General features: G+C 37.7%; 3 protein-coding genes and 1 long non-coding RNA gene across 17 annotated transcripts; 3 read left to right on the top strand and 1 right to left on the bottom strand.

Moving 5' to 3' along the window:
- Positions 1–26,670: 26,670 nt before the first annotated feature.
- On the top strand, positions 26,671–40,654 carry LOC110960910 (eukaryotic translation initiation factor 3 subunit E-B). The gene is made up of 13 exons (XM_051955521.1): positions 26,671–26,812; positions 27,326–27,443; positions 28,556–28,673; positions 28,820–28,862; positions 29,538–29,642; positions 29,724–29,849; positions 30,943–31,067; positions 31,335–31,461; positions 31,551–31,652; positions 35,397–35,506; positions 35,799–35,901; positions 38,028–38,162; positions 40,351–40,654. Exons 1-13 carry the CDS (start codon positions 26,723–26,725, stop codon positions 40,387–40,389), a joined length of 1,341 nt encoding a protein of 446 aa, XP_051811481.1. The 5' UTR covers positions 26,671–26,722; the 3' UTR covers positions 40,390–40,654.
- Positions 40,655–60,880: 20,226 nt separating this feature from the next.
- pleca (plectin a) lies at positions 60,881–253,536 on the top strand. Of its 14 annotated transcripts, none has more exons than XM_051955501.1 (36): positions 60,881–61,004; positions 65,931–66,138; positions 184,262–184,323; positions 191,521–191,610; positions 193,142–193,177; positions 197,490–197,567; positions 200,054–200,146; positions 206,587–206,753; positions 212,940–213,055; positions 214,559–214,665; positions 216,077–216,196; positions 216,277–216,372; positions 217,244–217,371; positions 218,894–218,987; positions 220,711–220,865; positions 222,574–222,955; positions 223,294–223,371; positions 225,148–225,309; positions 225,392–225,496; positions 225,579–225,674; positions 225,962–226,087; positions 226,302–226,454; positions 226,538–226,692; positions 226,775–226,901; positions 228,752–228,935; positions 229,076–229,096; positions 229,611–229,768; positions 231,619–231,797; positions 232,995–233,133; positions 233,215–233,571; positions 233,727–233,810; positions 233,901–234,005; positions 237,465–237,563; positions 240,557–243,904; positions 245,542–252,566; positions 252,664–253,536. In XM_051955501.1, the coding sequence occupies exons 2-35, from the start codon at positions 65,934–65,936 to the stop codon at positions 251,740–251,742; spliced, it is 13,806 nt and encodes a 4,601-aa protein (XP_051811461.1). In that variant the 5' UTR covers positions 60,881–61,004; positions 65,931–65,933; the 3' UTR covers positions 251,743–252,566; positions 252,664–253,536. The 14 variants fall into 14 exon arrangements, with proteins under 14 accessions (XP_051811461.1, XP_051811457.1, XP_051811458.1 ...); XM_051955497.1 differs by having other exon boundaries at positions 193,142–193,237; XM_051955498.1 differs by having other exon boundaries at positions 193,142–193,237; positions 245,542–252,570.
- A 1,769-nt stretch (positions 253,537–255,305) lies between these two features.
- LOC127536077 (uncharacterized) lies at positions 255,306–256,000 on the top strand. Its single transcript, XR_007945083.1, has 2 exons — positions 255,306–255,411; positions 255,918–256,000. It is a non-coding gene; the product is annotated as an uncharacterized LOC127536077 (long non-coding RNA).
- A 7,167-nt stretch (positions 256,001–263,167) lies between these two features.
- LOC127536079 (CD209 antigen-like protein E) lies at positions 263,168–270,068 on the bottom strand. The gene is made up of 7 exons (XM_051955529.1): positions 270,008–270,068; positions 269,830–269,895; positions 269,032–269,190; positions 267,457–267,525; positions 263,794–263,945; positions 263,569–263,693; positions 263,168–263,486 (listed from the first exon to the last, which is right to left on the bottom strand). Exons 2-7 carry the CDS (start codon positions 269,855–269,857, stop codon positions 263,291–263,293), a joined length of 729 nt encoding a protein of 242 aa, XP_051811489.1. The 5' UTR covers positions 269,858–269,895; positions 270,008–270,068; the 3' UTR covers positions 263,168–263,290.
- Between the last annotated feature and the right edge of the window lie 18,290 nt (positions 270,069–288,358).

Below are 288,358 nucleotides of genomic sequence, written 5' to 3'. Positions count from 1 at the left end.
AACTGTGACTAATCTTCCCGGCGGTGGCTTGTTCTCATGTTAAACTTGCATGTATTAGCTGAAGTTCTGTTTTAGGGGAGAGTCATTAAAAAGCTCAGTAGCATAAAATGTTCATAGATCCTTCGAGGTGCCGCTGATATAGACGAACTGTTCGCGAATGTGGGAAAATGTGCAGTAAAATGTATAAATGTTTAACCGCGGCACTAAAATGCGGTTGAAAATAACTGATTAAGCCATGAATAAAAAGACAGACCGAGTCAGATGTTAATGTCTGAACCATTAGCCCTGCAGATACAGTTATTCTGGACTGTTGGGCCTCAGGAAAACACTGATCCATCAAACGCAGATGCGTCAAAACGGGAAATGTGAGCATTTACAAGCGTCTCCGAGTGAATAAAACGACGTGCCTTCTGTCTGTAACTCTACTGAACAGATATTTCAGCGCTTCGGGGGGCTGAAGTGAAGGGAGGAAGACAGCTTTGCTTACCTTAAGTCTGATTTATGCCCTAATTTATCCCGCATTGCCAGGTTTTCCCATCTGAACAGACAGGCGGCTGAGCATAAAAGGTTTCTGCGGAATATTAATTCCACTTTTAAGTTGTTCTTTAAGACTCGATGTAATCTTCAGCTGCCGCCCCTTTGACTGACTCAGCGGAGGATTTCTCAGACAAAAGCCTTGGACTGCTTTATTTGGAGCCAATCAATTGAGTGTAATCTTTAACTATCAAAGAGGGCTTTTTGTGGTATTGATTATGTCTATTCTTTTTGTGCTGCTCTATCAGAATCAATAGGGTTTTTTTATTTCTGACTGCTACAGTGTTTGAGCTTTTCTTGTCAACTCCTGCAGCCAAGTTAGAATTACCTGGAAGTCTAAAAAACGCTCTTTCACTAGAGTTTTGGTATTTGCCACTAAGAGTTCTGGTCTGTAGGCAACTTTTAAACACTGACAGGTCTTTGTTATCGCTGACTTCATGGCTTAGTTCCACCTAGTTCTTAGCTGTTTAGCTTAGCATAGCAATGAGACTGGAAAAAAATGGAAACAGCTAGCCTAGCCCTGATCAAAGGTAACAAAATGTGTTTAGTAGTTGTTTTAATGCTCAATAAATAACATTTTATACTTTTTATTTAAATTTGTTTAGAAAATCAATAAAATTACATGTAAAATAATCATATTGTGGTTTTTACATTGGTTAAAGTGCACAAATATTTCCTAATTGGGAGCGAAGGCTGTAAAATTATGAGTTGCTTCTGTTGTTAGAGACTATTGTTGTGGCGGTTGAGCTAGCTTAGCTTAGCATAAAGACTGGAAACCGACGGAAACAGCAGCCGAGCCCTGATCAAAGGTAACAAAATGTGATTGGTAGTGCTTTTAATGCTAAACAATGAGCATCTTGCACTTTATTTGTTTAAATTTGTTAGAAAAAGCAATAAAGTCACATGTAAATAAACATATTTTGTTTTTACGGGGTTTAAAAAGCGCATTATTTCCTAGTTAGGAGCCAAGACTGTAAAATTATGAGTTGCTTCTGTTTTTAGAGACTATACTATAATAACTAACATTTCAGACTTTAGTGGTTTAAATTTGTTTTAAAAATGATGTACTATATGAATGTATTGTTTTTTACAGAGGTAATGCAGTTTTATTTTGTTGCTGAGAGCCAAAAATGGTTCTGTTTTTAGAGGACTATTCTTGTAGCGGTCAAGCTAGCAACCTGACCGTAAAGTCTGAGAAAAAAAAGGGACTTCTAACTTCATTTATTAGCTGAACATTTTCCTGTTGAATTTATGATCTCAATCATTAGTGTAAAGCCTTTTTGAATACAAAATTATGCTATTTCATGAATTAATAGTCTCTCCAAGAGGAAATATTATTTCACACATAATTGTTTGTTAGGAAATGAAAATAATTACTAAGTACAGATAATGACTAGTAACATTTTTTTAAACAAATAATAACTTCTTGTCATTCCTCTGCTTTTTTAAAATATATTTTGTCCCATCTATCTCCACTGCTGCTGTTATTAATAAGCTAAATGCCAAAAAAAAATCAGATTTTCCTCCTTTGAGTTGCTTCCTTCCTGTAATTCCTTTGAGATCTGCCGGTCTCGGTGTGAACACTTTCCACTGGCGCTCGTTTCATCGTCGGGACACTCATCCCTGAAGGAGGTGTTGCGGTTGACTTTTAGAAATGTGATTTTTCAGGGTGATTAATGCAAATTAAATTCATCTTTTCCCTCATTTGCAGGAGTTTGAAGATATATATCTGTGAGAAGTAAAACCCAAACTATCTGTAATTGCAGGGGTAAGACAGAAAATATTCTCTCTTTTTTTTTTGGAAGCTGACCTGTCGCCTAACAAGCAGGACTGAAAATACTACAGGATATTTTTCTGGCAGATGTTTGCTGAACAGTGCAGCTCTGCGCAGTTCTGACTCACAAACCTGTCAGTGACAACAATCCATCAGTGTGCTGCAGCCAGAATACAGAAACCTGCCACAAGAAACACTCTGGTTATCCTCGAGGTGCTGGGTTTAACCTGCAGCTGATGCTCAGTTTTACAGTATTTCTAATGTGTGGTTGCATGCAGGGAGCCTCCTTTTAATGACTGCACTGTAAAGAAAATGCAGTTGCCAAAGTGTTACCGTAAAATTACCTTTTCTCACATTTTCTTCACTTATTGTACAGAAATATATTCATACTGTTAATTTTACAGTTAAATTTACTTCATTCCATATTTTCCTGTAAAAAGGGTTTAAATGTTAGAACAAAAGGTTGTTTAACTTGAAAATCTACATGAAAATACCTAAAGTATGTGTGACCTATTATAAATATTACAGCACTTTTACATTATCAGCACAAATATTAAAGCATGCGTCTGTTATTAACGTGAAAGTACATCAACTTGTGTGGTACAAAGTGGAATTTTTGCATGACATAAATGCAAAAATGTTACTTCTAAATATTACAACATTTTTCCATTATCAGCCCAACAGTTAGTGTGTTTAACATTTAATATGTGTATTTTGACATAGATATTAAAGCATATGTCTATTATTAACACAAAAGTACGTCTGTACGTCTACATCAACTTGTGTGGTACAAAGTGTAATTTTTACATGAAATAAATGCAAAAATCGCAGCGTTGCTTAAATATTACGGCATGTGTCTGTTATCAGTATGTATATTTTGGGAAAGCTGTTTGAGAAATTAATACAAAAATTACAGTTTCGAATGCATTTTCCATTAATAACTGTGTAAGTGTCGAGAAATATATTTTTTCCAAGAGAAAAAATGTAAAAAATACAGTTTTCTCCTGATTAACTTACCAATTCAGTGTTACATAAGCTGCATCAAACTGTTTTACAGATTTTTACGTTCATGGTTTGACAGTTTTTCACCATAAATTTTACACATTTTTGAACAGTGTGCTTTGGAAAAATAGACCTGATGAAACTTTTCAGGTTGCAGAAGAACCAAGATTTCTCTGTCTGTCCTCCAGGGTGAATTACTTCTCCCATCATTCAGAGCAGATCAAACTGATTTACATCCACATCGCCAACAAACACGGAGAGTGATGCAAAACACACGAGTTTTAACAAATGCTCGGCTCCGTCTGTCGCCTGGAAAATAACGAGCCAGGAAGACTTCACAGAGCTCCTCCAGTCAGTTCCTGCCTTTAAATCTCCTGTAAAACAGAAAACAATGATGTTTATCCAGCAGCAGCAGCAAAATACACAAAACTGTACAAATGTTTAGGTGTGCTGTTGATTTTTATCAGTTTATTACACTTTGCGTCCAATAATTGGGAAATCTTTAAGTCTTACTTTATACCTGTCGAACCTCGGATCCAGGAGGAGCAGTGCAGATTCTGTCCTGGTTGTGGAACAGCGGATCAGCGCTTTACTCGTGTGGAGCTGCTGAGGGGGTCATAGGGGTTGGACCACATGTGTTTTGTGGATCTGGAGAGGGCCTATGACTGTCTGACTCCTCTGAGGGCTCTGTGGGGTACTTCAATTCAGTTCAATTTTATTTATATAGCGCCAAATACAGGTCAGATTGTCTCAGGCGCTTTACAGATCCCATATGCCTGAACCCCCAGAGCAGCCCTAAGGCGACAGTGGCAAGAAAACACCCTTTAAACAGGGAAGAAACCTTCAGCAGAACCCAGCTCTTTATGTGGGGGAACCATCAGCTGCTGGCCAGGCGGGTTCAGAGGGACAGAAGAGATAGAGAGGTAGAAAGGTAGAAAGGTAAAGAGGTAGAAAGGTACAGAGGTAGAAGTAGAGAGGTAGAAGTAGAAAGGTAGAGACGTAGAAAGGTAGAGGAATAGAGGTAGAAGTAGAAAGGTAGAGGTAGAAAGGTAGAAAGGTAGAAAGGTAGAGGTAGAGAGGTAGAAAGAAAGGTAAAGAGGTAAAAGGTACAGAGGTAGAGGTAGAGAGGTAGAAGTAGAAAGGTAGAGAGGTATAAGGTAGAGGAATAGTGGTAGAAGTAGAAAGGTGGAGACGTAGAAAGGTAGAAAGGTAGAGGTAGAGAGGTAGAAAGGTAGAGACGGAGAAAGGTAGAAAGGTAGAAAGGTAGAGACGTAGAAAGGTAGAGGTAGAGACGTAGAAAGGTAAAGAGGTAGAAAGGTACAGAGGTAGAGGTAGAGAGGTTGAAGTAGAAAGGTAGAGATGTAGAAAGGTAGAAAGGTAGAGGTAGAGAGGTAGAAAGGTAGAGGTAGAGAGGTAGAAAGGTAGAGGTAGAGAGGTAGAAAGGTAGAGACGGAGAAAGGTAGAAAGGTAGAAAGGTAGAGACGTAGAAAGGTAGAGGTAGAGACGTAGAAAGGTAAAGAGGTAGAAAGGTACAGAGGTAGAGGTAGAGAGGTTGAAGTAGAAAGGTAGAGATGTAGAAAGGTAGAAAGGTAGAGGTAGAGAGGTAGAAAGGTAGAGGTAGAGAGGTAGAAAGGTAGAGGAATAGAGGTAGGAGTAGAAAGGTAGAAATGTAGAGGTAGAGACGTAGAAAGGTAGAAAGGTAGAGGTAGAGACGTAGAAAGGTAGAAAGGTAGACGAATAGAGGTAGAAGTAGAAAGGTAGAGACATAGAAGGTACAGAGGTAGAGAGGTAGAAGTAGAAAGGTAGAGAGGTAGAAAGGTAAAGAGGTAGAGGAATAGAGATAGAAGTAAAGAGATAAAGAGGTAGAGGTAGAGAGGTAGTTTCAACTTGGTTGTTGTTTTTTGTTGTCATTCCATAAATGTTTGAGTTCATAAGGTTAATTAAAACTAGTATAAATAGGATGCTAATAATGGTAACTGATGTTTGGCTTGAAATTGAACACTGTTTTACAACATTGATTTGGTGTAATAAGAGACGGGTCACATGACCATAGTTTAGTTCGGGCTGTGAATTGTGGGTCAGATGGAGGCTACAGAGGAAAAATGCCATCATTGTTACAGAAAGAAAGACATGACCTGAAAAATCTAACTATTCTGCACGGTGATGTGACTTTTAAGTTTTGTTTGTTTCATTTTGTTTGTTTGTTTGTTGCCATTATTACAGTGTTCATGCAAGCTAGCATATGGGACACGTCTAGCAACAGAAAGCTAGTTTGAAAGACTTTTGGAATCTGTCTAATTAGAGACGCGTTTGCTAAACTTTGTGTATATTTGACATGTCTGTATGTTTTTATTTTCAGAGTTTTCCCGGTGTCGGCTGACTGCAGAGAAAATAAACATTAAAAGACATCTGTGATGCGTGGCCTTTGTGACAACCCTCCACTTCGACACCAGATGTGTTTGATCAGGAGCCGAGGGTCGTCACCTGACTGAGCCACGCCTGCAATCAGCTCCTCAGCTGCATTTAATTGCTCTTCTTTCCAGCTGAGACGGGTTCGCTGACAGGAGCGGTGTGCCTTTGGAGCTCCAGCCCCACGTTTTGGTTTTTGGTGTGGAATTATTTGTCTTGGCAATAAAGCTTTGTTTTGCTCACCGTACAGTGGTTGTCTCCGCATTTTTATATATTTAGACTCTTTAGCTGCTCGTCTGCTGTAGATTTTGATCACTTTACATCCAGTTAATTGATAAAGTTTTCATGGCTTCACCTCTCTTTACCTTCAGTTCCTGTGACTTTTTTGCACTGTGTTGAATATTTTATTCCAGATGAGTTTCTGCTCTGCATTAATTAAAGTCTCTCTGTGATGGTTTCTTTCAAGTTTATGTGGATAATTAGTTATCAGCTCATTAGATTTTATTTCTGAGCTGTCAGGCTGTATTCTAAGTTCCTTCCAGTTCTGCTCAGATGGAGAAATAAAAACTCTCACTGAAGGATTGATTTTGTCCTCATCACTGATTTCTTTTTGTTTTTTTTGTTGTCACTCTGCCTGGCCAAAGGTGTGAAGAAAAACATCCTAATTTTGTGAAAAAGAAACAGAGAGCTTGTTGTTTGCATGCAGGTTGTTCATTTCTGAGGGAAACGGCGTCACACTGAGAGACCAGAGGGTTCAAACCTGACTGAAGAAACTAAAGACTCCTACCAGTAACAGCAGCATCCAAACCTCCATTAGGTTAGAGATGTCTGGAAACACACAGAACTAGAGGACTTTATGTTCCTGCAGAAATCAATATTTTAGATTAGAAATGCATTAAAGGAATTCTGCAGTTTCCTTCATGTCTATAGAGTATTTCACTGCGTTTTCTTGTTGTGGTTTCAAGGCTATTCATTTTAAATATAAAAATAAGAATAAAAAAAACAACTTCAAAACATTAACTCTATGTTAAGATGCAGGTATGTTGTGTAGGAATTCTTGGAGACCGCACTTGTTATATAAAAATTTACTCTCCATACAGTTGTCATAAATGAGGTAAATTATGTATAGAGACCAAAAATGTGCTGTACCAGCCTTTAAACTTGTTTATTTCAGCTGTAAGTTGGACATTTTAACATAGAGATCAATGATTCAGTTTGAAATCAGCCTCTAGTGGTCACTTGAGGAACTGTGTTAGCTTTACTTTTGTTTTAGCTGTTAAAAAGTTAGGTTAAAATACGAATTTTTTTGCGACACAGTTGAAGCAAATTTTTTGGGTTACCATGGTGATAAGTCCCATCTAATGTCTGGAGAGGAACAACAGTAAAGCAATTAAATAATCTGGAAATATACTTGTGATACATTACAAACAATCCTCAAAACATATTTTAGAAAGCAGTTACGTTATATATGAAAGTTATTTTTGGAGACTGCATTAATTATGTTAAAAATTTATTCTCTACACAGTTGCCATAAATGAAGTAATTATCTATAGAGACCTAAAACGTTTTGGTAACAGGCTTTAAACTTGTTTATTTCTGCTGTAAAGTTCAAACATTTAAACATGGAGGTCAATGAGAATTGACTCAGTTTGAAATCAGCCTCTAGTGACCAGTTAAGGAACTGCAGTTTGTTGCGCTGCTGTATTAGCTTTACATTTCATCTGCTGAACTTATGTTTTAGATTAAAATAGGACTTTTTCACCACACGTTAAAAGCTACTTTTCTGGGTAACCATGGTGATTCGTCACTTCCACCTAATATCTGATCGGTTGTCTACATAGGAAGAACAGCAAAGTAATAAAATAAATGGCAAAGATATGTTAATTGGAAACATATTTGTGGTAAACAAGCAAACCTTAACTGAGGATGCAGGTTAGTTGTGTAACAATTTTTGGAGACTGAATTTCTTGCATAAAAATGTACTCTCTACACAGTTCTCATGAATGAGGAAAATTATTTTTAGAGACCAAAAACATCTTGGTAGAGGAGTGTAAACACAATTGTTTTTGCTGTAAAGTTGGACATTTAAACATGGAGATCTATGAGGATTAACTCATTTAGAAATCAGCTTCTAGTGGCCAGCTGAGGAACTGCAGTTTGTTGCTCTCCTGTGTTAGCTTTCCTTTTCAGCTGTTGAAGAAGTTACGGTTTAGGTTAAAATACGACTTTTTCACCACATGTTTGAAGCTAATTTTCTGGGTTACTTTGGACATGAGTCCCTTCCAATCTAATATATAATTGGTTGGCTACAAAGGAACAACAGTAAAGCAATAATATAAATAGTAAATAGATGTTATTTAGAAACATATTTGCAGTATGTAACAAACTGTAATTGAAGATGCAGGTTAGTTGTGTAAGAATTTTTGGAGACTAAATTTGTTATATAGAAACTTACTCTCCATACAGTTGTCATGAATGAGATAAATTATCTTTACAGACCAAAAACATTTTGGTACCAGATTGTAAAGATGGATATTTTTGCTGTAAAGTTGGACGTTTTAACATGGAGGTCTATGAGAATTAACTCACTTTGAAATCAGCCTCTGATGGTCAGTTAAGGAACTGCAGTTTGTTGCTCTCCTGCGTTAATTTCTTTTCACTGCTCTGTCTGTTTACGGCTTTAAAGCACAGATTTACTGAACATAAACCATCCGTCAGCATTAAATAGACAAATTTAGCAGCTAGCTGTTGATCATAGCGTAGCATTTAGCATCTTAAGAGGCAGCTATTTGTGTCAGGGTTCGGTTTAGACGAATCCAGAGCATAAAGAGATTTATAATCATTGAGTGGCAACAAACCCAACTCCCAATGAATGCTAATGCAGCTGTGAGCCTCCTGAATGTGTGTGTTTTCATGACTTTAAAAAAATTGATCATTGCTGCTTTAAAGTCATTAAAGCTTCAGTAATCTTAACATGAAGCTGTTTCTTTTTCAATATAACGTAAAGCTCTGATTACTGTGCCTGCTGAGCCGAGTTTTCTGATTACCCGAGACCTGAAGTAGAAACAATTTCCATCGTCGTACAAAAAGCTGCGGCCCTCAGGCTAGAACAACACATCCACCACTTTCACATCCAGCAGAAAATTGTTCTGGGAGTGACAGTGGAGTGATGAATAAAAAGGCCTGTTTTTGTCCTCATCTGTATTTGTTAGTGTGTAATTACGACCCAGGAAATCACTTTCATAGATTGATGTTGTAGTCACGTACATGAGGCTGCTGCAGTTCATTCAGACATTTTTTCTCCCTCAGGTTTTCACTGAATTACCTTTTTTTTTTCCCCCTTACAGTTTCACCATCAGAGATTCAGTTTGTGAACAGACGGCTCACATATTCCATGGATCAAAACGGTGTTTTCCCACCGCAGAAACCTTCAAAATTACAGGTAGATGACGAAGAAAATGACAAGAAGTCTCCCAGTGCAGAGTTCAGACATCTGCAGCTCATTATTCAGCTTAGAACATGAGAACGTTAGAACATGAGAACATGAGAACATGTGAATATTAGAACGTGTGAATATTACAACATGAGAATATTGGAACATGAGAATATTAGAACATGAGAATATTAAAACATGAGAATATTAGAACATGAGAATATTAAAACGTGATTATTAGAACATGAGAATATTAGAACATGAGAATATTAAAACGTGATTATTAGAACATGAGAATATTGGAACATGAGAATATTAGAACATGAGAATATTGGAACATGAGAATATTAGAACATGAGAATATTGGAACATGAGAATATTAGAACATGAGAATATTAGAACATGAGAATATTAAAAATGTGAATGTTAGAACATGAGAATATTAGAACATGATAATACTAGAACATGAGAAAACTAGAACATGAGAATATTAAAACATGAGAATATTTGAACATGTGAATATTAGAACATGAGAATATTAGAACATGTCCAGATCCACGAGTCTTTATCCTCCAATCACTGAGACTCGTTCACTGATGATCTCCATTTCACTTTTAGCACCAATTAGTAATAAAAAGAGAAAACATCCAAATATAGGCTCTGAGTTTCCCTCTGAAATGCAGTCAAGTGGAAATACGAAGTCACACAAAATGGAGACACTCAAGTGAAGAACCTCAAGATTGCACTTAGTTACTTCCCCCTGCTGAACACCAGCCTTCAGGTTCATAAGTGCAGCCGTACAGAGCTGCTATCATCACATAATTAAAGGCCATTTCTGTAATTGCTGCCTATTTTTGTCTACGAGCTTGAAGATTTCATTTTGCTGTTCACCACATCCACACAGAGTTTTAGATTTTAGTTGTGTTCTTTGTCTTTTCACTCCCTCTCACACATTTTTTCCTGCCTTTCACACCCTGTCCTTGTTGTTCTGTCTTCAGAGCTCTGCTGGTGATAACTGAGTGCAGCTCATGTCATAAACATACAATATTCATGCCCACCCATGACAGAATTCCTCCAGGAGTCGTACAGTAAATGTCCTCATCCAGTGCATTAGCATTAGCTCATTGACTTCACATATCAGTGTGATTAATGAAGAGCCCCTAATGCTGCTGCATGTGGGTCACACAGGAAACCTCCAGGATTGAAATTTCAGAAATAAAGCTTTCAGAGGTTGTTTTTTTTTTTTCTTTCTCAGAGTTAGATTCACATGTTTTTTCTTCTTCTCTGGTGAAGAACTAAAGAAAACGGGGGAAACAGCAGCTCTTTGTTGGAGATGACAGGTAGCAACAACAGCTAGCATCTCAGTGACAGGAGAGAGGAGCCTCAGGGGAAAATAGGTTTGATTTTGTGCTGCTGCCTTCCAGCTGCAGTACGTTTAACTTTATTATACAGACTTGTACGTGTGTGTCCTATAGAATACATATCCACAAAGAACCACAATGACTTTAAACAAGAAAATGATTCTAATTCTTATGAACTTCACTGAAAATAAATGCTTAAAACGTTACAAGCAACACAAGAAGAAAAAAATAATTTTAAAACACCTTTTAAGCTCTAATTTCTTGAACAGGTTTAGTTAAGTTACAGATAATAACTATATATATTTTGAAGAATCCATGAACAAAACTGAAAGTCTGGCAGTAAAAAAAACTGAAAAAAATGACACCAAATTGTCATAAAAATGACAGTTAATAACTGTATCAACAAGGGATTTTTTTTTCTCTTTCTGTGTTTTTACTAGCGATTATCTAATATTATTTAAACTTGTAAAATGACATCAAATTCATTTAAAATTACAGTTAAAAAATGGAACCAACCAACCATGATTTGAGTCTCATGATGAGTTAAATGCAGCTTTTCTTGGACTGAATATGTAGCATCTTTTTGAGCTTTTGTTTCTAAATATGTTTTTATAGGTAATTCTGACTTTAATATTCTTCCCAAACCTCTCAATATTTTTTATAGTCTGCAGCAAATCAGCTGAATAGATGATAAATTTCAGATTCTGAAACAAATATTATTATTGTTATTATTATTATTACTACTACTACCACTAATAATAATAATAATAATAATAATAATAATAATAAGGAAATTTTATTGTGAAAATCCCAGTTAAAAAGCAGAAAAATGTTTATTTCAAGAGAACTCTGAAAAAAAAAACAGTTTCAAAAACTATTAATTAGACAGTAGGGTTATGTACCACTAAGTAAATGCACAGTGATTATAGAAGAGGCTATATCTGTGACGGTGCAAAGGATCCTGGGATAAATATTGTATAAGTGAGAATTAACTCTGCATGCAGTGGTTGTTTTATGTTCATCTATTAATGGAGTTCTATATGTACAGCATCGCTTCTGCTTTGACTCACATTGTAGTACACAACAGTAGTGAGTACACGCTTGTGAAAAACCACGTAAATAATTCAAAGCAGTAATTACTGATAGGTTGAAAAGAACACTGTAAAAAAATCCATTAAAAAGAGTGAAAATCCGTCAGCAAGGATGGGTAGAAAAGATGGGTAGAGCACTGTAACTCTCCAAAATGGTGGAAATAGCAGCAAATATCTGTAAAATAATGATATTTTTAGGTGATTTAAAAGTAAAAATGAATGTAATTTTATGGCCACGTGTTTTTGATGTGCACGTGTGGACATTATGCGCAGTTATAGCCTTTTTTTATTTACAGTTAACATGCAAATTTATAGTTTTTTTTCTGTCATTCACTATTTATTATCTTTAATAAAACAGGGGAAATCTGTAAATTAACTGTTGAAAAACGATTTTTAATCTTTAAAATACATGTTTTTGTTTCAAAGGCAATGGCAGATATGTGTGAAGTAGTTTTTGCTTATTTGAATAAAGTAAAAATAGTGCAATTTATTGTAAGGTATCGTAAAAGATTGAATTACTATTAATAAACACACATTTTTTTAAAAAAAGCAACAACATTATTTAACATGTTTTTAACTGTAAATTTCAAAGAAGTTAATGTTACTTTACCAGTTTGTCTTTTTTTCACAAAATGCTGAAAAATACTATTTCAAAATATTGTTAGATGAAGTCCTACTTGTTAAATAAACAACCAACCAACCATCCATCATCATCCATCATCCATCCATCCATCCATCCAACCAACCATCCATCCATCTATCCATCCAACCAACCATCCATCCATCCATCCATCAATCCATCCATCATCCATCGTCCATCCATCCATCTATCCAACCAACCATCCATCCATCCATCCATCAATGCATCCATCATCCATTCATCCATCCATCCATCATCATCCATCATCCATCCATCCATCCATCCATCCAACCAACCATCCATCCATCCATCAATCCATCCATCATCCATCATCCATCATCCATCATCCATCATCCATCATCCATCCATCCATCTATCCAATCAACCATCCATCCATCCATCCATCCATCCATCCAACCAACCAGGATATCAGTGCTCTGTGAAATAATAATTATTTAATGCCAATATTAATCACTTGAGGCATTTTTGCACAAAACATGCACAACATATTGTGTAACCACAATTTTGGCAATAAATTATATATGCACATGAAACAGTGCATTAGTGTTGAATTGATGACTCAAGTATTATGTTAAGTGTTAAGTATATTAATAAATTAATACTAGAACAGAAAAATACTGTACAGTAATTTATGATAAAGCTTAATGTTACTAACTGATCAGAACTGCAACAACTAAGGGATTTTTCAATTAGCAGACAAAGAAAATTACAATCTGCAACAATTTTGATGATTTCAACATTTCAGTGAACAAGCCAGAAAATGATGAGCAGATTACGTAAGCAAACACTATTTAGACAAAATATCCAAAAATTACTAAGTGCAATACATTGCTGGATGATGGACTAAAGAAAAATCTGGTCAAGGGAATAAATGTGTGTGTATACAGACAGACAGTACTCTTCTGTTGAAGATTACTTTGCATGAATATGAAACAGGCCTGGACAAAAATGATGGTACCCTTAACTTCATATTTTGTTGCACAACCTTTTAAACCAGTCACTGCAGTCTGGTGATTTCTGTAACTCTCAGTGAAACTTCTGCACGTGTGGACTCCTGGTGAGCAAACTGCTCCAGCTGTCTCAGGTGTGAAGGCTGTCCTTCTCCAGACTGCATGTTTCAGCTGCTTCCACAGATGTTCAGTAGAATTCAGATCAGGGCTCATTGGAGGCCACTTCAGAACAGTTCAGTGTGTAACTGTGTGTTACACTTCATCTAGCTGCGTCGCGATGTTAGCCTTGCCTAGCATCATTAGCGTAATGGTGTTCTCCATATGTGCCCTCCTACTCTCGAGTTTCTTCATTTTCTCGGATAAATGTTTCTCTTACTCCTGAAACAGTCCATGCCGTGTCTGTCCCAGCCGTTTTATAGAGCAAAAAGGGAAGCAATATAAAGCATTTGCATGACTAGATCCAGCTAGCCAAGCCTTCCTCTTGTACCAATTACGAGAGAAGCCTCTTGTATAAAATTTACCTTTCTCGCTGGTTTGCTGACTTATTTTGATATTAGGTTGATCTGGGCCTCGCTGTTTTATTTTGAGTTTTCCACCAATGTTCTCTTTTCAAATGGATTTAGGAGAAGAGATCGTACATTTTCACCGTCCGTGTCGCCCATCATTAGCTGGGTTTCCATTACAGTTTTTCGCAAAATAAAACCGATATTTCTAAAATTTCGACAAAGTATATTTGTGCTTTGAACGTGTTTCCATTGAAGGTTGTTCTGGGCAGAAGCATCGTAACTCTTGTAAAATATCATCCCACGAGATTTCGATGTTGAACCCTTTCTCCCTCATTTCCGCTTCTATCTCCTTATAACACTCTGCATTCCTCTGCTGTTTGCTGTCCAGTATGGCAGTGATGTTTTTCTCAAGAATAATGACAAGAAAAGTCTCGGTCTCCTCTTCTGTCCACACATACCGCGCCATGTTTACTCCAAGAGAACTGGAAATGTGACCAGGTACGTCACGTCTGATGACGTATAATTGCGGAAAAAGTGTTACCATTGCGCTTTTGCGATATTTTTCAATATCGAAACGTCTGAAAAGCCACCTCATGAGAGCGTAAAAACTTTTTAGCGATATTTTAGCCTTTTTTCGACATTCAGGAGTTTCCATTACCAGTTTTTTATTGCGCTATTTACATTTTGCGCATATCTAAGTGTAATGGAAACGCAGCTAATGTCACTGTCACAGTTATCCACCGCACTCACGCATGCTCACTTGGCTTGGGGCGAAATCGATTTTGCCCCTCTGGGCATCAGATTTGACGATGCTGATTGGATAAATTTCTGTTGCTATGTCGAATCTCTTGTTGGTAATTGGCTGCTCTGCCACACTAGAGGGGCAATTTCTCCAGCGCCCCAGCAGCTCAGCAGAGATGAGCAGCAAACTATTTTCCCCGAAAATTCTAAGTAATATTTTGTACACGACATATAATTGTGAATTTAAACATCCATGGTGCTAAAAAATAACTGATTATTATTTTTAAAAATATTTATTTTAAAAATGAAAAATGAAAAACACCGGGGGGGGGGGGGGGGGGGGGCGGCGCCCGAGCGCCCTCTATTGGCCAGCCGCCACTGATTGTCATATGTTTAATATGATTTGAGGCTCATGAGATAATCAGATTAAACGTAGCTTCTCTTGGACTGAATATGCATCATCTTCATTGACGTTTTGCTGTTTCTAAATGTGTTTCATAAGTACTTCTGACTTTGATATTCTTCCAAACCCTGAATATTTTTAAAGTCTGCAGCAAATCAGCTCTTAATTGTCTGACAACAGATGTTGTATTTCAGATTCTGTCGTGTGAGCTGAAGGAAGCTTTGTGTTTTTAGAGCAGAGCAGCAAACAACAGATGAAAGCACAAACGATCACATCAGGATGGAAGACTGTGAGCAACAAACTGAAACTACAGACACCTGATTGTTTTACATGTTTATTGCTTTTTAAAAGACTGGAATTTCACATCTTCAGGTGCTAGCATTTTTCTCTATAACTCGAAAAAACAATTAGACCAGAATACAGGGAATGGATGAAGTTAAGTCATAATTTTATGTTTTAGAGAAAAAGATGAAACATACGTAGGAGTTAAAGATTAGAATTCAGGAGCACGTTTAATGAGATGCTGTATGGACGAATCATGAATATTTCCTCCTTGGTGAATTAAGATACCAACCATCCAAACAACCAACCAACCAACCAACCAACCAACCAACCAACCATACATCCAAACACCCAACCAACCAACCAACCAACCAACCATCCAAACAACCAACCAACCAACCATCCAAACACCCAACCAACCAACCAACCAACCAACCATCCAAACACCCAACCAACCAACCAGTCAACTGATCGACCAACCAATCAACCAACCCACCTAATATCCAACCAAGCAACCAGCCAACCAACAAACACAATCATCCAACCAGTCAGTCAACCATCCAACTGACCAACCGACCAACCAACCAACCAACCAACCAACCAACCAACCGACCAACCAACATGTTTACTGCTTTTTAAATATCGTAATTTTACATTTTCATCTGCTGGTGTTTTTCTCTAAAACTAGAAAAAGAAGTCAAGGAGTTAAAGACTATAAATCAGGATGATGTTTAATGAGAGTCTGTATGCTCACATCATGAATATTAACATACACATGAAAGGCATTTCTTTTATCTCTGACTGAGCCATAGGGACGCTTCTTAGTTTCCACGTCTGAGCTGTGAAATGGGTCATTTAATGATTCTTAAAGAACTGGTGCTTATCATTGATCATCTGAATACTGCAGAGGTTTACTTTCGTCTGTTTTGGTTATTTTATGTGTGATTTTTATAATACAGACAGACTCCTTATTTTGTAATGCCCATTTTATGTATATAGCAACTAATACAAAGAATGTAATAAACAAATAAGATTGAACTTTAGTGACATTACACAGAGTAGAATACTAAGGCACTGAAATACAATGTTACATCTAAAATGAAACACCTATTCAGAATAAGTTTAAAAATCAGATGAGCAAAATAAGACAATTATTCTTAAAAAGTGACGTGATAAAAAGCAGATAAAAAAGATCATGATGGATAAATAAATGGACAAATAATTACCTAAAATTAATTAATAAATGAAAAAAAACATTATTATTATTGTTATTATTATTATTATTATTATTATTATTATTAATAATAATAATAAATTAGCATACTTACATTGACTCACATAATTTAAAATGTGTGTAAGAGTAACACTAAAATATTGTCATTAATTAATTATTATTGTGTTATTATTATTATTATTAACACAAATATATTAATAACAACAATATATTAATTATTTGTTGTTGCTTCTATTATTATTATTATTGTTATTATTACAATATTAATATTCATTATTAATTTTACTTGTAAAAATAGCACTAAATTATTAGTTTAATTAGTTTGATTATTAGTATTTATTATCATTAATATAATTAATAGTCTTATTTTAGAATTTTATTATTCTATTAATACCACTACTACTGATGATGATGATTATACTTCATTTATTTTATTTTATTTTAAAACTCAATAAATAACTTTATGTGAGTGGAACACCAAATACAAACAGAGGGATTCTTGGAGGCTTGTTGGCTTCTCCTGTGCAGGTATTATTACAGTATTATTTACCAGGGATCAGTTTAAATCCTCTCTTGGCTGCATTAAATATTGGATGCTGTATGGAAAAAGAGACATTTTGGCTCAGCGCTGTGCAGCTGCTACCAGAGGGAGGGGGGGGGGGGGGGGGGGACATAATAAATGAGATCCAGAGTGTTAGAAGTCTGCAGTGATTCCTTCTGCTGCTCCTGGTTGGTATTCGGTGTCCAATCACTGATGAATTCCTGCTTCTCCTGTCCTCAGCAGCATTCATTCTTCTGTCTCAGTAATCAATACAACCAGGAAGTACATTTATTTTGTCATCTTAATCCTGCAGCAGATAAAAACTCTGCAGGGTTCAAAGCTTAATGCACCTTAATGATTAGACAGAGTCTTATGGAGAAGATGAGTTAATTAGATCAAATTTTATTGTCAGTGAGTAACAAGAAAACAAAATGCAGTTTAGATTCTGGCCAGAAGTGCAAAAGCAGCAACAAAGTGTTTTATTTACAGTGTAGTATGTCAATAAATACAGCTATTCACTTTACTGGGTGGTGAGGAGACACTGCCCTAAACACTACATGTAATGAGGAAATACCAGATTTAAAAAAAATAAAATTGCATTACCTAATGGATGTTAGTGTCTTTGTGGTTATTTTGTGTCTGTTTGTGGTTGTTTTGTGTCTTTGTGGTTATTTTGTGTCTCTTTGTGGTTGTTTTGTGTTTATTTGTGATTGTTTTGTGTCTTTGGGGTTGTTTTTCAGCTTTTTGTGGTTGTATTGTTGCTGTTTGTTCTTGTTTTCAATCGTTTTGTTGTTGTCTTGCATTACTTTGTGGTTTTAAGGTATCACGTTGTTATTGTTTTATTGCTGTTTGTGGTTATTTTGTGTCTCTTTGCGGTTGTTTTGTGTCTTTGTGGTTATTTTGTGTCTCTTTGCGATTGTTTTGTGTCTTTGTGGTTATTTTGTGTCTCTTTGTGGTTGTTTTGTGTCTTTGTGGTAATTTTGTATCTCTTTGTGGTTGTTTTGTGTCTTTGTAGTTATTTTGTGTCTCTTTGTGGTTGTTCCACAGCTTTTTGTGGTTGTATTGTTGGTGTTTGTTGTTGTTTTAAACCGTTCTGTTGTTGTTTTGCATTACTTTGTGGTTTTATTGTATCTCTTTGTTATTGTTTTATTGCTGTTTGTGGTTGTTTTGTGTCTCTTTGTAGTTGTTTTGTGTTTTTTTTGTGGTTGTTTTGCATCATTTTGTTGTTATTTTGTTGCTCTTTATCATTGTTTTGTGTCTCTGTGATTGTTCTGTTGCTGTTTTTCTGTTTGCTGTATTTTGATGCTCTTTGTGGTTGTTTTGTTTCTCTGTGATTGTTTATTGTCTCTTTGTGGTTGTTTTGTTGCTGTTTGTGATTGTTCGGTGTCTCTAGGGTTGCTTTGTTTCTCTGTGATTGTATTGTGTCTCATTGTGTTTGTTTTATGTCTCTTTGCGGTTGTTTATTGTCTCTTTGCTTTTGTTCTGTTGCTGTTTTTGATTGTTTGGTGTCTTTCTAGGGTTGCTTTGTCTCTTTGTGGTTGTTTTGACATTTGTTTTGATTGTTTTGCATCTCTTTGTGTTTGTTATCTCTCTTTGTGTTTTTTGTGACTGTGGTTGTTTTGCATCACTTTGTGGTGGTTTTGTAGCTGTTTGTTGTGGTTTTGTAGCTGTTTGTGGTGGTTTTGTAGCTGTTTGTTCTGGTTTTGTAGCTGTTTGTTGTGGTTTTGTAGCTGTTTGTTCTGGTTTTGTAGCAGTTTGTTCTGGTTATGTAGCTGTTTGTTGTGGTTTTGTAGCTGTTTGTGGTGGTTTTGTAGCTGTTTGTGGTGGTTTTGTAGCTGTTTGTTCTGGTTTTGTAGCTGTTTGTTCTGGTTTTGTAGCTGTTTGTGGTTGTTTTGTTGCTGTTTGTGGTTTTTTGTTGCTGTTTGTGGTTGTTTTGTTGATGTTTGTGGTTGTTTTGTTGCTGTTTGTGGTTGTTTCGTGTCTCTCTTGTTGTTTTGTTGCTGTTTGTTCTTGTTTAGTGTCTTTTTGTGGTCGTTTTGTGTCTCTTTGTCTTTGTTTTGTTGCTCATTGTGGTTTTGCATCGCTTTGTGTTTAATTTGTGCGTTTTTGTTTTTGTCTTGTTGCTCTATGTAGTTGTTTGGCCTCGCTTAATGGTTGTTTTGTCTGCATTTGTGGCTGTTTGGTTGTTGTTTGTTGTTGTGTTGCGTCACTTTGTGGTTATTTTGTACGTCTTTGTGGTTGTCTTGCTTTACTTTGTGGCTGCTTTGCATCGTGTTGTGGTTGTTTTGTTGATAAATTCCACAGAATAAGAAAAACGGAATGAGAAAGGAATAATTGATGTATGTTCCAGTATAAACACAACAGACAGTCTGAACACATGAACATATGAAAGTATAGATGTGGCCTCAGTATAAAACAGGTAATAAATCTACTGGGATATGAGAGTGATATGAGAATATGAACAGAATAAATAGTCTGAACAGTATAAACAGGATTAATGCTGTGAGATATATGCAGTTTAGATATAAATGAATGTCTGTATTTATGTCCGGATTTGTTGGAGTTTTCTGTTTCTGATGAACTGATCGTCTCTCAGGTCAGTTTTCAGATGTAACTGCTCATTTTATTTACCCAACATGCTATTACCAGTTTGTAAAATTGCCTTACATTAGGGAGTCGCTCTGTTTTCAGTGACGGTCTGTGTTTTATCTTTAGAGTCACTCAGTGAGAGGATGGAGAGTCTGTTGCCTGGTGACTGAAGCCTCGGCTTGTTTTCCTCCGATGCGCAGGTGAACTTCTCCCAGCCTGCAAGCTGCACAGCGAGGGTCTGGAGTCCCCAGGACACGCTGTTTTATTTCCACCGCTGCACCGTCACGGCCTGGAAATTCATTCGCTCTGACACTTGTGATCCTCGGCGGCTCCGGAGAGCAGCAGCATCACAGAAAGGGCACCGAATTTCAAACACCAACCGAGAGAGGATGTGGTTTTATAACAGAACGTTACTCTTTCTGTCTCATTTATCAGCTTAGTTTGGGCGTCTTTTTATGTGTTCATTAAATCTTAACGCCCAGCCGCTTCTGGTTCTCATCAAGCAGACAGGAAGGAAGCTTTATGGTTGTTTTGTCTGCATTAGTTGTTATTTTGTTGCTCTTTGTCATTATTTTTCACTGCTTTTTTTAAAAAATTTGTGTGTCTTTGTGGTTGTTTTGTTGCTCTTTGTCATTGTTTTTCATCGCTTTATGGTTGTTTTGTCTGCATTTGTTGTTGTTCTGCTCTTTAGGTTGCTTTGTTGCTGTTTATTTTGGTTTTGCATCATTTTATGGCTATTGTGTTGCTTTCTGTTGTTGTTTTGCATCGCTTTGTGTAGCTGCTTTGCCTTGCTTTACTGTTGCTTTGTCTGCATTTGTTGTTGTTTTGTTGCTGTTTCTGGTTCTTTTGCATCAGTGTATGCTTGATTTGTGTGTCTTTGGGGTTGTTTTGTCTGGATTTGTCATTGTTCTGCTTCTGTTTGTTGTTGTTTTACACCACTTTGTGTATAATTTGTGTGCATTTGTGGTTGTTTTGTTGCTCTATGTAATTGTTTCTCATCACTTTATGGTTGCTTTGTCTGGATTTATCGTTGTTTTGTCTGCATTGGTTGTTGTTTTGTTGTACTTTAGACTGTTTTGTTGCTGTTTGTTGTTTTACATTTTTCATTTTTTTGTGATTCTTTTGCATCGCTTTGTGTTTAATTTGTGTGTCTTTGGGGTTGTTTTGTCTGCATTTGTGATTGTTTTGTTGCTGTTTATTGGTGTTTTGCATCACTTCCTGTTTAATTTATGTGTCTTTGGGTTGCTTTGTTTGCATTTGCGATGGTTTTGTTGGTATTTGTTGTTGTTTTTGCATCGCTTTGTGTTTAATTTGCGTGCCTTTGTGGTTGTTTTGTTGCTCTGTGTAATTGCTTTGCCTTGCTTTATGGTTGTTTTTCTGCATTTGTGGTTCTGAAGAGCAGCATCGTCACAGAAAGGACACCGAATTTCAAACACTAACCAAGAGAGGATGTGGTTTTATAACAGAACGTTACTCTTTCTTTCTCATTTATCAGCTTAATTTGTGTCCAGTTTTATGTCTTCATTAAATCTTTGGCTTCTTCCTGCACAGCTCTTAACACCCAGCTGGCTCTGGTTCTCATCAAGCAGACGTGGAAAGAAGCCAGGCGCTGAGATTGAATCCAGGATGGTGTCCTGCAGCCTGGAGGGCGAACGGAGAGAGGGAACGCGCCAGCAAGAACCGAGTCAGGTCGAGTTAAGTCAAGTCCTCTTTCATTGTCATCTCAGAGAGCGGTGGGAGCTTCAGGACAATGGTGCGACACGCAAACAGACAGGAAGCAGCACATGCAGCGCGAACAGACCGAGCAGTAATTGGACGGATCAATTAAACAGCAGGACGAGGGGATGTTTCTGTTGAAGCACTGAAGTGGGATTTTTAAAGCTTTTTCCAGGAGATTTCAGGAGGGAATTCCTTCAAAAAATGATGAAAGTATCTGTACTGAGCTGCAGCCTTTTGGGAAAAGCTGCAGAGTGATAAGAGAGCAGGTTGTGGAACTTATACTATATCAGCTTTTTATGTGTTTCTACTTCTATTTAACCCTTTACTGTATCTGCATAGAAGGAACGTTGGCTGCTTCTGATGTGAGGAGGTAAAGGAGTTCCAGTAAAACAAAGCTGACCTTCATTTGGTTCTTGAAAGAACTCCAACTCCACACTGAGAATGCAGAAAGAGAAGATTTTAATGAAGAATAAAGTGTCATGCATGCTAAAGTTGCAGGAAAAAAATATGTTAATGGACAGTAGAGTACTGTAATGTTAAAAAGCTGTTACAATTATGAAAATTACAGCAAATATCTGTAAAACAATGATGTTTTTGGTGGATTTAATAGTAGTCATAATTTAACAGTCACATGTTGAGAAAGTACAAATTACTTTTTGTCATACAGGCTTTAAGGTGGGATGTTTTGGGCTTTTCTATGTAGTAAACATGTTAATTAGTTATTTTTCTTTCATTGATTTAACTACTTCTCATCTGTAAATTTAGAAAAAGGAGGGAAAATGTAAAATAAGCTGTAAAACAAGCTGATTTGTCATTTTCTTCTATCCCTAATATACCCCTTAAAAAATAATGACAAATTTTGGCAAAATAATGACATTTTTGATGATCTAAATGTCAGTAAAGATAATAAAAATAACTCCGTTTAGACAAGATGTTGTTGGAAGAACCTTATAATGTTCCTTCAGGCTCCTGTGTTTCTTAGAGTGTATTGTGTATTTTTATATGCTGGAGGAAGCATCATGAACAAACACAAACAAACTGTCGATAGTAAACATGTAAATTAATCATTTTTTTCTGTGATTTTACTAGTCTGGAATTTTACAAAAAGGAGGAAATAATGTGAAATAACAGTTAAATAACAAATACATTTAGCATTTTATTCTATCCCTAATATACTTTTTGCAAATAGTGACAGATATTTGTAAAATTATGTTTGTTTATTTAAATGTAAGTAGAAGAAACAGTAAATTATTTTAAAAATGTACAATTAAAAACTGCTAAATCTTTTCTTTTTTTCAACCAACCAACAAATCATCCATCATCCATCCATCCATCCATCATCCATCCATCATCCATCATCCATCTATTCATCCATCTATCCATCCATCCATTATCCAACCATCCATCCAACCAACCATCCATCCATCCATTATCCATCCATCCAACCATCTATCCATCCATTCATCCATCCAAACAACCATCCATCCATCTATCCATCCATCCATCCATCATCCATCATCCATCATCCATCTATCATCCATCCAACCAACCATCCATCATCCATCCATCCATCATCCATCCATCATCCATCCATCCATCTATTCATCCATCTATCCATCCATCCATTATCCAACCATCCATCCATCCATTATCCATCCATCCAACCATCTATCCATCCATTCATCCATCCAAACAACCATCCATCCATCTATCCATCCATCATCCATCCATCCATCCAACCAACCATCCATCATCCATCCATCCATCATCCATCCATCATCCATCCATCCATCTATTCATCCATCTATCCATCCATCCATTATCCAACCATCCATCCAACCAACCATCCATCCATCCATTATCCATCCATCCAACCATCTATCCATCCATTCATTCATCCAAACAACCATCCATCCATCTATCCATCCATCCATCCATCATCCATCATCCATCTATCATCCATCCATCATCCATCCATCATCCATCCATCATCCATCCATCCATCCATCCATCCATCCCACCATCATCCATCCATCCATCCATCCATCCATCATCCATCCATCCATCCATCCAACCAACCAACCATCCATCCATCATCCATCCATCCATCCATCATCCATCCATCATCCATCCATCATCCATCCATCCATCCATTCTCCATACACCGCTTTAACATGTAAACTAATTATTTTTCTTTCATCGATTTAAGTACTTCTCGTCCATCTATCATCCATCTATCATCCATCCATCCATCCATCCATCCATCCATCTATCATCCATCCATCCATCCATCTATCATCCATCCATCCGTCTATCATCCATCCACCCATCCATCCATCCATCCATCTATCATCCATCCATCCATCCATCCATCATCCATCCATCCATCCATCTATCATCCATCTATCCATCATCCTTCCATCCATCCATCCAACCAACCATCCATCCATCCATCTATCATCCATCTATCCATCATCCTTCCATCCATCCATCCAACCAACCATCCATCCATCCATCCGTCCATCCAACCAATCATCCATCCATCCATCCAACATGAGTAACATGTCTAGACTCTCTAATCCAAAAAATCCTATCCTATCCTTAAAAACAACTGCTTTATCATTTTTTTCTGTCCCTAACATACCTTAAAAAACAAAACAAGACAAATATTTGTAAAATACTATTATTTTGTACACACAAAGCAAACAAACAATAGATTATTTAAATAATTTACAATTGAAAACTGCTATTTTTTTACAGAGAGGTAAAATGTCTAACTTTTTTTCTAAATAATGACAAATATTTGTAGAATAATGCCGTTTTTGTTCATCTAAATGTAATGTAACCTCCTAAACTCCTTCTGCTTTTAGAAATCGCAGGTGTTATATCCTGCTAAAGGTTTGGAGCAAAACATACTGATTCCTTTATGAATCTTTTTTTTCTTCTTCTTTTGATCAAAAGATTTTTGAAGATTTGATCCAATCTGATACAAACATCAGATCAGGTTATTTCTGAACAGCTGGACCTTTATATTTGTCCTGCCGCTGTCAGCGTGTTCAGGACTGCAGACCGAATATAGAAATGTGTTGCTTCTTTGTGTTTTATTTTATTGCATAGTGTTGCATAATTGGATGGAAATTAGCATGATGCTAAATCTGGTGCAGCTATCTTTTTAATGTAACTGCACGCTGTCCTTTTTCAAATAAACTTGAAAGAAAGAAATTGAGTCTTTTGAGGAGTCATTGGGACTCAGTATGTTTCCTTTCTGTTGCATTTTTATGTCTTCAAAGCTTTTGCAGTGAAACAATGACTAAATAAACCTAATCTGACCGCAGACTGAACCTTTTTTTTCCTGCTATCGACTTCCTGGCAGCTGCAGAAGCTCAGAGTCGTGTGATCAAACCTCCTCAGCTCCATCTGTACCTTAGATTCGGGAAACCAGCAGCTCTGCCTCCCTGAACAGAATGGATCTATCGACCAGTTGGATCTGTAACAACGTGGCCGGCAGGCTGAGGAAGCGTTTTCCTGCTCATTAACAGATGAACTCAGTGTCCCACATCTCTGTTCCTGCTGTGGAAGCAGCTGCTACCTGTCTGACATCAGGAGCTTTAATACTTGTTCCGGTTGGTCAAACGTCCACAGGGCACAGAGAACCCAGGGTCCATATGTTTAACCAGGAATCTTTGGCTTTGTAACATGCTACTGCCCGCTAATTTTCTGATCTCTTGGATGTTGAATGACTTTCTAACAACATGAGATATGTTTTGCTTCCTGGTGTGTTTCTACTTGTTTGCATGTTACCTCTCTTTTTTTGCATGTCTTTTATCAACTTCCTCCTGGCAGCTGCAGAGGAAAACCCTCTGATTCTGTGACATTATGACAGCTTCAAGGTTTGTTCTCTGATCTAAACAAAACAACAGCAACAAAGTGATGCAACACAAGAATGAAGAGCGACAAAACAACCACAAAGAGCAATGAAACAACAGAGAAATGAAAAGCAACTGCACTGATGCAAAACGATCGCAAAGTGATGGAAAACAAGAACAGAAACAGCAAAGAGCAACAGAGAGCAACAAAACAACAACACTGATGCAAAACAAAAACAAAGCAATGCAAAACAACCACAAAATGATGCAAGACAACTACAAAATGATGCAAAAAACAACAAAGTGATGCAAAAAACAAAGTGATGGAAAAACAACCACAAAGTGATGTAAAACTACAACAAAATGATGCAAAGCTACCACAAAATGATGCAAAAAAACCCCAAAGTGATGCAAAACAAAAACAAAGAGCGACAAAACAACCACAAAGCAATTTCATTCAGGTTTTGCATATATAACAAAACTTTCATTTAATATTTTGAAGCCAAAAAATACACATTCTCTCATGTAAAAGTGAGACGAGAACATTTGCCATAAACATTTGAATTATGGAAAACTACTGTATTTTAATGAGATCTTCATTTTCTGTTATTTCACTGCACTTTTTGCTGCCTTTATGTTACAGTTTTCTCAGTTTTTATGATGTAAGTTTTGATTGAGGCAAAGATTTGGGTAACGTTTAGGATACATAGTAGTTATGATTAAGGTTACAGTAGTTCTTGACAAAATGAAAGTAAATCAATGCAATGTCTGTCTATCTAATCAGAATTTGAGGAGGAATGATTGAACATAACTGACAGCACATCACTTCCCATTAGACTACTCAGATACGTGGAAGAATCTGAGATGTCAAATCTGGAAACCATTTTCTCATGCCAATCACCTTCAGGGGATTTTATGGATATAGCACATTTAAATTTAGAAAACAGAATAAACAAATAATATGTATTAATAAATATGCAGACAATAAAAGACAACAAAAAATTTCAAACCCATTTTTATAGTGAAAGGTTTAGTGTAGCATAATTTACCGTTTAATAACTTGTTGGGATTTTTTTTTTTACATCAGATTGTGTCTACAGAATGTGACTTCAGTTTTTAGTATTAGATAAATAAATAGCTACATAAATATATAATTATCTGTATGAAATAAATAAATATGGCTGTGAAATAAATCATGGAACAAATGCAGCATTGGGAAATTAAAATTAACTGAAATAATTCAAATTATCTTTTGGAAATTACTTATTGAAAGTATTAATTAGTAGTTCATATAGTATTAATAGTATTAATATAGTATAGTATTAATTCGGTTCATAGGGATATTTATATGTTTACGTATTTATCTTTGCATGGTATTTAGTGTTAACAACTACTAACAAAATTAAGTAACATGAAATAAATCTTTGAGTTATTGAAAAAGGTTTAAAATGCATATATAATTTATTTATTGAAATAAATTTTACAAAAAAAGAATTTCACGAATGTGAAAAGCTGTGGGGGGAAATGACGTAATGCCGTTACCAGATTGCGCCTCCCAATGACGTATACGTCATTGGCGCCTCCTCTACTGTGTATCAATAAAGTTTCAGTTTGAAGCCAGCCAAGATGGCGGAGTACGATCTCACCACCAAAATAGCACATTTTTTGGACCGGCATTTGGTTTTTCCTTTGTTGGAGTTCCTGTCCGTGAAAGAGGTAAATTTGTTTTTGCGTCGCATAGCATCGAAATATGCTCTAGCTGTTTATTAGCCGTTTTTTTTTTTTTTTTACCGTCCACACGTGGTAGTGTGCCCCGACGCTTCCCAGCAGGCTAACCGGCTAGCAGTCACGTTAGTAGCCCGTAAACTAGCAGCTGATGCTAGCTAGTAATTCACTACCTACGTGTTTATTTTATATATATTTTTATATAACTGGGGAGTTGCTGTAACGTCAATTGTAGTAACAGTGAATGAATCATGTATACGTGTGTAGTTTTAAGGATTAGCTAACTAACGTGTTGTCAGCGCCACCGAGCGTGTTAGCATGTAGTTTAGCAGCTGTAGCCACCGCGCAGGATTAACAGCAGCAGATACAACTTCCTGATGTGACGAGCAGCATTATTTATCTATTGCACTGCTCTCAACGTTACTCAGTAGTTTATGTGCAGTTATTTGACCATTTTAAAGTCAAGGATAACTAATGACATATATGCTGTGTGTGGTGTCGCAGATCTACAATGAGAAGGAACTCCTCCAGGGGAAGCTGGACCTCCTCAGCGACACAAACATGGTGGATTTCGCCATGGATGTGTACAAAAACCTGTACCCGGACAAGGAAATTCCACACTGTAAGAACACCCACATTTATCAGCTTATTCTGATAAATTAAATGCAGCTGTATCACACAAGCATTTAGTTTTGTGCTTAAACTTCTTTTTAAAAAAGTGAAAACGTTTGTTTTTATATTACACAGCATGGATATTTTACAAGAACAGACCGGCTATAGCAACATCTTTTCAACTTTTGTGTAGTCTGTCTCTCACTTTGGTAGTAACTGTACATTTATCAGTTTCAGACAATGTCATGCTTAGAAAATCAGGATTTTAGGTGTAACTGCTGGTTAACATGTAGCTCTAATGAGCTATGTCTCAGTAACTATTTCTTGCTTGTTCTGTCGTCTGACAACAGGAACAAAAAAGAAACTAGAACATTTGGGGAACTTGACCTTTAATAAATGATAGTATATATGAGTTTATGTGAAGTGACTGTGCTGAATAGCTCCTGCATTTTCTGTTTTGTTTGTGTGTTGTTTGTGTGCTGCTGTGGTCCATCATCAAAACTCCATGCAGTTTACAAACCATCTTTTTATTCTATGATTATTTGAAGTGCTATCATTCTTTTGAAGCCTTGAATATCTGGAAACTTTTGCACTAAACCATCGGACTCTGCTGCCACCACCGTTTTTGGAACTGTGAAGCTATCAAATGTCTGGAGCTTAAAAAACAAAAACTGTTAGAAATATTATTTTCAGTGTCAACGTTAGTGCAGGTGTAGAGTGTGTAGAAGCTCCTTATTTTAATTATAATTATTCATTGGGTGCTTTAACCAGTTTTGTAACTTGTGTTGTAAGTGGAAGCAGATTTCAATCATATATTAGGTCACATCAAGGAAGGCAAAGAGGAAAAATAATCAACCTTCTGTCATGTCGCTTCACTTCCTGTGATTTTCAAACAATAGCCAACCACTGTAATAGTTTAGATCAAGGAGATCACATAACATCATCTGAAAAGTACTTGATTGCTTTACAAAAAAACATCTGAGAGACGTCTGTGAGAAAATATTTTATGTATACTTTGCTGTCAGCTGCTGTTACTTCAGAGTAAATATCAAAGTGCTGGTGTTACCGGCTTACTGAACTTGAGCTTTAGCCTGTTTAATAAGAACTAATGTTCTGCTGCAGCCTTGAGGGAGAAGAGAAGTACCGTTGTGGCCCAACTGAAGCAGCTCCAGTCAGAGACGGAGCCGATTGTCAAGATGTTTGAAGACCCAGAAACCACTCGGCAGATGCAATCCACGAGGTCAGACAAGCTTGTGAAAGACTGGCCTCCCTTTCAGATGCATTTGTCATTCTTTTCTGTCCTTCTGGTGCTTATGAAACTATTTCTGTGGACTATAAAAGAATCATGTGGCTGCTTGACATGTATTGATCTTTCCTTTTTCTCAGGGATGGGAGGATGCTCTTCGACTATCTGTCAGAAAAACACAACGTAAGTTTTTAAATATTAGTGCTGTATGTCTCTTATTATGTGAAAGATCTTTGAATTTTTAGCTCAAAGTGTGTCATGCTTTTGTTTCCATAACAACCAGCTGCCACAGTGAGCCAGCAGGACTGGTATCCAAATCCTGTGAATCTTAAAACATCCAAAAACACCCACCGATGTGCTCATTACTCGACAATCGGAGAAACTGCTCGTAACTTTTTGGTTGATGTTTACTTCGTTTTACGTCGTGCAGCTAACACACAGTTAAATTACGCTTCTTCTTATCACTGATTAGTCTGTATAAAACAACATTGTCCACATTATGTGTCAACAGAAGGGACTCGTTAGCTTTGTTTTGTCTAAAAGATGCTGGCTCATTCTCAATCAGTCTCATGGCTCGCAGCCTCTCCCAATTAGCTTTCTTTGTGAAGAGAAAAAAAGCAAAAGCACTGGCAGTTTGAAAAACACAGAATTACTGTGAGTGTGTTTCAGGGCTGTAGACTTTAAATAACATTTCATTATAACCTTAATAATTTTCCTTTTAATGATGTCCTTTTTTACCAGTTAAATCGGAGACATTAATGGAAAACCTCTCAGGGGAAGTCAAACATTGTAACATTTTGATGTAGAACCTTTTTCAGTGTGGTTTAAGTACAGATGATCTGTGTTTTTACTCTGTAGTTTCGTCAAGAATACCTGGACACTCTGTACAGGTACGCCAAGTTCCAGTATGAGTGCGGTAACTACTCCGGTGCTGCAGAGTACCTCTACTTCTTCCGTGTGTTGGTAAGTAACCATACATTTATACGTAACCAGTGAAAGATCTGTTTTGATTGTGACGCATTGAGATTGTTGCCGTCCTCTCAGGTTCCTTCAACAGACAGAAATGCTTTGAGCTCTCTGTGGGGAAAACTGGCTTCTGAGATCCTGATGCAGAACTGGGAAGCAGCCATGGAGGATCTGACCCGTCTGAGGGAGACCATCGACAACAACGTAAGAAAACAAACCTGCTAAGTCTTCGTTTAATCCTCTACATACTAAACCCCAGGTCACTAACTGGACTTTATCCTATATGGTCCTATAACCAATAAATTATTAGGGGAGTTTAAATTTTGACGGGGCGCTGTTATTTTAACCGGTGCAGGTTTTCTAGTGTTTGCGGCGTTTATCAGATCACTATGAGGACAGTTTACCAGTCAGACTTTCTTTGTGCGAGTCGACAAAAACTAAACCTTCAGTCAGAGTTAACGGGTATGAAGCTGGTTTTCTACTCTCTTTGTTAAATCAGACTTTCTGCTTCAAACTCGTCACACAAACAGAAGACTTTAACGAACATTTGACTCGTTTTCTGCACAAAATGAACCAATCGCTAACAGGTTGTTTTAGTGGAGAACAATGAAGGATATAAACACATATGATGATAAAAAGCTGCTACTGAAAATGACATAAGACAGGAAAGCTGGTAGAAAACTGTTGAGTGTGTGTTAATGTATTTATTTTACAGATCAATGCCGCTGATTACTGATAACAGACAGCTGCACAATAAAACTATCAGACTTCATTTATTCAAACATGACATTGTGTTAAAGTGCATGTAGGTCTGACACTGACTCATAATGAAGGAAATCACTTTAATTTGAACCAAATCAAAGTAAAAAGTCACCGATTGAATATTCTCTGCGATCAATACTAATAAACTGATCAGTTTTCTTATTTGTGTTCTATCAGCTGTAGTTTAAACAGACCAAACATGAAAACAGATTTATGGGATTTCTGCATCATCAGTTAAATACATGCAGGGTTACCATGGCTTCAGTTTTAGTAGAATACTCCTGTACTATACTATATATGTACAAAACGCTTGTACTGTACTATTCATGTACACACACCACAGATGTCTGCCCGTGTTCCACCAGGGCGATTATTTCTGTTACACAGCGGCTCACTTCCTCTTTTGATGCTCTTAACACGCATGCCAAGCCTGGAATCTGATTAATCGTTAGAATACTCGATTACTAAAATAATGGATAGCTGCGGCCCTCGTCCTTCCTGTGTGTTCTACGTTCCGTGTCCTCTCTCCTTCCAGTCGGTGAGCTCTCCTCTCCAGTCGCTCCAGCAGAGGACCTGGCTCATCCACTGGTCCCTCTTTGTGTTTTTTAACCATCCCAAAGGCCGGGACAACATCATCGAGCTCTTCCTCTACCAGCCTCAGTGAGTTGCCCTCATCTCTGCGACACAATACAATACAAAGAACGTCTTACTGTCATTCAGAGGCTGTATTGAATTCTTTCTTGGCTGAATGACACAACTCATTTCTTTTCACGTTTTCATCCATTGAACCTTCCATTGAAAGTCCTCCGTAGCTGGAAGGCCGCCTCGTTCTTGTACTATTCTCTTCCCCTGAATGTCTTATTCAGTGTGTTGTACATCTTGGAATGAAAGCACGGATGATACCCAGTTTTCATTTGTGTTTTTCAGGTACCTGAATGCCATCCAGACAATGTGCCCACACATCCTGCGATACCTTACAACCGCAGTCATCACCAATAAAGACGTACGGAAGCGTCGGCAAGTGCTCAAGGACTTGGTGAAAGTCATTCAACAGGTACGACCAAAAGAAAACAAGTTAATAGGCTTTTTTTTAATCTAATGTGCCTCGATCATGAATCACAGCTTCTTCTTTTGGTCTCGCAGGAGTCGTACACTTACAAGGACCCCATCACGGAGTTTGTCGAGTGTCTCTACGTCAACTTTGACTTCGACAGCGCCCAGAAGAAGCTGAGGGAGTGCGAGTCGGTAAGGAAGTTTTCGTCTGCTTGTCACGGCGCCACAGGCCTAAATCGCCCCCATAGAAGTGAGCCGTCTCCTGGGACTGACTGCTAATGCGGAGCGCCCCTTCCGCCGTGGCTCTCTGATCTGCTGAGTCCCAGGCATTTAACTTTGCAGCCATTCAGCCACCAGCAAATCCATGTCTGCCCTGATTTGCCGGCTCTTGCTTTTATTCAGTTTGATTTTCAAAGCGGAACAGCTGTCAGATTTGGGACTCGGTCGGCTCCTCTTCAGAAACCCTCCAGTTCGGTTTTGCAGTCGTGCTCTGGGACCACTTTGCGCGCTCTCCAAGCACTCTCATCAATTGGCTTTTAACCCCTCTTGTATAAATTATGCAGCGCCTGCAAAGTCCTCAACTGCGCTGTCAGATACGGAGTGTGAGCACGATGACGGACGAGTGAAGAAAGTTCATTAAGTCGGTCTGTTGTCTCGGATCCTGCAGGGTTTTATCGCTCAGGGGCCTTTAAAGTTACTTGTTTCTTCAAAATTGTCCTCCAGAGACCCACAACATGTCTTAATTACTGCATGGACATCATCGCACAGAGGGTTTGTTTTGTTGTTTGTGGTTTGTTTTCGAGTAAAAGTCGTGAGTTTCGAACTTTTTGTGCCTTGATTGGCAGTTTCAGCCTTTTGTGGTGCAGAATCAGACAACTTTGATTATAACGTTAACTTAAGACCAAAACAGGGACAAATTCCAGGTGTTGGACCTCAGAGGAAGTGGAACAATGGAGGTTTGGTATGTTTGCCTGTAGGAGCAATTTTACACTGTTGATGACGACTTTAAACTGAATTACATTTTTGTTTTTTGATGGTAATTTTACTAGTTTGGACCCTACTAACATTTCTGTATCACTTTACACACAACACAAGTCTGCTTCAAGTTTTGTAAAGTGATTCACAGAAGACTTCATCCACATTTCAGCTCCATTATTGGCCCAAAAACATCACAACAAAGACAAAAAAGTCACTAATTCTCTTTCTCACTCACTGTGGGCTACAATTTTGCATCTCTAACAAACTAAAATGGCCATAAAAATAAACTTTAATTGAGATGAAAACAGTTTGAGACCAATCATAATTTGGATTTTGACCTGCAGGATCCATGTGAGCGTTTTTAAGGAGGTTTAGGACTTTTCAGCTTTTCTATTTCCTCTGTGGTGCAGAATCAGAGAGTTTTAACTAAAATGTTAACTTAAACGGTGACAAATTCCAGTTCTTTGACCTCGTAGGGACTAGAAGATTTGTTATGTTAGCCCATACAATAAATTTAACATCCAAAGAGCAGCTCAAGAAGGCCAAAAAATGGCGCTTATTCCTTTTTGAGTTCAACCAATCAGCATTTGTCTTCTCCTAGTTTACCATGTGGTATTTATTTAGCCCCACACAGTATTTTTTCTTACCTACACCTTTCTGAAACAGCCCTGTAAACTGTTCCACAGGGGCGACTTGTGGTTTGGAGCATCCTAACATAACAACCATGCTCCTTAAATATAAAACTATTTTGCATTTGGCTTATCTTTATCATAGAATCTGAAAGAGCTGGACATTTTGCTTGAGCGTTAAGTGTTTTTACCGCAGCAAATCGGTCAATAAGTGGATTTTTTACACAACAGAAGCTGCCTGTGACATAATGACAGAACATTTACCTTCTGAATCCCACTCACTGATGTTTATTCTCCTTTGTGGAGCTTTGAGGCGACTCAAACGTCTCTTTTCATGCTATGGGTGGATCAGCCAGCAGTGGAAAGTTCTGGTAGAACAGTGAAGTAAAACAACCAGACCACAGCAAACAGCAGCCTGCACTGCATGCGTGGTTGTCGTGTGCTGCTGTTATGTAGTCAGATGTATGTTCAGTAAAACATGGCGGCTATGGATGGAAATTCTAACCATCTCTTTTCTTTACATAGATTTTGAAGAGAATACTTTGTTTGCTGGAAAATGTGGCTCATATTTGGAGCAGTGATGTCTGATTCCAGGAACATTTGGTCTGTTTGTGATGTGTCAGCCTCATACAGAACTCTGTTTTACTTTTCCTCCTCAGTTTAACTTTGTAAGCGCTGATTTTCATATAAATGTACTTATTTTTTTTAAGTTGTATACAATTTTGAACATCTAACAACAACAGACACATCATTGTTTGTAGTTTTTTGTACTTTATTAGAGTTTATCTGCATAGAAAAAGCCAGCAGGATTTTCATTTATCATGCAAAAATATGATGTAAACTACTGTTAGCTAACTGCATTTACGAGAATATATGCCTCATATTTGGAAGAATACAGTAATTCTAGGAACATTTAGTCCTGATTTTTTTTGTCTTTTTCATAACATGATGGCTTGTGAATAATCCTTGTGTATAACCATAATGCAGAACTCTATTTTTTTTACATAATTTTCATCTTTCCTCTTAAGCTTAACTTTGTAAATACAGATTTTCATCTAAATATACATTTTTATGAATTTTATTTTGGACATCTAAATGCAACAGAAACGTCATTATTTGTAGTTTTTTTTGTGCTTTATTAGTTTATTTGCATAGAAAAGCTAACATGCTTTTTGTTTGAAGCGTTTGTGTGCAAAAATATGATGTTAAACTACTTTTAACTCGTGTATTTTAATCGTGATTAGTCCTGATTTTTGCGTCTTTTTGATATATAATGGCTGATGAATAATCATGCATGTACAGCCCAAATACTTCACTCTATTTCTGGATAATTTACCGTCTTTCCTCTCAGTTTAACATCATTGTAATCATAGAACTTCATATAAATATACATTTATGAAGTTTTATTTAATTTTGGATATCTGACTGTAACAGAACTGACCCTTGTTTGTAGTTTTTATCTGTGAAAAAAAAACACATATTTCTTTAAATTTGTATCATTTATAGTACAAAAATATGATCTTGAGCTGCTTTTAACTCACTCATTTTAAGAGCAATTAGTCCTGATTTTCTTTTCTTTTCTGTATATGATGGCTCCTGGGTAATCTGTATGCATAATCCTAACACAGAACTCCATTTTTAGATCATTTTTCATCTTTCCTCTCAGTTTAACATCATTGTAAACATTGAACTTCAGATAAATATACATTTTTCTGAAGTTGTATGCAATTTCCAACCTCTAACTATAACAGAAACCTCCATGTTTATAGTTTTTTTTATACTTTATTAAAGTTCACCTGCATAGAAAAGGTGATATAGTTCTTTAATTTTATGTATAAATAATTTTTCATGCAAAAATATAAACTACTTTTAACTGTTTATTACTGGAAGTTTGCCTCATATTTGCTATCATATCACTGCTAATTCTAGGAACATTTTGTCTATATGTGATGTATAGCCCTAATACAGAACTCTGTTTTTACATAATTTACTCTCTTTTCTCTTAGTTTAACATCATTGTGACCACCGATTTTCATATAAATCTACATTTTATGAAGTTATGAGCAACTCTAACTGTAACAGAAATGCCCTTGTTTGTAGTTTTGGTACTTTATTAGAGTTCATCTGCATAGAAAAACACATTTCTCATGCAAAAACGTGCTAAATTGCTGTGAACTCACTGTTTACTGGAAGCATGCCTCATATTTGGAAGAGAGAAAACATGTTGCTCATTTTAAGAACGTTTAGTGCTGATTCTTCTCGTCTTTTCTGAATATGCTGCTTCTGAGTGATCTTTACTTATTGTAAAATGTGTTTTTTTTGTCTTCAGGTACTTGTGAATGACTTCTTTTTAGTCGCTTGTCTCGAGGACTTCATTGAAAACGCTCGTCTCTTCATCTTCGAGACCTTTTGTCGGATCCATCAGTGCATCAGCATCAGGTACGTCGTCTTTGAAGCGGATAAAAAACACCGAGCAGTGTCTTTGTTTTTACAATTTCAGCTGCTTTTAGAACAAATCAAAGCTGTTTTTGACTTCTGAACCCGGTTGAATCGTACTCTGAGGCTCTTTTACTGCAGAGCTCGCGTGTTTTAGATGTTCCTCGTGTCCCAGTTTTTTGAAGAATATTCACCGATGTGTAAAAAAAGCGAACTTTGAAGTGTTCGGATTCCCCCTGAAGGATGTTTACTTGACCAAAATGCCCCCTGCTACTGCCTCGCTCTCTCCACGCAGCATGCTGGCAGACAAGCTCAACATGACTCCCGAGGAGGCGGAGAGGTGGATCGTCAACCTCATCCGTAACGCCAGACTCGACGCCAAGATCGACTCCAAGCTGGTGAGTTTCAGCCGTGATCCACACTCAGCCTGTTTGGTAAACGCTAATTTGAGCAGGAACACAGCGGAGGTCAGTGAATTTATTAACTGAAAATAGAACAGAGGACCTGTCAGGATTGAACAGAATCCACTAGTTTGGACGCTGCTAACATTTCTTTATCACTTTAAACTCAAAACAAGTCTGCTTCAAGTCTTGGGAAATGATTTACAGAAGATTTTATCCACATTTCAGCTCCAGTGTCGTCCCAAAAGCATCATATCAAAGACAAAAAGTTGCCATAAGATGTTAAATCTTTTTCTTATTTACTTTGTGCTACAATTTCACATTTATGGAAGACTGAAATGTCAATAAAAATAAACTTCACCTGCATTGACAACAGTTTATTGAGACCAATCAATAATTTGAGGTTTGACTGAACATTAACAGGAGCTGAAGTTGTCAACAACTATGTCCTCTGAATTCATTAGATAACTGCAGCTCCATCCTTTCTGTTTCCACTGTGGGGCAGAATCAGACAGCTTTGATTATAACGATAACTGAAGTGCACCAAAACGGTGACAGATTCCAGTTCTTTGACCTCGTAAGAAATGGAACAATGGAGGTTTGTTAGGTTTGTCTGTATGAGGAATTATACACTGTTTATGGCGGCATTAAAGAAGAAACCGCTGCCTGATGAGGACATAAAGAGGGCAGAAAAGTGATGCTAGCTCTCCATTTTTGAGTTGAACTAATCAGATTTTTCTTTTCTCAGTTTGACCATCCAGTCCCACACTGGGGCTGGCCCAAATCGTGGTTTCTGGCCTCCGAATATTCGGGGTCTATTAAAGACAAGTCACAAGGGGAGCTTGTGACCCGTATTTTCGGATCCGTTCGTTTGGTCTCCCGGGTCCAAATTTTGCCAAATTCCCAAACAGTGGCGAACATTTGGATACCAAAATCAATATCCGGATACCGCCGTAGTGAACGAATATTCAGATATTCGGGATATTCGGGTCCAGCCCTATCCCACACAGCAGTTTTTTGTTTTTTCTTTACTCCTGACGAACATTTTTTTTTAAGTTCTTATATGACACAAGCCTGCGTAGAGTTGTGTTTAGTGATTTACAGAAGACTTTATCTGTGTTTCTGCTCCAATATCGGCCCACAAACATCACAAAAAGTGATTGCTAAAATTCGTTAAATGTATTTCTTATTCACTTTGTGCTACTATCTGCATTTCAATCGAACTGAAATGTCAGTAAAAATAAACTTTAACTGTGCTGACCAACCCAGAATTTGGGTTTTGACAAAATACTAACAGGAGCTGAAGTTTAGTTTGTTGCTTCCAGTTATTTCAGACTGTTTCCTCTGAATTTATTAAATACCTGCAGGATCCATGTGAGCGTCTTTAAGGAGGTTTAGAACTTTTTCGGCCTTTGTGGTGCAGAATCAGACAGATTTCATGCTAATGTTAACTTAGTGCACCAAAACGGTGACAGATTCCAGTTGTGTGACCTCGTAGAAAGTGAACAGTGGAGGTTTGTTATGTTTGCCTGCAGGAAGAGTTTTAAGCTGTTGATGACGACATTTAACCCAATTTGATTTTTGATGCTAATTTGACTATTTTAGACCTCACTAATGTTTCTGTGTTACTTTAAACAAATCTGCTTCAAGTTTTGGAAATGACTTTTCCAACATTTCAGCTCCAATACCAACCCAAAAACATCACTTTAAAGAGTAAAAAGCTGCTAAAAGTCACTAAATCTCTTTCTGATTTACTTTGTGCTACAAATTCACATCTTTATCAAAATGAAACAACCATAAAATAAACTTTACCTGCATTAAAAACAGTTCATTGAGACCAACCAGTAATTAGATTTTAACAAAACATTAACAGGAGCTGAAGTTTAGTTTGTTGCCTCTGAATTCATTAAATAACTGCAGAATCCATGTGAGCGTCTCCAAACTGGTGAGTTTCAACGTGAGCTGAGCCTTTTTTTATTTTTTTTATTTTAAAAAGCTCTGACTGCTAATTTGAGCAGGAACAGGTCAGTGACTGTATTAGCAGGAAGCATCACAGAGGACCTGTCTGGATCAAACAGGCGGTGCAGGGAAACGTTTTAATTGTGTGACTTTGTTTTTTCCAGGGTCACGTCGTGATGGGAAACAACGCCGTGTCGCCGTACCAGCAGGTGATCGAGAAAACCAAGAGCCTGTCGTTCCGCAGCCAGATGCTGGCGATGAACATTGAGAAGAGGGTCGCCCATAGCAACAGGAACGAGGTAAACAGAGGGCTGAACTTTGTAGAGGAAGGTTAACGGTTCACCTTTTTAGTCTGTTTGTTATTCAGGGACAAATACATTAATGCAAGACTTCTGTCTCTTGTTTTATGGGTTTCTTTTTGGTTGTTCGGCTAAAAACTGTCACTACTGGTCACCATAGTGACGGTTAGTCCAGCTGTGACATTTTTCTCTCATCATTTTATGCAGAATAGAACTAAATGGTAAATGTCCTCAGTAATATTAATAAAGTTTATCTTGTCTTAAAGGCTGCAGCTGTGCTCATAAGTTTGCATACCCTGGCAGAATATGTGGAATATTGTTCTTTTTTTTTTAAGAAAATACATTAGATCGTGGAAGATTTTTCTTTGATTGAGGGTTAAAGTTGTTTATTGTCACACAGTTGTATTCGCTCTGATCATTCATATATTCATTAAAGAATGTTACGTATTTTTAGCCTAGCCGCGCTAGACAACCCACGGCAATGAATTTAATTCTCTGCCAGGGTGGGTCTAGTTACCCTCCATAAGGCTCAAGGCTGGATTCTCCTAAAACTGGCCGGACCAATCAGCATGAAGTGTAGAGTCAGAAGGCGGGCGTAACGAAGTGACGACAGAGGCGTGACGATTCTGACAGAAACAACCGGCGCACAATAAACAGTTATCTTTGGACTCGGCTTTGGCCACAGCCCTTAAAGATTTGAAGCTAAAATTCAACTTGAAAGATAAACAAAGGACGGCACTGAAGTGTTTCATTGAGAAGAAAGACGTATTTGGACTTATGCCGACGGGATATGGCAAATCCTTAATATACCAGTTGGCTCCGCTGGTTGGGAAGCTAACGGGACTTAGCCACAATCCTCTAGGAACTACGTCAGCCTATTCGTTGCGTTGATTGGTTGTATACCTACCCAATTGCTGCAGAGGGATTTGATAGACAACCTTTTAGCCCGCCTCCCTCCCTGTCGAGCTTCCCTAGACCCTTGTGCCTTCAGAACATGGGTGTAGCGCGGCTAGGCTAACGTATTTTACTAATTCTGCCAGAACTGATGAGCACAGCTGTTCATGTTGATGCAGTGTTGGGTAGCCAAACGATACCAACATGTACCGGCTATAGACGCTTTGTTAGCTAGCTTTGGGCTGCGCACCGTTTTTGAAAAGTCTCATCATGATGAAATGTTTAATTTCTAGTGACATTGCTAAATATTGATCACTTTTAATGACTTATTTTATTGAAGACCAGCAGAAAAACCTCAAACTGCCTTGCTTTGAATTTACCATTCAAAAGGACAACTTCCAACAGCTGTTCTTAGGTATTTAAGGCTAAGCAGACCAGTCCTCCATCTTAATAAAAGAGCCAAAACTGTCAGTTCAAGACGTAAAAGCTGCATGTGTTGACCCAGTGGTCAGATCTTATGGAAGAAAAACTTGGTGACTTTTCCCTGAAATCTGGTTTGAAAACTGTTTTGACACGACGCCACCTTCAGCAGTGACAAAGCAGAGCATTTTTAAGGTCGTACCACCAGCGTTCTTTGGTCCATGTAAAATGACTCCATAGATTTTTATTCAAGGATTCTTGAAGTGTTGAGTCTCACCTTTTATAAAGTCTCTGGCCTCTCGTCTGTCTGTCTCTGTCCTTGTGAGACGAGTTTAAAAGGCTAAAGTGGTTAAATTCAAAGCAAGCTACATAAAACCGAACCTTTTTTCTTCTGTTTTTTGTTGGAAGAATCTTCAAAAACGGTCAGTTCTTGATATTGGTTCAAATTAAACATTTTGCTGTGATAAATGTTTACGTTTGCAGTTACAGACCATCGACATATGTGCAGGAAAAACCAACATTTTGGATCATTTCTTATCTTTCACCTAAATTTAGTGTATTTATGGCCACAATTTTCTTCTCCATTTACATTTTTATTTAGTTTTATGCATTTTTTGGAGCCCTACCCAGAACAGAATCATCTTGTTTGGAGTTTTTTGTGCTTAATGAGTTTATTTGCACACAAAGACTAATATGATTTTAATCATTTAAAAAGCAAAAAATGTGAAATTGAGCGTTCATAATTTTATCAGAGCCTGTTTTTTTTTCTGAGAGCAGCTGGCAGATGTTTTCAGTTTGAGGATTTCTAATTTGGAACAAATCGCTTCAGTATTTTTTTTTCTCTTTGCTGTTGTTTTCTTTTTATTTATCTCAGACTCCAAACTGGGCTGCTCAGGACTCTGGCTTCTACTGACGGGATGCAGACGACTCCTGGGATATTATTTAGGCTTTTTACTGCATTTATGGATTCATCAATTTATCCCACATCATCATAAACTCCTAGTTTTAAAATAAACGCCATCTGAGAGCTGCAGCAGCGCTCGACGAAACAACTCGAGGAATCACTGACGACATCGTAAGCTGTTAAAAACTGATCCTTAGATTTTTAACTTATTTATCCAGGCTTACTGATGCAAGCTGTCATTACTTTACATTAAATGTTTGTTGCACACTCTAAAGAGGTTTGTTTGTTCTTCTTGTGGCCACTAGATGGCAGAGTTGGTTCATTTTTGTTTCCTGCATGTTGGAAGTGAGAAATGAATGAAACTGAAAAAAACATTTTGAAGTTGGATTTTTCTGCAACCAGACAAGAAGGTTCTGTTAATAAAAAAGAAAACATCTGTCGTGGAGATGCCGCACCGTTCAGAAGTCTGGGGCCATTTAGGAATGTCTCTAACTGATAATCAGCAACTTTCACTCATTTAGAGCAACTTTATCTAATGTACAGCAACTTTAATTCACTTTAGAGCAACTTTAATATAGAGCAACTTTAATAACAACTTTAACTCATTTAGAGCAACTTTAACTCATTTAGAGCAAATTTAATAACAGCAACTTTAACTCATTTAGAACAACTTTTTGTAATCTAGAGCAACTTTAATTCACTTTTGAGTGACTAACTAATATAGAGCAACTTTAATTCACTTAGAGCAACTTCAATACAGAGCAACTTTCACACATTTAGAGCAACTTCATTATAGAGCAACTTTAATTCACTTTTGAGCAACTGTAACTAACATGGAGCAATTTTAATGTAGAACAACTTGAACTCGTTTTTGAGATACTTTAAATAATATGGAGCAACTTTAACTAATTCAGAGCAATTTTAAGTCGTTTCTGAGCAACTTTAATTCATATTTGAGCAACTTCAGCTAATATGGAGCAACTTTAACCTAGACCAACTTTAATGAGAACAACTTCATCTCATTTAGAGCAACTTTAATGAAGAGCAACTTTAATAACATCAGCTTTAACATATTTAAAGCAACTTTAACTAATTCTTGAGCAACTTTAATTGTTGAGCAACTTCAGATAATATAGAGCAACTTTATCTAAAGTAGAGCAACTTTAACTCGTTTTTGAGCAACTTTAACCTAGACCAACTTTAATGAATCCAGAACAACTAAACCCCGTTTAGAGGAACTTGCGTGTATATTTGGACTCAGGATTATTCTCATCACACCTCCTGCGTTTGTTTGTTTGTTTGTTGTAATCCCGTCAGGTGGAGATGTTAGTTTTTGCTCCTGTGAGTTAATGTTTCACCACACCTGGATTCTAAAGACTTAATGCCTGTTTAGCACCGAGCAGATCCTCTGTAATGTTTGCTGAGTGTGAATGTGTGCTCCAGGGAACCGGCTGGGTGAATAGTTTTTTGCGGCATTTTAATCTGCGACGTGAATGTGTAGCCGGGTGTTTTCTAAAATGGATTTCAAGAGAATGACAGCCTTGTCATTGCACAAGTCGGCGCTGGCAGGTGTCCAGGTCGTCGAGGGGAAACTGCCCCAGGTGCATTTCTGAGTCTCTGCCGTCACTTCGTCCGTACGAGGATTCCTCCTGATGTTCCTCCTGGGAGTGGCTGACGGTTGAGCTCGCCGCTGTAACTCGTAGCCACTCCTCTGAAATGTTTCCCTAAAGCACACACTGGCTTTTCCAGGACCCAGTAAAACACAACAGACACAGCAGAAAAGCACAAACACACCGAGAGCTGACGTGGGCCGAGCTCCGTCTGGAACAGCTGGTATCCATCTGTGGTTGCTCTGGCTGCTTCTTCTCCTTCCTGCTGCTGTAGGCGCTGTGGCTGCCCTGAGAGGACCACACCGGCCCGCTGCAGCCCCATTCATGAGCCGGAGTCGCACCGAGGACGACGGCTCAGCTCGGCATGGACATCCTGACGGCCTGGGCGGCCACCAACCCCGCCGTGGCCCGGCTCCTCTGGGTTCTGGCCCTGGTTCTGGCCACCTTCCTGGTGTGGCTCTTCTTCTTCTGCTGCTACAGCTGGAACCAGAGCTCCTCGCCCTCCCTGGAGAGATACCTGGCAGGTAGGTGTCACCCATCAGCCTCCCCTCCATCCTCACGATGCTGCTTAGTTTTACCTTCAGCTCAACTCAGGCTCGCTTTTACTGAACACTCAGTGGAAATGCTGTTTTTTCCCCTCCTCCTCCAGAGTCTGGTAAATTGTCGGTGTTTCCTTTCCAAAAGTGGAGCATTTTCCAGAAACTGCCAGCTCCTGTTGGCTTGGGCTGCATTTTGCGGTCGGAGCTGCTCTGATTGCTGCTTAAATGTGCTGTTGGCCATGTGAGGGAGGACACAATGAGGCCTTCATACTCTCAAGTACAATAAAACTTATTTATTTTGAGGAGATTTCTGGGAGACTGCAGACAGGCTGTTCCATCAGAGCTGAGCACATGAAGCAGTTTCAGATCATAGATCTGACCTGATGGACACATCAAATAACACATAAAATGTTTGACTGCAGGAACAAACCCTGAGCCATGTGGTCATATCTCTTGTTAATTGAACCTCGTTGCCCTCCTTTGATCTTCCTGTGCAGGTCTCCCGAGGTGTGCTAGTCTGTGGTCTACTTAAATGCACCATTCAGTACCTAATCTAGCAGTTATTTAAGCTGAACCGGACCAGTTCTCCATCTTAATGTTTGAGCCAAAACTGTAAATTCAAGACATAAAACTGCATGTATTAACTAAGTGTTGGTGATTGCTTATTTGACAGTATTTTTCACTTTAAATTTAAACATAGATGGTAATAAAAAATGTGTCTAAAAGTCTAACTATATAGGCTAATATAGTTATTGATGATTTCACAACATTTTTATGTCAAAAAAATTTAGAATGTAAATATCAATCAATGATAATAAAGACAGCCGACTATGTTAAACTAATAACATTATGCTGCATTAGCTTACTGTAGAGTTGGTTTGCTAGATAGCTTGAATTCATAGCTAGTACTGACTAAGCATTCCTGGTGATTGATGATTTGACAATATATATTTATGTCAGAAAATGTAGAATGTAGATCAGTAATATAAATAAATGATAAAAAAACATAGCTGATGTTTATTAAACTGCATTATTGTACGGTAGCGTTACCTAGCTAGCTTGAATTCATAGCTAGTACTGACTAAGCATCCCTGGTAATTGATGATTTGATAATATTTTTATGTCAGAAAATGTAGACTGTAGATCAATGATATAAATAAATGATAAAAAAAACATAGCTGACTATGTTAAACTGCATTATCTTATGGTAACGTTACCTAGCTAGCTTGAATTTATAGCTAGTACAGGCTAAGCATCCCTGGTGATTGATGATTTGACAATGTTTTTATGTCACAAAATAAATGTAAATCAATAATATCAGTCAATGATAATAAATATAGCTGACTTCTAATAACTTTATGCTGCATTAGCTTACTGTAGCATTCCCTAGCTAGCTTAAATTCATAGCTAGTACCGGCTAAGCATCCCTGGTGATTGATGATTTGATCATATTTTTATGTCAGAAAATGTAGAATGTAAATCAACATTATCAGTCAATGCTAATAACATTCATCTAAGCTAGCTCTGACTTTAAGTGAATAGTAACGTTATGCTGCACTAGCTTACAGACTCACTAGCTAGTGATTAGTGATATATTTTTTGTCAGCAATGTGGATTTTATTGATAATAAAATTTGTGTAAACTTTGTGCTAAGCTCATAATATTATGCTATAGTCGCTTGCTGTAACACTAGCTAGCAAACTTGAATTCCAATCAAATCTGATTTAAAAACTGCTTTAAAAATGTGTTGACTTTGCCCTAAAACACAGTTTAAAAAGTGTTTTTGCACCTACATGGACACAATTACACAACAACACAGCAGTTACACAGCAGATCACTTTCTTAAGGTCACACCACCAGCTTTTTTTGGGCGATGTGAAATTCTCCCACAGATTATTATTCAAGGATTCTTTAAGTGGTGAGTCTCACATTTTTAAAAAAGTCTCTGGCTTTGGCCTCTTGTCATGTCTGTCAGTGGTTGCCCTTGTGAGATGAGTTTGAAAGGCTAAAGTTACAAAAAAAACCTTTTTTCTCCTGAACTTTACTGAACAAATCCTCCAGAATAGTCAGTTATTGATACTGAGTGAAGTTAAACATTTTACTGTGATAAATGTTCCTGCCTTATGATTATGTTTACAGTTAGACATAAATATGATGCTCTGAAGTACAATAAAACATTTATTTTTAGGAGATGTCTGTGGGGCCTCAGACATGCTGTTCCATCAGAGCTGAGCACGTTAATGTTTCAGACTGTCTGCTTAATGATACGTCATAAATCTGACCTGATGCGATGTCTTTGGTTAACGAGTAGAGTCACTGAAACCTGCATGTCGCTGCAAGCGTCTGGAGGAAACTTGCGGTCGCTTCAGCTTTAAAAACTTTTAAAAAAATGCCTTTATTCATTCTGTGTTGCTTCACTGAATCACTGCTCGTTACAGTTATTCTACTGGTGCACATTTTTCTCCACATTCTGCCCGTTTAAAGTGTGTTTTCTCCTCACAGTGATGGCCAAAGACTCCAAATCCAAAGCTCCAACTCAGGTGAGAAAATGTCCCAGGAGTCTTTCTTCAAACACTCTCTGATTTTCACATCTTGTGCTTCTTCTGTCGGCTTGCCTTGCCCGTTTCAGACTTCAGAGGGCCTCATTGGCTTGTGCTATCATGCAGAGAACTTTCTGAACACATTCATGCAGCAGGTTGGACAAGTTTATTGATGCACAAGTGAATAATTTCCTCAGTTTTACTGCAAATAAATGCAAAATAATCACAATTATAGATGGAGGGGAGCTTTCGTTTCAATATTTTGTACACTTCCAACAAGTAAAAGCAGGATCATTTTGCTTTTATAAGCGTATATTATGGATATTATGAGCTCATACAACCATTACATCTGCTGTAGAAAGCTAAATCCATTATATTTTGAACTGGTGTCTGGATTTTGTCATTTCTTTACATACATGAAGATATTTCCAACATGAATTCATGGAGAAAAACCTCAAATTACTGCCTAAATATTCACCACAATGCACAAAATGAATAATCTGATGCTCAAAAACCGCCGTCTGCCATGAAAAATGCACCGTAATGCCCAGAGAATATGGAAAATGTCTGGAAAAAGTGAAGCCTCAACACCTCACTGCTTCAGCTTTAGTGCTTTATGTTGTTTATCCAAGTCATAAACCTGCTGTAAGAGTTTATTTTTGGTCGTAGTAAAGACGCTGTGACAATATTTGATTTGACCAACTAAACCTAAAGACAACAGCAGCTCCTTTAGCTTTTAAAGCTGTGTTGATAATAGATTAATGTAACACCAGTGGATTTGAGTCAGATTGGTCTTCGGAAATGCTGATTTGTTCAGTTTTCAGCAGCCTGATTCACTGACTATGAAGAAGGCTGTATGATAAAGGTTTAACGCTTGAAAATTAAGACACTGTTATTTACTATTATACAGCACGTTTAAAACAACAGACACTGAGACAAGGTGCTGTAAAACAGAAAAACAAGTTGTGTTAAATGTTTGTTTTACCCTACAGTATACATTACTATTTGAATTTGCCTAATTAACTGAAATATTAAGGCTCAGGACCCTACAATTTTATGTAAATGTTAGTTTGCCTGACTAACTTAAGAGTCATTCCAGAATTTCATGACATTTGGGCTTCAAAATTCTTGAAAGGTTGACCTCTTTTACAATTTTCTACTACATATTCATCAATAATAGGTCATAAACTATCAAAGGCTTGATTAGCTCAGCTTACACATCAATGGAACCATTTTTATTCCATGTTTTATTTGTTGTTTGCTAACCCTACTCTCATCACAGTAGTAGGGTTGCTAATCCATGCTAATGTTAGCTTTTTCTCAGCAGTAGAAGCTAGATATTTAGCTAGCTGTTACTGCTGACCAAGAGGACAAACTGACTGATGGAAAAAAGTAAAACAATGAGTCTGATCCTGATGATATGAGGTAGAGTGAGACATTCAATGAAGGCTGACAATGTGATGAAAATATGAAAAATATGTAGGAGAGAGGACACAGCTTTGCTCTACACATTCTTTTGGAAAACTGTTCAATGATGTTAATTCCAGCATTTCATGTCATTCACTGTTTTCTTCTTGTACCAGCTAAAAAGGTTAGGGTGCAAGAAAAAAATTGTATTTTATGGAGAACCTATTTTAAATAATATTTTCAAACATTTGTCTCCTAGTTTTTTTTTTGTTTTTTTTTAAGATTTGTTCTCAGGACAAGAACATTTACACAACAACTGCACCTATTTTATAAATGCTTTATTTGAGATGTGATGTCCTCCAGTTCTGGAATGACAGTTGTGTTAAATGTTTGGATTTCACCCCACAATGTAAATTACTATTCAAATTTGTGTAGTTAATTTAAATTTTCTGCTCAAGACCTGACAAGTATATCTAAATACAACTTTACTAAAATGTACAGGTTAAGACTCCATAATATTAGTTAGAATCGAAGTGTTCCTTTAACACTGCATGGAGCTACAGGGTCTGTACAAACAGATTTTGTCATTCAAACCCCATAAATTACACTTTTATATACATATATAAACCAGTTGTTAGCCAGTCTGCCTTTGCCAGCAGCTCTGAGAGGCTGTTTGCTAAATTTTATAACTTTATTTAAAATGTTGGATTTACTGTGGAGAGTACAGCTGAGGTTGAGGGGATTTGGTGGTAGAATGAAGAGTTCTGAGCAGTACAAATTCTGACCTGATGGTGGTGCTAGATGAACGTAAGGAAAAGGGTTCGGGTTATCACACTTCATCCTGAGACCAATGTGAGTTTTTAACACCGATTTCTGAATAATCAGTCCAGCAGTGTTGAGTTGTTTCACTGAAAACTAGAACCAAAGTCTGTTCATGTCACACAACTAACAGTAAGAGCTGTCAGAGAACCACACTGTGGCCACTGGAATCACATCCAGGAACTAGCTGGCCTTTTTCTGGCAGAACTTCTGTGCAGAACCGTTTCTTTTTGGTTGTTGTTTGTCTGCTACTGCAGCCAAATAAAACCAAGTAGTTCTGACCTGCTACGCTAAGTTCTAGTGGTGAATATTGCTCAGAAAAATACTACAGAACATGAGAATGAATGCAAGATTTAATAAGTCCAAAACATTCCTGAAAATGTAAATAAATGTGCTAAAATGAGACGAGCAAAGAAAGGTTTAAGTAATGCTGGTACTGATAATTAAGGAATGCATTCAACATTTTAATTAATGTGAAATACTGAACTATAAAACACAAAAGAACTCAAATATTCCTCATGATTTAAACAGATTTTGTAGCAACACACAGATTAAAAAGACACTTGAAACATGCTCCTGTTTTTTAATGATAAAATGTGTGTTATTTAGCTTTAGTTTGATGCATTTTGTTGAACCTCCTGCACAGACTCCCAGTGATTGCAGAAACAACATGTACTTTAAAGAATTCTGGCATCAAACTGATAAACAAAGTTAGACTGAGCCAGAAGCTGCAGCCAAAACAAAGAAACTGAAGTCTGGATGGTCACAGTGTGATGCCTCCACGAGATCCAGAGCAGAACGAGGACATCTTAGACATGAAAACCTAATGTTCTTATGTAGTTTAAACTGAAATTATCTCATGAACTTTACCAACAGTTAAAACTTTTACACATTCTATCCAACTGAGGGTCACATAAAAAGCTTTTTACACTCTTCTTTGTGGCAGTTTAGCTTTTCTAAGCTAATATTTAAGAGTAAGTGACCAAAAAAACGGCTCTTTAGCCTGCAGGGATTTGCTCACTCACTGCTCAAAACCACAAATATGACCACCATGGTGGCGTTGGAGGAACAGTTAGTGACTCGACAAGCTTCCAGGATTCATCCTCTGGGAATCATGACAGTTTGTACCCAATTTTGAGTCACTCCACCCGATAACTGTGAGCCGTTTCAGTCTGGATCAAAGCTGCTGGTCGTCTAAGAGCTTTGCTGCTGCTGTGGCTTCAGTCGTTTAGGAACTTTCCAGCTTGTGCGGTGATTCAACCTGTCCTGTTTGTGCTAAAGTTAACACAAGGGGAAGTGGCGTGTTCACTGTTTCCAGCATGAGCAACAGGGTTTTCTTTAAATAAATACAGGAAGAACTGGAGTTTAGTGAAGCAGAGGACCAAGTAGATCAGTCTCAATCCAAGATTTAGTCATTTTCAAATGTTGCTTTTAGTGAGTTGAACTGTGAACTGCAGAAAATGTGCAGCATCTATTAGAATATCTTAGATTCAGCTCCATTGTACAATAAAATGTCATTTAGCATCCGATTAGAAGTACAACAGCAGCAGTAAAAAGCTTTATTTACAGTATGTTCCAGTGTAAACAGAATGCTATGAACACACTAACATCTAAATACAGGAAAAAGTATCTGCCCCCCCTGAAAGAAATATTGTGCTTTTGCATGCAATTGTTTCAGATCATCAAACACATTTTCATGTAAGACGAACATAGTCCAAGAAAACACAAAATGCATTTTTTCAATCATGATTTATTAAAGATTTATTGACAACCTCTATAACCCCTGTGGAAAAGTAATTGCCCCCCTGAACCCAGTAAGTGGTTGGGCCATCTTTGGCAGCAACATGAATGTTTGTGATAACTTATTGAAGGATAAATACTATCCAACCCACCTTTGTGTAGAAAATAATTGCCCCCTGAGCTTCCAAATGACCAAATTCCTTCATCAGTTGGGTTTCATCTCACCGTCCACTCACATATGATTACTGCCAGGCTAGTGGAACCTAAACATCCCTAAGTAGAACCTGTCTGGCATTGAAAAGTCACTGAAGGGCCTCAAAAAGAAGCACCATGTTCTAAAGAGATTCAGCACACCCACTGATGTTTACCAGTCTGGAGGGTTCCGAAGTTAAGGTTCTGGGACTCCAGAGAACCACCGTGAGACACATTATCCACAAACAGAGAAACATGGAACAGTGGTGAGCCTTCACAAGTTACCGACATTTCTCCTAAAGAACCCAGAAGAGCATCTAAAGATCTGCAGCCCTCACTGGCCTCACTTAAGGTCTACAGGATTCCACTACTTTAACCACAGCTTTAACTAATATAGAGCAACTTTAACTCATTTTGAAGCAACTTTAATATAGAGCAACTTTAACTCATTTTGAAGCAACTTTAACTAATCTAGAGCAACTTTAACTCATTTTGAAGCAACTTTAACTAATGTGAAGTAACTTTAAATCATTTAGAGCAACTTTAATTCATTTATACGCTACCATTAAAAAATTTAGTGTCACTTAGAAATGTCCTCATTTTTTGAAAGAAAATCATTTTTTTCCAATGAAGATAACATTAAATGAATGATAAATCCAGTGTAGACATTGTTAATGTGGTAAATGACTATTCTATCTGTAAACGGCTGATTTTTAATGAATATCTCCATAGGGGTACAGAGGAACATTTCCTGTGTTCTAATGCTACATTGTGTTAGCTGATGGTGTTGAAAGGCTCATTGATGATTAGAAAACCCTTGTGCAGTTATGTTAGCACATGAATAAAAGTGTGAGTTTTCATGGAGAACATAAAGTTGTCTGGATGACCCCAAACCTTTGAACAGTAGTGTACGTGCAGTAAATGTCCAGCATATTATAGATTGTGTAGGATGCTGTATTTAGCTCATTACATGCAGCCTCCCTGCATAGATTTTCTGTTTACATCACATGATCCATGTCGTGTAACGTAACTCTGAACAGCTGCAGTGTCTCTATGAAGTGTGCTGAGGTGTCCTCATGCCGTCCTGAGTTGTGCGACTGCTGGCCTCCCTCTCTGTGTTCTGGCAGCGTCTTTGTGAGTGTTGTTGTCCAGCGGAGCAGCACTGAGCTTCCATTGTGTCCGATAAGTTGGAGAGACTCTCAGAAACATCTCCATGAGTGAAGCTCTTTGTCTGAGCGGCTCCGACTGGCCGGCGAAGGTCCGTTCTCCTCCTGCAGCAGCGAGTGGACGGACAAAGAGACATGTGAGGTCTCTGAGCAGAGCTGATCAGGCTGTGAGGGTCCGTTAGCGATAATCAAGTGTTGTAAATCTACTTTACTACTGAGGACACTACATGTGAAGCCTGTAATTAGACCTTTTTAAAAGGTTGGGCAAGACAGTGGTGAGGTGTGCTGTAGGTGTGACAGAGGAGTTCAAGGTGGAGGTGGGAATACATCAGGGATCAGCTCTGAGCCCCTTCTTGTTTGCTATGGTGATGGACAGGATGACAGACGAGGTTTGACAGGAGTCTCCATGGACTATGATGTTTGCAGATGACATTGTGATCTGTAGTGAGAGCAGGGAACAGGTGGAGGAGAAGCTAGAGGTGTGGAGGTTTGCCCTGGAAAGGAGAGGAATGAAGGTTAACCGCAGCAAGACGGAGTATCTGTGTGTGAATGAGAGGGACCCAAGTGGAAGAGTGAGGTTACAGGGAGAAGAGATCAAGAAGGTGGAGGATTTTAAGTACTTAGGGTCAACAGTCCAGAGCAATGGAGAGTGTGGGAAAGAGGTGAAGAAGCGTGTACAGGCAGGCTGGAACGGCTGGAGAAAAGTGTCAGGTGTGATGTGTGATAGAAGAGTTTCAGCTAAAATGAAAGGAAAGGTTTACAAAACTGTGGTGAGACCAGCCATGTTGTTTGGTCTGGAGACAGTGTCCCTGAGGAAAAGACAGGAGGCAGAGCTGGAGGTAGCAGAACTGAAGATGCTGAGGTTCTGTCTGGGAGTGACCAGGATGGATAGGATCAGGAATGAGTACATCAGAGGGACAGCACATGTTAGAGGCTTTGGAGATAAAGTCAGAGAGGCCAGACTGAGATGGTTCAGACATGTCCAGAGGAGAGAGAGTGAATATATTGGTAGAAGGATGCTGAGTTTCCCACTGCCAGGCAGGAGGCCTAGAGGAAGACCAAAGAGGAGGTTTATGGATGTGGTTAAAGAGGACATGAAGGTAGTTGGTGTGAGAGAAGAGGATGCAGCAGACAGGGTTAGATGGAGGCAATTGATTCGCTGTGGCGACCCCTGAAGGGAAAAGCCGAAAGGAAAAGAAGAAGAAGAGGGCAGGTGTGTCAGGGATCAGACTAGGTTTAAGGTAATGAATGCAGCAAATCCCAAAAAAACCCAAGAAAACTCCCAATAAAATGCTAAACTGTAATATCCCAGCAGCTGGAGTCTCAAAAAAAATACTGTAAAATAATAAAAAATAAACATCTCTTCAAAATACACACATTCCTCCTAATTAGTTATTGTCCAAAACAGATTTTTAACGCTTAATGAAGGATATTGGCTTTGAAAAAAATCAGTAAAATTCCCTGTAATGTCCTAAAACATTAGATATGTATATTCAGACACTGTAGATTTAATCAATAATGTATATAACATTAAATACTGTATTTTGACTGTAATGACTATAAACATCAAACACTAATCTTTTTTGTGGAAATGCCTAATTTTTCAAAACAAAATAATTTTTTGTCTCACTTTATATGAGTTCATGTGTATTTTATTTTATTTTGGGGATATTTTTAGTGTTACATGAAGAATATTTACATGTATATAAATAATTAAATTGAGTTGCATATAATGTATGAAAAATGCATACATAAAATGATCATTCAGAGATGTATAAATTATTTAAAAATATATATATATTTTAAAGATGACAAATATTTTAAGATAAGTACTCTGATAAAAACATTCATTTTTAAAAAAATGTAATTTTAAATTTTTTCATATAACAAGCAAATTTATGTAAAATTAAAGAATTAATGTTTTTTCTGTGTACTGTCAGTAATTGTATCTATTTTTAGAAATATATTTACAGTATTAAACCTGAATTTAATAGTTCAATCTATGAAATAAAGAGAAATATTTGTGAAATGACGATAACTTTGTGAATTCATTTTAAAAGCTTTTTCATGTAAAAAGGAAAAAATATTTTTTAAAAATGTAATTTCTCTGATTATTTTATATTACAGGTTTTTAAAGATATTTTACCTTAGATATCTATTAAATAAAAGAATAAAGGGGAAATATTTGTGAAATTATGATGAATTTGTGAGTGTGTTTTAACAGTCTTTTGTTTTAAAAAAAGAGGGAAAGTTTCATTAAAAAATTAATTTTTTTGGTTATTTTACATTACAATTTTTAAAATATTATTTTACATTAGATATCAACTAAAAATAAAGAATAAAACTGAAATATTTAAGAAATGATAGTGAATTTATTAATATTTTAAGTTTTTTGTTTTTTAAAAAAAAGAGGACATTTCTGTAAAAAACTGGAATTTTAAGAGTATCGAATATTTTAAGATTCATTAAATGAAAGAATAAAAGGGAAATAATTGTGGAAAAAGTAAAAAGAAATTTGAGTAAATGGAATTTTAAGGTTATTCAAAATTACAGGTTTCTAGAATTATTTTACATTCGACGTACATTTACAGTTTTGTGAATTTCAAAAAATACCGAAAGAATCTACAGAACTAGAGGGAAAAATCTGATAAATTTCCATATTCTGATGTTCCTCTGTTCAATAGCAGCCAGTGAGACGTCGTCCATGAGGTTCCAGCCGAGCCGCTTCACGTTTCTATTGTCTGCCCAGAATGTGAATGATTTCATTCTGTCTGCATGCGATTTTCAAAAAGTGAATGAAAGAGAGTCTTGTTTTGTTTTGGACAATGAAAACGCCGCTGTACGTTCTGTCATATTTAATTCATGAACGTGTACAATCGGGTCTTTCAAAATATCGCATGTTTCAGAAATGTTTCTTCCTCTGAGACAAGAAACAGATGAAGACTGTGCAGAATTAGACCTCTAAATATTGTAAAAGTACGTTTGTAGGTGGATTTTGGATGAATTATTATCATTTTATGGTTTTATTCCACTTCAGCAGGAAAAAGAACATCTGTTAACTCTAAAACTATGAGAATTAGTTTAATTTTGGAAATAAAAGCAGATTCTGATGGTGAAAGTTGTGTTTCAGTGGCTGTTTATTTAGTGGCAGAACTGTGAAGTCCGTGTCATAGAAATGAAATGCAGCTGCTTGAGTTAAATCAGCTGAATAATAATGTGAAATAACTAAACTGAACGTTTGATTTCAGAGGAAGAAAAAGCCCAAAGAGAAGGCGGTGGTTTGCGTCCAGCCGGAGGAGGTTTCACTGAAGGAGCCTCTGGTTGGATCGGAGCCTCCAGGTCCGGCGGTGAGGAAGAGGAAGAGACGACCTCTGAAAGCCGCCACGGAAACTGTGACTCAGAAGGTAAAGAACCAAAGGACTCGTTTCCTGCCGTTTCAGAAGCACTTTCTCCACTTTGTTGGGTTCATGAAGCCAGTTTAGGAGCTTTAAAATGAGTGAAATTTAATAAAAATCTACAGTAAAATCCTCTGTTGTCACTGTTGATCTAATCTGCTGCTTTTTAGTGTTAATTAATGCAGAATTTTGCATTAAAATGAGTTGAATTTGAGCTCTAATTTGGCTGTTTGAACCTAAAATGAGCCGTGTTGTGTTACACTTATGTTACCTCACAGAGATGTATTTTCATAGAATATACAGTTAAAGCTAGAGTAAGCAGGTTTTTGTTTGTGCTGCTGGTAGAAAAAATACCACACAGAACTTTTTTACCACATTCAACTGTAGTGCTTTGAGAGGAAGCTGGTCTTCTGTTCCTCCCCTTGACTCATTTTTTTAGGCTTTACAAAAATCACCTCATGGACCGCTGAATAAAATGATTTCCATCTAAGGGGTCTTTAAAGTCTGGTCTTTTCTCTCACTTTTAAACTGCTTCTATTTTCTGTTTATCAGCCAGTTTCCCACCTTTCCTTTTCCTGCTGGTGTGCTTCTGAAATACTGTACATGTTTTTGTTTGTTTTGTCTTATTTATTTATATGTTTTTAAAATATTTACTATTAAATCAGAGAGCTTTTAATTTACAGGCCAAAACCGTAAATAACATCCACATCAAATATCAGAATTTTTTTATAAATTTGGTCATTTGCAGCCCTTGACCAGAACATTTTGTTTCTTTTCACTCTATTTAAATCTGCAAAAATAAAAAAAACTGAAAAAAAAGAAAAGTAAAAAAGAGACAAGTATATAAAAGCAGTGGAATGCAGTCATGGTGTAACAATTACTAAATAATTAGTAAAAAAAAATTACAAAAAGTGAATGTAATATTTTTTGTGGATTTAGGTACAGTAGAATATTTTTCTGTGACATTACTGGATATAATCTGTAATTTAACAAAACAGGGATCATCTGTAAATTGATAAAGAAATTAATAATTAAAATTTTACATTACAATCAATTTTTTTTTAGAAATTTTCATTTATTATTTTAGGCTATTTGACTGTAAGAAAATGCATTATATTTTATTGTATTTAAATCAATGAAAAAGATCATTTTTCATAGATATTTGGCATTATTTACAAACAAAACAAAATGAAGTAAAAACAGTGTTATTAAAAATCTGTATTTTCTATAAGTTACATTTTCTGTCAGTGTGTGACTAAAATCACATAGTTTTACAGTAATGAAATCCACAAATATGCATTATTTTTAGAGATATTTGCTGTTATTTGAAAGAAAAGTATGTATATTAATGACTGAAAATGTGCAAATAATTTTCAACTAAATCATATCTAGTAAATTCACTAAAAAACAGGACATGATTATTTATATTTTCAATGCTAGAAAAACAAAAAATTCCCAAACTGTAAATGTCTATTAAAAATATCTGCAAAAATGTATTTTTTTCTGTATTAAAATAATTTTAAAAATCTTTATTTCACTGATATTTGGTGCTATTTTCTCCGTTTTACTTTTGTTTGTTTTGTTTTTGCACGTTACAGTTTCCCACCATTTTAAATATTTTTTTCCCCTCGTATCCTTGCTACTAGATTGTCTTTTTCTTTTTTGGATTTTTTAAAATTTTTTTCTATTTATTTCCACTTTCCACTCATGGTTTTCCTCAGTAATTACACCCGGACGTGGACCGTCCTTCGCTCAGAGCTCCGCTGGCTCTCGGCTCTGTGAAGCACTCGGCTGACCAGATTAAATCTTCAGCACAATGGGCACAAAGCTGGCACAGAATCCACATTCAGGACTAATGACACGCATCCACTGTGAATACAAGAGTGGGCTCTGTGCAGGATCGAACCGACACCTCACCCCCACCCCGGCCCGATTCATTCCACTACTGGGAGACTAATCATGTAGTAGAGGGCAGCTCAAACAGGCCGTCCATCATTCACAGTGTTGTTGTGATTACATAACGGCTCAGCATGGCATTTTTTAATTTGACTCGAAGCAAGTTGGCCTCATTTGGAGCGAACCTGAGAAACATTACGGAGAATAAACGGAGCAAAAGGAGGCTAAATGGAACAGATTTACAGATGAAAAGCTCTTCATTTGCATTGTAATGAGTACAAAGTGCAGGCAGAGGTCAGCTGGCGGAAACAGAAGATGAAGTCGTCAACAGAAGTTTACAACCATTTGTGAAGAACATGTCTATCATTGAGTTTTCACTTATATCACTCTGAATTTTCTCAAATGGAATCATTGAAACAATCATGCATTTTGGTTATTTCATAGATTTTTTTAAAGGTCATCTGGAAATATGGGTCAAAAATAAACATACAGAAACTTTAATCATCAATTTGGTGATATAGAAAGTTGTGTTAATCAAATTTATTTAGTTTCACAATCTTTTAAGTTCTTGTGAGTGACTGCGATTGACTACAGCTGCTAACTCCTCTGAGCCAGTTTAAATAGAACCATTAGATCCACTCATTAGATTCAAACATGACAGTGGGAAAGTCTGAGGAGCTCAACAAAGATTTGAAAAATTAAATCCTCAACTTGAAAAACTCGGTAAGTCACTTGGAGCCATTTCAAAGCAGCTTCAGATCCAGATTCATGACTTTGTCAGAATATAGTTCATGGTCCAGTTGTGTTTCTGCCTCCATCAGGAAGAAAACTCAAACTATCACCTATGGCTGAGAGGCGATTGGTCAGGATGGTCAAGAGTCAACCAAGAATCATCAGAAAGCAGGTCTGAATGAATGAGAAGCTGCTGGAACACAGCTGTCAGTGTCCACAGGGTTTCACATCAACATGAGCTGAGAGGATCCGTTAAGAAAGAAGTTCTTCCTCTGGAAGCAGAACCTTCAAGCTCCACTCAAGTCTGCTGATGATCACATGGACAAAGAAAAGACCTTCTGGAGGAAAGTTCTGAGGTCAGATGGAACAAAAACTGAGCAGAAATATGTCTAGAGGGCAGGAGATGAGGCCTTTAACCCTAAGAACACCAAATCTACCATCAAGCATGGTGGTGGCAGTATCATGCTCTGGGGCTTTGTAGAAGTGCTTCTGGACTGGCTTCAGACTGTATGTTGGACTGGTTTTGGACTTTCTTGGGACTGGTTTATGTTTGGTTTCAGTCTTGGTTCTCCTGGTTTTGGATGTGATTTAAAGTTGCTTTAGGATTTATTTTACTCTGGATCTGGTCCTGGATGAGGACTGGTTTCAGACTGTGTTGGACCTTTATAGGACTTGTTTAGATTGGGTTTTGGTTTCGATATTGTACTGGTTATTGACTTTCTTAGGACTAGTTTCTAAAACTGGTTTCAGTGCTGGTTTACAACTGGTTTCAGACTGTATTCTGACTTATTCTGAAAATTTTTGGACTGGTTTAGGTTTGATTTTGGTCCTTGTTTTAGACCGATTTTGGACTGTCTTGGGCGGGTCTTTCTTTTAACCCCAAGAACACCAAACCTACCGTCAAGCATGGTGGTGTCAGTATCATGCTCTGTGGTATTGGAGCTTCACACAAAGTAAATGGAATACTGAAGGAGGATGATCACCTCCACATTCTTCAGGAAAACTTAAAACCATCAGCAGAAGGTTGATCTTGGACAAAGTTTGATGTTTCAACAAGACAATGAACCCAAACACACATCAGACGTGGTAAAGAAATGGTTCCATCAGGTTAGAATGAAGGTTCTAGACTGGTCTCCACAAAGTCCTGACTTTGATGAAAGAATCAAAATGCAGGAATATTTTTTGTGACAAAGATTTGTGTGTTTCAAAGATTACATCATGGAAAATTAAGGTTTCTGGGAGTCAACTAAAGACTGTCATAATATCCATGGTCTTTACAAGCAGATGTAAACTTTTGTTCACCTGTATGTTTGATCGTTCCTGTAGTTACAAAGGTTTTATTTTCAGGAACTTTTTTTTTTTTTTTTTTAAATTTTAGTCCTATATAGTTTTACCTTCTAAAAGACTTCTACCACTTTTCATGGCCTGTTTTGTTGGATTGAGTCTTCTGGTGTCATGGAGACGGTTTAGTTGTTGAACTGTTGAAGGTCTTTGTCAGATGCCAGCTGGAAAACTACTCTTTGTTGTTTTCTCCATTTAACCACAAAAAAACCCTTTAAAATCAGATATAGTATTTAAAACGGCACAATATATCATTTCTACCTCTGCGTAATAGTCACATCGCATCAACTTGTTTTGCACAAAGGTCTCGGATAAACTGAGTTTTTAAGAAGATTTATTTCAAAGTCACAGTTTGTTGACATGCAGCTTCACATGTGTGAAACGAAATCAGTGTGTAGAAATATTTGGCTGCAGAAACGATGATGTTGAGCAGAAACAGGTGCTGTGTTGTCTCTCACTCGCTGCCAACTCAACCAATTTGTTTGGCCGTTTAAATCAGCAGCACAAAGCTCTGCATGACAAGTGCTAAGCCACATCTGAATGTGATCCAGAGCCTTTTTCAGATGCCTTTACCAGAGTTACGCCATATAAATAAGGTTCCAAACAGGTTGTTTTCAGCTTCAACACAGATACACTCCCCTATAAAATCACCCAAATCATCGTAGAATATTAAATTCATTCCAAAAAGCGAGGTATTTGCAATATGTATGTCAGAAAAAGATACTGCAGTGTCAGTTATTCCAATATCCTGCAGAACTACTTTATTGCTCATGATAGAATTGAATTCAACAGCAGTTTTGTGCAGAGAACTCTGTGGTGTTAAAATGTCTGATCCTTTTTCTTGTTAGCATGTTATCGCTGCAGATCGTCTGTTTCCTGGCGGTGGATAGATGCTGAGCTCAGCAGAGGAATGTCTTCTCTTTCAGCAGCATCATAAAGGTGTAAAGTTCAGGGAAAGATGGAATTACAGAATATACTGTAAAAATGTAACTACATTTTTATGAGTTGTCATGACGCCGTAATGTTGAACTGCATCTGCTTAATATTGTGTTATTTAAAACTCAAAGTTACTGTTTGTTTAATTTTCAAGATCTAAGTATTGTGTGAAATGTAAAATTAAAAGAACATTATGTTGTGAAATAAAATCATTTCTTAACTGCTACTGCAAGAATAAAAACCTACCTAATATCAGGAAATTATGGAATGCATTTTTATGCATTTGGGGATCATTTGTACACCCCATATCACACCCTAACCATCTCCTGTGTTACTTTAACATGGTGAAATAGCAAGAAAAAAATGTAAGAAGTGTAAAAGTGACATGTGAAATGTGACAGAAGTGGCATTCTCTATGTACATAATTCCACAATATCATGTTGACAAAATAGAAACATGAAAATAAAAATCTGTGCAACACTTAGAAATTTACCTTTAAATAACATAGAAACACTAATTAGAATAAAGAGTATTTATGAGTAGTTTAAAGTAGCTCTGATTGTTGTGGTAAAACTAATACTGTTGTTGGTTCAACAAAATTTCATCAGAAGTTGTTATTGTTGATCCCAGATATATATTTTTTTATAGTGTAGCTTCTTTATATTTGAGTTAGAAGAACTTCATTTTTTCTGAATAATCAACTTTATTCGTTCATAATTCAACCAACTCAGTAGAGTTTGTTGGTTGAACATAATTTTATTCATAATTGTCTAAACTCAACTTTTTTGTTATTGTTGATCCCATATATATATATATATATATATATATATATATATATATATTATAGTGTTACTTTATATAGAGTTAGAACACCTTAATTTTTTGTGAATAATCGACTTAATTCATTCATAATTTAGCCAGTATACTCAGTATAGTTTGTTGGTTAAACATAATTTTATTCATAGTTCTCTAAACTCAGATTTTTGTTGCTGTTGCTCCTAAATATATTTTTTATAGTGTAGGTTCTTTATGTTTGAGTTAGAAGAACTTCATTTTTTATGAGTAATCACCTTAATTCATTCAGAATTCAACTGATTCAGTATAGCTTGTTGGTTGAACATCATTTTATTAGAAATTGTCTAAACTCAAAATGATTCATGTAAACTTTTTTGTTATTGTTGACCCAGATGTATTTTTATAATGTAACTTCTTTATATAGTTAGAATAACTCAATAATCAACTTAATTTATCCATAATATATTCATAGTTGTCTAAACTCAAAACGATTAATGTAAACTTTTTGTTATTGTTGATCGCAGATATATTTTTTATAGTGTAACTTATATATATTTGAATTAGAAGAACTTCGTTGTTTATGAATAAACACCTTAATTTATCCATAATTCAACCAGCTCAATACAGTTTGTTGGTTGAACATAATTTTATTGGTAGTTGTCTAAACTCAACTTTTTTTGTTGCTGTTGATCCCAGATATATTTTTTATAGTATAACTTCTTTGTATTTGTTAGAGGAACTTCATTTTTTATGAATCATCAGCTTAATTTATCCTTAATTGAACCAGCTCAATACAGTTTGTTGGTTGAACATAATTTTATTGGTAGTTGTCTAAACTCAACTTTTTTGTTGCTGTTGATCCCAGATATATTTTTTATAGTATAACTTCTTTGTATTTGTTAGAGGAACTTCATTTTTTATGAATCATCAGCTTAATTTATCCTTAATTGAACCAGCTCAATGCAGTTTGTTGGTTGAACATAATTTTATTCGTAGTTTTCTAAACTCAAAGTGATTAATGTAAACTTTTTTGTTATTGTTGATCCCAGACATATATTTTTTATAGTGTAGCTTCTTTATATTTAGTATGGTCTGACAGATGTGTCCTCCAGCTGCTCAGATTCTGTCCTGTAGTTAGTTTCGTGGTTCTGTCTGAGTGTGAACGAACCGAAATCAACCGTCTGAGGGAGGATCTGGAGGAGACACATCCTCCGGTCAGCCTCGCCGACTCACTCTGCTCTCTGCTCTCCGGTGCCGGTCCCGGTCGGAGCCTCCGGTGCTGCTGCTCCAGTAACGGAGGGACATGCGGGCTGCCTGTTCCTGCTCTCGGCCCGGTTCGGTCCAGGTCTGAGCGGCTCCGCATCACGCAGGACGCAGGCGCGACTCCCGCTGCGGAGGAGGAGGATGGTGGGTCTGTGAGTTCGGTTTACCGGGACGGATCCGCTGACGGTACCGCTGCACGACGGAGTGTTTACCGGGGACCGGAGTAGCAGCAGCAGCCCTGGATATTTTTAGCGTGAGTAACCGGGAACACGGAGGCCGGTTCGGGTTTTGCCGCAGCGCTGTTCGTCACATGATTTACTGCAAAACATGAGAAATAAGTCTGGAGGATGTTTGGCGTCCTGACGCTCTCCCTGCAGGTGCATCCTCATCCTCATCTTCTTCCTCATCATCATCAGCTTCCTCATCATCTTCCTCAGCTCTCACTGCAGATCAGCTCAGGTGTGGCTGCAGAGAAGCTGCAGCTGTTTTAGGATCAAGTTTATTCTGAGAAGCTTCAGATGTGACAGCTGAAGATCAACAGATCCAGTCCTGATGAGGTCCATCACTGAGGACAGACTGGTTTAGACTGATTTATACTGGTTTAGACTGATTTATACGGTTTCAGACTAGAATGATTCAGAGTGATTTAGACTGATTTAAACTGTTTCAGACTGGTTTAGACTGATTTATACTGGTTTAGACTGATTTAAACTGTTTCAGACTGGTTTAGACTGATTCAGACTGATTTACACTGGTTAAGACAAAAGAAAACTGATTTATAATGTTTCAGACTGATTTAGAATGATTTAGGCTGATTTTAGGCTAATCCAGACTGGCCCAGACTGATTTTGACTGATTCTGATTGATCTTAGACTTATTTTAGTGTAATTCAGACTCATTCAGACTGAATTAGACTAAACTTATACTGAATTTAAACGGATCCATCTAATTTTTTTAGTCTGATTCAGACTGATTTTAGACTGATTTTTGACTGCTTCACAGTGATGTTGACAGACTCAGACTGATTAAAAATGTTTTTAGACTAATCCAGGCTCAGTCCCGGTCCATTCATACCCCCCTAGCTCTAGACTAATCCAGGCTCAGTCCCGGTCCATTCATACCCCCCTAGCTCCTGGTCCTGAAGGCTCCAGGATCAGCTCCATGAGGCTCCTCAGGGTTGCCTGGTAACGGCGGGTCCCTCTGATGCTTTCATGGTGTTGGATGGAGTCCAGAGCAGGAGCAGGTCCACTGTGAATAGTAATAGAATGAGGAGAGCAGGAAGGCAGTAAAGATGATTCTTCTGTCCTCTAAGTGGCTCAAACCGCTGACAGATCCTCTGCAGTGCACCACTAATTCATCCAGACTCTCAGATATGAGGACGTTTGATGCAAAGGATTCTGCAGGTTTCAGAGCAGATCTGAGGTCTCTCTCTCTTTTCTGCCTGTCTGCTTTCTATTTTAGAAGCTATGAATTTTTAACATGACTCCCTGCAACCTTTTAGAACAGCAGCGCCTGCGTTTTCCCTCCAGTATTTAGACAGTACCGGTTATTGTATCTGCAGGTCGGGGTTTAGACTGTGGCCACGTTTCCATTCAGATCAGTCAGTGAGCTGCTGCTTTACACCGAGATATGAGGGAATGAGCTCAACCTAAAGTGTTTGAACTCCAGTTTTAGTGAAAAGCAGCTTAAAAAGTAATAATGTGTCACTGGAGACACAAATCGGTTTAAAATGTGCCAGAAAAACAATCTGTGAGTGAAGGAGGATCCAGCTCATGTTGGAATTACTGTGGGAAAATCTTTGTTGGACATTAAAAAGCAAATCTGGGTAAGTGGTATAAGTAGTTATCGCTAAGTGAAGTCAGTTTCATATAAAGTGCATTTTTCTGTAGTTTACTAATAGTACTATAATGTTCAGACCAGTCAGTGATCAACAGAGCAGCTGGTTAAACTGGGAATAAAACAAGAGTCTAAATTATTTTTTTTTTTTTTACATGGCAAATCATTATTGTACAAAAAATCTGTAAAAATCGGAAAGATACAATGGAAAATGTAAACAACAACACTGTTAAAACAGTAAATAATAATAATAATAAAATAGAATTAAATCCAATAAATAAGTTAAAGTTTTTATTTTATTTTTATTTTTTATTTTACTGTTGAAACAGTAAAAAAAATAAAAGTACAAATGACCTTTTATTATAAAAATAAAGAAACGCATTTTATAAATTATTTATCTAATTTATTTATTTATTTTTGTTAGTTTTTAGTTCTGGCCTGTTTTTATGGTTTATTTTTTTTGCTTTATTTTGTTCTGTTTATGTGTTTTTGATTGTTCTTTTACTGTCATTGTAAAAGTTTGTTTTATTTTTGAAATTTTTTTACTCTTGAAACATTAAAAAAACAACCTACAAATGAGCATTTATTAAAAGTACAGAAATACATTTATTTATTTATATTAGTTGTAATTAATTTAGGCCTTTTTGTTGTTTTTATTTTGTTCTGTTTTATCTTTTGGTTCTTCTTTCATTATGAAAGTTTTTAAATTTTATTTATTTTTTTAAGCTTTTGTTAATATTATATATAAAATTAGTTATCTTTAATTCAACAAAATTTAAAATCTGTAAAATAACAGTGAATTGTTTTAAATAGCTACAATAAACATTCTATGTAGTAATAAAATATAGTTTATATTTTATATAATATTGATATGATAGTATTGCAGTTTGAAAAAGGCAGAAAACCCATAATCAACATTAATTCAAAACATCGCTGCACCTTAACGACATCAAATGTACAATAAAAAATAAGCGTTTTTAACTTTTCTGAACTCCTTGAACAATTTACTGTTATTTTGTGTGAAATTACAGAAAAAAAGGTTGATTTTGACCAAGTCTAATGACAGTTATGATTTACATTTCAGTTTTAGCAAATATGTAAGTTGGAATAATTGGAACTTCAAAATGAATCAACTGTTCATTTGAGAGGAAAAAGGCGGTTTAAGTAGATCTGACTTTTACCAATGACACCATCATTACCTCCTGATTTAACCTGGATAAACTTAAATCAGTTACATGGTTGGTGCTACAGTTCAGTTTTCAGCATCCTTTAATTCAGTTTTATAAACCTGACACCAATCAGTAAACGTGTTTTGGATTAATAATGTTTCATTGTCTAATGAATGAATAAATAAGCGACTGTATTGCAGCTCTGCAGTTACTAAAACAACAAAGGGTACCAGAAATAGAATCCAGCTGAATCCTAACCTGAGTCTGAACTGAGGATGCTGCTGATGCCGTCGACCAATCAGAGGCTGCGGCTCCGGGCAGCATCCCGTCCTCTGAAGCTGTGACTCAGCAGAAATCAAACCGTTAGCGACGTTAGCATCACCTGCATGACCAGCCTGAGCTGCAGACGGAGCGCTTGTCCTCTACGCTGCTCTTCAGGTCTAAATATAGAAGCTCCAAAATAGGACTGGGTCAGAATTCAGTCCATTTTTACACTGAATCAGGTGGTTTAGATGTTTTTAATTTCCATTTTTTCACATAAGACATGTTGAGATGGCCTGAGTGGATGCATTTTTAATCTTCTGTGAATTCAGTTGTATTAATTACATAATAATTATTGTTTTAGCCATGCTTAAGCTCAGTTTAAAGCTCAGTTTATTGTTTTTAGTTATTTTTAACGAGAACATCTACAGGAAAGTGAAGCCAGTTTAATAAAAATACATTTTTATTGCAGTTTGTGTAAACATTAAATGCTGTAATGTCAGAAACAGCCAGTAATCAACTGAGCAGATAATCAAACGATGACTGAAACAAGCCGAATTTCTTTTTTTGTTATGTCTATCTATTGTTTCCAAACAATGTTTCCAATGTGTACTATTTCTACTCTTTCTGAATGTGTTTGGGCTGTGAACAAAACTTTATTTTGGACTTTTGGAAACACTGATCGACATTTCTCATAATTTTATGACATTTTATAGACCAAACAACTAATTAATAAATTGAAAAACTACCTACAGTTCAATTGATTGGAGTAATAAACATCATTTGCACTTTATTTTATCAGTACAATTATGAAAAAAGTCCAAAATGGAACCCTTATGTTAACCTAAACAGCAAATCTTGCATTCAAACAAATTATAGCTGAATATTTTGGATTGTGAATATTTTTTAGTGCAACTGCAACATTTCTTTCAACACTTTGTGACATTTTATTCATCAAATAACTAATTAATACATGGGAAAAATTCTGCAGAGTATTTAAATGTAAAAAATAAACATAAGTTGCAGCTTATTTCATTGTAAAATCATGAAAAAAGTCAAAAATGGAAACTTAATGTAGACCTAAACTCAAATATATTCATAAATAACAAAGAAAAACAGAAAATTCTTCATCAAAATTTTGGGATTGTGAACAACTTTTAGAGAATCCTCAGCATTATTTTGTCATTTGTTGACATTTTACAGACAAAAAAACTAAATAGTAAGTAAAATTTCGACAGAGTAAATAAATGTTAAAAAATAACCATCATTTGCAGTTTATTTCATCTGTGAAATGGTCAAAAATGTCCAAAATGGAACCATTATGACAACTTCAACCCCAAAATATTCAGAAAGGACAAAGAAAATCAGCACATTTTGCATTAAAACTAATTATAGTTGGATAATTTTGGGTTGTGAACAACTTTTAGTGCACCCTCAACATTTTTTTCAACATTTTCTGACATTTTATAGACCAAACAACTAATTAATAAAAGAGAAAAAAAATCTAGAGTCATTAAATATAAAAAATAATCATAAATTGCAGCTTATTTCATCTGTAAAATGACCAAAAAAATAAAAAATGGAACCTTAAGTTGACCTAAACTCCAAAATATTCACAAACGACAAAGAAAAACAAGCAAAAATAATGCATTAAAACTAATTATAGTTGAATATTTTGGGGTTGGGGACAAGTTTTAGTGTGTCAACATTTTTTTCTCCATTTTTTTGACATTTTATTGACCAAACAGCTAATCGAATAGTCAAGAAATCAATCCTTAGTTGGAGTTGAATGTGCAACTAATATTTGGTGACGCCATCGCTCAGAAAGCAGCGCTGAACAGATGACAGAAATGATGTAGATTCTGTCTGTTGTTCTTGATTTGAGAGTGTGCTGTCGTCTTCTGTCCGTGCAGACGATGGAGGAGGTGAAGCCCAAGCGGAGGCCTCTGGTCCGGGCGGCGTCGGAGGAGAGCTCCAGTGATCTGAGCTCGGTCAGCTGCTCGCCGTCGATCGGAGACACGCTGCCCTGGAACCTGCCCAAACACCACCGCATCAAACGCTCCAAGTCGGCCTCCGGAGACGTTCTGGACCCCGCGGAGAGAGCCGTGATCCGGATCGCAGGTACGAAGCTCACCTGGAAGCTGGAAGAGTGTTTTCCTGTGTTTGTGCTGAATGTTTGCATCTTTTCCAAACAACTGGTTATCTCCCTGTGTGGAGGAAATAACGGTGTGGATCTGTGGCCTTTTCTGCAGCTGCTTCACTGCACTGAGCTGCTGCATAGGAACAGATTATTTTATACATAAATATATAGTTTTGATATCCAGAGATGAGGAACTTGAAGGTTATTTTTTCAGAATAAGGATAGAAATGTGTGAAATAACACGTAAAAAGCTTACATTGCGTCGTGGTGATGGCAGAATTTATGTATTTTTGTCATTAAAAGCAGCCCTAACTTGCTGTTTTTGTTTGTCATAGTGACATGTAGAAAGTTGTTGGGGAGAAAAAAGCTGCAGGAAATGTGGAGATGGCAGGTTTATAGTCTTCATTTGTCCAATGAGTTTTTTGTCACAGTAACTGAGTGGAGACCAGAGGCTTCTCCGTGCATCCACTGATACGTGTGTTTCTGGAACATTACTCTTTTGTGGCATCTACCAGTAGTCCTAATATGAGGCTTAGGCACATTGAAGTATTAAAAAAGCAGAAACTCTACGGTGAAGACACCCAGCTTTGTCCTGGGAAGTCACATTGATCCAGTATAGTTGGTCAGGAGGATGTAGAAGAACCGTCATATTTCACTCTGGTGCAACATCAACGCATTAAAACCTATGTGTTATAAATATTTTGTACTTTAAGAAGACTCTGAACAATAATCTTTAATTTCTTCTCCGTCTAGAAAAATCTCTGCACTCTCAGTATTTTCCCACAGATAGAATAATTCTGTGCAATATTGTTAATTTCCGCATTATTATAAGTAATATCACAAATGATAATGAAATATTTCACCTAAAAATTATGTTAAAGGTGTAATATTTCATTTTCATTTGGCATTTGACAACATTTGCAATATTTCATTTTAATTTTCATGTCATTATTTAATTTTAGCATTTCATTTTAATTTTCATGTCATTATTTAATTTTAGCATTTCATTTCATTATTTCATTATCATGTGTGATATCACCTATTAAGTCAGTATTTAGTATATAGTTTTCTTATTTTAATTTAGTATTCTGTTGTATTTATATCTTATTGTTTATCTACTTTTAGCTACTGCATTTCTTATGTCATTTAGTTTATTCTGAGCAATATCTGGCACAAGAATTTCCTTGGGGGTTAATTCAGTCTTATCTTATCTTGTCTCATATCATATCTGATGAGATCTCATCTTATCGTATCTCATCATATTTCAGCTTATTGTATCTCATCGTATCTCATCATATTTCATCTTATCGTATCATATCATCGTATTTCAGCGTATCTTATCTTCGTATCTTAGCATGTTTTATTGTTTTGTCGTATCTCAACTTATCATATCTCATTGCATCTTATTTATCTTATCTTATTGTATCTTATCTCGTTGTACCTCATCTTATCTCAACTTATCGTATCTCATTATCGCATCTTATCGCAGCTCAACTTATTGTATCTCATCTTATCTCATGTTATCATATGTTATTGTATCTCAATTTATCGTATCTCATCTCATCTTATCTCATGTTATTGTATGCTATTGTATCTCAGTTTATCGTATCTCATCTCATCTTGTTGTATCTTATCATCTAATCTTATATCTCATCAAAACTCATCTTATGGTATCTCAATGTATCTCATCTCACCTTATTGGATCTCATCTTATTGCATCTCATTGTATCTCATCTTATCACAGCTCAACTTATCGTACCTCATCATATCTTATTGTACCTTATTTATCTTATCATAGCTCATATTTTTTTATCTCATTGTGTCTTATTTACCTTATTTTATGGTATCTGATCTTATTTTATTGTATCTATTCTTATCATATCTTATCGTGTCTCATCGTATCTTTTCTCATTATACCTTATTGTACCTTATCTCATCTTATCTTATCATAGCTCATATTTTTTTATCTCATCGTGTCTTCTTTACCTTATCTTATGGTATCTGATCTTATTTTATTGTATCTATTCTTATCGTATCTTATATCTCATCATTTCTCTTCTCATCATATCTCAACTTATCGTATCTCATATCACATATTTTATTTTATTGTATCTCATCTTATTGCATCTTATTTATCTTACCTTATCGTATCTCATCGTATCTTATTTATCTCATCATACCTTGCTGTATGTTATTGTATCTTATCTCATCATATCTTAAAGTATTACACATTATATTCACAATTTTGTACATACAAGTGAAAACTTGGCACATGACGTTTTATTTATGATGGTTTAACAAGATAAATGTCTTCATTGGCTGTTCCAGTTTGCATACAGACTTCAGATCCCCTATTTACCAGTTAGAGAGGTTCATTGTGTGATATCAGAGACGTCTTGTTCCAATGATTCACGTCTCCTGGTGGGTTTAGAGCTGCCTGCAGAGTCTCTTTATCCACCAGAGATCTCCTCCAGATTCCTTTGTTACAGTCCGTTAGAGCATCAGCTGCCTCAGCATTTCCTCCGGTCTCTTCGGACCACCAGCATCGTCCTCCCTCCTCCTGGTATCGATCAGTGGGGTGGGGTGCTGCAGTGTGACTGGGCGTTATTGTCTCTGCACACAGAAACAGTAACATCATCACCATAAAATACATCCAAACACTCCTGCAGAGCTGATTAAAGAGCCGCAGCTTAGTCACGATCCGGCTGATTTATACCTGATAAAGTAATCCAGGATGTGATGAACTGTGTGAGATGAAGGCGTCTGTGTCGGTGTTGTTGGATCGCTGCCATAACGCATTCATCCTGAGACATGTTCAAGGCCGAAGCCACGACTTTATCTCCCTGCAAATGGAGGCATTTGTTATGGAGCTGCAGACGGTCTGTCGCTCAGTAAGAAGCTGCGTGAGGAGTTTGTGTCGCTTTCTGACATGCGAGTTTATCGATCAGATAACTGCAGCTGCTGACAGTTGATCTGATTACAGGAGGACAGAGTGAAAGTGATGAAACAACATAAATACAGAGCTGGAGGAGATAAACCTTTGAAGAATTATAGCAAGAAGAGACAAAATTATGATGGTTGCATGACTCATAACAGCCAGTAGATATCTGTAATAATAATAATAGTGCTAATAATAATAATAATAACAATACTACTACTACTACTAATAATAATAATAATAGATGGCTGTAATATCAGTTCTTTGCTGCACATAATGTCCAGAATGCACCAAATACCAAACACGATTCCTCAAAAATTATAAAGCTGATTAATCCCTGTTTTTTATAGCCTAGCTGCACTAGACAACCCACGGCAACGAATTTAATTCTCTGCTAGGGTGGGTCTAGTTACCCTCGGTAAGCCTCGAGGTTGGATGCTCCTAAAACTGGCCGGACCAATCACCATGAAGTGTAGAGTCAGAAGGCGGGCATAACTTAGTGACGACAGAGGCGCGACGATTCTGACAGAAACAACCAGAAACAACTAGCCTAGCCGCGCTAGACAACCCACGGCAACGAATTTAATTCTCTGCCAGGGTCGACAACAAAAACGACAACAGTAGTTGAGCTCCATTAGCACCGACTCTGAATAATCTTTCTGTTAACATGTCTGTAATATACTTGAGCTTCACCCATTGACTGTATAAATAAGGCTTCATCGAACTATCGCATCCTCTGATTTCCGGCGCTCTAGGAACTACGTCAGCCTATTCATTGTGCTGATTGGTTGTATACCTACCCAATTGCTGCAGAGTGATTTGAAAGACAACCTTTTAGCCCGCCTCCCTCCCTGTTGAGAGTTCCTAGACCCTTGCGTCTTCAGACGTGGGTCTAGCGTGGCTAGGTTTTTGCTAGTTTTTGCTAGTTTTTATGCATCGTCAATACAATATTTGACACTTTATGATGCATTTTTCACTTTTTTAATCATACTATATTTTATACTTTATTGTGCATTTCGTACTTCAGTATATCTTTATTATTTATTTGTATTTGTGGTGGTATCATGGTACTATTTCTGCTTGATACAGGAGCAACAGAGTTTCACTTTTGGGATCAATGAAGTATTTCTCTTCTCTTCTCTTTTATGCTATTTTATTCTATTCTATTCTATTTGCAATTAAGATGAAAACATAGCTTGCTTGTCAGGTATTCAGTGAATCCTTGGATTTTTTGAGTTTTCATGCATTTCTTTCTGTAGTCACAACTTTAATTCAAAATTCTTATCATTATATTTAGGGTAAAGTAATGTTTTATGTAGTTTTTGTAGGATTAAATGCCTTAATATATAAACTACTCAAATAAACTCACTTTAAAAATAACACTTTAGAGTCCTAACCCCAACAGCTTAGTTTGGTTAATTCATTATGCAAAACTTAAAAAGAAAAATCAACTTGTCTTGACTAATGTAAATAGTTATAGTTGTTGTTTAGAGCTGAAAATGCATCAAATAATGAAATAGTTGAAGAAAAGTAATTAATTTGCAATCATTTTAATAAATTCTCAACTTTTGAAATATAAAATAAATCAGTTTTCTCTGATAAGAGACGAGAAAACTGACATTTTTTAGCTTTAGGTTGTCAAAAAGGAAGATATACGAGAGTGTCGGCTTGAATTGTGGATTTTTTTTCATCTTTATTTACGTATTTCTGTCTTTTTTAAACTGCTTTTTACACACGTGGACAAAATTGTTGGTACCCCTCAGTTAAAGAAGGAAAAACCCACAATTCTCACTGAAATCACTTGAAACTCACAAAAGTAACAATAAATAAAGATTTATTGAAAATTGAATAATCAAAAACAGCCATTACTTTTGAATTGTTGATTAACATAATTATTTAAAAAAACAAACTAATGAAATAGGCCTGGACAAAAATGATGGTACCCATAACTTAATATTTTGTTGCACAACCTTTTGAGGCAATCACTGCAATTAAACGATTTCTGTATTTGTCAATGAGCGTTCTGCAGCTGTCAACAGGTATTTTGGCCCACTCCTCATGAGCAAACAGCTCCAGTTGTCTCAGGTTTGATGGGTGTCTTCTCCAAATGGCATGTTTCAGCTCCTTCCACATATGTTCAATGGGATTCAGATCTGGGCTCATAGAAGGCCACTTTAGAATAGTCCAACGCTTTTCTCTCAGCCATTCTTGGGTGTTTTTGGCTGTGTGTTTTGGATCGTTGTCCTGTTGGAAGACCCATGACCTGCGACTGAGACCAAGCTTTCTGACACTAGGCAGCACATTTCTCTCCAGAATGCCTTGATAGTCTTCAGATTTCATCGTACCTTGCACACTTTCAAGACACCCTGTGCCAGATGCAGCAAAGCAGCCCCAAAACATTACTGAGCCTCCTCCATGTTTCACCGTAGGGACAGTGTTCTTTTCTTCGTATGCTTGGTTTTTGAGTCTATGAACATAGAGTTGATGTGCCTTACCAAAAAGCTCCAGTTTGGTCTCATCTGTCCAAAGGACATTCTCCCAGAAGCTTTGTGGCTTGTCAACATGCATTTTTGCAAATTCCAGTCTGGCTTTTTTATGAGTTTTTTTCAGCAGTGGTGTCCTCCTTGGTCGTCTCCCATGAAGTCCACTTTGGCTCAAACAACGACGAATGGTGCGATCTGACACTGATGTACCTTGGCCTTGGAGTTCACCTTTAATTTCTTTGGAGGTTGCTCTGGGCTCTTTGGATACAATTCCAACGATCCGTCTCTTCAATTTGTCATCAATTTTCCTCTTGCGGCCACATCCAGGGAGGTTGGCTACTGTCCCGTGGGTCTTGAACTTCTGAATAATATGAGCCACTGTTGTCACAGGAACGTCAAGCTGTTTAGAGATGGTCTTATAGCCTTTACCTTTAAGATGTTTGTCTATCATTTTTTTTCGGATGTCCTGGGACAATTCTCTCCTTCGCTTTCTGTTGTCCATGTTCAGTGTGGTACACACCTTTTCACCAAACAGCAGGGTGACTACTTGTCTCCCTTTAAATAGGCAGACTGACTGATTATGAGTTTGGAAACACCTGTGATGTCAATTAAATGACACACCTGAGTTAATCATGTCACTCTGGTCAAATAGTTTTCAATCTTTTATAGAGGTACCATCATTTTTGTCCAGGCCTGTTTCATTAGTTTGTTTTTTTAAATAATTATGTTAATCAACAATTCAAAAGTAATGGCTGTTTTTGATTATTTAATTTTCAATAAATTTTTATTTATTGTTACTTTTGTGAGTTTCAAGTGATTTCAGTGAGAATTGTGGGTTTTTCCTTCTTTAACTGAGGGGTACCAACAATTTTGTCCACGTGTGTAGGTGCAGGTGTGAGAACAAAGCAGTGTTTCCAGTGAATATAAAAAAAATCTGATTTTGGTTATTCTGACAGATATTCTGGCTGTAATTTGTGTCACAACTTTAGCAGGAACAGTCATTTTTGCATTTCATTTCCACTGAAGACCATCTGGAGGCTGTGATTTGTAGTTTCACAGTGTTTTTATAATGATATCTGGTGACACATTTTATCTTTATGTCAAATATCCACAGTTCCTCTGATGTCACACTTGTCCATGTTGTAATTTTGGTATGATTTTCATTCATTTTTCAGCGCTATCGGGCCTCCACCTGCTGTTTATGTTCTGATATCAGACTGATGCTGATGAAGCAGAGCAGGATGTTCGTGTATTATTCCTGCTGGTCACTAGAGGACAGTATCTAAAGATGAAATGCAGCAGATTCCTCTTCACCGAACCTTCCAGCTCTGTGTTTTCATTCACAAACCTTCATTTTCTTTCTTTGTATTCAGTCACGTACAGAATTAGATGTTTTATTCAGAGTAACATTTAGAGCTGAGTGTCTGAAAGAGGCAACAGAAAAAAGAAAAACGGAAAACATTTTTTTTAATGGGGCAGGGGCCAAGCATATGGAGTCACAGGAGTGCCACATCAAAATATAAATAAATAAATGTGGAAATATAAAGAGAAATAAATAAATAAATAAATGAAAAGGAAAATTTCGTGTTTGCTTTTACTTTTTGTTTTTTCCTTTTATTTCTTTATTTATTTATTTCTCTTTATATTTCCACATTTATTTATTTCTTTATTTCTCTTTATATTTCCACATTTATTTATTTATTTATTTATTTCTCTTTATATTTCCACATTTATTTATTTATTTATTTCTCTTTATATTTCCACATTTATTTATTTATTTATTTATTTCTCTTTATATTTCCACATGTATTTATTTATTTATTTATTTTTTTGATGTGGCACTCCTGTGACTCCATACAAGCAAGGTTCTAATATCACTTTTTACCAATTAAATTAATTCTGAACGTGGAAAGTAGTGCATCGCTTTATCTAATGTGGCTTATGAACTCGGTCAATAGATTTATAAAATAATTCAGAGTGAAGTAGATTTTTCTCTAATGAAGTGCTGAATTTTTGGTTTTGCTGCTTTGCTGCTGCTTCATGTGTGTTTTCTTTCTAACTTAGATGTTTTCTACATGAAATGCTGATTTCTTTATTCCAGTACATTGTTCTTGGGCTGTTTGTTATTGCACTGTACCTGCTCTGTCAGTTTTCTCTGATTTCTGATTTTAGCTTATTAAATGTGAATGTTTTCAGGTTTCTGTCCTCCTCTATGAGAGCAAAATAAATATCCTAAGCTGATTTTTTTTTTCAGTTTTCACCATTTTCTGACATTTTATAGAACAAATAGCTATTCACAAATAATCCACAGAATAATCTAGTGAAAATATTCATCATTTGCAGCCAATTTTGTTTATAAAATGTCAAAAAGTATATATTTTTAAAATGCCAAAGATAGCGCTTTTAAGTTGACCAAAACCCAAAGATACTACAAAAAAAATTAAGACAACAGGTGAACAAGAACATTAGTTATACTTAAAAACTCAAACCTTTGGCTTTGAAAAACACTGATTGACCTTTTTCACCTCTTTCATAGATTTTCAGACCAAAGTGCTAAATGAATAATGGGGAAAATAATCCATAGATCAGATGATAATCTGTAGATTATCAAAATAATCAATAGCTGCAGCAAAGTTTGTCTAAAAAATGCCAGAAAATGATGAAAAATGCCTGAGAAGGTGCTGTTCCATTGACCAAAACCCAAGTATATTCATGAAGAACTAAGAAAATTGGCAAATAAGAGCATTAATTATTCTTAAAACCTCAAATCTTTGTTTTTGGGATGCATCAATCACCATTTTTCACCATTTCCTGACATTTTGTAGGCCAAACAACCAATTGAGTAATGGGGAAAATAATCTACAGATGAACTGAAAATAAAAAATAATCATCATTTGCAGCAAATTGTGTCTAAAAAGTGTAAGAAAATATTGAAAAATGCCCAAGATAGTGTCTTTATATTGACCAAAACCCAAATATAGTATAAAGGATAAAGAGAAATGGCAAATAAGAGCATTAATTATATTTAAAAACTCAAATGTTTGGTTTTGGGATACATTAAGCAACATTTGTTTACCATTTTCTGACCAAATTACCAACTGATTAATTGAGAAAATATTAGGTAGATTAATTGACGGTGGAAATACTCACTAGGTGAAGCTCGAGCAGACGCTAACTAGGCTAAAAAATACCGTTCTATGGGCTGTGACTGCAGTATTTGTATCTGTGGAACACTTGATTGCAAAACTCACCACATTTCAGCCTCTAATTAACATTCAGGTCTCCAACTTTTAAACAACTAACCAGACAACAACCACAAATCAGAGACAACAGGAGGAACAGGGAATGAACAGTAAAGAGGAGGTTGTGTCCCTCCTCAGATGTAGTTTTATTTCAGCAGAGGACATAAATTAGTGGAGAACAGAGGCTTTAATCTGATGTGTGGGCCGGCCGGTTGGCAGCGCAGCCCGAAACTGAAGCCAAGACCAGACAAAAGTGAAAATGTTGCTCTGAGAGACACCATCCGGCTGGCAGCGACAGGAAAACACTGGATGTTTTCTGTTTTTATGCCCTCAAAGTTACTCAGAGGCACAAATCACAGATCTGACCCATAAACTACCAGGATAAAAGAGCCGTAAGGTTCTGTTTGGTTGGAAGAACTGAAAGATTCTGGTTTGATTTTATCTTGAGGCGAAGCTGTGATTGACGTGTGAGCTGTACTTTCCAGAGACCACTTGTCAAACTGTCTTTGCTGCACACTCAGTGTTTTCCTGATTTTTCTGTAGCTGCAGTTTGATTTTCTGTCTTTTTCAGCGTTTATCTCTGCCAGTAACTCCAATAATCACCAGTTGCAGCGTATTTTGTCAATAAAATGTCAGAAAATAATGAAGACATTGAAAACCCAAAGATATTTATCAAGAAATAAGAAAAACATGTATAATTTTCCCTCTAAAATGACTCAAATCTTTGCATTTGGGTTTTGGGGAACAGTGATCGACATTTTCCACCATTTTCTGACATTTTATCGACCAAATAAGCAATGGAGTAATGAGGGAAATAATCTTCAGATTAATTGATAATGAAAATAGCCAACAGTCACAGCAGCCAATTTTGTTTATAAAACGTCAAGACGGTGCTACATTTACATTGACTAAAACCATGCGTTCGTGTAGCTGCAGTTTGATTTTCTGTCTTTTTAAATGTTTATCGCTAACAATTCAACACTTTGAAGGTCTCTAGAGTCAGTTTTCACCCTTTTTTTTGACATTTTATGCACCAATCAGCCAGTGACGTAATGGGGAAAATAATCTACAGATTAATTATTAATGAAAAATAATCATCAGCTGCAGCTAATTTGGTCTGTAAAATGTCAGAAAATAATGAAAAGTGCCCAAGACGGCGCCTTACATCGAGCAAAACTACTGACAGTGTTTACCTTGATTTCTCTGTAGCTGCAGTTTGATTTTCTGTCATTTTCACCATTTTTCTCTGGCAATAACTTCGCTAGCTGTTAGCTGCTGGCCGTTAGCCGCTAACTGTTAGCGTAGCATTAGCTGCTGTGACAGAAGCTAACTTCCTGGTTTGTGCTAGCTGTTAGCCGCTGGCCGTTAGCCGCTGGCCGTTAGCCGCTAACTGTTAGCGTAGCATTAGCTGCTGTGACAGACGCTAACTTCCTGGTTTGTGTTACTCGTTCAGTTTTTGTTGCTTGAGAGAGATGACAGAGAGAGGAGGCTGCATCAGAGCTGAAGTAGAGCATTTATCTTATCAGTAATCTGTCCATAAAAATACCAATAATCGAAAAAACAACAAAAAATCAGCCAAGATAATCGGTCTATCCCTCGTCAGAATGATGCTTGTGTAATCTGACTGCTGTTTATCTGCAAGTCTGATCAAATGCAGCTGCTCTTCTGTTGATTTGTTAGTTTAAAATGCTGCTGTAACTCACTACAGTTAATCTCAACACCATCAGAATATTCCTGTAACTCACTTTCAGGTCGTGACTCTTCGATGGGAGTCTGAGTCAGAGTGTTGAAATATTCCTCACATTCCTCGTGTGAAGGATTTATTTATTCAGAGAAATTTTGCAAGTTGCGGTTTCCTGCTGATGAAACTCTCTGAGTTCTGCTGAAAGCTGAATAAACACAAACTCCCTGCAGCTGCATGAGAAAGTGATAAGAGCCACACGTGTGCTGCAGGATTTCTGTCAGAGTGAGGAACGTTTCTGTCCAAACGTTGGTTCTGTAAAAGGTGGTGATGAATGAACGGATTACAGCAGAAATCTGAAGCTTTATTCCAGCTGTGGAGCTCATACAGATGCACACAAACACATTTTATAGATAATAAATGCAGCCCGATGTATTAATGTTTGCTTAAATTAATGATGTGTGACCACTTAAGAACTGGCGGCTATTAATGACCGACTATTAAATCAAGCACCACCTGTTTTGGTAATTCATTAGTTGGTTTCAGTGATTTTTAGAGTAAAATATGGTCAGAAATGTCTAATTCCAGCTTCTAAAATGTGAATATTTTTTGGTTTCTTTCCTCCTCAGTGATTCTAAAGTGAATATCTGTGGGATTCTGAACAAAATAAGATGTCATAACGTTTTCAAAATGGACATTTTTCACTATTTTCAGACATTTTATAGATGAAAGAACTAATCAATTAATGGGAAAAATAATTCACAGATTATTTGTTAATGGAAATAATCATCAAAGGCAGCTAATTTCATCTATAAAATGTGGGAAAATAATGAAAAATGCCAACAAAAAGTGTTGATAAGTTGACTAAAACTTGTGTGTATTCATAAAGAACTAAGAAAAACAGAAAATTACTGTCAAAAACGGATTAACGGATTAATTGATGAGGAAAATTATCATCATCTGCAGCTAATTTCATTCATAAAATGTCAGAAAGTAATGAAAAATGGCCAGAATGATGATTAGTTTTCAACCATTAAAATAATCACCAACTATTTTCATAATCAATTAAAATAGTGCTTGCTTCAGCAATTTTTTGAGGAAAAAAAAGGTCAGATTCTCTAGATCCACCTTAATGTGAATATTTTCTGGTTTGTTTCATCCAGTCTGGCATTAAGCTTAAAATCTGTGGGACTGTGGACAAAATAAGACATTTAAAGATGTTATTGAGGACTTTTGGAAACACTGATGAATATTTTTTTTTACCATTATAGGACATTTTACAGACCAAAATACTAATCAAACAGGAAAAGCACTCAGAGAGAGCAGTTCTCCGGCAAGGCTGTTCATTCGCTCATATGGCATTCTCAGAAATGCAGCATATTCTTATTAGTTACTGATGATCAGAAATCCCAGCACCATAGAATGTGGACATTTAATACAGATGTACCCACAAACAAAGTGACCTTATGCTGAGCACAGGTGTGTGTGCGTGATGTACGGATACCGGATCACGTGACCTAAATATGTAGCAGGCGGCAGGAATAGATGGGACTCAGAAACACCCCCACAATTTAATCAGTTGTTCCTTGTATGATTTCCAATGGATAAGTCCTGATAAGTCCTCAGTGGTGGATTTGTAGTAGAATCACAATCATGTGATCATCAGCAGGCAGCTGACGTAGTGTTCACTGGTTGTCATGGTTACAGTGACACCGTCCTGCTGTCTGGCAATGAAACAGAAATCCTTAGCAAATCTGTGGATCCAGACTATAAGCTGTATCACTGATAAAATCTAATCATTTGGTCCTTGTGTCATTTCTGAGCTTCCCTGAAAATTTCATCCAAATCCGTTGGTCTGTTTTTGAGTAATGTTTCACACACACAGACAGACAGACAGACCGATCGTCACATAACTCCTCCACGTTCCTTGGTGGAGTAAAAAACTGGCATATTATGGTAATAAAAAAGGCATGTTAAGCTTTGAAAAGGGTTAGTTTGTATATTACAAGACGTGTTTTGTTGGAAAACAATATGTTCTGTGAAAAAAAGCACCTTTTGGACACTACATTAAGAAATGACATCTTGTTTTAGAGTTACTGTTGATAACTTCACTGCAGAAATCAGCTCTGGAAGCTTTCCTCGTGGACGTGCTGTTTCTCAGAATGAAACATTTCCTCCGACTGTTTCCACAGAAAAGTCCTCAGAGTTTCTTCCAAGTTTCCTCGTAGGAAGCGTCGCCTCAGTTGTTCTTGGCTTCTCTGCCTCTCTATTGTCGCTGGTGGATGTGTGGGAGTCTGATTTAAATCTAACATCAGACTTTAGTGTTCGCTGAGGTTTTGTTCCAGTTTGGATCTCCAGAGCCAAAGAGACGGACTCCTGCTGACGCTGGAACTCATCTGTAGTCTGTGGATCACTGAGACATGAACGGAAATGTTCAGTTTCACCCAGACAGCGTTTCCTCTCTGCTCACTAACTGTAGGAAGATGTTTCACTGTGCTGAATGTGTCTTTCTGTGTTCACTGTTTCTGAGCTGTGATGTATTTATTTTATTGATCCAGTATTGATTGATTTTCCTCTTAGTCTCTGTAGAAACAGCCTGCAGTTCAGCCTGGAAACTTTTCTATTTTTGGTGATATTGTAGGTAAAACACAGAATAAATGGATTAAATGGGACCATTTTTTGGGCTTAGCTTTGGCTAATGTTCCTGATAGAACTGGATGTCACACATGATTAGTTCAAGGACCGTCAGAAAATTAAAAATCTGACCATTTTCACTGTTTTTGCAAGTTGCTGCTCTGATAAATTGTGTAACTTTGGCATTTTTTTAAAATAACATGCCTTCTTTTAACAAAAAGTAAAGATAAACTTAATTGATTGCTCAACTGAGAAATTTACAAATTCACTTAAGATACCATTTTTTAACATCACGTCTATTTTAACTATAAAATGCCTTTTTTAAACTATACCACGTCTATTGTAACAATAAAATGCCTTTTTTCCATGTAACATATATATTTTTTAACACAACATACTTTTGTAAACATAAAATGCCCTTTTTTTAACATTACGTGCATTTTTTTGCAAAACATGCCTGTTTTAAAATGCAAAATGACTTTATTTTAACTTAACATACCCTTTTTGAACACCATAACACACATTTTTAACATAAAATGCCTCCCTTTTTTAACATGAAACACCTTTATTAAACATACCATATTTTGTAAACATAACAATTTTTTTTAAAAAAAGCAGTGTGTAGTTTCCGAACTAGCATGTTTTTTAACCATAGCATACATTCTTTTAAAACAACATGCATTTTTCTTTACAAAACATTTCTTCTTTTAACAAAACATAGCCTTTTTAAAACATAAAATATCTGTTTTTTTTAAACATTAGATGCCCCGTTTAAAAAAAAAAAACAACTAAAGAACTAATATACCTTTTTCAAAACATAACATACGGTACCTTTTTGACATAATTTTTTTTACAGAATCTGTTTTAACATAGCATACTTGTGTTAACATAAAGTGCCCTTTTTTTAAACATACCTTGTTTGTATCTTAGTTTTATTTTTTCTTATGATCATGTTTTTACTCTTCTGTACAGCACTTTGGTTAACTCCTGTCTGAAAGTGCTGTATGAATAAATTAGATTTTTTTTAACATAAAAACCCTGTTTTTTTAAACACCAGATTACAGTTAACTTTTAAACGCAACATGATTTTTTCTTTGCATAGACATACATAAAATGCCTTTTAAAAGTGCTTTCAGGTTTTGGGGTTCAAACTTAAAGACTTTGGAGTTCTTAATCTTGTGTCAGACATGAATGACACTATTTAGTTTATTTATTTATTTGTGATGCACCGTGCAGATAAACATTAATCTGACAGGAGAACAGATGCATTGCAGTAGATTTAGCTACTGGCTGACTTTTAAGTGCAGTTCTGTGGGCAGGTTTGCACAATAATAAATGTAAAATGCGACTATAAATGTGAGAAAAGTGAGCTTTACTTTGCTTTGTTCTTGTTTTAAACTCTGATTTGTCTTCTGCAGTGAAGAGGTGCGGCTCTCTGGCTTTCAGTCTGAACTCTGCCGTCATGTAGTTCAGGGAATATGACGTGACTTAGAGGGGAGCCGTTCTGGGAGGCTTTCTTTCTTTAAAGCTGTGAATCGTAGAGAATCCGCTCGGCCCGGTTTGTGCTGCAGCAGGAACTCAGATAACCCCACAGCTCCAGCGTTTGTTGCTTCATGCGTGCTTGTGGACGGTGCGTTCGGGTGCAGCTGGTGTCTACGTCTGCGGTGGTTGTGCCTTTAAGAGGAGGGTCTGCTGCCAGGCTGAGGGTATTTCTCAAGCCCAGGAGGGGAGTGGTGGTGGTCTGGAGAGATCCTCGGCTTCACAGGGAGGAAGGTGGGCTCAGACTGAAAGGTGGCCTGGAGGCCTGAAAAAAGGGAAGTTTAGAGGGAAGTTTGTGTCCAAGCAGCCTCTTATCAGCATGTCCATGCCCATGTTTGACCCAAGTCAGCGTCTGCCAGAGGAACAGGACTATGTCCAAGCCTATGAGAACGTCAGGGAGAAGTACAAAGGTAACAGCAGCCCCCCGTCAGCCGCTTTATTCTCATTTTACTGAATTACAGCCGTGTCTTAAAGCTGCTTTGAATGGCAGGTGGGTGTGTGGAGGGAGTACACTGTAAAAAATGAACATGTGTTACACTTTAAAGCTTTAGATTTCCAGGTATTTACCTTTTTTCTCCCTCATATTGTGTTAAAATATGGATATCTTGGAAAATCACAGAAAAAAGTATAAATTTACACGCTGACTATAAAAAACAGAACAAAACTGTAAATATAGTTCACATTTTTACTACTAATAATTAGTTATTTCACATTATTTGACCGTAAACGTAGACTTTTTTGTCTGTCAGCTAAAAATATGAATAAAAATGATTAGGAAAAATAAATTAAGGCTTGAATAAAGGTCATTTACTTACAGATAATTACAGATAAAATCTTGAAAAAGGTATCATTTTCATGCTAACTTTAAAAAAGAAAAAATAAGGTAATTTGTTCATTTACAGCATTGGACCATAAAGGGACCTATTTTTTTTAATTTAGCAAAAATATAGTTTTAAAGATATTTGCCCTTATTTAAAAGTAAATATATAAAAAACAAATTAATATATATTTTTTAAACTGATGATGTAAAAGATTTTGCTGTTTTATAAAATTACCATATTTTTTACTTTATTTTTAATTTTTGTAGATTTTTTCATTTGTTACTTTATTTTACAGATATTTGTAATATTTTAAAACAAAAAAAATGTAAATTACGGACAGAAAAATCACAGGAAAAAAAATGTAATTTACATATTAACTGTAAAGAGAAAATAAAAGTCAGATCTGTAAATATAGTTCACACAAAAAATATGTAACTAAATTACAAAGTTTTAATTTTACTGTTTTAAGATTAGCAACAAATCACAAATTTCTAGATATTTTCTGTTATTTAAAAGAAAATATGTATATATTTCAGAAATAAAACCTTTAAGAATCAAAGACAAAGGTATTAATTTACAAGACAACCCTAAAAACAATGCCAAAGCTGTAATAATGTCCATTAAAATCTTTTTTTTGTAATTTGTTCTTTTTTGATTGTTAGTTTGTTTGTAAACTAACACAGTTTTGTCTGCCAACTAAAATATCTTTATTTCACAGATATTTGCTTTTATTTGAAAGAAATGTTATGTGAATTAAGGAATATTTTATAGAACTCTAATGACAATTGTTTAAATTAAAACGTCACTATTTTTCCAGATACTATTGTTTATTTTTTACAATGTGTGACCATAAAATGACACTATTTTTTACTTTATTATATCACGAAATATGTCATAATTTGACAAGTAACTGCTGTTAAATCTATGTAAATCAAGGATTGCAAAAATAATAAATACTACAGAAAATAATGAGTAGAATCACAGAAAAAAGTAATCATTTACATGGTAACTGTGCCCTTTAAGATATTTAGCTGAATGTTGACTTGCCGTAGTTAGTTTTCGTTTTTCCACTGAAGATGTAAACTGCTGCTTTTTCGTTCCTCATTCACTTTTCCTCTGCTGAACCCTAAAGACCACATGTCTGTAAGTAATACTTCCGTTTTATGTTGAACTCACCTGTGATGGTCTTTTATAAAATTTCACAGCTCGGGCTGGAAACTTAAAAACGGGAGCGACGCTAATGCGCTAGCCTCTCTATGGCGTTTTCAATGCTAAGTTAGCATTAAGCTAAGACTTTGTTTAAATGTGTCCATATTTTTCCAAATAGTAATTTTTTTTTTGCAATGTGTGACCATAAAATTCCACTATTTGTGCTTTTCTATATCAAGAAATGTGCAATACTTTAACAGATATTTACTTTTATTTAAAAAAAAAAATGTAAATTATAGGTTGAGAAAATAAATATACAGATAATAATTAGAAAAATCACAGAAAATAGTATTAATTTAGATGCTGACTGTAAAAAAAGAAAAGCCTGAACTGTAAATATAGTCCATATCAAAAAACAATCTTTTTATATAATAACATTGCTCAATTTTCTTTCTTTTTTTCTTATTACTGTTTTAAAATCAGCAAAATGTGTTCATATTAGGGATAAAAAATGGTGAATGACTTTTTGTAAAAAAAAAAAAGTTTATTTATAGATTTTCCCTATTTTGTTAATTACTGATCGTATTGAGTGAAATAACATTGACAGTAATAATTAGAAATTAGAAATCTGTGTTTTTATTAATGTTAAATTGCTATTCCACCATATGTGGCCATAAAATCAGTTTGATTGTGTTTAAATCTGCAAAAGAAATCTTCCAGATATTTGCCATTATTTGCACAGTTGCTGTCAGATTTTTAAGGGTTATTTTTTTGTATTTTTTGCAACATTTTTTTTTTAACCTTGTGTGTTTCGTGAATGAGACAGCACAGTGAGGAGGATGTGTTAAATCCTGGTTGACTTACAGCCACTACATTGGCTCTATATTGATTTGCATGATAATGATGACGTTGTTTGTTCTCTGTGAACAGCAGAATTAAAATGGAGAGTATTCTGCTGTACACGTATAAAACTGAGCATCATATCCTTGTTGTCAGAGACTTTAACTCTCTGTGCTGAGGTCAAAGTAAGGGACTCAGCTGTTGCCTTTATTGACTGATAGAAAACCTCAGTCTGAGTAGAACAAAGAGGATCCTGTTATCTGCTGATTAAACCCAGAGGGAAACTCTGGACACGATGAGGCGACACATTTGGCTCAAATCCAGCAGAACAACTGGATCTGCAGCCAACAAGGCGTCACATCTCAAACACATTCACCTGAAGGCTGGAAGTCCTGACCTCAGTGCAGCAGCTTTAAACCAGTTCATTCACTTTTCTACTGTTTACATCCAGTAAACACCAAATACGTTCATGTCCAGTCTGACAGCTGAAAGCTTGATTCATTAAATGCTTGTTTTGAGTAAATCTTTCTGATTGCTTTGTGTGTTTTTGCTGCTGTTGTGTTGCTGCTTTCATTGATTTTTCATCTGTTTTTAGTTCATTTTGTGCCTATTTTTAGTCAGTTTTAGTCTCTTTCTGGTCATTTTAGTGTCTTTACATCCATTTTTTTTCTTTTTTTGCTGTTTTGCATCCTCTCTTCCACCATTTTGCACCTTTGTGTGTGTCTCTTTCTCATCATTTTGTGTATCTTTTTCATTGTTTTGCATATCTTTGCTGCTGTTCCTCACCCAGTAGTCCTTTTGTGTGTCTAATATGTGTTAGTTTTGCGTGTCATTTATTTGAGTTTGTCTTTTAGTGGTTGATTTGCACCTTCTTGTGTGTTTTCGTCACTGTTTTGTGGCTCTTTATGTTTGTAATGAGTAATTTTGTGTGTCTCTGCTGCTCTTGTGTTGCTGTTTTTTTATCCATTTATGTTCATTTTGCACATATTTTTAGTTTGTTGTCGTCTTTTTGAGTGTCTCAACATCCTTTTTTTCTTTTGTTGCTGTTTTGCTTCCTCTTTTCCACCATTTTGCACCCAGTAGTTGTTTTGTGCGTCTCTTTGTGATCATTTCGCGTGTCTTTGTCACTGTTCTGTTTAATGTTCTGGACCTTTCTGAGTGTTTTTCATGTCTTTATTACTGTTGTGTTGCTGTTTTCATTGTTTTTTCATCTGTTTGTGTTCATTTTCACCTTATTTTAGTCAGTTTTAATCTCTCTCAGGTCATTTTGTGTGTCTTTGCATCATTTCTTTTTATTGTTTTGCGTCTCTTTGCTGCTGTTCTGCACCCAGTAGTCTTTTTCTGTGTCCAAGTTGTGCTCATTTTACATCTCATTCATTTGAGTTTGTCTTTTAGTGGTTGATTTGCACCATTTTGTGTTTTTGTTGCTCTTTATGTTTGTTTTGAATAATTTTGTGTGTTTTCTGACTGTTTTGTGTGTCTTTGCTGCTGTTGTGTTCCTGTTTTCATCCATTTCTGTTCATTTTGCACCTATTTTTAATCTGTTTTAGTCTCTTTCTGGTCATTTTGAGTGTCTTTACGTCTTTTTTTTTTGCTGTTTTAAATCCTCTTTTCCACCATTTTGCAACCAATAGTTGTTTTGTGTGTCTCCTTCTGATAATTTTGTGTGTCTTTGTCACTGTTTTGATAAATGTTCTGGACCTTTCTGAGTGTTTTTAATGTCTTTATTACTGTTGTGTTGCTGTTTTCATTGTTTTTTCATCTGTTTGTGGTCATTTTCACCTATTTTTAGAGTCAAACCAGTTTTCTACAGTTTGCATGCCGTAAACACAAACTGTGATCATTTACAATCTGACAACCGAATGCTTGATTTGTTAAATATTGAATAAATATGTTAAATAAATGATACCCCACTAAACAAACAGAAAACATAGCTGTCATATTCTCCGTTCTGATCACTTTGGTGCTATTGATTGTCCTTTAAAGCTCACAGATGACCTTCCTTTAACACATTTTAATGATTTAATGTGATATTTTTCATTAAACATCACGCTGAGCAGCTTTAGACCAGCCCACTCTTTCCCACATCTGTCAGCTTCAGTGCAGCAGTTAAAGCAGGTGAATCACAGAAACATCTGGATCTCATCTGTGTGACAGTAACAGCTGGGGCATCGATAGCACAGATTATAGAATGACTGGTTTGTAAAGTGCAGGTCATAAAGTGTCGAGTCTGTAGCTGAGAAGCAGAACAGATGTTTGAATGTTATGTTAGAAATAAACACAGAACTCACAACTGTACACTGTAGAAAAAAAAGTCATGAAAAATGTGAAAATATGGAAGCAAGTGTTCTAAAAAATATCAGTTAAAACCAGTGGAACAGTTTAACGATCAGAAACTGTAAAGAACAGTGAAAATAACAGCAAATGTCAGTAAAAGAATGTCTTCAGCAGATTTGTAGACCGTGAAATGGTGGAATTTCATGGTCACACGTTGTAAAAGAACAAATTATTATTTCTAAAAACATGGTTTTTGATGTGGACATTTATTTATTTTTATTTCATTTTTTTGTCTTTACAGTAAATACATATAAAATATTTTTTCAGTGAGTTTACACATTTCCAGATGTATATAATGTTATTTAACAAAAGAGGAAAATCCAGTGAATTTTTTTAATGAGTTCCCATTTTTCCACATTATGTGCCTTTTTTTTTCTGTCAAATAACAGCAAATATCTGTTTACAGCATAATTTAATCCAAAATAATAGCAATCATAAATTAATGAACTGTAAAAGTATGCATTTTGTGTTTATAATATTAGTAATTCATGTGATTTAATATTACCATGACATTATATAAATATTTGATAAAATATTACATTTTTTCGTATTGTTTTTATAGTAACTATAATAAGTGATGCACATCATATATTTATTGTCTTTTTTATATTAATATTTAATATAATTTAGTGATATAATATAGTATATAAAACATCATAATTAGAATAAAATATAATATTGTCAGCTAAAATAATTATATTCATATTAATACAATCATATCAATTCTAATTAGTAATATAAATGATATAATTATTGTCTTTTTAAATTAATATTTTGTAACATTATAAATATTGTAATGCAATAATATTTTAAAATTAAATAAAAGTAATTATCTAAAATAATTAGAAAATGAATATTGCCTAAAGTTTTATAAATAATTATATTAAATTATTTTGAAATTAATATTAATGAAAATTATATGGATAATTTATATTTTAGTTAATATCAAATAAAGTTCAAACTAATAATACTGAAAAGTTCATGGACAGTTCATATAATAATTAATCTTGAATTAAATTAAGATTAATATTACTGATAATTGAATGAATATTTTAAGTTAATTATCTTCTCTGCTGACCACGGGGGATTTTACTTTTAGCTGAAATGTTGACATCGGTTCAGACTTCACAACACTGACAACAGATCTGGTATCAGTCACACAACTAGTCATTAATAATCAGCTTCTGCCTCTAACGTCAGCTGAATCTGACATTAAATCAGTCGGTTCTCCGTCTGAAGCAGCGCTTTTATTGCAGCGGGTGACGTTTAGTTTCCTGTGTGATGATGAAGTGTTTGTGAGCGTCAGAATAGTAACAGAACTGATCTATTTGTGTAAAACATGCAGCTCTGCTTTAAATAAACCGCCGCTCCTTCAGTTATTCTGGTGGAGACAAACTGAAGTCACTCCTGACATTTAACGAGACGCTGCAGGACGACCTGAAGGAAATCTGAATGGACTCAAACCGACTTCTCATCCATTCAGGGGGTTTTAGGGGAAAAAATGTCTCTAAATTAACTGAAATGAGTCACAGAACACTGAATTTTTTCTGCCTGCGAACTTTATTCACCAAAACTAATCATAAATAAACAAGAAAAACTCGTATTTGCAGCATTTTGCATCAATAATCGGATTATTTTATAATTAAATGATAAAAATGCTCTTAGATCTGAACATATTCTAATGATTTCTGAAAATACATCAACTGGAGATCCAGAAGTATTTGTCTTTTTGGTCTTTTTGTGCGTTTTTGTCATTGTTTTGAGTAACTTTTCTGTATCTTTCTGATTATTTAGTGTGTCTTTGCTGCTGCATGCGTTTATTTTGCATCTGTTTATGTTTCTTTCAGTTCATTTTTAATCCCTTTCTGGTCTTTAGTGTGTCTTTCTCACTGTTTTGTGGCTGTCTGTGTATTTTGTGTATCTTTCTGATAGTTTTGCATGTCTTTACTGCTGTTTGTGTTGGTTTTGCATCCGTTTATGTTCATTTTGTGTCTCTTTTAGTCAGATTTAGTCTCTTTTATGTCATTTTGAGTGTCTTTACATCCTTTTTTTTCTTTTTTTTGCGGTTTGCATCCTCTTTTCCAACATTTTACACCCAGTAGTCCTTTTGTGCGTCTCTTTCTGGTCTTTTTGTGTGTCTTTGTCACTGTTTTAATTAATTTTCTGTCCCTCTCTGATTGTTTTCTGTGTCTTTGCTGCTGTTGTGTTGCTGTTTTCATTGATTTTTACTCGATGTATGTTAATTTTGCACCCAGCAGTCTTTTTGTGCGTCTCTTTCAAATCATTTTGTGTGTCTTTGCATCACTGTTTTCATAGTTTTGCATCTCTTCGCCACTATTTTTGCCCCCAGTAGACCTTCTGTTGTGATTTTATCCCTCTTTACATTTAATCAGCATCTGATTATGTTAATTTTGCATCTCTTTTAGTTAGTTTTGATCTGTTTCTGGTATTATTGTGTGTCTTTTTAACAGTTCTGATTATTTTTACGTATCTTTCTGATAATTTTGCATGTCTTTGTTGCTGCTTTCATTGATTTTTCATCAGTTTGTGTTCATTTTGCACCTGTTTTTAGTCAGTTTTTGTCTCTTTCTGGTCGTTTTGTGCGTCTTTGCATCACTTTTTTCATTGCTTTGCCTCTCTTTGCCACCACTTTGCCCCAGTCATCCTTTTGTGTGTCTAAATTGCGATTTTATCTGTTTGTGATTGTTTTGCATCTCAGTTTATTTGGTTGATTTGCAATTTTTTGTGTCTTTGTCACTGTTTTGTGGCTCTCATTATTTGTTCAGAGGAAGTTTTGTGTCTTTTTTTGATTGTTTTCTGTGTCTTGACATCACTTTTTTCATTGTTTTGACTCTTTTCTGCCATTTTACATCCAGTAGAGTTGATTTTATTTCTGTTTTTATTGAGTCAGCATCTGTTTCTCTTTATTTTGTCCATTTTGCGTCTCTTTTAGCCTTTAGTTTTAATCCCTTTCTGGTCATTTTGGGCATCTTTGCATCACTGTTTTCATTGTTTTGCGTGTCTTTACTGCTGTTTTGCATTCAGTAGAGGTGGTTTTTATCTCTGCATTCAATCAGCATCTGTTGGTTGTCATTTTGCATCTCTGTGCATTCAGTTTTGTCTCTTCATGATTGATTTGCGTCTTTTTGTGTGTTTTTGTGTCTGTTTTTTGACTACTGCTGTTTGTTTCCAGTCATTTTGTGTCTCTAGCTGTTATTTTCCAGCTGTTATTTCAATCTTTTTGGCACAGTGTTGGTTAGTATGGATGAAGTAAATGTTCAGGAGACATAGAATAAGTTAGACCTTGTAGCTTCCATCAGGTTGGACCAGTTAGAAGCTGTGAAAACAATGGATTGTGCATAGATTGTTCGTCCTGCTGGTAAAAGTAATGGATTAATCCTGGAGGTTTGTTTATGAAGAGCTTTTCTCTTTATGAAAGTAACACTGCATGCTGTCTCCTGTCGACCTGGAGGATAAATAGTGATGCTTTTGTAGGTTTTATCATGATAGATTAAAAAACAAAACAATTGACATAAAACCAGTTTGAAGTAAATAGAAAAAAGTCCCCACGAGAATTGAACAAAAATGACAAAACTAGGGCTGGACCCGAATATCCAAATATTTGTTCTCTACGGCGGTATCCAGATATTAATTTTGGTATCCGAATATTCGCCCGGACGTTACGGGGCGGAACGAATATTCGGATATTCGTCTTTAATAGGACCCGAATATTAGGAGGCCAGAAAGCACTATTCGGACCAGCCCTAGACAAAACTCAAGTCAACAAGTAACCTGACTTTCCAATTAGACCAGAACAGTGAAGAAAAATCCCCAAATTCAAATAAAAATCAAATGTACGCTGTTCTTCTTGAAGCTCTTTGTAGCTCTCAGTTGAACAGTGACACTTTAACACGCTGGTATTTCATTGTTTGCGCTGATCTCATCTTGTTTGCTCAGTAAGGTGAAGCTCTGTCATTAAATCCAGCCTGTCGGGTGGATTTTAAAGCTTTCAGGCTGTTTTTAGACGCTCTGATGTATACCTGCAGAGGATCAGTTTTTATCTGGTGGACTCTGTGAATCACCGCTGAGTTTGGCTTCGGCAGATAAACTCCTCGTCTTCTCTCCAGCTCTCGGCTCAGATCAGTTTTCGCTGCAACTCGACCTCAAGCTCAAAAATAGTCGTAGTCTTCGCATGCACAGATGCCACTAGATGTGATTAGTCTAATTCAGCAGCAGCTCGTAGTGGAGCTGAGTGGAGTCGAGTAGCAGAGAGAAGGCTTCCATTTACGACGACTATACCTGCTGCCTGACACCAACACTCAATAAATACTGAACAAAACACATCTATTCATGATCTATTGGACGAGTCAGAGTTTAAAAAACACCCACAGTGAAGCAGGAAGTTATTTAGGGATCCTATGAGGGGCTGTAACTAAATCAAAGTCTGTTTATTAAATGAAATATGAAAATAAATCCGTTTGTTCTGCCAGTTTCTCGGAATCACAAACTCATTTTTACAACATACGAAAACAGCGAGTTCAGCTCTCCAAAGTGGAAAATATTTGCCAAATTTAATCAGTAATTAAGATTCTGACATCCAGAGCTGCTCTGAAATTACTGAGAGAGAAAAAATCAGTCACAGAAATGCTGTAAAATTCATAAATTATAAAAAAGGGAAAACAGCAGCAAATGTCTTCAAAATAAATAGAATTTCAGTGGATTTAAATACAGCAAAACTGTAATTTTTTTTTTTTGCAAAAATACAAATATTTGATGTGGACAATATTATTATTTATTTATTAATTCAATGAATATGAAATTATAATCATTAATATATTGCTTATTGTCTATTATACGTATTCTAAATGAATATATTTGTTTTATTATTATTAATAATATTATTACTAGTAGTAGTAAACAATAATACATTATATTATAAAAATGTCCATAATGATGATAAAAATAATAACTATTATTGTTGTTGTTGTAATTATTGAATCAATATTGTATTAATAATACACAATAAGTAATATATTAATGATAATAAATAAATAACATAAATCATAATAATCTAAATTAATGTATTGATTTTATTATTAGAATTTATTATATATATACATGTTTATTAAATTTTGTGTAATTTAATAAATATGCAGAATAGGAACAACTCTTGATTTTAGTTGAGTTGAACTATAAAAAACAGGAAAATGGACTAAATTACAGTAGTTGAGTAAATCTACTTAGTTACTCTTCGTTGCTAGTTAATATTTAGAGTGTTTTTTTCTCAATCTGCAACATAAACTAGAGTTATGAAAGAAATGCTTCTGAATTTTAGTGGAGTCAAAGCATAAAGGAGCAGAAAATAGAAATCAAACTGACACTAAATCACAGTGAATTCATAAATTTCCTCTCCGTGTTTCCTCTCTTTGTGATGACCTCCGTGTCAGAGGACGTCCTCATAAATGATCTCCACAGATGTTCACACCTTCATTCCACCCACAGAGCTGCAGATTCTCACCTGTCTGCTGATTTAACGTCCGTCTGTCAGGTTTCTGTTTGTCAACCATAGCGTGACCTGAATACTGTATAAAACACCAGGATACTAGTAGAACTGCACAGTCTGGTGTCAAAACAGGTCCGGAAGCAGTTACAGAAGGTAAATGTAATATTCCTGTTCAAACAGCAAACCAAAACGTTGTTTGCACCAACAGAATCAGTGTTTTATTATTGGTCACAAACAAACAAGGTGAGGATATTTTAATTAAATATTTGTATGTTTGAGTGCAATAGTCTGAATATGTTTATTATTTTCAGCATAAAATGTGACGTCTGTGAGTTCCAGATGTGAGGCAACCAAATAATAAAAGTGACAATCTGATTTATAGTAAGTTAGTTTGTCTAGTTACTTTTGGTCCCTTAAAAAGGTGGAGGTTGCATAGAAAATATGTTGTAATTCCTTCACCGGTCACCTGATCTGGATGTAAATACTGTCAAATTAAAGCTGCACTGAAAGCACGTCTGGATTGTTTGATTTCTAATCCACTGTGGTGAAGTACAGAGCAAAAATGATGAAAGTTGTGTCCTGACTGTAGACATTACATTACTGTAGACATTGTGTGAATAACACAATAGATAGATCCTTTAATAATCTTTTACAGGAAATGACAGTGCTGCAGCAGTTTCAGAACAGACATAGCAACACACATTTCCTCAAATAGCTTCCAGACTTAATAAGTTAAAAATAAAACTTAATTTAAACTCAAGACACTTGTGCTCCAAACAAGAAAGATACACAGTGAATGAAGGACCTAGGAACCCTGACCTACCACTATACACACCAGTTGCTACCAGTTAGCTAGTGCGACATGCTGAATACCTCGTGCCAACTGCTAAAAAGTGACAAAGAAACTATACATGTAGATTCTCCACTCCTGCTAGTGCTAACTCTAAATGCTAATGCTAGCTGCAAGACTACTACAATGTCCAAAGAAAACTTACCACTGACAAAGAAACTATACAAACCAGCTCACCAAACTTGCTAGTGTTACGTGCTAATGCTAACTGCTGATTGCTAAAATACATCACTACTTCTGCTTAGCTCACCACAAACAGAGACTATAGAGTTCGGGAATGGACGTCATACCGCAATGGATTATGGGATGCGCCCGCCATGTTTAAACTGAAACTGAAAACTGAACAACGAAGCAAAGCAAAGATATATGGAAAAAATAGGATTAATTGATGGGATAGATCCATACGAGCACAAAAGCTGGTTCAGTGACTATGACCTTCTGCCTAACCTAACTTTTCCAGATATTTTCGCCTATCTGGTTTGTGGAACAAGTGCCTACACAGCTCAACAGTTTAAAAGTTATAAGTCATTAGAAGCTCACCAACTATTCACCAGCGGATGGGTCCAGGATTTGACTGACAGATGTTTAGCTACCATAGTGGGCTAAGGATATCACGATTGACAGGCACAAACAAGAATAGAAAGGCAACTCACCCTTATGGAAATGCCTGGAACAAACGAACATCCTCTTGGGAAAATTGTCTAAAGAGATTAACTTTAGTTTAATGGCAGCAATCCAAGCCATTCAGCATCTTTTTGTCATTTCAGAGATGTCGCTCCTCTGATGTCTTTTCCAAGAGGAAAACTGAAATATTTTAGTCCGTTGGTCAATTTTCTCCCATACCAGTGGTGAGACTTACTGTCACAACCCACCACATAACATCTGTGCCCCATTGTTGCTGATGACCAGAAAGTTTGCTTGCTAAAAACATGTAAAAATGTGTAGGTTTTTTATGAGGCCGGTCGTGAGCGGGCCAAAAATCCCAAGATGCTTTGTGACGTGACGTCACAATCCCAAACTCTATACATGCAGACTTCATCTACAATGCAAGTAGCAACTGCTAACTGCTAATTGCTGCTGCTAATTGTATTTGTGTTTATTTTTGTGCAAAATTATTTTTGTGCATTGTAAACCTTACAGCAGCTGGAATAAAAGACTTCCTGTTCCTCTCAGATTTGCACATTGGTGTGATCAGTCTGGCTGAAGGTGCTGCTGTTGATCACCTTCAGGGTGTGGAGTAGGTCGATAGGGCTGGTCATCAGTTTGTTATGCCACCTGCTGGACCCTTTGTTGTCCAGCCCCAACCACTGAGCCAGCCTTCCTGATCAGATTGTCCAGTCTGTTTTTGTCCGCTGTGTGGGCGCTTTCTCCCCAGACCACAGCAAAAACCAGAGCACTGGCCACCACTGATTGGTAGACACTCCACAGCAATGGTTGGCAGATGTTCAATGACCTTAGCCTCCTTAAGAAATAGTCGACTTTGTCCCTTTCTGTACACTGCCTCCATATGACTCCTCCAGTCTGCACACCAACGTACCTGTGGGGGGCGACCAGCTCCACCTCAGTGCCCCTGATGGTGATTGGTGTTGGTTGGGTCCTCCTCCTGAACCTCTTGTAGTCCACAACTATCTGCTTTGTTTTTGTGATGTTGAGAAGGAGGTGATTGTGTTCACTCCTCTCCACAAAGTTGTTAATTGTGTCCCTATGCTCCTCCTCATCGTCCCTTTGATGAGGCAGACTATAGTTGGTGTTGTGTTGGAATCCGCTGTTAGATGGTGAACATAAATGGAGCCAGCACAGTTCCCTGTGGAGCCCCTGAGCTGCTCAGGATGGAGTTTGAGAGACTGATCTGTAGGGATATGTCCTGTGGTCTAAGGGAAAGGAAATCCAAACACAACGGTACCAGTGATGGATCCACCTTCATCTTCTACATCTTTTCCCCCAACAGTTGGGGCTGAATGGAACTGACGGCACTTGAGAAGTCGAAAAATGTAATCCTGACAGATGTATCAGAGCTGTCCAGATGTGTGCAGGCCCTCTGGAGCTTGTAAATGAGGGCATCACTGACACTGATGTTGGGCTGATATGAAAACTGTAAAGGATCCATCTGAGTTGACAGACTAGTCCTGATGGAGGAGAAGAAAAGTCTCTCAAATGTCTTCATGACGTGAGGTGAGCGCTGCTGGTCTGTAGTCACTGTGGTGAGATTTAGTCCTTTTTAGGGATTCGTATTTTGGATCTGGACCACAAAATGTCAATATTTCTGATTGTGCAGCGTGGTGTGATGACATGTCTCAGTATTTTCCAAGAATTGGTGAAGAAATACGAAGTTTTTCTGTTAAAAGGCAAAGAAATTTTATTGTGCAGCAGAATTATCCAAAAGGCAGTGCAAGGCGCTTCAGGGTTAGTTAATGCAGTTTTAGACTCGAATATTCTGGAGAATAGTCTGAAATCAAACCCTCAGTTTTCACAGTTTGCTTGATTCTGATTGGTCAGAGAGAAAGTAAATATAATAAACCAACACTGAAGCCAAGATCAGCCTTGAAAAGATCTTATATCTGAAAATCTAAGAGGATGCGATGAACCTGTCTGCAAATCCAGCTGCTGCTTTAGTCTCCATTCATGAGGCCACTTTATGAAGCTGTAATAGATGAATTCACTGAGTCTAAATCCCTCCCGATGATAAATGAATAGAAGGTGTGATTAGTTTCTGTGTCTCTGGGTTCAAGTCTGCAGAGAAAAGCTGAATCCAAACTGAACCAGATACAGCAGAGAAGAGACGAGCTGCTGGATTTAGGTTTTAGAGCAGGATTAGTGTCAATAACAGCTGACATTAATTATGTCACCAAGCTGCAAAATATTCCCTCTGTGGAGTTATTTTAATCTCAGGCTGAATCACAGCAGTTTGTTTTGCATTTCAGAGCTGTAAAAGTTACCAACACACCTGGGTTTAGCTGTTTTTAGTGGGTTCTGAATATAAAATTTAAGAAGATGCACTTTTTTAGGATGCTGTTTTTAAAATAAATGACTTCTGAGATCTCCGGAGCTTCCAACCGTCTTCTTAATCCCCTGGAAATGGAAGCTTGAAATCATCATAAAAAAAATGAACTTTCATGCTCAAGCGTTCACTATTCTGTAACCCTCAGAACCCACTGATGAGTTTGAAAAGAATGAAATCTTTAAAAATCACCCAAATTACACCATTTGTCAGAACTAGATTCCTTCTTTTATAAGGGGGACCATAATGGAATGAATAAATCTATACATTAAATATAAATTAACAGCAGAAAGTCTAGGTTTGTGCATTATTAAGGATTAATCAGTGGATCTTTGTGGTTTTGGTGCATCCAGCAGAAGCTAACTGGAGAATTTAGAAGGTTAAACTGATGCCTTGGACTCTGTTGTTTGCTTTGTTTTATACTTATTGTGATGCTAGCAGGTTGTGTTGTGTAACGGAGGATCGGTGTGTCTCCTGTCAGAGGTTTTAACGTCGGCCGATGGGTGTGAACTGAACAAAGTAAAGTTTACGAGCTCCTGATGTGTTTGTTTCCTCTGAAGAACCAAACAGGATCTGACTCTGGGCTCGTTTCCAACATAATGAACTTTTATTTTAACCACATTCTCATAATTAGCTCATAAAGTTACTCTGCATGAGTCAGTTTTTCTTGTTCATCGCCTCCAGCCGTATAAAGTAATTATGGTTAATACTCGAGTAATTAGTGAGGTCATGTAATTTCACTATAAAATGATAATTGGTTGTATTTATATTGGATTTGTTTATCAGTGTTACAACACGCTTCACCCAAACTGAGAATAAAAAAAAAACAATAAAAAGGAGAAGAAAAGGAAAATATGTTAAAATTCACACTGATATTAAAGCTTTTCTAGAAAAAATTAATGAAATACTGGAAAACTGTAACGTTCAAAAAATGAATGAAAATAACAACAAATATCTTTAAAATCATGATTTTTTAATGATTTAAATACAATAAAAGCTTATTTAAAAAACATTGTAAAAGAACTACGTAGAAATTACTATTTGTAGAAATCTGAATGTAGACGAGGACGTTATTTACAGCTGTGGCCTGTTTTTGCTTTTTTTGTTTAGTTTTTTCACGTGATTTTACTAAATATTATTTTGAATTTAACAAAATAGGTATAATTGTCAAAATTATTTACCATTTTTCATTCGTTAATAAAGTATTTTTCTTTGAAATAGCAGCAAATATCTGTAAAATAATTATATTTTTAGGCTCATTTAATTGTATTATATTCAATTTTATTTTTAGTTTATTTCTTCATTTTTTAAATTGGCTAAAACTGTCATTATGTTACAAATATTTGCTGCCATTTTTACAGTTTTTTTAAGTGATAGGATTATTTATTTTCTTTATTCGTTTGTTTTTACAGTGTAAGTAAAACAAGAAAAACTATAAAAATCAGACCTGAAATGCAAAGACAGATGAAATAAAGAAATGCTGGGATTATTTTTTGTTTTTTATGGTGTTTACTACGATGATCTCGTCGTGTTTCTGGAGTGAAAATGAGACGATGTGAGAGAAAAATCAATATTAATGCTGCAGATTCACATCCGCTGCTCACAGCCATGAGGGAGTCGTAGAAAGAAAAAGTCAGACTGGCTGCAGAGTCGGGTGGAGCTTCTGCTCACATTCCTGACATTAGTGTGGCTTAGAGCAGCCTGCAGCCAGAACCAGAACCAGAACCGATCCTGGATCTGAACCAGAACTGATCCTGGACCAGTGCAGCCTGAGGAGCAGGTTACAGCTGATTACTGACCAGGAAACAAATGAAAACACTCTAAATATGGATTTATTTTCTTCTATCATCCTTTCAGATCACATCAGAGGCTTCCTGGTCACTTCAGAGCTCCTTTATTGACCCCAAAACTCTGGAATGATTTAAGATTAAACTTCCTAAATCCATCAATGCTTTATATTCTGTTATTTATATTTATATATTAATCTTTAATACCAGCTAAAACGGTAAATAAGGTCCACAAAAATCTGTATTTTTGCTAATAATCGTGTTCTTTTGTGTTTAATACCAAAAATTCCAGACAACTCGTAAAAATACAAAAGAAAGTATTTTTAGGTCAACTCTGAATAAAAACAGACCAAAACTATGAAACACCTGTATTTTAAAAAATACTATAAATTATTCCATTTTATATATTTATTTTTGTTATTATTATTATTATATAAATTGAAAAAAAATTGAAATTGAAAAATTCTGTATAATTTGTTTTCTGGTATTTTACTGATTTTTCCCATTTTTGTTAAAATAATACGTAAAATCATCTAAAAAAATTTTATGAAGTTAACCCCAAAAAGCTCTCAATAATTTTATTTATTTTTTTAATGTGTACCTGCAAGCCAAGAAAGGTTATTTAACTGAACAGGAAAGTAGAAAAAAGGCCGATATTTATGAATTAATGATGCCATACATGAAATAACTCCCATTCTGATCCTGTTCCCATCAGTGCTTCACCATGTTTTCCTCTTTCCAGCGCCTTCATTTACTTCTTTAAACCCAGAGTAGACGTGCTGTTCTGTGTTGTAATAAAAGGTTCTTCCTCTGGAGGATTTCTGTCAGAGTTAAACAGAAGAAAACGTTTTTCATGTTGACACATTCTGGGGATTCCTGCAGTGTTTGATGATCTCCTGGAAACCGCTGCTTCAGACGCTCACAAAAACAACACGGCTGTATATTTGATCTCTTTTTCTCGCACTTTCTGGGCGTTTTGTGTTTTATTTTTCCTGCTCTGATCTGCAGGATCCTGACTTTCTGTTTGCTGGCGTCTGTCGCTGAATTCCTGAAATGTTTTCTGAGTTTTAGTTTAACACAGTGACCTGTTTTCTACACGTCGTAAAGCAATAGATCTGTAGATGTGTTTATAAATGATTATTACTGCAACAGCACCCATCAGAGTATTAATAAAACACTTTTATATTTTAAAAAGTTTGCACATTATCATACAGTAAGAGAGAAATGACATTCAGAAGCATTGAAGAACCCAAAAAGAAGCCAAAATAAGCTTTTTCCACATACTTCACATATTTTTGAACTTGTAAAAATCTCCACATATGAATCATGTTGATTCAACAGATATGAATTACATTAGTATTATGATTGTATTTATTTGTGTTTTTTCTGTATTAATGTCATCTTTGTAGTTTGATCAATCAGCTAAAGTCGTTAAATTTAAAGGAAAACTCGTCAATTAAACCTTTCTGCTGCTTTTTACTAAACATAGACCTGTAAAAATTCTCAATAATTATCAGTATCTACTGAATTTAATGTATAAAATGAATGTATACTCAGATAAAGTAAGAGATAAATGAGATTTTGTAGCCATAAAGTGGTGAAAATGACCTTAGTGCCAAAATAAGCTTTTTTCCCCCTGCTAATATCATCTTTGTACTTTGATAAATAGGCTTAGGTGGTTAAATTCAAAGAAAAGCAGTTAAACTAAACCTTTCTGCTGCTTTTTATTAAACACAGGTCTGTGAAACTTCTCAATAATTATCAATCTCTACTGAATAAAATGAATGGACACTCATAAAGTAAGAGATAAATGACGTTTTGCAACCTTAAAGTGGCAAAAAACACCTTTAAATGTCAGAATAAGCTTTTTTCTAATTTTCTAAAATCACACGTTTTTGAGGATAACTTGTAAAAACATACAAATAATATTAATTATGTGGAGAAATGGTGTCCTGGTAAAGTAGTTTGTGTGTTTCATCTCTTTGCTTTGTGTGCATATGTATTTATTTGTGTGTTTTTTACTGTATAGTATTTTTTACTGCCAACTGTAAGAAGCTAAAGGGGTGAAATTCAAAGAAAGAGCTTTAATTAGACATTTATAGAGCTTTTTTTAAAAACTAAAATAGGTCTGTGAAAGTTCTTAATTATCAATTACTACCGAAAGTAAACATTTTATTGTGGTACCTGCAGGTCTTTATTTGTGTGTTTTAGTTTACATATAAAACTCCTTGGTTCTGATTGGCTGTCTGGTGTAGATTAACTTTAATTACAGACGTCTGCCACATCTCTGTTTGTTTACGTCTGTATTAGAGTGTTTAAAGACGGCAGCAGCTGAACTAAAGCTTCAGATGGAACTATAATTATTAATGTCACCACGTCTCCATACAAACAACACAAACGTCATTTATTTAAAGCTTCTGGTCTGAGGAGCAGCTGCACTAAAAATAAAACCGTGATCAGAAGATGCTGTGGAGAACTGAGCAAAGTTAATAAACTTTTAATGATATTATTGTTATATTTAGTGTAATGTTTGCAATCTGTGCAAATCGGTCTTGTATTTGACCATAAATCACCTTATTCACATTTTATTCATATTTTATTTACACTGTAAAAAAAATCCCCCAAAATATTCTGCAATGTTAGAAAAATCTGTAATAAATCTGTAAAAACAGCAGCAACTATCTATTTTTTAGATGATTTTATGGTCACATTGTGGACATCATATGCATATTATTATTATTATTATTTAGTCAAATCCTAAGTTAAAACATTTTTCCAGTAATTTACTAAATATTATCTGTAATTTAACATAACAGGAAAAATCGGTAAAAGAGTTAAAAATCTAACTTAAAGTGCCGCCACCTTCAAACTGATATTAAAACAGATTTTCCTTAAATGTGCCACATCATGTAATTAAGAAAATTACAATTAATATTTAGTTTAATTTATTAGCATTAGAAAAAACAGTGTACTTTACAGTGTAATTTAAAATAAATTTTCAAAAATAAAAAGTGATTAAGTTATTAATTGTTTCTAATAAATTTACATATTGGATGTAATTTTTTAAGAAATTTGAAATTACATCATTGGATTTAATCAGCTAATAATTATATATATATATATATATATATATATATATATATATATATATATATAGTTTTTATTGAATACATTAATTTGATAAAATACAAATAAGACATTTTCTTTATTGTTATGATTTTTTTCTACTTACAGTATTCCAGTGTGGGAGATTTTTTTGACTTCTTAAAAACTTAATAATTCTACATATAATAATAATAATAATAATAATAATAATAATACACACACACATACATTCATATATACTTACATATGTGTGTGTATTATATTATTTTTTATATTATGTTATTTTTCTATATTCAGGTTTTACATTAACGGTGTATATTATGGTTATAACTCTGACTTAATTAAACATTATTTTTGAATTAACAACTCTTTGTTTACTTGTTTATGGTATTTTCTTAACAAGTAGCCGTGATGTTATCATGTTTTTCCCCTCCAGACTGGTACGTCGTGTATTTTTTATTATTATTTATTTCTACATCGAGTGTTAAATTTGGCCTCATTAAAGCGTCAGACAGCAGGGCGTGGCTGCCGTAGTAAAGATCGTATTTTTAGCTGCTGACAGCTGACTTCCTGGACGCTTCATCTGTTGGTGAACGGATGAGCTGCAGCAACTGCAGATGGAGTTTGATTTCTGCGATTAATCCACACGGTATCACCTCCTGCTCATGTCCAACCCAGAAGTCCTGCAGCAGCTTCTGGTGGCTGAAGTCCAGGAGATGTTCCAGCCAACACAAGAGAATCCATTTTTTTCCTGTAGAAGTGACAAGAGCTGCATGGAGACAGAATCTGGTGGTTTAATAACCCACAGAATGACATCTTGGAGACTTGTTTTCTCAGACTTGTCGAATAATTTAAACTGGTATGTGGAACTATAGCATCCACGTGCTCTACTTTTAGCAAACTCCCATCTACAATCAGTTCTAAAAACAGCAGCAAGCTACTCAGGGAAAAAAGCTACAATTAAAACATTTGCAGGTTGTATTGTGGTGCCTTCACATTTGGCTGATTGTTGTCGCGGTCCTGTTGGAATCCCTGAAGTGTTTTATGGGTTTTGATTGAGCACAGTGAGCTTGGGTTTCCTCACATCTCAGAGCAATAAATCTGTAAATGTGTTTATAGATTGCTTATTACTGGCAGCTGCACACTATTATACATGGATTTTTAAAAACATGTATGCATATCAACATATAGCTAAAGGAGAAATACATTATGCAGCTTTAAACAGTGAAAATGTGCCTTCAAATACCAAACAGGCCAATTTTTTCTGTCCGAAACTGGATAGCAAATTTAAACTGCATATTTTTGAAGATATATTTATAAAACATACAAAAAAATAATATGGTGGAGAAACAGTATCCTCATGAAGCTGGTGTTTATGTGACCTGAATTCCGTAATGAACTCCATTAAACAGTAAACCGAAGAGCAGTAGAGCCCCCAGTTTAATACTTTTATTATTAATTAGCTGTTTTTCTTGTTGCACAGCCACATTTATCAGTTTTTATACTGTCCGTGTTCAAACTGTGTGTTTAAGCAGTGAAGACCAGTCAGGATTTGTTACTTTTGATGAAAATGCTCGTGCTTTGGATTGAAACGCATCCAAATATCAGCCAATCACAAAGAATCTACAATAGTATCTATTAATTTTAATATAAAAGCTTATTTTGCAGAAAAAAATGCTTGGAATGAGTTAGAAATGCTGTTGTTACACAGTTTGTCCAGCAGAGGGCGCTCTGACTCCATGTTACATTAGAATGTGCAGCGGACATGCAGCAGAGCAGACGGTGGTGGGAGTTGAGTGGGTGTCTTCATTGTAAGATTATGGACAGTGATAAACAATTACTCCATAAATTCTCCTTTTAAAATTCTCTTCATCTGGAGGATACAATTTTAACCTAAAGCATCTCTGCAGCAACAAGGAGCTTTATTTTATTATATGTTAAAAAAGAAAACATCAGCTTTATTAAAAAATTGGATTTTGCACTTGTGATTTTATTACTATTCAGCCCCAACATAAAGAATATCAATAAAATCTACTCTTAAATCTCTCTATCTTACTAGTTATTACTACGATATCTATTTTCTTTCTCCCTAAATTGGAATCAGCTCCAAAACTTGAGCTTTTAGTCGACGTTTGTTAAATTACTTGTTACTTGTTGTTGATCTGTTTTTCAGACTTTAATTTTAAGTCCCAGCCGCGCATCTAACATGTACAAACTGTCTATAGAAGATAAAAACTGTTACAAACTGAAGTGTTTTAAACCTGCATTCTGTCTATCGGCCAGCAGAGGGCGACTAGTCTGGTTGAAGTCTATGAGAAAATCAACCAACTTCTCATTTGATTTGTTACCTCATGGAACGTTTTCCTGATTAGTTTCTGATCTCAATCATGTGGTCAACATTTCCACTTTGTATTGCAGTATTATCATCGCTGTACCTCGTATTTTTACTGTGTATAAGTTCACAGAAGTCACAAGCTAAGTATTTGTACTCTTTGCTAATTTAACACCAACAGTGAAGAAAGCGTCTCTAATAAAATGTTTTGAGCTTGAGATTTATTAGATTTGGTGTTTTGGATCATTTCTTGAGGGAATTTTTCTCCACTTGGGGAATAAAAGAGTTAAAACAAAGTAAAATAATCAATTAAAACTAAAAAGACAGCTGTGATTCAGGTGGTACTGTATGTTTTGTTGCATGAATGCATTCTTGTCTTCCAGAGGAAGGTAAAAAAAAACTTTTTTGAGCTTAGGCATTTAGAGTAACTGAATCTCTCTCTTTTGCATCATATTATATAGATCTTAACTCTTCTACACCATAAGTATTTACATTTTCTGCACTGTTTTCCCATCTATTTGCTCTGTTCTTGTTTTTACAGTTAGCATGAGTAGATATTGGTGACGAGTGTCTGAATTAATGTTTTTCTTCCATCGATTACTAGAATTTCATTTCACCGATGACTCCTTTATTGCTGCGTATGATGATAAATCCTTTAAAGCTGTTGAACATTAACATCTGGGCCTGTTATCGTTTGAGGACTTCATCTTTTTGTCTCTTTACTGCAGCTGAAATCCGACCCCATCAGCCTCTGTTGGTTTCTTATTGACAGTAATCTATAAATAATCCGCTGCAGCCTGTAGCTGAGAGGTGAAAACATCACGCTGGTATTTGTCGTCCAGGTGTTCTACAGCGTTACACATTCAGTTTTCTCAAAGTGTGAATCAGTCAGAGGCAGTCTGTTGAATTCAGCGTCTCAGTGTCAGAAAACAGGATTCTGGTGACCAGGTGTCTCTGATAACGTCCACAGCAGCTCCTGTTCCTGCAGAAAATCCACTTTTACAGCTCACATCTGTACACATAGGAGCTCACAGTAGTAATAGTAGTAATAATAATAGTAGAAGTAGTAATAGTAACACTAGTAGTAGGAGTAGCAGTATTAGTGGGAGAAGTAGTAACATTAGTAGTAGTAGTAATAGTAGTAGTAGTAAGAGTAGTAACTTTAGTAGTAGTGATGGTAGTAGTCATAGTAAAGTATTACCAATAGTAGTAACAGTAGTGGTAGCAGTAAAGTAGTAGCAATAGTAGTACTAGTTGTAGTAGTTGGAGTAATAGTAGCAGTAGTAGAAGTAGTAATAGCAGTCGAAGTAATAGTACTAGTAGTAGTTGTTGTGGTATGATTAATAGTAGTAGTATTAGTAGTAATAGTAGTTCTAGTGATAGCTTGGGCGGTATCCAAATTTTGATGCGTCAAACTTCCTTCACATTTTACCAGGGTATACATTATTACCATGACTAGTACTGTTACTGGCTTGTGCCTTCACGTTTGAAAATTGAATACTGGCAGCAGTGAGTTGATTCGGAGATGCGTCCTTAGGTTAGAGGCGTTTCCATCTGTCGCGATCACCTTTAGATTGCAGAATTTACAAATTGCCTCATCAGTATTTACCGGCTCTCCTTTCTCGTTTGCCCGGAACTCGAAATACTCCCAAACTGCAGAAGTTGTGTTCTTTTTTGACACCAAGTCACTCCAAGCAGGATCTGCCCCCCCCCGCTGTCACATGATGACGTCACGTTCATAAACTTTATGGAAAGTCTCCAAAAGTAGGGTAAAACATAACCGTTTAAGTAAAACTGGACAGAGAATCAATTTTAGGCATTAAATGACTTTTATTTAATATTTAACACTTATCTCTGTATCAGAGCATTGCATTTTTTTCATGACGGTACTGGAACTGATACCGCTGCTATTTTTAAATACCGGCAGTATACGGTATAACCGTAATACCGCCCAAGCCTAGTAGTTGTAGTAGTTGTAGTAATAGTAATAATAGTAATAGAAGTAATAGTAATCGTAGTAGCAGTACTTGTAGTAGTAATGATAGTAGTAGTAGCTCAGAGAAAAGAGAAAAGCATCAATTCAAAACCAAACATTTTTTGTTATGTTTATTTTTCAAATACAAAGTTAATGTTAAATATACATGATATACATACATATATACACGTTAGTAGGAATTATGTTTGTTCATCTCATACATAATGAAACTTTTCTTGCTACAGGATTCTCAGTCGCTTAGTTGAAATTTTGTGTTTTCCTCATACAGACAGTCTTGTTTTGCTCCTAAATTCCCTCGTTATGATTTATTGTCTTCACTCGGTTTGTAAAATATTCCTGCTATTCATGTTTAGTAATGAGGAGCAGCTGTTTGCATCGGTGGAACGTTTCAGCTCTGAGAACCTTAAACCTGCTGGTTGGAGTCTATTAGGTGCTTTTTAAAGCTTCTCCTTTAAGTCGTCTGACCACCGAACGTTTAATTAGGAGGAAGACGGACGATCTAATGGCAGGAAGCGGCTCAGACTGTGGAACGCTGACCTGATGCATGTCACCATCGTTCCCATAGAGCTGTGGAATCAATCGGATGCTTTAAACTGATGGAAACATCAGCAGTAATCTCATTTCTGTTTGCTCCTTTTTATTCCAGAAGCAGTGAAACAAATACATCAAACACCTGTAGAACCAACAGCAAAACCCTCAACAGGTTTTAAAGATGTGCTGTCTTTGAAAATTGTCATAATTACACCATTTATCAGAGCCCCAAACTGTAAAAATAGAAAAATTCTGCAGGTTTTCAAGTTTCAGACAGTCCTTGAACTAAGCATATGTGATGTGCAGCTCAGTGTAGAAAATTAACCAAATTAAAGCTTTAAATGTTGCTGTTTTATCAAAAATGTGTTTATTCTACGTGTGTCATTTACAAATTCACCCCAAAAATTGTTTGCTCGAAACAAATCCTGTAAAACATTCAAACATTTTTCTGATTTTTTGCACAACTGAGAATTCATTAGTGGCACAATTAAACATTGTGTGATTTGTGCTTTCTGACAGAACTTTAGCTACTCGTGTGAGGAAAAACAACCAATGTAGCTTAGATATTAATATTTGATCAAAAATCCATTTATTTTACATGATTCATTGAAAAATTCACCAAAAATAAACTGATTGTGCCAAACAAATCCTGTAAAAATCTAAACGTTCAACGATTCTTTTCTGACTCAGCTATGACAAACAGTTAATTCAGTTAAACGTTGATTTTTTAACTTTCCAACACACCTTGAACTACTCATGAGGAAAATTAACCAAAATTAAGCTAAAAATTATGATGTTTAAACAAAAATCACTTCATTCTTCATGTCTCATTTAAAAAATTTGCCCCAAATTAACCATTTACATGAAACAAATCCTACAAAAAACTAAAAATGTTGTGCTTATCTGCACAACGGAGAATTCATTTATGACTGAATAGTTTGTGTGATTTTCAACTTTCCAACACACCTCGAACTGCTCATGTGAGGAAAATTTAACAAATTTATCTTAAAATTTTGATATTTGATTAAAAATCGCTTTTATTCTTCTTTTCTCATTTAAAAATTTGCCCAAAATTAACTTTCCGACACACCTTGAATTACTCCCGAGGAAAATTAACTCAAATTTACACTTAAAATTTTGATATTGATAAAAAAATCACTTCATCGCGCTTTTCTGCACAACTGAGAAGCCAAAGCTAAAAATTCTGAGACTTCTTGGCTGAACTACAGGCAGCGTTTCTATGGATCAGACAGGAGACGAGTATAGAAGGAAATTAAGAAAAATAAAACATATTTCATCAATAAAATAAATGCAGCATGACTTTAAAACGGTGAACAGAGGAGCGAGTTGTTGGGATCCATCCAGCATGGTGAAACAGCAGAGTAGAGGGGCTCGTAGGGGCTGTAAAAATGAGTTTTGTTTTATGATTTACAGCTTTCTAAGTGTGTCAAACTGCACAGGAGACATTTTTAAATCCTGTCTCCTTCTGGTCGTGGTGTTCTGTTCCATGGAGGTGCAGGCGTTTAGGAATGAGTCCACAGTGAGTAAAAATGTGAGTTCAGAGGTTAAATCCATGGTTGGTAATCCACAGAACAAATGAAAGATTTCACTGATCCTTCCTGCATTTTAGGAAATAAAAGCTTCTTAGTGAAACAACGTCCGTGGTGACTCAGCAAAACAGTGCGCTGACTCAGCGGATCTGAGATTTAAAAAAGGTTCGTTTCCTGAGTTTCACCTGAAGTTTCCTCACAGTGTTTACCTGTAGTAGTAGTAGGAGCTGCTGTTTTTAGTGTTTCTGTTTAATTTGTTCATTTAAATGTGTAATTTGAAAACATCCAGAGCTGACAAACTGCAAACGTTGTCCTTTGCAGCTGCTTTTTGCAGTCACACCTTTTGAAACCCAAAACGATTTTTCCACAAATATTTCATGATAGTATTGAGAGTGTCTAAAATTAAAGGGTGTCCTAAACTTTCCTCCACCGCTGTATAAATGAAACACTAGCAGTTTTGTTGTTAAAAGTATTGCTTACTAAGGAGATGGAGGCTCAGCTGAGTAATGTGATGATCTGTGTTGGTTTATCTGTGGATTTTCAACTTTTTGAAGGTCCTTGAACTACTTATGTTTATGTTTTGTGCCATACAGTGGAAAAAATGAACTAAATCCTGACTTTAAATCATCAAAATCGCTTTTTTCTAGATGCCCATTTTAAAATGTTTATAAATTTTCAGTCATAAACACATATATGTCTATTCATTGATTTAGTCGTCAACCAAAATTAATTTGAACTGAAACACTTTGCTTATTGTGTCAAATAGAGTCTTAGAGAGGTTTTATTTGCATTCATTAGCCTCTAATTGATCAGATTCATTTTTAAATCGTGTCCCACCACTGCTAAACATGCCTGTCCTGATGAGAATCTTCGACGTCTTTCAAGTCTATGTTTTACTGATTTGAAGTATTATTTTGCTGCTGCTGACTCCAGACCGCTCCCATCGGTTGTTGTTGGGCCTCCAGAGGATCCATCAGACTGCTGAGTCAAAGTCACAGCGACCTTGTTGACGTCTTCTACATTCATTCTGTCAGCAGCAATGAAAACTTCTGCTTTACTGACAGTATTTCATAAACGTAGCGGACTCTTTTATCAGAATCTAGAGTGTGACTGCAGCTGATTATCGCTGGTGTAACTTTAACTCCCAGCAGATGAAGAATCATAACTCAGTCTGACTTCCCTTCATCTGTTTTGGGTTCTCTGAGTGACTTCTGTGTGAAATATTTCACTTCTGATTTTTATTATTGTCCTGATTCTTTTCTATGATTGAGTTTGGTTCCAAAGTTTAGTTTCCTAAAAGTGCTCGGTCATCCGAACGCCTCGGAGCTTTCAGGTCCCTCTGCAGAGTAGAAAACGCTGAGTCACCCTTCCTGTGGTCCTGCAGTGGACAAACAAAAACCACGACTTTAACTTCAGCTTCATTTATGTTTTCATATAAAAAGATGTTGTTTAGTTTAGTTGAAACTTCAATATGCAGTTATTTTATCCCACTATAATCAACATTATCTGTAGTTTAGTGTCAGTTTTTAGTTGTGTTGACTCATTTGTGTTGTTTTGTGTCTGTTCTTTGTTCTTTCTTTCTCATTTGTAGGTTTTTTGTGACTCGTTTTTGTCATTTAGTGTCTCTTTGGTGTCATTTCATGTCTGGTTTTTGTTGTTTTTGCGTGGTTTGTGTCATTTTGTGACTGTTTTTTGTTGTTGTGTTCATTCATGTTGTTTTTTTGTCTTGACTGGTCTATATTTGTTTTGTTTTTGCCATTTTGTGTGTTGTTTATATTGTTTTTGTAGTTTGTATCTGGTTTGTGTCTTTGTGTGACTTTTCTGTTGTGTTCTTTTGTTTTCTGTGTCAATTGGGTCTTTTGTGTTTCGTTTTTGAAAATTTGTGTCTAGTTTGTGTTGTTTTGTGTCTATTTTTTGTTGTTGTGTGTCTGGTTTGTGTTGTTTTGTGTCTGTTTTTTGTTGTTATGTGTCTGCTTTGTGTTGTTTTGTGTCTGTTTTTTGTGGTTTTATGACTGTTTTTGGTATTTGTGTGTCTTGTTTTGATTTCTGTCTCATTGGGTCGTTTTATTTCGTGTTTTTGTAAGTTTACATCTGGTTTGTACTGTTTTGTGACAGTTTTTTTGTTGTGTTTGTGTTATTTTCTGTCTCGATTGGTTATTGTTTGTTTTGTTTTTGTATTTTCATGTCTTGTTTTTGTTGTTTTGTGTCAGGTTTGTGTAACTTTGTGACTGTTTTTTGTTGCTGTGTTCACTCGTGTTGTTTTTTGTCTCGACTGGGTCTCTTTGTGTCTTGTTTTTGTAGTTTTGTGTCTGGTTTGTAATGTTTTGTGTCATTTCGTGTCAGTTTTTATAGGTGGCTTGCAAACACGTGACTTTAGCGGTGGCATTAACTTCCGGTTAATGAAGTGGTGGTCAGGCCAACCAAAAGGACTGCCGCAGAGCAAGGAAAACGCGACTCTTTTCCGGAGTATTTTCGTGCTTTAGATTCTAATTCTCAAACTCGATACATCAGAAAATTCAAATTTTGTGATGGCATAGATCCGTATGCGTTATCCACGAAGGATTTGACCTACGAGTTGGAAAAATATCCGCCAGTTCAGTTCACTGATATCTCAAACTATCTGGTGCTACAAACAAGCTTTTGCACTGCTAAACAAATGAAGGCTTGGAAAAGCATGGATTCATACAATTTGTTTGTCTGTGGATGGGTTAAAGAAGTCAGAGTTAAGATCCTGAAAGACAAATCCTGCATCATAAAAAGCCGTGTAAGTAACAATTTATGTAAACTTGTGCTTGCTAGGTGTGTTAGCTCGGTGGATGCTAAAACGTGTTTCTGCTGTTCTTTTCAGGTGAAACATTCGCAATGTTTATCAAAAACACCAACTCATACCTGGTTGTTGATAAAAGAAGATGGAGAAATAATAACCGCGCACTGCGACTGCATGGCAGGGTAAATAATCCTTCAATGGGACAGTTTTGTGACAATAAACAAGCTAAAAACAGCGAACGTTAGCTTGTTAAGTGGGTAGTTAGTGTTACCAATCTTTAAGAATGGGTCTTAAAACCAACACAGAAAGGCTCTAAGCATGTATATCATAATAATTCACTAACCTTTAACGAAGTGATCGCCACAGACTCTGGCATTCTTTGACTCCGCTCCCTTCGAACTTAAGGAAATGTTAGCGAACCATTTTTCTCTGCGTCTTTTCGTAAAATCCTTAGTGCGAGGCCCTTTTTTTAATCTCTTCACGAGGAACCCTGAAGTATCCTTTATCAATTTAGCGATTTGATCGATTAGAACAACCTAAAACAACACACGCAAAAGGCATTTTTGACCGACGAGTGAACGTTAGCCACGCTCGCTGCAGTCAACAATCAGCTCCGCTGACCACCACTTCATGATATGCATAGGTAATGAGGCGGATGTGACGTCATTTGCAAGCCACCTATTGTTTTGTGCCTCTTTTGTGTCTTCTTGTGTGCAGTTTGTGTTGCCTTGTGGCTGAATTTTGTTGTTTTTGTCTCGTTTGTGTTTGTGATGTCAGATTTGACAGCATATTTATATTTGATGTAGTAGTATACTAGGAAGTACAGTAGAGTATTTACATTTTAACCATATTTTGTAAAAACAGAACAGCATTTTCAGACATCAGCCGTATTTTTGACGATTTATTCCGCTCTGTCGGTCTCCAGATCAGCGGTTTGTTCTCTGCAGCTTCACTCTGTTGTATCGTGACGTCTGAGGGTTTTAATGCTGCTGTGAAACTGGCAGGATGAGACGGGACGTCAGGGAGGGAGGAGGTGGAGGAGGAGAGGGAGGTGTAGCAGAGAGCTGGTGGGTCAGAGGGAGGTTTATCTGCCTGCTGCCTGGATGTGAGAGGAGGGCTGATCGCTGAGCTGCTGCAGACTGAAGGCTAGCTGAGTGCTACCATGGATCCCGGACGCTCCATCCAGCATGAGATCAGCTCTCTCAAAGGTACCCGTCCCACTTTTCTCCTCACATTTCCTGTCCTGGATCGCCTAGCTTACCCACAATCCTCCTCTCCGTACGGATGTAAAGTTGAGCTGAAGGCAGAAATGTGTTTTAACGGATGAAGGGAGTGAAAAGCTTTAGAGGAGTGGAGGCGTGACGGCTGGGCTCGGGGGAGAACGTGTCGGGACGGCAGGTTCTCTGAGGTGCTGCTGCTAATGCTGCATGCGGCACGTTGAATGCGTCGGCTGCTGCAGAGTCGCTGCTGCATCGCCACGGTGACAGCAGCGATCTGGAAGCGTTGCCCAGCCCAGAGTGTGGACGGGACGCTGCTGCAGATAGAGCCTGAATTAAAGCTGTGAGGAGGAATCATGAGAGTGTGAAGGTTTCTGCTGCAGCCCGGTGTTTGTTTGCTCCTCCCACATTCCTCACCTTCCTCACCTTCCTCACTCACACTTATGTCTCTCCTTTGTGTCACATGTAGTTCAAGGTGTCGTTTTAATTCCCTCATTTATCACAGACAGACACTGGAAAACAACAAACGCTTTTAAACTGTTTCTGAACAATTTTCTCTTATTTCACAAATTTTTCCTGTTTAGCTAAAACACGAATAAAAATAGCCCTCAGGTGTGGGTTGTTTTGTATCTGGTTTGTGTTGTTTTCTGCCTGTTTTTTGTTCTTGTGTGTCTGATTTGTGTTGTTGTGTGTCTGTTTTTTGAAGTTGTGTGTCTGGTGTGTGTTTTTGTGTGTCTGTTTATTGTTGTTTTTTGTCTGTTTTTGTCGTTTTGTGACTGTTTTTTGTTGCTGTGTTCTTTTGTGCTGTTTTCTGTCTCTGTTGTCTTTTTATGTCTAGTTTTTTGTCATTTTATTTCCTTCATTTATCACAGACATACACTGTAAAAGAACTAACTCTTTTAGATGTTTCAGAACATTTTGCTCTTATTTCACATTTTTTTCCTGTTTTGCTAAATCAAAAATAGCAAAAAATAAAAATTACATGTTAAACATATTAACAGAAATAAAAAAACCCAACCTAACAGTTATTTGTCTTTCATTTCATTTAAATCACTGTAGAATATTTTAGGTTTTATTTGAAAGAACATATGTGTATATATGAGGCATTAGTCATTTTTAAATGGTTATTTTACAGATTTTTGGTGTTTTGTTAAATTGCAGAAAAAATACAACAATGTCCATATTAAAAGTCTGTACTTTTTGTTCTTTAAGAACATTTTAAAATAAAATACACTGTTTATGGTGTATTTAAATTACAGATATTTTCCATAATGTGGAAGAAACATTATGTATATTAAGGATTACTATTTTAAATGGCTGTTTTACAGATTTTTTGTTAAATTAAAGATGATATCCAGTAAAATTCACGGCCAAAAATGCACGAATGAAAACATGAATAAATAAACAAATAAATAAATGGTGACATTTGATATAAGAATATAATATATGTTATGGATGAATCCTGCTTCAAGGGTTATTTTACTGATTTTCCCAGTTTTGTGGAATTAATTCACATGACGGCACATCCATAATCTGTATTTTTGCATTGCAATAAAACACATTAAAATGCAGAAACAGCCGTTGTAGATCACAAAGCTGACATCAGAACATCACATTTCACTGTTTTTGTTCTCAGAGCTGCTTTGAGTTGCTTCTCTGCAGTGGCTGATGGAGACTAGAAGCTTCTCTGTGCACAGCTAACCAGCTAGCCTCTACTGTAGCCTGAATGCGAGGCGTTTAGGGAACACTGGTAAATTGTAGCGTCATTTGATAAACTTGTTTACATAGTGAGATGTTTTGGGTGCAATTTTATGTATACTTTGTACAGATGCACTGAATTCAGGTGAAGACTATTTTAAATCTAATTTTGGTGCGGATTTGTTTGTTAGCTTGAATGTAGCGTAAATTTTAAGTGAAATCAGCACTCTGTTTAAATGTGGAAGTAGAATAAACTTGTCTTGTGCTAAAATCAATAAATAATCATGATACTTAACTACAGTATAAAAATCAATGGGAACAATTATAATTGTGGATATAATCATCTGTTTTAAATCTGAATTTAGCCATTTTTGGACTTAAATGTGAGCTAATTTCTTCTACAAATAATCCAGTATTTCAGTGTTTTCCACGCTGTGTCGTGTTTGAAGACTTTATATGGAGAAAAACATTTAAATTTGTCAAAATAAGCTTTGAAAAGAGCCGTAGTTGTGGTGTTGCTGCCTACATTTGGGTGCCATGATGCCAGACGAACCTGTTTTTCACTAAGTCATGCTAGCTGTTTGTTTGGCGTGTCGTTGCCATGACAACGCAGAGAGTTGCTCAGTTTGCTTCTTTTGTGTTTCATGAGTGTCTAATTAGTGAGACAAACTCTGAGTGAAGTGCAGTTTAACACTTGGAATCCACCCAAATGCATGAATATTTTGTCTTGAAGGCGTCTTTATTTATTCAGACGCTACTTTTGCAGAAATACTAGTTTTCAGAGTTAAGCGTGTGTGGTTTTTATTAGTTTAGATGTTGTTGAACTTTCTCTGTACGATTAGGAAAAAGATTCCCAGCAACCAGACAGACATTTATAGGGACAGAGAGCTTCTAATTTGTCAAGCCGTTTTGTGTGGCGCTGAGGTTTGTCTGGTGAAGTGTGGTGAGAGTTTAAATGATGCTGGAGTCGGATCTGAAGCCCGGTCGGACGGCACCAGAATGTTTTCCCCAGAGATCCGCAGACAAAAGCCGCTTCGCCTCGCTGATCCTCCCAGCGGAGTCGCTTAATCTGCCGGCTTCATCTGTACGCATCTCGTCACTTCTGTTGATGGTAAAACCTCCAGCTTCATTTAGACAAACTCCACGTCTTTCTACCAGCCTGACCCAAATACTCAGAACTCTGATGCAGGAAAACCCGTAAAAAAAGAAAAAACACTCCGGAGAATCCAGATTTAGCTGCATTTGCTGAATCACTGAATGAGACTCGACTCACACAAAAGATATTGAAATGAGGCTTTCTTTATTTTTCTGTTTTGTTTGCACCTTGTTTTTCTGCTGTCTGTGCCAGGATGCTGATCAACGCTGAGACAAATAAAAAAACAAAAACAAAGAAAAACACAGCAACAAGAACAATGTGAATGAAAGCCGTAGCTTTGGGCTAACAGACACCATCAAAAGACATTTTTGAATTGTATTTCAAAGGTTTTTAACACATTTTTACAAAGAATCTACAGATTTTTTATTTTTTTGAAACAGATTTTTCCTGTTTTGTTCAATTACAGATATTAATTAGTAAAATTACAGTCAACATTTAAATTAAACTACACATTAACACTATAAAAATGAACGTTTAAAACAGTTTCTAATAAACAATTTACTGGTATTTAGGATATTTTTCTCCTTGTTTTCTTAAATTAGGGATAATATTTTTATTAATCTCAGAGAATAAATATTGATGTAGAAAGTGACCTAAATAAATAAAACTATCAGTAAATACATTAGTAAATATATTAATAAATTTGTAAATGAATAAATAGATGAATGGGTCAAAACTGTAATGTTCAAATCAAAAAATCTGAATTTTTACAAGTAATATTTTGTTTTTCTATGGTATTTGACTGTAAAATTGTGCATTTTTTATTGTATTTAAATCATTTGAAATTAGTAAATAAATAAATGTACTGATATTTGCTGTTTTGTTAAATTACAGATATTTTTTTTAAATCACAGAAAATAAATATTGATTTTAAACACTAGCCTAAATGAAAAAAAATCTATATTCGTATGAATATTTGAATAAATAAATAAGTGGATAAATAAATCTGTCAGTAATTATATGAATAGTTGAAGAAATAAGTAATTAAATAAATAAATAGTAAAAAAAATTAAAGAAAATATGAATAATTGAACAAATGACAAAATAAATCAACAGGTCAAGACTGTAAAAATGTTCACATCAAAAATCTGTATTTTTTTTAAAAAGTATTTTGTTCTTCTACTAAGTCTGACTGTAAAATTATACTTTCAGTTTTTTTACACTACTTAAATCTGCTATTCAAAAAGCATGCTAAATTTTACAGATATTTGATGTTACTTAACGTGAAGATTTAGGATTGAAAAAGGGTAAATAATTTAGAACTGTTACATTACACATTTTCCTCTGTTGAAAGTATTCTGTCTAGAAAAATCTGAAAGAAAAGTATTGATTTACTTCTAAAACTAAAAAAAAGACCAAAAATATTTACAAATGATAGTTATTTATTTCTCAACATTTGACCATAAAACTGGAACATTTTATTGAACTCAAATCTGCTGAAATGTAATTATTTTACAGATATTTGTTATTGTCACTGTTTTTTGACATCACGTTATTCCAGCATTTTAATTATTTTTTTACAGTGTACCAGACTGTATTTCAACCTGTTGTTTTTGCCGCTGTGTGAGCTTCACCACCTCCTCAGCTCAGAGTTTCAGGGTTCCTGTCTGGCCCTTATCGTCGTGTTTTCACCAACACTGCCCTGTTTTGAACGATGCTTTCTGAAGGTCGTGATGGATGTTTGTGTTTTTAGCAGCAGCTTCAAACCGAGGATATCCAGTTAAAGAGCAGTTCAGGGTGGGAGTCAGAGCTCCTGACCTCTGGCTGGTGTTGGGTTTCAGGTCTGCATGGCTGGAAGGTAAAAGAGCTGCGTGACATCTGACGTCGTTAGAGGCACGTTTTACTACCAGTACACTTAACAGGCTATTTAATGTTGTTGTATTTTCATTGTAAAGGAGTAAGTCGAGTTTATGTGCTCAGAAATAGGAGTTTAAATGTGATAAAATACTTAAGTTTAGTCAGTTTCTTTGCAAATTGTGAAAGTTAACTCCATGCAAAGTGCAGTAAATACAGAAAATCCTACAAAATATCAACATTCTGCATCTTGTAAATAACAAAAACGCTCTTAAATGAACTTTTTCAAGCCTGGCAGGTTATTTTTTGCTTCTTGGAGAGTCGCTGTCGGTCAGTCGCTTCCTATTCTTGTTGCATAAGGTAGTTTTTTATGACATAAGCACCATAAATCATATGAAATAGTGACAGTCTGCTTTGTATTTATTCTCACAGTAACATGAAACCATCCGATGACAGGGGGACTACAGCAGCACACCTGAGTTAAACACCTGTTTACCACCAAGCTGAGGCTCTTTTTACAGCTTTACAGTGAACGTTGTAACACAGAGCGTGAAAACTAAAAGAAAAAAGTAAATAAACTGCTAAGAGTAAAAACATTCTAACTGTGCCACTACAGGTTGCAGCGTTATCAATGTAAGCTCAGCAGTAGCATTAAAACCAAGCTGAGAAAACGATGAAGTCTGGATTGAAATGTCTGTTCTGGTTTCATGGATCCACCACAGCTATCAGAATTCTTCTGTCCATGTGGTTTCTGTTACTTCAGGAGCTCATGATGCTGAACAGAGAACATGCTGAACCTTGTAGCTGTTCGTAAAACATGAGAAAAAAGTAGAAAATAAAAACGAGTCAAGGCGACGTCTTCAAAGCTTTTCTCCTTTAACTAAAGACCCAAAATTCCAGAGCTCCTTCCTCATTAGACGAGAACAACTGAAGTTACAGATGGATGGTTAGAGAGCCGGTATTCAGCAGCTCACACATGTCACATCTAAGAAAAACAAAGAAAATAACGACACAAACTATGTTCAGATCGTGCTGCTGGGAGAAATAATTCTTTTACAATATAAAGAACGAGTGTCAAAAACTGTAAATACTGTATGAAAACAACAACAGCAATAACAAAAACACGAGCAATAAAAACAACAACAGCAACAACTACAGAAGCAACAGCAACCAAAGCAACAGCAACCAAAGCAACAACAACAGTAGTCACAATGACAAACACAGTAGCAACAACAACTACCACCAAAGCAACACCAACAACAGCCACAAGAAAAGCAACAAGAAAAGCAACAGCACAACAACAACAACAATAGCCACATCCATAGCAACGGCAACAAAAATAACAGCAACAACAAAAACACTAGCAATAAAAACAACAATAACAACAACAATAGCAACAACTACAAAAGCAACAGGAACCAAAGCAACAACAAAAGCAAGAAAACAAAGCAACAACAACAGTAACAACAACAACAGTAGTCACAATGACAAACACAGTAGCAGCAACTACCACCAAAGCAACACCAACAACAGCCACAAGAAAGCAACAAGAAAGGCAACAGCACAACAACAACAACAATAGCCACATCCATAGCAACAGCAACAAAAATAACAGCAACAACAAAAACACTAGCAATAAAAACAACAATAACAACAACAATAGCAACAACTACAAAAGCAACAGCAACCAAAGCAACAACAAAAACAAGAAAACAAAGCAACAACAACAGTAACAACAACAACAGTAGTCACAATGACAAACACAGTAGCAGCAACTACCACCAAAGCAACACCAACAACAGCCACAAGAAAAGCAACAAGAAAGGCAACAGCACAACAACAACAATAGCCACATCCATAGCAACAGCAACAGCAACAGTAGCACCAATAATAACGGTAGAAAAAAATAACAATAACAACAAGAAGAGCACATAGAACGGAGGTGTTTGACTTTGTTGGATTCTTTTAGTTTGATGCTTTTTGACATTATATGTGATAAATAAAAGTATACTATCATAAATAATATAGTCAGTAAATCATGGAGCTTCATCCATTGCTTCCTCTTTATAGAGTCAAATCAGTGTTATGTTGTCAACACAGAGCTGAAGGAGCAGTTTGTCTGCAGCTCATCGTCACACCTACAGAACAGACTCACACTGGAGTATTATGGGATGGTGCGGCTGTGACTGAACAAAGACTTGCTCCCCTCACTAAGGTGTTTTCCTGCTTCTGTTAGCTGACGTCATCCCAGATTATCTTCTGTAGGAGGAAGGTATGCCAGGACTCTGCTCAGGGTCAGATATCATCTGTTTTGACATGACTAAGCAGACTAGTTCCTCCATGTTGGTCTGTAATCTAAATCTGACCCGTCTCCCTACTACAGTATACAGCAGGTTGTTTCACGTTGTTTACGACGGCAGGTTTATGACGTCCTCAGCCTACAGCGTTCATGGTTACGTCACCTCCTCCCATAAGTGTATTAAGAAAGTCTTGTTCCATCATTCTGACGAACGGCGTTTGCGATGTTCAAACAAGTTTCATGCGAGAACGAGTTGGCGACGAATACGTTGTCAGGCGGCGCTGTACGAGGAAAACGGCTTTGTTTACGTTCTCCGGATGTACACCACATTGGATTGTGCTACATTCGCTAATTTTTGTTTGTTTTGTTTTTCTGGAAACTTTCTTCCCTTCATTATGGCTCCCAGGTGTAAATCTGACTCTTCTGATGGCAGGACTTTGAAGAAAAGGAAAGCCATCTCCATGGACGTGAAATTAGACAGAATAAAATGTTTGGAAAAGGGAAACACCGAAGAAGTTCTGACTTACGGACCAAAGATCAGAGAGAATCCTCAGAACTGATGCTGGTGTTGCTTGCATGAGCTGCTGCTCTGTCGGTGGCACTTTATGTTTTTTTTAGTGACATAGCTCTACATATTACTGCCCTTTAAGTCAGAATAAGGTTCTTATCTCACTGCAAAAACTCCAGATCTTACCAAGTCTGTTTGTCTTATTTTTGGTCCAAATGTCTCATCCCACTTGGAATAAGATAAATTCACTTAACAAGAGACATTTCAGCGACATAGAGGGACTTATTTTAAGACAACGCATCTTAAATATCTTGTTGAGTCAAACAATCTTAAAATGATCTTGTTTTAACCCTCGTGTCGTCCTGCAGGTCAAATTGACCCGTTTTCAAGTTTAAAAATGTGGGGAAAAAAAAATATACTTTCACAGTGAAAACTTCCACATTTTCAAAGTTTTTTGGGAAATTTTTAAACATTTTTTGATGGAAAAAAAAGAAATGTTAAAAAAATGCTTCTTTAAGAACATTCAGAAATTTTTTGTGAATGTTCTTAAAGAAAATATTATAAGTTTTACTGATATATCTGTAATAATTTTAGATATTTTTAGAATTTTGGGGGGAAGATTTTTATTAATTTTTTCAAAATATTTACAATTTAATTTATATATTTTTAATTTTCGTTTCTTGCCAAATTTGGGATTTTTTTCTTTTTACATAAAACTTTTGAGGGAAACTTTGAAGGAATTTTCTTCCTGACGATTTTGCAAATTTTTTATAAATTAGGGGAATTTTTTTTGCTGAACTTTTGGATTTTTTTCAAACAAGGGAACAATATTTTTCGTTGCCATAAATGAAGACAACAGGTGAATTACGACACTTAAGCTTGACAATCCTGGTAAAATAGAGCTTAAAATAAGTTTTACCGGCTAATTTTAAGATCTCGGTATTCTAAATATCACGTCTTATTTCGATAAGTCTTACCAAGCCGTTTTCACTTGTTCTATTGGCAGATTTTTTTCACTGATTTCAAGGTAAAAGTTCTTTGAAATAAGTTTTTTTTTCTTGTTTTGAGAGGAGCATTTTTCCAGTGCTGTGTTCTCCAGTCCCTTCCCATCATGACTGAGTTATTTCATCGTGGTCTGGTTCAGACTGGAGTCACTGATCTGCAGATGAATCGGTGCTTCCTGGTTTTCCTGCAGCATCCTGTGCATCCTCTGCAGCCGTTTGTGTTTTTTTTATCAGCTCCAACGACGTCACATCAGCAGTTTTCTCTCTCTGCCGCTCTGCTGCCAAGAATTCCCTGCAGCCATGAACACAAAGCAGCGGATGAATGGATGAATGGATGAATGAGCTCAGCGGTGCAGAGCAGAGGAGGCTGAAATATTCCACCGACGTCCCCAGTGTGAAAGTCTAGATGTTTGTCGTCGTGTTTCTGTTCGGTTGTAGGTCTTGGAAGCGTCGCGTGGCTTCATTCATCGGCCGTGTGTCGGATGTTGCTGATGCAGAATGTGATTCACAGATGAAGGTTTCAGATGTCTGAGCGGCTTCAGAGCAGCAGGAGTGAATGTCTGGCTTCGTTTCGGGTTTTCACCTGTTTCTGTGCAGCTGGAGGCAAACTGATTAATGCTGTGCAGAATCTGTACATTTGACTCTGCAATTACAGTTTACAAGCATAGTTTTTTACTTTAACCATCTTGAAACCTTCATTTCCATCATTTTATTATTTCATAAACACTTTATTGTCTCCGTGTTTACTTTTTGATGGCTGGGTTGTTGCTTCAGAGAGAAAAAAAATCTGGTTATTTCGCAGATATTTGCAGTTTTTGACGGAAACGTTTCATATTTTGAGGGTTGAGAAACGGTTGAATGTCGTCCAGAGTGAAATCATCTGAACTGCAGTTGTAGTTTTTGTTTCATCAGAATATGTCAAATGGGAAACTGGTTTTAAACTTTCATTTTCCTTTTTTTAATCTCACAAATTAATAATTGTTTAATTTTTGAGTGTACGTCGTTGAGTCGTTGTTTCAGAGTTTGAGTTTTGAAATACAACTTTAAAAGAATGACTAAATATTGTAATTTTTCATTGAATTTTCCTGCTTGTGGTTGTATTGTATCCCTACAGTCTGAGATTCTATCTTAAAATCAATTTGAATCAAAATAGCTGTATTTAATTCATGCACAGTTATTTTAATTAATTAGAATAACAATATATGAGTTAAAAAGGTATTTTAGTTAACTGAAATAACAGTGCAGTACATGAATTAAATCAACTATTTAAATTATTGCATATAACAATATATTCATTAAATATGGTATAATAATAAATATACATGTGAATTAAATATATTATTCAAATTAATTTAAATAATGTATGAATTAAATAAATTATTTTAAATAATTATAATAATATATGAATTAAATACAGTTATTTTAATTTAAATAATATATGAATTAAATTATTAAAATTAATTAAAATAACAATATGTGAATTAAATACAGTTAAATAGTGTATTAATTCCTATATTGTTATTTTAATTTTTAAAAAATCTATATATTGAAAATTTAAAAATGATAAATAATTCTTTAAACTGTACTTTTACACATGTTTCTCTGTAATATTTTTCTAAAATTATCTTACAAATATTGAATTAATCCTGTCTCATGCAAACGTTAAACATATTTTTATAAATAAATCCACATAGTTGTGGTTTTTCTGCCTCCCTGCCATCTCTTCGTTCTCATGAATTTAAAACCTCTTCAGGGAGTTTTTCCTCAAACTTGGCAGGAAAGTTTGGATTCAGTTCTGATCTGATTAGATGTTGGTGGTTAAAGGTCGCTGTGACTTTATAGAACGAGTTTCTGGATTTAATTCAACAATTCAGGCTAATTATGAGAAAACATGAAATTATGGCATTATTGTACAGATATTTGACTTTATTTTTTAGCATATTCCAGCGTGTTTTAATGTTTATTTTATCTATTTTGTCTAGTAAACCTGCTGCCAGACTTTTCTAACGGATTTTTTTTACAGTGTAGATTAAAGTAAATAACTTTCCTCATTATTTTAGATGTTTTTTCACACATCAGACCAACTTTTAGAATAAAATATATCTGATACAATGAAAGTTTGGGCTGTAAAATAATGAGGGTAAAATGTGGTATTCTGTTTTTCTGCTTTTTAAAAAGCTGCCAAAGACTTTTTGAGTCTGATGTGGAACAAGCCGACGGAGGAATCTGAACTATTTATCCCTGGAAGTCATTCAGACGTGGATTTACTGTCATCATTCAGAGCTTTGTGCTGCTGATTTAAAGGCACAAACAAATGAGTGGTGTGGTTTCATTTATCATTAGAAACCTGCTGACAGAACACAGTCTGAAATAGTTCCATGCACCTGCTTTTTTTCAGCTGATTTTTCAGTGTTTTTCTGCTGTTTTTCGCTAGTTTTACTGTTCAGATAATGAACCTGCAGGTCAACAAACTTTAAAAACTAAAGCTCAACGTATGCGAGAACCTTCAGTCACAGTAAATTAAGTTTATCAGACGGACTTCTGCAGAATTATATCAGAAAATTACTTCTTTTTTGTGCAAAGCAGCAAAAACAAGTAGTAGCACGAATACATGCACGGATAATTTCAGTAGCCAAACCACTAAACGAACCACTCTAGACTCGCACAGTTTTACAGATGTTTGTCGTTACTTTAAAGAAAACTTTTGTCGATTACGGACAAAAAATGGTTAAAAAATTATTTTACAGATCTCCCCGTTTTGTTAAATTACAGAATAATATCTAGTAAAAAAAAACAGAAAAATATATGTGTATATATGTGTGTGTGTGTGTGTGTGTGTAAAATATCCAGTAAAATAAATGACTAACATTCCACCATTTTTACTGAATTTACACACGTGGACAAAATTGTTGGTACCCCTCAGTTAAAGAAGGAAAAACCCACAATTCTCACTGAAATCACTTGAAACTCACAAAAGTAACAATAAATAAAAATTTATTGAAAATTAAATAATCAAAATCAGCCATCACTTTTGAATTGTTGATTAACATAATTATTTAAAAAAACAAACTAATGAAATAGGGCTGGACAAAAATGATGGTACCCATAACTTAATATTTTGTTGCACAACCTTTTGAGGCAATCACTGCAATTAAACGATTTCTGTATTTGTCAATGAGCGTTCTGCAGCTGTCAACAGGTATTTTGGCCCACTCCTCATGAGCAAACAGCTCCAGTTGTCTCAGGTTTGATGGGTGTCTTCTCCAAATGGCATGTTTCAGCTCCTTCCACATATGTTCAATGGGATTCAGATCTGGGCTCATAGAAGGCCACTTTAGAATAGTCCAACGCTTTTCTCTCAGCCATTCTTGGGTGTTTTTGGCTGTGTGTTTTGGATCGTTGTCCTGTTGGAAGACCCATGACCTGCGACTGAGACCAAGCTTTCTGACACTCGGCAGCACATTTCTCTCCAGAATGCCTTGATAGTCTTCAGATTTCATCGTACCTTGCACACTTTCAAGACACCCTGTGCCAGATGCAGCAAAGCAGCCCCAAAACATTACTGAGCCTCCTCCATGTTTCACCGTAGGGACAGTGTTCTTTTCTTCGTATGCTTGGTTTTTGAGTCTATGAACATAGAGTTGATGTGCCTTACCAAAAAGCTCCACTTTGGTCTCATCTGTCCAAAGGACATTCTCCCAGAAGCTTTGTGGCTTGTCAACATGCATTTTTGCAAATTCCAGTCTGGCTTTTTATGAGTTTTTTTCAGCAGTGGTGTCCTCCTTGGTCGTCTCCCATGAAGTCCACTTTGGCTCAAACAACGACGAATGGTGCGATCTGACACTGATGTACCTTGGCCTTGGAGTTCACCTTTAATTTCTTTGGAGGTTGCTCTGGGCTCTTTGGATACAATTCCAACGATCCGTCTCTTCAATTTGTCATCAATTTTCCTCTTGCGGCCACGTCCAGGGAGGTTGGCTACTGTCCCGTGGGTCTTGAACTTCTGAATAATATGAGCCACTGTTGTCACAGGAACTTCAAGCTGTTTAGAGATGGTCTTATAGCCTTTACCTTTAAGATGTTTGTCTATCATTTTTTTTCGGATGTCCTGGGACAATTCTCTCCTTCGCTTTCTGTTGTCCATGTTCAGTGTGGTACACACCTTTTCACCAAACAGCAGGGTGACTACTTGTCTCCCTTTAAATAGGCAGACTGACTGATTATGAGTTTGGAAACACCTGTGATGTCAATTAAATGACACACCTGAGTTAATCATGTCACTCTGGTCAAATAGTTTTCAGTCTTTTATAGAGGTACCATCATTTTTGTCCAGGCCTGTTTCATTAGTTTGTTTTTTTAAATAATTATGTTAATCAACAATTCAAAAGTAATGGCTGTTTTTGATTATTTAATTTTCAATAAATTTTTATTTATTGTTACTTTTGTGAGTTTCAAGTGATTTCAGTGAGAATTGTGGGTTTTTCCTTCTTTAACTGAGGGGTACCAACAATTTTGTCCACGTGTGTAAATCAGCTAAAATCACAGTTATCCAGATATTTGCTGCTATTTCAAAGAAAAATTGTGCAGATTACGGACAGGAAAAGAGTTTTCACAAATTGCTATTTTACAGATTTTCCTTGTTTTGTTAAATTACAGATAATAGCTAGAAAATGACGTTAACCTGTAAAAAACTGTAAATATCAAACATCAGTAATCTGTATTTTTATGAATAAAATTCTAGTATTTTTACTAGTAAAAAATTTTATTTCACAGATATTTGTCATTTTTTTTGTCCACAAAAATATTGAATATTAAGACTGGGGCCTAATTATCTGAATGTTTGGTCGTATCTGAATATTTATTTTGAGATCTGAATATTTGTATAAAAATTACACTTTCACAGATATTTGTTGTTATTTTTACCACTTTTTTAAAAAGTTTGAATGTTTCAGTATTGCTGATTTTTTTTTTTGCTCGTTTGTTTTTTTAATTGTTTTTTTTTCTAGTAAGCGTTCTGCCAGACTTTCACTGTCAGTAATCTAGAATTCTACAAATAAAATTTCACTATTTTTACTGTATTAGAATCAGCTAAAACTAACTTGATCTAATCAGATATTTGCCGTCGTCGGAAAATGACGTATATTAAGAATTGAAAAACAATTTTGTAAACTTACATTTTACAGATGTTTTCTGTTTTGTCAACTTTACGCTTTCATTACAGAAAAATAAAAGTCATTTAAAGGAAAAAATCTGATTGCTTTGTGCAAGAATGAAGCTGTAGATTGCACCATGTGAGAACAAGATTTTACTGGATGTAATAAAAATAAAAAAGCAGATTACCGTAATTTCTGGACTATTGAGTGCACCTGAATATAAGCCGCACCTGCTAAATTTAAAAAGAAAAAAGTTTTGTACATATATAAACTGCACCTGACTATAAGCCGCAGGTGTCCACGTTGTAACACGAGATATTTACACAGAACGATTTTATTTAACTTGTAATTAAATACATGCTTTCTTCCTGAACAGAGCCTGTAACACAGCAGTGAAACATAGTCAGTTCACGCTGCCAACTCCAACGCGCTAAGCAGCGTGCTTAGCTTAGCACGCTAAGCTAAGCGATGATATACAATACAATACAGTAAAAAACAAAAAAAACTTAGCACGCTAAGCTAAGCGCGCTAGCGCTAAAACTTATCTTTAGCTTTTTTTTACTGTATTGTATTGTTATCATCGTGGTGCATTTCGCTCTGCCTCCGTTTCCACACTCGTCTCTGCAACACACACACACACACACACACACACACAGCTGCAGGGCTCCTCCTCACACACACACTGTAACCTGCCTAGGTTAAAGGAGAGCAGGCTCGGCCTGCAACAGCTGCATCATACGCATTTTGTTCGTGTTTTCCATGATGAGGGTGTGTGCATAAAGCGCAGAATGATTGATCTGAAGAATTTAGTGTGTGTTTGATTTATTTTGAACAGTTTCTTTGGTCCACTGTGACCTGTTTGGTCATTTTATTGGTCTGATGTGAGGAGGCTAAACTTAATGATGGCATGACGCTCGCATGTAAAAATCTATACATTAACCGCATCGTTGTATAAGCCGCAGGGTCCAAAGCGTGAGAAAAAAGTAGCAGCTTATAGTCCGGAAATTACGGTATGAAATTACATGAGATAATCAGGACAACAGAAGATGGTGAAGTCATTTCAGCTCTTTATGCTGCAGAAAAACCTGATTTAGTTCAGAAAACCTGCATGAAGATCCTGTATAGTTGAGGGTTAATATTCTGGGTTTATGATCCAGTCTGTTAAATCTGTCTGTCTGAAGGCCTCCTAGCTCTGCTGATGTGATTATTTCATGTGATTAACCTCAGATTTCCTGTAATTCGGCCGCCGTAACTCGACACATCCTCTGTGATCCTTCAGTCAGATTCAGCTCCTCAGGCTGCGTTTGGTCAGAGGACGGAGAAAATGAGTAGCAGGATTGAAAGCAGGGTTAGAGTTTGTCTGTGGAGGCCAGGAGGTGGCGCTGTGGCTGCAGCCGTCCTCCGTCCTGCTCAGATTTAACCTCATCTGCCTCCTTAAACACTCCAACTGGAGCTGAGTTTGATCTAGAAACACCCGCTGTTTGTGTCCGTTAGAATAAATTCCTTCCATTTTTTAGTGGCAGTTAAATGTAGAAATGTTTTCTCTGACTCTTCTTTTCTGTTTCTCTTTTCCAGGTAAGTTCCTGTTCCTCCTTTGAGACTCTTTGTGGTTTGACTTGTGGTGACACAGAAACGGTGAGATGCTGCTGCTGTATCTTCTTCTTTACTGGTGTTTTATGAATTTATTGAACAGACAACCCTTTAAAATGAAGCAACTCATTGTCAGGGATGTCCTTAAAACACTAAACACACGACAAACAACACACTGTTACATAATATACAATATAAACACCACAAACTCAGATTTTATGCAAGAAAAATCTGTTACAAAAACCCGGATTATGCAATATCACTCTGAATTCTATGTAGTTTCTGGGTGATTTTTTTGCTCCTGTCACATTTTTCTTCAGTGTAGGTTCATTTTTCTCTGCAAAATAAAATCCTGCACCTTTATGGAAACAGAACAACCATGAATAGAAGTAGAAATGTGTACAGTGCAGTAAAACACAGTTATAATGTCAGAAATCACAGAGAAAGACAAGCAAAAGTTGAATTTCTTTGATTATTTAGTTTATAAAAGTTGATAAAGCTTGATATCAACATGTCCACAGATGTTACCAACAGTGGAAATAAGAAACCTTTTCTTTACATACATATATATTTTAATATTTACACTTTTAATTAGTTTCTATACTTTCCTCTGTGTGAACACATTCAGCCTAAAAGTCTCTGAATTTTTGCACCGTCACCGTTGGTCACAGCTGAGTCACTCATGGCTTCACAGTTGCACTATAAGTGTCAGAATTATTTGTTTTTTTACACCTTCTTGTTACTGCAAATGGTGAAATTTTGGTGATTTTTTTAAATTGAGGCATGTGGACTAATGTGATTTAGAAGAAATATGATGATTTTAGGCTTGGATTTGGTTCATTTCCCCCGACAGAACGGCTCATAAGTGGCTTCAAGGCTGTTTTAAAGTTGAAAATTTATTATTTTTTTCTGTTTTTACAGTTTATTGCTCTAAAACTGTGGTAAACTTGGTGAGTTCTTTTAAAAATAACATGCTTTTAGTACCTGTCGATGGGTTTTGGGGTGCAGAAGGTGAATTACAACACAAATATAGAAAAGATTGAAAGTATACGTGCAAAATAAAAGCGCAAACAGATTGTTCAAGTAGTGGAAAAAGGTGATGCTCTGATTAGAATGACCTGCATCCGAGTTATCTGTAAATTTCAGGGAGAAAGAAAAAGTGATATTGTACATTTGTGAGCAGCTGTAGACGTTTACCCGGGACTAAAACAGTTTTAAAACGAGGGAAAGTTAAAATAAACACATTTAATTGAGACAAACCAGTGGAATTAGAAACTGTCTGAAGGGATTCATCCATTTTGAGCTCTTAAAACTAAATGACACTGAAAAATCTGAAGAACAAAAAGTGTCAGACGTGTTTTGATTCATGATTCTGTGAGAAATGATTCTTGAGAAGTGAACTCAGACAACCTCGTGTGTCTTTAAACAAAGTCTTGTTGTTTCAGTTAATTCGGTGGTTTAATCAGATGACAGTTTTAAAGGTCCCTGTTCGGTTTTAATTCATCTCCTCCTCGTTGCAGCGTCTTTCTGAAGTCTTCTAATGAAAGCAGCTTTTTATTCGTCTTAAAGGCCACTGAGCCGTCGTCGTTTTGTCCCGAAAAGAAGCACAAACGTCATGAATCTTTGCTCCGAGCCAAAGTGAATTAACGGGATGGGATCTGCAGCTCGAGGCCGTTCTTCCTCCGTCTGTCTTTTTTCTATCTGCACAGAAATCGTTAACTCCTCAGCGAGAGGCAGGATTTTAGTCGGAGAATCAACAGATCGTTTTATTTTGCACGTCTCAATTAAAAATTCAGCAAAATTAAAGCATTTACAGGAACCAGAATCTGTAAAAAAAACAAAAAATTCTGCACTTGAAAGCAAAGTTGTGGAGCCTTGAATGACTGAGCTGTGACTGAAGCTCACATGACAAAAATTCAGAGACTTTGAGGCTGAACTGCAGGATGTGTTTGCAGAGAACAGACAGGAAACAGTGAAATACATTCTAAATTTAAGAAGTAAAACATCTATAATATGTAGAGCCATAATTTCTTTTTTCTAATATTAGCATCACCTTTGGGCACACTGATTCTTAGTTTTGTCAATTTGTGTAAAACAACAACTTTGTAACGGCCTTTCAAACATTTTGTGTCAATCTGTTGGAAAAATTTACCAAATCTGAGCTTAGAAACAAAATCGCTTTATTCTACATGTCTCAATTAAAAATTCACCTAAATTAAAGCATTTACAGGAAGCAGATTATTTAAAAACCAAAAAATTCTACAGATGTAAGCGCAACCGTAGAGCCATGAGTGACTGAGCTGTGACTGAAGATCACATGACAGAAATTCTGCGACTTTTAAGTCTAAAGTCATAATATTTTATCAAAATCACTTTATTCTACATGTCTCAGTTAAATTTTGTGAAAAATAAACCATTAATTTTAACCAGATTCTATGAAAAACTAAAAATCTGCATCTCGACTCAACTGTGAAGCCGTTAGTATCACGCGCTCTACAAATAAAATGTATTATTGTTCTTATTTTTATTACTAAACAACAATTCTGGGCCTTTCTTCTCTGCTCTGTGTAGACACTGCCTGCAGTTCAGTTGAAAACAAGCATGAAAATGAATCAAAAATCTAAAGTATCTCAGTCCTGTAGAGCCTCCATCTCCTCCTCCCAGCATTAATGACACCTTTGAGCAGCTCCACTCTTTCTTTTTGTTGTAAATTCAGTCTGGACTCATTGAAACGACCTCATTGTGTGGCTTTGAACAGCGAGCTAGCAGCTGAAGGAGAGGATGTCACTGGAGGGGATTTAAGGTCACGGCTGTTCCATGCTCTGGGCTGTTTATCTGCTGCCAGAACAAAAGCTAAAGGAGCCCAGAAAGACTCTGAGGCCACTTTGTCAGCATGATATGTGTTTGGTGCCGTTAGCGGAGGCCGATATCTCAGCCTGGAATCCTCAGAAACCCAAATCTGACGGCGGGTGAAAGGAGCAGCTCTAAATAAACAAACAAACCGAGGACCACTCCCACACTTTACAGGAATAAAAAGCCTGATAGCAGCAGAACAGGAGCGTTCCTCGGGGCGTCTCGCTGGCTGCCGTCTGCTGTTCCGCCTGCGGTGAGAGCTGGAGAACTAAACGGCTTTTATGACTGCAGCTTCATGCCAGGCAGCTTCTGGAAACAGCACAAGAGCTTTAAAACTCACAATTACTGACCGACTGAAATGCCAGTGGGAGGGAATAGAAACAACAAATGCAAGGTTTTGTCCGTGACATTTGATTACAACCCACTGTGGGGTTAAGTGTCCAAAATATAGTGCGAATATGAATGTTTACCAAGAAAAACGACGACTTTAACCACCTTTGCATCTGTGGAAATAGAATATGTTTCGGTTTTTGTGTCTTGTTTGGAAGAAAACCCCACAAAAGCGGCCAAAAGTCAATAAAGACATCAAGTTGGGCTCATAGAATCAACTGAATAAATAAAGTCAAGAATTAGAGTAGCAGAGACAAGAAATGGTGGCTCTATGTTTTATAGATATTTTAATGTGTTATCATACTTGTTTCATCTCTGCTGTGTAGAAACACATCCTGCAGTTTAGCCCAAAAGTCTCAGAATTTTTGTCACGTGAGCTTCAGTCACAGCTCAGTCGTTCATGGCTTCATGGTTGCATTTTAGAATGCAGAATTTTTAGTTTTTTACAGATTTTGGTTCCTGCAAATGCTTTAATTTTGGTGAATTTTTAATAAACTATTTCAATATTATATCATAATTTGAAGCTTGGATTTAGCAGAAAAGTAATTTATGATATATTACAAAAATGTAAAAACTTCAAATCAACATGTGTAATGCCTGTTTAGTCCGTAAACTTTGCCTGCAGTTGAGTTGAAAAGTCTCAGAATTGTTGTTATGTGACGGTTTATCACAGATGAGTCACTAATGGCTTCACAGTTGCATCTGGATGTAAATTTTTAGATGATTTTGATAGAATATCTTCATTTTAGCCTTCAGTTCAGCCTTAAAGTCTCAGAATTTTTGTCATGTGATCATCAGTTACAACTCGGTCATTCGTGGCTTCACAGTTGCGCTCTGAAGTGCAGAATTTTGTATTTTTTACATATTCTGTTTGATGCAAACGCTTTAATTTTGTTGATTTTTTAAAAAATTGAGATGTAAAATAAAGCAATTTCAACAAAATGTGATGATTTTAAGTATAGATTTGGTTCATTTTTCCAACAGATTGGCGCAAAAGTAGCTTAAAGGCTGCTACAAAATTATTTTTGCAAAAATTGAAAAAAAAACAACTGTATAATATTTGGGGTCAACGTGTAATACCTGTTTCCTCTGTGGAAACACTGCCTGCAGTTCAGCCGAACAGTTTCAGAATTTTTGTCATGTAATCGTCAGTCACTACTCCGTCATTCATGGCTTTAAGGCTGCCCTTTAAAATGCAGAATATTTAGTTTTTTACAAATCCTGGCTAATGTAAATGCTTTGATTTTATTGATTTTTTTTTTATATTAAGATATATAGAATACAGTCATTTTCATTAAATGTGACAAATTTAAGCTTGGATTTCATGTTGGTAAACTTGGATTTGTTTCATTTTTCCTTTTGTTTACACCACTAATTTGATGCCATCACCAACATTTTTATGTAAACCTAGTGCATCAAAAATGTTTTTGGAATTTAAAAGGCTTATCTAAATCAGTAAAAAAAATATATTTTTACTTCCAAATAAGCCTTTAATTGCTGGGAATAGGTGCTTGAATTCCTTTTTAGAGTGATTGCTGTTTGAAAATACACTAATTTAGCTAACATTACTGGTTTCAGCTGGGGTTAACTGGACATTCAAACACCTTATTTCATTCTTTTTGAATCCCTTTTTGTGTTTTTGTGGACGCTGCATGAAGCAGGTGGACACTAGAAGCTTCTCTGTGCACAAAAAATACAAAGACGAATCTTTTCAAAGCTGCCTACAAACTCATAATGGTCCTTTTTATCTGCTCCTTTCTGCACTTTATTTTATTTGCATTGTTTTCTACTTTGTAAAGCATTTAAAGCACAATATCATAAATATTATGATTATTATTATAACTTTACAGCTAGCTTCTATTTAGCCTGTATGTGAGGCATTCGTGGAACTCTGGTGAGGCGTTCAGGGTTCAGCTTTTTCTATATTTTGCACAGATGCGTTGAATTTATTGAGAATACAACCTTTAATCTGCCTCTCTGCTCGGATCGACATGTTCGGTATGCTGTTAGAGGCTTTTATTTTGAAGGTGAATCAGTATTTGAGCAGGTGCAGGTGTGTGTTTTAGACAAACTGAGACCTGCAGATCAGCAGCAGCTCGTATTTTCAGTGGAATATTCTTCAGATGTGCTGGTTTTTGTGCGTGTTTGTGGTAACAGAAGCAGAGCATCTCCAGAATGTTGTCAGAAGCAGACTGACTGTGCCGTTTTATTTTTAAAAGCTTCCATCATGTGGAAGTTCAGGACGCTTAGTTCTGGTGTTCCAGGAAGATTTGGTTTGTTCTGAGCGTTTCCAGCGGCGATGCTATCTCTGACCGCCCTTCTGTTTGTGCTCATGTTTCTGTGGTGTGTCCTGTTGCCATGGCAGCAGCATTCCCGTCACGCGGTGGTGATGAGTCACAGCGGCGGTCAGAGGAAAGTTTCCTCTTCATCGCTCTCATCATCTGATCTGGCAAACTTTGGTAGAATCCACCCGATTATTAGTCAGAGGTTTTAGATCAGCGATGATTCATTTCACCGTGACGTCTTCACTCTGAGCAGCATTTATACGATGCAGTTATTGTAGGTTTTAAAAAAAGCAATTTAATGTATTTTTACTGATTTTTCATGTTTTGTTGAGATACAGATGATATCTGGTAAAAAATAGTGAAAATAATCTAAAAATCTCAATTTTTTTAAAACTGTAAATTGTCCAAAATGGAAGTTTTCAAAATGGTATATTATTATTATTATTATTAGTAGTAGTAGTATTATTATTAGTAGTAGTGGTATTATTATCATTATTATATTACACATATATGTATGTATTACCACTTTATAGATATTTGTTGTCATTTGAAAGAATATTATTAATATAAATATTTACACGTTTACCCTAAAAAAAATATCTCAAACTAAAAATTGTCCACAGGAAAAAAATCATTATTATTTTTATCAGTAGTATGTTGTTCTTTTGCAACATTTGACCGTGAAAAGATTTTTTTAAACTGCATTTAAATCAGCAAAACATCATTGTTTTTATATATTGTTTTATGTTTTATGTTTTATATTTGAAAGACACTTTTTACCCATTTTGTTTAATTACAGATAATAATAGCAATAATAATAATAATAATAACTAGTAAAATCACAGGAAAAGTAGAAACAACAGCAGTTAAATAAAAATTAAATACAGTAAAAAAAAGTGTCATTCGAAATCCCAACTAAATAAATAACTAAATAAATAATGTAATAATAATAATAATAATAATAATAAATACATTTTTAAAATAATATGAAATTGTATTTTAATAATGTTGTCAAAAATTGTTTCATTTTATTGTTTTTTTTACAGCATCTCAAAATTGGTCAGTGCATCCATAAAACATTTTATAAAGTCCATTTTTTTACTTGCAGTGTCCCTCACATCATGGATCAAGACTAAATAGAAGAAAACGTACTTTGATTTAGTAAAATATTTAAAATTTATCGTACATGAGGTGGGCAGATGTGAGAACAGCTGGAACACACATTAAACGGTGACATTTCTACTGGAGTTTACTTCATGAACAACACGTTAAAGATGCAGAATTTATCTCTTTATTCTGTTAAAGTTTTTCTTCTGCAGCTGCTTTTCCAAACGTCAGAACTCAGATTTGCATTTAACGTCCTGGAAGTCGACCATAGAGCTGAGATTACTGAACTATAAAATAAAGAAGAGGAATGCAGAGTTTCTATCTGCCAGAGGAGTTGATTTTAAGGCTTCACTTGTCTTCATTTTCTCCTCAACGGCTGCATCTGTGTCATTTATTCTATTTGTGACTCCTTATTTCTGCGTTTTCCATCCTGTTAGACTCAGTTTTCTGTCATCAGAAGGTTTTAGAGCTGTGAGAGGTTCAGGCGTTTCATTTTCCTCCATGTGTGATTTTTTTGTTTGATTCGGATCCACAGAACAGGTAATGGAGAGCACATGGAGATAAAGACTCTGATGAATCTGTTTTCTTCCACCTGCTGCATCAGGAATGTTCCTCCGCTAACAGAAAGCAGATCCAGGAGATGTTTGTGGTTCTGCTGTTTGTTCTCCCAGAAATCTGCTTCGGTTCATCGTCTCTGACGTCCTGACAGCCCGCTTTGATCAGAAGTGAGCTGCAGAAGGGCGAGGCTATCTCCGTCTGCAGAGTCAACGAGAAGACCTAGAAATGCGTCAGACTGGGTTTGATTCAAGGTTGAGTTTATCCACAAAATGCTGATGACCTGTATTAAACTGGAAGGACTTTTCACTGCAGGAATGCACAAACTTTTCCAGAAAAAGACCCTGAAACGTGAACTTTCAGCCTTTCTGAGTGCAGCAGAATGGAAAATAATTCCATTTTAATGAGCATAAAAGAAATAAAACAGTAAATGTTTGGTTTTTTAACCTATTTAGCAACTTTTATGAGAACACAGATACTCCATGAGGACAGAAACGTCATTTGTTGTCGTCTCCATCAGAAAAAAAGCGTTAAAGTGAGTTCTGCAGAAGCAGTTCTTACAGTGTGAACGTGCACTAAGCCTTGTGCGTAAACAGCCTGTTTTCTGATCCTGTTTACTCCAGATGTGCTTCGGTGGCTTCTTACCACACATCTGGCCTCTTCTGGCTGCTTTCACTGCCACAGAATTGTGAAATGTTCTCAGGAGAGCAGGAATTGGTTTCACGTGTATTTTATTGACAAACAAACAGGAAAAAGTTGATTTTTATTAACCCTCCAAATATAACAACAGCTAGAATAAAAAATAATAATAACAATGATAAATTGATTATTTAATTTTTGAAAATAACCATTCTGATAATTGCAGATTTTTGATGTTGACAAATTTGGTCTTTTTTTCCGAATTTGTACAAAACAATAACCATATAATTAACTATATACACAAGAACAATAATAATAATAATCATGATCATTATTTTTATGCAGACATTGTACAACTTTGGTCTTTTTTTCCTGTTTAGTTAATTTTTTCTGTGATTTTCAGAACAAGGAAAATCTATTAAAAAAATAGTAAATTGTTTTTAGTTAGACTTTTTTGTATTGTTAGAATTTAAGATTTTTTTAAACATCTCAAAATTACCCAGTTCATACAAAAAGAATAAATTAAAAAAAATGTTTTGCTTGTAGTGTCTCTGGTATCATGGGTCATGAGTCAGTGGAGGAAAACCTATTTTAATTCATTAAATATTTAGAATTTCTCGTACATGAGGTGGACAGATGTGAGAACAGCTGGAACACAGAAGAACAACGATAAAGTGATGATATTTAATCGTGACATATCTACTGTAATTTCCTTTTGGTTCTCTGCAGACAGATTTCTGTGTCCTTTAATGAACAACACGTTAAAGTGTGACAGATGCAGAATTTATCTCTTTGCTCTGTTTCAGTTTTTCTCCTGCAGCTGTTTTTCCAAACGTCAGAACTCAGTCTTGCAGATGTTTTCTGTCTGCAGCTCTTAGTGTGTCCTGCAGGGGGCGCTCTGCTTCGTCCTGATCGCAGAATAATAGCTAAACATTACAGCTGTCAGAGTCTATTTTAAAAAGTGGGGGAAATATCTGCTGCAGACATTTTCCAGGCCTCCTGCGTGTGTTTCTAACCTGCTGCTGGACTCGCTCGGTTTGAACAGAGGCTCGATTGTCTCCGACGGGGAAATAAATGACTTTTCCATGTGGTTTTGCCCAGTTGGCTGCTGCTGGATGTGGGCTACGAGTGCCGAGAGGAAAGCAGGCGGAGCTCAGATTATCGTCTGTCCTCGCGGCGTTTGACATTTAGGTTTAGTCCAAATAAAGTATGAGAAGCTGTGGAAAATCTGACAAATTAACTGTAACCTTCTACAGTTTACACAGAAACATCTGCTCGTGTTGCATTCAGGTTAAAACAGTGCTTTTAAATACAAATGCAGATGTTGTTTTGTGTGATTTTACCTTTTTATTTTACGGATTTTATTTTGAAATACGCAAAAATATGACTAAACATGCAAAAAATAGACATAGAAGATCTAAAATAATTCTAAAAACTGTGAGCAAACATAGAATTTCCTTTTAAAATGAGTTGTTTTTATTTTTATGTAAAATGAGCCTTTATTAATCCCACAGCAGGGAATTTGCAGTGTTATGTGAGACTATAGTACCAAAACATGGGAGGCATTGTAAGGAAAAATACTGTAATATGGTGAAAATAACAGCAAATGTGTGTAAAATTCTGGTTTAAAACAAAACTGATTTAAATACAGCGAAACATGCTTTTACAGCCAGGTATATTTGAAAAAAATATAGATTTTTGATGTGGATATATGTACATATTTAGTCTGTTTTTCTTAAGTTAAAATGTAAATTAAATACTTTCAGTGATTTTACTGAATATTATGTTTAATTTACCAAAACTGGAAAAGTCTGTCAAATAACAGTTTAAAATATTATGCACAAATTTTCAATCCTTATCATACAAAATGTTTCTTTCATATTGCAGCAAATATCTGTGAAATAGGGATTTTTTCCGATTTAAACACAAAAAAATATGTATTTTTGAGGTCAAATGTTGTATAACGAAACATATGGTTATTTAGAAAGATGCTGACTTTTCATATGGTTTTTCTGAGTGTTGTCTGTAATTTAATAAAACAGAGAAAATCTATAAATACATGTTTATGAAAGACTGCACCATTTTTCAGTTTCAATATATGTAAAATGCTGTTGTTTTACTGAAATAAATACAGTAAAAACAATAGTGTAGTTTAAGTTCAAACACTGTATCTGAACTAATTCATAATAACTATCTTATTAAAATACAGATTTCATTTTTTTACAATATATGCAGACATTTATGAGATTTTCAGGTATCACTGGTTTGTGCACAGATGAACTACATGAATGTTGTTGGATTAGAGCAAGAAACACGTTTATTCTCACCAAGTTTAAAAGAGCAATCAGTGCTTTACGGATCAGGAAGTTTTGGAACATCTTGGTAATTTCCAGCCAGACTTGTTGATTTGTCGTTGCAGCTTTTCTGTTTAAATCTGACTACAGAGATGGTTGTTTTTACATCAGCTCTGCCTTCAGGGTGCAAACCACCTCTACCCAGTTTCCTTTTGATCCTTTTGGTTTCTGTTTTGCATCCTGTGTTCACACCCTGTCAGATTCTCCTCCTCTGTTCCCTCTCGCCTTTCATCCTCACTGTTCCTCTTTAGACCGAGGAGGTAGGAGGGGTTCTGGGCGTCGCTGGTTCCTAGTGCTGACTCATGGTGACAACTGGATAATACTGCCAAAGGAGGTATTTTTACAGGTTTAGTTTGCGAAAAGTGATACTCGTTAGAAGTAATTCCTTGAGAAAGAACTAAAGAAGTCAAAATGGTGGCTGGGATGGTGATGCCTTTAGCCGACCTGAGAGCGATTTATGAGCTTCTACTCAAAGATGGCGCCATTGTGGTGAAGAAGGACAAGCGGCCAACATCCATCCACCCTGATATCGAAGGCGTGAACAACCTGAAGGTGCTCAGTGCGATGGCTTCCCTCAAATCTAGAGGCTACATCAGGGAGACTTTTGTGTGGAAACATGCCTACTATTATCTCACCAATGAAGGAATCTTCTACCTGAGGGATTACCTGCACCTGCCACCAGAGATAATACCAACAACACTTCGACGAATCCTTCCTTCTGCATCTTCAGCTCTTCTCCAAGACTCCAAATTTGACATCTCAAAACCCCAAACTGAAAGAAAAAACATGGATATTTCAGACAGACATGTTTACCGCCACAAGAGAGAGGAATCTGACAGACATCCAAGAAACTTCAGAGACCCCTTCCAGCGTGAGGTTGGTCCAACTGCGGTTCAAAATTGTACTGATTCCAAGGAACTTTGGGCCAAAGATGGTCACAGTAGCAGTTTAGGAGCTTCTAGTCTCCCCAGTAAGGACAGATCGACCAGATGTCTTCACTCAGTCAAGAAGCCCAAGACAACAACTTCTCCAGTTCCTAATTATTCTTCAGTTGTGCAAAAGAACCCCAAAGAGATGCAGATGCCTCCAAGAGTCCTCCCTAAATTAACCTTCAAGAAGGGGCAGAAGGTTGCAACTGAAAGGCCTCCAAAAGAGCTGATTCTAGATAACATTAGAGGAGAAACCCTAAATGTATCCAGAGAAGTGGTTCCTGAGGTTAAATCTGGGGTGAATGTGTTGGAAGACCTCCAAACTGTCCCTTTGTTAGTGGAAATTGGCAAAATGGAACAGAAAATCAAAGAAGATGTTCTTGAGAATGTGGTAGTTGCTGATGTGGTGACCAGAGATGTCCATAAGGAGTGTAAATGTGATGTTGAGGTGGTGAGGCAGCTGAAAGTTACGGTCTTTGGTACCATGATGGGAGCTAAAACCACTGACTACGAGGTTGAATCTGGTGTAAATGCAGTGGAAGACCTTCAAACTATACCTTTGTTGGCACAAATTGGCAAAAAGGAGCCACAACACAAAGATGACCTTGAAGAGGTGATAGTTGCTGATATGATGACCAAAGATGAGGAGCCACCATGTCATGTTGAGGTGGTGAAGCAGCTGAATGTTGAGGCCTCTAGCTCCATGAAGGAAGCGAAAACCACTGACTACAATGTTGAATCTGGTGTAAATGTGGGGTTTGACCTCCAAACTGTCCCTTTGTTGGTAGAAATTACCAAAAAGGAAGAGAAAAATGAAAAAGATGTTCTTGAAAAAGGGATTGTTGCTGATGTGGTGACCAAAGATGTCCATGAGGAGCCACCATGTGATGTTCTGGAGGTAAAGCAGCTAAATGTTGAGGTCTTAGGTCCAATGATGGAAGCTAAAGCCACTGACCACAAGGCTGAATCTGGTGTAAATGTGGTGGAAGACCTTCAAACAGTCCTTTCGTTGGTAGAAGATACCAAAAAAGGAGCAAAACATGAAGAAGACATTCTTGAAGAGGTGATAGTTTCTGATATTCTAGAGGTAAAGCAGCTGGACGTTAAGGCCTTTGATCCCATGATGGAAGTTAAAACCACAGACCACAAGGTTGAATCTGGTGTAAGTTTGGTGGAAGATCTTCAGACTATACCTTTGTTACTAGAAGATAACAAAGAGGAACAGAAAGCCAAAGAAGATGGTCTTGAAATGGTGATAGTTGCTGATGTGGTGACCAAAGATGTCCATAAGGAACCACTGTGCAGTGCTGGAAGGGGAAAGCAGCTGAACGTTGAGGTTTTTGGCGCCGTCCTGAAAGCTGAAACTCCTCACGAAGACTCAACACCACCCAGGAAACTCTTGGAGAAGACAGTTCTGACAGAATTCATCTCCCAGCTTCATGTCGCCTCAGAAACGTCCTCCGTTTCATTGACTAAAACAAAACCTGTAGCTCCATCAGAGGGTCCAGCCACTGCCCTGAACTTCCCTTCACTTCCTGAAGACTGGATCTTTCCAACTGGAGACCCTGAGATGGATACAGATGTTCAGAAGGCCTGGTCTGACTCCTCAGAAGGTTAGAGCTTCCTCCTCTTTCCTCTGCATTGAGGCTCTGTATTCGTTGCTATGGGCAGAGTTTCTGTTAGAGACGATAATTAGATCTTCTAATGACTCAGCTAATGGTCTTGTCATTTTCCATTCGGACAAATAAGACCAAACTGCCAATTAGGTGTCATTTCACTGGATGGAGATCTTACCGGCCTGATATCTGAATTCTATAATTGATTTTGTGGTCGTGTTTGTAGAATGAGTGTTTAAAAAGGAGACTGATGAGCAGTAAACATATTTTTAGGGTTATAATCAGTTTTATCTCTATAATTAATAACACTTCAGGGTCTCATCCTTAATATGTCAAGTAAAGTAGTATTTTATATCTATTTTTGTAGTGTTTTATACTCTAAAATGTAAACTACTGAGATAAAATCACACGGTAAATATCATTATCAATATTTAAACTGATGTGAATTTGAAACATCAATTATATTCCAATTTTTTTAGTGGATAACATTTTTGCCCAACAGTTGTAATGTTGATGTATAAAAAAGGATAATTTGACTAATAATTTGACTATTTATTTTATATTAATAATTTAAATATACAAAATAGACCTGACTGCTAAGTGAACTTAAATGGTCAAAAAATGCAGTGCACTGTAAAACAAACAAACAAAAAACGATTTTTGGGGGGGATTCTCAGCTGTCATTTTTTTTCAACAATTTGCAGTTTGTTAATTAATTGATTTTCCGTGTTATATCAAATTCTGCACAATAAATAGCAAAATCACTAAAAATATAAAGTCATAATTTACACATTAATATTAAATAAGCATGCCCCAAAACTGTAAATAATGTCCACAGTAATAATCTGTATTTTTACAAATAATAAACAGTTCTTTTACATTTAATCGCAAAATTACAGTATTTTATCAGTATTTAAATTTGCAGAAAAATATCTTTATTTTACAGGTATTTGCTGATAATTTACAGAAAAATTATGAAAATTAAAGATTTAAAATGGTACATTTTTTTACTGTTATTTTACACAATTTTAACACCAAGTCAAAACTTTGAATAATGTCTCCAACTAAAGTCTGTATTGTTCTTCTAAAGTAATTAATTTTTCACAATGAATGACCATAAAAAGGACAGTTTTGCTGTATTTGAATTTGCTAAGTGTCATAATTTTACTGTTTGCTGTTATTTTAACATTTTTTTATTTATCTGAATACACAAAATAGACCTGACTAAACGGTAAAATCACAGAAAATATAAATAATATATAATATAATTTACACGTTAACAGTGAAAACAGGCCCCAAATTATAAACAATGTTCACATTAAGAATCTGTATTTTTGCAAATGGTAAATAGTTATTTCATGTTTAATCACAAAATGACCAATTTCTTTTACTGGACTGAAATGTACAAAAAAAAAAAAAAAGTACCTTATTAAGTATTTATTGTTATTTGACAGAAAAAATATGTAAATTAAGAATTTAAATTTGAACATATTTTTAAACTGTTATTTTACACAATTTTAACAACAAACCAAAATCGTGCCCATATCAAAAAGTCAATATTTTTCTACAGAAGTAGTTCATTTTTCACAATGAATGACTGTAAAGTTGCAGTTCTACTGTATTTAAATCTGCTAAAAGTGTCATAATTTTACTGATATTTGCTGCTATTTTAAAATGTTTAAAAGGCTTGTTGACGTTACAGTATTTCATCTGTTTTCTGTGCTGGATTTTTCAGTTTTTTACCAGGTTTATTGTGCTAAAGTGTAGCATTTTTCAGCTGTAAGCAGCAGAAAATGGAAAAAAAAAAACAAAAAAAAAAACAAACAGGTTCCTCAAAACTGCACCTGAGTAAAGGTGGATTATTAGTTTAAAAGTATTCCCACAACAATTTCTCTTTCATGAAAAGTAATAACTTCACTTGTTTTGATATAGAAAATATCACAGATTAAAAATAGCTGTACGCAGTTTAGTGATAATCTAATTGTCCTTATTTGTTTTTCTTCAAATAAGAAATCAGTGCTGAGCTTCATAATTAGTGACTGTCACCTGTGGCGTTTTGCACCTGCTCGGTTTCATCTGCACTGAAAACGCATTTAAAAGTTGGAGTTTTGAGGTGAAAACCAACAAAAATCAGTGACTTCTGTGTTAAATATCTCACATACTGCATGTTGATGTGTCTGACGGCTGCAGATCAGAGCTGATCTATCTTTGTTCTTTACATGCTCAGACAGTTTGCAGCAGGATTTCTATACTTAGACCAGAATGTAAACATCCAGAGTGTTTATCATGGAGAGCTTTACTGAGGTGTGATCAGCTCTAATTACACTGAAGCATGGAGAAAAATATACATTCATCAGAAAACAGGGTCTGGTTTAGTCAGTTCATGTGTTAACACCAACCAGCTGTTCAGTATATGGAATCTTGTTGCTTTTTTGATATTATCCAGACAGAAATCCTCATACAAATGAGCAGAAATAACTGATATTTCACTGTGTATACACTATATCTAGTCCTACTGTTGTCTTCAACTTCTTTTATGGAGCTAATTTAAACCACAGAATATTTATTAAAAGTTAAAACTGTTACCCAAGTTTTTATGCAACAGTGGAGAAAAATGCGCCATAAAATCTAATTTTTTAATTTTTTAAGCTATATCACCTGACAGTAGAGCAACCATAATAACCTCACAATTTTAGAAATTATTGCCTGATAATTAACAGACAGAAAGAGACAATAAACCAAACTTTATTTAGCTTAAAAGTCATTGATAGCTTTGAGAGCTTACATAGCAGCAACAGAAATGCTTTTAAATGCTGCTGTTGAAGCTTTTTCTACATGTGAGAGTCCTCACAGGAACCCTCAGTTTGACACTTCCACAGAGCTGGAAGTATAAAAACTTCTCGTGGGAACGATGTTCTCCCTCCTGCATGTTGTGGGAACATTCTGCTGCCAGTAAAGTTATGTGAGGTTTGGACCCTGAAGCAGATAATAAAATTATAGCGATATGGTGACTTTAACATAAAAACAAATCATTGTGGAATCATTTTATTCTCCGTCTGCCTCGGCCTCTCTTCATATTCTTTTTTCCAGTTCTGGCGATATATTCCAGGGTCTCCTTCCTTATGTTGCCGTTTATTCTTATGGAGATATTCCATTAAAAATCAGCCGTTTCCAGCTAGAATAGTCATTTAGCACATTAACAATGTCTGCACTGGATTTATCATTCATTTAATGTTATCTTCATTGAAAAAAAGACATTTCTAAGTGACACCAAACTTTAAAGAAGCTGTAGTGTACATTAGTTAAAGGTGCTCTGTATTAATTAAAGTTACTAAAAAATGAGTTGAAGTTGCTCTATATTAAAGTTTCTATTATTTAAAGTTTCTCTACATTTGTTGAAGTTGCTCTACATGAATTAACGTTGCTCTACATTAGTTAAAATTGCTCTATAATAGTTGAAGTTGATCTTAATGAGTTAAAGTTGCACTGCATTAATTAAAGTTCCTCAAAAATGGGTTGAAGTTGCTCTATATTTGTAAAAGTTGCTCTATATTAAAGTTGCTCTATATTAATTAAAGTTGCTCAAAAATGAGTTGAAGTTGCTCTGTATTAGCTAAAATGCTCTATATTAATTAAAGTTACTCTAAATTAGCTAAAGTTGCTCAAAAATGAGTTGAAGTTGCTCTATATTAGCTAAAGTTGCTCTAAATTAGTTGAAGTTGCTCTATAGTGGTTAAAGCTGTTTTTTATTAGATAAAGTTGCTCTCGTTTAGCTAAAGTTGACCTACACTGATGCGGATGCCAGTTGCTATTTTCTTATTTGTCGGTATATTTTTCGTTTTCAGAAATGTTGTTGTTGCCGTACATAGTCTACATTTAATATCTGTTTCTCACCGCCCATCTGTTGTAGTAAAAGTCATTAACTAGAAGGAGAAAGTTGAAGTTAAACATTAATTTAAACATAGAAACTGACACCAGAAGGATGAAATAGATGCTGTGTTTGCTCTGGACTGACTGGAGTTAACTCTGCCACCTGCTGGTCAAAAGAATAATCATTTCACACGTTATCCTGCCGCTGCGTTCACATTATTCACACCACAATATGGAACAGTTTCTGCCCATCTAAATGCAGCCCTGCCAGCCTTTACCTTAACGCTGAGCCCGTCTGAGCAGCTTTTCCACTGCCGGCTCTCATTCATGACTCAGCACAGGCCGGGAAATGTGAGTCCAATTAAACCACACTCAGCTTTTCCTGCTGAACGGGGCGAAGCAGCGTCGCGGTCCAGATGAGAACATGGTGCCACCTTTCATCTGCCCCTCAGTTAGCCCAGCCTGCCATGAACACAAACCTCCAGCATCCCAAAACACCAAACTCTGCTTGAATGGCTGAGCAGCGCTCTGAGCCTTCAGCCTGCAGTCTGCTTTAATGGAACACAGCGGTTAGAGAGCACAGCATCTAGGCCACGATGGAGGGGAACTTCAGCAGAGACTTCATGGAGGCTTTGATTCAACGCGGCCAAGGTAGGAACAGTTCAGTGTTCTTACCAAAAGGTGTCAGCACAGAAATACTTTACGGCCGGTCTGGGCTCGATGAGGACCAGGGAGGATGAAGCAGGTATAAGGGTGTGTCTCTGCAGCTGCTGTATCTGTTATCCAGTGTTTTAGGTGGTTTTTAGGTGGTTTTCCTGCAGAATTACTCGCATACTTGGGTTTTTCCTCAACCTTCTAGTGCAGCACGTGTTTATTCAGAGATAAAAGCTAATAACGGTCGATAACGTCACACTGGAGACCTCGGGCTGGACGCCACCCACGCTAGCCGACGGTGTCTGGATCAGGTTTCCTGCTGGTAAATCTGGGGGGTGTCGGCAGAGGAAGAGCTCTGACTGGCTGCTCACAAACTCAGCCTGCACGCAATAGTGAATACAATCATCATCAGCAGGCCTGGGTGGTCTGAGGAGAAACGCACAGCTGCATAGTTGGCGTGTCTGAAGATGTAAGCATCATACGGAGCCATGAGCAGACACAGTACAGCTATCTGTGTGCAGGGCTTTCCTTATATACGTCGCTTTCTGGGCACATTGTGTAACAAAATGTGAAATAATAGTCAAACTTGTGATTATATTAAACAGATAAAAGTAGAAATTCCTTTCCATTAGTCTGACAGTGTATGAATGTGTTGACTTATTTACACAAAGCTTTCCTACTTTTTACTGTCGACACACGTCTGAACTACACGTATGTATTAATGGATTTTCATGCACAAGCGATGTACTTCTAGTTGTCATTTGTGGAGGTTTTTCCCACATTTTAGCACTAATACTGGTGCATAAGTCTTCACAGAGAGCAGAAAAAACACAGTTTTATGTGTCAAAATCACTTTTCTCCTTCACTTTGTGCTACAATTTTGCATCTATTGCAAACAGAAATGCCATAAAACTGTTCAGATTAATGAGACTCAGCAAGTTTTTCCTCTGAGTTTATTAAATATTTTTAAATACCTGCAGGAAAAATCTTCACAAAGAGCACAAAAATCACAGTTTATGTGTTAATATTGACAAAGCACCCGTTCTCATTCACTATTTGTTTATTACAAACTGAAATGCACATAAAAATAAAACTTTACTGCAATGAAGACTCAGTGGAACTCAACAATAATGAGGGATTTTCAGGTTGTGACTGAAATTTAGCTTGTTGCTTCCAGGTGTTTAGGAGTGTTTCCTCTGAGTTTATTAAATGACTGCAGCACAAATATTGGTGAGTTTCACAGAAGTGCAAAAAACACTGTTTCTTTTTGTGTCATTGTCACAAAAGAGCTTTCTTATTTACTGCCTATCACAAACTGAAATGTCTACAGACATTTACTGTGATTAAAGACTAAGGTCAAATTAATGAGAATCAACAGAAATGTTAAGCTTATTTTGTTGCTTCCAGTTGTTCAGGACTATTTCCTCTAAGTTTTTTACATACCTGCAGCACAAATATTGGTGTACATCTTCACAGAAAGAACAAAAAAACATAATTTTATATGTCAAAAATGACAAAACTCCTGTCTCATTTGCTATCTATTTCTTAAAAACTGAAATGCACATAGAAAAATACAACTTTACTGCAGTAAAGACAGACTTTAACAGGTCGGATTAAGCCAAAAACTCCAGGAAAATGAGTAAAATCCAGATACTGACAAAATGTTAACAGGATTTTGGAGTTTATTTTGTTGCTTCCAGTTGTGGAACTATGAGTTTATTGAATACCTGCAGCTTCATCTGGCAGCAGGATCCAAAGAAACAAGTCATTAATGAATTACATTTGACTTTAAATTACATCCAAAATTATCAACCAAATGGAGACGGGATGGATCAGGATCCAACAAGTCAAACTGTGGACTTTTCCTCAACTCAAACAGGTGAACTTTAACATATGAAGTCACAGTTTATCAGCTGTAGTTTAAAAAAAAGTAAATTTAGACGCAGCCCTTAGTGTATTAATTCAATGTAGCGTCTAGTTTTGCATTTTTTGCATTCTCAGCCAAGGTTAGATGTCTGATTTCAGCCATGAACAACACCAATACTGGGAGAACGTCGTCACTTTAACAGCTGATAAAGGAGCAACTTTGTGAAGTCTGTGTCTAAAAAAGGCCGTCTATGAGAAGTGGAGCATTTGGCATTATCAATGAGAACCAATAAATAACCAGATAAATCCAGTCCTACAGCACATTATAATAAGACTAGTGGTTAAAAAAGGCTCTGCCTCCAACAAAAGCTGCACAGATCTGAGCTAATCGCTCCAGAATGTCAGATATTTTTCTGATATTAGCTGAATGTCAGAGCCTTAAATCAAAGCCTGCTGCAGCGTTCACACAGAACCGTCCGTATCCTGTGGAGAAGAGCCATAATTGCTCTGTCTCCAGCTTTTTTACAGCCTCCACAGAGCAGCCTTTGTTACCGCTTGGCAAAAATCATGTTTTCCGCTCTTTGTCTAAACCCTGTAAGAAAATGTGAATGTGTCCCTCGGACTTCTGTGAAGGCTCGTCACAAAACCCACCACGCATGAGAAGCTGTTTCCACTGAGGAAATCCAATCAAACTTGCAACGCCGTCTAGTTTTAGCCTCCCAGCTGTGCCTCCTTCTCCCTCTCCCTCTCGTTTCTTTATTTTTTTGCACGCCCCCCTGGTTCTGATCACAATGTCGTGAGGTCAGATCTGACTCCCCGGCTGTTTTCTGCATTTTCTCTAAAAGTTGCGCTCAGAGAAGATGGACTTGTGCTGCTGTTTCTGCTCAGGATCGCCACACGGTAGGCTGTTTTTTTGGGTTTTTTTTAGAATCTGTGGGTTTTAATAAGGATGCTGCAGTTGGAATAAACTCTGCAGGGTTGGGTTTCCTGTATTATTCATGCCATGTGAGGACAGTGCCACTCCCAGTGTCAGGACTGTGGGTAGAAAAACATCCTGTCAATCCTGTCATTGCTCACCTGAGCCACGAGGAAGCATTAATCATCAGTTTTAGAAGCGTTTTAGCTAAAACTCTTCAGACTTCTTCCCCAGCAGACTGTAACCTGTGTGGTGTGTCGATGTTGTGTATGTGGGAGCATGCAGAGCCTTACAATGTGGAAGTGATTGAGGGCCATGTGAGTGGAGTGGGAGTGGGCCGACTCCTCCCTCTAGGAGTGGTGGAATGAATTTATTCCAGACCTCTGCACCGCTCTCCTGCTTTTATTGCTCCCTTTACTCGCGTTTCGCTGGAACTAATTGGCAAATTGCGCTGCCAGTTTCAGAGACGTTTGGGGGATTCGCTCTTAAAAACTGGGATCATTTAAGGTTTCACCCAAAACGAACCGCTGCAGCCAAACACCAACAATATAACCTCTGTTCTTCTTCTGCACTGTTGTTCTAGTGATTGAAGAGTTTCAAGCCAATGTCCTTATTATCGAAGGAAAATATACAGCAACTTTAATTATTATACAGCAACTTTAACTCATATAGAGCAACTTTAATTAATAACATGAGTTTTAGCTAACATACAGCAACTTTAATTAATATACAGCAATGTTAGCTAATATAGAGCAACGTTAGCTAACACAGAGCAACTTTAAATGATATAGAGCAACGTTAGCTAATGTAAACCAACTTTAGCTATTATAAAGCAACTTTAGCTAACGTAAAACAGCTTTAGCTAATATAGAGCAACTTTAACTAATGTCGAGCAACTTTAGCTAATAATATCAACTTTAGCTAATATAGAGCAACATTAGCTAACATAGAGCAACTTTAAATGATAATATCAACTGTAGCTAATATAGAGCAACTTTAGCTAACATAAAACAACATTAACTAATATAGAGCAACTTTAGCTAACACAGAGCAACTTTAAATGATATAGAGCAACATTAGCTAATGTAAACCAACTTTAGCTAATATAGAGCAACTTTAACTAATAATATCAACTTTAGCTAATATAGAGCAACTTTAGCTAACACAGAGCAACTTTAAATGATAGGCAAGGCAAATTTATTTATATAGCACATTTCAACAATGAGGCGATTCAAAGTGCTTTACAAAGACATTACGAACAGAGGATGACGATTATTAAAAGAAAACAAAAGAAAACATTTATGAAATCATTTTTAAAAAAGTCAGAACAGTAAAGAGATCAAAAACAGAAGTCAGAAAACAAGGGCTGTTTAAAATAACTGTCATAAAATAAGAGTTAAAATAACTGTTAAAAGTAACTCATAAAATAAGGTTTAAAATAATTTAAAATACTTTAATCAAAAGCAGCTGAGAACAGGTACGTCTTAAGAATGGATTTAAATGTGCTGAGAGTTTCAGCTGATCTACAGTTTTCTAGGAGTTTGTTCCATATATATGGGGCATAGAAGCTGAATGCAGCTTCTCCGTGTTTGGTTTTTACTCTAGGAACTACTAGAAGATCTGATCCAGATGACCTGAGTGGTCTGGGTGGTTCATACTGACTCAGGAGGTCCCTGATGTATTTTGGTCCTAGACCATTTAAAGCTTTGTTGATATAGAGCAACGCTAGATAATGTAAACCAACTTTAGCTAACATAAAGCAACTTTAGCTAATAAACAGCAACTTTAACTAATGTCGAGCAACTTTAACTAATAATATCAACTTTAACTAATATAGAGCAATTTTATTATAGAGCAACTTTAACTCGTGGAGCAACTTCAACTAATGTAGAGCAACTGTAGCTAATATAGAGCAACTTTAATGAATAATATCAACTTTAGCAAATATAGAGCAACTTTAATATAGAGCAAGTTTAGCTAATATAGAGCAACTTCACCTCATTTTTGAGCACCTTTAACTAGTATAAAGCAACTTCAACTAATGTAGAACAACTTTAATTCATGCACTACCGTTCAAAAGATTAGAAATGTCCTTATTTTTGAAAGAAAATATGGAGCAACTTTAATATAGAGCAACTTTAACTAATAGAGAGCAACTTTAACTCATTATGTGCAACTTTAATATAGAGCAACTTTAACTAATAGAGAGCAACTTTAACTCATTATGTGCAACTTTAATATAGAGCAACTTTAACTAATAGAGAGCAACTTTAACTCATTATGTGCAACTTTAATATAGAGCAACTTTAACTAATGTAGAGCAACTTTAACTGCAGTAATAGCGAGCAACTTTAACTAACTTAGGGCAACTTTAACTCATTAACAGCAACTTTAATTAATAACATCAACTTTAACTAATGTAGAGCAATGTTAGCTCATTCTTGAGTAACTTTAACTCTTTTAGAACAACTTGAACTAATATAGAGGAACTTCAACTTATTTAGAGCAACTTTGATTAAGAGCAACTTTAATATAGAGCAGCTTTAACTCATTCAGAGGAACTTCGGCCAATATAGAGTAACTTTAACTATTATAGAAGAACTTAAACTCTTTTAGAGTTTAAATTGTCTAGATGACCCCAGTCTTTTGAACGCTGGTGTGCCATCGTCTGTCTTTAGTCAGTTCAAGGCCTGTGCTTGAAAGCCTATTGTAAATTCTCTTCTGTATATAGACTGACGTTGTGTTGATGCCAGAGACGGCTCCGGGTCTGGGTTGTGTCGTCTATTTTTGCCCGTTATACGGTTGTCGTGCGGTGTTGCATTGCGGTGAACGTGCCACAGGTCTCGTGTTGGGTTTCTGAGCGGCTGCACTACAAGCTAATGTTCCCTTTCTGACAACAGAAACGTTGGCAGCGACGCCGTTTCGCCTGCAGCCAGATGTCAGAGCGTCTCAGCGATGATGCAAACAGGGTGTCAGACGCGTCTTTCTGCAATTACAGTCGCTCTTGCTCAAGTCAGCTTAATACGTGAAGCAAGAACCGGATTTCTTTATTCCTGAGAACCAGGTGAAGCCTCCCAGGAATTTAGTCATGATCACAGCGGTAGCAATTAGTGGCGATTACAGGTGATTAATAGGTTTAAGTACGACTAAATCCCTTGGTTTCAAGTGTTCCTATTATGTATTTTTAGGTATTTCATTAGCAAATGATCACAAAATGGAAAAATTCAAAGCAAGTTTTCGTAAAAAAGAAAGTTAAACACGTGAGCCTGAGGGGGACTTTAAAGTTTGTGTTCTTCTCAGGAAATGGAAACACCTTCATTAAATACGCATCTGTTTATGGTTCAAGTCAGGACAACATGAAACCTGTTTATTAGTATTTTATTAGTATTTGACATGAAAAGATAATTACAACTTCCTGGACTGTAAACAATTCCTCTGTTGTGGACGGTCCATGTGTTGTTTGTTTCTGGTCCTTTTTTCAAGTCATTGGCTGCTTTTCTATGACATATTTTTATGCACATTTTTACCCCGCCAAGGAACACAGTGGAGTTATGTTACGATTGGTGTTGGTTTGTCTGTTTGTCTGTTACCAACATTACTCAAAAAAAGACTAACGGATTTGGAGGAAATTTTCAGAGAAGGTCAGAAATGAAACACGGATCGGACCAAGTAGTTAGATTTTGGCAGTGATGCGGCTTATAGTCTGGATCCACGGATTTGTTCAAGATTTCTGTATTATTGCCAGAAAGCAGCGTGGTGTCACTGTAACCATGACAACAAGTGAACACTACATCAGCTGCCTGCTGATGATCACATGATTGCGATCCCACTACAAATTCCCTGCTGTGGACCCCAAATGTTTTAAAGATTTCATTCGTCTGAAATCATAAGACGACGGAGCAGCATCTGCGGAATATTTGAGCTCCCTGAGTGCTTTTTTTGTTAAATATTTCATTGGAAAAGTTAACAAAAATGACAATTTTTTGAAAAAAATTACTTTCTATTTCGTACTTCTTCAAGGTATTTTTTGTTTGGTTTTGGTTTTTTTCTTTCTCAGAAGAGTTGGTACACTTCATTGGAGATGGGAAATGGTTTTCGAAGAACTTTTCACGTATTGAAGATTTAACTCACATGAGTGATCAGCTGTTTTTGCTTCCGTTTTCATGTCCAAACCACGAATCATTGAAAACAATTCTTAAGAACTTCTCTCCGTTTGTCTTTCTTAGATGCACTAAGTTTTCTTTGTTCCCACTTCGACTACCTGAGCTAATAGCGCCACCTTCTGACAACATGTAGTGGTGGATCTAGTTTATTAGTTAATGGAAACTAGCTAACTCACAATTGGTTTTTTGCGAATAGAGTTTACGTGCTCACTTTAAATTTGTTTGAATTTGTACAAAAGCACAACCAGTTACATAAAGCAGCTGTAATTAGAGCTGATGGGTTTAAAAACATTTCAATCACTGAGTTTAACGTGGCATTAGCTGTGTTTCTATTGTGTATTTTTAGGAGTTGCATTAAAAAATGTTCATGAACATGACAAAATTCTAAACAACTTTTTGCATTTAAGTAGTTTTGGCTTTTTTTTGTTTTTAAAATCTGAATACACCTCATGGGAGACAGTAACACCTTTTCTGAAAAGTTCTTTCACAATTTTTGCTTCTAAACTGCTTGAAACGTGTCCAGTACCAGATAACATAAAAAATAATTACAACTTTGTCAGCTGACAAGTTTTGTTTGTTTCGTTAATGCTTTTTAGCAGTTGGCAGTTGTTTCCGGCTTCTTCCACTATTTATTAGGAGCTATTGTAGCTTACAGCGCCACCTTCTGGTGACACTGCATAGTTGAATTTATTCATTCTACAGACGATAATGGAAACAAGCCTTAATGCACATTTTTCTGTGACATTTCAAAAGTTTGCTGGATGTTTAAACAGAAACACAGCGTGGTGACGCAGCAGTTGTAATTAGAGCTGACTGACGGGTTTGAAAATATGTAAATAACTGAGCTTAAAGTGCCTTTGTCACAAGTCCGTCTGGTTGGAGTAGAAATTCACCCTTGAGGCTCTTCCTTGTTTTAACAACAGAAGAGAGAAAAAAACCTGCAGAGCTCTGCACGATTTACAGGTTCAAGCTGTAGATTTGAAAACACTCGGTGGTAAAACTGCATCCAGTTAAATAAGTTTGGGGGAAAGTTTTATGCTCAGTCCAAGCATAAGGAAACAATTTAGCGGGAACAGAGAATTACTGCGGGAACAGAGAAGTTACATAATGAATTGATGGCGAGTGGGTCGTTATGCGATGGAGAGGCTCAGCTTCACTGTAAATATTTTAAAAAAGAAGCAGGAAGGAGTCATTTGTGTTTGATGTATGAGTCAGAGCTGATGGAAAAAGAAGTTATGGAGAGAATGAAACTTTGACTCTGGGTTAGTTTGCTTCCTTATCGAGCTGAGCGGTGTGTGTGTGTGTGTGTGTGTGTGTTACACAAAGCAGCCTCATATATTATTAACTCCTGCAGATAGGCTGCAGGGCAAAACTAGGGGAGTCGCTGTGAGAGGGCAAAACTTATTTATAACCTCGTCTGGGCTGAGGAGCCGCTTGTGGTTGGAAGGGATAGCTCTGGAGTGACTTTTAAAGACAGAAAAGGGGTGAATATTGAAGGGAAAAGAGGGAGGAAGAAAGGGGGAGGGAGGGAGTTAAGGCAGAGGTCTGAGTCACAGCGAGGGAGGGAGGGCAGCTTTTTTCCCTTCTTCTGCCTCTCGGTGAAAAAGTCCGCTCGGCTTCGGCGTCTGCTTTTTAAAGTCCGGGATGCCACCACACCCCTAGAAACTCCCCCCTCCTACACTCCCTCCTCACCTTTCACCCCCCCGCCCCCACCGGCCGCCCTCCCACCTGCCTCCACAGCCCCGGGACGCTCCACTCTGAACCAGGCCCGATGCCGGCGAGCCCCCCTGGAAACGTGTTCCCGGCCCTGGTGGTGGTGGGCCACATCGTCACGCTGATCGTGGTCTGGCAGTGGAGGGTTCGCAAGAAGCAAGGTAAGGAACCTCCAGGGAGAGGAGTAGTTGGTAGCCGACCGGCCGTCCCGTCCGTGGACTCTGAGCTCCTTTCCTCACCGCCCCTCGGCTTCCTGCGCTCAGCTCCTCTTTAACCCCGTAAATGCCGGGCTGGATGTGGTGACGTCGAGGAGCTGGAGGTGTTTGCAAAGCTCAGCATCTTTAGAAAAAAAAAGTGCTTCATCACCTCCAGCAGGTCTGCTCAGAGCTCAGTCAGAAAGCTTCTTATGTTCTGTGAGCCTGAAGGTTACTGCAGACGTCTGTGGCTTTAAATGTCAACAGAAACACGTCGACACGCCGTTTTACTGCTAAGATTAGTCAGCTAGTGGAGGAGTTGTCAAAACTGTTGTCAGTTCATCGATATGAGTAACTTTAATATAAGAAAAATATCAGAATTCTGTCTTTTTAGCCTCCTAAATGTGAATATTTTCTAGTTTATTTCTTCCTCTGTGAAAGTAAATTGAATATATTTATGGACAACAGAAAATATTTGTATTTTTTGCTGTTTTCAGACCAAAAAAGTGATTAAAAAAGATCAACATACTCATCAAAAGCTAGAATAATCATGTTGCTTTAGCATTTGTAACTTTGTTTTACACTTTAAAGCTAAAGTTGATAAATTAATAATAAAGTCGACTCAAAAATTTCCCATTTTAGCTTCTTAAATGTGAATATTTTCTAGTTTAATTCTTCCTCTACGAAAGTAAACTGAATGTATTTATGAACAAAAGATGACATTCGACCTAAAAAAGTGATTAAAAAAGATCAATATACTAATCAGCAATTAAAAAATCATGTTGCTTTACTCTTTGTAACTATTTTTGTACACTGTCAAGCTAAAGTTGATAATACAGTCAATTAAACCAGTTTGTTTTCAGTTAATTTTATGTCAGTCTGTTTATATAGCTTACAAAACTATTAACAAATTATAGAAATTCTCCTATTTCAGCCTCTTAAATGTCAATATTTTCTGGTTTATTACCTCCTCTGTGACAGTAAACTGAATATATTTATGAACAAAATAAAATATGTCTTAAACTATTTTCAGACCAAAAAAGTGATTTAAAAAGATTAATATACTAATTAACAATTAAAATAGTCCTTAGTTGCAGTCCTACTATTTAGTTTTTACATTTTTAAGCTAAAATTGTTAAATTTATGTCAGTCTATTTCTATATCTTATGTTTCGGTACAATGTCATGAAAAAACAATTAACAAATTGTCAAATCCTCCAATTTTAGCTTCTTAAATGTGAATATTTTCTGGTTTCTTTCCTCCTCTGTGACAGTAAACTGAATCTATTCACACTGACAGACATTTGTCATCAATTTCTGAGATTTTATGGACCAAACAACTAACACGTTAATTTAGAAAATAATAGAAAGATTAATTAAGAGTGAAACTAATAGAAAGTTGCAGGAATAATTTGCACCAAAAATAAATAAATAGATTTTTAAGAAATGCGCTCTAATAAAAGAGACCTATTTCAGTTTTTATTATTTTATTTTTCAGAAGTAAAACTTTAATTTTTCATATTTATTCCATGCACCGTTGCAAGATAATTTAAAAAATGAATCTGATTTACTGATTTAGATCAAACTTTTAAAATACAAACATTATTTGATGGTTTGTGTTGAATAATAATGTTGCTTCAACTTAACATTTTGCGTAATCTAAACTTACATTTCTGCATTAGTTGATGTAAAACTGAATTTGAGTTGAGATAACTTACTTAAATTAACTCTGTTACAATAGAGCAGCCTAATTTTATTAATTTGCTAATTTATTACCTTATTATAACTGCAGCCTCTAAAAACCCCTAAAAACACTTGAAAACAGCCTTTTAAATAGCTTTTTCAACAGTAATCAACTTGAAAGCTTGTGTTTATGCTGCCAGTAGTTAAATATGTAGAAATGAATCATACTCTTGATTGTGGAGATTATTTTTTAGAGTCTATAATATCTTATTTAGGTTAAAGGGAACGTTTGAGGACATTTTGTCTTTTGAATTTCTTAATCATTTTGAGCGAGCTGTGTCTTTAAAAACGGCCTAAAAAGGAGAAGATTTGGTGTTTTTGTAAAGAAAAGTCTCTTCGTCGGCTTAGAAGTGACTCGATTTGACTTGAAGCTGTTCAGAGTGACTCAGCTGGAGCTCCTTGTTTGTTCTTCTTCTCCCTCCTCTCATACCAGAGGATAATAATTAGACGTAGTTGGACCCTGAAGGTTGCTGTAACGTCGCTGTAACATGAGCTAACACACCTCCCACGGTAAAGTCATGGCTGTCAAACACACCTACAGGCGGCACGCCCTGCAGGGAAACGAAGGGTTTGTGAGTGACGGGACATAAAGGACGGACGTCTCCAAGCAGAGAGGTCTGTGAGGAACCTGTTTGTCCACCTGGCAGCTCAGAGAACGTGATGATGGAGCTGCAGACAACGATGAAAGAAGCTGCAGTCACGTCGTAGCTCTTCCTCCTGCATGGAGCCGCTCCACATTTAAACATCCCCTCCGGTTAAAAGCAGCATTTTTACGCTGCAAACACACCAGCATGGTGTTTTTTTATTAGGAGACATATACTGTGTACGTGTATATATTTTTATTCATTATGTCTCATAGCAATAAAAAAAAACACCATGTGAACGTGTTTAACACATTTGTATTTTAACGGTTTAAAAATGGCAAATCATTTTAAATTTTAAATCATTTTCTCATTATTTTCTTTTTCGCTAAATTACAGATAATATCTGGTAAAATCACAAAAACCATTTATATATCATTTTTTGCATGACTTAAAAATTAAAATTAAAATATTACAATATATATGTATTTTTATTTTTTATTAAAATATATCTATATGTATATTTGCTTTTTAAATTAAAATTTCACTTTTATTTTATTTTATATTAAATAATTATATATTTATATATTTATATATATTTGTTATTATTTTATTTTTTTAAATGTACTTTTTTTAATTTAGTTCCTTATTTTTATTTAAATGTACATTTTAGTTTTATTTTTTAAAGTCTTTTTTACTATTGTTTTACAGATTTCATCCCTGTTTTGGTAGATTTTGTAGATAATGTCCGCATCAAAAATCAGTTTTGTTTCACAAATATTGATTGTTTTGTAAAGTATGACCATCAAATTTGCACCATAAAAATATAAATCAGGTAAATAGTTAATTATTTTAATGATATTTGCTGTTATTTTTACAGTTTTTCAACATTCCAGTATTCTACAGTTTTATTTTAAACACGTTTACCGGCGTCCTTCATCTCCTTTATCTATTTTTTTTCATTTTCTATTTTTTATTTTATTTATTTAACAAAACAGCACGTCCACATGGTGTTTTTTTTGTCTGCTATTAGATTTATCATGAATGACATAAGAAATAGTTGAGTATTTGAGATTGTTTCCTTCAGAGATGAATTTTTAGGGTTTAATTTATTCCTGTAGAGGAGTTTAAAGGAACAGAGCTGCCATAAGATGCACTGATCTGTACTTTCCCCCGTCGCTCCCCGTGTTTAATCTGCACCATAAACTGACAACCAGGACACGCCTTGAGCAGATAAGATCCGTCGTCACAACATTCCTCACTTTGTTGTGAACAGATGAGTTGAAAAGCAGTGACAACAACTTTCTCCTGCCAGGAACAGAAAAGACTTAATATGTAAAATAGTTTGCAAAAACAGAGAAATGAAAAGCAGATTCAGCTCAGAATGAGTCCATGAGGAGATTCTAATTACCTTATTTGACCGAAATCTGCTTTTTTCTTTTTATTCTGCACTTTTAATCAGCAAAACAGTCTGATATGTTTGAGGAAATCGAACTCCGGTTAATCAAACTCGTTTTCATGCTGCAGAGTTTCCTTTAGCAGCTGCTTCTGTTGAGGCAACTCCATCACGTTTCTGTGTGGTTTAATTCTCTGCATGTTTTCTGTGATCGTCACTCAGCTGACGCTCACATCAAACAGAAGCTGCCAAGAATAGTGGTCTGACCGGTAAACTGTGGGCAAATACAGCGACGCGAAGCTGCACTGGAAAACGAAACGTGAAGAAAAACAGGATGATTCAAGGTTCAAAGTTTATTCTCATACATTCAGTAAAGAAACATGCTTATCTGTACGGGGAAAGCCTTTATTTGCCAAGTTAAAAATAGATTTAAAAAAAAATAATTAGGGAAAATAAACTGATAAAACAAAATAAAAAAACATCCATCCATCCATTTTCCTCCGCTTATCCGGGGCCGGGTCGCGGGGGCAGCAGGCGAAGCAGGTCGTTCCAAACGTCCCTCCCCCCAGCGACACTTTCCAGCTCTTCCTGGGGGATCCCGAGGCGTTCCCAGGCCAGACAAGATATATAATCTCTCCAGCGAGTTCTGGGTCTGCCCCGGGGTCTCCTCCCAGACGGACGTGCTCGGAAAACCTCCAGAGGAAGTCTCCCCGGAGGCATCCGAATCAGGTGGCCAAACCACCTCAACTGGCTCCTTTCGATGCGAAGGAGCAGCGGCTCTACTCTGAGCTCCCTCCGGATGTCTGAGCTCCTCACCCTATCTCTAAGGCTGAGCCCAGCCACCCTACGGAGGAAGCTCATTTCGGCCGCTTGTATCCGCGATCTTGTTCTTTCGGTCACTACCCAAAGCTCATGACCATAGGTGAGGGTTGGAACGTAGATGGACTGGTAAATCGAGAGTTTCGCCTTACGGCTCAGCTCCCTCTTCACCACGACGGTTCGGTACAACGCCCGCATTACTGCTGACGCCGCACCAATCCGCCTGTCCATCTCCCGCTCCATTTTCCCATCACTCGTGAACAAGATCCCGAGATACTTAAACTCCTTCGCTTGGGGAAGCAACTCCCCCCCAACCCGGAGGAAACACTCCACCGGTTTCCGGCAGAGAACCATGGCCTCGGACTTGGAGGTGCTGATCCACATCCCTGCCGCTTCACACTCGGCTGCAAACCGCTCCAGTGCGTGCCGGAGGTCACGGTCTGAGGATGCCAACAAAACCACATCATCTGCAAAAAGCAGCGAAGCGATCCTGAGGCTCCCAAACCGAAAACCCTCCCCACCACGACTGCGCCTTGAAATCCTGTCCATGAAAACCACAAACAGGATTGGAGACAAGGGGCAGCCCTGGCGGAGTCCAACACCCACCGGAAACGTGTCTGACTTAATGCCGAGTATGCGGACACAGCTCTCACTTTGGTTGTACAGGGACCGAACGGCCCGTAACAACGAGCCTCGGACCCCATACTCCCGCAGTGCCCCCCACAAAGCCCCTCGGGGGACACGGTCGTAGGCCTTCTCCAGATCTACAAAGCACATGTAGACTGGCAGGTCATACTCCCATGACCCCCTCAGCAGCTCCGCAAGGGTAAAGAGCTGGTCTGCTGTTCCACGACCGGGACGGAATCCGCATTGCTCCTCCTGAATCCGAGGTTCGACTATCGGTCGGATCCTCCCTTCCAGCACCCTAGAGTAAACTTTCCCGGGGAGGCTGAGAAGTGTGATACCGCGGTAGTTGGCACGCACTCTCCGATCCCCCTTTTTAAAAATAGGGACCACCACCCCGGTCTGCCACTCCCCAGGTACTGTACCCGATGCCCACGCGACATTGCATAGACGTGTCAACCAAGACAGTCCAACAATGTCCAGAGCCTTCAGCATCTCAGGGCGAATCTCGTCCACACCTGGCGCCTTGCCACCGAGGAGCTTTTTAACTACCTCGGCGACCTCTGCCACGGATATGGACGCAGATACCCCCGAGTCTTCAGGCTCTGCCTCCTCCATAGAGGATGTGTTTACCGGGTTAAGGAGTTCCTCGAAGTGCTCTTTCCACCGCCCGACGATATCCCCAGTACGGGTCAACAGTTCTCCACCCCGACCATACACAGCCTGGGCGAAGCCCTGCTTCCCCTTCCTGAGGCGTCGAATGGTTTGCCAGAACTTCCCCGAGGTCGACCGAAAGTCCTTCTCCATGGCCTCCCCGAACTCCTCCCACACCCGAGTTTTAGCTTCCACCACTGCCGCAGCTGCCGCCCTTTTGGCCAGCCGGTACCTGTCAGCTGCTTCAGGAGACCCCCGAGCCAACCAGGCTCGATAAGTCTCCTTTTTCAGCCTGACGGCCTCCCTCACCGCTGGTGTCCACCAGCGGGTCCTTGGATTGCCGCCACGACAGGCACCAGTGACCTTCAGACCACAGCTCCTAACAGCTGCTTCTGCAATGGAGGCTTTGAACATGGACCACTCAGAATCCATGTCCCCAACCTCCCCCGGGATGCAGGAGAAACTCTTCCGGAGGTGGGAGTTGAAAACCCTACGGACAGGGTCCTCCGCCAGACGTTCCCAGTTCACCCGCACTACACGTTTGGGTTTACCAGGTCTGTCTGGCAGTCTTCCCCGCCATCGGATCCAACTCACCACCAGGTGGTGATCAGTTGACAGCTCTGCACCTCTCTTCACCCGAGTGTCCAAGACATACGGCCGCAGGTCTGACGATACGACTATAAAGTCGATCATCGACCTTTGGCCTAAGGTGCTCTGGTACCAAGTACACTTATGAGCAACCTTATGCTCGAACATGGTGTTTGTTACGGCCAAACCATGACTAGCACAGAAGTCCAGTAAAAAAACACCACTCGGGTTCAGATCGGGCAGGCCGTTCCTCCCAATCACCCCCCTCCAGGTTTCTCCATCGTTGCCCACGTGAGCGTTGAAGTCTCCCAGGAGAACTATGGAATCCCCGGGCGGTACCCCTTCCAGGACCCCACCCAGAGACTCCAAGAAGGCCGAATACTCTGAACTGCTGTTCGGCGCATAAGCACAGACAACAGTCAGAGTTTTCCCCCCTGCAACACGAAGTCGCAGAGAGGCGACCCTCTCGTTCTCCGGGGAGAACTCCAACAAAGCGGCGCTCAGCCGGGGGCTTGTGAGTATCCCCACACCCGCCCGGCACCTCTCTCCCTGGGCAACTCCGGAGTAGGAGAGAGTCCAACCCCTCTCCAGGATTCTGGTTCCAGAACCCTTGCTGTGCGTGGAGGCGAGCCCAACTATATCTAGCCGGTATCGCTCCACCTCCCGCACCAGCTCAGGTTCCTTCCCCGCCAGTGAGGTGACGTTCCACGTCCCCAGAGCTAGTCTACGCCACCAGGGGGCGGCACGCCCAGGCGCCCGCTCCTGCCTACTGCCCGGTGGGCATAGCACCCGACCCCGACTTCCTGCCCTGTAGGTGGTGGGTCCACTGGGCGGTGGCCCCGTGTTACTTTTTCGGGCTTTGCCCGACCGAGCCCCACGGGACCAAATAAAAAAAACAGAAAATAGAAAATAGTAGATCAATAAAACAGTAGATAAAGGATGTCTAATTATATTTTAAATATATTTTTAAATAAAACTAGTGTAATTTGGATTAACATACTTTGTAAAACAATGAATTAATATTTGTAAAAAAAAAACGATTTTTAATCCTGTTTATCTACGGTTTTGGACTGCACAAGCAAAAAGGGCTCAAATCTGCAAAATAATTGTCAAAAAGATTATTTACCATTTTTAAATACGCAATAGATCTAATTTTTTTCCACACTCATCTAAAAAATGACATGCAAATGAACATTTTTAAAACAATTTTATGAGACATTATCCGTAATTCAGCAAAAATACATAAAATATTTTTTTAATCCTCAATATAGCAGTTTTTTTTCTGTGACTTTTATTTATCAAAACTAAAAAAAATCATATTTAATTTTTTTATTTAATACTTTTATTTTATTTAATTATTGATTATTTTTCAAGCCTTACTATACTTTTTTCACACATTTTTTCTGTGTTTTTACAATGGTAAAAGCTTATTTTTATTATTTTTTGACCTGTTTGCCACGTGACAGGGATTTTACTGGTTATTATCAGTAATTTGTAAATCGCTGATTTAAAGACAGTTCAAGTAGTATATTGTTTTTTTTTTTTTTGCGAATGCATCACAAAAGAACAAGTAACCATTTAAAAAAATACTGGCTTACAGTTTTGGGCAGTTAACGTGTGAATTAATTTATTTTTTGTGTGAGTTTACATCAGAATCAGCTTTAATGGACAAGTACATAAACAACATGCCAGGACTTTAGTGTGAAAAGAGAATAATAAAGGAATTATAGAGGAAAAAATAAAGGTAGAGGCTAGAGGTATGGACCGGTACCCGTAGCCTGTGGCCTACGGATACGGCATTTTCCATTTGCCAGATAGATACGGACCCGGTCGCGGGATCTGGTCACGTGACTTCCGGTAGATGCTAGAGGTACGGACCCGTAGCATCTATACTACAGGTACGGACCCTAACCTTAACCTTTGCTTACCTTTCAACAGTTTGCAGTGGTTAGCGTTAGCGGATGCGCGTACGGGTCCGTATCTGTTTGGCAAATGGGAAAGTGCCGTATCCGTAGGCCACAGGCTACGCGTACGGGTCCGTATCTGTAGACACTACGAAAAATAAAACATATAGAGATATTTACACATCTAGAAAAGAATATATTGATCCACAGTGGTGCAAAATAACAATTGCTAAAGTGAGAGTTGTGTAAAAAGCAGAATATTGTTTATAGAGCAAAGATATTGTACAGAAAGTTAATTAAATACCTGCAATATTTTATCTGAAAGTGGTGCAGCTGTTTAGTGGAGTTCTTGTCATTATTTCTAATTTCATAAAACAGGGAAAATCTGTAAAATAACAGGAAATAGTTTTTTAAAAAGTTCATTTTTTACAGCGTGTGCAGCTCATCAGCATACATTCTGTTGATCAAATAAAAGCTGCCTGGACAACAATCCTAATAAACTGAGTAAATGCTGCATTACTAAAGCAGGGTGTAGCTTCAGATCAGCTGATTTGCATTAAAGGTGATCCTCTTCCTGCTCTGAGGCTGCCGCAGTGCAGACGGCCGGTCACACCCAGAACATCACCGTCCAGTTCTTCTCATCTAAACAGAGGGAGGACAGGAAGCGTGCTCAGTGTTTACATCTAAGGACATGATGTCTGCTGTAGCTACAAGGTGCCTTTGACTCAGTGGGGAGGTGGAAGTAGGTAAAAGGGATTCCACCCCAGCCAGGTTTAAAAAAAGCTCCGGCTGCTGGTAGTAAACTCAACACCGAGGACGGCGTTCTGGTCTCCTGGAAACAAACACAACAAACGCTGCTGCTGATCCTCAGACCTGAAAGGAATCTCAACTCATGACTGGAGAGTCCGTCCTGTCACTGCTGCTTTACATCAGCGCTTACATAAATATTATTATGTCAGCGCTGTATATTGATCCAGTTACAGCTGGATCAATACAGATCATTAGTCATCAAGACGACTGATTACACGTTTATTGTAGTGGTGGGACGCAATAAAAAATTAATCTAATTAACCCTCCTGTTGTCCTCATTTACGAGCACCACAAATACTGTTTCCTTGTTTGAAAAAAATCTGCAAAAAAAAATCCCCCAAAAGTCTAAAAATTTGCAAAACCTTCAGGAAGAAAATTCCAATAATTCCTAAAAGTTTCATTTAAAAAAGAAAATCTCAAATTTGGCAAAAAAATTGTATAAATATTTTTCAAAAAATGAATAAAAACCTTCCAAAAAAATCCTAAAAATATCTAAAGTGATTCCAGATATATCAGTAAAACGTCTAATATTTTCTTTAAGAACATTCACATAAAATGATTTTGGTGGAAAAAAAGAAATGTTAAGAATGTTTTTTTAAGAAAATTCACTAAAAAATCAACCAAAATCCAGCAAAATTCACTAAAAAAATCTACCAAAATCCAGTGAATTTTGCTGGATTTTGGTTGATTTTTTTGTGAATGTTCTTAAGAAACATTCTTAACATTTCTTTTTTTCCACCAAAAATTTCCTAAAAATGTTGAAAATGTGGCCATCAGAAGTTTCACTGTGAATTTTTTTTTTTTTTCACATTTTCAAATTTTAGAAACGGGGCAGTTTTGACCGGCAGGACGACACGAGGGTTAATTAGAGTCTTTGTAATTAATTAATTGCATTTTTGTCAAATAGCTATATTTGTCACAATAAGCAAAGTCTTTCAGTTCAAATAAATGTTGGTTGTCAGATGAATCAATGAATAGACATTTATGTAAACTTAACAAAATGTTTAGTTTCTGTTCATCTGTCTACTACATCCACAGATTACTGCAAATAAGTGCAATTTTAGGGATTATATTCAACAGTTTATGGCTTTTTGTAAACTCAAGAACTTTCAATGTCTTCTAAAGTGGTCTATTATTGGATGGCTACACTGTTAGCCATCCAATAATTTATGCAAATCTCATTTGCATAAATTAGACTTCTACTTTATGCAAATGCAGCACGGGGAGCGGAGGTCCAACCCACCATCAAACGGTCGTTAAACGTCTAAACTGAAGCAGCAGCTAACTCAGCAACTCATTTCTTGCCTCAGATGCTTTCAGAAATACTTTTCACTGCACAGTTTTTGTACTAAAAGACGAAACGGTCGTTTTTTTCTCACGGTGCATTTCCACGTGTAAAACAACAGCCCTGTGGACACGTAGCTTTAGCTCTGCTGCTAACAGCAACATGTCTTATATCGGGGTGATGCCGTGGGCTTGAAGCGCTGCAGTGATCAGAAAACTCTTTCTTGCATATTTTGCACACAGCCACGCTTTTATCCAAGCTGCCATCGGGATGTTTTTAAAAGAAAATTTTCCACCCAACATGTGCAATGTGATCTCGTCTTCCTTCACTGTTCACCAAACTTTGTCGTGCCTCAGATTCACTCAGTAAATGTGAATATTTTCTCTTTTTTCCCTCCTATATGTCAGCAAAGCTGTGGATGAAACAAGACATTTTTAACCATTTTCCAACATTTTAGTGACAAGAAAGGTTGACTGAGAAAATAATCAACAAATTAATCAACACTGACAATAGTTAATATTTGCAGCTAACTGCAGTTAAATGCAGGAAGAATTCAACTGTAATTTCTTAAAATATAATAACAGTAATAGTAACCATCATCCATAGTAGCTTCATTAGATTAATGTGAAAGTTGGAGGATAGGAACTGTGTGGATGAAAGATTACTTTAATTTCTGATATTGATTTAATTTAATTGTAATTTATTCTTATAATAAGCCAACAGAAGAGATGCTGTGTTGTGTTTTTGGATTCAAAGTTCACCCATAAAGTCCCGTACCACATTAATATCCATAATAAATGACCAACAATCCAGCCTCTTTAATGCTGAAAACTCATTTAGAACCATAACTTATCAAACTGCTGCCACTGATGCCAACATAAATCGTGTTTTCTTTGTTTCTCAGCAACCTGCTGTTTGTTTTGTTTGTTGCTTCACTGATTAAACGCGTCGTGGTCTACATGTGGTTATAGGAAGGAACTGTAGCGTAGCCTAACCAGACAGACTGCAAACAGGCTGCAGACAGACGGAAACTCAAAAAAATCTCTGCAGCAGAACAGTAGAAGTGACAGAAAAATGCTTTGACACAAATATATTTATCATATCTGGCCTGTCCTGACTCCATGTGGAGGATCATTTGTAATTATAAGTAATTAATGAAGTTACTGCTGCTGTTCTTCATGGAAAAATGTCCACAACTCTGTTTGCAGACGCTCATCCTGCTGCTGTTCAATGAACTTAGAGGAAAAATTCCTAAAAAACGGGCAGCAACAAGCTAAACTTCAGCTCCTGTTAGTCAAAACTCGTATAACATTTAATATTGGTGCTTTCCATTAACATATCCTGTTAGAGACTCTGTTTTCATGGCAGTAAAGTTGCATTTTCATATAAATTTCAATCTGTAATAGATGCAAAGCTACAGATATGTAAGTAAATGAGGCAAAATTCCCCACATAGGAGTTTTGTATGAGTGACTCAGTCAACTAGAGTTGTGCAAACTGTGTTTTTTGAGCTTTTTGTCGTGTTTATCCACCAATATTTATGTTGTGAGAGACTGAAAATATGGCATTTTATAGCAAAAGGATCATAGTTTGCAACCTTAGCATGCTAGCATGTTGTTCTTTAGCCTATTTAAAATGCATTTTAAGCTTTTAGTCATGCAGTTACTTTCCATTTTTGCAAACTTTCTGTTTTGTAGCAAAATCATGACAGTTTGCAACCTCAGCATGCTAGTTTTCATAGAAATTTCAATCTGTAATACATGCTAAACTGTAAAAGCATAGTAAACCAGTTTTGTACGTGTGGTTCAGTCAACTGGTCGTGCAAACTGTGTCTTTTCAGCTATTTGTCATGTTTATCCACCAACATTTATGTTCTTTATTTAGAGCGATTGAAAATCAGGGTTTTGTAGCAAAAGCTTGACAGTTAGCAACCTTAGCATGCTAGCACATTGTTTTTTTAGCCCACTAAAGATGTATTTTAAGCTTATGATTTTGCGAATAATTTCCGTTTTTTGCAAAATTCCTCAGAAATCTGATTTTACCTTTTAGTTCTGTAGTGTTTCTATACTCCTTGAGCATGTTTGGTTCGATTAAGTGCACAAATGTATGATAGTTTGCAACTTTAGCATGCTTGTATGTTTGTTTTTTAGCCTATTTAAGATGCACTTTACGCTTGAAGTCCTACTAATAGTCCCTATTTTGACGAAATGTGCTACAAATCTGATTTAACCTTTTAGTTCTGTAACTTTTTCTAGGTACAGTTAGCTGTTTTTACGTGTTTCTTTACTCCTCCAGCTTGTTTGGTTCAATGTTAGCGGTTTACAAGCAGAAAGACACGTGAACAGTGCAGCTAAAACACATCAGTATCACACAATGTTATCGCATATTGTAGATGTTCCTGACATCGTTTTTCAAATCATAAAACGGCAGCAGCAGACACTCCTGTTGACTTTGACTTTATGGCTTTAATCCCGGCCTCTGTTGTTTCTTTAACTTTGTGATTTCCGCTAATCATTGTGCTGTGAAGGCCTTTTGAAGGCTCAGAGGATTAGAAAAGCTGCGTTGTGTTGCAGCGCCGTGAATACATGCGATCCGTTGAGGAAGCCACACCCAGCTCTGCTCCAGAGGCCGGCTGGCGACCGTGGAGCCTCGTTCAGATCAGGTTCCCGTTTCTGGCTGGCGGTTCGCAGCTGTGACTCACTTTCCTGCCTCCTCCTTTCACTAGGACGGTAATAACAGAGCTGCTGTAGCTGAAAAACACATGAGGAACACTAAGAGCCAGAAACAATGAACGCCCACCGTGTCCCTGCATGCCCCTGATGGCGACTGAAAGCACGGCGTTGGTGAACCTCAGGCTGCTCCTCAGACAGACAGCAGAGATGAAACAGGTCAGCGTGAGGCAGCAGATCATCTGTGTTTATGTTTCAGAGGCGTGAAGCGTGTCCCCTCGTGCTTTTTTTAGGCCACTGAGCACCTCTTCCTGCAGAAACATGGATATTTTTACCTCCAAGCATTCCAACTTTTAATTCATGTTTTTGTGTCCTCAGTGGAGTTCTTTCATTCATATTCTTTGTAAAATTGTGTTTAAAGATGTTCCAGGTATCTACTCAGTCCTGAACACACGCCTTTGAATTACAGCAACGTTTGAATATCGTTAAATATTTCCACCGTTATCCACGCAGATGTGTTTTTTATCACTCTGAATGCGGTTTTCCAGACATGCAAACCTGCTCGTAATCGCAAAGAACTTAAATCGACTTAACAAAGTTAGACTGTAGCATCATTTGATGAACTTTTTAGTTCGTTTATCGCCAACCTTTAAGATATTTAGTCCCAAATGCACTGTAAAAAATGAATGAACAGTTTTAACAGCAGAATTTGCACCAGTTTTGTGCAACTGTTCTAAAGATTTTCCCTGTTTTGTGAAATTACAGATACTGTCTCATAAAATTACTGGAAAAAAACGTATGAATTTACACCCCAGAAAAAAACAGGCCAAAACTTTACATGTCTGTTTTTGCTTAAATGTACTTAAGTCAACTAACATTAGGATTCTTTTACAGCTATTTGAACTTTAGTCAAAGTTTTATAGTTTATGAATGTTTCACTATTCTGCTGTTTTACGCATATTTTCAGGAACTTTACCTTTTTTTTACAGTGTGTTTTTTTTTAAATCGAGCTTTTAAAACATTCAGAACTGTTCATCATCACAAAGAACTTAAAACTACAGAACATGTTCAGACCACAGCTTCATTCACTTTTTATTTTGAGGTCATTTTTGCCAAACTTGTGCTGACTGCACTGTAAACTATCGATGTTTCAACAGTTTTAATTTTAACAGCTGTAATTTTGTAGAGAATTTACTGTTATTTTACAGATTTCTTCCCAGTTCTGGTAAATTATGGATAATATTTAGTAAAACTGAAAATGCAAAATATGAATTTACATGTAAACTGTTCAAAAAACAGGCCCGAACTTTATGTAATGTCATTGTACAAAAAGCAAAAGTATTTTTACAAATATTCATTTTTAAAAATTTCTTTTTATGTTTGATGGTAAAATTACACTACTTTGACTGTATTAAAAATATTGTACAATTATTTTATTTTTATATTATTTAAAAAATATATTTTATATTTTAATAGTTTTTAAATCTAAAAAATATTTTCACAGATATTTGACTGTACTTGAAGGAAAAATTATATTTTTAAAAGATTGAAAGTTGGTTTTAAAAAAATCATATTTTCTTAAATTACAAATAACACCCCATAAAATTGTTGGCAAAAAGTCGAAAAAACAAAACAAACATTGCCATAACTGTAAATAATGTCTGTGTGACTGCATGATGTCATCATAAAAAATTGTATTTAAAATAGTGATTCATTATTTATTTACAGTGTTTGACAGTGAAATTACTTTATTTTACTGTATTTAAATCAAAAATATTTTCACAAATATTTAAACATAACATCCAGTAAAATCGCAGATAGAAAATGCTAATTTACAAGTCTAAAAAAAATTAAAATATGTTATGGTATGCTTTGTATTATGTTAATGTAGTTAACTAAAAACTACAAAGCTGTTTGCCAGTTTTGTCAACATTTTTACAGTTTATTCCGTTTTTTTACATCTATTTTCTGGCACTTTGACTGTTGTGTTTTTGCGTATTTTTTTTTACAGTGTACGTTTTAAAAATATAGCTTTTTAAACGTTCAAACCTGTTTACATTCACCAAGAACTCACAAAACATGTTCAGACTGTAGCTTAAATTGATGTTTGTTGACTTTTGCCAAACTTTCTGAACATTTCTGTGCCAAAGGGAACAGTGGAGACATACAGATATAAAATAACGCAGATGATTGCTGTGAGTTACACTGAAGTGCTCTACTGGCGTGTTTACTGCTTCAGCTGCATTCCTATAAGCAGAAAACACTCCCTGCGTAAAATGCATTGAACTGTTTAACTGCGCTGACATGAAATGAATCAGAGCTCCAGCAGCAAAAACCTGAAGCTTTAAAATGAGAGCAAAGACAGAGAAAACACGAGACTCTTCTTCTGTCTGGCTTATTTATGGCGCACAGCTGCTGGAGATGTGGAGGGAAAGAGTTGATTTATCACCGGTGAGTAAAGGTTAAACATGTGGAGGCTGAACAGCAGCACAAAGGAGAGAAGCGTCTCTGTTCGGGAATAATTCCCCTCCGGTTATTCTCGTTTGCATTCAGGGGCCCGGGGCGGGTTGTGTACTGCTGGGAGAGGAACAGATATCACATATGCTAAAATAGGAGCTCGGTGTTGCATTAACGGCCCCGCTGCGTGTATTTCGGGGACGTCCCTCCCAGACGCGGCTCGCTCGGTGGCACGAACCGTCTTTTTACGCGCAGCAGCAGCGGAGGAGGAGGAGGAGGATGGAGCCGCGCAGAGCTTCATGTCACTGAACAGAACAAAAGTGGGCAGAGCCTGAGGCCAAGTCTCTGCAATCCGACACTGTTTTTCCTCCTCCATGTGGCTCTCATAAAAAAAAAAAAAAAAAGCTCGGAGAGCTGCATTACGCACGACGAGCACGGCAGCGAGGAGGCGGTTTCCAGGGAGAGCCCAGCGCAGCTCCGACACTTTTACGCGCGGCGCAGAACACAGAACCGGGATGACCGAGGTGGAGGAAGCGCTGCGGGCTGCCGTGCCGTCCTGCTGCGGCGGCGTGGAGCGCGGATTTCTGTTCCAGAGGGGGAACTACATCCACGAAATGAGCTGCGCGCAAGTGGGGTCGCATCTGTACAGCCGCATGTGCTGCGCAGGTAGGTCCGTCTGCGCTCAGAGAGGAGGGGAGTCAGTCTGGCTGCGAGGGAGGGAGGGAGGGAGGGAGGGGCTGCTGGGGGTGGCGGTGATGATGACGATGATGATAATGTTGTTTAACCTTCCTCATGCGTCCACCCACAAATACAGAGACGTGAGGGAGAAAAGAGTGGGCGTTAAGGTCCCCGAAGAGAGAGAAAGTTGAGCAGCAACAAGTGTTTTTTTTTCTTTTTAAAGCAGAAGTAGCTTCCCTGGCTTCTCCAATACTGTCTCCTTGACTCAGCATTTTCACTCGTACTTGCTTTAAAATGAGTAAATAGTTGATGGATTATTGAGAGAAATAATGATAATACTCTATTTGTCCTGCAGAAGTTGGAAATGAAGCAGCAACAGGTGGTTTTTGAGAGAAAAAGTAGTTTCTCTGGCTCCAGTTACTCAAATGTGGCCGCCTTGACTCAGCATTTTTACTATTTCTGAGTTTTAATTAACAAGATAATGATGATCCTTAGTTTGTCCCATACAGAAACTAAAAGTAAGACGTTTTTTAAAAAAGTAAAAAACAGCTTTTCAGACTCCAGCTCCTCCAATTTTGTCTCTTTGACTCAGGATTTCCACTATTTCTGACTTTAAAATAAGAAAATAGTTGATGGATTATTTAAAGAAGTCATGGTAATGCTCCATTTGTCCAGCAGACGTTGGAAATGAAGCAACAGGTGGTTTTTGTGAGAAAAAGTAGCTTCTCTGCCTTCAGTTTCTCAAATATTTTTCCCTGACTCAGCATTTTTACTATTTCTAATTTTTAATCAACAAAATAATGATAATCTATGGTTTGTCCTGCACAGAAATTGAAACTAGAGCAGCTTTTTTAGAACAGAAACAGTTTTTCAGCCTCCAACTTCTCAAATATTATCTCGTCAACTCAGCATTTTCACTTTTTTTGACTTAAAAAGGAAACTAATCAATGGATTATTTTAAAAACTAATGATAATGTACCGTTTGTCTGCAGGACTTGGAAGTAAAGTAGCAACAGGTGTTTTATTTTTAAGCAAAAATTCCATTTCTGGCTCCAGTTATTTGAATATTGTCTCTTTGACTCAACATTTTCACTATTTCTGACTTTAAAAAAATAAAAGTGGTAAAATCATTGATGGATTGTTGAAAAATAAAACAATAATATGTGATTTTTCCAGCAAAAGTTGAAAAAGAAGTAGCAACCATCATTAATTTTTTTCACAAAAACTCAATTTCTGGCTCCAGATTCTTAAATATTCTGTCCTTGACTCAGCATTTTCATTGTTTCTGACTTTTAGTGAACTAAATAATGAACACATTAGTAAAAAAAGTCATGATATTATGTAGTTTGTCCAGCAGAACTTGAAGGTAAAGCAGAAACAAGTGTTTATTTTTCAGTAAAACAACTTCTCAGCCTGCATCTTCTCAAATATTGTCTCCTTGACTCAGCATTTTTGCTATTTCTGGCTTTAAAATAAGAAAATAACTGATGCAGTCATCAAAAAACAACCCTAACACATAGTACTGCATTCCCTCTGCAACATGAGCTTCATTTGTTTTGTAGAAGTTCTCTAAATAGCGTCTGTTTGTGTACAGAGAGTTGTGTTTGAGCAGCTCTGATGGATGGAAAACATGTGCGTCCCACATGTTCCTTCACACACTGTGAAAACAAAAGCTTTAGGCTCAACAGAAACACAAACGCAGCAGTTTTTATCGACTTTTAATGAAATTCTGTTCAACCAACAGACTAGAATGAGTTAGCAGAATTAGCTTTTTCATTGAAATGGAAGATAGTTTGCAGAATTACTGAAAAAAATGTCACGTAAACACAAGTTTTGAAGCTTCAGTTGGGTCAAAATAGACTCAAGATGGATAAAAATTTAACGAAGCCAATTTAATTAATATGCTACAACTTCATTTTTGCATTTGAAATCAAATTAAAGTGGCAATTCAAGTTTAAATTACACAAAATATTAAGTTTTGTACATTAAAACATCCTAAAAAGTTGATCTAAATCAGTACTTTTATCATCTTGCAGTCGTATTTTTATTAAAATGTTGGCAACAGGTCCTTGAAATGACTCTTTCAGGTGTCTAATCCATCATGCTGACATTTGAATGCATGTGCTGAAGGCGTTCCTGCTCTAACCTTCTCTGACTGAGCAGTTTGTATGAATGGAACATTTACGTAACGTTTGTTTATCTGCTGCTAAAACGTCACGTATTCTGATGATCTCAGGCTTTTATGGGCATTTTCAGCTTCAGAAGTGGAGGAATCCCCCTCTTCGTTTAATTTTATTCATTTTTCCATCCCTGTGTTGAACGTTCTCCGGAGGTTTCGGGTCAGAACGTCACGCCGACCGACTCTCAGCTTCTCTGTGTGTGTTTTTGCCTCGTTGCCGCGGCAACCGTTTACACAAACCACTCTTTCCCATATTTAAATGTGACGGTTCTCGGCCTTGTGTCAACACTTCGGGGCCTCCAGTGACCTTGGAGTTTCCCGAACAGTAGTTTCAACTTCTACTGACTTTATCTGCTGCTTGTTGGACTTTAATTATGATGGATGAAGAATAAATGTTCAGATTTGTTTTGTACCGGAGCTGCTGCGCCAGAAGAGGGAGACAGACTCAGCTGGGAAATGAGCTCTTTTCCTACATCCTAAGATCCCTGAGGAGTTTCTGGATGGTTTTCCTCACTGTGGGTTCATTTTTCTCTGTAATATAAACACCTAAACCTCTAAAGAACAGACAGAAGAAGGAGAGAAAACTCAGAAAGGTCTTCTGTCAGTATGAGACACAGTAGCATAAATTTCTTTGACTTTTTTATTTTGCAAAAATTAAAAAAGAAACTGGAGTCAACATGTCCAACATTTCCCACTTGCCTGATCTGTTACCAACACTTGAAACAAAATTATTAATTAAATAATTATACAATTATTTTCATTTTTACTTGGTGTCTATGCTTGTTTCCTGTCTTTTCTGTTTAAGCACAGCCTGCAGTTCAACCAAAAGTCCTTGATTTTTTGTCATGTGACTGTTGGTCACAGCTGAGTCACTCATGGCTTCACAGTTGCAATAGCAAGTGCAGATTTTTTTGTTTTTAACAGATTGTAAATTGAGCAAATTGTTAATTTTTTTGCCATTTTTTAAACGAAACTTGGATTTTGGGTTGGTTGAGTTTTCCCACAGTGACAAATGAGTAGTTTAAGTACCATTAAAAAAGTTGGAAATCACACAGTTCTTTGTGTTTTTATAGTTTCTGGCTCTGTTAAATGTTAAATTTTGGCTGTTTTCTTTAAAGATAACATGACTTTCAAACCGTTACAGCGGGTTTTAGGGCTCAGAGGTTAAATCTGAAGTCACGTTGCAGAAATAATATCTCATTTTACAGAACTCAGATAAATTGTGCATTTTTGATGATTTTTCAAAGGATCAAATGCCTTTCGGAGTTCAGAGGGTTAATTGGCTTTGGATGACACATCTGATACACATAAATCCAGCAATTATCCAGTTCTCATATTTCCACAATCGCACAATAACAAACACCATGTGTGGCTAATTATGTGTGTTTTTGTGCAGGAGGTGCCTGAAAGTGACACTTTAACCCTCCTTTATGTTCATTTCTCTGGGGCAGCTGTGATGTTCCTGGGGCGTTTAATTATCCAGGAATTGCAAAAACTGAAAAAAATCCCATCAACCATTGTTTTTATGTCATTATTAACTCCATTACTAAACATTTCAGTCAATATTTAGTGTAATGATGTTCTTTACCTCTCACAGATCATGGTGAAAGGAGGATCATTCACTTGTTTTTCATAAAATATTTGTATTGACACTTTTTTTTAATGCACACTTGAAAGACCTAAAGATAAAATGCCATAGTTTTACACGACACTGAGTTTTAAAAATGTTATTTTTAATTTTTAATATATTTTTTTATGGAGTTGATAAATTAAGACAAAACGCATCTTATCTTCAGGGTGCAAATATGGGAAGTGAAGCGTTTTCATTTTATATGTTAATTACACTTATGAAGCCAAACAGAAGAAGTTTCATACAGAAAAAATACCTTTCTTTTCATTTTTATTAGATTTTTTATTTTTATTTTTTTACTTTAAAATATCTCAATTTGCCTCACAACATAACAGGAGGGTTAAAATCATTAGAAATATAATGTGGGCAACTTAAAACAAGGAACACAGTGACGATCAGCATACATTTGTTAGTCTGTCTGTCCGTCTGTCAGCAACATTACTCAAAAACAGATGAACGGAATTAGATGAAATTTTCAGGGAAGGTCAGAAATGACACAAGGACCAAGAGTTTAGATTTTAGGCTTATAGTCTGGATCCACAGATTTGTTAAAGATTTCTGTGTCATTGTGAGATAGCGGCACAGCATCACTGTTACCATGACAACAAGTGAACGCTACGTCAGCTGCCTGCTGATGATCACATGATTGTGATTCTACTACAAATCCACCACTGAGGACTTATCAGGACTTATCTGTTAGAAATGATACAAGGAACAGCTGATTAAATTGTGGGGGTGTTTCTGAGTCCATTAATTCCTGCTGCCTGCTACATATTTAGGTCACATGATTCGGTGTCTGTACATAACGTACACATGCAGAACACACGTCTGTGTAGGTGAAAGGTCATTTTGTTTGTGGGTACATCTGTATTAAATGGAGCCGTGATTACAGCCTCGAGGTTGTTCAACATTTCATTCGTCTGAAATGATACGACTGAGCAGCCTTGGAGGAGTACTGAGCTCCGAGTGCTTTCTAGTTCTGTTCCATGTTGTTTGACTTTACGTCCTGCCGTTTATCTCCTCTGTTGCCGATCACCGACTGAGTTTGTTCTGAAAAACAGTACATTCCATCCAGCTCTAATAACAGGCAGACCCTCCGGTGGCAGTAGGTGCCTTCCTGCCCTCCTGGCTGCCAGCTCCAGGTCAGATCTGCCCCAGAATGCCCTGCAGGTTCCCCTCCCCTCCCTGGCTCACACCTTCACCCCTCCATCATAAATCCATCAGGGCTCCAGATGATCACATTCCTGTCGTCGGGGTTCTGACGCTGCATGCTGTCGCTTGCTCAGACAAACAGGGAGACTTGTTTTCTCCTTTTATTTTTTTTTCTTTCTGCCCGGGTGGGGTTATCTGTTGGAGGCGGCTCCCCCTGCCTGTGAGGAGGGTGGGCGCGCCCTCGGCTGGAATGCTTCGACTTTCTTCTCACGGCAGAGAAGTCGTCGTAAAACTGCTGCTGGCTGTGAGTGCTCGGGTTTATCACTGCCGGTTATCAGCAGCAGGGAAGAGAGAAGAATCCACACAGGCCTGCACAGCTTCACGCAGAATAACGTCACAGAAAGCTTAATTAAGTTTTTAATTAATAAACCTAAAACGAGTCGGACTGCATTAAAACGTCTTTACATTTTATGCTGGTTTTTGTTCCAGCAGCGTTGCTTTCTGGCCCATCTTGATTGTTTTGTGTCTTTTTGTGACCATTCTTTCTGTTTTTGGTCTTAAATTGTTCATTTTGCATGTTTTCATGGGTGTTTTTGTTCCATTTTGGTCATTTTTTGTCACACATTGTTCATTTTGTGTGTCTTTGCAGTCATTTAGCCTCTCATTGTGGTTGTTTTTTGTTATTTTTTGGTCATTTTATCAACATAGAACCATCTGCAGAAATGCATTCAGACAAATTAATGTAAATTTTAAACTTGCACTTAATTTTGTGCAGTTTTCACTTATTTTAAACTCTTCTTTGCAACCATCTTGTGACATTAATCCTGCAGTTTCTGGCAGTTTTTTGGTTTGTTTCTGCAAGCTTGAAAGTTTATTTGCATGAAAAAAGATGCAAATGATTGAGACACAATAGCGGCTTTGCTTCTTGGATTATTTTCTGCAGCAGCTTTAGGACTTGCCTGAAAAACAAGTCTTTCCTGTTGCACTAAAGATGGCATTTTTATTCACTGCAGGCTCATTTTTCGCTGCAACATAAAGTCCTGCACCTCCATGCAACCAGAACTAAGAGTAGAGAAAACTCACAAATCCCTTTTAATTGTTTCTGGATGTTTTTACTCACTGTAGGTTAGTTTTTCTCTGCAATATGAAGTCCTGCACCTCTGTGGAAATACAGCAATCATGACTGGAAGAGAAAACTCAGAAATGTCTCATGTGTAGCTTGAAGAAGTTAGAAAGCTATAAAAAAAGAGAAACAAACATTTAAGCAACCTGGAATCAACACATACAACATTTTTCTAAATGCCCACAGGTGTAGCAAAATCTGGAAACTAAAATTTTACGCTACACACCACAGATATTTTCACTGTTTACATTTTTAATTTGCTTCCGTGCTTGTTTCCTGTCTTTTCTGTTTAAGCACAGAAAAGTCCCAGAATTTTCGTTGGCTGACTGTTGGTCCCAGCTGAGTCACTCATGGCTTCACAGTTGTATTCATGAGTGCAGAATTTTTAGTTTTTAACAGATTGTGAATCGAGCAAACAGTTAATTTTCTGCGAATTTTTAAACACACCCTAAACAGAAGAACATGGAGAAAGCTTGTGTGCAGTACGGCAGTTAGAATGACAGAAATCTTTAAAAAGGAAAGATAAAAGTTGAATTTATTTGACTATTTATTCTACAGGAACGGAAAAAAACTGGAATCAACATGTACAACAAGCGTCCACAAATGCAAATACTGAAAAAATGTAATTCTGCACGCTAGTATTATTTTGGTATTTACATTTTTAATTTGCATCCGTACTCGCCTGTTGCTTGCTTAATAAGCACGACCTGCAGTTCAACCGAGCTGAGTGGAATAATCTTTGAATTTTTCTCATGTGACAGTGAGTGTCACCTGAGTCACTCATAGCTTTATAGTTTCAATTAGAAGCACAGAATTTTTTGTTTTTTTACAGAATCTAGTTTGAGCAAACAGTTTATTTTTGGCGATTTTTAAAAATGATACATGTAGAATAAAGCGATTTTGATATATCACAGTTTTATTCTCGGATATTTTCCTGTATTGGTACCAACACTGCATGATGATTAAATGGTTTCTCTAAATACTCTAGACAGTTTTCTACTTTTATTTTTAATTTGTGTCCATACTTGTTTCCCATTTCTTCTATAAGCAGCCTGCAGTTCAACCTAGCTGGGTGGAATATTCCTTGAATTTTTCCTAAATAAGTGTTGATCACAGCTGCGTCACAAATGGTTTCATGGTTACGTTACCAATCACAGAATTTTTATTTTTTTTACTGAATCTAGTTTGAGCAAATCGTCTAATTTTTGTGATTTTTTAAAAATAAGTGTCATGATTTTAAGCTTAGGTTTGGTGAAGTCCTCCAAGGCAGCGTTGCATAACAGACGATTAGTTCAAGGGCCATCAGAAAGTTGACAGTCCAGGCATTTTCCTCTGACTTTGATAGACGGTGCAATTTTTTTTTCTTTAAAGACAACATGCCCGTCAAAATTGCCGTTGGGTTTTTTACAAGTTCAGAGTTTTAACCGTGACTTTGCACAAATCATGTTTTGGTGATTTTTTTTGACACCCTAATAAATCAGCGAGCGGCTTTCTACTTGGAGCATTATTTAAAGTCCTGGCTGTTATTTATAGGACAGCGTACACACAGCCTGCAGCGGCGGCTCCAGGTCTGGACGAGGTGTAATCTGTGCAGCTCTCACCTCTCAGGTCCCAACAAGCCGCCTCCCTCTGCAGGCATCCCAAACATCCACCGTCTTCACCGGCTCATGTCAGTCAGCGGGCGGAGGATTGATGGAGCTCAGGGTGAAAGGTGCTGCAGGTATTCAGGTGTTACCTGGTAGAGTGGAGGTGCAAGTTTAGGGCTGAACAGAAGAGAAGCGCTGGTCAAAGCTCGGCGTTTGTCAGGGAAGCAGTTTGCACTCGAAGCTGCTGTTTGCATGAAAAAAATGCAAATGATTGAGACACAATAGCTGCTCTGTGTTCCGGATAATTTTCTGCAGACGCTTCAAGATTAATCTGAAAGTCTTGTCTTGTCTGTTGTGCAAAAGATGATAAAGAAGTAAAGCTCTGCTGTCGTAATATAAATATTTCTATTGAGATTTTTTTTCGTTTGCATCCATACTTGTTTCCTGTGCGTTCTGTAAGCACGGCCTGCAGTTCAGCCCAGTAGAGACGATTAGTTGAATTTTTATCATGTGAATGTTGGTTACAGCTGAGCCACTAATGGCTTCATGGTTGCAGTGAGGAGCACAGAATTTTTTTGTTTTTTAAAGAATTTGGTTAGAGCAAATTATTTATTTTTGTTGATTTTTTAAAGAGAGACATGTTTACATTGAAGGTTTATTTGTGTGAAAAAGATGCAGATTATTGAGGCTATTTTTCTGCAGCAGCTTTAAGATTTATCTACAAATAAATCTTGTCTGTTGCACAAAAGGTAATAAAGAATGAAGCTCTGCTGCTAGAAATCATAATTCCACATAATGCAAGTATACTTGTTTTCACATTTAATTTGTATCTGTATTTGTTTCCTGTGTGTTCTGTAAGCACAGCCTGCAGTTCAGCAGAGTGGAGCTGAATATTTCTTGATTTTTTTGCATTGTGAGTGTTGGCCACAGCTGAGTCACTGAGGGCTTCATAGTTGTATTAAGAAGCTAATAATTTTTTAGGTTTTTACAGAATCTGTTTAGAGCAAAGGGTTTGTTTCTGGTGATTTTTAAAAAAATGAAACATTTGGACGAAAGGGTTTTTTTTGCATGAAAAAATACCATTTTTCCGATAATTTTCTGCAAAAGCGTCAAGATTTATCTGAAAGCAGAGTCTGGAATGTTGCTTCAAAGATGATAGCTGCCAGAAATTACAATTCTACATCGTATGAATATTTCACTGCACAGCCTGCAGTTCAGCCCAGCAGAGACGAGTCGTTCTTGAATTTTTATCATGTGAATGCTGATCAGAGCTGAGTCACTAAAGACTTAATGTTTGAGGTAGCGGTTTATTTTTACAGATTATTTTTTTAAACAGAGACATGTTTTCATGAACAGATGCCAGCTCTCCTCCTCTTCCACTCTGAGTCACAATAGCTGCTCTGTGCTTTGGATAATTTTCTGCAGAAGCTTTAAGATTTATCTGAAGTCTTGTGGTATTAAACTGGCTCAACAGAAGGCTGGAAATCGATCTAAGGAAAACGCTCCACATGAAACCATCAGGTTCTTCTCATTAGAGGCTGGTTTTCCGTCCTCCTGTTGGAAAACGCCCCTCAGCTTCCCTCTAATCGTCTCCTGATGGACAGCGAGGCTGGAGGCTTCCTCAGGATCGTGTCTTGTCCAAACCGTCCATGTCGAGACTCGGTGCAGGAAGCAGCTTCTGCGGCCTCCTCTGAGCTCTCAAACAGGCGTTCCTTTGAGGCTTGGTGGCGTCCGACCGCACTATGTGACAGACTGAGCATGAGGAGTTCAGCTGAGGTGATCCAGCTTCTGGTTCTAATGAAGGGAGCACTGATCTGATGTTCTTCAGGGTTCCTCAGCTGCTCTGTGACCTTTATTCAAACAAACCCCCCATTAAACTGACTTCTAGCTGATTAGTGAAGGGTGAAGCTGCAGAAGTTGAGATTTGAGTCACGATTTCAGTCCTTTAGTCGTTCTTTTCCACTGTCACGAATACGAAAACGCCGGTGAGTTCTGCTGCCGTGTGACTCAGCGGATGGAGGATGTGGGTTGAAACCACCAATCATTTCTGCCAGCTTTGTCCCGACTTCCTCTAACTGTGTCTGACTTCATGTTCATGATGGTCTGGCTGCTCCTCACGCATGTAAACGCTAAAACTAGAAATTTATTCAACATCTACTGCAGTTCCTTTCTGCAGAACTTCACACACGTCTGTAAACTCGCAGCTTCCAGAAAAATACAATCACAGCTATTAAAGGCTAAAAGAACTCATGCTAACGAGGTTGTCAGTGGATTATTTGTACTGACCAACGCTACTTGTGTGGCAGCCGATAAAAGCCGATAAAAGTCCACAGTGATGGAGCGATCATATGACGAGAAGCTTCTGGAATGAGATGAAGTCAAACCTGCAGATGAAGTCAAATGAGCTAAAACATGCAATAAACAACAAAATTAAGTTAACTGTGCATCTTATTCGTTCGCTGAAAGTTGTGTAAATGCAAAATAAACGTAGAGATTTAAGCTGAACATGTAATCGACTTTAAACCACAGGTTAAACAAGGAGTTTACCGAATCACAAAGAGCTTAGACTGGAATAAGAACACAGAAAAAAACACGCAAAAATAAATATATGTTAAAAAAAAAACTGTGGAAGACTAATGTTAAAAACTATCAAAATAAATAAATAAAAATAAATTTAAAAACAAAAAAATATCTGTATCTCCATCTAATTTAAATACAGTAAAACTGCTTAATTTAATAATTCAATAAGGCTATGTTACTATTTGTTCAAAAATACAGATTTTTTTGTTGTGGACTATTTACAATCTTGGCCTGTTTTTTTAAAATAAATAACATGTATTTAATGCTTTTTATATAATTTACTAGTTATTGTCAGAATTTCAACAAAAAATGGAAAACCTTTAAAATATCAGTTTAATTTACTAACATATTACAACACTTAATATACGGAATTTTTCATTTAAATAATAGCAAAAATATGGTAAAAATCTTTTTTTTAATTTTTTTTCATTTGAATACATTTTTTTAAAAAATCTTAAAATGCTATCACAGAACAAAGTAGTATTTTTTTTAAAAATGCAGATTTTTATTTTGGATTATTTACATTTTTTAATAGACAACTTATGAATGAATTCATAGTTTTCTCCAGCGATTTTAGTATTTATCAGAATTTTAACAAAACAGGAAAAATCTCTAAAATAACATTTAAAATTATTTTTCACCAATTTTGAAAAACTTTCAAGCAAATATCTGTAAAAGAAAGTCTAATTTAAATATAGTTGAAAACAATATACTGTTGTGGAAAAATTACAATTTGTTTTTTCAGAAAACATGTTTATTAAGACAGTTTTCAGAGATTTTACAAGTTATTTTCTGAATTTTTAACAAAACAGTGAAAACCTAGTATAAAAGTTTTGGTGTTTTTTCTTCTCAGTGTTTGTTTACAGCTGTGTTCAATCTTTTTTCTTTGTTGTGTAACAGTCAGCCTTCATCACATGCTTCAGATCGTTACTCACTGAATTAAATCACATGGGTGTCAGAAAAGTTACAGCTGGATGTTTTCTATGAATCTTTCAGGGCTTTTAGAGACAATCAGAAGCTGTTGGAGGTCTTGGTGTGGGTGTGGATGTTGTGGGAGGTCTGAGGTGAGGCGGCTCCGCTGGGTGGTGGTGGGTGGGGTCCGGGTGGAGAATCTGCCTCCTCCTGGGCTGAATGACGGCCGCTGACATCGTAGCCCGCAGGCAGGCATTTTGCAAGAGCTGGTGAAAAGGAAAAAAAAAAAGAGGAGAAAAAAAACAGAAGAGTTGCAGCAGCGGCAGCGAATGTCAGATGGAGCAAAGGGAGGAAAAGGAGAGTCAGAGCAGGAACTGAACCGGCGCCTCCGACACTCCCACTGAGCCCGAGCACCGAGCAGCAGCAGCCGGAGGAGCGGAAGGTTTGAGGCAGCATGGCGACGCGGCAGAGCTCCAGAAACTGCTCGTCTGACAGCGTGAGCAGCGACGGCGTGTTCATAGACGAGTCGTACTACCAGAGCAGGCTGAGGGCCACCGACTGCAGGAAAGGTAGAGTTCAGGGTTCAAAGCCGCGGGTTCACGGGATTCTCCGCTGCCGCATCCTTCTAAATTCTCTGAATATTCCGAATGCTCTTTATTCTAAAGAGGAATTAAAGTAGTTTAATGTGTGGGTTTGCAGAGTTGTGGCTCCAGTGGTCTTCTGCCTCCTCTAATCAAACAGGACACACCCCTCCATGTGTCACGGCTTTTCCTCCTTTTATTGGTCCACCTGCAGACGCCCAAACTCACCGACAAATACGAAGTTCTGTCTGAATTCTGCAGCACAGATTTTATAAAAGTCAATTCGGTGCTTCAGTTCTTCATCTGTTGTGCAAAAACGGAACATTTTTTTGACCACTTTTTAATGCTAAATGTTGTGTCTTTAGTGAGAAATGTGACATTTTCCGTTACTTGCAAGTCACCTGCCAGTTAATTCACAATGTTTTCATGTTTTTAGCGTTTTAATGGTTCATCTGTTGGGATGAAACGACTGCAGAACAGAGGAGCTGATTAAAACCTGGAGAACAACCTGCTGCACCACATATTCTAATGCAGCTTTCACACATGTTGATCAGATTAATGAATATTATCACTGAAAATCAATCTTTTGATAACTGTGTGTTCATCAATCACTTCTTTTGGTTAGAAAATGTCAGAAAATGGTAAAAAAAAAAAAAAAATTTAACAAAAAAAGTTCAAAATGACACAAAAGAGGAAAAAACAGAAATATTCACTTTTAAGAAGCTGAAATTAGAGAATTTTGACTTATTTGTCTTTAAAATCCCTCAAAATAACAAATAAGAGGAAAGAAACCATAAACATTCACATATAAGAAGCTAAAATTTGTTCATTCTACTTTAATACATTACCTATTGTGCAAAAATGGGACTTTTTTTAGTGTTTCGGTGGAAAATGTGACATTTTCTGTTTTCATCTATCAGTTAATTGACAATGTTTTCATGTTTTTAGTGTTTTAATGGTTCATCTGTTGGGATAAAACGACTGTAAAACACCGTCCATTCAAAACCAGACAGAGGAACTGATTAAAACCTCGAGCTTCTCGTTTCATTGTTAAATCAGAGAAAGAGAACAACCTGCTGCACGACATATTCTAATGCGGTTTTAACGCACATGGACCACTTTAATGAATATCACCACTGTGAATCTATCTGATTATTTTCTGCTTTAATCAATCACATTTAGATTAAAAAATGGTGAAAAATTTACAAAAAAGCTCAAAATGACAAATGACGACCTAAAGATATTCAGTTTACCGTCACAGAGGGGAAAAATGAAAAATTCACTTTTAAGAAAGTGAAATCTGAGCATTTTGTCAATTTTTTCTTTAAACGATGCCCCAAAATGATTAAGCTATTGTCTGAATTGTTGAAGTTTTATTTAAACACTGACATCTAGACCTCGAGACAAAGCATATTTTTAAAATCTGGCAATTCATTGGTGTTTTTTAGCATTTTGCTGGAATTTTTTGTTATTTTTTGGCATTCTATTGGTATTTTTTTGTGTTTTATGACATTTTGTTGATGTTTTTGATATTTAATTTGCACTTTTTGACATTTCATTGACTTTTTCTGACATTTCATAGGGTTTTTTTAAAAATATTTTTGGGCACTTTTTGGTTTTTGATGGCATTTCATTGGTATTTTTTGAGATTCAATTTGTACTGTTTGGCATTTCATTTATATTTGTTGGTATTTCATTGGTTTTTTATGCGTTTTATGGCATTTTGTTGGTATTTTTGGGCATTTAATTGGCATTTAATTGGCATTTTTGGTATTTCATTTGTAGTTTTTGACATTTAATTGGTATTTTTGGGTGTTTTGTGGCATTTTGTTGGTATTTTTGGTATTTCATTGGTGTTTTTTTGGCACTTCGTTGGTATCTTTTGGCAATTAATTTGTACTTTTTGGTATTTGTTGGCATTTCATTGGTATTTTTGGTATTTCATTGGTATTTATTGTGTTTTATGGCATTTTGTTGGTATTTCTGGTATTTCACTGGTATTTTTTGGCATTTTGTTTATATTTTTTGGTATTTCATTGGTATTTTTCTGGTATTTGGGGGGTTTTTTGGTCTTTTTTGTATTTTTTTGGTATTTTGTTAATATTTTTGCCAGCAGACTGACAGGACGACTCTATCCACCTGGCACAGCAGCACAAAGATGTTTATTCAGGACGCCTGACGTCTCACACCTCGTCTCTGACTCGGGATAAAAGGATAAATCTGAGCTCAGGCTGCAGCTTCAGGCTACAAAAGTCATCCGAGCAAACACATTATTTGTCAGAGGGATCAGTGAAAGTTTGCTTTTCTGTTTCACCGCTGTGAGTTTTGGAATGCTAAGTGCAGCTTTCAGCCCGATTCCTCACTTTGAGCAGCTGCTTTCAGCAGAAAGACTTTAATCAGCCTGCGTGAAACTCATGCCCTCATGATCGAGTTAGATGAATTTATGTCGTTGTGGAATTTTATTTCACTTCTCTGTTCAGTCATAAGAGTCTCAGTGACTCATCGGCTTGATGCCACCCAGAAAAGGGCGTTGTCGTCTCTTTGGTTCCTCTGTTCCCTCTTCGTCTGACCACTTCTGTTCACCAAGCTTTGATCCACACGATCTGATCGACGGGCAAACATAAAGACTTTCACTGTCTGCTCTCATGTGAAACTGTTTGGTTTCACCGCCTCCATCATTTACTGAAGAGCTTGTGTCGGCTGCACAGCTGATAAAGTTTAAAATGTCTGCAGGTCTGTTAGAATAATCAGACGGTGAATCAAAACAACATCAGTCCTGCAAGGTTGAACACGTTTCTGCAGAGATGCCAATCTGAAGGATGCCGGGAATGATTTACTTTAGTTTGGTCTGACAAATACAGAGATAAATCCAGGACGTAACAGGAAACAGACTGGCAGCTCAGCACACAGGCTTCGTTTTGTATTGTATTATTATTAGAATTTTAAAAAGGTGAATTATCTACATTATGTAACAGTGTGTTCACAGTAAAAAGAAGTCTTAATGGTAAATATAGAGAATAAAAAAATCCAAATATCAAGACCTCTAGACTCCACGTATTTCTAAAGTTTGGCATTTCATTGGTATTCATTGGTATTTTTTGGCATTTTGTTTATATTTTTTGGCATTTTGTTGGTATTTTTTGGCATTTTGTTGGTATATTTTAGTATTTTTGGCATTTTGTCGGTATGTTTTGCTATTTTTTTGGCTTTTAGTTGATATTTTTTGGTATTTCATTTATATTTTTTGGCATTTTGTTGGTATATTTTGGTATTTTTTTGGCATTTTGTTGATATTTTTGGCATTTTGTTGGTATATTGGTATTTTTTGGCGTTTTGTTGATATTTTCTGACATTTTGTTGATTTTTTGTGACATTTCATTGATATTTTTTGGTATTTTTTTGACATTTCATAGGCACTTTTTGACTTTTCATTTGTATTTTATGGTATTTTTTGGCATTTTGTTGGTATTTTTGGTCTATATTTGGTCTTTTTTAGCATTTCATTTATATTTTTTGGTACTTTTTGTTACAGTTATATCACAGTGATTTTACAGTAAAAAGAAAAAAAATGGATGTTTTCAGCATTTTAATGGTAAATCTAGAGAGTAAAAAGTGCCAATGTCTACACCTCTAGACTCTAGTATTTTTAAAATCTGGCATTTCATTGGTATTCTTTGGTATTTTTTGGCATCTCGTTGATATTTTTGGTATTTTTTGGGGAATTTCATTTGTATTTTTTGGCATTTCATTGATTTTTTTTTTTTGGTATTTTGTGCCATTTTGTTGGTATTTTTGGGTGTTTTAAGGCATCTTGTTGGTAAGAAACAATTGATCAAATTGTGGGGGTGTTTCTGAGTCTCATAAATTCCTGCCGCTACATATTTAGGTCACATGATTCGGTATCCGTACATAACGTACACATGCAGAACACATGCCTGTGCTCATCACAAGGTCATTTTGTTTGTGGGTACACTTTTAATAAATGGACACATTTTATAGCGCTGTGATTTCTGATCATCAGTAACTAATAAACAAATGCTGCATTTCTGATGATGTCATAAGTGGGAATGAGCAGCCTTGGAGGAGGACTCTCAGTGCTTTTCTAGTTATTTTCTGCAACACACAGTTTTGTTTGTTTTTGCTCCACTTTTTCAAGAAACACAAGACAATTTTACTACTTGGCCTCAATAATTCATGACAATAAACCACAAGCAGGACAAGTTAGCCTTGAGCTAACTGGTTTGTACTCTATTTGCAACATGTGATGCATTTTACACACCAGAAACTTTGGGAATCACTGTTGTAAAGTTCATCTATTTTCTCTGGATTTACTTATTCTGTCTGATTAAATAATAAAATAACTCGTTTGCCCTTTTCAAGAAAATATTTTCATGTTTCTTTTACACAGACGTTCACAACATCTAGAAATGAATGTTTCCTGGATGTTTTTTGCTTTATGTTTTGGAAAAAGCAGATACACTAATTGTGGTTTGTATTGTAAAACATGGAAAGATGACTAAACAGAGCTTGTATTTGTGTGTTTCTGCAGATGAACGAGACAGAGTTCAGAAAAAGACCTTCACTAAATGGGTCAACAAACACCTGATGAAGGTAAGCTCCTCCCTTCATTCATTTCCACTAAAAACTGCATCCTCAAACGACCCGGCAGGTTGGAACGTTTAATTCCTGCAGCCGCTTTAAAATCCCGCCTGGTTCCAATAAGCTTTAACCTGAGGAGACTCCAAACCGTCTGATCTGACGGATAAACTGGAAGGAAAACACAAAGTCACTCTTAGATTCCCCAGAAAAGAGCGAAAAAGGTGAAAAACCTTCCACAAAGTGCCTTTTCTTCTCTATAGAGTATAATGTTAACTGCATGCGTGTGAGGCGGTGAATCACCAACACCTGGACTCGCTTTAGAACCGGTTCAGGTTTCACATCTGGGATCCAGACTGCTGCCGGGGCGGGTTCTTGAGGCTCTGCAGGGGAACAGGAAGGACCGAATGAAGGATCAACGGTGTTAAATATGTTTGGAAGCATCGATAAACGTTCTGATCCGTGACCCTTAAATAAGTTCATGGTGTAAAATGTAGCGCTGCAGGTACAGTTAGTTATTTTCTGTGAATATTAAAGAGCCCATATTCTGCTCTTTTGGGGGGGTTCTGTTTCTTTTAGCTTTTTTGTTCTTGTAAAATATCTGCGAAGTCCACACAAAATCGAGTTATTCCCTTCTTACCAGCTTGAAACAGCTTGTTTTAAGTCCAGGCTGTTTTCTTATCTACATCACAGCGTAACTCATTTACATAATACATCTCTAGCAGCTGCCTCACACAAAAATCTTGCTATCAGTTTAGCATTATTTTCTTGCTAGGGGTACTTCTGCTAAAGCTACATCCTGAAACTCAAAGATCTGGTGTTAGCATGAGACGCTGAAACATTTTATAACTTTCAATAACTCAGCTGACAATCACAGCCTTTCAGGAAGTGGTTCTTAAAGAGACAGGAGCTAAAACTGAGGTGCTGCTGAAAAATAATGTTGTTTTTTTAAATGCATGTAAATATATTGTAAAAGACCTCAAAAGTAAAACTGCAAATCTGTAAGTGTGCACTATATAGGCTAAGAGTTATGAGATAAGAGTTTTTTTCAGTAAATATTAAAGGGCCCACGTTCTGCTTTTTGGGGCATTTCTCTTTCTTTTAGTGTATTATAGCTTTTTTGCGCATGTTAAAGATCTGCAAATCTACTTAAAGTCCTCAACAAAAACTGAGTTATTCTTACCTAAACTGCTTGAAACATCTTGTTTTAAGTCTACGTCTTTTCACTGTTGCTTGCTGACATCACAGCGTAACTCATTTGCATAAACTATCAGCTAGCTTAAACAAAAAGTTTCCTTTCAGCTTGGCATTATTTTCTTACTGGAGCTACTTCTGCTAAAACTACATCCTGAAACTCAAAGGTCTGCTGTTACCAAACGTAGCCAACATTTTCTCTCGTTCATTGGTCCAGTTGACCAATCAGAGCCTTTCAGGAAGTGGTTCTTAAAGAGACAGGAGCTAAAACTGAAGTGCTGCAGCAAAGTATTTTTTTTTATATTAATGTATGTAAATATATATTGTAAAAGACCCCCAAAATAAAATTGCATACTTGTAAATGTGCATAAAATGGGCTAGAGTAAGAATCATTTTCAGTAGATATTAAAGGATTCATGTTCTGCTTTATAAGATTTTCTTTCTTTTAGTTTGTAAGTGCTTTTTTGTGCATATTAAAAATCTCCAAACCCACCTCAAGTTCACACCAAACTGAACTGTTCTCTTCTTATCCACCTGAAATGCTTCATTTGAAGTCCAGGCTTTTCTTCTGTCACGTATCCACATCATCCCGTAACTCATTTGCATAAACTAGCAGCTAGCTTAAACAAAAAACTTCCTTCCTTTTTCTTGCTAGTGCTGCTGCTGCTAAACCTACATACATATACTCACAGATCAGATCTTTTTGGTTGTTGTTGTTTTCAGTTTCAGACGGAAAGAAGGAAAAATTACACATTTTCTGAAGACTTTTGTCTGTTTTTTAGCTCTTGGCAAACATTTATGTCTTCTTCTACTATTTATTTTTTGCAGTCCTGTAGCCTACAGCATCATTTATGTTTTTTAATTTCATTCTGCAACATTGCTTGATAATTATATGGGAAAATGGCTACTTATAAGTGAAACAGGACCTTTAAAAAGCTCATGTTATGTTGTTTTGGTCTTTGACAACAGGGAGGAAAATTCTTAGTTTGCAACAAGCTTCCATGTAATTTGTATAAAACAGGAATTTGAGGTTTCAAGTGAAAGTTATGTTAAATTACATAATATGAAAACACCAAAATTGCGTTTGTTTTTGGTAGAGCTGTGTTATTAATCATATTTCCAGAGTTTCAGTCCACCTGTTAGCATCAGCCGCTTCACGTTCGGCTTCATTAATCTTGTTTTTACTCGGGAGTTGGAGTGTGTTAAAGCCGAGGAATGTCTGCCGCCGTCCATGTGCGTCCGGCGACACGAGGCTCGACACCAGATGACTCAGACTTTGTTTGTTTTGTCGGGAAAATCCCTCAGATTTGGGTCCAAAAAGCTCGAGGACGGTCAGCGATCCGGCTGCACCTCGAGGCCAGATCACGAGATTAAACGTCCCCAGCAGATACCTCAGAAGTGCCTCCTGCTGTAGATGGTTTAAACTGCAGAGAAGGAAAACCGGTGTTTTATGTAACCTTTTATATCCAACAGCTGATTCATGCACAGAAAACAGAAAATATTAAAATTTTTCTTGACTTTTAAAGGCAGGAAAAGGCAAATTAAATGCTAAAATAACAAACTGTCCTTGTCTAACGTCTGTCAGATCCAACCAGCGTCTGTGTCCTTGTCCTCTGTTCCCTCTCGAGTCTTTAAAGTTTCATATCTTCTCACATCCGACTGTTTCTTCTTTCCATCCTCCACCCTGTCCTCCATCCTTCCCCATCAGCACTGGAAGGCAGAGGTAGGTTCTGGCTGCGACCCGAGTGCTGTTTGGACTCATTTCTGTCTGCATGTCCGTTTATTTACCCTCCTCTGTCGACCTCTGACCTTCTGTTCTTCTTCGTTTTAACCCTCCCAGTCCTGTTTTCTTGCAGTGCGGCTTGTTTTTACACGTTTCTGTGGCTACCACTGCTTCCAAAATGTAATTAGACATCGTGCCAGTAAGTTGCATGCAAAGTTTACAGGCAGTTTCCGGAGCGGTTTAAAATAAAGATTGCTTTCCTTGTAGTTTTTTCAAGTCATTTTTTGGTTTTGAGGTAATATTTAGCATCTCAAGGACAAAGAAAATGAGCGATTACATGATCCCAAGCTTTACTACTTTACTTTAGGTGAGAAAATGAATGCAAATGTTCAAATTATAAACTTTTCTCCTTTAAAAACATTCTGCAGGGTTTAAGTTGGGGCTTTAGTTGACTATTTAACCTGTAAATAAGCAGCTTAGATGATCGGGTTAACTCCTTTCTGCAGTTTGCACCTGAACTTTAAATCTTTATTTAACACAAACATTACAGAAGAGGCTGGAAGTGGCAACCTCAAAGATCTTTTTCTCTTTTGCGGCATCTTTAGCAATTAGCTTTCACATTTTTGAGAGTTTTAAGATGCAAAAATGTTATAAAAAGATGGACTCAGGTTGTCTCCATCTTGGCTAACTCTCAGCTAATCCAAAAATGACCAAAAGGTGTTACCAAAGCAGCCACGCCCTTAAATTTGCATAATTTTAAGATTTCATGCAATTTAAATGGATGAGTTTTCTAAAAATACAAACCCAGTACAGTTGTCATGAATGAATAAATTAGCTAAAACTTTTGTTTGTACCAGGTTGTTAACATTTTTATTTCTGCTGTGAAATTGGACATTTTAACATGGAACTCTGTGGGGATTGACTGTCTTTTACAGGCAGCCTCCAGTGGACATTTGAGGAACTGCAGTTTTGTGTTTAACAGCCATCAATCTTTTCTTTCTTTATTCAACCGTAAAATCATTTACTTAGCAGTATGTTTCTTCATGCATGAGTGACTCAAAGAATGAGTTTGCTTCCCTTTATTTTAGAAAAATACTGATTAAAAAATGCGTCACTAACTGTGCAAAATTTGTGATTTTGCAATAGATTGTCATCACAGACTTTTGTAACACTGCAAGTGAAGAGACTTGCATATGATTTAAACAGTGAGTCACAGGATGAATAAGCCTATTTCCAACAACATCAGGCTCCTGTACAACCAAACATCCCTCTCGGATTGGAAAGAAACTTGTTTTTGTTATGAAAACTCTGTTTTGTCAGCCCAATCCACACGAAGACAGAATGCTTAACAGTTTCAAAAACGATCGCCATAAAGACGAAGGCGTCTCAGAAAATGTGGGCGTCTACATGAATGCACTCGATACGCATGGAAACGCTGTAAAACACATGCCAGACCTCTAGGGGCGCTGTAACGATATGACGGAAACACACGCAAACAGAAGAAAAAACAGTGGGCATGCGCACTTGTGGCAAAAGTTGTAAACAGAGACCAAGCCGGGAAGCATGAGTGGGCAACGTGAGCAAGCTACTACGTTAGTCTGGACGGACTGTCGCGACCCGATCCGTCCCGGAAACCCGATTTGTACTGCGCATGTGCGAAAAGTACGTCACTTCCGCTACTCGTTTTTCCATGCATTTTACAGCATTTTAACCTTTAACCCGAAAAAAATTGAATTTTCTGTCAATTACTTAATGATTCAAGAATTATAGGGTTAAGCTAGTAGTAGGAACCTTTAGTAGTGAAACTGGGCGCCATCCTCCTCACTACAGCGATCTGCTTCTGTCAGAGGAATCACTCCGTTAAACTGCGGCCAAGTGAGCCGCTGGGCGTTGCGCGGCTATTCTGCGTAATACCGTAATGTTATCACAGGCGCTGAGCAGCCAGGCTGACAGACGTCCGCTGCAAATATATCCTGTTATACAGATTTTGACTTTCAGTATCTGCAAATCCTGAGGCGGTGACAAAGATCTCTCACTATGGCCTTGTCAGGGGTCATCCCAGCTACCACCTGCACAATATCACCTGATTTTACTGTAAAATTTTAGAGAAAATTAATGTCAAAGTATGCTGAAATTTCAGTTGTGTTGATGCATAATGGCTGATTCTCAATTCAATTCAGTTCAATTTAAATTTATTTATATAGCACCAATTACAATTAAAATGTTTCAAGACGCTTTACAAACCCATATGGCCTGAAACCCCAGAGGAAGCCCTCAGACGACAGTGGCAATGAAAAACTCCTTTTTAACAGGGAGAAACCTTAAGCAGAACCTCTCTCATACGGGCCAGCCCATCTGCCGTTGGCCAGCCGGACGATTGAAATTTCAGCATACTTTGACATTAATTTTCTCTAAAATTTTACAGTAAAATCAGGTGATATTGTGCAGGTGGTAGCTGGGATGACCCCTGACAAGGCCATAGTGAGAGATCTTTGTCACCGCCTCAGGATTTGCAGATACTGAAAGTCAAAATCTGAATAACAGCATGTATTTGCAGCGGACGTCTGTCAGCCTGGCTGCTCAGCGCCTGTGATAACATTACGGTATTACGCAGAATAGCCGCGCAACGCCCAGCGGCTCACTTGGCCGCAGTTTAACGGAGTGATTCCTCTGACAGAAGCAGATCGCTGTAGTGAGGAGGATGGCGCCCAGTTTTACTACTAAAGGTTCCTACTACTAGCTTAACCCTATAATTCTTGAATCATTAAGTAACTGACAAAAAATTCTTTTTTTTTTCGGGAGTAGCGGAAGTGACGTAATTTGCGCACATGCGCAGTACAAATCAGGTTTCCGGGACGGATCGGGTAGTGACACGGACGATGAGGTTGAACTCTTGCTTCGGGTGTCACTGGATTATAAAGCCGCCATTGTTGTTGTTGTTGCCGCGTGTGGCGCATGCGTGTCAATGAAGATACGAAACTATGACGCAAGCGTATCTGAAAAGTAGCGGCTAGCCAGTAAACACGGTGCTGCGTATACGGCGCTTCAACATCTTTCCACTCTGGAACCTGGTTTCAAAAATGATCGTTTACAGACCCCCAAAACGCCGTCTTCGTGTGAATGATACGCAGATTCGGCAAGAAACTTATGTGTTTAGACCTCTGTTGTCTTCGTGTGGATGTCTTAGTTTGGCTAGTTTTAGGAAAATATCAGAAGTCGGTTGAAGCTTTAACAACAATAGCTACATGGTAGAAACTTGTTTTTGTTATGAAAAGTAAAAGGAACGCCATCAAGTTTGAAGGAACCAAAAAGTCCTTGTAAGGAGGCATAAATCAGCAACAAGACTTTGGGTTCATGTCCCTTATGGCACCACTGTTCTTAGACTTAAATGTAGTTTTCACTCATCGTTTACGTTCAGTTTTCCCTCTGGTTAGTTTTAGAAAAATGTCACAGTTCGGTCAACATTTTCACAATTTTAACTACATGTTAGAAAGTTTAGGCACCAGATTTCTTTTGTTAAATTTAGGAAAAACTGCAGAGTTCGTTTCAAAACCCGACGTTTTCCACCACATGTAGCGATGGATGGCAGCCTAACAGACATTTAGTGGCAGTAAAATCTTCAACGTTACTGCTATAAATTAAAACTCACGTTGTTTTGGGGGAAACAAATGACGAAATAACTCAGAGTTATGTTAAAGCAGAGTTGCAGGTGAGCTGGTGTGCTCGAGCTCCATATTGTTTTGGGAAAAAATTTAAATAAAACTCAAAATTGATTTTCTTATGATGGTAAACGATCATTTTAGTGGTGATAAAAGATTTTACATGACTTGAATGCACTCATAGTAGAAAGGGGGGTGGTAATAAACATTTATGAGTTATAGCAGCGCTTAAAAACTTCCAATTTTACATGTTTGTAGCTTAGAAGATGCTTTTGTGTGAAACAGGCTTCAGTTTTGTTTGAAAAGTTCTTGGTGTCGGCGTCCACAAACTGCAGAAAAACAGTTAAACACCGATCATCTGACTGCCTGTTGTTGTAAACCTGATGTGTTAAAATAATGAGAGGAAAAATGGAAATTAGAGGCTATAAAAAGTAAAAATCTTGTAAAAGAGCAGAACAGTTTGTTCCTACAGGCAGTAAATGCAGTAATGTGTTCAGGTTTTCCTTTTTCAGGTGGAGTCAGTTGTGATTTTTCAGCTCTTTGTATCGTGTGTGAATACAAACACTGTGACTGAATGAACCTGCATCACTAACATGATTTAAAAGACTAAAAATGGTCTCCATGTTGTGTCTTCAGGCCCAGCGTCACATCACAGACCTGTACGAGGACCTCAGAGATGGACACAACCTCATCTCCCTGCTGGAGGTTTTGTCTGGAGAGACTCTGGTGAGTTAACGAGGATTCATTCGTTCACATCTTCCGGCTGCTGCTGCTGTAAATAAAATCCTCCAGTCCTGTCCAGACCTGCTCACCTGTCCTACACTGTAAAAAAAAATGTCATAAAAACGGTAAAAAAATGTGATAAAATGGTGGAATCCTGTAACATTCAAAAAGTCTTAAAAAACTGTTAAAACAACGGCAAATATCTGTTTTAAAAGCTGCAAGAAAATAAAATCTAATCTCACAGTCAAACTAAAAATAAGAAATTACTATTTGTAAAAATCCAGATTTTTGATATGGACTTTATTTAGACTTTTGTCCTGTTTTTGTGATTTTACTAGATATTATCTGTAAGTTATCAAACTGTCAATCTGTAAAAGAATGGATTTTTAATCCTGAATAGACATATTTTTTTATTTCAAATAATTTCAAATATCCGTCATCTTTTTTTTTTTTTTTTTTTTTTTTACTGATTTAAATACAGTTTTTAAAAAAGGAGTCGTGTCATATTTTTAAAAAACTGAAAAATAAAAACAAGCTGCTATTTGAAAAAATACATTTTTTTTAATCAGAATGTTATTTATAAACTGTTTTTTTGTGGTTAACGTAAAATAATACTTTATTTTCTGTGATTTTACTGGTTACTGTGTTTTATCATTAATGGATAATACCACTAAAATGTATCTTTAATTATCGATAATTAAAAATACATTTTGTTCTGTAAAATGTTAAAAATAAATAAATAAAATTATTTCTAGTTAAACAGTTATTTGTATATATATTAACATTTCTGAACAGTTAATTCTACATCTTTAATGTGATATATATATACATGTATATAATTATTATTAGTAGTAGTATTAGTATTTTTATATTATATATATATATATGTATAAATATTTATTTATATATATAAATAAATAAACATATATATATATATATATATATGTATAGTTTGGCCTTTTTTTAGGGTTAGCATGTGAATAAATAAACATTTTTTTTGCAATTTCACTAAATATTATCTCTAATTTATTTTTGAAAATAATTTACAGTTTTTTAGTCTTTAATTACCATAATTTTAATTCAAATAACCTGTAAAATAAAGACATTTCTGATGATTTAAACAGATTTTTTAAAGTAAAAGAAATATATTTCTAAACATTTTTTAAAACTGTTTTTTACAGTGTACCGACCTTTCTTGCTATCACGTGTCTGTCTGTCGTCTCATTGTTTCTTCAGCTGCTCTAAATGTTTATTGCTGGTTTCTTCTCTCACTTCTTCTGCATGATTGACTTTACCTGTAGTATATTTTTGGGGCTTTTCGGTCCATGCTGAGGTTCTGCGCACGTCTTCTTTTGCCTTTAATTCTCAGCACTGTTCGGTTGGGACACTTGTTGCACTAATGTCATTGTTTGCTTCCATCTTGTAACCTTTCTGCACTGAGCTGTCTGAGGCCTGGTTTTCCTCCGGTCTACTTCCTGTTTGCTGACCTTTCCCCCCTCTGCCTTCCTCTCTTGCGATGCTCTTGCCGTGGTAGCCGAGGGAGCGTGACGTTGTGAGGAACGTTCGGTTGGTGAGTGGCGCCCGGACGTTGGCGGCCGCCTCCTCGGGCGCGGCATGTTCACCTGCCCAGGTGGCTGCTGGGTCGTTGCATGATGACACTTCCTGTTTAATGTGTTCAGCATCGTCTTCCTCATCGTAGCCGGCAGCAGAGAGCAAGTTTACATCTGAAAAATTTATATAGGGATTCATTTAAAGGGGTTTTAAAGCAGGAATTTATTTTAAACAAGTGAAATCTTTCTAATTAAAAGCAGGTAAAGTCACTGTTTTTAATCTAGCACATTTAAAACAACAGCCAAAGCACTTTACAGTAAGAAAATCTAATGATTTAAGGTTCAAGAGCTTTTATTTGTCACATCCTCCTGTAGTTTATACAATGAAATGCAAAGTGACGCTACAATAAGACATTTAAAAAGAACAATTCTTTAAGCCCTTAAGCTTCAGTGTACCATCGGCGGTACACCTACTAATTTGCATAGGAATTTCAAGAATGTCCGACGGCTGCAAACCCGATTATATAAACCCTATACGCCGATGGAAAGCTTAGATTCTCATGAATCCGCCGGTATAAACCACTTTCAGATGTGATTACCACAGCGGGTGAGAAAAACACATTTGTCCGACAAAAACAAATATCCATCCATCCGTTCTCTGTACACGGCTTCAACGCACACAGCGCGACTCACATTTCTGGGTTCATTATTATACACAAAAAAAAAGATTCCACAAAAAACGGCCATAATCCAACCTTTTACATCCAGATGACACAAGCCAGGAAACTATTTTGTCCAAAACATGTCCTGAAGTCGGTATAAAATCCCCGAATCGGTCATTTTCAAGGAAATGCACCTCGCGATGCTCGTCCAATATTCCCTGTATTTTTCGTAATTTTTTTAATTTAAAAATAGAATATTAGCGATTTTTTTGTACTAAAAACGGCTGGAATTGACTGAAGCTTAAAGGGTTAAAAACGATGCCAAAAAAGTCACAATTTCATAATAACAATAATAACAGGGGGAAAAAATAAAGCTAAAGTTTTATTGCAATTAGTTTTAAAAAGTGTAGTTGAGAGGTTGAGTATTTAAAATTAAAGGCAGGTAAAGTCACTTTTTAATGAAGCACATTTAAAACAACAACCATTGCATCAAAGTGCTTTCAAGTAACAATAAGATTACTACCTTATTTATTTTAAATAACTGTCATTTATTTACGTAGTTATTTTCATATTAGGAGTTAAAACGAACATAAAATACTACTTGTTAGTAATAATAATACCATAATTAATGCACACTGTAACAATAAATAAATAAACGAATAAATAAATTTTTAAAAAGTCCAGGAGAGAGAAAAAGCAGTGAATAGCTGACAGCAAGGGTGGTAGACAAATTTGGAAATTGTAGAATTCTATAACGTTTATAAAACTGAAAACAAAACAGCAAATATTAAAAAAAAAATCCTACTTTTCGCTGACTTAAATACAGTAAAACAGTGTGATTTATGCTGTGAAGATATTACTCTTTGGAGATAAGAAGTGAGAGTTTCAGTTTCCAACATTTCTGTAATTAATCTGCATATTCAGGATTACAACCCCACAAAAATCCTATAAAACATTTGTCTGACTACAACACATGCAATGTTATAAATTAATGAGAATAACCAAACTACTGGGATAATATTCCTGAAATCCTGCAGTTTTAGAATCATGAAACTTCACTGAAGTAGCCCCTCAGCAGTAGCTCCCGCAGCGGTAAACTAATTTAAATAAATATTCAAAATAAACTAAGAATAAAACAGAGTAACCCTGAACACACCAATAAAACTACATGCTCTGTGAAGCGACTTTTTAATTCTGTGGGGCTGTAATCAACCAAAAAAACCATAAACGTTCCTCAGAGCCCTGTAAATGAATTATAAATAAACCTAAAAAAGCTGGTATTTATAGCAGATTAGATTGTTTTAATCTGGTTGTTTTATACTGACACTAACAGCAGACTTGGAGCAGCTGCTTGAATGAATCTGATTCAGAAAATAGAACTTCTATAAAGAACTATTCAGAAAAAACAGTCGATCTTTGATACTCCAGCTGCTGTTTGCAACGTTAATATCTGACTTTTTGGAGAACATGCAGCCAAAATAAAGATTCTGTGACATGAAATCTAAAGCTGTGTTTCCACAACGTGTTTTTTGACTCATATTTTTAAGTGTTGCATTAGAAAAAAGTTAATCAAAACATCAAAATTTAAGAAAACCATCACCAATTTCACAGTTTCTACACTCATTTCTTATTATTTCACAGATATTTGCTGTTATTTTAAACAACATTATGCATGTTAAGGATTTAAAATTTGGTAAAAACATTTTTAAAATGTTATTTTACACTTTTTTTGGTTAGATTACAGAAAATCAGGAATTAATTCCAATGTCAACCTGAAGAAAGGGCCTAAACCACACATAACATTGAAAATCTCTTTTTACAGAGGAATTTCTTCTTTTGTTGTTTAAAATCACAGTTCTTAAAGATATAGTTATTTTACCGATCTTTAAAACGATTTGAGATCAGAATTACGTCTATCGAGGATTGAAAATCGGTAATTATTTACTTTGACCGTTATTTTACAGATTCTAATTTCCCTCTTTACAGAAAAAGAGCGCTTCATGTCATGAGGAAACATCTTTTCTGAATTTTACCTGATTTAGTTCCGACATAACAAACATTTCACTCACATAGTAAAGATGTTTCTGCTTCTAAAATTACAATGTCTTTTTTTTATTTAAGAGTAAATTCTGAAGACTTCGCCCTGTTTTTCTTTCATACATGGACAAAGATGTGTTGCTTTTCTTTTTCTTTTTTCTTTTTTTTTTTACAGTTGACAAACACTTTTTTGTTTTTTGACTTCTGCTCTGTTAAAATAATGAAAACTGCCAATAACTTCCCTAGTTTGACAGAAACACGTTTACCACCCACTACAAATTGTTGTTTTTTTTACTTTGTTGAAAACATAAAATTTGCATGATGGGAGATAAAAACACTTTTTATGACGTTGGATATTGAGCCTGCAAAACTAATCAGCATTTTTTGTCAGTATCAGACAGAAAGAAGGAAAAATTGCAACCTGTCTGAAGACTTTTGTCTGTTTTTCTCTCATATAAGAACAAAGATTTGTTTTTGAGCATTTTTTCAAACATTTCCAACTTCTTCTACTTCATTAATTGCAGCCATGTCGCCTTTAGCGCCACCGTCTGGTGACACTATGAAGCTCAGTTTATTTGCTCCAAACAGACAGAGCTATTCAGACATTTTCTGTTTAATTTTGATGTTTTCTCCTCAACAGTTAGATGGAAAAATGGCTAATTAGCTTTGAGCTCAATAAGTTAAACCCAACGGTCTCCATTAGGTTGGACCAGTTTAAGGTGTGAAAACACGGGGGTTGTTTCCATCACTGCTAAAAATAATGGATTAATCCAGGAAAGCTGTTGATGTTGCACCACAGATTTTCTGACTAATTAGAGCAAATCATCTAATTAGTCAATCTGAAGACTTCAACTCTGTAATTTTGACTTAAAAAAAAACATAAAACACATTTCATGTCTTTGGAAGTCATTGAACAGATAAAAAATGGTTAATAAAATGACTAGTTAAAGGTTTTAAATGTGTAAGTCCATCGGTAAAGGTTTAAACGGAGCTTTCTAGGGACAAAGAAGAGCTACAAGTGTTGGTTCCTTCACTGTATTGAAAGCAAAGTTCAAAGTTTCACCACTGCAAGCTGATATGTTGACTAATTCTGCAACAAAGCTTGATGACTGGCTGAAAGCTTACAACTTGGAGCACCAATGCATGTCATAACCATCACTCCTGGGGGGGGGTCAACGTCCTCTGAAAGTGATCGAATGGACTCTGAAATAGCAAGAAAACATCACTAATCAGTCATCAGTGGAGGCGTAGATGAAGATAATTTGCATCTGATGGGGTGCAGGGAGGAGTGAGGGCTCGGAGAAAGCGAGAGTATGGACTGATGACGGGGAGAGTCACTGTTTCTCATCCATTGTCATGCTTTCACCTGCAGACATCTGGCCGGGATGCATCTCAGGGTCATGTAAGGTCGGATCTGGTCAAGGTCCGGCCAAACGCTTTGATCACAACCACGCACAATTTGAATCTCACTTCAAATTTGCCATCTTTTTGTTTTCCTCCAGCCCATGACTGCGTAGATGTGTAGAGTAGATTAGACCTCCGAGACAAACAGCTGTTCCTCGGTCATGGGGCTTTGCTGTTCATCTGAAACACATGCGTTGCTTCATGTTCCGTTTCTCCTCCTCTCTTGCAGCCGCGGGAAAAAGGCCGAATGCGCTTCCACAAGCTGCAGAATGTACAGATCGCACTGGACTTCCTCAAACACAGACAGGTCAGTAAAGAGACTCAATATTTCATTGCATGTTTATGTTGAAGGAGTGTTTTCATGTTGGTTTTCTTTGTTTTGAGGTTTTGTTACGCACTGTTTTTTGTTTGATTTGAGGAAAGTGCAAAAATTCAGACACTGTGCATATAAAAAACGAAAATTGTAGCAAAAGTAGTGTCATCGTGCAGCTCTGCTCTGCTCCCAGTGCTCCTGCAACACTTGAAACACTCCATTATGTAAAGCAGCATCTGAAACGAGCACTGAACCGCCGAAACAGTTTCACAACAGCGACACTTCCAATTGAATTTCAGTTTTCCCCAGAGGAAGAAGTCACAGAGAGATAAATTTAGCAAGTTGGGCAGGTAGAAAGGAACCATTATGTTGACGATTGCTGTATTTTTTCGGTGTATCACGCTTGATTTAAGGAAATTTGACTCAAAAATTCAGGGTCAAAAACTATACCTGAATAAAGTTTTGCCACCAAAACTTAAATTTGAAGCAATTGCAAAAATTCAGACACTGTGCATATAAAACAACAAAAATTGTAGCTAAAATAGTGTCATCGTGCAGCTCTGCTCTGCTCCCAGGGCTCCTGCAACACTTTTAAAATAACACTCCTTTGAAGTCCCTTTATGTAAAGCACCACCTGAAAGTACCACTGAACCTCCCAAACTGTTTCAAAACCGCGATTCTTCCAGTTGAATTTCAATAGAAAAAGAGGAGGAAGTTGCAGAGAGATAAATTTAGCAAGCTGAGCAGGTGGAGAGCAAACATTATGTAAATGGTTGTTGTTTTTTCAGTGTAATATGCTTTATTTAAGGAAATTTAACCGAAAATTCAGAGTCAGAAACTGTCTAAAGCTGTGCCTGATTTAATTTTTGCCACCAAAACATTGTTTGATTTAAGGAAATTGAAAACATTTAGACACTGCGCTTATAAATAAACAAAAATTGTAACTGAAGTAGTCTCATTGTGCAGCTCTGCTCTGCTCCCAGTGCTCCTGCAGCTCTTATAACACTCCTTGGAAGTCCTTTTATGTGAAACACCACCTAAAATGGGAGCTGGATCACCAATATGCCACACCGTAATGATTTCTAATAAGTGAAGCTGGGTAGTCATGTTTATCAAATTTAAGTTAAAATTCTTAATAAAAGAAGAGGGTAATGTTTAGAAAAATACTGCAATGTAAGAAGCTTGTTCATCCCAGAGTTCAGAACTGGACAAAAACAAAACTTTTCATTCTAGAAATGACACATATCATTAGTCAGTGTCAGTCAGCAGCCTGTCAGAGTGGAATTACTAATTTTAGGAAAATGTGATCAATCCAGAGACGCCGCCTATGATCTCTCTTCGTGCAACAACACCCTGCTCCCAGTGCTCCTGACGCACCCATAGCACTCCCAGGAAGTAGAATGATGTCAAACATCATCTGAGTTTGGAGCTGAAACCTCCTAGACTTTTGTCAAAATGGATCCCAGTCCACTTGAATTAACATACTGTGCAGTCCTACAGTGCAGTGGGAGTACCCATGTTCCATCAGGAGACATTTAAGGTTGTTCATCCTCAAACACCTCAGGATGTTACAGTAGAGCTCTGTATTGACGGTGCACAGCCACATAAATGTTGAGGTAAACACTGGGCAGCCCCTGGTGTTACTGTGAAATCTGCTGTTTCTTCTCTAGATGGTAGCTGAAGATCCACCTCTGGTAACCAGTGATGATCCTCCACATGATGGTTTGAAGGTTGTTCTCTGCTCCGGTTTGAGCTCCATGGTGAAAAGGCAAATATGAAGCCACCGATGTTCACAAAAACATGTGTAGCTCTGCTCCTGATCTTCTGACTCATGACAGTTATAAAACATATCCTCAGATGTGTTTTTGGAACCAAATGGTGGTATCGTCTACCAGCATCAGAGTGTTGATTGGTGTCCGTCTAGGCAGAGTGGTGATAGATGATTGACTGATGCTCCAACAGGAAACCAGTACAGGCTACACCCTCCTACAACCGCACAAATACTGGCTGCTCCTGGCTGGGAAAATGCTTAATTCATGGCCTGTCTTCTTTTGGGTTCCCAACATGGCGGCTTGTTTGGAAACTTTCTCTCTGCGTTGCTAAGCTAGTTGTCTCTGAAAACATTTGGGGTGCAAAAGACAGCATAATTCTGCTGAATCTACCTTTATTTTAGATCAACAACTATAAATTTTGAACTTTGTCAGGAGTTCCAGAGGCAATAAGTTGTACTGGACGCCCCTGAGTTGCATAAAACAGCCAAAACCTCAACTTTCAGATGAGGAGCTGGAAACATGATGCATAGATGATGAATGGGAAACCATTAGAACCATTGCAACAAGACCAGTCTCTGAACTTTTTGATCGCACATCGTACAAACTCGGCATTAATTTCTGTCCACAGCTGCCTTCAGGAAACTCTTCAGATTGAGTGTGAGCTGTTCAGATAAACTAATAAACAGTTTTTTATCCACTATCCTTTAGGTCAAACTGGTCAACATCAGGAACGATGACATCGCAGATGGAAACCCCAAGCTGACCCTGGGCCTGATATGGACCATCATCCTTCACTTCCAGGTAACTGCTAGTTTTACCGTACATTACCAGAAGATTTCATTACTTAAAGTGGATTTACTTCCACTTTGATTCGTATTTCCTGAGCTCCATGTGGGTGTTTCCCTATTTGCAAAAGATCTACATCTTCCATTGAATGACTTTGCTTACACTGGAATTAAGTTTGCTTCCATGTCGTGATTCTTATCCCGATGTTGACTCTGCAGTTATAATACAGTAGAATCCAACAGCCAGTCGCTTCCAAATGGGTTTTACTGGACATTTGGTAGCACTTAGGCGTTTATACACAACCTCTCGAGTCCTTGAGAAGACTAAACACTGAAAAAAGCTATTCATTCATTTCTGAAGACGGATGTCCACAAGCCAGAGAAAACCTTTTTTTCTTTCTTGTGGTGCAGCTCCAGAAGTTCTGTCTAAATGTGGTGGTTTCGCTCAAACAGGGGCTCCTTATTATGTAACATAAACAGTATAAAATTGCTCGAACCACCTCTGGCAGCGTTGGCCACAGCGGAGGAAGGCGTTCGTCAGCGAGCAGATGTGTTCCTGATGTTGGAGTATCCTCTACTGGAAAAAGGAGTGGGAGTACTGGGAGATTCTTTGATGCCATAATGACGGTTGTGTTCTGTGGGATCCTTTTCCTCGTCGCTCAGCGTGACTCAGTGGTTCCCATGAGGAGGAGGCGTTGCCGTGGAGACTCGGAAAACTTAAAAACTGCAGAAACGATCCCTCACTGCCGCCGCATGTCGTAAAACTCGACAGTTTTGTTTGTTTTTTAAAGCAATAACTTCAAGAAATAAACATTAAAAACTTCAATTTAGATGCACTTCGTCATCTGACAGCTGTTATTCCAGAAAAACACATGCAGATTTCTGTGTTTTTGGTCGCCGAAAACAATAGCGAGTTTCCTCCGAGCTCCCCAGGTGCAGCTTACAGCTAACCGGTGCTCAGGTGATTGTGTTTTAATAAAAGTAACAGAAGAAGAAGAATCTGGGAGGGCGGAGGTCCAGTTTCCATCCAGAATCTGAGTCACTTCATGCCCACGTCAGAGACCAAGCGATTTAACCCTTTACGCTTCAGTGCGTCGTAGGTGTACCGCCGGCGGTACACCTACTAATTTGCATAGGAATTTCAAGAATGTCCGACGGCTGCAAACCCGATTATACAAACACTACACGCCGATGGAAAGCTTAGATTCTCATGAATCCGCCGGTATAAACCACTTTCAGATGCGATTACCACAGCGGGTGAGAAAAACACATTTGTCCGACAAAAACAAATATTCATCCATCCGTTCTCTATACACGGCTTCAACGCACACAGCGCGACTCACATTTCCGGGTTTATTATTCCACACAGAAAAAAAGATTCCACAAAAAACGGCCATAATCCAACCTTTTACATCCAGATGACACAAGCCAGTAAACTATTTTGTCCAAAACATGTCCTGAAGTCGGTATAAAATCCACGAATCGGTCGTTTTCAAGGAAATGCACCTCGCGATGTGCGTCCAATATTCCCTGTATTTTTCGTAATTTTTTTTATTTAAAAATAGAATATTAGCGATTTTTTTGTACTGAAAACGGCTGGAATTGACTGAAGCTTAAAGGGTTAAATGTAATATGACATTATAAGGCCAGCTTTTGGCAGGTTTTTTCCCTCCGTATGCCATTTTTGAGCCATGCTGCATTTATTTTATTGACCCGTGATGTTTTATTTTGCATTTAATCTCCCCTCTGCTCGATTTGAACACAGCCTTCAGTTCAACTTCAAACCTGCAGAAACGATCCCTCGCTGCCGTTGTGATGACGTAAAAGTCAACATTTTTATTTGTTTTTTCAAGCAACAACTTCAAGCAGTACCATTCAAAACTTCAGTTTAGATGCACTTTGTCATCTGGCAGCTGTTATTTCAGCAAAACAGTCGCACATTTCTTTGTCTTTAGTCGCCACAAACAATAGTGAGTTTCCTCCGAGCTTAACAGGTGCAGATCTTTTGTTTTTTGCAATTTTTTGGAGTGAGTAATGTAAAATACAGTGATTTTGGTGCAATATGACATTTTTGAGCCATTTTTTGCCTGTTTTTGCTCCTCTGTGTGCATTTTTTGAGCCGTGCTGCATTTATTTTGTTGTATTTTATGTTCAATCTCCTCGCTGCTCGATTTAAACGCTGCCTGCAGTTCACCTTAAAATTCTCAGGATTTTTGTCACATAACTGTTGATCACAGCTGATTAAATGTAGACTTCACAGCAGTGATGAGGACCACAGAATTTTTATTTTTTGATAGAATCCGATTAGTGCAAACATTTTATTTTTGGCATTTTTTTAAACAAGACATGGGAAAGAAATTAGTAGAAAAAAATATTTCAACAAAATACCACAACTATGAGACAGTTTTCAATGACAGAAACTCGCCAACACATGGTGCATTCAAAGACTGAAGAAAATCTGACAATTCTGTCTGTTTTTATAATTTCATGCTCTTATATGTTGTGTAATTTTAATGATTTCTGAACAAAAGCAGGCCTTTCAAACACACCAGTAGGTTTTGGGACTCAGAGGGTTTAAAGAAAAGACTTTTTGTCCAAGATTTCCTCTGATTGTTGCAGCTTTTTACAATTTGGCTGAGTTAGCCGGTGCTCAGGTGATTGTGTTTTAATAAAAGTAACAGGAGAAGAATTTGTGAGGGCGCAGGTCCAGTTTCCATCCAGAATCTGAGTCACTTCATGCCCACGTCCACGTCGGGGCGGCGGGGCTTCCCTTTCAGAGAGGAAAATAGCAGGAGGAAGAAATGGCATCTTTTTTTCCTCCTCCACCCTTTCCTGTAAAAAGAAAAGAAGAGAGAAATCATTAGTTCTGCTGTGACTCATCGGCATGCCCCAGAAAACGCTGGAAATAGTCGACAGTGGTCATTAAGCAGTCAGAGACGTTCAGCAGCTCTGGAAGTTCCTTCACCCTCTGATCTCTGAGCAGCTTTTAGCTTTCTGTTCCTGTCACATTTTTCCTCGCTGTGACTCATTTTTCACTGCAGCATAAAATCCTGCACCTCTATGGGAACAAAACAGCCAGGGCTAGAAATGGAAAGAACTCCAAACTGTTCTGTGCTGCTTGGCACAAATAGAAAGACACAAATCATAAAGAGACGAAGGCTGAAGTTGGATTTCTTTCATTAATTATGTCACAAAAAGTTAAAAAAAACCAACGTTTGTTTCAAAAAATTGGATCCAGATGTAGAGAGAAGCAACTCCTAGCTAATGCCATACATCATAGAAAAAAAGTCAAAAATGAAAGTAGAATTTCTGCAGTTACTTGTTTTGCAGAATTGAAAAAAGAACTGTAATCAGCATATGCAACGTTTTACCGAGTTTCCACAGGTGGAGGCTCCATGTGCTTTTAAAGAACCTTTATGAGGTCTGTTTACATTTTTACAGCCTCTACAAACTTTCACTCCACTCTGCACATCAGCTGCAGAACGATGTTTCACCGTGCTGAATGTATCTTCTAACAACGGCATAAATCACAGAAAAGACAAACACAAAAGTTGAATTTCTCAGCATGTCCCACATTTTTCCAGGTCTCCGCAGGCGTTACCAATGCCAGAAACAATGGAGGCTCCACATGTTATAGATATTTAACGGTTTAGAACAGGGGTCGGCAACCTTTAACACTCAAAGAGCCATTTCGACCCGTTTCCCACTGAAAAGAAAACACCGGGAGCCGCAAAATCCTTTTGGCATTTAAAATGAAGACAACACTGCATATATCGCTTTTTTTACCTCTATGCCCTTGTTAATCAGTCGTGATTAATTAATTACAAAGCCTCTAATTAGATAGATTCATTTTTAAAATTGTGTCCTACCACTAATATTTATCTTACTTGGTTAATGTCATTTTTGCTCCTGGACCTCACATGTTACGTAATGTTAGCTGGAAATCAATATTTTGTGAATGTCTATTTAACTTGTAAAATCTATTTATCTTAAGCTAATAACTTTTCTCCGGTAAGTCGCTGCATTTTTCCAAGACGACACTCCTCTGACTCTCTGACCTGCTGCCGTGTTCTTGTGAGTAACGTGTATTACCCTATCACGAGTACTTTTACTCAAAGACCAGACGTGTCTTTCTTGGAGTGGAGCTTTAATATACAGGCTTGCCATTCTTGAGTACAAAACGATGTGAAACTACAGGCGTTGCTTCTCCATCTTCTCTGCATCAACTTAGCGCTCTCATGTCCCGGGGGAAAAAACCCCAGCAGCACATCTGGTGGAGTGACACGTCAAAATAAGAGCGGTAATTTCATAATAAAACTGTCTGTATTAAAATGCATTGAAACGCGCCTGAAAGGCAGAACAATTTATTTTCCAAAGTTACAGGGAGCCACAACAGAGGGCTGAAAGAGCCGCGGGTTGCCGACCCCTGGTTTAGAAGAACCCTGACAGCTGTAGAAAGATGTGTCACCGTGCTGAATGTATCCTCTAACGACTTGCTCCTCTGCTCACTGTTTTTAAGCCATGCTGCATTTATTTTGTTGATCAAACATGTTTGTTTTTTTTTACCTTCAGTCTCCTCTTTCACCTGAAATCATCAGAATTCTTGTCGCGTAACCGTTGGTCACAGCTGAGTGAATGATGGCTTTACAATTGCATTGAAGATCACAGAATTTTTTCTTTTTTACAGACTCTGATTAGAGCAAACCTTTTATTTTTTGCGATTTTTTTGTAATGAGACATGTAGAATCCAGTGATTGTGATGTAGTTTTGGCTGTTTTTATTCCTGTGTGTCATTTTTGAGCCATGCTGCATTTATTTTATTGACTAAACATGATTTATTTCACCCTAAATCTTACTTCTCATCTCCTCTCTGCTCTGTAAACACAGCCTGCACATAACTGTTGGTCACAGCTGAGCTAATGTCGGCTTCACAGCTGCGATGAGGACTGCAGAATTGTTTGTTTTTTACAGAATCTGATTAGTGGAAATGTTTTATTTTTTGCATTTTTAAATAAGAAATGTAGAAAAAAATAATTTCATTTTTGGCTTGTTTTTTTATGATGGAAACTGGTTTGACACACATGATGCATTCAAAGACTGTAGAAAATCGAACATTTCTGTCTGTTTTTGTAGTTTCTAGCTCTGATAAATGGGATAATGTTAACGTTTTCTAAACAAAAACAGACCTTTCAAACATATCAGTAGGTTTTGGGACTCAGAGGGTTAAAGAAAAGAATTTTTACCAACAGTTTCCTTTGATTGTTGCAGTTTTTACAACTTGTGCATACTTTGGCAGAGACTTCCACCCATCTGGAACGAGCACAGACCAAAACAAACACTGAGGACTGTTCAAAGCATCGTGATTATAGATGCAATGCAGACGGGTTAATGGAAACAGTCACACCAGCTGCCAAATCCAAACACTTAATTCATGTTTTCGTGTCCAAACTGTGATCAATTCACCTGAAGGTGCATCGGTCAAACTGAAGCTGTTCAGTTTCTTTACCGTCATGAGAAACGTTTGTGCAGTGTGTTTCTGTGACTCATAGCTGAGCCTCGCAGCTATAAAATAATCTGCTGTTGAAGCTCCAACATTCGTCTCCGGCTGCCAGAGGATTTATTGAAGAAATCAGTCTGGAGCTTTTTTCATAACTCCGTCAGATCGGCGTCTCGTTGGCATCTCCACTCGTATGATTTCTGTTTTGTAATCACAAAGCATCTCTGTCTCCGTCCAAAACAGTGAGTTTAATTGAAATCATGTGTCCTCGGAGTAAAAGTTCTGTTTCCCCGTTTAAATGTGACTCATCTGGAATCTGGGAGAAATCAGTGGTGTAAATGGAAAGTTTTCCTTCGTCCTTCAGCGCAAGATTTAATTTATCAAAGAAAAAGATTTAGAGCAGAAAAGTAGCTTTCCCATGAAACCTTTTAATAAATATAAGCCCACGCTGTAAAACGTCTGGTGGCACAGTGCCAGAAAACACATGAATAAACAGTGGAATACCTTAGAGTTCAAAGACTGGAAAAATCTGTGAAAATAGCAGCGAATACCTGCAAAATAATGAAATGTTTTGGTCATTTACATTCAGCAAAACTGTCATTTTAGAGCTACACGTTATAAAAATACAAATTACCATTTATAAAACATTATGTAATTATCATGTTTTACTCTTTTTTAAAGTCAACATCTACATTAATTTTAAAAAGCTGTAATTTTCCTCGATATCTGTTAAAGAAGTGCTCTTTTTTTTCACACTCTGTTCATGCTAGCTGCTAATCCTCCACCTACATCCTGTTGCCTCTTTACGTTTATTTTGATATTTTTACTGTGCATTTAATTTGAAAGACACTTTCCTTGGAAATAAGGAAGAAAATTAGAGGTGAAGCTCTAACAAACAGCTAAAACCTGCTGAGAAGAGCGTGAAATGAACTTTTGCTCCTGTTCCTGGACTCCTTCAGATCTCGGACATCCAGGTCAACGGCCAGTCGGACGACATGACGGCCAAAGAGAAGCTGCTGCTGTGGTCCCAGAGGATGGTGGAGGGATACCAGGGTCTGCGCTGCGACAACTTCACCTCCAGCTGGAGAGACGGGAAACTCTTCAACGCCATCATCCACAAACACAGGTGAGAGGAAAACTCAGTCTGAGGGTTTAAATGACCAAGAAACCCAACTAACAATCAGTAAAAAGGGCTTCAGCTATAAAGATCAGGACAAATTATAAATGATGTCAAAAATCTATATTTGTATCAATTTTGATTATTTTATTTTACAGTTTTTAATCTTTTATTTTCATTATTTTTTCATATATTTTTCATTATTTCAAAGAAAAATTGAGTATATTAGGGATTGATGAATGCTGGTATATTTAAATCAGCCAGAAAAACATGATTTTGGAAATTTTTTTGCTTATTAAGTTCAACACTTAATAAGCAAAAAAATTTCCAAAAATGATGAATAATCTTTTTAAATGTTATTTTAAAGATTTTTTTATATTTGTTAGATTAACGATGATATCCAGCGAAATCATAGGGGAAAAAAAGTCTCATAATTTATATTTTAACTGTAAAAAACCGACAAAAACTGTGTATAATGTTCTCATAAAAAAATAAAATAAAAAATTTAAAAAGTAATTAATTATTTTACAACTTTTGACTGTGAAATGGCACAATTTTACTGTATTTTAATCAGTAAAAATATTACTATTTGCTGTAATTTAAAAAGAAAAATATGAAAAACAAAGACTGAAACAATGGTAAATTACTTATTAAATTGTTATTTATAAGAACTTCTCTTTTTGTTACATTACAGACAATAAAAATGTGTTAATTTACATGTGAAACAAAAACTGTACATAACATCCACATCAAAAATGTGTTCTTTTACGATGTCTGAGCATAAAATTACATTAAATTATTAGTTTTACTGTTTTGAAATATCTGAAAATGTCATGATCCAACTAGGACTGGCCTGAATAGTGTTTTTTAATAAATAAAGATTTATTAATTTTAAACCAAAACCAAAACTGTAAATCATGTCCAAATAAAAAAAAATCTGTATTTTTATAAACATTAATCTGCTTTTTAAAATGTGTGACCATAAAATTATAGTTTTACTGCATTTAAATCATCTAAAAATATCATTATTTTACTTATATTTGCTGGTATTTGAAAATGATATTTGTTAATATTTGATTTTAAATTGTTATTTTACAAATGTTCCCATATTTGGTAAATTAAAAATCTTAACTGGTAAAATTATTTACAAAAAAATCTGTATTTTACAGTGTGTGTGACCATAAAATTACACTTTTTTTCTGCATTTAAATCAGTTAAAAATTCATCATTGTCCAGATATTTGCTTTTATATTTACAGTTTCTGAACTTTTCCACCTTTTTAAACATATTTTTAGCACCTTTACTGTTTTTGCAGAGCTTTTTTTACAGTGCAGACTTTAAACTGTTAAATGTTGTTCAGAAAGTGATCGTTCACGCCTCATCCTGTCCTGTTTTCTGCTGCTCGGGTCGTTTTAACTCTAAAAAATGAATCTGATGTGGTTGTGAAGCTGCTTCTAGATGATAAATCAGGAGGTCTCAGCTGTGATTCAGAATTAAAGTCGCCACAGAAACATTCCTCCGCTCCTCCTGCAGCATAATCACATTCCCTCTGCCTGCATGTGTTTCATTATTCTGTTCTGAGGAGTCAGATGAGGCCAGACTCGCTCCCGTCGCTCCTATTTCACAAGCAGTTCCTCTTTTATTCTCCACAAGCGTCGAGGAACTCGGGCGGACCGCAGCTGCTGAGGAAACTGGAGGGTTTTTTTAAGACGCTACCGAAGCTTTCAGGACTTTTTGCTCCCATAAACATGCAGTCTGGGTGGAGCTGTGGGGCGTAGAGCTGGGGCTGGCATGATCGCCGTGCCTCTTCTGAGGGCGTTTGGCTTTGATTCGAGGAGAAAGGCTGCCCTGGAGCTACGCTGAGCGGAGGCTTGGCAGGTCGGAGCAAAACGCTGCGACGCTTAGAGCTCCGCTGTAGATTCCTTCTGGGTTGGGGAGGAGGAGGACGTGTGGGGAGCAGCCGAAAGAAGAGAAGAAGATTAAAAGAGCAGCTGAAAGAAGAGAAGAAGATTTAAGGAGCAGCTGGAGCTACAGGAGGATCCAACATGACTTCATAGCTGCTTTTCTTTTTCCCTCTGAAAGCTCCACTTTTCTGCAAACATGTACAACCTGAAGAGAAAGTTCCACTCCAAGCGGCGTCTGAACAGCGCCTCCAGCAGCACCGTCGGCTCCGTCAGCGACCTGGAGGACCGGGTAATCATGCTGTGTGAGGACATCCCCCACCAGAACTCCTACAGGGCCCGCTCCAGCCACGGCTCCCAGAGCGAGGAGCCCGAGTCCGGATCCGAGTCCAGGGTGGTCCACCTGAGCAGGGACCGGCAGTCCTACCGGCAGGCCTGCTACGGGGAGAGGGAGCCGGCCCGGAGGGAATACTACGTCCAGAGGGTGGTGCAAGTGTACGGAGCACATTTACTCACTTTGGTCTGATGCAGGTTTGAGATGAAGAGTTAGTGGTGAAGAGTTAGAGGTGAAGAGTTAGAGATGAAGAGTTAGAGGTGAAGAGTTAGTGGTGAAGAGTCAGAGGCGAAGAGTCAGAGGCGAAGAGTCAGAGGCGAAGAGTCAGAGGCGAAGAGTCAGAGGCGAAGAGTCAGAGGCGAAGAGTCAGAGGCGAAGAGTTAAGGATGAAGAGTTAAGGATGAAGAGTTTGAGATGACGATGAGTTTCTATCACCTCAGAGCTCTGAGATGCTCCGATCTTGTCGCTGCACGCCGTCAGAGAGCGTTTATGTTCTTGGCAGTGTCTTGTTTGCATTTAAGCTCCTGATCAGGGGGAATTTGAGTTTCCGCAGGTCGTCGTTCTTGTCTTTGCTTGTCTCTGGTTAGGAGAAACATGCTACTGATGATCAACCTGCCTGCAGCTACACTAATCTAGAAACATGCAAATATATTTCTGAAATTCCTGCAGCAGATTTGATTAATTATGCAGATTTCAGCTTTTCTGTTTGCATTTAGCTTTAACTGGGATTTTGTTATTGATATTATTCAGATTTATTTATATTTTTTGCTTTAAATTAGCAACAGCAAAAAACTTCATAAATTAACCATGACGAACAGACCAAAACTAGAAATAATGTCATTTTTAAAAATCTTTATTATAGTTATACATATATACTTTTTTAAAAGTATATTAAAGAGTGAAAAATTGTGTTATTTAAATGTATTTATTTTTAAAAATATTTACTTTTTTTGCTTATATCTTTACATTAGCAAAAAGAAAAAAAACTATATATATATATATATATATATATATATACATACATACACATACACACACATATATGTATATGTATACACATATATCTATATATATATATACATATATATGTGTGTGTGTGTGTGTGTGTGTGTGTACATATAAACATACATACAGTTTGCATTTTTTGCTTGTCTTTAAATTAGCAATAAACAAACAAAGAAAAACAAAAAAAATGAAAAAACATAAAGAACAGGCCAAAACTATAAATAATGTCAAAAAATATATATTTCTGTAAATTTGTGATTTGTTAATCTTTATTGTCATTATTTTACATTATTTCAAAGAAAATTTACATACATTTAGGAGAGAAAAATGAGAAATATTTCTTTAATTGTAATTATTCATATTTATTTAATTTTTTGCCTATATTTTAAATTAGAAAAAAAAAATCCTGAACAGGCCAAAACTGTAAACAATGTAAAAAATAAATATTTCTTTAGATTTTATTTAGATTTTTTAAATAAGATTTTATTTAGATTTTTTAAATAACATTTGCTGTATTTATTGTCATTATTAAACATTATTTCAAAGAAAAATTACATATTTTAAAGAGTGAAGAATGAGAAATATTTTTAATTGATAATATTTATATTTCTTTATGTTATATATTTGTATATTTATTTATAGATTTTAATCAACAAAAACATTATTTTGGAAATTTATGTATATTAAATGTTGAAAAATGATAAATAATTTTATAAGCTGTTAAAAATGTTCTGCATTTATTAAATTACAGATGATATCCAATGAAACTGGACAAATGTACAATTATTTGTTTGCCAACTGCAAAAAGACATACAATGTCCTTATAAAAAAGAAATAATAATTAATTCTTTATAACTTTTGATTGTTAAATTGCAGGTTTTTTTGTATTCAATCAGCACAAAATATTATTATTGTTCAGATATTTGCTGATATTTAAAAAAAGTATTTAAGGACACAAAAATGTATATTTACTTTTTTGTTGTTGTTTTACATTTGTCTATTTCTGTTAAATTACAGATGATAGCTAATAAAATCACAGAAAAACACATTAATTTACATGTTAAACCAAAGCCAACACTGTAAATAATGTCAGAATTCTAAATGCTATAAATTCTGTATAATAAGGATTGTAAAATGAGGAATTTGAGAATTTTTTTTCGGTATTTTTATTTTTGCTTATATATTTAAATCAGCAAAAAAACATTATTTTGGAAAATGATATATATTAAGTGTAAGCTGTTATTTTAAAGCTTTATACATTATTTGTTCAATTACAGGTAGTATCCAGTAAAATCAGAGAAAAAAGTCTAATGATTTATATGTTAAAAACAGGTTAACTGTACATAATGTCCTTTTAAAAATAAAAATAAATAATTAGAAATACTTTTACTGTGTTTAAATCAGAAACAATATTATTATTGTTCAGATATTTGCTGGTATTTGAAAATATATATGTATATCTATATATTAATTATTTTTAAAAAAATAATTTATTAGTAATTTATGTGATTTTCAGTGTTTTTTTTTACAAATTTTCTATTTTTTGTTAAATTACGGATAATAGCTACTAAAATCACAGAAAACCTTATTAAAAACAGGTTAAACATGTGAATATTTCCTGCTTTCTGTCTGGTTTCTGACAGAAACTGAATATTTTTGGGTTTTACACGGTTGTTTAGTTCAAACTAATGATCCGACCGCAGGACTCTGGATTCTGGGAAAATGTTCCGAGGCATTTTGGACGCGTTGCTGAGAAAGTGGTCGACCCTCAGAACTCTGGATGCTTCTTTCATTTTTCTGGTCACATTTTTCCTCGCTGTTGACTCGCTGCGTCTCCGTGGAAACAGAGCAAACAGGACCAGAAGCTTGCAGAACTCAGAAACGTCTCATAACACCACGAATCGTAAAAACAGCAAAGCAAAGGTTGAATTCCTGTGATTAATTATGTTACAGAAATTCAACAACCCTGCAGTCAACATGTCTGACATTCTACTTGTGCCAACATCTGCTAACAATATGAGAAACAATGTAAAAAATGTAAAAAAAAAATGGATCCACGGCAGCTGTAGAAAGATGTTTCACCGTGCTGGATGTGTCCAACAGCTGGCTCCTCTGCTCACTGTTTCTGAGGCGTGCTGCATTTATTTTGTTCATCCTTTTTGTTTCATTTTCCTCTGACTCTTTTGTCTTGTCATTGCTCTGGTCCGTGGATACACTGCCTGCAGTTCAGCCGAGAGGTTTTTGAATTTTTGTCACATGACTGTCAGTGGCAGCTGAGTCGATCACGGCTTCTCAGTTGCACCAAACACGGCGGAATTTTTTCTTTTTTACAGAATTTAAATCATGTGATGACTTTGATTATCTGGGATTTTTTTTTTAAATAGACATTTGAATTAAAGTGGTTTTGATGCAGTATCACATTCTAAAGCAGATTTAGTTTTCCTTTTATAGAAACACACGTATCACATCAGACATTTACAGACTGTCGGAAAGTTGAAAAATGTCATTTTTTTCTGGTGTTTTACAGTTTATGGCTCTGATAAACTGTATGTTTTTGTCAATTTTCTTTAAAACAAAAACACATGTGCCTTTAAAACCTTTCTGGAAACTCTCTGTCGTGTGAAACTGCATTTTCTGGGATTTTGAAGGATCTAAGAAGTGGAAATTGTAGATTTTTGGTGAAATTTTTAAAGAAATGTGACAGTTTTGCTGAGGATCACAAATTTAGAGAACGTGTTTTTCCAAGCTGCTGGTAGGTTTTAAAAAAGAAGGAAACTGTCACTTTAAGCTCTGACTGCTGCCCTTAAGATGCAATTATCTTGTTAAAAAAAAACAAGGATTTAACAGAAATAGAGACGTTGAGGTGCAGCCTGGAGCTAACGGCGATGATGACTGAACTGTGATCCTTGCTGACTGTAATCAGCGATAACAGCCCACTTCCACTGTGACCCACAGACCCACTCTGATCGACATGAGCCAGGTCTACCGGCAGAGCAACCAGGAGAACCTGGAGCAGGCCTTCAGCGTCGCCGACCGGGAGCTGGGCGTCACCAGACTGCTGGACCCCGAAGGTGAGTTTACGGAACAGAAAAACTGTCTACAGCCGACGATTCAGAAGAAAAACCTCCATTTACCGCAAATCACCGATAAGTCAATCACAAAATGGGGATTTTAGAGTTTTTGATCAAGAAAAGTGTCATTTTGCTTCAGTTTTTCTGTCTAAACTGCAAGGAGAACAGATCTGCACACTAACAGTTCTAGTTTAATATTCATTTCCTGCAAAACACAATTTTTGAATAGAATATTTAATATTGCGTTTTACATATTTATTTGATTTTATTTAAATATTTTATTTGTTGTTTTGTTTAAGGGCTGCACAATATTCAATAAAACTGTTTTTTTCTGCGATATAATAACTGCAAATAGAGTAAATCTGCACATTGATACTGATTCTAGTTTGATGTTATCTTCTGCAAAGCAATATTTTTTTTATTTAATTCTGCATTTTACTTATTTTAACATTTTGATGCTGCTCTGTATTAGAGCTGCACAATATTATTTTAAAAAGTGAAATTGTGACTTTTTATTTCGTATTTGTTTTTATTAGTATTATTATTAGTTTTATTATTTTATCTATTATTAATATTATTATGCAGCCTTTAAAGGGCATTTGCAATTTTACATTTTCTACATGATGTTTTTAATTTTAGTTTTTTTCATGTTATTGATAATTTTACTTTTTAAATTTTAATATTTTTTTACATGTTATTTATAATTTTGCTTCTTTATTTTACTTTTTTCTTTTGAATTTTAATTACTTTTACATAATATTCATAATTTTACTTTTTCATTTTTCTTATTTTTCATGGTATTTATAATTTTCCTTCTTTCTAATTTTTTATGTGGTATTTATCATTTTAATTTTTCTAATTTTACTTTTTATCTTTCCTACATGGTATTTACTGCAGTTTTGCACAGATGAGAGCTGCTCCTTCATTTTTGTTTTATGTACAAAATGACAATAAAGACATGTTGGAATTTTCCTGAGGTTTGAAAAAAAACGATGGATTTTCAGCTGATTAACTTTAATGACTTTATTTGAAAAGAATAAATTATCCTCGAATGACTTGAATCATTTTGTAGAAGAAAGCATATGCATTAAAAAAATTAAAAATCAAATAGAAACTGCTCAAAGAAGCTGTTTGGAGCCTTTTTTATTTGATGTGAAAAACAGTCATTCTGATTCTTTTTTAATTGTTACTGTTACGTAGTAAAACACTAAATCAAATCCAGATGAAATATTTACGTTTTTAACCAAACCTTCCATTTCAGAGTTTCCTCATGTGAAGCCTGGATGTCGATAAACTCTGTATATTTAAAATGAAATGTAAAATAAGAACTCAGTGAAATCTGAGACACTTCTGTCCCGTCAGTCAAACTTCCTTCACTGTTTTATTATCATCATTAAAATCTATGGTATAAATAAAGGTATTATCTAATCTGCAGTTGTCTCCTGTTTTATTTTTAATTTCTTTGCATCCTAATAATCTTTCTCCCCTCTTGTGTCCCTCCAGATGTGGACGTCGCCCATCCAGATGAGAAATCCATCATCACGTACGTCTCCTCGCTGTACGACGCCATGCCCAGAGTTCCAGACGTCCAGGACGGAGTCCGAGCCAACGTGAGTCCTCCTGTCTTTAATTTACATCACTATGAAGCTCTGAGATGTGAAAGAACGACTGAATTATTGTTTAAATGTCACAGGTTTGCATTCCAGTCGCTGTAAACGAGGAAAACCTTAAAGCGGGACTGAAGCTCTAAAAATCCTAAATATGAAATTGGAGCTCGTTTTCATGCATTATGTGAAGAAAATCCGTTTATTTGTGTGTCAGATTCAAAAGTTAAATGTAAAACGTTGCACATGTTGATTCTGGGTTGTAAAACCTTTAGTAAAATATATGCTCATTTTAGTTTTGTTCTTTTTTTGGTAACTTATGGCTTTTTAACCGCGACATTTGATCGAGAAAATTTACTCAAATTAAATAAAAATTGTGAAATTTCATGTCTCTCTTAATAAAGGCGTGATTGCCAAAAGCAGACCATTACACAAGACATAGTTTGTAAAAGATATAATTAAAGAAATTCAACTTATTTTTTATAATAATTTAGTCATAAGTCAACTTTTTCAAATTTGAAGAATTTTTTAGCTGGTATTTATAATTTAGCTTTTTAAAATTTTAATTGTTTTTAGCTGGTATTTATAATTTAACTTTTTAAAATTTTAATTATTTTTGCATGGTATGTATAATTTAACTTTTTAAAATTTTAATTATTTTTACATGGTATGTATAATTTAACTTTTTAAAATTTTAATTATTTTTAGCTGGTATTTATAATTTAACTTTTTAAAATTTTAATTGTTTTTACATGGTATGTATAATTTAACTTTTTTAAATTACTTTTTTTTACATGGTATTTATAAATTTCCTATTTTATTTAATTTTGTTTGCATGGTATTTATAATTTTGCATTTTTATTTTACATTTTTTATTGGTTTTTCTAATTTTGCTTTTTCAAATTGCATTTATCTGTTGTTTTTTTATGTGATATTTATGTTTATTTGCACAGATATTTAAAAAACTGCAGGATTTTTTGCTGTGACATGATAACCGCAAAGAAAGAGCAAATCCACACATTTCTAGTGATTTTAGTTTGATATTATCTCCTGCAAAACAATATTTTTGCACGTTTCGGCTGAACTGCAGGCGGTGTTTGTTTACACGGAGCAGAGAGGAGAAAACACAATAAAACATGTGCATTAAGAATATAATTTTTTCCAATATTAGAAACAGATATGAGCACTTGGAAAAATGTGCTCAAATTTGGATTTGTAATTTTTTTGGCAAAATAATCAAAGAAAATCGAAGAAATTTATCAGATTATTTGGTTATTTCTGACTTTTCTCTCCTTTTTCACGGTTGTTCTGTTTCCACAGAGCTGCAGGACTTCAGATTACAGTAAAAAATGAGCCCAGAATAAATGAAAATGTGATTAAAATGCAATAAAAATGTACTAATTGTGTTGTTTTTCAGGAGCTGGAGCTGCGCTGGCAGGAATACTACGAGCTGGTCACCGTTCTGCTGCAGTGGATCCGACATCACATCCTGGTGTTCGAGGAGAGGAAGTTTCCCACCAGCTACGAGGAGATCGAGGTGAGAAGATCACAGCAGATACAGCAGACGAACAGGAAGAAGTTCAAGATGACTTTATTTATCTTTGCTTTTATCTGCAGGTTCTCTGGCGTCAGTTTCTGAAGTTCAAGGAAACAGAACTTCCCGCTAAAGAAGCCGACAAGAACCGATCCAAACACATCTTCAAGTCTTTTGAGGTGAGTTTTCTCTGCGCGTTGTTTACACAGGAAAAAAAACTGGTCAGAATCAGCAACAAGTCAGAAAACAGGGCAAAATTAAGACAAATAATAGGACGATGAACCACACAGAGGATGTGAAAGGAGTGTCTTCTTTTCAATAAAACACCACAATTACACCAGCTCTCAAAGCAAATGAGCTGTAAGAAAAAAGATAAATGAAAATGAAAAAAAATTCAGATTTTCAACTTTTTTTGACAGTTCATGAAGGTATTTTGTGGACGTACGGTCTCATCAAGAAAAATGGCCAAACATCAGCCTAAAATTGTGATATTTCTTCACAAAATACACTCAGAATACACAGTTTGCATCACCTGGATCCTGCAAGAAAGTGTAGATTCTGAGCAACTAAAAGGTAACGACTGTAAAAAGTACTGAGGCAGGTTCAAAGGGCACGTTGTCCTTAAGAAAATTGCTGAAACTGCATCATTTATCAGAGGCAGAAACTGTGAAAAACTGAAAGAATTGACAGATTTTTAACTTGCTGACTGTCTGTAAACATCTCATGTGTTTCTATCAGGAAAAAACAGCAAAGAATTGTTATACTGCATCAAAATCATTTAATTATACATGTCTCATCCAAAAAAACTCTTCAGCTCAAGGATTTACTCATTTATTTTAAGTACATAATCAAAGAAATGTTTTTCTTACTGTTTATGAACTATAACTGTGTCATGCTGCACAAAGAGCGTTTCTACATCTGCAGGATTTTATTTTGCAGTAAAAAATGAGCCCAGAATGAGTGAAAAAGTTTCTAAAACCATCCAGATTCAGCTTCAGATCGGGTTCTGAGGGTTAACTCTGGTTTACTTTGTGTTTTTCTGCCCTGCAGGGTGCCGTCCAGGCGGGTCAGGTCAAAGTGCCGCCCGGTTACCACCCGTTTGACGTGGAGAAGGAGTGGGGTCGTCTGCACGTCGCCATCCTGGAGCGAGAGCGTCTCCTCAGGACCGAGTTTGAGAGGTAACCGCCGTCACATGTTGCCTGTTGCCAAAGCAAACCGCAGATTATTATTTTTACAGAACGGGTGAAAAACCACAAAACGTTGAGGAACCACGAGGATGACTCACCTCCTGATGATTCAGTGTTAAAGTAAAACTTTGTGGGTTTGTGACTGAACACATGATGAGGTCGCCGTGGCAACCATCGCCCAATAGTACCGTCTTTTGACAGTGGCTCATAAAGTGGTTCCAGGGCGGAGCTTTGGGTTTTGAGAAAGTTCTTTAATCTGTGTTTTAGTGAACAGACAGAACTTTAGAGGCTCCATCATGGCGTTCATGCATCAGGGATACGATTTTAGATATTTATTCCGCCAGAGGACAGAGTGAGTGATTCAACTTTTCATGTCCTTTTATTTTGTCTGCTCGTGTTAACTCTCCTGTTATGCTTCGGGTCAGATGGACCTATTTTAGAGTGAAATTTAAAATAAAAAAGACATGTTCTTTTGGTATGAAGCTTCTTTGCTTGTTCTTAATAAGTGGAAACAGCTTACACTACTGTTATTTTTTTTTAAAGAAAAGCAAAAGTTCAGAGAGCATCCTCAGAACTGATGCTGCCGTTGCTTGCATGAACTGCTGCTCTGTCGATGTCACTTCTCCTGATATCAATAAACTTTATTTACAACCTACTCTATTGTTCAAAGGTTTGGGGTCACTTAGAAATGTCCTCATTTTTTGGAAGAAAAGCAGCTTTTTTTCAATGAAGATAACATTAAATGAATGATAAATCCAGTGTAGACATTGTTAATGTGGTAAATGACTGTTCTAGCTGGAAACGTCTGATTTTTAATAGAATATCTCCATAGGGGTACAGAGGAACATTTCCAGCAACCATCACTCCTGTGTTCTAATGCTACATTGTGTTAGCTAATGGTGTTGAAAGGCTCACTGATGGTTAGAAAACCCTTGTACAGTTATGTTAGCACATGGATAAAAGTGTGAGTTTACATGGAGAACATGGAATTGTCTGGGTGGGTCATGTGTATATATGAGAATGGTTCATTTCTTATATTATTGTAAACCCGCCTGAACAGAAGAGGTCTCATGTTAATTTATCAGCTCCATAAGGGGAAAAAACAATCAAAATATAAAATGTGTTTTTTAAATCAACGTCATGTAAAACTGCTGTATTTTATATGCAAGTCTTTCCAGTGTGCATTTAAAAAAGTGTTAGCGTGCTTTTTTTTCTCAGAAATGAGTGAATTGTCTTTATTGAACCGTGATTTAGGAAAAATAAAGAACACCATTGCACTAAGTATTAATTGAAATGGTTCATAATGGAGTTAATAATGAGACATAAAGATATTTTGGTTTCTGCCGTTTTTGGATAATTTAGCATCAAACTGCTTCAGGAGCATTATTGCTCTAACAGGAGGGTTCATCTTAATTGTGCACGTGTAAAAACAGATAAATATCCTTTAAATAAAAGTGTTTCTTCAGTGTTTGCACGTCTTTCTAACCTCTGGTTTGCGGTTTCTGTGCTGCAGGCTGGAGCGGCTGCAGAGGATCGTCAGTAAAGTCCAGATGGAGTCGGGGGTTTGTGAGGAGCAGCTCAACCAGGTGGAGACGCTGCTGCAGACGGTGAGACAAAAAAACCACCACAGGTCCGCTGATTTAGTGTTTACAAGACCAACACTGATGCCCATTATTAGTGATTCAGCAAATATTTTGAACCGATGCGATGAATTGGCAGTAAAAATTTCAATTTTGGTGCCAAAACATAAACTTCAAACCTGTAGAAATATCATTTATTTATGTTTTCTTAGAGAGAATGTTAGTAATTAGTAGTTTTATTCTCATTATATTGAGGTCAGACAACAATATAACACAGCATTTGGATGCATCTGGGATGTGAGTTTTTTTTTCACTTTTCATGCAGTTTTTTGTCTGCTAATGCTAATCCTGATTATGCAGGTGTGAAACTCCAAACAAAACTGGGGATTAGCCGCTGCGAGCTGAAACGTTAGCTCAGCGGCTAGTTAGCGGTTAGCTCAGGACAAGGGATGTTTCCAGCCTGATCTTAGACAAAAAAGAAAACTGAAATCCATTTAAAAAAAGAGAGAAAATCCTTCAAAAATCCTCCATTTATTAAAAAAAACAACAACAAACCAAAAACATTTGTTTTCTGTTCAAGGTCGCTGAGTTATGTATATTTAATGTTAGATTTATTGAATTTATATTTATTTATTTAAGCAAAGATTGGACCAAAGTTCAAAATTTAATATAACTGTGGAAGAAATTCTTTTGCTCTTTTGCATCAGAGCAATTTTTAATTGTAGAAGTGTGAAGGAAAAATGACTCTTTCCTCTTTCTAAGCCAACAAGCCCTCAATCTCATACGACCACAGAGGTCGTATGTACGTGCCCCTGAAATACGACCTATGAGAGCGTATTTACGTTAGCGCCTCTACGTGGGACAGGAATGCATTACGGGATTTAATTTGCAAAACGGCTTTTCCCTCGCGAAACGGCTTTTCCTTCACTTTTGCAAGACGGGTTAGGGTTAGGGTTAGGGTTAGGGTTAGGTCAAAGTTTGTTCATGGTGACGTTTCAGCTGAGACACCGGAGTGTCGATATTTACTCAACCGCTAGAGGTGACTTAACTACAAAACGTAACACTCGGTCGTAATAAGGGCGTGTACTGACAACCTATGTGGTCGTTTTTTCAAGGAGGACAGTCTCTTCTAAGCTCATAATGTCCTTTAGACAGGCAGGCGCTTATATATCATCTATTCTGATGTGACTAAACAGACTAGTTGTCTCCATATTTCATCTGTAATCTAAATCTGACTTTCTCTAAACTACAACATAAACCCAACAATCAGAGAGCATCCTCAGAACTGATGCTGGCGTTGCTGGCATGAACTGCTGCTCTGTTGGTGTCACTTCTCCAGTCAACATTTCTCACAACCAAAGTCTTCTGAGTCTCCAGTTTCTCTCTCTGTGTCTACCTCCTCATCCTCTCTCGACATCGCTGAAATTCCTCAACAAGGAGAAGCCTGAATTTATCACAAATGCAGTGGAGGTCAGAACACAGGGTCGGCCATGATGGACCAGATAGACTGAAGGATCCAGCTGTAGCAGCGCTGAGGCTTGAACCTCCAAACCCTCTGATCGGTCTCAACACTGCTGTTCCTGAATCAGTTCATGATAATAATGATAAGAAGAAAAATATTGGACACTGGATCTGACAAACCTCTGCAAACCGTTGCTTGAAATGAACCGTAACAGCACAGTTTTGTCCGACACCTTCGTCTGAACCACTGCAGCCTCCTTCTCATATTATTTCTTCATCTGTGTTGCAGGACGTGAGGATGATGAGTTCGGGAAAACCTGCTCAGCACACAGGTGAAGTGGAGGCAGATCTGGAGAAAGCAGAAGGAATGATCCGCTTCCTCTTCAACGACGTTCAGCTGCTCAAAGACGGACGCCACCTCCAGGCCGAGCAGATGTATCGCAGGTACAGACACATTTCACTGCAATGAGGGATTATCAAGGACGTATTAAACAGACTTGACATTATCACTTCTGCTGTTGGTGTTGAAGAAACAAAAAAGATCCTATTTACTATTGCTACAAAGACTTTGCAAAAAATGCTAGAAATGTTTTACTTGTGAGAGCAGAAATGTGATCAATCTATCAGAAGATCCAGCGAGTATTCATCACATAATCACTATGAAATATAAGAATATTAACAGTTATATATTTTAACTGTAATTGGCTGCAGTGTGTGATTCACAAGTGTGTTTGTTTATTTTCATTTTGGAGTTTCATTTTTATGTAATGTAACTGTTTTTGTTTCTGTTTGTTTGTTTAGAATACAATGAATCAGCAAGCTTGAAATAAATTAGAGGTTTCAAAGAAAAAACTATCAGAAATGTGAAAAACATTTATTTAAACTGTCTTATTTTTTTTAAAAGCAGGTTATTGTCACTGTAGGTCATCATTAATTAACAGAAAGGTTGCATTTTTAGTGCCAAATAGTAGAGGGATTGTCTTTGTTTTTCACCATAAATTAACACATAAATGTAGTTTCTTAGTTACAGGACAAAGTCTAAGTAAAGGAGGAAAACAAGTAAAGACAGTACAAATACTGTCAAAAATCCTGCACTCAGTGTGTTTCCTTAAAAGCAAAGTGAAGTTTAAAATTAAAGGGACAGAAAAAAAATGAAGCATTGTTATTTCTTAATTAGATTTTCCCTCTGTAAAATGAATCAAAAATAAAACCAACAACTGTACTGTTAAAGCACTAATGAATCATCAGTAAGCAGCATCAGTGAGAGTAGCTGTAATGTTGAATTTACATGATCCACAAAACTTTTGATTATTTCTACATTCATTCAAATGACTTGTTTTAAGCAACAAACAGTTCAAAAGAAAACAGACATTCATTTTACAGTAACATAAAACAAGCAAGTCCTACAATTTGAGATTGTGGAAGCAATAAATTACCTAAATATTTAAAAACATTATGAATGTTTAAACATTCCAGCACTGAGTCTGTTTAGATTCTAAGTCATCCAGGTCAGGCTAATCGTAGGAGCTTCAGTAGCAATCAACCGAACTTACCAGAGAAGTTGTTTCTTGAAACTACTAGAGAAACACAGTTGGTTCTTGAACCTACTAGAGATGTTGGTTCTTGAACCTACTAAACAAATCTGGTTGGTTCTTGAACCTACTAAACAAATCTGGTTGGTTCTTGAACCTATTGGAGAAATCCAGTTGGTTCTTGGACCTACCAGAGAAGTTGGTTCTTGAACCTTCTCGTGAAGTTGGTTCTTGAACCCACTAGAGAAGTTGGTTCTTGAACCTATTGGAGAAATCCAGTTGGTTCTTGAACCCACTAGAGAAGTTGGTTCTTGAACCTATTGGAGAAATCCAGTTGGTTCTTGAACCTACTAGACAAATCCAGTTAGTTATTGAACCTTCTAGTGAAGTTGGTTCTTGAACCTTCTAGAGAAGTTGGTTCTTGAACCTTCTAGAGAAGTTGGTTCTTGAACCTATTGGAGAAATCCAGTTAGTTATTGAACCTTCTAGTGAAGTTGGTTCTTGAACCTTCTAGAGAAGTTGGTTCTTGAACCTACCAGAGAAGTTCAATTGATTTCTGAACCTCCTACGATTCCAGCACTGACTGACGCTCATCATATTTGGACTGTTTCCGTCTGTAGAGTTTATCGTCTCCATGAGCGACTGGTGAACCTCCGCAGCGAGTACAACCTGCGCCTCAAGTCCGGCGTGACCACCCAGCAGATCCCCATGACTCAGACCCACATGACTCAGTCCCACATGACTCAGTCCCACATGACTCAGGTCCACAGCGCCCAGGTCCTGCAGCAGGCGCCGCTCAGGGCCCGGCCCGAGCTGGACGAGGTGACGATGCGCTACATCCAGGACCTGCTGGGCTGGGTGGAGGAGAACCAGCGGCGGGTGGACGACGGAGAGTGGGGCTCCGACCTGCCCACCGTGGAGTCCCAGCTGGGCAGCCACCGAGGCCTGCACCAGTCCGTGGAGGAGTTCCGCTCCAAGATCGAGAGGGCCAAGGCTGACGAGGTAGGAAGGAATTTTAAATGGGGCAGGGAGGAGAACCAGACCGTTGGCAGCAGAATGTTAGCCTGGTTCCAGATGTCTGAGTCACTGTTGGGGTACATAAGTTAGAACTGATTATCAAGCTAGTAGCAGGGAGGATGTCTGATGGTGTTCAAACTAAATACATGGATATTTAGTCACTGAAACAGAAGGAAGCCTTATTTTGGTTTTCATGGTATTAAAACCAAAATCATGGAAAATCATGGTTTTTTTTTCTTCATTAGAGAAGACAAATCAGCTTGTTATTTCTCACAGTGCAAAATTGATTAATTAATGTTTCCAATGTGTGTTATTTCCTCCAGAGTCAGATCTCTCCGGTCAGTAAAGCCGCCTACAGAGACTATCTGGGAAAACTGGAGCTGCAATACGGCAAACTGCTGGTGAGCTAGAAAAAATGTGCTAAAGTGGGGAAACACTGCACTCTCTTTCCTTTCAGTATGTACTGATACATGAGGTTTCCATACATTCATGACAGACACTGTAATATATCATCTACTGCACAGTACATTGTGGGTCAAACCAGCAGAAAACCACATTTGCCTCCAAACTGCGACCAGCTGTAGTTCAACATCCTGGTATTTTTTTCACACTCTTCATTTGACTTACACCCTATTGAGACCTTACACTGTATATAAAAGATGGATGTTGTCTCCTAAGTGAAAAATAAATCCTTAAACCTGCATTCTTGTCTACAGCCAGCAGGAGGGGATGCCTCTGGTTGCAAAAAGACGTCAGATTGTACAGAAGTCGATGAGAAAATGACCTGATTTATTACCTCAGTAAACTTTTTCCTAACGATTTTATAGTCTGAATCACTAGTTTCAATTTTCATTTAACACACAGCCCGATCTCACGAGGATTCGTGAAACTGTCACGTAAGTTTTAGTTTCGGTTTCGTGTGCACCAACACGATTTCGTCATGTTTTTCGTGCCGCTCACCACGAAATGCGCACCAATGTATTTTAAACGGCGGACTTTTCGTGCCACTCAGAACGTATTTCAAAAGAATGTGTATATTATATTTTTAATGTAAAACCGTGGCGAATCCAACGCTATATTTTGCATGACATCGTCCCTAAACATAACCCTAACCATAACCCTAACCATAACCTAACCATAACCTAACCATAAGCCGGTGGTACACTTACCAATTTGCATAGGAATTTCAAGAATGTCCAGCGGCCGGCGGCCGCAAACGCAATCACACAAGCAGTATACGCCGATGGACAGCTTAGATCGTCATGAATCCGCCGGTATAAACCACTTTCAGATGTGATTACCACAGCGAAAAACATTTCGTGGTGAGCGGCACGAAAAACATGACGAAATCGTGTTGGTGCGCACGAAACCGAAACTAAAACTTACGTGACAGTTTCACGAATCCCCGTGAGACCGGGTTGTAACACAGCATGATGTGCATTTTGTAAATTATGATGTAATTAAGAATAAAATAGATGATAAAGCTGGTGGATCCGTCCGTTTTAAGTCAGACAGAATCCAAGAAATTTGACATAGCACCATTTCCTATTTTCTTCAGTTATTTTTATCTGTTATTTGGGAGCTAAATCGAAGTTTTGTTAAATATTTTTTGTAATTTCACTCTCAACTAAAAACATCCTGGTTAGGAAGCCATTGTAAGGCTTCGATATCTACAGAAATATCACTCCCAAAGCCATGAAACTTGGTGAAGACACAGACAGAATAGTTTCCAATAGATCCAAATGATTGAATGACTACAGCAGAAGTTAAATGTTTAATTATTGACTCTTGGAAATGGAAGAAAGTGCAGAATCTTCAATCTAGGATGGTACTGTGTCTCCAGAATGATCCTCTAAGTGTATGTATAAATGGATGGATCCATATTTCTACTAAAATACAGACTTTGGTCGACATTTCACCAACTTTTGAGGCTCTAACGTCAGTAGAAATTGATGTGTTGGCAAATATGACAAGACAAAGTTCTAGTTTTTATATATTTTGACTAAATGTGGATGTGGACTCATTGGTAGGAGATGTCTAGATGTTGGTGTTACATGAGCAAAGCTGCTTCTATGTTGTCTTCATGTTAAAATCTAACAACATATGAGGCAGATTTTACCTTAATGAATGTCATCCCCCGAACCACTTTTCTTAATGTGACATCCGTCCCGCTGCAGAACTCCTCGAAGGCTCGCCTCCGCTACCTGGACCAGCTCCACGCCTTCGTCACCGCGGCAACCAAAGAGCTGATGTGGCTGAACGAGAAGGAGGAGGAGGAGGTGAACTACGACTGGAGCGACCGAAACACCAACATGGCCGCCAAGAAGGAAAACTACTCGGTACGGCGGCGGAGAAACGTCCTCATGGGTTTAAATGTGATGCTGGTGAAGATGATGATGTAACTGTGGTCGTTGTTTCCAGGGTTTGATGAGAGAGTTGGAGCTCAGGGAGAAGAAGACGAACGGCGTCCAGGCCACAGGAGACAAACTGCTGAGGGACGGACACCCGGCCAGGAAGACTGTGGAGGTTGGACCACAGTTAACACACAAATCGTCGCTTTGTGGACGTTTTCATTTAGACATAAATGACTGTTTTCTCCTCATGTCAGGCGTTTACTGCAGCCCTGCAGACTCAGTGGAGTTGGATCCTCCAGCTGTGCTGCTGCATCGAAACCCACCTGAAGGAAAACACCAACTACTTCCAGGTTTGTTTAGATTATTCCCCAAGACTTTATGACACAACCCTCTGAACTCCAGGGAGCTTCTGGGTGTTTTTTTTAACTCCTGTCGCAGTTTTCGTCTCTGTAGGCTCATTTTTGACTGCAAAATAAAGTCCTACCAGCTCTGACAAATGCTTTAATTTAAACCAAATCTGTTTGCTGGCTTTGTAGTTCAGAGGGTTAATGTGATCACACAGAGTTAACTTTCTGCTGCCTCTTTATGCAAAGCAACACCACTACAATTTAACTTCTTCGCTTTCTTCTTCATCTAGTTTTTCTCAGATGTTAAAGAGGCGGAGGACAAAATCAAAAAGATGCAGGACACCATGAAGAGGAAGTACACGTGTGACCGATCCATCACGGTCACCCGGCTGGAAGATCTGCTGCAGGACGCAGCCGTTAGTTCATTTACTGTTGTTTTATTCATGTAAAGCTGGAAAGTTGGATTCTGAACCAGTGTTTTATGTTCCTTTGTACAACATATTACCTGTAATGAGGCGCTACGCAAATGAAAATACCACGCTTTAATGTGAAGCTGCACAACAACCAGAAGTTGTTCTGAGTTTGAAAAGGTGGGAATTAAACCTACCTACACCTGTGTGTTGTCCACAGGATGAGAAAGAGCAGCTGAATGAGTTTAAGACTCACCTGGAAGGCCTGAAGAGGAGAGCCAAGACCGTCATCCAGCTGAAACCACGAAACCCTGCGACGTCAGTGAAAGGAAAACAGCCGATCCAGGCGGTTTGTGACTTCAAGCAGATGGAGGTGAGACTCTAAAATACCGGTGGTAACTGTAAACTGGTATATAATAATAAAAATAGATAAGATAGAGTTGTATCTTCCTCCAGATCACCGTCCACAGAGGAGACGAATGCGCTCTGCTGAACAACTCTCAGCCCTACAAGTGGAAAGTCTTGAACGATAAAGGCAGCGAGGCGTCCGTCCCGTCCATCTGCTTCCTGGTTCCTCCGACCAATAAGGACGCAGTGAACAGTGTCGCCGGGTAAACTCACACTTTTAAAATCTTAGTCCTGACACCTGAACTCACCTGGACAGCCGACTAACCTCCTCCTTCCCTCCCTCAGGCTGGACGGAAACCTCCAGCGGCTGCAGACCATGTGGCAGACAATGTTTGTGGACATGAAGAGCCTGTTGTCATGGCAATACCTGATGAGAGACGTCCACATGATCAACACCTGGAACATCACCATGGTAACGACACAAAGTACAGCAGGAAATGCACCACCAGAGGCGTTTCGACCAACAAAAAAGTTATGAAATCGCTACAAAATCTTTAAATACCAGTTGGAGGCAGCTGGACTTCTTCTCAAGTTACAAAAGACTTAGCAACCAAAAAACAACAGATCAAGGCTTTTTTTTTTTATTGGAAGTTCCGCAAATTTCTAAAAATATTTTCCGGGGGAAGTCTCACTTTAGTTCCCAAAATGTTCTTCCTCACGACAATCCTTAAAGCATTTTGCTAATGTTGTGGCAGGAACATTCTTTGTCATCACTGTTTTTTATAGAAGAACTTTCTCAGCATCCTATGAACATCTCAAGAATACTGCAGGCAAAATGTTCTGCTTTTGTTTATGTGTCACGTTACAGGAACGTTCCGAGACTTGAGACTATCTTGAAAACATTTTTTTGACTGTCGGTTCTTATTTTGTCGTCATCCTTCAAACAGCTGCTTCTTAAATCCTGTTATTTCCATTGGTTAGACCTGAAGCAACAGTTTGGAGCTACAGAAAAGTGCAGTGAGTTGCTTGGCGACTTCATGTGCTGGCAGCAAGTTAAAGCTCAAATTCTGTGAACTGTGATGTTACATGCTGCGACGGATTCCCACGCTGCTGATAGAAAAGAGGCATCGAGCCAGAAACTGACTTCAGCAGGAAAAACTGATCATTTCTGTTGATTTCTACTAAAATTTTAACAGTAAAGTAGCTTTTATAGGTCAGTAATACATGTACACATTTATTGTTTCCCCTCAATAACTTTACAAACCTGCTAACGTTTATTGTCTGAGGTAATTAAGATAAAGTGGTATCATTTTCAGGCGTAATTATCCAGCGTGTGTACAGCAGCAGCAAAGCCAATAAAATGATCTTCTCCATTCTTTACAGACTAATATTATTAACCCTCAGATGCATAAGTGGGTCAGAAATGACCCGATGAAGACGTTTTCTTGCAATGAAAGGTTTTTATCATTTCATATTCCAGTTATTCCTCAACAAACATGTTGTTGATGTCATTCATACTTTTAAAGATGTAATATTTGTAACACTACCCCAAACTCTTTATCACTGATAATATCATCCAAGAGGTGATGGAGAGATGGAGAGCAGCAACAGCTGGAAAAAAACGTGGAAAAATGTAAAAAAAATGGATGTTGACATTGTTCTGTTGCTGTTCTGTGTAATATTCTTCTCTTCCAGTCATTAAAACGTTCAAAATCTGTTAGAAAGTGAAAAGAAAACATATTTCAATCATGAAATCTTTCTTGTGTGGACAAAAATATAATACAAGCAATAATACAAATGATTATTCTAAACCAAAATGACCAAAAAATGACATAAAGACACTTTGATTCTTATACAGGTCACTTTTTGACGCTGTCATAGACGAGTGTAGGGTTCAATCACTGGAGCATGTAAGGTTTAATAAAACAGAGGAATTCAGGGTTAAACAGCCGTACGAGGAGAAACAGATCAAGATATCGAAGCCTCTGGTGGATCTATTTTGAACATTCTTTTGAAAAACATCTGACTTAAGTTAAAAAACGCCTTCATTTGTCCTGTAGTGGGGAAGTTTGCAGTGTTACAGCAGCAAAACAGGCCAAAACCTTAGTAGAAAAATCTGAAATAAACAAGAATTATGCATAAGTAGTAACATTATACACATTCTCCTATATGTAGACATTGCTTAGAGTCTCCAGAACGTGGAAGATATTTCACAGAAACACTGATTGGTCCCACTAGAGGTTTTAAGACCTCCGCCTGTGTTGCTCAGTTCTTAGCAGCTACACCGAGCTGCTGCTCTTAATGTTGGATCTCCATCTCCAGTTTAAGACCCTGAGGGTGGAGGAGTACCGGCTGGCGCTGAGGAACCTGGAGCAGCACTACCAGGACTTCCTGAGAGACAGTCAGGACTCCCAGATGTTTGGAGCCGAGGACCGAATGCAGGTGGAGTCCAACTACAACCGAGCCAACCAGCACTACCACACCATGGTCACCTCTGCAGAGCAAGGTGGGTTCAGTGTGCATAAATCTCACCAAAACACAACCGGAAACACTTCTACACCCATTTTTGGTTCAACATTGTCTCATTTCTCCTGCATTTTGAGTTGAAATCCGATCATTTGCTCATAAGTTGACTGTTGTTTGCAGGCTTTGCGCCTCCCAGAGCAGGTAAGGAGGTTTCAGTCGCAGCTTCTGATTGGCTGAATTAAAGTGTGTGTCTGTGCACTGAGGGCTGCTTTGTTGTCGTTTCACTTCATGCATTAACTCCATCATCGTCCTCATAGACATTTGGATTCATCCTAACTTCACTTGCATCATTTGTGTCTCTGTGCATGAGTTTTAATGGCAGCTGATTCCTGGAATTAATCAGTGAATGAAGAAATCAATCAGCCGATGATTTAACACTTCAGAAATGAGCATGAAATAGTCAACACAGATTGTGAAATACGACAGAAACATAAATCATGGATGGTAATCGTGCTAAAGCTCTGGTAGTTTAATGAAATTAAAATATTTTGGATTTTTGGGGTTTCAGTTAAAGAAAAAACTGCAGTAGAATACAGTTAATTCTGTAAAATAATCCTAAAACTAATCCTGCAGCTTTGTAAGTTGTATCGTATTTGCAGAACAGCACTCATTTTCCAGAATTTGTTTCCATTCCGATGTGTTTCGTTCCAACCAGGTGAGCAGGACGAGTCTGTCTGTAAAACCTACCTGACGAAGATCAAGGACCTTCGTTTGAAGCTTGAAGGCTGCGAGAATCGAACGGTGACTCGTCTCCGGCAGCCGGTGGACAAAGAGCCGCTGAAAGCCTGCGCCATGAAGACGGCCGAGCAAATGGTAAAAAAATCGAAACGCACAAAGACGGGACGGGAATAACCTAAATTAAACTCTTCCCAGCTCAGCCAGGAATGTGGGACGCAAGATGGAAACCAGATGCTAAAGGATTAGTGAAGTTATTTATCGCTTGGTAATAAAACTGACAAACAAAGGAGGCAAAAATGCAAAAGAAAACAAGGCCGGTGGGTGCTGTTAAATACGTGGAAGAATAAAACTTAACACAATAGTTTCATGTGTGGGTGGAACCTCTAGAGACTCAACTTAAGATGCACAAGAGTTTCAACATCCAGCAGATTTTCTCATTAGTTGAAACTTCACAGATAATCTTCTTTCTGAGGCATGCACAAACTACAAAATCTGAAAATAAAGGTGCATCACATGTTACAGAATAATGCTATCAAACCAGAAGGAGCAGAGCAGCACCACATGTGATCTAATGGGGAAACAGACGGAAACAAAATGGAGGATTTGGCACAAGATGCAACGCTAATAGGACTTAACAGTTACAAAAATGAAAAGCATAAACCAGTCTAGATGATAAATGACGGGGAAAATGTGTTGTTCAGCCTTAATTATGAGCTGAAGGTGGGAATTTACCCGTTAGCTTTAATGTCTGTAGCTAGCATTAGCCTCGTCAAACTCCATGGAGGGTGTAAACCAGAAATTTTGCATTTCGAGCAGCCTTTTCCTCCTGACTTTCTACGATCTACATCTTACAGTTTTCAAAATTAAACTGACTATTGGAAGCAAGTTCAAAAAAAGTCCAGGAAAAGTTTTGATGAATGTTTGGATCATGCAATAATGCTGTTTTTTGTCATGAATTACCCATTTTAATCACAGTTCTCGCCTCCTTTTGTGCAAATGTTCCCCTAAAATCATTCTCTTGTCAAAACTTTAAGGGCATGCCAGCGCTTAGCGCCACTTAAGACGACTGGAGTTGGTTTAAAGAAGCACAAATGAGTCAAAAAGCTGTTTTTTCCAATAACAGAAGGATTGAAAGGTGCATTAGACCATTCTACACAGATGAATGTTAGACTTTAGGGTTTAATAAGATAAACTTCACTGATCCTTCACTTTAGAAATTTGCGTGACAACAACTGGATCCAGATGAGGCTAAAAGAAGCAGTTATAAAAGTACAATAAGGCTAAAAATAAAGATATAATAAAGGTATAGTCATGTAATAATCGTATAATCATGATGAATTTACATATGAATGTGTATGTAGAATGTTTGGCATTGGGCTGGAAGAAAACATGTTGATCATAACCATCCTGATGTTACCAGGATAGTAAATTATCTAACAATACATCTATGTAATTATCTAATAATACATCTATGTAATTATCTAACAATACATCTATGTAATTATCTAACAATACATCTATGTAATTATCTAATAATACATCTATGTAATTATCTAACAATACATCTATGTAATTATCTAACAATACATCTATGTAATTATCTAATAATACATCTATGTAATTATCTAACAATACATCTATGTAATTATCTAATAATACATCTATGTAATTATCTAATAATATATCTCTGTAATTATCTATCTAATAATATGTTCATTTTTTTATTGTGGCCACAATTCAAGCCATTCAGAATGCTTCAGACTGGATCTATAGAGGCTTCACATTACCAAATATTCTACTCTGAACATCAATTTTCAAGTTCCCAGACCAGAATCCCAGATTTTCAGGAGCTTGAAGCTTTGCTAAATCATCCTTAAACTCCGTCTGAACATAAACACTGAGACAAGTTAAGCATCGACTGTGTTGGCAAGGAAGCTTCAAACATGCAGTGAAAGGTTGTAAAAGTTGTCGTTTCTGTGCCACAGAAAGTCCATTCGGAGCTGGAGGGCCTGAAGAAGGACCTGAACTCGGTTGCCGAGAAGACGGAGGAGGTTCTGGCGTCTCCTCAACAGTCCAGCTCGGCTCCGATGCTTCGCTCCGAGCTGGACCTGACTCTGAAGAAGATGGAGCACGTCTACGGCCTCTCCACCGTCTACCTGGACAAGTGAGGATCTAAACCTGCTTATTTCTCAGCTTCTACATCTCTGATTGTTGTTCCTTCTTTGTCTTAGTCCTTCCTATCAGTAGAGGAAATGAGGATTTGGCTTTGGACAAAATGAGACCTTCCTGTTTCTAAGCATCATTTTAAAGCGATGTTAGCTAAAAGTTCTGCTTTAACAGCTGCATCATCCATCTGTTGTTTAGTTACAGCCTGCAGAGCGCTTTTATTCGATTCCCAACCTGGTGTAATGTGACAAAAATACATGCACGTTGAGCGTTTTTAGTTTTTTGTTCGATCCACATGTGTAGCATGAAGTATAAAAGACATGAGGCTCACAAAAGTGTAGATACTATGCTAATAAAGAGCGATTTATGCAGGTTTTTCTGTTGGAAAATTAACCAAATCTGTCCAAGTGTCTGGTTTAAAAGTTCACCAAAAGTAAACTAGATTCTGGTTTTTAAAAAAACTAAAAATTCTGCACTTTTTAGCGCAACTGTGAAGCAGCTAGTAGCTCCAACTGTGAGCAACAAAGTTCTGAAACTTTTCAGTTGAGCTGTAGGCAACGTATGAAAGAGCATAAAACATGTAAAGAATAAAATACTGTTTGTATTTTCCTGCTTTGTGTCGCTCATAACTCCTCTGGCACACCTCCTTTCTTGTCCATAGAAATGCTAAGAACTAAAACCTCCTTCAAAATAAAGTACTGAGATACATTTTTCTACATTTACAAGAACCTTACGGACAAATCTGTGCAGTATTAATACTTCTCTATTAGTATGAATCCGTGCAAAACCATTGATATGTGCAGCATCGGTATTTCCGCATCCAGAAATGTGAATTTAACGGTGAAGTTTCTGCACTGGGAACAGAACTGCAACTATTTCTATCACCGACTGCTCTGAAAAACCGTCAGAAAATGATGAAAAATATCAGATATTCAGTTTACTGTCAAAGAAAAGGGGAAAAAAGGAAAATATTCACACTGAAGGAGCTGCAATCACTGAATTTATATAGTTTTTATAGTGTTTGGACAACTTGAATTGGTTCTTATGCAGCTCTTATTTGTTTTGCTGCTGCATCAGTCAAATTTCTCTGCTGTGGGATTGAGATGAGGATGCTCAAATCCAGAAATGAGATCTTTTTGTGGTTTTCCGAGCACAGATTTTAAGCTGTGAGTGTGCTTTTTCTGTCGTTTTTCAGGTTGAAGACGATTGACGTCGTGATCAGAAACACTAAAGACGCAGAAGACACCCTGAAGAACTATGAAACCCGTCTGAGAGGTGTCAGTAAAGTTCCAGCTGACGAGAAGGAGGTGGAGGCTCAACGCAGCCAGCTGAAGGTAAATTCGCTGCAGCTTTACAGAGCTTTCTTCGGTGTTTTGTCCTGAACGAACCGTGACCTTTGCTCCTTTGCCCGACAGTCGATGCAGGCCGAAGCCGAGGCCGACCAGGAGGTGTTCGACCGGCTGCAGGGCGAGCTGAAGGCGGCGTCGGCCATCAACGACAGGATGACGAGGATCCACAGCGAGCGAGACGCCGAGCTGGAGCACTACCGGCAGCTGGTGGGCGGCCTGCTGGAGCGCTGGCAGGCCGTGTTCGCCCAGATCGACCTCCGGCAGCGAGAGCTCGACCTGCTCGGACGCAACATGAACTCCTACCGAGGGAACTACGAGTGGCTCATGCAGTGGCTCGGAGAGGCGAGGAAGAGGCAGGAGAAGATCCAGGCGGTGCCCATCGGAGACAGCAAGGCCCTCAAGGAGCAGCTGGCAGAGGAGAAGGTATGAAAGAGGAAAGAAAAGACTGTGAGGGGTGAAGGAACAGCCACGGCGCCCTCTGGTGGTCGATGTGAAGATCCTGTCTTCACTGGCTTGGATTACGACTTTGGGGTTTTGCTTTTTGTTTATAGTTTGTCTTTTTTTAACATTTATTCCAGAAACTCTTGGAAGAGATTGAGAAAAACAAGGACAAGATTGAAAACTGCCAGAAAAATGCGAAGGCTTACATCGATTCAGTCAAGGTACACGTTCACATTTTCAGCTCCACAGCGCAGGAAAGCGTTTCTGTTTCTGACTTTTCTTACCTCAGTTTTTTTTCTGCTTTTTTAAAGGATTACGAGCTCCAGATTTTGACGTACAAAGCTCTCCAGGATCCGATGACGTCTCCTCTTAAAAAACCCAAGATGGAGGGCCAATCCGATAATATCATTCAAGAGGTAAGTTCTGAAAACACAACACCTGGTTCAGCTTTTATTAAGACTTAGGGGAGTAATTTCACATTTTTGTGAAGATGAATGCCATAAATATGAATCCTATCCTTTTAAAGAGCCCACATTCTGCATGTAATGTTATTTTTCACATGCTTTAATAAAAACAAGGAGCTGTTTCAGTTGATGTCTGATGTTTGATGACCATCAGTTTTATTTACGTCAGTTTACTTACTGAGAAATCGTGTTTTTGTCCCTGATTTTGGCATCTCTGACTTGTACAAATACTAAAATACCCAGCTGTTAATTTCATGTGGTAATAGTTTGAAAACAATTCTTGCATTTACAGAGGTGATTGGAGCTGCAAACTGTGGTTTAAATATCGAAACCGCAAAACCTGCCAACTAGTTTGAAATTCATGTTGTTGTTTTATAAAAATCTGCAAAACTGCATCATTTATCTGAACCAGAAACTATAAAAAAAAAAAAAATCAAAGAGTAAACGTATTTTCAACTTTAAAAAGGTACCATCTCTCAACGAATTCCTGTTGGGAAAATGAACTTAATCCATACGTAAAATTGTAAAACTTCATCAAAATCACTTTATTCCTCATGTGTGATTTTAAAATTCACCAAAAACATTCCCTTGAAATTTGTTCAGTTTCAAAAATTAATTAAAATTTGCTCCTTTTGGTGCAACTCTGAAGACATCAGTAGCTCCAACTTTGACCAACATTCACACGACAACAAATAGGGAATTATTTGGGTTGAACTGCAGGCAGTGTTGACATGTATGGAACCTAATTAAATATGTTAAAAGTAGTAAAATATCTGTAGTACGCTATGTAGAGCTATTATTACTTTCCCAGTATTGGTAACACCTGTGGGAAAATGTGCTACATGTTGATTGCATTTTTTTTCAACTTTGATAAAATAAATAATCAAAGAAATTCAGGTTTTCTTTTTTCTTTTTCTGCATAAAGTAATGTAACTGTTGTGAAGGAAAAATTACTCTTTCCAAGGTATTTCTTTGCAGCTGTTAGCTGTCATCATCCTAAATTATCTTCAGACTGGCAGACGCTGTAGGACTCTGCTCTGGTCAGGGTTAGATATCGTCTGTTCTGACGCGACTAAACAGACGTGTTGTCTCCATATTGATCTGTAATCGAAATCTGACCTTCTACCAACTACAATATAAACCTGCTGATCAGAGAGAATCCTCAGAACTGATGCTGAACTGCTGCAGTAAACAGTAAACATCAGTAAACATTACTAACAACCTAAGTCATCTGAGTCTGCACTGTGTCTCTCTGTGTCTGCCTCCTCCTTCTCTCTACAGTTTTGAGTTCTCTCTATGTCTGTCCATGGTCATTCTGTTTCCATAGAGTGGAAAACACCCAAACACTGCTGGCAGTTCAGGAAGTTAAAAACCATCTAACAATAAAACAACTGTAATAAACGGAATTCAGAGAAATGTATGATTAACCCTCCTGTTGTCCTCATTTACAGGCACCAAAAAATATTTTTTCCTTGTCTGAAAAAAATCCAAAAATTCAGCAAAAAAATTCCCCAAATTTCTGAAAATTTGCAAAATCTTCAGGAAGAAAACTCCAATAATTCCTTTTAAAAAATCCCCTAAAAGTTGTATTTTTAAAAATTCCCCAAATTTGACAAGAAGATTCTTGTGAATATTTTCAAAAAATGAGTAAAAATCTTCCAAAAAAAAATCCTAAAAATATCTAAAGTGATTACATATATATCAGTAAAACTTATAATATTTTTCTTTAAGAACATTCAGAAAAAAATCAACCAAAATCCAGTGACTGATTTCTTTAGCCTAGCCGCGCTAGACTTGCCTGGGGACCAGACAGCCTTTATATTGTGTATTACAAATACACATAAAGTCAGTCTGGAACTGCTCCATTGAACCAAATCTAGCCCAGAGGCGGGACTACCGATCACAGCTTGAATTGGAGAGAGCCAATCAGCGTAACACATGTGTGATGCAATCACTAAGCGACCTAACAATTGCTTTTCCGCCATGATGTTTTGTAGTTTTAACAGCTTCCTTCGCCGTACAGGGGTCCTGAGGAAAATCTAAGCTCTCCCTTTCAACAGTGGAGGGCAGCATTACGCATTCTATCGAACAGCCTGCCGGAATTAAAAATACATCCTTTTTAAAAAGAAAAGCTTTAAGAGCTGCTTCTTGTTGAGGTTTTAAGGACAAATTCAGCCCGTGCAAAACAGAGGAAAGCGCATGAGAGAAACCTCGCTCTGTTGCGGTCGCATCGTTAACTCCCGCCTCTGGTGCTCTGATTGGTTCGGTCTGATCCGCTCGGAGCTTGAAAACCTGTCAAAATGTGTCAATGGAGGAGGGCTAGACCGTATTCCCGTATATCCCTTATAACGGGAATACAGTCTAGCTAAGCTAGGCTAGCGCTAGACAACCCACGGCAACGAATTTAATTCTCTGCCAGGGTGGGTCTAGTTACCCTCCATAAGGCTCGAGGCTGGATTCTCCTAAAACTGGCCGGACCAATCACCATGAAGTGTAGAGTCAGAAGGCGGGCGTAACTAAGTGACGACAGAGGCGTGACGATTCTGACAGAAACAACCGTCGCACAATAAACGGTTATCTTTTGACTCGGCTTTGGCCACAGCCCTTAAAAATTTGAAGCTAAAATTCAACTTGAAAGATAAACAAAGGACGGCACTGAAGTGTTTCATTGAGAAGAAAGACGTAATTGGACTTATGCCGACGGGATAAGGCAAATCCTTAATATACCAGTTGGCTCCGCTGGTTGGGAAGCTAATGGGACTTAGCCACAATCCGCCGGTGCTCTCGAAACTCCGTCAGCCTATTCGTTGCGTTGATTGGTTGTATACCTACCCAATTGCTGCAGAGGGATTTGATAGACAACCTTTTAGCCCGCCTCCCTCCCTGTCGAGCTTCCCTAGACCCTTGTGCCATCAGAAACATGGGGCTAGCGTGGCTAGGCTATGATTTCTTAAGAATCATTTTTAACATTTCTTTTTTCCACCAAAAAATGTTCAAAAATTTCCCAAAAATTTTGAAAATGTGGACATCAGAAGTTTCACTGTGAAATTTTTTTTTTTCCCCACATTTTCCACCTCTTAAACGGGCCAATTTTGACCCGCAGGACGACACAAGGGTTAATTAAAAGGCGGTCATTAGAGTTGTACACCAAGAAAAGACTTGAAATTGGATCTAAACTGGCAAAGATAGCGAGGAAAAACAAATTGGCGAGAAGTGATAACCAAAGTTCTGGAGCTGTCTCTTAGAAAACCTGCTTTATACATCAGTCTGGATCGAGGAATTTGTAAAAAATTGTAATCTAATGATGTTAAAAAGCAAAAGGCCGGACACACAAGCTGCAGCGAGTCTATTCAAGCATCTACAGACAAGTTACTAAGTTTTAATATGCTGTTAATTCTGCTTTTCTTCCAGTACGTGACGCTGAGAACCCGCTACAGCGAGCTGATGACCCTCACCAGTCAGTACATCAAGTTCATCACCGACACACAGCGCCGCCTGGAGGATGAGGAGGTAACTGCTTCTGATAAAAAAAACACAAAAACCTCACTAACTCCAACACCCGTTAACCGGCTCATGTATGGGAAATCATTTGTCATCTCTAAAGCAGAATGTTGGCACTTTACCTTAAAGATCCAGACGTGTCAGTAGGACGGTGGTGAAGCAAACGGTTTCATCCAGAACATCACATCCAGCACATGTCTCCCATTCCCGACGCCGTTAGTCAACTCATGTCACATATTAATAGCTGGTAAACTCCTCAATTCAGTCACATTTTCAGAACAGCTTTTGATTTGGTGTCTGCTTCTTTATTTCCTCTTGAAATCACCCGAACTTGTGGTTTGAAGGCTTGAGTTCGGCTCCCTGAATTCTCGGATGCTTTATTTTTCAACCTACCTTTACTTTTTTTTTTACCCCCTCCCTCCTACTTTCTAACTTTCTATTGTGTTTGATCCCTTCGACCTGCTCGCCAGTGCTTTGTCATGATGAGTATTAGTCACACGCTTATGAGGTGAATTCACCCCAAAGCACCAGGTATTTAAAAACGACCCTCTCGGTTCCATTTCATCCGTCTCTACACCAGATCCTCGTCTTCAGTGACAGGAAGGTTCAACAATTCTTGGAAAGCGTGTCTCTGGATGAGAAATTGGCCTTAAAATATCAACTTTTAATGAAATTTGACAGCTTTTATATGCAGTTCTGTCATCCTAACATATTGCTTTATTAAAGCACTGATGGTGTTTTTAAAGGATTTGAATGCAGAGTGATTCCTTCAGATGTCTTTTTTCCCAAAAATATGAAAATGAGAAAATTATACAAATAAAGGCAGCAAATCCAAAGATTATTGTTGCTATTTTTCACTGTTGTGCTCAAAAATGACCTAAAACATGATCAAAATTGTAGAAAATTAGGTTTTTGACCATTTATCACTAATAACTTCAACTCTACTGTTTTGTTGCGTTGATTTGCTTGACAAAATTAAATTATGAGACCAATTCAGGAAAACCAGCTGTAGTTCAGAGGATGAGTGTGACAGGTTTCTAAAATGTTGAACCTTCCTTGTAGGTGTCAGCCACCCGTACACATCAGCGCAGTCTTATTTATCTCATCTCGTGATGTTTGTCGTCTCTGTTGTCAGAGTTAGCGTCACTTAATCTTGGATTTGTGTCTTTGTCGCTCAAGCCCTTTTCAGACATGAAATACTGACGGCATTCGATGAAGGTCCTTTTTAACATTCCTTGTGACTTTATTTGTGCAATGTTTGTTATAATAATGCACTAATTAACAGAAGACCACACCTATATCTGCTATGGAACAAATAATTTACTTGGATTTTATGTATTTTGTGAAGAAAACTCCACAGTCTGACCGGCTGTTAGATCCAGATCCATCCTGTCTCCATGTCAGGGATATTTTTTTTAATAATAAGTAATAAATTAAATTACTTTTGTTGATCCATGCGCATAGAACTCTTTATTTAGAGACGTTCATGTGGATCCTGATGCTGCAGGTATTTAATAAACACAGAGGAAAGACTCCTAAACAGCTGGAAGCAACAAGCTAAACTTTAGCTACTGCTAATCCAAATTTGGCTTACATTCAATGTCAGTAAATCTCATAATTCTGACCTTTAAAAGTCTGTCTTCTTTATAGTAAAGTTAGATTTTTATTGACATTTCAGTTTGAAGCAGATGTGAAATTTTAGAGCAAAATTAACGAGAAAGGTGACCACCAAAGATGTTTTTTGGTCAATATTGGTGCTGAAATGTGAAAAAAATCCTTCACACAGCTCAAAGTTCTTCACTTGGAATCCTTTCTAATTGTACGTAAGTAATAAAGTTAGTGCTGTAAATGTGTACAGCTCATATTGGAGACGTTCATATGGATCCTGATGCTGCAAGTATTTAATAAACTCAGAGGACTCCTAAACAACTGGAAGTGTCAAACTGAAACTTCAACTTCTGGTAATGTTTAGTACAAAAAACCCTGGCTTACATTCAGTATTTGTGAGTCTCCTTAATCTGACCTGTTAAAGTCTGTCTTCTATGTAGTAAAGTACCATTTTATGGGTGTTTTTTAGTTTAGTAATAGATTTAAAATTGTAGGGCAAAATGAACCAGAAATGCCAACATTGGTGCTAAAATGTGGGATAAAACTCGCATTGTTTAAATATAGGTTAACATGACTGCATGCACTTCAGACTTGTGCTGCGTTGAAAGCTAAAAAATGAGAGAAAAGTGAGCGTCCGACACGTTTAGATCAACAGAAAGAAGTTCATGTCTGAAAGGGGTTTTTACATGTCAATCCAAGCGTGTTTGTTACATGAGGTCATGCTGTGTTTGCTGCATCACTATGCTACTCTTCATAGTGACGGTTATTCGCTTTCTTTCAATTCTGATTACCTGCAAACCCATAAAATACGCCTATTCAGATTACTGGGCTGTTTCTCTTTATTTAGGTCTTTGCCATCTTTCCGTCTGCGCTTAGCTCTTTTTTGCATGTTGCTAATTATTTATTCCCTGCATATTTCTCCTCAGTTACTTATTATAGGCTGCTTTGCTTTAAGGATATAAAGCTTAAATATCAAATGGTGACTGAATTATGCAACAGTTCTCACTTTAAAACCCCATTTCTTTCATAGAAATACGTCAGCAGCAACACCCAAGATTTCTGTTCTCACATATGTAGAATTTACCGTACAGTAAATGGAATTATAATATATAATATAAAACACAAATCATTTAGATGCATGACAGCAGAGTGTAGTGTCGTCCTGTGTTGTGAAGTAAAGTGTCATTCTGTGTGCCATACATTAGATGAACATGACAAGCATTTCCCCATACAGTTAAAAACTGTCTGTTGTAAATAATAAGCTGTTCTCATGTATTTACATTTTTATGTACCTACGTGTTGTAACTACTTTCATGTTGATTTTTTTTTTATAATCTAACACCGCTAACATTTTCTCAACTCCTTTTACTCCCTCTTTGCTTCTACTAATACAGAAGGCCTCTGAAAAGCTAAAAGAAGAGGAGAGGAAAAAGATGGCAGAGATTCAGGCGGAGTTAGATAAGCAGAAACAGCTGGCCGAGGCCCAGGCCAAATCTGTGGCCAAAGCAGAGAAAGAGGCCGAGGAGCTGAAGTCCAAGATGAAAGAGGAGGCCAACAAGAGGCAGGACGTCGCCGTGGACGCCGAGAAGCAGAAGCAAAACATCCAACAGGAGCTGCATCATCTGAAGAGTCTGTCGGAGCAGGAGATCAAGTCCAAGAACCAGCAGCTGGAGGAGGCGCTGCTCAGTCGCACCAAGATCGAGGAGGAGATCCACATCATCCGAGTCCAGCTGGAGACGACGATCAAGCAGAAGAGCACGGCCGAGGACGAGCTGAAGACGCTCAGAGACAAAGCCACCGACGCCGAGAAGCTCAGGAAAGCTGCTCAGGAGGAGGCCGAGAGGCTTCGCAAGCAGGTGACCGAGGAGACGCAGAAGAAGAAGAATGCCGAGGACGAGCTGAAGCGCAAGTCCGAGGCGGAAAAAGAGGCGGCGAAGCAAAAGCAGAAAGCGCTGGACGACCTGCAGAAGTTCAAAATGCAAGCCGAGGAGGCGGAGAGGCGCATGAAGCAGGCCGAGGAGGAGAAACTGAGGCAGATTAAGGTGGTGGAGGAGGTGGCGCAGAAGACCGCCGCCACAGAGCTGCAGACCAGATCCATGTCCTTCAATGAGAAGGCGACAAAGCTGGAGGAGTCTCTGAAGAAAGAGCAGGGAACCGTCCTCCAGCTGCAGGAGGAGGCCGACAAGCTCAGGAAACAGCAGGAGGAAGCCAACAAAGCCAGAGAGCAGGCCGAGAAAGAGCTGGAAATATGGAGGCAGAAAGCCAACGAGGCTCTTCGTCTGAGGCTTCAGGCCGAGGAGGAAGCTCAGAAGAAGAGTCAAGCTCAGGAGGACGCAGAGAGGCAGAAGGTTGAAGCAGAGCGAGACGCCAAGAAGAGGGCTAAAGCTGAAGAGGCTGCGCTCAAACAGAAGGAGAACGCAGAGATAGAGCTGGAAAAACAGAGGAAGTTTGCCGAACAAGTCGCTCAGCAAAAACTATCTGCAGAGCAAGAGTGCATTCGCTTGAAGGCCGACTTCGAACACGCCGAGCAGCAGAGAGGCCTGCTGGACAACGAGCTGCAGCGACTGAAGAACGAGGTGAACGCCGCCGAGAAGCAGAGAAAGCAACTGGAGGACGAGCTGGCTAAAGTCCGAGCTGAAATGGACGCTCTTCTGAAGATGAAGATTGAAGCGGAGAAGCAGACGCTGTCCAACACGGAAAAGAGCAAACAGCTGCTGGAGTCCGAAGCGCTGAAGATGAAACAGCTGGCCGAGGAGGCAGCGAGGATGAGATCGGTCGCCGAAGAGGCAAAGAAGCAGCGGCAGATGGCGGAGGACGAGGCGGCGCAGCAAAGAGCCGAGGCGGAAAAAATCCTCAAGGAAAAGCTGGCCGCCATCAATGAGGCGACTCGGCTGAAGACTGAAGCAGAAATCGCACTGAAGGCTAAAGAAGCGGAAAACGAAAGACTGAAGAGGAAAGCTGAGGATGAAGCTTATCAGAGGAAGCTGCTGGAGGATCAAGCTGCTCAGCATAAGCAGCAGATCCAGGAGAAGATCACCCACCTGAAGAGCTCGTCTGACACCGAGCTGGTGAGACAGAAAACCATGGTGGAGGAAACTCTGAAGCAGAAGAAGGTGGTCGAGGAGGAGATCCATCTCATCAGGATCAACTTTGAGAAAGCCTCCAAGGAGAAGTCAGATCTGGAGGGAGAGCTGAAGAAACTGAAGGGCATCGCTGACGAGACGCAGAAGAGCAAAGTCAAAGCTGAAGCCGAGGCCGAGAAGCTGAAAAAGCTCGCTGCAGAGGAGGAGAAGAAGAGGAAAGAAGCCGAGGAGAAGGTGAAGAGGATCACTGCAGCAGAAGAGGAAGCAGCTCGACAGTGCAAAGCTGCTCAGGAGGAAGTGGAACGCCTCAAACAGAAGGCGGCCGAAGCAAACAAACAGAAAGACCAGGCTGAGAAGGAGGCTGAGAAGCAGGCGGTTCTGGCCAAAGAGGCGGCACAGAAATGCAGCGCTGCCGAAAAGAAAGCTCAAGATGTTCTCAGCAAGAACAAGGAGGACGTTCTCGCTCAGGACAAGCTGAAAGATGAGTTCAAGAACGCTAAGAACCTCGCCGAAGCTGCAGAGAAAGCCAAAGTGAAAGCCGAGAAAGAGGCGGCCGCACTGCGTCAGAAAGCCGAGGAAGCTGAGAAGCAGAAAAAAGCTGCAGAGGCTGAAGCTGCTAAACAGGCCAAAGCTCAGAAAGATGCCGAGAGACTGAAGAAAGAAGCCGAGGAGGAGGCGTCGAAGAGGGCGGCGGCCGAGGCAGCGGCTCTGAAGCAGAAGCAGCAGGCCGACGCAGAGATGGCAAAGCACAAGAAAGAGGCCGAGCAAGCGCTGAAGCAGAAATCTCAGGTGGAGAAGGAACTGACGGTGGTTAAACTGCAGCTGGATGAAACTGATAAACAGAAGGCAGTGCTGGACGAGGAGCTCCAGAGAGTCAAAGGACAAGTCAATGATGCCGTCAAACAGAAGGCACAGGTGGAGGACGAACTGGCCCAAGTTAAGCTCCAGATGGACGAGCTGCTGAAGCTGAAGCAGAAGATCGAGGAGGAGAACCGACGCCTCATGAAGAAAGACAAAGATAAGACGCAGAAGCTGCTGGCAGAGGAAGCAGAGAAAATGAAGAGCCTGGCGGAGGACGCCGCTAGACTCAGCGTGCAGGCCGAAGAAACCGCCAGACAGAGGCAGATCGCCGAGGCCGACCTGGCCGAGCAGAGGGCGCTGGCAGAGAAAATGCTGAAGGAGAAGATGCAGGCCATCCAAGAGGCGACCAAACTGAAAGCTGAAGCGGAGGAGCTGCAGAAACAGAAGGACCAGGCGCAGGAGAAGGCTAAAAAACTGCTGGAGGACAAGCAGCAGATCCAGCAGCGCCTGGATAAGGAGACCGAAGGATTCCAAAAATCTCTGGAGGTCGAGCGCAAGAGGCAGCTGGAAGTCTCAGCCGAAGCCGAGAAACTGAAGCTGAGGGTGAAAGAGCTCAGCGATGCTCAGGCCAAAGCCGACGAGGAGGCCAAGAAGTTCAAGAAACAAGCCGACGAAGCCAAAACTCGTCTTCAAGCGACGGAGAAACAAACGACCGAGATCGTCGTGCAGAAGTTGGAGACACAGAGGCTGCAGAGCACGAGAGAAGCCGATGACCTGAAGAAATCCATAGCTGACCTGGAAAAAGAGCGAGAGAAACTGAAAAAGGAGGCGGAGGAGCTTCAGAAGAAGTCCAAAGAGGTACTGTGACCCGAATTAACACTATCAGTAAAGTAGTGGAACCCTTACAATTAACACAGTCCTGTGAAACACACTAACTACAGTGTTATGACTGTGCAAACACACTTCATGTAAATTGCAGCATCTTGAGTTAACATGCAGCAATTTGTATGAAAGTCTTCAAAGCACAACACAACAGAAATGAAACGGTCACCGTAGTGTAAAAATAAAATAGATTTTTAAAGGTTTTTACCTGTAAATTTTTGAATAATTTCTTATCATTTTACAGATTTTCACTGTTTTGTTCATTTATAGTTAAAAACTATTAAAATCACAGAAAAAATAATAATTTGAATGATAAAGTCACATCAAAAGCATTTTTTTCATAAATGGTTATTATTTTTCTATGATGTTTTACTGTAAAAATATGTTATTTTAAAGTGTATTTAAATCTGAAAAAATTTAAATTTAGAGATATTTTCAGTTTATATGAAAGTCATTCTAAACACACCACAACAGAAGTAAAATGATCACTACAGTGGAAAAAATATGTAATTGTTTAAGGTTTTCCCTGTAAATAAAAAAGGTTGTATTATTTTACAGACTTTAACTGTGTTGTTAATTTACAGATAATAAGTAATAAAATAACAACAAAAATCTGTATTTTCATAAATGATAATTATTCTTCTGTGATATTTCACTGTAAATTTACACTGTTTTGAACTCTATTTAAATTTTAAAAAATGTTCATTTAGAGGTATTTGTCATTATTTTATTTAGATTTTTTGAGCAGTACTCAACCATTTTTTACAGATTTTTTTTCTGGCAACCTTGCTTGTGATTTTCAGTATTTTTTTTACAGGTTTTGGATAGAATAAAGACACATGAAATAGGTATGGCATATTGGAGATGCAAGCTGAATGTAATAATAATAATAATGATCTTTATTTTATCTGCAAACAGTTTTTGGTTTAGTTCCCTAACATGTTTTATAAAATGCCTTTCCGCAACAATCAATCGATCAACCACTAAAGGCGGCTTAATTGACCTTTAGCTTTGTTTTGTAAAAGCAAATCGGTGCAAGAAAACCATGCAATTTTTGGCCCAACTGCAACTGTGCTTTATTTTGCTCTTTACAGATTAATTATTTACCAAGTTGAATTCTCAAGGTGTCAAAACATTAAATTTAGCATCATAAAATGACAAAAATCATCCAAAAATAAGCAACTGGTGATGGGCTAAGCCAATTGCTGATACCTGATGAAATGGTCCTATATTTCAAACCTTTTGGAAAAAGTTACTTGAAAAGAGCCATATTAGTCTGTAAGCTAAATATAAGGCTAAGGCAAAAGGTAGTTAGCTTAGTTTTAATCTCACACTAACCAAGTGAGATAAAATATTTAGACCAGTGAGATTTAGAGGTGCTGGTTTGTATTACCATTGGAGAAAGCCAAGCTAGTCTTGTAGTCTTGATGCTAAGCTAACCAGTTGTTGGCTATAGCCATATTTATCATACAGACTAAACATGTATATTCAAATGTAAATGTTTGCAAGAGTTTCCAAAGTGCTATTCCTTCAAATATTCATTTAGGTTTTATGCAATGATTGAGGGATGTTTCATGAACATTTTACTGATTTTTCTTTTTTTTTTCAATCAGATGGCAAATGCCCAGCAAGAACAAATTGAGCAACAGAAGGCCAAACTTCAGCAGTCTTTCCTCACGGAGAAGGATCTGCTGCTGAAAAGAGAGAAGGCCGTTGAAGATGAGAAGAAGATGCTCGAGAAACAGTTCGAGGATGAGGTGAATAAGGCCAAAGCTCTCAAAGATGAACAGGAACGTCAGCGCAAGCTAATGGAAGAGGAGAAGAAGAAGCTTCAGGCCATTATGGACGAAGCTGTAAAGAAACAAAAGGAGGCTGAGGCGGAGATGAAAAACAAGCAGAAAGAAATGGAAGTGCTTGAAAAGAAAAGGCTTGAGCAAGAAAAGATCCTGGAAGAGGAGAACAAGAAGCTCAGAGAGAAGCTTCAGAATCTTGAGGTTGCTTCCAAACAAAGTGCATCCAAAACCAAGGAAATCGAAGTTCAGACTGATAAGGTTCCTGAGGAGCAGCTGGTGGCCATGACGATGGTGGGAACAACAAAGAAAGTTTTCAACGGCTCTGTAGAAGTGGACGGAGTGAAGAAAGATGAAGGATCACCATTTGCGTTTGATGGAATCAGAGAAAAAGTTCCAGCTGAGAGGCTTCTTGACATCGGCATCCTCAACAAGAAGGAGTTCGACAAACTGAAAAAGGGCAAAGTGTCCGTGCAAGACCTTGGAAAGACCGAGAAAGTTAAATCGTGCCTTAAAGGAAACAGCTGTGTCGGAGGTGTCTTGACTCCATCCAAAGAGAAAATGAGCGTCTACAAAGCGATGACAGAAAAAAAGATTTCTCCCAACACTGCTGCAATGCTTCTGGAAGCTCAGGCAGCTTCCGGCTACATCGTCGATCCAGTGAAAAATAAACTTCTATCTGTGGATGAAGCTGTTAAGGAGGAGTTAATTGGCCCTGAACTCCATGATAAGATGTTGTCTGCAGAGCGGGCAGCCACTGGCTTTAAAGATCCCTATACTGGAGACAAAATCTCCCTTTTTGAAGCCATGAAGAAGGGACTTATTGAGAAGGACCAAGCCACCAAATTCCTCGATGTACAGCTGGCCACCGGTGGCATCGTTGATCCCATCAACAGCCACAGAGTTCCACTGCAGATGGCCTACAAACAGGGTCAGTTTGATGCAGACATGAACAAGAAGCTCACCGATCCAAGTGACGATTGCAAATTGTTCATCGACCCCAGCACTCAGGAGCAACTCACCTACAAACAACTGCTGGAGAAATGCACTAAGGATGCAGAAACTGGCCTGCTGATATTACCAGTGACAGAAAAAGCTGCTCAGACTGAGAGAACTTACACAGATCTGGAGACTAAAGAGGTGTTCAGCAAATCAAACCTCGATGTGCCTTTTGGAAGATTCAAAGGAAAAACTGTCACCATTTGGGAAGTCATAAATTCAGAGTACTTCACTGAGGAACAAAGAAGAGAGTTGATTCGTCAGTACAAGACGGGCAAGATCACAGTGGAAAAGATCATCAAAATTGTCATCACTGTTGTGGAAGACAAGGAGAAGAACAATGGAAATGTCTTCAATGGTTTGAGAGCTCCAGTGACTGCCAATGAACTGCTCGAGTCCAAGATCATAAACAAAGACTTGTTCAACAAGTTGAGTAATGGAAAGGTAACAGTCAAAGAGATCTCCGAGATGGATCCTGTAAAGAAAGCGCTGCAAGGAACCCCAAGCATCGCTGGACTGTTAAATGAACCCACCAAAGAGAAAATGCCTTTTTACCAAGCTATGAAAAAAGAATTGCTCTCACCAGAGACGGCCATGAATCTTCTTGAAGCTCAAGCAGCCACTGGGTTTGTAATTGATCCTGTTAAAAATGAGCGGGTTCCTGTGGATGAAGCCGTTAAGTCGGGTCTTGTTGGTCCAGAGCTGCATGAAAGACTTCTGTCAGCAGAAAGAGCTGTCAGCGGCTACAAAGATCCATATACAGGAAAAACAGTGTCTCTGTTTGAAGCCATGAACAAAGGCCTCATAAAGAAAGACCAAGGCATCCGCCTGCTCGAAGCACAACTTTCAACAGGTGGAATCATTGATCCCATGAAAAGCTATCGTGTCCCACATGAGGTTGCCTGCAAGCGTGGATATTTCAATGAGGAAATAAGCAAGACCTTGAACCAAAACACTGATGAAACCAAGGTGTTTTATGATCCCAACTCACAGGAGGATGCAACCTATGCACAGCTCATGAATAAATGTATCACAGACAAAGAAACTGGACTCCCATTGCTCCCCCTCTCAAAGAAGGCCCCAAAGCCAAAAGAAGAGAAACAGATTACAGAGGCTAAAACAAAAGAGGCCTTGAACCAAGCAACCATGGAGCTGGAGTATGGACCTTTCAAAGGAAGAAAGGTCACAATCTGGGAGATCATTCACTCCGAGTACATCACTGAGGAACAGAGAATAGAACTGATCCGCCAGTACAGAATGGGACAGGTAACCATTGAAAGGCTCATAAAGATTGTAATAACAATGGTTGATGAAAAAGAGGACAAAGCTAAAGAAGAGGCCTGCTTTGAAGGTCTTAGGTCACCAGTCACTGCCAGCTCATTACTTCATTCCAACATAATCGATAAGGCAACATTCGATCAACTCCAACAGGGTAAAAAGACCCCTAAAGAAGTCAGTGACACTGATAAAGTCAAGAAGTTCCTGCAAGGTACAGACCGCATTGATGGCATCGCCATGGCAGATTCAAATGAAAAGCTGAGCATATATCAAGCAATGAAAAAGAATGTTATACAACAAAACACTGGGTTGGGTCTACTTGAAGCCCAAGCTGGAACTGGTTTCATCACTGATCCTGTCAAAAACTTGAAATACTCCGTGGATAATGCTGTAAAGGCTGGAGTTGTTGGTCCGGAGCTTCATGAGAAACTCCTATCAGCTGAAAAAGCAGTGACGGGATACAAAGACCCATACACAGGCAATACGATTTCCCTCCTCCAAGCCTTGAAGAAAGAACTTGTGTTGAGAGAGCATGCTATTCCTCTTCTGGAGGCCCAGTTTACTACAGGAGGGATAATTGATCCCGTCAGCAGTCATCGTGTTCCCAACGATGTGGCCATTCAACGTGGATACTTCAGCAAACAAATGTCTAAATCCTTTAATGAACCTTCAGGTGACGTGAAGGGCTTCACCAACCCCAACACCAATGAAAGTGTAACTTACAAGCAGCTGCTGGAGAAATGCATCAGAGATCCCAACACTGGCCTGTGTTACCTGCCCCTGTCAAAGGTCGAATCTCCTGCTCCTGTCGAGAAATCTTATCAGTACACGGAGGAACAAGCCCAGTCAGACCTGGCTAACACTCAAGTGGAGATCCCTCACAAGAGCTTTGCAGGAAAGAGTATGAGCATTTGGGAAGTCATGAACTCAAATATGCTTCCAGAAGAGGAAAGACGCCGCCTTCTGGAGCAATACCGCCTGGGACAAATTACAAAGGATAGAATGTTAATCATCATCATTGAAATCATTGAACAAAGGGAAACTCTAAAGACCGAGCAGGGCATGTCATGTGACGTTATCAGGAGAAGAGTGACTATTGAGGAGCTGTACAGTTCACGAATCATTGACTTGCACACATACAACCTCCTGAAACAAGAGAAGATGACCATTCGTGAGGTGATGGAGATGCCATCGGTGAAACAATACCTTTTTGGCACCGGCTGCATTGCTGGAATCATGTCAGACAGTCCTCCAAAGATCAGCATTTACCAGGCGATGAAGAGCGGAAAGATTACGCCTGAAGTTGCTTTGAATCTCCTCGAGGCCCAAGCAGCAACAGGATTCATGATTGATCCAGTAAAAGATGAACTTCTAACAGTTGATGAAGCTGTACGCAAGGGGCTCGTGGGTCCTGAACTTCATGACAAACTCCTTTCTGCTGAGAGAGCAGTTACAGGTTACAAGGATCCATACAGTGGAAAGGTGATTTCTCTCTTCCAAGCAATGAAAAAAGATCTGATCCCAGAAGATTATGCCTTGAGGCTTTTGGAAGCCCAGAATGCCACTGGAGGGCTGATGGATCCTGAATACTACTTCCATCTCCCCACTGATGTTGCCATGCAGCGTGGATACATCAACAAAGAGACTCTCGACAGAATATCTGAACCTACCACTGATGTGCGAGGTTACACTGATCCAACAACTGATGAGAAGCAGTCTTATGCTCAGCTACTGAAAAGATGCAGAGTTGATAAAGAAAGCGGTTTGCGGCTGCTTTCGCTGGCAGACAGAAGGCTTCTCTTTAAGGGTCTCAGAAAGCAAATCACTGTGGATGAGCTTCTCCGCTCGCAGATTATTGACCAGAAGACTTACAATGAACTCAATGAGGGTGTTATCACTGTGGAGGAAGTCAGCAGGGACGTGAAGAAATACCTGGAGGGAACCAGCTGCATTGCTGGTGTGTATGTAGAATCTAGTAAAGACCGGCTTTCTATTTACCAAGCAATGAAGAAGAACATGATCAGACCAGGGACCGCCTTTGAGCTCCTCGAGGCTCAAGCCGCCACAGGTTATGTGATTGATCCCATCAAGAACCTGAAACTAAATGTCAGTGAAGCTGTAAAAATGAGTGTTGTTGGCCCAGAGTTTAAAGACAAACTCCTCTCAGCTGAACGAGCCGTCACTGGTTACAAGGACCCTTATTCTGGAAAGGTAATCTCTCTTTTCCAGGCCATGAAAAAGGGACTCATTCTGAAAGACCACGGCATCCGTCTACTGGAGGCTCAGATTGCTACAGGTGGAATAATTGATCCTCAGGAGAGCCACCGTTTGCCAGTTGAAACAGCATACGAACGTGGTCTCTTTGATCAGGAAATGAATGAGATCCTCACTGACCCGTCTGATGACACCAAGGGCTTCTTTGACCCCAACACTGAGGAAAACCTCACCTACCTGCAGCTGATGGAGAGATGTATGACGGACCCAGAGACTGGGCTTGCTCTGCTGCTGCTGAAAGAAAAGAAGCGTGAGAGGAAGACATCGTCCAAGTCTTCTGTTCGCAAACGAAGGGTCGTCATTGTCGATCCAGAATCTGGCAAAGAGATGTCGGTGTACGAGGCCTATCAGAAAGGCCTTATTGACCACCAGACTTACCTGGAGCTTGCAGAGCAGGAGTGTGAATGGGAAGAGATCACCATCACCTCATCTGACGGAGTTGTGAAGTCCATGATCATTGATAGGAGGTCTGGTCGGCAGTATGATATTGATGACGCCATCTCAAGGGGCCTGATCGATAAGTCAGCTCTTGATCAGTACCGAGCAGGAACGCTGTCCATCACAGAGTTTGCAGACATGCTCTCTGGAAACATGAGCGGCAGCAGATCACGATCTTCCTCCTTCGGCTCCTCTTCCTCCTACCCAATGAGCCCAGTACCTTCTATCAAAACACCAGCAACCACATGGAATGACCCCACAGAAGAAACTGGACCTGTGGCCGGAATCTTAGACACCGACACTCTGGAGAAGGTGTCGGTGACAGAGGCCATTCACAGGAACCTGGTGGACAATATCACAGGCCAAAGGCTGCTGGAAGCTCAGGCCTGCACAGGAGGCATCATCGACCCAAACACCGGCGAGAAATTCACTGTTGCAGATGCAATGAATAAACAGCTCGTGGATAAAATCATGGTGGATCGCATCACTTTAGCCCAGAAGGCATACAATGGATTTGAAGATCCCAGAACGAAAACCAAAATGTCTGCAGCCCAAGCTCTGAAGAAAGGCTGGCTGTACTATGAGGCCGGACAGCGATTCCTGGAGGTCCAGTATCTCACCGGGGGGTTAATCGAACCAGACGCTACCAACAGGGTCTCCATTGACGACGCCGTGAAGAAGGGCACTTTAGATGCTCGCACTGCACAAAAGCTACGAGATGTTAGTGCTTATTCAAAATACCTCACATGCCCGAAAACCAAGCTTAAGATCTCCTACAAGGACGCTATGGACAGAAGCATGATAGAGGAGGGGACAGGTCTGCGACTGCTGGAAGCATCATCTCAGTCAAGCAAAGGCCTCTACAGTCCCTACAGCATCAGCGGGTCCGGCTCCGCTACTGGGTCCCGCTCTGGATCAAGAACCGGTTCCAGGTCTGGCTCCAGAAGAGGCAGTTTTGACGCCACAGGATCGAGTTTCACAACAACCTTCTCTTCAACTTCATACGGTTCGCCAAGCTATGGCCGCCGGTACTAAAGTTAAAGAATGATTGTCTAAGGGAAGGATATGCTATGAAACCACAAAGCTCACCAGATGCCTAAATCTCAGTGGAATAAAGACTGCCTTTATTCTGCTCTGCATGGAGTTGTTACGAGACTTTTAGTATTTAATTTTCTACAAGTTGAATCATTTTGTTTATGTATATTTCACATTTACTTTTAGTTATGCTTTCTCTTCATACTTTCTCAGTATGTACTGTAAGCAGTCAGCATACGCAACAGCTGTTTATTCATTATATATCACAAGCATTTCAAGTGTACATGATATTTTTTTGATTGTTAAAGCTGGCTGTCATTCACTGTTCCACAAACATGATTTCATCCTCTTTAAATACTGTGACACTATAACCAAAAGTGTTCACGACCCATAGTCTGTTAAAGAGAACCAAATTGGATGTACAAACTAAAAATGCTGTACATGTGTATATTTTTGAATATTGAGAAAAAACTGTAAGCTAAAGAAAGACAAAAAGCCACTCTGCAGAGCAGAATATGGAGTCTCCCAATGATGAAAAACACTACAACAGTCTGCTTTAAGAATGCCAAGCTTCAAGATCTTTTCTCTCCTGGGCTACACTGCCGCAAATACCAATATCTAAACTCCATTTCATTCCCGATGGCCTGTCAGAAAACTGGAATTAAAGCAACAAGCTAACCTTGTGAAAGGAACATCAAAGACAGCGCATGAAAGGATAATATCACTAAATATGACCATTAACACCATCTCACACTTCTGGACTTTATTCATCCAACTTCAAGACCAACACATACAAGTTACTGCTTTTCTGGACACTTTAAAAAGTAGGTAAAGAGACTAATTTATCATTTAATTGCTTTTAAAGTTGTTGCCTGTGTCATTAAATGAATCTAATATTTGTCGTCCAATTTTCTGTTGCAGAAATGACCTCCAGCTCTTCGTTCAGATGTCTTCCAGAGACTGCTGGCATTACTTTGGCCTCTGACCATCACTGTAACCGAGGACTTTATGCAACACGCTCGCTCACATAATGTTTTATCAGATTCTGTTAACAGCGGACCATTGTGAAAGTCGCATCATATAAAGGCCTAAACCGTGCTTTGTAAGTGCCTGCAAAATACTGTCGAACACTTTACTGGGAGTATCGTGGGATAGTGCAGTGAAAATGCTGTAAACTGACTGATGCATGACTGAAAAAGCATTTCTCCCCTTAATGTAATAATAACTGTTTTCAGGTAAGCCTTTTTACTGTCAGTACAGTACGTCACGGTGTAACGTCACAAATCTGGTTGTCACACAGGGCTACAATATAAGGTTTGAATGTGTATTAGCTAAGATTTACATTATTCTGATGTTTTTTTCCTTCACAGACATGTAATGTATGTACTGTATATTCATAACTCTATAGAGCGCTACTGCTAAAAGCCATGAATTAACATTTCTTTGAGAAAGATCTTTAAGCTTTGCACCAGACCCAGTATTTGTATTTTACACTACATTTACTTGTTTTGATTTTTCTTTGTAAAGCGACACATTTGATCTGTATCGTTTTATTTTCGTACTCTATACTTCTGCTTTGCATGATTTACTAACATTTAAAAAGGTGCAAAAAATGAAATAGTTGTATCCATTAAAGCTTTTTTGTGTGTGTGTTTGTTTATGGTTTAAAAGGTTTGAAGGATGTATTTTAGTGAGGGTCATCAAGCCTTGTTTAAAACGGTGTATTTATAATAAAATGGTGACAAGGAATTTTATTGGAACACCTTATACTATGTAAATAAACATGGAAATGAATGTTTTCTCTCGTTTATTTATTGTAATTTTGACACGTCGCACATAAATGTGATGAGTAGGTCTTACATAACGTAATAGATGAATTTGAATTCAAATGGACTGTTATAGACACATACAGTGCTAATTTGGAAAAAGGATACTCTTATGGGTGACACATTTTTAATTTTACCTGTCAGTGTTGGTTATGTAGGACTGATTGTGCATTAGATCAGCTCATATACTACTGCAGATGTAAACCAAATTTGTGCCTCACTTTTTAGTTTCCAGTTAACTCTTTAATGAAACTGCAGTTTAATATTCCTCCATTGATGTTTCTGTAATGATTTCTCCACTTTTATTCTTTCAATATTGTCAGATATACTAAAGTGGAGCATATTTGTACTTGTATTCTGTCTACAACAGTTTTCAGAAAGCAGCTGTTGCTCATTTTCAGCTTTCATCTCTAGTTGTGCTTTTACACAAATACACATTTTCATGGGGCACTTCTTGTGTGAGAAATTTAAAAGCAAATGGGTGTTAGTAATATAAAAATAAATCAACAGAACTAAAAGTGAATTTCACGTTGACATTGATGGGCATTCCAACCAGGAACAAAGTAAAAGATCATCCATCCATTCTCTATACACCGCTTTATCCTCACTAGGGTCAAGGGGGGTGCTGGAGTCTATCCCAGCTGACTCGGGCGAAGGCAGGGGACACCCTGGACAGGTCACCAGTCTGTCACAGGGCTACATATACAGACAAACAATCACACTCACGGGCAGTTTAGAGTAATCAATTAACCTCAGTATATTTTTGGACTGTGGGAGGAAGCCGGAGTACCCGGAGAAAACCCACGCATGCACAGGGAGAACATGCAAACTCCATGCAGAAAGATCCCAGGCCGGGATTTGAACCGGGGATGTTCTTGCTGGAAGGCGAAAGTCGTAACCACTATGTCACTGTGCAGCCTAAAAGATCATCAATATGAAAAAACCTTCTTCCTGTTCACCTCTTAAAACCCCAAAACACACCACAGTAGCACCCTAAACTAAAACTACCACTGGGTTTCCTGTTTTCCTTTCTGAACAATTCAAAGGTCCCTCTCTATCTCCCCACACATCCACCAACCACTGGAACACATCTCCAAAGTTCTACTGAACTGAGTGAGTCAACAGAGGCCGTGTGGACGAAGTCATGCAGCTGAAAACAATCCAGAAAACACCAGAGGAGGAGTAGCCTAGCCATGCTACACCCATGTTTCTGACGGCACAAGGGTCTAGGGAAGCTCGACAGGGAGGGAGGCGGGCTAAAAGGTTGTCTATCAAATCCCTCTGCAGCAATTGGGTAGGTATACAACCAATCAATGCAACGAATAGGCTGACGTAGTTCCGAGAGCACCGGCGGATTGTGGCTAAGTCCTATTAGCTTCCCAACCAGCGGAGCCGTGGAGCCAACTGGTATATTAAGGATTTGCCATATCCCGTCGGCATAAGTCCAAATACGTCTTTCTTCTCAATGAAACACTTCAGTGCCGTCCTTTGTTTATCTTTCAAGTTGAATTTTAGCTTCAAATCTTTAAGGGCTGTGGCCAAAGCCGAGTCGAAAGATAACTGTTTATTGTGCGCCGGTTGTGTCTGTCAGAATCGTTGCGCCTCTGTCATCACTTAGTTACGCCCGTCTTCTGACTCTACACTTCATGGTGATTGGTCCGGCCAGTTTTAGGAGAATCCAGAGCTCTAGAGATAGTAAGAGTTGCGACACTCCCATAGGGTGCCGTTGTACGCTTTCTTCCAGTCTACTTCCGGGTTGTGGAGGCTTGTTTAGTTCCAAGCACCGCTTCGACAGTGACAGCCACCGTTCATTTGCACTGCAGGTCGTTGAGTATATGTGGAGGTAAGTTGATGAAATGCCTACCTCTTTTGAATTGTCAACTGCCTATATTTATCAGAGGCTCTTTATGATGCATATGCTGAGCTTTATTTGTATTTGCGCAGCGTAATTATATATATTTTTTATCTTGGTAGACAACCGAATTTCTGCTACTTTTTTTTTAGCTTGACTCTGTTGTTAGCTCTGAAGTTATCTCCAGGGATATATTGACGGATTAATTGTTGATGAGTCGCTACCTCTTTTTAAATTTAACGTCTTTATATTATATCAGAAGCCCTTTGTGGTGCATACATTTATCTGTATTTGTGAATATTGGCAGATGACCGACTTTCAGGCATTGCCATGTGCTTGTTAGCTCTTCTTTGAAAGCTACCTAGCTACATCGCTACCTCTTTTTAATTGTCAAGACTACGTCCTTTATATGAGACCCTTTATAATGCATAAACTTATACTTGTAAGTATTTAACAAATATATTTATTAATATCTATCGTATCTATCTATCCGCCAGTATCCCGAGAGCCCTCACTGAAGACACGAAGACCCTCATTGTTTCTCCCATTGTCAATAAAACATACTATTTCATTCATCAAAGCATAATGAGTTGTTATTCTTGAATATATATTTTGTGTATGTCTTAAAATGGTTATAGTGAGTCAACTCCTGCCTCATCAGAAGTGGCTGGACACTATCTGCTGAATGGACTGTTGTTACTCTGCTTTTCAATAACTCCCAGACGACGGGTAAGTGAATCAGAGAAATATAGATATTGTCTGGAAATACAATAATCCAGCTGGGCAAAAATTAACATCTTCAATCATCTTACATTTCTGTGTAAAAGTGGATTTTCCATGCTAACACGAATGTGAAACATTCCCTCCAAAACCCAGAAGTGTCTTTAATATGTCACCTTACAGCTCAAAATATAAAACTAACATTTACATACATACTCCAATGAATTAATAATCAAACAAGTACTTGGAGGTGTGATTTTATTCCTTTTTTACCGTGAAATCGCCGCTTTCAGTCCCATAGAAGGAAATGACAGCGCTGCCTGTTTGGAACTATTCAGGCTTACATGAACCACGTGACCGCCCCGCTGCGAGAGCATGAGTGTCACAACTCTTACTATCTCTAGGGCTCTGGGAGAATCCAGCATCGAGCCTTATGGAGGGTAACTAGACCCACCCTGGCAGAGAATTAAATTTGTTGCTGTGGGTTGTCTAGCGCGGCTAGGCTCGAGGAGGAGAGCAGCAGCCCAGGGAACTCACTTCAGCAGAGTCTGAAGCCGTCCCACTTGATTCCCCTGGAGAACTTCAAACCAGGGGCGGCTGGTCAATAGAGGGCGCTAGGGCGCCGCCCCCTCTGTCTCACATCATGTAGAGTCACAGCCCTTCCTTTAATTTAATAAAACTTTTTTAAAATTACATTTACATGTATATCCCATGTTTTTAACAAGCAAAATGGATAATAGAGCCTGTAGAGAGTTACTAAAATGTATAATTTGTAATAAAAAGTCAGATTATAAAAGTCCAATGTTGTCTACAATCACTAATAGTGGAGATATATCTGGCCCGGGGCGCACTCATCCTTCCCCAATGACTTATCTTTTGATGGGTTTATTTCTGAAACACAACAGCACAAAACATAAATGCTGTGCTGCGGATCTGGGCCATCTGTCTGCTTGTTCATGGTGCAGCAGAGCCTGCTTATTCTACACAACACCTCGCACATATTCATTAAAACCAACATACAAAGTGTACAAAAATCTCTTTAGCCTCACAGTAGTAAACACAGTAGTTCTAGATTAGCTAAATTCAAATCCATGTGTCGCCCCCGTGCTTGCGCTAGCATGCCACCCCAGCCTAGTCTAGCCTCTGACTGGAAACCTACAAATCACTCCTAATTACTACACCTGGTGGGAAAACACGGCCAAACTGTCCCACCAGTAACGCAACCATGACTCACATTCATCCATCAGTGCCCTCAACACATACCTGAAACTAGTGATGGGGCAAATGAACCGAGGCATCGAGGCGTGTCTCGAGTAAAAGTGGGCGTGTCAGATGAAGCTTCACTTCGAGGCTTGGGTAGCTTCTGAAAAAGTCACGTGACCGATGACAAACGAGGCCTCGGTTTGTGCAGATCACGTGATTGGTTCGTTCAACGTATCGCTGTCCCATTAAAACGTTTCAGATCTCGAGTCACACTGTGGGTGTTGTTGGCGTTTGTGGAGAGAGGAGTGAGAGCAAGTTGTAGCTAGTATTATTCAGTAAGTATTATTAGTTAGTATTATTCGGTGTGAAATAGCAGTAGCTGGAGGAGTAGGAGAAGTGTAGGAAGAGCAGCAGTTTAGATTATTTCCCAACTGCAGTGCTTTGATGTGAGATATTATATATATTTTTCTTTTACATTGGTTTATGGGTTGTGTAAAATTATGGGTGTTTGTGTGTGTCAGTTTTACCATTTGTAAATGTAACTCCTGTATTTGGTGTCTGCACCTTCTGTCACCTTCTTCAGTCACATGGGAACTAGACACTACTTTGACGTGTATGTAAAGAAGCCACTGGGAGCCACAGTTCTACAGCAGGGCCTGCAAAGCATGTGTTAGTTTCTGTGTTACCTATTCTGAAAGACAACATGTGTAAGTGAAATATGTACAAAAGTTTTATTTATTATTAATAAAATGAGCTGTAAGCTATACACTGATGTTGGGTAATGATTAATTCATGTGATGGTGCATACATATATATATATATATATATATATATATATATATATATATATATATATATATATATATAGTGGTGACAGTGATTTTACAAGAAAACACTGTAAGAACATTCACATTCCTGCCAGTTCCATGTTTGTTGGTTGTATCACAAATAGTCTCTCACAGATGGAGCAAGGAAGAAAGAGGAAGTCCTCACCTGTGTGGGAGTATTTTGAGTTGACTACTCATAATAAGGTTTTTATGTGGGAAAACTCATAATATATTGGATACCTGCCATATATTGAACTATCAGTCCTAATATGTATGATTTTATTAAAGGTGAGGTGTTCCAAGGAGCTGGAGAAATATTGTCCAAAAAAAGAAACCACCTAAATCCCAGCTCTGTGGAAAAATTCTCATATTTTTGAATAATATCAAATAAAATGCTGTCCCTACTTTAGTTTTGTAATGGTACCACAAGCACAGTCACAAAACAAAAAGAAGCACAAGCACATTTTATTTATGTCGCCCTTATTACAATTAAAAGTATTTAAACACTTTACAGAAAACCAGAACCTGACCTCAATCAAGCAGTCAAACTACAGATCTCAAATCTCTCCCCATTTGTTTCCACTTTCCTCTCTATCTCTGCTGTCAGGAAAAACAGACACTATATTAAGTATATTATATGTTTATTGGCATTATCATTTAAACACAATTCAAAGCTTCACATAGCAAAGCCAGTGTGTCATTATAGGCACTCTGCCTGTTTTACTTTTATTTGTCCACTTGATGGCGCAGTAGAGCAAAAGAAGCACCATGAAGCTTCGACCCATGAGTGAACCAACTGGATGGAAAGCCTCAGTGCTTCATGAAGCTTCATCTCGCCATCACTACCTGAAACACAACAGCACAAAACATAAATGCTGTGCTGCGGATCTAGACCGTCTGTCTGCTTTTCCATGGTGCAGCAGAGCCTGCTTATTCTACGCCGCAGCGGCCTGAGGTTCCGATGAGAGCAACTCCCTCTTGCGGCGGTCTGTATGAATTGCATCTAAAGCAAATCTAACTGTGTGGCTCAGAAATAATGTACATTAGGAGAAAGACAAGAAAATAATAATAAAAAAAGGAAACTGAAGATGAATAGCACAGTATTATTACCAATTAAATACATTTGAAGGGGTGGCCTATTTTACATCAGTATTTTCATATCCCCACACAGACTTCACCCTTCAGTTGATCAAACTGTCTCTGCAACACAAAAATATGTTGTCTGCAAACATTCATCTTCAAGAACACCTGCTTGTAGTATGTTTAGTTGTTTCTGAAATAATAAGTCGACAGAAAAGCATCGAAGCTCACTGTAGATGTTTCCTCACTCGTCTCTTCGGTCGTTTCATGAAGAAATACTGTTTGACAACCTTCTATTAAAAAAAATGAAACTTCCTGTTGAGTGTAAAGGATGAGGATGAGGCTTCATCCTTGAGACTGTTCCTCCTTCTTTTCTTTATCTGAGACAAACGAGTCATTTCTTTTCTGTAACAGTGAGGTCACAGATGATGGTCAGTTTTTCATCTGTTAGTTTATGATGTGATATGATACGATATGCTAAAATAAGCCATTTCTAATCCCACACTGGGGAAATTTGCATTGTTACAACTGCAAGGGGGAATAGTGTAAACATTTAAGAAATAACAGCAGCAATGTAAAAACATAAGCAGCAATTCAGATTGTGAAAAGAGCACTTCGACGTAGTGAGGCACCAGGTGTGGACCAGATGACCCTGAGATGCTGATTGCAGATGAAGTCTTTGGATGTTGTTGGACTGTCTTGGTTGACACGTGTCTACAGTGTTGTGTGGATATCAGGGTTAGTGCCTGCATAGTAACAGACAAGGTGGTGGTTCCCATTTTTAAAAGCAAGACTGGCTGGTGTGTCCCAGTTATCAAGGTGTCACACTTCTCAGCCTCTCTGGGAAAGTCTACTCCATGGTGCTGTAAGGAAGAAACAAATATTCTGCAAACATTCATGTTCAGAAACACCTTTTTGTAGAATTTTTACTTATTTCTGGAATATTACATCACCAGAAAAGCATTAAAGCTCGTGTCTGGAGTTTGAATCGCAGCGTCTCCCAAAACACTGTTGGTCCCTCCCTCCCTCTGATTTCGCCCCTTTATTTGTGCACGCGCGCAGTACATGAGAGGAGTGCCCGGAGTGCTGCAGCATCTCGCCTGTTTTGCTGTTTTCCACTCTTCTACATTTAGTACATTTAGTAAATAATAAAGGAATTACGTTAGAATGCTGTATTGAGTCTAACTTGTCCTAATACCAAAATAACATGAATCTGCTAGGACGAACGAGTAAAGTTTCAATATGTGATTACACTCGTGTATCCCTCTCGATGACGTTGTTTATCAAACTTAGTCCATTTACGCGTGTATATGTGTTACATTGTTTATTTATTTCTATCTAGAGTTCAGAATTGCATGACTCCTCTGATGAAGAGTATGTCCCAGACGCCCCAACATCTTCCTCCAGAGGTCGGGCATCTAAACGAAGCCGTCAGGCGGGCTATGGAGGCCGTGGTCGGGGAGCGAGGCGAGCACCCCGAGCCAAAAAACGTCCTGCAGTCTCTTGGCCTGACAAGCCGTGGGATTGGTAACTTTTCTGGAAGTTGCTGAGCCCTGATGCTCTCTCCTCCACAAGCAAAACAAATGTGCGCGCGGTTGCGTAGTGCGTAGCTCGCCCACCTCTGCATGGGCTTGCTTGCTGTGCGCGTAACCGTTGATTGACAGCATGACAAAGCTGAAGCTCGAACTTGATTGGAATAACATGGGGGTCTATGAGAGGAAGGCGGAGCTCAGGAATAAATTTTCATATCGCATCATACTAACATTATATTATAGTATCGAACTAGACTAACACATTTAAGCTTTGTTAAAAAATGATACATAAATTGAAAACAAACGGAAACTCCGGACACAAGCTTTAAGGCTCACCGTAGATGTTCCCTCACTCGTCTCTTCAGGCGTTTCAGTGACAAATAAGGAGCAACACATCAGTGTTTCACAGCTTTCCATAAAACACAAACCTTCCTGTTGAGTTTAAAGGATGAGGAGGAGATTTTATCTGCTGTCTGGCTCTGCTTTTATCTTAACCTGAAACAAAGTGATCATTTATATTCTGTAACAGTGAGGTCACAGATTATATGTTAGTCAGTTTTTATCCAGTTTATTCAAAGCTTTATTTCATTTCATAGGTAGTTTTCTCCATTGAATAATTTATCCATGTGTACAGTATAGTGCTAATTAAAAGCATTAAGCATGTGATTTGTACTTGACACCTTCATTTTTCAAGAAACTGCACTTTCAAGCCCAATTCCACTTAAAAATATGAGTTTATTGATGTCTTTTTTCATGTTCAGGCGGTTTTCTCACTTTAAATTTGAGTTCAACGTGATAATTTGGTCAAAGCAGAACAACTAATCATGGTTTAATATGCGGCTTAGATGACTGTGATTGATAACAGATGTTTTTACTAAATTAAGAGACTTTATTAGTTTTGTCTCAGTCTGATGGAGGTTCAGCAGTTCACTCTAAGGTGCAGTGTTCAGGATTTAGTGCCATCTAGTGGTGAGATGGTAGATTACAACCATCTGAAGATCTCTCCGCTCACCTTCCTCTTCCAAACACGTAGAAGCTGGTGTTTGGTTTGTCCTCTCTGGGCTCCTGTAGAAACATGGTGGTTGATCATGTTATGAGCTGCTCCTTCTGTAAATATAAAGAACTCATTCTGAGCTCAAAAAACACAACTATTGTTATTTTTGAAGTGACTTTAAACCAATGAAACCATAATTCTGAATATTATGTTCCGTTTCTGTCAATAGACCCTTTAATGACCCACGTCACGAATGACATCACAGCTTTAGCTGGAGGCAAAAGAGGAAGCCCGCGGCCGGACAGAAAGGCGAAAGACTGAGGGACTAGGCTCTATCAACTTTTCTAAAATGTCCTGCTGTGTTTTTGGATGCCATAATAGGAGGAATGACATTGGCGAACGCAAATTAAAGTTTTATAGGATTCCACCGAACACTCGTGCTCAGAGGGAATGAAGACAGTTGTGGTTAAATGCACTGAGGCGAAAAGACTGGACAGATACGATCAGCTGCAGTCAATTCCAGCCATTTTCAGTACAAAAAATCGCTAATATTCTATTTGTAAATAAAAAATATTCAATTCAATTCAATTCAGCTTTATTCCAGACACTGGGTCCAAATACACACACCATAAGAACAAGGACACAACAAGACACAGAAAAAAATACAATCAAAAACAATAACCCGTTAAATATGACGAGAAATACAGGGAATATTGGACGCGCATCGCGAGGTGCATTTCCTTGAAAACGACCAATTCGTGGATTATATACCGACTTCAGGACATGTTTTGGACAAAATAGTTTACTGGCTTGTGTCGTCTGGATGTCCAAGGTTGGATTATGGCCGTTTTTTTGAGGAATATTTTCATCTGTGTGTAATAATGAACCCGGAAATGTGAGTCGCGCTGTGTACGTTAAAGCCGTGTATAGAGAACGGATGCGGATGGATGGATATTCGTTGTTTGTCGGACAAATGTGTTTATATTACCCACTGTGGTAATCACATCTGAAAGTGGTTTATACCGGCGGATTCATGAGAATCTAAGCTTTCCATCGGCGTATAGTGTTTCCATAATCGCGTTTGCAGCCTTCGGAAATTCTTTAAATTCCTATGCAAATTAGTAGGTGTACCGCCGGCGGTACACTGAAGTTTAACGGGTTAAAAATGCTCGAGTTTGCAGCGCAAACTCCCAGCGCAAACTATATACTCCCAGTCCCGCTTGACTTCTCGCTCCGTTTTTGCCTCCAGCATAAGCCCCGCCCACAAAAAGCATCACAATGTTTGTAAACAAATAAAGGGTCTATAGATCCTTGTAAATCTGACACACTGGACCTTTAAATACAGCAGATAAAAAGAAGTCGCAGACAGACAGAGTTCAGCAAGAAGAGTTTTATTTTGTCTTTGAAAAGCCTACAGGGAATCTTTAAATGTTTGTGACTTTAGCTTTATTAAAACAGCATCGCTCCACCTTCTGTATCCTGTACTCAGATTGTTTCTAAACCTGAAGGGAACTTTAGACACATACAGACACACGCTGGCCCTTTTTTTCTGGTTTCTCACAAATACTTCTGTGAGGATTTTTGCACGAGTGGTCAAACCAACAGTTCAGGTCATGAGCTCCATCTTTCTCTCCCATCCTCACACAATCCTGTCCATCAGGACCTGTTCCTTTCCAGTTGTCTGGCTGCCCGGGGCTCCAAAACTTCAACCTAACAGAAGAAGAACAGATTCAGTAAATCTCAATGGTTTTGATTTTAGAAATGGACCAAAATGTTTTGACGAGAATCAAACCTTTCATCCAGCAGTGAGCCGTCCACCCACAACCATCTGCCTTCTTCTTTTGAGTCGGTCAGGCCGATCCAGAACTTGTCCTGGTCTTTTTCCATTACGTCTCTCAGTCGTCGCTCCAGGAAACTCTGAACAGGAAAGTTGATGAACGTTGTGAGACTTTTCCAGGCTGAGATGGTGAAACATAAAGTTGTGATAATATCCATGAGAATGCAGCAGAGTTTCTACCTGCTCATCCCTGCTGTCTATCTTCACCAGATCTCCTCCTTGACTTTGGCAGAAACGTCTGCTCTCTTCCCAGGATGATTTATTGGTGGTGAAGTTATAACACTTTCCTCCATAATTCTCCCAGCCTGCTTCACATTTTGGACACGGCTCATCTTTGAAGAGATTACAGAACAAACTGTTGATGTTTGTGTGATTTGGAGGCATCAGGAGGCTTCTTCTGAGCAGCAGTTACAGTCTAACGTAAAGCATCAATCAGTTATTCAGTCATCATTATTAGAAGACACTAATTTAAGAGAAATCCATGACTTACACGAACTTCAAAATTAAAAAGTCCAAGTTTGTCAAACATCAGCTGTGTGTCATATTGATCCTCAGGGCCAGTGACCCCCTAATTAACGTCCTGGGCTCGGACCCCCCCGACCCTCATGACTCACGTAACCTCCACCTGGGGTGCTTCCTACACCTTCTCTGCAGGTCTGGTGAACCTGAAGTCCTTCTGCTCAGCCGCTCACCATACGTTTCCTTCCATGGAAATACACAATCTGTCAGGATTCGGCCCTTGTGCTGCCTGTGTGTTCCTTCTGTGTTGGTTGTTTGTCTGTGTGCATTTTTGTTGTTGCCCTTTAGTGTGTTTTTTGGCTTGTCTCTGTCTCCCTCTGGCTGTGTTTTCACCCTGTCCCTCTTCCACTCGCTCGTCCCCCGGCTCTGTCTTCTCATTAGCTCATCACCTTCACCTGTTGCAATCAGCTCCACTCAATTCACCTGGTCCCCTTCCCTGTTACTTAAGCTGCCATTTCCCCTCAGTCTTTGCTGGTGTATAGTTGGATATTCATTGAGTTTCTCTCAACTCCCCACTTCCGCTGGACTTTCACTTGTTGGACTTCATCTTTTTCATCCCCTCACTGGATTACCCCCACCGGACTCGTGTTTGTAAGACCTTAGTTTTGTTCTTGAGTTAGCTGTTTGTCCACCTGCTGTAGTCTTTTAGTTTTGCTGTAGCTTTTGTTTTGTTTAGTTTTGTCTCCTTTAGTCTAGCCGTTGTCCGTGCCTAGTTTAGTTTTTGTCTCCTCTATTAGTCTTCCTGTGGTCTTTGTCTAGGTTAGTTTTGTCCTTCCATTCCCTCCAGCCCTCCTGTGTTCCCTCCTGAGTCCGCTGTCCTATTAGTTTTAGTCCACCTAGTCTCGTTTTCAGTTATTAATGGTTTTTGATTTTGTTAATAAATCCTTTAAATATGCCTAACGTTTTGTCAGTGATGTCTGCACCTGGGTTCTCCACCACCACCACCAATCCTACCATCAGTTTATAATCCACAGTTATAACGCTGAGCAGGAAACAAAAAAACAGAAGTCCTCACTTGACTTCTAGTGACTCTGAGTGTCCCGTCTGCTCAGACCTCAGACCACCACTTCCCTCTCTCTTCTGCCAAGGCGGACATCTACAGTCCTCACCTCAGCCTTCCCCTCGGGCCACAGGGTACACACCTGTCGGGTGAAAATTCATTGTTCGATCCTCAGGGCCAGCGACCCCCTAATTAATTATTCAGCTGTCAGGGAATCACCGGACCAGCTCTCCATCCTACGGGTCTGGTTCTACTGCCCCCTGAGATCTTACTCAGAGGGATGCTGCAGAACTGTTAAGCTGGTAGACGAGGAAAATTCGCCTAGCTTTCTCACTGCCTTCATCCAGACGCCTATCCCTGCTTCCTCTGATAATTAATTTAACCGAGTAGCCACTTCGCTAAAGTTAAACTTAATCACCAGTCACGCCTGTTAACGGCAGCTTTTCCTCTCATGGAGCTTGCTCTTGGTAAATTGCTCAGTTTAATTCAGAGATTATGGACATATAGATAACCTCTGGATACGTTTATACCAGGCCAACCTGGCCCCTATAATTAGGTAACCTTTCAGAACCTCTACTATTGTTATGCACACAGTAATCTGACTTTTTACATCCAGAGCTAGATGTATAAGTATTTATTCAGGGATAAAATAAAATAGAAATAACGAAAAAAATAAAATAGCACTTGCAATTTGTTGTCTTTAATTGCAGAATAATGCTTTATTAAAATATATTCAAGTAGGGCAAAAGCATAGCCAATAAATCATCAGACCAATAATCAAACACTGGATAATATTCAAACCACTCATCCTAACTCCTAACTGGTTTTATGCTTTCCTAAAAGAAGAGTAATAATCACCCAAAATATGTAATTTGGAGGGAGAGCAGTCATGGTGTGGCCACAGCCGGCTGCTCACCTGAGACCCGACAAGTGTTTGAGACCCGCCGGGGCCCAGGGGGAAGTGGACGGGGGTCCGGACCAGATTTAGATCTGCATATACCCATTTTTGTTGTTTGAGCCGGTAAAAACTTTGTTAATCCATTCAGGTGTTATTCCTCACATGGAAAATAGAGTTCAGTAATGTTCCTTCAGACAGCATTATTTCCAGATCACAGTTCAGTAATCCTCCAACACTGCAGAAAACACAGTACTTTGGTCCATAATTCCAATAGAACGGTTATTCCTTTGCAGATCATGTTGAATCCCCCATCCGAGTTACGTGGTAAAATCCCCTTAGCTCAGGGCATTTCTACCCTGGTTTGCATCAAGCGACTATCACCCAACGACTCCCAACTTGCGTCTCGATCAGATGTAATTTATAGTTTACTGAACCTTATGCATATGCAATGACTCCATGATCTCATACTACAGCCATGGCCATAAGTTTGGACACAAGTACCATGACGCTTGTGAATCTTAGAAAATACCACAAAATTGTCACTTACAATACAGTACACACTTCCTGAGAACTATATTAAGTTTCATATTTTTAAAAAAAACATCAAAAGAGTTTGGTGTCATTTTGTTTTTCTTACCAAATTCGGTTGTGAAAGTGCTGCATTTTTTTTGTTATTTTCTTCTAATATTATGTTTTGGGAACAAAGTTGTTCCAATTGTTGGAATTTATTGATAATATTATATCCCTTGTTGATTTGTTGACTAATTAAACTGGTGCTGTCAAAAATATTAGTTATGTTCTGTAATAGACATCAGACATAGTAAGTCATGCTGTGTCCAAACTTATGGCCATGGCTGTAAATTAATTTGAGCAATAACTTCATCTCTACCCCCTCCCAACTCGCACACTTGTACCATGCACCGACCACATGGACACCTCCACTTTTAAGGAACTGAAACTATCTCCTTTGGACTGTCCAGACAGCCCATCTTGCCGCCCCCCCCCCCCCCCCCCCCCCAAAAAAAAAAAAATAATCAGACCATCACTTTTTCTGAATGAGGCACTCTTCTGACTTCTACACTGTTTCAACATTAAAGAATGTAAGAATAGACACTTGGTTAGTTCAAACTCATTCATTAGGTTATGGCATAATTTGATCCTAAATCACAGTTATAATATCACAATGTTCCCTTATTTAGCTGTTGTTCTGTCAGAGTCTCCCCTTTGTGGCTGATTCTGGGATCTCATATCTCCATGCTTCACAACACCCCCTTCTATGAGATCCCAGTCAGCCCCTATAAATGGCTGGTTTTGGGATCCCATATCTCCATGCTTCACAACAGTCATTAAACTGAATCACACTGAAGAAGGTCAGAAACAATCCAAGTTTCTCCAACATTGCAGCGCTGTTGTGTTAAATCCTCACCTGACAGACTTTGATGACCAGTTTCACACTTCATTTTGAGATCTTCATTGGTTCTGATGTTGTTAAACGCTGACAGAAAAATGATGAAACAGAAAAAAAACAAATCTGTCAGTCACGGATTCTGTCTCACTAAAATGGGATCAACAAAGATTTTCTGAATTGCATCAGATTTTTCAGGATTTTACAAGAACACCTCTGAAGTAAAACACGTCAGTTGGAATAAAGCATCAAAGCGTTTACGTTGAAGCATCTCTTCCAATAGGTAAATAAATTCAGTAGGTATGACACGTAACTGTTCAGTCTGTTTCTCTAGGAACACAGTGAGGTTAGAAAACTAAAGATGCCTACATTTTTTTATAAGAAACTCTGGGTTAGCCTATATTTGGAAAACTGTTTGTAAACTCCAGAACTGTTCTACTTGATCAGACTATCAGTATTTTTGTTTTTGTGGTGCAACTTGTCATCCACGGTAAATCAGACATGAAAATCAATTTTTGACCAAATATTTCGTCTCAAAAGTATGCTACATGTGTGTGTGTGTACATTGTGTTATTGTGACATCAGAAGCTGACTTCTGCATTATCATTAATCCTCTGCCAAGGAGGCGGAACCTCAGCAATCAGCCTTGGTCTGTCTGTCTGTCTGTCTCTGTTAGCAACATGACTCAACAATGGACTAATGGATTTCGATTGAATTTTTAAGGAAGGTCAGAAATGACACAAGGACCAAGTGATTAGATTTTGGCAGTGATGCAGCTTATAGTCTGGATCCACGGATTTATTAAATATTTCTGTATCACTGTGAGATAATGGCACTGTAACCATGACAACAAGTGAACACTACATCAGCTGCTGGCTGATGATCACATGATTGTGATTCTACTACAGATCCACTGCTGTGCACCACGAGGTTTTTTTTTTAAGATTTTACCCGTTAGAAATCATACAAAGACTGAGCAGACTTGGTGGAGTACTGTGCTCTCTGAGTGCTTCTTTTTTTTTGTAAATTGTGCTCATAGTTGGAACATTTTATGACCCCTTCAAATATGTGTAAGTTTTCACCACACCCATAATCAGAGATGATTTAATCTACTTGCCTAATATTTCTGATTCTGAATCAGTGACATGATGAGAAAGTTCAGGCGTTTAACTTTATTATCTATAAAGATATTCTTGTTCAAACAGCCTTAAATTTGAATTTGTGAGAAATCCTGCTGAAAATGGGTCAATGGGTGAATAAAAAATTTAAAATAAAAATTCCAGAAAATATTTGATATTTAATTGCAAAATTTTATGGATACCATGAAAAATATCCGTAGTTTATGGTAAAAAAAATTTTCAAGCAAATCAGTGATGGTCGAGGAGAAGGCAAATGATGATCTGAAATAGAATAACGCTAAAAATATGTTGAATGAAAGGAGGAACACCATCACCACAGTAGAGCATGGTGGTGGCAGCATAGAACTGCTGCTCAGCACCACTGAGATTAATCAGAATGGAGGAAAGGATGCAGCCAAACACTCAGAGGTCCAGAGTACAGAGACCTGAGACTGGAGTCATGGTTCACCTTGTTTTTAGGTAAAAGTACATGAATGAATGTGTAGAAACTCACAGAGACGGTAAATGACAATGAGAGCAGCAGCCAGCAGAGCCGACAGAAGCAGCAGAAGCACTCTTTCTAATGTCAACTTTGATGCTGTGTTGGATCTGACAGGACGAGACTCAGCAGCTTCATCTGACCAACATTTAGAGGAGAAACACATGAACAGCTGTATGTTAAAGTAGATAGCACAGCATCATGTCAACAGAACAGGAGAAACCCACATGAATCACACTTTATCTGTAGTTTTAGCAGCAATTCTGGATTTTAAATGTTGATATCCTGCACTGTCACACTGCTGATTTCACCTGATAATAACTGGTAGTGTCGTTGTGTGAAGATGCAGGAGAATTTAGGTGTTATTGTCCACTTATAGCCAATAAAGAGTTTGTCATTGTGGGAAGTGTGCAGCTGAATTTGACCAACAGGAAACACCACATCTAGTGGTTCAGATACCAACATGTTTATACAGCTTCTGTTTTATGGTCAGTTCCTCTTTTTTCTGCTTTGGTCTTATTTGAAGCACAAAATAATGTGCTTGATTGCCTTTATTTCAATCAGTCTTATTTTCTGAATCTACTTTCATAAATGAGGTTTAAGTCTGTTGATTTTCCATTTAGCCAGCAGTAAATATTATATGTTGAAATGGCACAACACTGAATAAGGATTTTCTTTCTACAGATAATGTTGTTTTACTGCAGTAAATAAATGCCAAAGTTCAGTGGTGACTGAAGCTCCCTGTTCTTCAGCCTCCAGTTCATTTAAAGTTCCTACCTTCAGTGTCTCTCTGTGGTCGGATCATTGTGTCCAGACTTCACCCTTCAGTTGATCAAACTGTCTCTGCAACACAAAAACAAATGTTCTGCAAACATTCATGTTCAAAAATACAAATTTGTCGTATTTTTTAGTTATTTCTGGAACATTTGGTTGACACAAAAGTACTGAGGCTCACCGTAAATGTTTCCTCAATCGTCTCTTCAGGCATTTCACAAAGAAATGATGAGCAACACCATAATGTTTCACAATTTTCTATAGAAAACAAACCTTCCGGTTGCGTTTAAAGGATGAGGAGGACGCTTTATCTACAGTCTGTTTTTTTCTTTACTTGAGCCAAATTAGTAATTTATATTCTGTCACAAAGAGCTCAGATTATTTGTTTTCCCGTTTTTTTGTCTAATTTATTGAAAGTTTGAATTCATTTAATAGATAATAAATGTCAGTCTAACATGATCATTTTGTTCCAACTAATTATGGTTTAATGCACAGATTAGATGACTAGGATTGATAACAGATGTTTTGACTGAATTGGGAGACTTTATTATTAGTTTTGTCTCAGACTGTCCACAGATGGAGGTTGAACAGTGTTGAGGATTTAGTGCCATCTAGTGGTGAGATGGTAGATTACAACCATCTGAAGACCTCCCAGCTCTTCCTCCTCTTCCAAACACATAGAAGCTGGTGTTTGGTTTGTCCTCTCTGGGCTCCTGTAGAAACATGGTGGTTGATCATGTTATGAGCTGCTCCTTCTGTGAATATAAAGAACTCATTCTGAGCTCAAAAAACACAAATATTGTTATTTTTGAAGTGACTTTAAACCAATGAAATGAAATGAAATTTATTTTGAAATGAAATGTATTTATTCGAACATGAAATTAACAGACAGCCAAAGCAGCTTATACAAAATAAAACCGCAGCTAAAACAAAGCATCACATAAATTTACAAATCATACATGTTCGAAAGGGAGTGGGAAGAAGACAAAACTTATTTAATCCCACCCCGGACAAGGTTACTTTATTAACCTGAATCCCTGAAATCTCATTGGCCACCCCTGCGGCCACCCCAGATCTGATAGGTAGTTGGTCACATGGGCGTAACGGACGCGGGGTACGCGTGGGACATGTCCCCCGCACTTTCCACATCTGTCCCCTGTGTCCCCCGCACTTTTTTCAGCCGTTACAACAGCTAAACCCGTTATTAGCATCCAGTAACGTGTTTTCCCGAGCCGTCTGTGAATGCACCATGAGCGCATGCTAACGCAGGTGTTCCGCAGGAGACGTGCTGCTGTGCTGAGCAGTGCTGAACGTGCGTCTGGAGTAATGTTTAGCAAACCAGCCAGAGCCAGCAAGAAGCAAAAAACTTTACACAGTTCTTGCCAAACAAACCGTGTAAGTTGTGTGACCTTGTTGGATGCAAACAATGTTAGACTTGTTAGCTAAATGATGACAAGGTAAAACGTTAAGCTAGTTAACAATAATTCAAATGTGGTTGCCTCTGTTACATTACTGCTAATTAGTTTATTCTTGGAATAAACCCAGTCCTCTTTCATTTCTGGGCAGAAGATGTGCTCACAATTGCTCTCCATGTATTTAAATCTTTTGGTCCCAAAAGAGGAGAGTCAGGGAGGAGAAAAAAGAATAGGCTATCTATGGTATAAAAGTGGTTAAATTTACAACTATTTTTACTGCTTCTCTTTCTAATTCTATCTCAGAATTTTGATTTTCAGATTTTTTAATGATTATTTCCATAACAAAGAGCAGAGTCAGGCAGGAGATGGACCAGAGGCGGTGGCCAGCAGTAATGTTGACCATGCAGGGTCTGCAGAGGTGAAAAAAAAATATATAAGTGGCTGAGAAAAAAAAATGTATCTATGGGTTAAAGTGATTTTGAGGTTAAATTGTACTGCAATTTTTACTCTTCCTAATGCTATTTCAGAATTTTTCTTACCACATTTTTTATGTTTATTGCCATAACAGAAAGAGCAGAGTCAGGGAGGAGATGGATCAGAGGCCAGCAGCAGGGACAAGGATGTAGGGTCTTTACAGGTAAGGAGAGATTATAACTTCCTGAAAATAAGATATCTATTGCAGGGAGAAACCAGGCAGTACTGATCATTTCATGTTCAGTGTTTGGCACCTTTGGCTACTCATCCAGTAGATGTTCAAGGGACATTGTTGTCAACTCAACTAGAGTTTGGCCACTAAAACTTTAGATTTTATAGTTTAAAGTTTTATACTTTATAGAACTAGCCTAGCTGGTCCCCTGGTATTGTACTGTGGCTGTTAGGGATTATGTGGTTCTTTAGCCACTAAGGACGGTGCAATTAAATGTAAGAGAATGATAAATCGCTCTGAAAAATTTGTCCCCCTCACTTCTGAGATGGTGGTTACGCCCATGGTTGGTCAAGTTCGTCAACACGAGAAACAAGAGAAATTCTGTCAATCAATGATGACAGCCGATCAACTGATTTAGAGCCAGTTTTACATTTTGAACTATCACAGTAATGGTTTTACCGAGGCTGTGACAGCTGATCTCTGTTCAGCGTACGTCTGGCCAATGACCATACAGGTGGAGAGTCGGGTGACCCACGCACATTGCGTCTTATGTTGCACCTGCTGCAGCTGCTGGACTGTGAGGATGATGAAAGGAGCTTCACATGCTGGATAAGGAAACCGGTGAAATCTGTCGGAGGTATGGTAATGCAATGTTTGTTTATATCGTAGTTCCCTCTGAATGTGTAGAAAAACTTCATCTAGCACTAAGTATCAGCTAAAAGAGTAGAACGAACTACACTGCAGTGGCTGCACTAGCTAGATTAAGTTTAGCAGCCTCAAACCAAGTTAAGAATTGAACGTTAGTTTTCTTTTTTTTCCTGATATCGCCAGAGGAAATTATAAACAGAAACGGACATGTGGTGTTAAACGTGCGTGCTATAATCAGGGTTCCCGCGGGTCCTTAAAAAGTCTCAAAACGTCTTAAATTTAAAATCCAGTTAATTAAGGTCTTAAATTGTCTTAAATTTACCGTAAATTTGCTGGAGATATTAAATTTCCAGACGGTGCGTTTAATGCCTATGGGAAAGCACTGTGACCCGCTGTAAATTTTCAAATAGTTTGTTTGTTTCATTAACTTAGCTTGCAGTAAATAGGAGACGTAGCGTTTAATAAATGTTATACGGTACGTACCGTACAGCGTCGGGCGGCTTGCGTGACGTGTCGCCATTCGCGGTTGTCGAGGTGAGCGGAAAGATGCAAAGATGAGGAAGTGTAAATTCAATGAAAAATGGATGGAAGACGATTTATTTAAGAGGTGGTTGGCCCCTGCTAAAAACAACAACAACAACGCCATGTGCAAAATCTGCAAAAAGACTTTTTCTTTAGGGACTATGGGGCTCAAAGCCATCGAGTCGCACATGAGAGGGGAAAACCACCAGCGGTATGTGGTAGCAGCTAGCAGGGTCAGGCTAATCTCTGCGTTGCTTCCAGCACAACCCAACATTAGTTCAGACGCCACCTTTGTCGGCTATGACAAGCTTCACTTCACCGCCAGAGATCCAAAAGGCAGAGGTACTGTGGGTACTCCATACTGTTGTGAGGCACAGTTCATTTAAATCCAACGAAGACATAAGTGGCGTCTTTGCTGCCATGTTCCCCGATTCCCAGCTTGCCAAGTCATTCACCTGTGGGGAAAATAAAACGGCATACCTCGCTAAATATGGCATCGCTTCATTCGTCAAGAAGGAGCAATCACGCAGTGTCAGCGAGAAGACATACGTTGTCATGTTTGACGAGAGCATGAACAAAACTACAAAAACTAAACAAATGGACATTCATTTGCGGTTCTGGAGCACAGATGAGGCGGGAACACAGCACGTCATCTCCCTCTACTATGGATCGGAGTTCATGGGTCACTCCAGAGCCGAGGACATGTTGGGTCATTTCAATGTAAGTAACGTTGTGATTGTGTTTGAAATCGCATTCTATTATTCTATTCAGATCACAGTCAATAATCACTTTGACAGTCTGAAAGGTAACAGCATACACCGTTCACAAAACGTTAGGCATATTCGGCTTTATGGAAAATGTAAAAAGTTGATGCTACATAAGAACTGAAACACTGAACAGTTGGACATGTCCATTCAAAAGTTTAGAAAAGGCCAAATTAAGTTAACCTGTTAAGGTTAAAGTCCATTTTAGGTGCATTTTGAATTTTCATCAGAAAGCAAAATATCCCTAACTTTTTGTGAACATGGTGTATTCATTTTCCAGGATGTACTGAATATAAATCTCTTGTGATTTCCACAAAATAAAATTTTAACCGGAATTATTACAAACATGCTTGTCTTTATCTAAATGCAGGTGATGAGATTGCACAACAATTTCAGAAGTTCCTCTTCACTGAGGATTTCAAGGCCTTCAGTGTATTGGATGGAAAATTGCGAGTTGACAGCTTCCTGCATAAGGCCATGAATGGATATGCAGAACTTTGGAGCTTTGTGGAAAAGCTGCTGCTTCTGTCCCATGGACAAGCGACTGTGGAGCGTGGATTCTCCATAAACAAGGAGGTGGAGATGTGCAATATGAACGAGGACACTATAGTCTCACAGAGACCGATCTGCGACTACGTGAGGGTGTGTGGTGGAGTGGTCAAAGTGCCACTGACTAAAGAGCTGCTAAATGACTGTGCAACTGCACGCAGCCGGTACAGAATCTTCTTGGAAGGTGAGAGGAAGAAAAAGGAAACGACAAAACAGATGGACAAGAGAAAAAGGGCTGAAAATGAGCTTGAAGAGCTACGCAAGAAAAGAAGAACAATCTCAACTGTGTGCAAAACTCTAGAGAAGGATGCAGATAGCTTTGCAGAGAAGGCTGAGAATACAGCAGGGACAAAGATGGCAGAGCTCATCTCTAAATCCAACTCCATGAGAAAAAGATGCAAGGACAAGAGAGGGGAGTTGATGGACCTAGACCGTGAAATTGAGAAGAGGGTGGTAGAGCTACGCCATATGTCTTGAAGAGAATTTGGGATGTTGGAAAACAATGGACCTCTGTGTTGATTGGAGATGTGTTAACATTTGTGTAGTTTTTCAAACATTTATGTACATTATTTAACCATTTGGCTTGAGACAGGCTGTTTTGAGGACTTGTTTACAATGGAGACTGCTTTGTGTTGGAAGTGTTATTCTGTGTCCTTATTTGGAAAAAAAAGTCTTTTTGCAGGATTAACAAATGGCTCCTCCTGAGCCATGACGGAGACTGCTATAAATGTTATTGTTTTATTATAGTGTATGGTTCCTAAATGCAATGCAGTGTGTTGTTTAACCTGACAGCTTCCAGAGGGACAAGCTCGCCCAGTCACTCCAAAAAAAAAACGCGGTGCGCCAGTCCACCGGGACCGGCCGGCTCCGTGAATCCCTCTGCCCTTAACACGGAGGTGAATTCGGTCACGTATGTGCATTACGTTCGAGCTGGGGACTGCTTTGATTAGTGGAACTCACAGGAGGCTGGCCAAAATTGCGGGAAAGTTGCGGTGATTGGACATAATTGCAAGGTCGCGAGGAATTCACGGAGCCGGCCGGTCCCGGTGGCCTGGCGCACCGTGTTTTTTTGGAGGGACTGGGCGAGCTCGTCCCGCCGGAGGTTATCAGGTTAACATAATGCAACTTGTGCATGTTATGTTGGCTCTGTTCTGCAATGGGGAGGGAAAAAAATGCCAACTTTGAACTTTGATTGTGTTTACAATAAAATAGAGTATTTTCTACCACAGAAATTGACATTTTTGGGTCTTAAATTATATTTGTTGAGGTCTTAAAATGTCTTAAAAAGCATTAAATTTGACTTTCAAAATGGTGCAAGAACCCTGATAATATCCTGCTTCCTTATTGATGCTTTTATTTTGCCGTGTCGGTGCCGCGATCAAGTAGACTACACGTAGCAGAAACCATAGACATATACGTAGACGCCTCATTGACTGCGGCAGCCCACTCGAGCGATGTGCCTGCAGCGCCGCCATTTTGCTTCGGGGCCAGCCGAGGCAGCGGTGCATAGACATCTATGGAGGGGAGAGGTACTGCTGAATCTAAAAGTGGAATTATTCGCTGAATTTTGAACTGATTGCCAAACTGTTTGATTTTTAGAAACGTCACAGGTGTAGCTACTATACAAGGGGCTCGGATATTTTTTTACAATGCTGATTTTGCCACTCAACACTTACATGCCGGACTTCTGTTCAGCCGATGGATGCTCTAATGAGCGCTGTAAGGGAACAAGAGCTCGTGGGATTACTTTTCACATGTAAGATGTATGTAAGGAATAAATATATTGTTAGCAGGTTGTAATAGCTAGAGTGAAATAAACGCCGAGAAGACGGATAGAACCCCATCAGCTCCGTGTCTGGCTTCTACCCATGATCTAACAGCTCTCTACATCATCCTGTGTATTACACAGCTGCTTACCGGTGAAATAACTAATCTGAGACAATTTTTTGTTTAAAATTCGTTGTTATGAATCTAGCGTTCCTAGCAACTTACTGCAGTAATTGGTACAAGATGGTGCTTCAGTTAGTAAAGCAACAATGAGAATGTAAATTGTTTGTGTTGTATGTTTTTGTGGACCCCAGGAAGACTAGCTGTCTTGGCGTCAGCTAATGGGAATCCTTTTAAATAAACAAATAAACAATACAGGTGACACAGTTGATGAGCTGATGACTGATAATGTTATTCTACAGGATGAGTTGAGAGCAGTTGAATTTTGCTAATCTAATCTAATTTGTGAAGAGATGAGGACTTTAATCCAAGGAAATGGCTCTTAGAAAATTTGTACCCTATCCTGAACATATTTTACTGATTTAGAGTAGTTAAAATAACCAGATATAATTAAGGACTGTAATAATGGGAAATGGAATTTAAAAATAAACCAGAATAGACACCTTTATTCAACACTTATGAGACAGGAAATCATGGGAGAAAGAGGGGATGTCACATGCAGCAGAGTACTGGGATTTGAACTGTGGTCGGCTGCGTACATGACATTAAACTCCGCTATGCCATAGCCACCCCACACTAGCTTTGTGTCCCATCAAGGCCACCCCGGTAAAAAAGTCCTGGATACGCCACTGGTCACGTCCGTATTGCAGTGAATTGTGGGTAATCAAACTGGTGAAGTCTGCAGAAGTCTGCACCCCAAGCAGACTCTCTGGAAGTCTGCAGAAAGTCCGCTTGAGGCTCCTTGTGGACTGGATGAATTGTGGATTTGGACAGCCCTCAGCACTCCCGGACTTCCTGTGAACGTGCCCGCAAAGTCCACGAGTTCGCAAGTGCGGTGAAGTCCAGAGATTTGGATTCAGCCAAAATTTGTTTGGTAAGCTCACTGACCCTTGACCTGCATACACAGGTGAAGCCAATCATGAGAAAGGGTATTTAAGGTGGCCAAATGCAATTTGTTCTCCTCTTTGCATCTTCTCTGAAAAGTGGCAACATGGGAGCCTCAAAACAGCTGTCCAATGACCTGAAAGCAAAGATTGTTCAACATCATGGTTTAGGGGAAGGATGCAGAAAGCTAGCTCAGAGATTTCAGCTGTCCACTCTCCACATAATGAGGAAATGGAAGACCACAGTGGTGATAATACTATTGGGTATTATCTGATGATTGATTAAGGATAACAGTACTCACCAGTTGCAAAAGTGCATGAAAAGTGCTGCTCCTGTCAAAAAATTTCATCATCAGATGTTTTTTTGTTAGAACATTTTGCATTCTGAAGGGGGATTTCATCGGGTTTTGTCTGTTGTCTCACTCACCATTTTAAAAAATATTTAGCTTTCCATTTTCAACTTTCAGATTATGTCAGATTAAACCCATTTAGAGCACATTTCTTTTTAAATCTGTTGTTGCAGAGACTATAAATCATTATAATTCAAATATTTGCTTCTGCAGTAATGTCATGAATAGTTGAATACAGTAAAAAGTGTCATGAATTACTTGAATTAGTCCTTTCTGTCTGGATAAGACTTCACACATGTTCGGTTATTGGTCCTGTTGAGGCCAAAATTTACCTAGACTATGTGCATTATATCTGGATTTACAGGACTACCACTTACAAAGGAGTCAAGGAATAAAGAAAAGTACTTAAAGACACTATTCAAATACTTGAATGCACAAGTTAATGTTTAAAATATTTAACATAACCACGTCTGTGTGCATATTTTGTAGCTTTTTCTGTGTATTATTGAAAGAAACTATGCTGCTCAGGTAATCAATACTGGGCTCAATATGTATTCAGTCAAGTGTATTTATTCTAGTCAGACAGAAATTGTGTTTCAGAGAAGCAAAGGAGATAACCTCGACCTGTAGATTCCTGAAGGAAATTTATCTTTGGAGGTCAGTGAGGGAGAGAGCAGAGACAGGCGTGTTGTTGTACAGGAATGTGGGTGGAAATCTTCCTGATACGGACAAGAAATCCAGAAAATTTGCTGTTTTTCAAGCATCTTTAGTGACGTTCAGCAATATTTCATCCTTAAGCCAATCAAGTATCTCTGTATATGAATGCTGACACTGTTTAAAAAGAAACTCCAGGGTTTTTGCTTGTCAGATTTCTATTTTGTGATCCTTGTCATCTAAAAAATAAAAGCTACGCAACACAAAAGTGCAATTTCTATTTGTTTTGGTTTCTTTTCTATCTAATTCAAATGGTACAAAGAGGAGTAAAAACAGATGGATTTCAGGAGCACAAAGTGATATCAGCACGTGTTTGTTTGTGAACTTGCTTTTAATGAGTGTTTGACAGGGGAATCTTCAGGTGAAACAGACCTAACTGCATGAGGAAAGTCATGTTTTTTCATCACCAGCCACCAGATTAGATATGAAATCAGATTCTCATATGAAGGAACCGGCATCTAGCAAGTAACTGGTCACTTTTTGTGAAAAACTAATGAAGGAATTCTAATAACATTAATAAAAAAACAACCGTATGTCAGGTCTGAAGGACAAATGACAAACAAAACTACATTAAAATAGATTCCAACAGAGTTTATTACCATTACTAAAAACATGAACACATCTGAATACATTTATGCTATGAACTGCCAAAACAGGCAAGTCAGCGAAACAAAAACCACCTCAACAAAGAACCACATCTGTTTTAACAGCAGGGAAATCTGACTTTAAAAGCTAGATCACATCAATATGTTCCTCCATGCTGTCAGTGCTTTTGGCTGGGGGAGGGTGGAGCTCCTCCTGGGGAATCTCCGGGACCGAGACTGGATGCAGACGGACAAAAGCCGGCCTGCAATCCTGGAACACACACAAGGATATTTGTAACACAACATGCCAACAGCTGAAGCATCCGGGAAGCAGAATAATGCTTTGTTTACCAGAAGGAGAAGCGGCCACTTACAGCCGGAGCTGCTGGTTCAGGTGGAGGAGTCGGATGAACAGCACCGGGCTGGAAATGAGGGAACATCAGGGGTCCACAGAGGCCGTCGCCGTACAGCCCGGCAGGTAGAGGTGAAAGCCACGGCATCCTGAAGAGGAGGTCTGGAGGAGCAGAGTAGCTGCTGGGGTAGTAACCCGGCATCCTGAACGGGAAGTGGATAAAAGGCAGAGGTGCAGTTTGCCCAAATTCACCAAAGTAAGAAGCATCTGCAAGGAAAATAAACTTCATTTTAACAAGGAGGGCAAATGAGAGCAAGCTCGATTTGAGTAAAACGCCCTGAGCGCAATATATAAAATCAGATCGAAGTCATTCATCCAAACACAACGTAAATTCAAAGAAAACACATGCATTCACACTGTTCTGGGATTTAATAAGATTAAAATGTAATTTTACGCTCCAGAAACTACTTCAAGTGACCAGTTCCCACCAATTATTTAAGCCTCGTGTTGTCCTGCGCGTCATAATTGACCCGGTTTAAAAAAATGAAATGAAAAATGAAAATGTGTGGAAAAAAAATGTATTTTCACAGTGAAAGTTCTGATGTGCACATTTTCAACATTTATGGGAAATCTTTGAACAGTTTTTGGTGGAAAAAAAGAAATGTTAATTAAAAATGTTTCTTAAGAACATTCACATTTGCTGGACTTTGGTTGATTTTTTGCGACTGTTCCTAAAGAAAATATTAGAAGTTTTACTGATATATATGTAATCATTTAGATATTTTTTGCATTTTTTTGGAAGATTTTTGCTCATTTTTTGAAAATATTTACAAGAATTTTCTTGACAAATTTGGAGGATTTTTTTAAAATAAAAATTTAATCGAATCTTTTAAGAAATTATTGGAATTGTCTTCCTGAAGGTTTTACACATTTTCAGAAATTTGGGGAAAATTTTTTGCTGAATTTCTGGATTTTTATCAGACAGAAAACAATAATTTTTGGTGCCCGTAAATGAGGACAAGAGGAGGGTTAATTGTTTAGTTGTAAATGGAAAATGTTTACACTACTGCTTATCTTTCAGAAATAAGGACATTTCTAAGTGACCCCAAACTTTTGAACAGTAGTGTGCATGAATTAAAGTTGCTCTAGATGAGTTAAAGTTGCTCCATATTAGTTAAAGTTGCTCAAAAATGACTTAAAGTTGCTCTACATTAGTTAAATTTGCTCTGTAGTATTTAAAGTTGCTCTGTATTCATTAAAGTTGCTCCATTAAGGTTGACCTGTACTACCGGTCAAAAGTTTGGGGTCACTCAGACAATTTCGTGTTTTTCATGAATTGATGTGCTAAAATAACATCCATACATCCATCCTCTATACACCGCTTTATCCTCACTAGGGTCGTGGGCGGTGCTGGAGTCTATCCCAGCTGACTCGGGTGAAGGCAGGGGACACCCTGGACAGGTCACCAGTCTGTCACAGGGCTACATATACAGACAAACAATCACACTCACATTCACACCTACGGGCAATTTAGAGTAACCAATTAACCTCAGCATATTTTTGGACTGTGGGAGGAAGCCGGAGTACCCAGAGAAAACCCACGCATGCTCAGGGAGAACATGCAAACTCCATGCAGAAAGATCCCAGGCCCACCCCGGGATTTGAACCGGGGATCTTCTTGCTGCAAGGCAAAAGTGCTAACCACTATGTCACTGTGCAGCCCATGCTAACATAACTGCACAAGGGTTTTCTGATCATCAATGATCCTTTCAACACCATTAGCTAACACAATGTAGCATTAGAACACAGGAGTGATGGTTGCTGGAAATGTTCCTCTGAACCCCTATGGAGATATTCCGTTACAAGTCAGCCGTTCCCACAGAGAATCATGATTTGATAGTTGAATAGGATTTCATTAAAAATTGCTATACCTCAGACTGACTGCTGCAAATGGTTGCCTTATTTTTTTGTTTAAAAAAATGGCTGAAGACTATAAAGTTCAAAGACTGTAAAAAACTAAATACAGCAGGAAATAATTGTAAAATATACAATTTTTAGGCAGATTTATTCAGTATAGCAAGACAATGTTTTGTGGTCTCACATTGTAAGACAATGAATTACTATTTCTAAAACACAGACTTTTTTGAAAGTGAACATTATGTGATATTATCTGTAGTTTAACGAAACAGGAACATATCTAAAATAAAAGCAAATTTTGAAAATAAGTTTATAATTAACAGCTGAAATAATTGTTTTAACAACTAATCATCTAATGTTTTACTACTTTTGTTGTTCAAATTTTTACATTTCCCTAATGATGCATCAATAAATATAAATATTTTTCATTTACATTCAAACTAATTAATAAAACGTGAAAGGCAAAGTGAAAAAAATTATATTTTTATATTAAACTATGTGTGGCATTTTAATCTCCATTATTAATCTTTTAAATTTAATTTTTTTTGCTTTTTATTAATTTTACTCCCAATGCATAAAATATAACTCTGTAAAATGGAGGTAGAAAAAGGATTTGTATTGCATTAAATTGTATTAAATCAAAATATATTTTAAAAATGATTATATTATATATTTTAACAATACAAGCTAAAACATATTGCGTACATGAGCAGGAATAACTTCATTTTTGTACTGAAATTATGATTCAGTTTCTATGGCTGTAGCTGCCAGGTCGCCATCTTTGTTTTGGTTCAGGAACAGTGACATCTTGACCTAAAGTTAGCTTAGCTTAGTTCAAAAAATACAAAAAACTGTAGCAAAATATTACAGAAATTATTACTGCTACTTTCTGATCCCATCCACTATGTAGGCCCATTTTGTTGCTGTCAAGTTAAATATTTCCACCTATGAAATATAAAGAAAGATTTTGAAATCAAGTTTAGCTAACATTAGCTGAAGTTGTAGCAGCTATAATGCTAAAACAAAGAGGCTACAGCCAGAAAAAAAAAAAAAACTAAACTTAAGAAATTGGTAAATAAATCAGATTATTACAGCTCATATTGAAAGGATATTTTTAGTGTGTCCAATAATAATTTTTGTTATTTTTTGGTGCTTTGAGTAAAACATAATTCATTCTTTGTTGTTTCAAAAGGTTAGCTAACAAAACCACTTTCTCAGTGCAGCAACCTTTAGCCAAATGTATCTACATTAACTGTGATTTTACATTAAATTAGAATTAAATCAAAACGATTAACTTACTAAAAGAAGGAGGTGTCTCATTGGAAAGGAAGGGAGGACCCTCTTTGCTGTCGGAGCCGGTCACCTGTTCTCCCGTCTCCCCTCCAGAAGGCGGGCTCACCGGTCCAGATGTAGCCGACGGCAGAGCGCCTTTTTCCGTGGCCGCGCTGCTGGAATTCCCCTTTGCTCCGCCGGCTCCGGTGCAGTTTCGGGGTCGATGCTGCTTTTTCTGTCTGTCATTCACGAGGTCTCTCTGCATGGCGGTGATCTGGGCCCGCTGGGTGTTCAGGCTACACTTCCAACAGTCGCAATGGACGAAAGGGCAGCTCCTGGTGTGGCCTTTCTTCGGGACAAGGACGCCGTGATGCCGGCAGCGACCGCACTTGGGCTGCCGCGGTTCCTCTTTGGACAGAGACATGGAGATAAAAATATTTTTGAAAAACAAAAGACCTGCTTATTATTGCTGCTGAGTTTTGTAAAGTGTCCTCAGTGAATGGACCAAGTGGCCTCACACATTCGACCCCTCTGAACTTCATTTTTTTTTTAAACGAAAAAAGTATCATTTTCATTGGTGGGAAAATATGACTGACAAGTTCTCACAGTCTAATCCACAGCTGGCCCTTTTGCCCTTATTTAACCTCAATTAAAACTCACTAAATCTGACATTCCTCCACTTTTCAGTTACAAATATTTTACTTTTCAGTGAAATTTTCCTCACTTTCCATATTATATTTTTACACAAAACTTCCAAATAGCTTGTAAGAATCTAAAGCAGAGGTGTTGTTAACATCTAACACATTGCAGATTTGACCCTAAAAATTGTACTATTTTTAACTGATGACCGAGTTAAATTAATAAAATGTGAGACACAATGAAAGGATTTTTTATTGAATTCCAAGGTGTCCCCTGAATGCATCAGTCGGCCTCACTGACCTCATCTGAACTTTTTTTTTTTTTTTTTTTTTAAGCATCATTTTCGGTGGTCTCACACCTGGTGCATTGACCCCATCTGAACTTCAGTAAAAAAAAAAAAAAAAAAGTCTAATGTGACTGACAGGTTCTCAGAGTCTAATCCACAGCTGTAGTCCTGTTAATCTAGTCCTGTTACCAATATTTAACCCCAATTAAAGGTCACAAAATCTGACACTCCTCTGCTTTTCAGCTAGAAATATTTGATTTTTCAGTAAAGTTTGCCTCACAAACTAACTTTACACATTAGAATTATACACAAAGCTTCACAACAACTTGTAGGAATCAAATTTGGAGGTGGAGAATAAGATTTTAAGCTGATAATCACACTGTTTGTTTTTTTTTTATTTCTATCAGAGTTCAGTTAATAAGATGGGAGACACACGCTCTGCAAAGTTCGGTCACCTGTCCACATTAATATCATCATGACTGCTAAGCTAACTAGTTATACCCAAACTCAGTGTGCATTGGAATCAGTCTAATTTATAGAGACTTACAGCTACAATTATTTACAGATGACATGAAAAAGGAACTTCACATTGAGTTGACAAGGCTGCTAACTTGTGACCGGAGTGAGATGTGGTTTGTGCGGGATGCTGCTGGGGGGGTCTGGGGGCTCTCCCCCAGAAAAGTTTGAAAATGATTGATTCATTCTATATGCGCATGCGTGGGCGTTGCAGCACGCGAGTGGAGACGCTGCATAAGTCTGGAAGACAATTAAATATATCAAGATAACTACTGACTTTTTCTGGACAAAAATCAGTCTGACGCCGGTGTATAATATGACGGATAAAGGTGACCCACTTTATCCCGCTCCACAGGATAAAGTGGCTGTGCTTCGTCGGAAAATGAAACATTGAGCTGTGTTTTCATTCACGCTGCAAAGTCAAATGCAGAGATGCTGAGCAGTGACAACTTTAGAACTCTTCTCAGAGCTCCCGCTTGGAAAGGAGTACTTCCTGACCGGGACAGGGAGGCTGAGGAGACATGAGCAGAAGGAGGCAGCAGGAGAAGTGAATGGGAGCTGACAGGTGACTGGTCCAAATGCTGACACTTTTACTGTAGCGCACTGGAATATTAACGGGTGTACTGTTTGGAATTGTGAATGAAGGAAAAAAATACTATTTGATCATAATCCTGATGTTATCTCACTTAATGAAATGCATTTAAAACATAATGATGTCATTCATGTATTGGGTTATACTTGGTTTGGACATAATCAAATAAAGCTCATAAAGGCAGTTAAAGAATCTGGGGGAGTTGGTTTTCTAGTTAAAAATGAATTGTTTGAGTTCTATGAAGTGAAAGTAAAGGACAAATCCATAGAAGGGGTATTGGGATTGCAATTTAAGAACAGGTTTTCAGGATATGGTTTTGCAATCTTCACCTGTTATTTACCCCCAGAAGGATCAACAGGATCACTTGGTTCTCATTCTTTTTTGGACATTTGACTGCACAGGTATACAGTTTGTCAGATGTGGATGCTGTTTATTTGTGTGGGGATTTCAACAGTCGTATTGGTAATCTTGATGACAGTATAACCTTTGTGTTGTCCTTACCAAAAAATGTTGTTGCCTTGTCTGAAAAAAGTCCAAAAATTCTGAAAAAAAATCCCCAAAGTTTTAAAAATCTGAAAAATCTTCAGGAAGAAAATTCCTGAAAAGTTTCCCTCAAAACTTTTATTTAAAAAAAAAAAATCCCCAAATTTGACAGCAAAAATCACTGGATTTTGGTTGATTTTTTTTCTGAATGTTCTTAAACATTTTTTTAAATTTGTTTTTTTTCCACCATAAAATGTTCAAAAATTTCTTTAAAAAGTTTTGAAAATGTGGAAGTTTTCACTGTGAAAATATATGTATTTTTTCCACATTTTTAAAACTTTAAAACGAGTCAATTTGACCCGCAGGACAACAGGAGGGTTAAGTGATGTAGATGACATACCTAGTAGGAAGAAGATGGCTTTGTGAATACGGAGAAATGTTGATAGAATTCTTGAGAGATGTTAAATGCTGTGTGCTCAATGGTAGAATACGTTTGGGTAAGGACAAGTTAACCTCAGTTTCTATTAAAGGGAAAGCTGTGGTAGACTATATTTTTAAGTAATTGTGCTAAGTTCTGCGTTTTCACCCCTAAGGAGCTAAAGGAGAGAGTTGGAGATGAAGGCTTCTCTCTACTGGGGGATAGATGTAAATTACCTGACCATTCTCTAATGTTACAAATTCATGTCAGACTTCACACTGTTAAAGAAAAGTTGCATTTACTGTATGCTAAGAAAACTATAGTACAACAGCCACTTCCTGAGTCATTTTTGTCCTCTAGCCACGGTAATACTGTATTACAAACAACTGGGAAACATTAAGAATAATCAAACTGATTTGAATGTTTGGCTCCTAGTTTATTACAAACACTTGAACAACAAAATGTCCTGTTTCTTTTGAATGTATGGCCTAGCATGCAGGTGTTAAAGTTCAGCATAGTGTAACTTTGAGCGTTTTGGCCATGTCAGCTCGCTAAATGATGCGTTGTGCTGTGAGTGGGCTTCGCTAGGAAGAGCAGCAAACTGCTGTAGTGCAACGCAAACCGGTGGAATGAATGGGTTTCAGAGTGCTGTGGAGTCGTTGTCATGTTTTGTGTAAAGAGGCATTACTAAAAACTTTGGGCGTTGTGCCTGCTTCGGTAATTCTGCGTTGTGTTGATGTAACATAATGTGTTAAAGGAGTTATCTGGTTTAGCTAGCTGGTTGTTTTGGTTGTTTTTAGATATTTTAATGTGAAAATGTTGAATGTTATACCTTTATGAGGAACCAAAAATGAAAAGTTTGTTATGCCCCAGACTGATGACCTGATACAGACTTTTCAGACTTCTATGTTCTTTTTCTGCTTTGTCCCTCTTACTGTTATTTATTCCTGACTTATGTTAAATTTTACAAGACAAACCTAACATTAGCCGAGCGTAGAATTATTATTATACGTATTAGGGCTGCACAATGCGTCGTTTTAGCATCAGATCTGTGCTGTGTGCATGTCCCGTGGTGTGATGTGAAGTAAGGCAAAGTAACTCAAACACTCATGTTGCATCTTTATGTTGCTGCTTGATACAAGAAAAAAACAAGACTACCCTTTTTGTCTGAAGTAACAGAATTTTCTCAGATTTAAAGACTTTGATTCACTTAGTTTGTCTCAAACTTTATTCGGTTAGTTAAAATCCAGGTACCACATGTGTGCAAAGCCAAATAAGTGAGGAACAGGAGAGAAACACTGAAAAGGAAGATTTGGTTGCAGAACAAAACACAACATCAGTTCTGTGGGTATGAAAGTAAGTAAGAAGGTCTAGTTTAGTGGCTGAAATCTGTAGCTTTCAAACAAAGTGGCACCCTAAACATTGTCTGTTAGAAGCAAGCATCTTATTTGTATGTGTAGCCATGTAGCACTTGAGGACATTTGTGGTGGATGCCAAGTTTGAGAATGAATATTTTGGCCGCCATGACAGTTTTCAAAATGGCTGTTGTCACAGCAAGAGTTTTCAATATCTCGAGTTCTATGACAAATATTTGCACACAGTTTGTGTTTAATTTTAGGTTTTTAGGTATGGGAAGTTGATTTTTGACATTTTTATGAAAGAAAAATGACATTCTTACAATATTTGTTTACAATGACTGTTTTATTGGGATTTAAAAAAAACGCTTGTTGCATAATCAGGCCAAATCTCTCTTTAATACTTCCTCGCACATCCAGTGCTGAGCATTTTAGAACAAATCATACTGATTATTAAAACTTTGCACTCTCTGCAGTAAAGGTGAAATTAAAAATGTCAAGTAACATTCACTTGTTTCCAAGTAGGTGCTTGTACGTATCTACAACGATCAGCTCTATGACTGAATCAAGGATAGCTGGACAATAGAAATAGCTAACAACCAGTCAGTTCTTCAGCTTTAGCTATCTAGTCCTCCTGATGTGCAGATCTTGGATTCCTGCAGTTGTCCTTGCACTGGCATGATCGTGTGCAAGGCCATCCACTTCGTGTACACTTGCAACGACGCGTAGCACAGGAAGCTTGACCACCACTACATCCACAAGACGTGAGTTCCAGACACACAGCTGAGGCAGAATCAGTGGTGAGGAGCTGTGGTTCAAGCAGAGCGATGCCAATGGCTGTCTCTACACGGCGCCATCCACTGTCCAGAACTGGATGCGTCTCCAATGCCCGAGTAAGACGTTGATGGAAATGACTTCCTCTTTTGCCGGCGCATTGAAATTGTTGTGGTTTCACGAGGAACACAGCTAATTTGTTTGACCATTTAAATCAGCTCAGCATCTTCTGTCTGATAAGTACAAATCCTGATCTGAATGCCATCCAAAGTAAAAAGCAACTTTGGATTTCTTTGCCAGTGTTACGCCGTTATACAGAATCACCCATCGAAAATGAATATTCTTCTCCAAGCAGAGTTGTTCCGGTTATCTGGTGAAAGTTCCTGTATTTATTTATTTATTTCAAATGACAATATATAGCCAAAAAGCAGGAACAATAAGTATTGCAATGCCAGCTTTTTCCAACATCGTGCTGCTCTAATACAGATGTTTATTTTTGGATGTTGCTGGAGCTTGCTAGTTTAGTTTCTGAGGTTTTTACTGAGATGTGAACTCTGTAATATGTCCACCAGAGGGAGTAGACACACTTTCACTCGCTGTCAGTCTCATCCACAGATAGATAGGGCACTTTACTGACGCTCTCAAGGAAATAATAATCATAGTATTTAACAAGCTGGATCTGATTCCACCTCTGAGCTTTACCACTGACTCTTCCCAGTGACCTCCCCTGCAACTCCGAAAGTGTTTTCTTCAAACACCAAGAATAAGGACACATCTCAGGGCTCCAGACTAGCTTTTTTTCCTAGGAGCACAGTGGCCCCTAACGTAAAATTTTAGGAGTGCAAGCAGAAAATTTAGGGGCGCACACCAAAATCAACTTGCAAAGCAAATATTCACATTTCCTC

Source organism: Acanthochromis polyacanthus, chromosome 11 (genome assembly GCF_021347895.1).
Source record: "Acanthochromis polyacanthus isolate Apoly-LR-REF ecotype Palm Island chromosome 11, KAUST_Apoly_ChrSc, whole genome shotgun sequence".
In the NCBI taxonomy this organism is placed as follows: Eukaryota; Metazoa; Chordata; class Actinopteri; family Pomacentridae; genus Acanthochromis; species Acanthochromis polyacanthus.
Note: the sequence above shows the minus strand (reverse complement) of the source record. Positions and strands in the feature narration are given on the sequence as shown.

Bases quoted from the DNA above. Each gene is read 5' to 3' on its own strand.
- pleca (XM_051955497.1), top strand. From the start codon at position 65,934: ATGGAGGAGGTGAAGCCCAAGCGGAGGCCTCTGGTCCGGGCGGCGTCG. The intron at 191,611-193,141 runs GTGAGTTAACGA...TTGCCGTGGTAG, and splicing joins TTTTGTCTGGAGAGACTCTG to CCGAGGGAGCGTGACGTTGT. The intron at 220,866-222,573 runs GTACAGACACAT...TTCCGTCTGTAG, and splicing joins GCCGAGCAGATGTATCGCAG to AGTTTATCGTCTCCATGAGC.
- LOC110960910 (XM_051955521.1), top strand. From the start codon at position 26,723: ATGGCGGAGTACGATCTCACCACCAAAATAGCACATTTTTTGGACCGG. The intron at 29,643-29,723 runs GTAAGTAACCAT...CCGTCCTCTCAG, and splicing joins TCTACTTCTTCCGTGTGTTG to GTTCCTTCAACAGACAGAAA. The intron at 31,068-31,334 runs GTGAGTTGCCCT...TGTGTTTTTCAG, and splicing joins CTCTTCCTCTACCAGCCTCA to GTACCTGAATGCCATCCAGA.
- LOC127536079 (XM_051955529.1), bottom strand. From the start codon at position 269,857: ATGATCCGACCACAGAGAGACACTGAAG. The intron at 267,526-269,031 runs AAAAACAAGGTG...TTTTTCTGTCAG, and splicing joins TCATTCATGTACTTTTACCT to CGTTTAACAACATCAGAACC. The intron at 263,694-263,793 runs GTAGAAACTCTG...TTTCCTGTTCAG, and splicing joins TAGACAGCAGGGATGAGCAG to AGTTTCCTGGAGCGACGACT.